Source organism: Thunnus maccoyii, chromosome 5 (assembly GCF_910596095.1).
Source record: "Thunnus maccoyii chromosome 5, fThuMac1.1, whole genome shotgun sequence".
NCBI lineage: Eukaryota > Metazoa > Chordata > Actinopteri > Scombriformes > Scombridae > Thunnus > Thunnus maccoyii.
In genome coordinates, this window is record NC_056537.1 from 31,874,177 (window position 1) to 32,131,905 (window position 257,729).

Here is a 257,729-nt window from a genome sequence, read left to right on the forward strand (position 1 = left end):
GATGTATTCACACATGTTTGAAGTATGTGAAAGGTGAAGTCATTACCTCCAGGATGTAGTTAAGTTGTGGTTGTTGTGGCCAAAAATTGCCTGAATTTGCAGCAGCTTATGTTCCAGAAAGCTAGTATCAAATGCTTCAGAAAAGCAAATTGACAGAAAAACAAATTTACACAGATTTATGTTCATTTGCTGCATTTGTTGAGAATTAGATCCGTTATTAGCCTAACATTTCTAAAGATTTACATGTAGTTTTTTTCTAAAACTACAACAGTTTTTTTATTTGTTGGACTGATGTTACATCTTATTGACAATTACATTTGATTTTATGCTTTGGATTGTATGTTATGTTGTTGTTGGCCTGTGACAGTAAAATAGAGCCATGTACAGGTAAAGTAGTCTGGTGAAGAGATGTGCCTTTTCCCTTACCTGCCGCCACACAGTCAACAGCCAGTGCAGCACTGAATCTTATCACTGCTGCTCACAGCAGCACAGTGCAGTCTGTCAGGTCTGCTTACGTTACCAATGCTACGATAGTGTGTGAACTAGCTTTTATGCTTTGTCACAATGCAATTTCATACTTCATCATCTTCAGAAAAAATGTCACAATTTGCACAAACCCTAAAGAGATGTTAGTGTATAAGCTTCTCCATTTATAGTTCAGAATTGATGAGGGCTTACAGACTCACATTAAATTACATATAGAAGAATGATCTTTATCAGTTCCACTTGAGAGGTTTACAGATTTTGAATTTTGGAAAAAAAAAAAAAGTGCACAGTATTAGGGGAAAAGTTGCATTGGTGAATGTGTAACTGGATAGGGTGAGGAGGATGTGATACAGGCTGGTGGTCTCAGTGAGATGATTGGTGGAGATGCAGAAAGAGACACTGAGGCTGAGGTTGCAGGTTTATTTAACACAATATGATTGGCTGTTGAGCCGCAGCCGTGGCAGCGTGCTGCAGAAAGGGATGAAAGGAAAACAGACGATAATCTGACCGACTGGGGTACCAGCAGACCCCAGAGGTATACTTTTGTCATATCTCACAGGTGCTTTATTCTATCGTTCCAATTTTTCATGATTTTGTCAATCAGTGTGTTCCTAATGACTTCATTTTTTTTTTTCTGTTTCTGTTTTAATTAGTGCTTTTTAAAAACACCAATGTATTAGGGTCCTGGGGGACTCCAGTCAAAAGTACCCATTTCCGCTTATGCAGTTTTAATAGATAGAACTATTTAGTGAGTTCATGTTTGCCATGGATCACACACTATCAGGGGGGTCGGGGCACTCTGTCAGCCATTTTGAAGGCTTTGTGGAAAGATTGCACATGGGATAAAAGCTGTAATTTGTATTAAAGAAAAGTATATATTTTCATTTTACACAATATGCAAATTAACTGTACCTTTCCTAAAATAACAATAATCTATTTTGTTTTGTTTTGTTCTGTTTTTTCAGATGACATTAATTGCATAAATAATAATGCTTAAAGAGGAAATATGTTAACATTTTGCTATGATGGTTGTTTCTTACAGTAGTTTATTCTTGGGGTCCCCAGGGACCCCAGTAGGTAGTCCTTGTGTGTTAAATATGTTGGTAGGATGAGGGTTAATCAAGCCATATAAGTTACCTGAGTAATGTCAAACAAACAGCCAACAGGAAATAAATGAAAAGATGTTAAACAGACAATGTAATGTAAAAAGGTAATTAATTAAACTAATAATTTCACTGACTACCAGTCGTGTATAAGGGGGCTAGATGAATATTAGTCAACAACAAAGGTCCCTTGCACTCCAGACAGACCGCCAGCACAAAAACTACACAAGCCACAGGCTAATAATGGACAGAATGCCAAACTAAACATGAAAACATGAGGCCACACTGTTCGGCCTATATGATACAACAATCATGGCCCTTAACCTTACCAGCGACAATCTTAACTTAAAGGTAAAGGGGCCAAAGGGTATTAGATATTAGAATTAATACATAACTGAGGTGATAACTGTACTCACTTTCGTTCTTCACACTTCACACATCGCTAATCAGGAATTCAGGGAAGAGAGACAAAGAAATGTCGCTTGGCTTTGTTTGACCAACCTGATTGTCTGTGTGGACTGCAGTTTAGGGCCAGTGATTCTCAATCAGAGCTTACTGAGTGCAGAAGGTGCATCCCCTCCGCACCTGGGGCTGGGCGTGGCCGAGACAAGGCAGACAGAGACAGAGCTGGGCCTTTTGTACAGTGCATCACCAGCACATTGAGCACCAGGTTGGTGATTAAATCAACAAGGGCACACAGTTTAAGCCAAGATCATCCAACTGCAGAGTTGTACTGTTATCAGACATGCATATCTGGACCTGCATTACATGTCAGTCCAACCTGCAGGCATGGAAAATAATAAAGTAATTTTATATCTTTTAACTGCTGTTCTTTTAAACTTGCAAAATGTATAACTGAATACATTTTATGATGCTCAGAGTGTCATTCTGTGTTGTCTGTCCCTGGTTGGTTTGGAGGTTCCTGGCGAGATTTTGTTTGTTTGAAAGAAAAATACTTCCGTCAGGTCTGATGCCATTGAATGCAGCAGCCACTGGCTTTGGCTGCAAGGAAAGGAGACAACCTGAGTATGCAAAGTCACCATGTGAAAGATGGAGGGAGGTCAATCTACAGCTTTGCAGCTGAGAACCAGCTGCTGAGCTGCGGTCTTAATGAATGGTAACAGTACAATAAACACTATCAGCATATTTTCATTATAATTTCTGTTGCTCTTGTTGTTAAATATGACAAAGTTTTCCAAAAATAGCATATTTACTCCATGGCTACACAACAGTTGTCAACCTTTGTTTCTCATTTGTTCTTGCTGTTGCTGTGGTTTGTCTAATCTTGTCCAGGTGCTTGTCTGGATCAGAGTAGTTTGCTTCTCTGCCCAGCTGTTTGGCCACCTGTGGAGGTGAGACAAAAGAGAAAGCGGGGGTGAAACAGAAACAAAGAAGACATAGGGACACAAGGATGTTTAGATGGGGAGAAAAAATATATACAAGGAAAAAAAAGAAAATTGGCAACAAAAAGCTTGCAGCTGAGAAGTGAAGGGACATTTTACCTTTTAATCCCAACTGAGGAGAACAGGTGCAGCCTTGGGCCTGTGTGTTTTCTGGCCTGAAGCCTTTGTGTTTCAGCAGCAGATGCTCACGCTCGTCAGGTTGATTATGGACTGAAAACTCAAAATAGCAGCCCTGCAGAGATTTATAAAAAATAAAAAATAAAGATGTATTAACCAATCCCCAGTTGATATGCAGGAATACAGCTTCTAATCATAAATGCTTACACAAAGTCAAGAGAAGCAAATGAAAAACCTAATGTATAAGTACAAAAAAGGCAAGCTAGGGTAAAGGGCATGATTGGCCATGATGAGGGTATGATTGAAGATTATACATCTGGGAAAATGGAACCACAAAGGGGCACGTAAAGAGAAAACAGATCTGTGTGTCTGAACTACTCGTGTAACAGCAACGATTTGGCTGCTGATAGATAGTCAACATTTATGTGGGTGTCTTACGTGGGTGCATTTGGACAATTGCTTGACATGAGACCCCCTAAGAAAACATCTTGAACTCTTTCTGCTATTACTCAAAATCAAACAGATCATCATTACACATGTAATGTGTTTGCCCTCCATTTGAACGTCCCTATACACTCTATTTAAGGCCCAAGTGTTCTCTTGGTTGTAAAGTTTTGTTTGACTTTACCTTACAAGAAGAATAAATGGACTCAAGAACACTCAGGCATACACCAATGAGAAGGAAGACAAGATGTTCTGTTTAACTGCAGATCTGTGGCAAATTATGACAATGCAGCTTCCATAAAAACCTGTAAAAAAAACTTCAAGTTCAAGTTCAGATGATACTGCACCCAATCTTTTGCGTATGAAGCACTCACCTACTGTAAGATTAAAAGGTGACTATAAAGAGGACCGATGGATATGCACAAACCAATGCACACACCTACTCGAGAGCTTGACAGAATTATGGCTGATGACTAATACAGAGGCAATGTGTTTAGTCATATTGTCGTTAAGATATGACCATGTTGAACACGGTGAACACGTGTGCTGTAAGCCTACAGTAAGTGAGTATTTGATGTTCAGAAGAAATATTTTGGGTGTTCCTTTAAAAATACAGAATGCAAATTACAATCATTCTCAGATACTATTATTCTCAGTGTTACAGACATCAAGAAACTGGTAGAAAATTAAAGGGCGGGTCCATCACTTTTGGGTTTGTTTGTTTTTTTTGAGGTTTTGATATAATTCTGTAGCTTTACATTAGTGTTCCATATATATTAAAATCCACAAATTCAAATTTTGGTTGAAGTGTGTATGTTTTAGTGTCAAAATGGCATTTTCCCAAGCCCTTTTAAAACCTTTTTCCCACATGACCTGATGTAGGTTTCTGCATGATGACGATATAAACCCCCTAGCCACAGACATGGACTGAGCACTCACTGTTTTTTTTAAAAAAAAAAATAAACTGTGAGCTCTCCTCCTGCCAGTAAACAGCTCTGGATCAGAGCAGAATCCAGTATGACTCACAAGTGTTATTTGTCCCAAAACTCCTGTTCTGCTCCCAACTCTCTCCTCCAGAGCTCCTGGCACTCAGTAGCTGTCTGTCCCTCCACTCCATCCATTGGATATATAAACATCTCACACAATCAGACTTAGCGCTACAACATCGATCAAAGTATATCTGGGCAATTTTCATGCTCTAACATACAGCAAGCATGTATGTTAGGAAGACACTGTAAGCGGACTGCATGTGTGGGTTTGCATTAATGTTATCCTGAATCCAGTATGTCTTTTGAAGGAATTGTTAAACATTTTGGTAAATACACTGATGTCCTCTCTTGCAGAGAGCTAGCCTAAATGAGAAAATTGATACCACTCTCACGTTTGTCCGCTCAAAATTAAGCTCCAGCCAGGAGGCGAATAGCTTAGCTTAGCATAAAGACTAGAAATGGGGAAACAGCTAGCATGGCTCTGTTCAAAGGTAAAAGAAAATTGCCAATCTAAAGAAAAAAAGCTCACTAATGAACAAGTTATATCTTGTTTGTTTAACTTGTACAGAAACCAAAATTTAAAAAAACAAACAAACGATAGTTTGTGGTTTTACAGGGAGGAAAACTGGAATAAGGCTTCTGCAAAGCTACATGTAAATGTTTCTAAACTTACATATAGAAGGGTGTTATGGGTAACTTTTAGGAGATGTCGTGCAGACCTGTTCATCAAGCAAACTGATTGGTTGATCCAACTCCTGTAGAAAGGAGAGAGAAGATGTCAAGAAATAGTTCAGCACATAACCCTCCATAAATCCACATCTTGTCGCTCTTACACTTAGGTTTTTGTACAGATTAAACAAATGAGATATATCGTGTTATGTAGTGAGTTTTAGAGGTACTGGTATATGTATTTTAAACTTTGGACAGAGCTAGGCTAGCTGTTTTCCCTCTGCTTCCAGTCTTTATGCTAAGCTAAGGTAATCGTCTCCTGGCTCTATTCATATTAGGAGAAACAAAAGAGAGTCGTATTAATCCTCTCTTACAGATCTTCAAATAAGCGAATAATTCCTTTAAGAGTATGTTCATTAATTGGGGTCTTGATTTGTTCACCAAAATATGTTGCTAAATTAGAATTATTGAATAAAATCCTAATCAGATACTAATACAAAATGCCACAGAGCTAAAAGTTTATGACTTAATGTTTTTGTGTATCTGTGATTTAGAACACATTGTTCAGGATGCACTGGGGATTTGGGAAACTCTGCATATTATGATGTAGAACTCTTTGATGTGCATAACTGAGACACATTACAGCATTTCATGTTGCTCCCCTAATGGCCATCTAAACTAGGACAAATCTGATTATTTACAGATTCACGAAGAGGCAGGCGTTCTGCAGCATGGATTTCAGTCCAGCAAATGCATGCATGTAGCAACCTTTGACATGATACATCTAATCTGAACAGTTTCAAGACATCTCTGCAGTTTAACAATATTTTATATTGTTGGGAACCGAAAACTGGTTCCAAATTAGAACCGAATCCAAAATGCCAAGAACCTGGTACCCGTGAAAAAATCTGAATTTCGGTTCTGCTTATCAATTCCTAAATGCGATAACCCTTTATTATTGCAAACAAAGGCTACATATCTGCAAGGATGTGGCTAACCACCAGGACCTGTCTACATCTTGCATCATCACAACAGTGTGTAAACGCTCAAAAGTGTAGCTTCAGTTTATTAAAGCAAACAACAAGGCAAAGTGCAAAGCATGTGGGAAGCTTATTAGCTATAAGTCAGGTTGCACATCAAATTTGACCAAACATTTAAGGCAGCATGGCATCAATGTTTTGGGCCTGAGTGGGCCATCAGCAACCTGAAAAATGAAGCCAAGGCAGAAGAGCCAAAAACTGCAGTTCCTTGAATGGCCACTTTACTTTACAGCACAACAAACATAAAAGTCAAAGTAAATGCTTAAAAGAACAAACATATTTTTGTTGTCTAAACATCTGACCTCTTTTTTTTACCATATTGGAATTGAAACTGGGAATCGATAAGCAGAATCGGAATCAATGAAATTCAAATGATATCCAATCCTAATCACAGGGAGTACTACACAACCTGTGAGTTGTATTATGACTTGTCTGGCTCTGGAATCAGCACTCCAATGTTTAAAATAACAATTATGCTATCAGCTTTGTCTCAGCTTGATCTTTTGGTATTACATTCTTAACATTGTGCCTCTGTACCAAACTGGAGGAATGAGGTATGAAAGAAATGGGCATTTAGGAGGCAGTAGAATCTAATGAAAGGTATTATCCAGTTATCTTCCCGTTAACAATTGTGAGTCACGGGACAGACACACAGTTTCTGAGTACAGCACACGTTATGAATGTACTCTGTACTGTATTAATGAATACACATTCAAATATTCATATTAACCACGGAAAACACAGCAAACAAGCACCTGGGGTGGAAGATAAAAATGCCTTCACACACAGCGTTCACAGTGGGAGATTTGTGTCAGCCTCAGGCCAGTCTGGTTTCCTGGTTGGGTGGAGGATGAGACTTAACAGAGAGAGCAAAGGATTGTGCACTGAAAGAAGTAAGGTGAGGGGAAAAATACAAATAAAGTATGAAAGACTGTAGGAGAAAAAAATAATAAATACATTTTGAGTGGTCTTCTCAGGTCTGTTTCAGAGAAAGTGTGTTGAGTGTGTAGAAGTGTCTGTTTGGTGGTAGACCTGGACTGTAGGGTCTCTCTCTGTCTCTGAGTCTGTGTGTGCTTCTGTATGACCACTGAGAGAGTTCATCCCACGCTGGGCATTTCTGCTGAATCAGTGACTAGTCACCTCTCCTAGCAGGGTAAACAACACATTAACACACACAGATACACATGTATACACACAGTGAGACACATAGACAAACCGACAGATTTACACACTTTTTACACACAAATGCCCAAACAGAAGTGATGTAAAGACACACAATAGATGTGAATCCACACGAATGTCAAGCATCGTACATACACATTTAATTTACTGTGGGTATCTGCCTCTGAATATGCTACCTGGATAACGAATGATTCAGTCATCACTCACATACAGTATGTTCACTGCAGTCTTTCCATATTCGGATTAGATAGCATTGTTTTTATTCACTGTGCAAGGCAGGCAAAGAGGTCAAGCCTGTCTATTGTCAAGACAAACAAAAATGTAAGTAAGTACTGATGTTTACAATGTTCTACCTTTGTCTTTGGGGTCATTTTTTTGTGACATTCCAGTAGGAGCTAACAGGAAAAAACAGATTAGCCAAGATTAAACATGACAGAAGGATCAAAAATAACTACAAGATAACAAAGTAACACTACAAGTTACAGATACATGACTTTGGATTGACCAATGAAACATACATATTGTAGTAAACTCTCATAAAATTTAGACATTTAAAGTCCACACTCTTGACCACACCTAATATCACTGTCACTTGTGACCACAGCCAGCTTTGACATTGCGTGGTACTATAGCGTTATGCTACATCATAGCTGCACAGGGTCTGGAGAAAGTATGTTGTCGCCACCAGCAGTTGCAGGGCAAGCAGGATAAAAGGAACGATCACTGAAATCCATTGAGCTGCTTCAGTGAAAGGGTCCTGGTATTCAATAGCACATGCTGGCTCACCGTCACAATTCAGTAGGACAAATTTATAGAACGGAGCCATCATTAACGTTATTAGCAACACCTGTGCTTTTTGAATCAAAATGGTTCAACTATGGTAAACTTTGACACACAAACTTTGGCCATTGATCAATTGCAAATTGCCTTGCCAGTGCTGACCTTTGAGAGAATCAAGAGAACTGGAGAATCCAAACTAGAGGTAGCTCTTGTATTAGCTGTGTAACATAATTCATTTATATATAAACCTGCTCTGCTGAATGAGAGGCAACATTAACAGAGCTTTTTACCCCTCATAGTGTATGGATTTCGCCATGAACAAAACTAGCCACAACCACTGCATGACGAGCAGGCAGTCACTACATCACATGCATTCCATTTAGATTAGTTAGTTCCAGGGCCCTGCTATTGTGCATGCTGGTTCACGGCTAACTGGGACACTTAAGGCTGAAGACAGGCAGAAACTGTACGGATTTAGCCCAATTTCAACCGTGAATTGGTTGCCCGCGACTGATTTTAGAATCGGGATGAATTTCTGCCAGATCGGTTGTCATTCAGTTTGAGGGGCATTACAGTGCATATCAATTACCTGAATGATAATCAATCTGGCTTTCGTACGATCGGTTGGATTTCTGGCATGTCAGAAATTTTGGATGGCTGTCTTGCAGTTTGAGCAGTTCCACGGTCTGATTTCCCACAATTCAGCATAGAGTCATCTCAATGCACTTGAGCTTATACAGAAATAAACAATAACAAGCATAGTGCAGACAAGAGAGCGCGTTTGTTGGACAGAATCTATGGAGACCAGGTTAATCAAGCTCTGGGTGGTTTTCATGCAAAGTAAAATGGCTAAAAGTAAAGCTGCCTTTCTCTTTGTTGACAATAACTTTGAATATGCAGTCATCTTTTTAGAATAGAACTTTATTGGAAATGTCAATGGACAAACCCATTCGGTCCCCCTGTGAGAGACAGCAATGTGCCACAAGACATCTAGTCTGCTGGAAATCCAAGAAGAAGAACCCGTGATTGATTTTCAGTTCATAAGTAAAGATTGTGTTTTGCCTTTAACCTACAGCAATCTGACCTCTTCTGGTACTTTCAAATTTGGCATTTCCTCAAATCAAACACACCTTCTTTTCTAGATGCCCCACCCTCTTCGGGAATTGATAACCTTCTGCCAGTGACAAAAAAGACAAGGCAGAATATTTGGTTTTCATATGATCTCCTAGCACCAGATACACCTCTGGTTTTGCTGAGGATTGGAACACATTGGGAAACAGAACTTGGCATTATCACGTCTGATGATCAGGGGACTAACGCGTGGAAGAAAAAATCTTGTTCATCTTGTGCAAAATCTCAACTCATACAATCCAAAATAGTATATAGGGCACACTATAATAAATCAAGACTTGCCAAGATATGTATACCCAACACTTGTGACTGATGTTCCCAGGCTCCCTGAAATCTCACTCATATGTTTTGGTCCTGTCCGAGACTGGGGGAGTGCTGGAAGTCTTATTTCAGTCATTTCAGTAATATTAAAACAAGCAATAGAACCATCCCTACAGATTGCTACATTTGGCATACCAGAAGCTGACATAAATATATCATTAAAACAAGCAAATGTAATCTCATTTACCTCTCCAATAGCTCATCAGAGAATACTTTTATTATGGGATAAACCCCATCACCTACTTCATGGCTATGTGATACAATGTCTTTTTTGGAGATGGAAAAGCTCAAATTCTCTATACAGGGTTTGACAGACAAATTCTTTCATCATCGTCATTGGCAGCACCTGATCACTTATGTTAAGAGTCTGACCTCCCTTTCCGCAGAATGACTACCTGGGTGAGATGATTAATACAATGTAGCAGCTAAATCCTACGTTTTGGCAGTACATTGAAGATCTCCTGACAGCTTGTTATGCACTGCAGTGACCCATACATATACTCACTACACTTTCCTCTCTCTTAATTTTTTTACACTAATATACCTCACTAATTATTGTTATTGTTATTGTTAACTGTCATGTGTTTTGTTGTTATCGTCATTACTGTCAGCATAATTCTTCCTAGGATTACCTAGGAATAGGAGCTCAAAAGGTTAAGTGGGGGATTGGGTTTGGATAGGAGGTTATAGAGGAGCAACTGGAGCAATTCATGTCACTGTATTGTTTTGTGATGATTTCAGAATTGCTAATAAAATGTTTGTTTAAAAAAAAGGTTATGTTCACTGGAGGTGTAGCAAGTTAACAAGTTAAAACATTCTTCTCTGGCCATCAAATTTGTTGTGCTTCCTCTAATATGATATGAATGCAGAATTATTGCTGAACTGAAATGCAAAGAGCAAGCTACAATAGTGACAATGTGTTACATATGTTTCAGAGGATACAGATGTAAGGACATTTGCTTTGGTGGGGGACAGTGGTGTATGGATTCTGGGGTCCGGCATATATTCAATATTTACACAGCTACACAGTAACAGTCATGTTCATTCACCCTTTTCCCTCTCTGTCTCTCTCCTGCTCTTGTTTACTGAAGAATATGGAAGGTAAATGTCAAGTATGTCTTTTCTCACTGTCTCACCCTCTTCTCTTCTATTACTCTACCTGTCCATCTTTCTTCCTATTACACCTCTTCACATGTTGTCTCATGTTCAGTTTCCCTTCTATAGTTTAAAGATTTTCTTACATCTCTTTCTCTATTGCTATCTATGAGTCTCATTATCTGTCCTCTCTGTTTATACTTCCGTCTCTTTCTGTTTTTATCTTTTTCTTAGTACATTCCCAGTTTGTCCTTCTGTTAATAATTACCAGTCTCTCTTTTCTCTCCCCATTTATCTGTCATCTTCACTATGTCTTGATCTCCTTCCCTCTCCCTGTCCTCCTCTTCCACTCTTAATGTATCTCTTGCTGAATCTTGGCAACTCTCATACGCTCTTCATTTTCGTCTGTCTGGCTATCCTCCTTTTCTTCCTGCATATAAAATTATCTCTTGCTCCCGCTCGCTCATTCTCTTTTGGCAGGCCCATATGCTTTGAGCCACAGAGAACCACTCTGCACATGTCTTTTTTTTTTTCTTTTTATTGGAAAAGCAGACATCGAGAGAGAAACACTGGCTCACTGCTTATATCACATCACATCAGTGCAATGTGATACTGAGAGACAGATTATTGGTCGCAGTGGACTGATATGAGCAATGTTCCATTGCTTATGTCAGCTAGAGCATAACATTGATAATATATTAGTTTTATGTATTTGCTTAAATATACAGTGAGGTACTGTGTGTTCCAGTCAATGATAAAGTGGTAAAAAAAAGGTCACTGAACCATTTCAATCACTTGTGTAATATGTGCATTTGTCTTGTCATATTTATACTCCTGTCAGTAATGCATATGAATCCCCTGACCCATGTATTGCAGTTTTCCAATTTCTTAGGAATGATACATAAATAAATGATAAATTCACCTCTGAAAATATGACCTTAGCTTACTTATCAAAATTCCAAAACTCAACTTAAGGGCCCACATATACTCACTCCAACTAATTTAAAAAGTAGTGTCATTTATCACTAAAAGAATGCTGAGTCATAGCTTGGAAGTGAAGCAGCTTCAAACAAAAGGCTGCCTCACTTGCAAGTGCAAGCTACCAAAATAAAACTATCACATGTGATATTAGTTTGTACTCACAAGTTGATTGAATGTCACCATAAACCAAAGTATCAGACAAACAAAAATTTTGACCTGCTGGTGGTGATAGATGAAAAGTCAGGGTATCATCACAGTGATGACAATTCATCTTGAGGGGAACATGAATGTCTGAACTAAAGTTCATGGCAGTACATCCAATAGTTGTTGAGACATTTCACTCAAAACCACAAATGTGAACCTTGTGTTGGTGCTAGAGGAAACATCAGGGGATCACCAAAGTCCCTAGGGTTTATCTTCAGGGCACCGTACATGGCCATCTATCCAGTAGCAGTAAAACACAGTAAACATGTGTTTTACTGCCTAATCTTTCAATAGTTTCCTGTTCTAAATCCAGCATAAACTGCTGATAACACCAAAACGAACTAATATTATACATTTAAAACATTAAACATTTTAAATATTATTTATTCATCCTTGGTTTTTTACTTATTTATCTCTGTCTACAAATGAAATTTCTGACTGGGATACATATACTATGAAATGAGGCCATACAGATTTTAGCTTGAAATGGAAGTCTTCTTCATTACTTGTTATAGTGCTTAATTTGTTCTTTAAGAGAATGAAACACTGAAATCTGAGTTTCACAGTCTAATTAGAGATCATACATTTACATACCTAACAAATATGTGCTTTTCACCTTATAATAGAAGTTAATTAGAGCAAGTGTTGGCAAACTACTTCAAGTGAGATACTGTTAAGTGCTCACACACATAGTGCACCTGAATGCAGCCTTGGTTAACAACTACTCTGTTCCTTGATCTCAGTGAATATTATTAAACCTTTTTCCCATTGTCCTTGTTTTTGCAGCAAGACATCAGCACAGATCGTAACACCATCACAGAAAACCCTACTTGTTTTCTCAACTGATTTGCTTCATTAACCGCAACTTTTTTCCCTTTTCCATTGGATGAGTCACAACTGGAGGGATGAAGTCAAATCTGGTGTGCAGTTTCCACCTAATTGGGAATTAGTGACCTAGTGTAGCAGAGCTGATAAATGCCATATTAAAGAAGTTAATGAGAGTTGACAGAAACCAGTGTTGATCATTCAGACCATGATCACTGTGTCACACTGAACCAGAGGCATGTCCTCTTCACACGTACACACACATACATCTGTACTAGGACAAACACACACATGAGCATTCACATGGATCACTGATACTGTGCATGCACACATATCCATATTTGTGTTGTACTTGTCTATTTACTTGCATTTATTTGCCATTCCCTAAATATGTTGTTAGCCTTGTCTGTAGGTTATATTTTGATAAATGTACAGTGGATACTTTTTCAGCATGGTCACTTGCCAGGCAACAACTCATAAATATTTTTTATTGATATTCAGGGGCTAAATACTATATATAAATATGAAGTGAATCTTTATATTGGCCTTTATGCAGCCTGTCAGTTCAACCTGTGTCTGAAACAGGCTGTTTTAGCTCCTGTCTCTTTAAGGCTGTGGAGGCTAGGTAAACAAACAGCAGTAGTGGGATTTCACTACTTTTTCTCATTCTTTTCTCAAAATGTCAACTTGTCAAATACATCCACACATGTTGGAGCCCGAATCCAACCCGAAATATGCAAGTGGACAACAAGGAACAACCTTGGCAACAAAGTCTACCAACGGAGGGCCGTTTGTGAGCATGTGTGAATAATCTGATGTCAGCACAAGGAGGAAGTAGAGGTAACAGTGCAAATGAAGTATTCAGAACTGGCTGAAGCCCAGGCCTTTAACCTGCAGGGTAATTTTGACACATGTTCACCTCATGTTTTGGAACTTTGATCATGTTTAATATACACATCCAACATCACACCAGGTATAAAATAACAAAAAGCATGATATGTCCCCTTTAATGCTTGATGACACTGAAACTACTTACAGCGCTTTTTAGTGAACTACTGTAGCTGGCAACTCATGGGCTAATGTACTAGCAAGCAGGGAAGATACTAACGTTATTCAGTCATGATATTTCTCTGAGCTTCTTTCTATTTTCTCTGTAAAGAGCCATTTTTTCCCCTGACTCAGTAAGTGAACATTTCATTCACTTACTGAGGATAGGAAAAAAGTTCTCTGAGCTAGCAAGTTTGCTCACTCTCAGTTAACTAGTGCTAACTGTTGGTAAGCTCATCAGGTCAGTCTATAATGGGAAAATAAGCTCAGTTTATTCAAGATATGTATTTGTACCATCAAGTCCTATTTCTTTCTGCAAACCATTTCTATGTTATTGAGCAGTTTATACTTCAACAAGGTTAAATAAAAGTGGTTGGTGCGACACAGCTAATAAGGTACAGTTTTTTCCTTCATTTTGAACTCTTTGGTTCCCTGTTCCTTCAAAAGTCAGCACTGGAAAATTTGCACAAATTTGCACGTCAAAGTTCACCATGCAAAAAATTAGCACAGATGATTTTGCCAGGAAATGTTTCTTCATTCGAGTGTTAATCTAGAACATTGATAAGGTCACTGGGTCAGAGTCACACAGTTATCTGAAAGTTATGCACATCCTCTGACAAATCAGTATCAAATATTATCCATGGTGATGGTATACCTGGACTCTATAGAATATTAAATGGATAAGACACATACAGAGACTCTGAATCACTATGAATGTTACCCTGGATACATAAGGCTGTTTGCTTAGTGGTCAAGGAAATGTTCAGTACATGTGAGCAGTGGCTTTGAGGCTTTGAGAACTTGTCATGTGTAGGTGAGCATGTGAGTTAGAGCGCAGGTGGGATCTATTGTATGCTTTTCTGTTTTACATTAAGCAGCCTGTCTTTTCACAGGGACGGAGTGACAGACAAATAGGACAAGGAAAGAAGAGAGGTGAAAGATCAAAGACATAGAGAGAGAAAGCGTGTGTGTTTCTGTGCATGTGTGTGTGAGTAACTGAGAGGCAGAGTGATTGGGACTCAGAGAGAGAGAGAGAGAGAGAGAGTGAGATGCTATCATTGACAAATGAGGGTGAAAGGGAGAAAAACTTCAGCAGATGGTCACTCAGCATCAGCCTGTCTGCACTCCTCCCTGTCAACTCCTCTCATCTTCTTGTCAGTAAATCTGCCCGTGCTCTTCAGCGTCCACCTCTGATGTCACTGATCACCATGACACACATTTCTCTCCATATAAAGAAACATACAGTACAACATTTTGCAAGTGGCTGTGCTGTGGTCTTGAGAAATCTGTTTTATTCATTTTAAATCAGTTTGACTATATTTGTGAATGTTACAAAGCTCTGCAGGCGTCTGGGGTAAGTATTTTTGATAAATTATTTCTTTCAATTAATAATTCATGCTCTCAAATTGCTGATTAGCAATATGTACACTAATTGCTTAAATCATTCTCTTAAATCAATAATTTGTACCCTCAGTATACCTAATTCCTTCCCTCCACTTACTTCACCCATGTCAGATGTTATCACTCAATTAAATGATCGTTAATCAATGGTTATCAGCCTGATAGATATGGGTTAGAAGGGGCCTGCTACACCTACTAGTAGGTGCATATCAACCCGCTGGAAAAAGACTGTGGCACCTACCAGTAGGTAATATGCTGCTATGTTATGTTACACTACAAAATAATAATGTTTTACGGTGTGACATTGCTGTCTGGTTAGGTTTAGGCACAAAAACCACTTTGTTGGAGTTAGGAAATTATTGTGGTTTGGGTTAAAATGATCACTTAAAATGTGGTTAAACGTGGCAACCATCAGTTATGAATGCAGTAAGATGCGGTAAATATCCTGACGGAGGTGAACAGTAGTCTCGAACTGCTGTCTCTTGTTTGCAACTTCACATGTTGCCAGCTAAATATCCAGTCATCCACCCCGACCTGCCCCCTCCTAATAAGTGAAAAATCATCTTATCAAGTTATCTTATATTGATGTCAGCTGAAATATGTCACTTCCCCAGGTCATAATTACTACAGCTGCTAGATGGTGTCTGTAATTCAAAGATGACCTCCACTTTACCAATGAATGATAAGTAGCTCTGAACCTACTAGCAGGTGTAGCAGGCCCCTTCCAACCCATATCTATGAGGCTGCATTACATCTGTATTACCACAGTTTTACACCCCTGCAAGAAATACGGTTCTGCCTAGATTGATTGGAGGACTTATTTAAGAGGAGAGATGTTGGTTTGAGAGAACAGAAAGGAAAGAGGATGTCCGTGTAGCTGTGTGCATGTGATCATGCTGAAGTTTGTTGAGTTTTCTTGAGTTAAGCCACTTAAGATTCGTTTGGTTTTCTTTTCTTTTTTTTTTTTTTTTTGGAGAAATTGGTTTCAGTTACACTGGTTGGCATAAACAACATTTTTTTAGTAATTGAACAAGACTCTGAATCTGCTTCCTATCACCTCTCTTGACACTCTGGCTAAGCTTCCTCACACCACACCATTTCAGATTCTCTCATAGTCCTTTTTTGTGTGAGTCAACTAAAACAATACTTTTAGTATATATCTGTCCACAACATCAGTGTTTTAGGAAGATAAGCAAATTGAGTTGTTTTGTTTTGTTTTTTTAGTTTGGCTAATTGGCTCTGGACTTGTATTAGTCAAGTTCTAGTCAACTTATTTGGAAGCATGTAATTTAACCGGAGAGAAAACATGATGGGAATGTCAATAGTTTTGCAGGTATTTGGAAAAAATAAAATTTTGACCAGATGATCGTGCTACAGGAAAAGTTAGGGGACTGTTATTGCAATTCATCCTCCATCCATCATCTGTACAATGCTATGCATCTTTATGGCAATCCATCCCATAGTTGTCAAGATATTTTTATTAAAAACCACAAACATGAATAGTATTCATGCATTCATAGTAGCACTAAAGGAAACGTTAGGGGGATCCCCAAAGTCAGTAGTACACATTGTCTTGGAACAATGAATGTCTGTACAAAATTTTACACCAGTCTATATTGTTGATATAAAGATATTGCACTGAAGAAGTGAAAACTTTCACCTGCTGATGGCGTTAGATGAAGAGTCAGGGGATCACCAAGGTGATTCAGATTCAACCTCTGCTCACCATGGACATCTGTACCAAATTTCATGGCAATGCATCCCATAACTGTTGAGAAATTCAATGGCATGAATGACCAGATTTCATGTCAATACCTCCAATAATTGAATACTATATACTATCATGAGTAAAAGTAATCAAACCAACCAAACACACACACACATGCCACATTCCACATCCAAAGCTTACTCGTCCTCCCTGTACATAACCTATGATTCTGTGCATGCTTTCACAAACAAGGACACTGCATGAGAAAAATAGTTGCAGTAACAAAGTTCTTGCCAACAATTAAACCTCACACATACACACATACACAAACACAACAGCAACCTCCTTTCTGCTTCCTTATATTGCTTCTCTCTATTGAAGCCAAGGTCACTTCTCAATGGAACCATCATCTGTGTTTGTTGACAAGAGATGCTGGGTTCCACATGCAGCTTTGCGTGTGACTGTGTATGCGTGTGTTCAGATATTCTATTTTTCTCATATAATATACCTTACCTTCTATCTTACAATGAAGCCCTTTATAGGTGCATTCATAACCTCTCACCTCTTTATAATAAATATCATATCCTTATCACAGCAATAACCACCTCAAAATCAATGTCTATGCTAGTGTGTCCAGGATTTGTTCTCATTATATGCACAAATGGTCTTTATGTTGGATGTTTTATGTGTAGGATTTTCTTGAAGTAGACGGTTAAATGTGCTAGAAATCATTTGTCTCATGTTATAAAAATGCTGCCAGGAGCTTTAGACAGCCACAGACAAACTAGTAGCTGCCGAACAGGGTATAACAGTTTGTTTTGCAGCCCGATTCTGTTTGTGTGTTTATACACGGTAGGTGTTACAGATTAGACTTGCATGGTCACAAACTCTGCCCTGCTGATTTCAGTGAAAGTGTTAATCCTTCTGTTTTGATTTTGATGACATCTTTGGTGTTGAGCTGTCATTTATCGAAGCGCTGATAAACAGATGGTATTACGGGTGTCGCTGTGACTTGACAGACAGCAGTGTAAGTCACACAGACTGATCACTCTGACACACTGACCCATGGGCATATAGCCCACACACACACACACACACACACAGACACACACACACACACCTCCAGATGAATGCAACAACACAGGACCTCACTTGTTAGTCTAACAGTCTTGTGTCTGCTGCGACATATTTTTCCTTGAGCTTTTGTGAATTAAATTTGAGTTTTCTCTCTTTTTGTGCGCAGCCTTGGTGACTATGGCAACTACCCAGGTCATCTTCACTATATGCCGTGTTAATTTGTTTTTGGAAGTGGGAAGTCAAAAGTGGAAAAGGCATCTTCCCAACCCTGATGTATTGATGCTACTACTAACTCCAAGGTTAGAAAAACAGAGAAAAGTGATTGTGAAATTGAAAAATTTGTATCAACAATATTACTTCTATAACTAATAACTGAAGTAATATTATTAAATATATATATTAAATATATAAAAATACATATGATAAAATATAATAATGGCCAAGGGCCAACATAATGAGTACCTAGTTTTGATAATACTTGTACTTTTACTTAAAGAGGACCTATTATGCTCATTTCAGCTCTAAACTTTTATTTTTGGGCTCCACTAGAGTAGCTCTGCATAATTCACAGTTCAAAAAACTCCTTATTTATGTTACACCGGCCCTTTATGCAGCCCCTCAATATACACAGTTTCTCTTACACTCCATTTTAGCTCCTGTCTCTTTAAGGCCCCCCTCCCGATGAGCCCACTCTGTTCTGATTGGCCAGCTTTATGTATCAGAGTTGTGTAACTGAACTGTCAATGCAAACCAAACATTTCCTGCTTTACTGCTTTGAAAAGTTCAAAAGACTTTTATTGTGAAGAATTTACAGGAAGCAAAAACATGTTCCTCACTGAATTAGCAGAGTTTCATTAGTGGCGCTAAAAATCGGTCGAAACAACAACATGTGGAGCTTTTTCGAGCTTTTAGTTCAGCAGATCAGTTAGAAATAAAGCAGGGAGGAAGAGTACAAGCAGATACAGCCGCAGTGAGATGTTTTATGAAGAGCTGCAGACAACCAGCACACCTCCAAAAGGTAAGCTACTTATTTCACTGTGCTGTGCTGTGTAATGGAGTCGTTGATCCACCTGCTACATGACGCACATTTCCTAATTTGGACATCACTCCCAGAGTTGGGGGTGTTCCACAGAGATAAAGCTGAGCTACTTACACATGTGAAGTGCTCCCAAGGGATTCTCCATAACCTGTTGTTCCTCTTCTCTTTTCCACAAAGTTAGGTTGTATAAAAATAGGCAATAAATTAAAAGTGCAAAGCAAGAATGCCTTTGAAGTTCTTCTCCACACATTACACGCTATACTATCTCTGTGTTATGGGTGTATAAATAGGTAGATGTCTGTCTGCAATGAGGCGGTGAGTAAAGTTTAGCTCAGTAGTCAGCGCAGTCGTCTGTGATCTGGGAGACTCCAGTTTGAGACCTGGTGTGGGGACGACTTCCTTCGTAAGGTAGTTAATTCATGAACACTTATTGTAACACTTTAATTTTCTAAAGTTAATAGTGTAATAAAAACAAAAACAGGATTTTTAAGCTTCTTTCCACTTTTATTCGAATACAAATACAAATAATTTTGCTGCCTCAACAAATACAGATACAAATACAAATACTGGGCTCTCTGCACATCCCTAGTATTTTACACTGTGTTTTACTTAAGTATGGGCTTCTATCACCACTGGATTTAAAAGCATGCCATTCTGAAAATCAAATTGTCAATTATTTTTGAAACTAATACTTGTTAACCACTGACTGTGTGAGCAGGTATCTTCATTGCTGCTCAAATTCTTTGAGAGCAGAACTTTGTCAAATTTAACTGTTTTAACCATTTGCCATAAATTATCAGTTCCTTGATGTAAGTGACTGAAAAGAGGTATTTATTTATTTGAAAAAGTTGTGGATTATTATATTAAACTGCTAAACATTAGAAGTATAAAACAATACATGCCACTCTTCCTCCCTCTTTGCTCTCTTTTATCTCCATCACTCCATTTCCTAGTACACGCCATGTATTCTTTACCTTTTCCTGTTTTCAGTCATTTCTGATTCTGATCCTCTCTGTCCAAAGTTTTTCCCGTTTCTCATCTAGTCTCAATTTGCCTCTGTTCTATCTGTCTTTACCTCTCATCCCTTTTCATCTCTGTCTTTCTCCTGCTCTCTTTCCCCTCACTCTGTTCTCCAGCTGTTCACAGAGCCTTGTGTTTATTTGACATATTGAACTGTTTTGAAGCCAATAACCTTTCAGCATGTCTTGGACAATAAATACTGATGAAGCTTACAGAGGCACACACTCTCACATGTCAAGTGGGATATACATTTTTGAAATATATACATGTATGCATACACCCATATATAACATGCCTGTTCACTCTACATGCATACATGTATGTAGTGATTATAGCTCCAGAGTGGCATATTTTGCATATATCAACCAGTGTTTCCTGCTGTAGGGCTAAATCAGTAATACGGACTAGTGGAAATGTGTGTGTATCATTTTAGTTAAAGTTTTCTAGTCCGTAGTTGAGATCAAATTTTCAAACTTCAAAAACAACCATCATATTATACATTCCTCATAGATAAAAACATAAAGTGCATAAATACAATATATACACATATGTTAAATAAAACTCTTAAAGAGCTTCTGGTATGATTTAATACATCAGATGTTGTTTGTACCTTTTCCAATCACTCATATATTTATACAAAGCTCCTTTTCACTGCCTGACACGTGGGTACATTTACAGTATGCTGACTAACATGCTGTAAAAATGGCACAGTAAAATCTTGGCACTTTTATAGCACCACTGTTTTTAACTGTGAGTCTCTGCATATTGCTCTTTGGCTCCAGCAACTAGCCACTTAGTGCACAGCTATATATATGTTCATACCCATCTCAATACATTGAAGATATATGTCTATTAAACCATCTTAATCTTCGCTTAAAGAGACCTAATTTTCTATCTTCTTTATATCTAATTACCATTATATCATTCTTTTAAATGTCAAAAGCAGCACCATGTTGAGACCACATGGAGAATGGTAATAATAGATAAAACAGTGACACAATAATGTACTAATAATGTCTTGGTCTGTTTGTTGTCTTACCAGGAGTTTGATGGAGGATTAATATCAGTTTAGTCTGTATGTGTCTCAGTTGAGAGACTATCTCAGGACATGTTAGTGTGGTGCTGGAGGTGTGGACAGGCAGCTAGCTTCCACAAAAAGCAAGAGATTTAACACCTGGTAACTCCAGACTTGTCTCTTGCCTGTATACATGTTTCAAGAATTCAAGGATCATTTATTTCACAAGTATAGAGTATAAGGAATTTGCCTTGGTTCAGCTTTCAAAACACACAAATATATTATATTCAATAAAAAACCTAACAAATAACATATAACATAGATACTGTTATGATGACACTGATACGCTGGGTGAAGGAAGGTCTAAAGTGGCAGGTGCAGGGGCAGATAGCACCTGTTATGTGTCTACTTAGCTGGCAGCTGGTAGTTGCCATTGGTAAGTCTACATTAAAGAATCACTTGGGTTTTCTTTACAGTCAGAGGAGTGTGTGAGCCCTGTGGCTTCATTATGAGGACAGGACTTTAGGACTGGCAGTAGCCCACAATGTCTTGTTTTTGCAAAACTCCTGTGAGGTAAACTCTTGCAAGATTTGTAAGAAAGTAGTAACTTTAACCTACACCACATTTCAAGTGATCATTTTAACCCAAACCATGATCTTTCCCTAACCCTCATCAAGAGGTTTTTGTGCCTAAACCTAACCAGACCTTCACCACAGCGTTGTCACATCATAAAACAGCGAGACAAGAATATTTTGAAGTGGCTTACAAGAATTTCGCAAATCTAGGGTTACCATCTGGACACAACCCTAGCCAGGCCAAGTCAAATCAGGCAACATAAGTGAAAACACTTGTGTGGTTGGATCATGGTTGTGTAAAGGCTTCACTTTGTCTGCATCATCATGGTTGAACACTGTCACATTGTTGTCATCCGTCATTATGTGCGGTAAAAATTACCATGGATTTTCATGTGTGACAACAAACTAACATGAATATATGATCAAGCATTTGAACCAAGTTTGAAAATACTCTGAGTAGTTCTGGGTAAGTTCAGTAAGTTAGACTGTATCATTGTCAAGTCCAAAATTAGGAATAACATGAATATCTGAATCTTGCTTTAGGTTGCAATACAAATGAGGCTCACAGGTTAGTCATGTATTTTAAACACAGTTTTCGAACAGTATGACAGTGTGTCTCGGTGCTCCTGCCGTAGATGTATTAATGTCTTCACTGACACAAAAGGGCGCTGTGCCTGCTGTATATCATTACTGTTAACATCTGCATAAATCTAAATAAAGCTCTAATTTGATCTCTCAGCAACCAACAGGTCTGGGTTCAGTTCTGACCTCTCTCTCTCCCTGGGGTCTATAGCCTGCTGTAGATTAGCATAAATGAATGATGATTGTGAATATGTGGCAAATATGCAAATGAGCTAATTACGATTGATCAGCTGATTGATTGGTGTTGTCTCCACTGGTACCAACCGCCCCTGCGTGCTGCTTTCTGTCTCTTTGCAAATAGACCTTCCATTCCCACGGCAACGGCTTGTCATGACAGATGTTGGTGATTGACAAGTGTATAGGCAGGGCCAGAGGTTAGTGATGGGTGTGTGTGTGTGTGTGTGTGTGTGTGTGTGTGTCTGTGTGTGTGTGTCTATACCCTAGCACACCTGTTCATCGGATGAATATAGAAAAAGATGAAATAGAGCAATTATATGATCAGAATATGTTTAGGAACATCAGAGAACATCAGGAAAATGTCTTTGTATGTGTTTTAATCTTTTATGCTGCTGCCATGTCACCTGCACTCATGCACACACACACACACACACACACATACTCACATACGCATACACGTGAAAGCTAAACACACGTGAAAACCTCTGTCTTTCGCACTGACGCATTCAATCTGCAGAGGCTTTTGAATCTTTCAAGGGCACACCTGAACATGTGCCCACACACACACGCACACATACGCACACACACACACACAAGCATACTCATATGCACAGTGTATCTCCTACGGTCTCTCTCTCTCACATCCCCCATTTATGCACTTTCTCTTTTGCACACACACCATCTCATCCTCTCTCTCTCCCAGGCCAGAGGAGAAGCTGGGCCAGTGTCTAGTCGTGGCCTGACAGTGTAGGGAGGGCCACAGAGGTGAGTGGGAGTTGATTGAGTTTGCTCAGCTACAGCCCATGGGACTGCAGACAATATTACAGGACTCACACTCTCACCTGCGCACATACACACACACATACACACGCACCTGAAGAGTGGCCAGCTACTACACACTCAATTTAATCAGGGCTTATGTCTATGGAAGTGAGCATATGTGACCTCCTCTGTTTATGCGCCTTCCTCTCCTGCCTGCCTCACTGTCTTTCTATCCGTCTATCAATGTATCATTCTGTCTGTCACATGGCTTCCTGATTCTTTCTCTCTCTTACTTCCTGTCTTTGTTACATCTTACCTCTCTCACACTCACCATATCTATCACTGCCTGTCTGCTTATCAGACATGACAGAGTGCACAGTTTTGCATGAGGTGAGAGCAAAAGTTCAGCAAGTTCTTTTGTAAATTGTCTAGATAGATTTAATATAGACAAGAGTTGAAGCTACCAGGTCTTGAAGGATTATTCTGATGTCTTACAACTTGTTTTTGTAGTTTTTTTGCCAATGTTCTTATATCTGCAGTAATAACATTGTACTTGCAAAAGTCATTACTGACATTAAGGGACACGGTGATACAGCTAAGAAGAAGTCAGATGAGCATACAGGTTTCAACCAAACTCCAAGATTAGCTAAACCAGTTCATCTTTGACTTATGGTACTTGCAGTTGTTGTGTACAATATCTAAAGACATTAGAAATCAATAAATTATTTTATTTCCAAATCTTCAGACATTTTTCCAAATACATGTTTTTTTCATCTCTGTGGTTTCATCTCTGTGATGCTCTCCCTTTTCCATCTCATCATCTCTGTGGTGTTCTCGTCATCTTTGCCTCTCACCTTTTCACCTCCCTGTTGTTCTCTTTCTATCACCAGTTCTCCTGATGTGTCTCTCAGTTCATCATGGTAGAAAAAAACTGGTGATGTCACCCTTCCTCTTCATTTTTACTCATGTCTCCCACAAGATTCAGAGTGACTTGATGATTTCTTTTAACAGTTTCATTATTAATAATGATGTACGACTTAACACTGAATGTGGAAGAAAGTTTGAGTTAATGCGTGTTGTTTTTCAGTTACTGCCTGTTTCAACCTCCTGCATGCCCCTCAATGTTTCCCAACAGACTTCTGAAATAAGATTCAAAGTGATAAATAATTATGTCAATGCAAGTTTTCTTTAAGGGTTTAAATTGGCTCCTAGGTAGAGACCTACATATAAAGACGGTATTCACAAATTATGTCACTTACACTCTGTGAAGCCACACATAGTGTTACTAATGATCCAAGATATCCAGTGTTTATCCAGTGATGCCGATGAAAGGGCAAAAGTCCTTTTCTCTGAGCTTCAATTTAAAAATGTGGTGCAAGTGCTCTCAGGTACTAAGCTTTGAATGAACTGTCACTGCATTTCTGACTAATGTGGCTTTGTGTTTGGGATTTGGATCAAGTGATTTTAGTGCTTTTTAAACTGGGTACTTTTGTATGTTACACTTGCATGACTGATCTGAAATTTGGACATGTTTGCAGAATGAGCAGTTTCAGAGAAGTTGGTAGCTGCAGGCAATCTGGAGACACTTGTAAGCACCGGTGAATATTTGGGTTTAGTCAGGTTTAATCCATCCCTCACACAATCAAACACGAGTAACTAAACAAAACACGCTTCATCAAAACAACCCTGAAACTATCCATCTGCGGCCGTTCTGTATTTCTGCTGGAGGACGTTGGCAACCCTACACACACATTTAGCTGGGAAAAAAAAGTCATCAGCAGTCATTACGTGCAGCTGGAACAAGGAGAGGCTGCACAGAAAGCTGTGGGAGCCTCTGCCCGCTGCAGGGACGGCTAGCGACAGCATACATGGCTCTGATAGGAGTCTACGGGGAACATCATCTCTTGCTGCATTTGCTTGCGCACAGACATCGGAGTTTCCCTCTTGTAAATTTCCAGCGAGCCACAACTTTTCATGTATATATTTTTTAATTAGATTGTCCAAAACTGGGCTGTCTGCTGGGGTGGAAAGGCATTTTTTAGGGCTGGCAGCTGCCGCCCCATGCCACCAAGGTAGATCCGCCCCTATATGTAATAAACGTTGTTGCTGTGGTAGCGGATCACAAGGTAGCCACGCCCTGAAGCATAGGCTGCTTTATCGTCTATTTATTTGGTACAAACAAACACTGAACAAGACTTTTTTAGGCCACCAAAACATTACAGTTAACTTTCATGAACTGAAAACACACTGAAATAGCAACGGCTAAGGCTACACCTATACTTTGTGAATCTGGGGTTACGCTACGATTACGAAATCTAACAAATGTTGTCACAGGGGTAGCGACTTGTAAGTCACAACGTAGCCACGCCCTAAAGCATATCCTGCTTTATCATCAAATTTAAATTAAATGGGACCATAATTTACAAAATGAACTTCATGCTGTATTGAAGACGACTTGAAATTATCAATTGAGACAATAAACTCATTAGGAAAATGTTTACTGAGCTGATAAATCAAATGAGAAGTAGGGTCATTTTCTCATAGACTTCTGTACAATCCGACTTCTTTTTGGAGCCAGTGGAGTCGCCCTCTAATGGCCATTACAGAGAATGCAGGCTTAAGGCACTTCGGCATTGGTTTAACTTTTCAGACCTGGAACTACCTGCTTGGTTCATACAAGCATTAATATTTATATACAAGTAGTCATGTGATGCATTGTATTGTCAAGTATTGATTATTGCTTCTTTAAAGTTGAATTAATTTTATTCATTAGGAAACAAAAACCAAAGAAGAGTGTTCTGATGCTAGCAAGACTATTCAGATTAGCGAGATTAATTCAAATAGCAAAACAATTAACCAAGGAAGAAAACACAATATATAAAGCTTGGTTTAATCTCGCTAAACTGTTGGCTCTTTTCAACCTGTCTGATCATCTGACCACTCATTGTTTCTTGCCCCTTGACTTTGTTGTAGCTATGTTGCTATATTCCCAGATCTCAGCGATCAGTTTGGTGAGTACAATATTATCAGAACAGATAGAAGTAATGGGAAAAACTATAAAATTAGTTGTAATTAAACCAGAATTATCCTTTCAAACCGTATGTAGCAGATTCATCAGTTTAGCACTGGTTCATATAAGAGCTACATTTGAAGAATGTGGAATATGCAAACAAATAAAAAATCAAAAGACAAGTAAGACATTTTCTTACCTGCTTTCCACATCCTCTCAGATTGTTGCTGTGGATCTTTTTCGGCTTATTAAATAAATTGCTACAGTTATATAACTCTCAAAAAATTGAATTTGCCATTCTTCTTTGGAGTCAAATGTGGCCTTGAGAAAATTTCCACCTCCTGTCTGAATTAAATTGGATGCGGCTTGTATCTCTACGCAGATATGAGGGTAAAATTTAAAGTGTAACTCTGGGTTACTCGCCGCTAAAGCTCTTAGAGAGGTGTTTCCATGTCCATTGGAAAGAACGGCCTTCCTCTACAACAGCCTGATTACTGTCATGTATTGTAATGTAGCAAACAATCTAATATTATGAGTGATGTGTGTATATGTTAAATTCTGACTGAATAACAGAGAGGAAATATGATTTTGCAGAAATGTATGTATATGACAATGTGTTTGTGTGTGCATGTGAGGATGTTGTGCTACTACATAAGCCTGTATGTGCATGCAAGTATGTGTGTGTTAATGAAGTCTGTGTCGGGGAATAGTAATTGCAGCATTCAGGTCATTTTTCCAGAAAGCCTCCAATTAACAGAATCAGAGCGCTGCCCTCTCCTCTCCTCCTCTCTTGTTGTCTCTCCTCTCATCTCTTCTCCTCTCCTCGCTGTCCCATCCCTTCTTCTTTCCCGTCGTCTTTTCCCTGATCAGATTCCCTCACATCTCTCCGTCTGCACCTTCCACAGCGCTCCTCCTTGTTTCTGTGCAGCATCCGTCAAGGATCACTTTTAATGACAGAGTCTGAACGCTGCGGGACAAAGGCTTTGAAGAGGAGGACGCCATACTAGAGATCAGAGGATTTGTATGTCTGCATGTGTTTGTGTATGTGTGTGTAGACTAGATTTGCGAGTGTGATTACCTCTTATCACGAGGAGATATATTGGATTATCACACACAGCCATAGCATCTTGGGTGTGGTTGGTGCGTGTTTTTTACTTTGACTTTGCGTATGGACCTCCTCTCCCTTTTCCCATCTTATGTCTTCCCTTCCTTTCACTCTCTTTTTACAAGTGAGTGCTGGTAATTAAAACACCTATTTAAATGAAAGGTATTTTGAGGTAAAATAACATGTACCAAAAGGAATGTGGTTGAAAAAAACCAATATCAAATATATTCATGTAAAATGAAACAGCTTAGCTAAAAATTACACATAATTTATAAGAACAATATTGAGTGGAAAACCTGTCTCCATTAAACACAACTCATTTTAAAGTAACAAATAATTGCATTTTAAAAATGTATTGATGCTTTTCACCTCTAGAAACCATTCATAACCTAATTCAGTATTTACATTTAAGAAGCTTTTGGTTTTAGATTTCCTGTCAGTCATCTGCTACATCTTAGTGTGACCTTGCCACCACAATATCTATTTTTCTGCTGGCAAGAATCACAGGTTATCTGTACAAGATAATGACATTAGTCTCGTTCTGGGCTGCATCTATAATGTTTCCTGATTTAATTGTAAATATTAAAAAATGTCTATTATTATATTATTATTCATATTTTTATGTGTGACTAACAGACATGTCACACAGCATGAGGAACATCAAGTCTTATTGATTTGATGTGATTAATGGAGGTGTGCATGCGTGTGTGCATGTGTGTGTTTGTTTTTAACCTTATGCAAATGGTGAAAGTGATGTCCTTAGCCATGGCACACATCATGTAATACTACATTTCCCACCGTCGCTGAGTGACTATTGAATATTTGTGTGAAATGGTGCGTCAAATAAGACACTTTTCTGGGGGGGGGGGGGGATTCTGAATGACTGCAAAAACTAAACTTTATTGTGAATGTTTTGTGTTGCTTAAATGCTATCCAACCCCAGATGGCATTAGTGTGGTTCCACTCCCCCAAATCGCCGCCCACATCTCTAATTTTTTAAGTGATTCATATAGGTCTGGAGTTTGATGTATGTGCAGCTATTTCAGCTGACTGGAGAAACAGTCAACCAATAAGAGGCTATTAGGCAGAATTAAGAGTGTAAATGTCAGAGAAAAATTGAGTTAAATATGAACGAAAGGTTGCTGTAAGTTGATTTACTAACGTAACAACTCTTAAATGTGCATATTTCTTTGTAGTAAAAAATGTTAACTGTTCTTAGCAAATGCCACCACAGCTTCCGTGTCAGCTTTTTATCGACAAAACAAAACAAAAAAGAAAAAGAGAAAGAAAAAACCCTCCCAAACAGCCTGAATGAGTGAAGTGAAAGAAAATGGCAATTCAGACTGATATTCAGGCTGCCTCACTGACATGATGTCACTTTATATCCACAAGAAAAAAATTCACTACAGAAATAGTGGAAATTGGAAGTGGATTTAGGAAAAAGTAACCTAAATCACTTGTGTGTTAAATATTTAAAGTTTATTTTCCCTTGAAGCCACACACATGACATGAACCAAGCTTTAGTCTCTCTGTCTCTTCTCGCCTCACACTCTCACAGTTTCTCTGGAGTGAAGCTGAGTGTTGGCAGACTCTCCTGCCCGTCCACTTCCCTTCAGGAATAGTATTGGCATTCACCGTCCTCACACACCCCCTCTAACTCTAAAAGTACGCAGTAACAGTCACCTTTTCTCTCACCCCCTCTTTGCTTCTCCCAACCTGCCAGTCCCATTGCTTCCCTTCTCTCTCTCTCTCTCTCTCTCTCTCTCTCTCTCTCTCTCTCTCTCTCTCTCTCTCTCTCTCTCTCTCTCTCTCTCTCTCTCTCTCCATCTAAAGGTGAATGTTGCGGTCATTGTCGGCAGATCCGCCCAGAAAATTGAATCTGCCAGCAGGTTGGGGGCCAGGGAGGCACAAGTGCCAAGCTCTACACTGATTTAATTCGGTGTGTGTGTGTGTGTGTGTGTGTGTGTGTTTGTGTGTGTGTGTGTGTGCATGTGGTGTGTGTATGTGTGTGTGTGTGGGTCTGTCATAGGCTATTTTTGGGGACAAATTTTAGACTTATTACCAGTTAATTGGGGATGGCTTGTCTAATTGGGGACAAAAGTCGTGTCCCCAATTGGTAATGACTGGTGATTTTTGGGTCAGTGGTTATGGTTAGCGTAAGGGTTATAGTTAGGCAAATAGTGGTTATGGTTAGGGTTAGGGTAAGTCTCCAGGAAATTAATATAAATCTATGTAATGTCCCCAAAATTGACCTAGGACAACATACATGTGTGTGTGTCTATGTGTGTCCACATTTGTATGTACATCTCTATACTACATATGCAGCATTGTGTTCATATGTCTCTATCCTGCTAAAAAATAGGAAACGCTGTGTTTCAATTAAATGCAAGGCCACATCAGCTGCACTCTATTCTATTCTATTCTATTCTATTCTATTGTGTTCTATTTTTATCATAATGTGAATGCAGGAAAAGATTAGGTAAGACAGAGAAGGAGACAAAGTGAGACAGACTCTTAGATGTGAGACTCAGCCCCCTGATGCAACCTGTTTTCTACAGAACAAAACACCTTCCTGTTTTGCTATAATTTTGGCCCATTACTGTTGTATATATAATTTACATTACATCCACAATATTTGCTGGCCTCCACTAAAATGTGGTTGCAACTCCAGAGAAAGAAAACAACCAGGAAGCAATTTTATTCTTTATCTAGGGAAGGATTTGTAGTGCAGTCTCTGCATAGTATTTCATAACTTTGGACCCGAATCACAACGGACTTCAGGTAAACCTACCCAAACCAGAATAGCAGAATAGCACTGCTAACTTTACTCTGCTCTGATCGCCAGTACTGGCCTGCTCTAAGCACAGCTACACCATCACTGTCTCCCTCATTCGACCACACACTCACTGAGCTACTCCTTAAAGGGGACATATTATGCACATTTCCAGGTCTACATTTTTAATCTGGGCTCTACTTGAATATCTTTGCATGATTTACAGTTCAAAAAACTCCATATTTAAGTCATACTGACCCTTTACACAGCTTCCCAGTTCAGCCTCTGACTTCAGCTTTTGACCTGCAGGGAGCATTTCTATATACGTTAACCTATTTTGTTTTGGAACTCTGACCATGTTAGGATAGATATCTGACATCATAACTGTACATAAATAACAGAAAATCACAAATAGAATAATATGTCCCATTTAAAGGAGCTATGCTATACTTACAACATACATGATCAGAGCCAATACTGAGCACATTCAGGTCCACTCAGGTATTAGACATACTGATATACAAACCTGAGACCCGTGGCAGTAAAACAAGACCTGACCCAATCAGATTGAGTATAAATAAAACCAGGTATGACAAAAAGCTCTACCCTGCAACACATGAGCAATTCTACTGACCAGTGCTGACTAACGCTTTCTATGGATCATAAGCCAGCGAGGTTTCTGAATTCTTGTCTGGGACATGTAGCTTCAGCCTCAGTCATTTAGCACGATATAATGTACATGTAGCCATCAAGTACGTATTAAAGACACCTTTACAGGCTTTTCATTTATAAAAGCAAATTCAGTTTTCAACAAGCTCACAGAATTTTAGTGTTAGATATAGCTTACAGCTAGCTAGTTAGCTACAGACAATAAAATCAGCTAGCATCAGTCATCTTTTCAGCCCAATAAAATCCATGGTAAATCATGGCCCCATTTAGAGTGAAATAAATTATAAAGCAGCATATGCTTTAGGGCGTGGCTGCGATGCGATTGACAAGTCGCTACCATGGCAACAACGTTGCTTATGTAATGTAACCATTGCATATAGGCACAGCTGCTGCTATTTCAGAGTGTGTTTTCAGTTCACTAAAGTTAATTGTAACATTGTCGCTGCCAAAAAAACACCCATCAATGAATTGGATGATCAGTTTTTCCAGTGAGTACATTTTGTTTTAACAGTTTTAGGCCTGTTTTTCACTAGCGAACATTAGCATTAGCATTAGCATTATCACTGTTAACCATAGATTGTAAATGCACCGTGCTAACCAAGTTAGCAGCTAACGCTATGGTCAGCTCCACCCTCTCATCCAAATATGGTAACTTCTGGCTCCAAACATCAAACATGGTGATGGCCAAATCCAAGATGGCAATGGTCAAATCGCTACACTCGAGGCTTCACAAACCAATGGGTGATGTCACGGTGACTACGTCCATATTTTTTACAGTCTATGGGCATAGACCAAGACGCTGCTGTGCATATGTCTTTGACATTCACTGCACTGAATACAGCCATAGACGCTAATATACCATGTGTAGAATGCACTTGGACCATAGTGGGGGGGTCCTTACCCACTTGCCTGTAAGCTTGGGAGATGCACTCACAAAGCCAACTAGCTAGGCACTTCTTGGATAGGGCTTTACCAGCCACTCCCTCTCCAAAGCACACAAACAGCTGTTCAGTGCGCCAAAGGGGGCCATGTGTTCAACATAACATGCCAACACATATACTGGGCACAAGAGGTGCACTTTTGCCTCCTTGGCGTCCCCATGGGGTGGAGGACAAAATGCCTCTAGCTGAATAGTTTTCAACCTAAATGAACTCACTATATTCTTAGGAACAAAGAAGGGTTTCAGTCTGAGAGTAGCACCACTGTGGTCACCATGAAGCAGCAAACAGCTGGGGTGGACCAATAGGGTGCACAATTCACTCACTCTCTAAACTGAGGTCAGCGCAAGCAGCAAAGTTATCTTGAATGACAATGCCTTCAGAGAGAAGCACTCCAGAGGCTAATAGGGATCACTCACTAGGATCTCAAGCACCAACAGCAGTTCCCACTAGGGGGCTTAAACATGCATCACCAGCCGTTGTCTCTTAACCCCCTGTAAGAAACATTTCATGAGGGAGTGGGCAAAGATCTGTTGCCAAAGCCAGGAGGAAGCAGATGCATACACTTCAACAGTGGCATGAGACAGCCCCTTATCCACCAGACATTGTAGAAAAGAGAGAACCTCTCCCACTGCACATAACAGGGGGTCTAATCTCCTTTTCTTGCACCAGCGTTGGAATCCCAACCACTTAGCTTTGTAGCAAGCAATGGTGGATCTTGCTCTTGCTGCTTGGCTGGTCTACACCACCTGTGCAGACAGTCCAGCCCACATCAGCCTGTCCTTTTCAGGAGCCAAGCCTGAAGAGGTTAGCCCAATGTGGGCAGTGCACCTATTGAACACGCCTCTAGGGATAAAGCCCCCCACACTTGGGAAATGGACCAGGGCTAGCCACCGACATCTGGGTCATCTCTGTGTGCCATGGTGCTGAGCAGTTGTCCAGGGCTATCAGGATGACCAACAGTTTCTCTTGTCTCATTCTCTCCAGCAAAGGAAAGGCATAAAGCAGCCTCCTTGGGCATGGCACATGCACAAACGTATCCACCCTCAAGGGTTGATTGTCTTGCGGCATCAGGGAGAACCAGAGTGGACAGTGGGTGTTGTTTCAACTGGTGAACAAGTCCACATACCCTCTCCCAAACCGGTTCCAAATCTGCTGCACCATCTCAGGGTGCAGCATCCACTCATCGGCCAGAGGGTCACCCCTCAACATGAGGTCGGAGGCCCTATTCTCCAGACTTGGAATGTGGAGAGCTCTCAGAGATAGGAGGTGTGCGAAGGCCCACACCAACAGGTTCTACACCATCTTCTACAGGGATCGGACTCCACCCTGCCTGTTGAGCAACTGTGGTGCAGTTGTCTGTTCTCACCAACACGTGTGTCCCCTGAACCCGAGTCAGGAAGTGTTGGAGAACCAAGAAGTTTGAGCTGCTTGAAGTGTGTCGGTATTCCCCTGAAGGCCACACACCAACAACTGGCCCCACTGTCAGGGACACATCTGTGAACTGCGCTATATAGGAAGTCACTTGACCCAGTGGTGTTTCTGTCAACAGATGCTGTGGGGACCCCCAGTAGTGCAGATCCTCCTTCACTGATGGAGGAACATTCACCAAGTGGTGCTTGTGCCTCTTGGGATTCAAGCGCAGGCTGGTGAACCACCGTTGCAAGCAGTGCAACTGCAGGAACCCTAGTTGACTGACTGGATGGCCTGCCGCCACCCAATACCTGCAGGACTGTCAGAAGGACACCTGCTGCAGGGCCATCTGTCTGGGTCCTGACAGAACAGCCCACAGACTGACCAAGTTGAACGCGACTCCCAGATACTCCACCTGCTGGCGTGTCTGGGGGACGCTCTTCTTCCAGTTCATTGCAAAACCTAACCGTGTTAGGTGCAGCACCAACCTGGCCCATTCTCTGGACCTGGCCATGTAAAAGATGACCCTTATGCCCTGATCACGCAGCAGCTGCAGCACCGCGTCCATGCACTTGCTGAATTTGCAGGGAGTCTGCAACATCCAGAACCAGGTTATTAATCTGACTAATGGTGTGGCCCAGAAAATCAACCTGTTCTGCCGTGGAGGGGGCATTCAGCAGTGTATTAGCTGCAGTAACGCCCAACACACTCAGATTGTTAGCTGCTGCGGCCAGCTGCACACCCAGCCGGAATATTCTATCAAAATATTCTAGCGTGTCCCTATCCTGCACCAGCATAGGCTGCAGCTTCCTGCTCCCCACCCAGCCAGCCCAGTCAGGAATCAGGAGGGCTGCAAGGGCCTCTTCCGGGGGGGCTCACCCTGCACTCTCAGGAAGGAAATCAATCCTGCGACTGACCCAGATGTCTGGGAGAGGAGACGAAAAAAGACAGATTAAGTTGGATGAGCTGAGCCGCAAAAGCTTTCACGAAGGTGGCTGACCAGTTTGGGCGGGATGGGGGGGGGGCAGAGAGAGCCTAACAAACCTCCCAACAAACCAACAAACTTCGAAGTTGCAGAGACAGACAAGAGATTGTCGTCATCATCCATCCATGAAGCCGCTTGGAGAGTCTCACCCGAGGCATCCAGCAGCAGTGGAGAGCCAGATGAAGCAGTGAACTCATCTTCATTGTTGGCGTTGAGTTGAGTGGCTGCATCATGCCGCTCTCTGTGTGGTCCTGTCTGAGGCACTCGAAGCAGAAAAGATGCCAGTTGGCAGCAGTGATGAGACCGAGGCACAATGGGCAGGGACAAGCTTGGAGCAGTGACTTCATCTGCAGAGAGGTAAGGTCAATTCGCTGGTATCGCTGTCGCTGAAGTGAGAAGGATGATAGAGTGACTTAGACTTAGAAGATCATGGGCCTGGAGGGATAGCTCAGGGCTTCTGCCCTTTTCTATCCATAGTAGGTGGTCTTGTGTCCTTTTGGTCTTGGTCGGCAGAGGAGAGGCAGAAGGAAGGAGGTGGGGGGACTCATGAGGTTTCAGGACACATGTGGGCCAAGGCACAAACAAAACCAAAAACCAAAACAAAACAAAACAAAACAAAACAAACAAACTAGTGTTTGGTGTGTTTTACTTACATTTATGTATGTGTGTGCATGTGGGTTATATTAAGCAGCAGTGGTGGAATAATACTCTGTGTATCCAGGTTTGGTTAGTCAGTCATGGGGGGTTGGTGGCTGGAGGGGCTTTGGCTAGCTGTAGAATGAATGAGAGGGGGGTGTAAACTGTTACTTTTGCTTCCTTTATGGCTCTTTGGAGTGAAGGATTGTTTGTCGCTGTCCTCAGGTATTTCAGTGCTATTGTTTGGTGTCTCTGTCTTAAGGTTTGGATTCCTGTTATGGTGCATATATAGTGAATGCTGATGTAGGATGGGAGTCTGTGTGCTAGTTTGAGTGCTTTGTTCTGGATTGTTTGCAGGCTTGTAGCTGGTTGTCAGAAATGGCGATCCAGGCAGGGACAGAGTATTCGAAGAGTGGTCGGATGTATGATAGGTAAACTTTGATGACTGTAGAGGGTGATGCGCCATGTTTTCCACAGAGGGCTTTGAGATGGTTGAGTCTATTGTTTGTCTTTTGTTCCAGGTTATTGAAATGCTTTGTCCAGGTCATGTTATTTTGGAATGTGACTCCGAGGAATGTGATATTGTTTTTTTGGTTGTATAGTGTTAGATTGGCACTGTTGTTGGGCTGCAGGTGTGGGTTTTTAGTGAAGAGGACGCACTGTCTTTTGGCAGGGTTTAGTTTGATTCTCCACATATTAGACCAGTTTTCTATTTCAGTTATGCATGTGTGGAGTTTTTTGGCTGCTAGGTTTGGGCATTTGGAACTGGACCAGTAGCAGAGGTCATCTGCAAACTGTGAAACTTTGGCTATGGTGGCTGGGGGTTAGTATATATCAGAAATGTATAGTAGAGAGAGAAGTGGACTCAGAATTGCACCCTGTGGAACTCCTGCTTGGGGCGTGAAAGGTGTTGATATGGCAGAGGCAACTTTGACTTTGATTTGGCGGTTGTTAAGAAAGCTGAAGATGATGGATTGGGTGGGTTTTGGGAGTTTGAGATTTGTATCCAGTAGTCTGTGTTTGAGTCCGTTGTGCCATACCTTGTCGAAAGCTTTTTCTATGTCAAAGAATATTGCCATGGTTATTTCTTTTTTGTTGAGGTTTCTGTGGATGTCTTCTGATAATCGGATCATGTTGTCTGTGGTGGCTCTCCCTTTTCTGAAGCCGGCTTGATGAATTCCAAGGAGGCCCATAGAGTTTGAGATGAGAGAGTGGCGGCGAGACACTGCCTTATATACTGTGTGAAACACATGTAATCAGTAGGCATGTCCTGATTGGCCAGCTATGTACATGCAAATTTAAATGGGTGATTGCCTGTGTATGATTGGAGGAGCATATTACCCATAGAGTCCAATAGCATCCAGTCGAGGGCAAGGCTATGTGTGAGATAGAACTTCACCATATTATGTTACTTAGGGTTATTTTGATTAATACCTTTTTATAAAACTCTGATCTGCCTACTTATTGGAGTGCAGGTGATTCAGTAAAATCAAAGAGAAGAACAAAAGACAAGGAGAAGGAGAGGCTGAAAAGAAAAGATCTATTCTAGAGACAGAAACAACAGACAGAGAAACAGGTGACAGCAGCAGAGAGAAACAACTAATATCTAGACAAAGCTGTGACAAGAGACAAAGAGACAGTGAAAAACAGAGAGAGATAAAGAGAGGTGCCTCTGGCTGTCAGGTAGACCAAAACAAACACTGGGTGCCATGTCGCCAAAGGGCCTGTTTCAGCCAGACTGACACTAAATTAGACCCTCTACTGTCTAGTTCAAAGCAACAACAACATCAAGTGTGGACCTCCGCCTGTGTTTGTTTGAAGGAAACGGTATCTTTCTCTTTCTTTTTCTATTCTTTCTTCTCTTTTCTATTTTCAAACTTCCCCTCTCCTTTAATTTCATCTTGTCCCTCATCATTTACTTGCTCCCTTCTTTCAGTTCTTTCCTCCTGCCTCGCTTTTATCCCTTTTATCCGATCTTTGCGCCATCCCCTCTGTCTATCCGTACAACTCTCCCTCCCTCCCATTGATTGTGCTGCCCTCTTCACCCCATCTCTCTCATTCATAATTGAACAGCATTAACTGCTGCTGAGGCCAAGCAGTCGTTTAATTAGCTGACCAGCCTGCAGAGACTCACTGCAAAACATACATTACACTCCTGCTCAGAATAGTCCAAATACAGAGAAATGGCCAGTCTGTCTTTATATGAGGATGATCAACAAATATTTTGCACACTAAAGTTACATCTATTCTTCTCTAATAGGAGGGGAGTTTAGTTTGGCTAATTGGCGCTGATTTTTGTGTGTGTGTGTGTGATTTATCTGGGCAGTAATGGTGTTCACAGCTTTTCACAGTACACAACTGTATGTTGTACTTTTCTTCACTGTATTTTAGTTCTCTCTTTCATCTCATCCTCCCTTCTGATTTATGTTCTACAAATGGTTTTCACTTGCTGTATCCACTGTGATCTCCATAAGAGCTCTCAGCTCACACTCAAATGGACCAACTGGTGGCAGCAAAATATATGCTCTTTAGAGACATATGTTTCTAAAGGTGTTTTAAGACTATGTGCATTGCTCCACAGTATAGATATTTATGATTTAAAGCTGTAATTGCCTAATAGTACCACTAAAATCTTGCAGATCCTCTTTTCTTGCTTGCTATCACAAAGTGGCAGCCAATCAGTCAAAATAATTGACCATTCCCTGACTTTCAAGCACTCCTAATTGTACTAAAAGTCTGCTAACATATGTTTCTGGAGACATCACGCTGAAGCAATTGCTAAATCTTTCAGAGTACATTTTGGGCACTTTATGCTTTTATTAGAGAGTAGACAGTAGAGAGCAGACAGGAAATGAGGGGAGAGAAAGAAATGGGGAATGATTGGCAACTAACGTCACTAGCCGGACTCAAACTCACTCATGGATGTTGGATGGATGTTGATGAAAATGTTTCTTCCAAGTATAAAGGTGCCTGATCTTGGAGGTTATGTAGTGTTGGGCCAGTGTTAGTACTTGAATGGAGAACTGTCTTGGAATACCAGGTGCTGTTACCTAAAGGAAAAATGAAAATTATGGCCATGAAAGGTTTAAAGTCCCTGAAAACTTGATTTGAAAACTAAAGTTTTTCTCTATAACATAAAATTTCATGATTAAAAAAAAAGTAATAATTTTTAAAAGTTTTCTTATATTTAAGAGTTTAAAAGTCAAAGTGGGTAGTCAAATGTGCAGGTATGGTTTGATCAGATTTGACTGAAATGCAAGAAACCATCCAAATGAGCCCCACCCTTTATAAAGTGATGAGAACAGCACAGAAAAAAACACAAAACACAGAAGCTCTCTAATGTGGCAGATTATTTGAGTTCATGTAGGACCCCATCACTCAAAGTAAAAAGCCAACTGTGAAAATAGGTTTCAGAGCTTTTGCGAGTGGCAGTGACAGTTTCACAAACACATAGACTGTCATAAACTCCCAAATCTCGTGACTTTTAAATTAGCAAACAGTTCAAAACTTTATCAAAATTCAGCAAACAACTTGAGTTATTTCTCAGTCAGATATTCTCACGCACAGACTAAGGTGAAATAAAACATTTCTACTCACACCACCATGTTAAAACCCTAATTGAAAACAGGTTTGCTATTAGCTGCCACTCAAAATTTGATTGCACGTTTCCTTATCCTCATTATCACTCTGCTGAGGAAGTGAGAATCCAGATATGCCATGATTTCCTCACCTGTGCAATTACATCTACTGCAGGAGCTTTGGTTGCACAGGGTTCACAGTGTTATTGAGCTGGTCTTCTTGAATGCAAAATTTAACAGTTGATGTGATAGCCAGGGAGAGGTTTTTTTGAAAAATACTCAAAGCTCATAAATTCATTTTGCATAACAGACAAAGACAGTTTTTCAAAGTTTAAAATTGACTCTAGTCCTTTCAGGTGCTAAATACTACTTTATTTGCATTTATCTCTAACATTAACTGCTTCTGGATATTTTTCTCTTATTTCTCTTATTTCCCTCTTTATTAGGAAGTGAAGTAAAAGGTGAGAACATTGAAAACCTCATGCAGGTTCGTCACCTCTCAGAAGCTGACACCTCTGGGTGTTGTATCAGTGATTACGACAGAATAAAACATATGAAAGAAGATGAAGAAAGGACACACTGAAGTGCAAGACCTCCTGCTTTCAACTGGATAATCAAGCGCTTTAGAGCTCACCAAATCCTTATCAACCGCTGTTTTGTTGATAACCCTGACCTTTGACCTTCTTGTGAAGGGATAAAGCATGACAACATTACCCATAGGGTAGGGGTGTGGCCAAATACAAATATGTTATTCGGCAAAGCAGAAATAGTAGGTTTTTTATGAACATTTATTTTGTAAAAACATTTGTTTTTCGGGAAGAAAAAAAACCCATGTCAAATACCAGCATGCAGGTCAGTTGCATCACTATCTCAGTCTCTCTCCTCTGCTCTCCTGTTACATCTATCAGCAGGTCTCTACGAGGGGAGTCACATCCACCTGCTATATGCTGCACATTTCCTCATTTGGACATCACTCCCAGAGTTGAGGATGTTCCCCAGAGATAAAGCTGAGCTACTGACATACGCAAAGTGATCCCAAAGGACTCTCCATAACCTGTTATTCCCCTTCTCCTTTCCACAAAGTTAGGTTGTAAAAAATAGGCAATAAATGAAAATTGCAAAGCAATAATCACCTTTGAAGTTCTTCCCTACACATTACACGCTGTGCTGTCTCTGTGTTATGGGTGTCTAAATAAGTAGAGGTCTCTGCCCATTGGCCATGCACTTGGTTTTAGCTCAGTAGTCAGTACAGTCGTCTATGATCTGGGATACTCAGTTTTGAGACCCGATGTGGGGACTTCCTTTGTAAAATGTTTTTTTCATTAACACTTATTTTAAGATTTTAATATCCTAAAATTAAAAGCGTAATAAAAACAAAAACTGGATTTTTACACCTATTTCAACTTTTATTCAAATAAAAATACAAATATAAATAATTTTGCTGCCTCAACAAATTCCTTCTGTCCATGTCTGGAGTTTGCATTATTCCAGCCCTGAGTTATTTTAGTTTTATTGTAAAGTATTCATTATGCTTTCTGCACCGGCTTGCTTCCTTAGTATACAAATAATTACTGCACATTATCAGCAATACATAACCACCATGACATTTCTTTAGACTCCAGCAGTAACAAACCACAAATCCATCTCCCTCACTTTGCTATGCTAATGCACTAATATACTAATGGATTCTCTTGACCGAATCTGACCACGCATTAAGATCAACAAGTTGTGGTTATTTACCTACAACACTAAGAGGAGCAAAGGGGTGAACAGTGTGATCCCTCATTGTACAAATGTCAACACATCCTAATACCAGTACCAACACAATAGGTCTATTTCCAATGATTCCCAAAACAACATATATGAGTGTTTTCAGCACCCTCTATGGGGCGGATGGTGACCAGACCACATAGAGCGATCGTACCTGCAATCCAGAATGACCCGAAGGAGCGTTTTCAGAACAACTCATAGGAGCATAATATGCCACTTCAAAACCATTTAAGAACACTGTTAAAAAAGAAGGATGTTTTATGATGTGACAACGCTGTGGTTAAGGTCTGGTTAGGTTTAGGCACAAAAACCACTTGGTTAGGATTGGGGGAAAAAACATGGTTTGGGTTAAAATGATCACTTGAAACATGGTTTATACTGCCATTAGCCACAGATTATGGAAGAGGTTGGATTCAGACAGCTGTAGCTTTTGAAAACATGAATGCATGTTGAAAAGTTTGTGCAGATGTTGCTGTGACATCGGGAGATGGGGAGGAATTCACCACAATCAACAGCAGGCAAACTGAGTGGGTGGTTAACAGGACTATGTGAAACTTCGCTGGCTGGACAACATGTGGCAGTATTTTGTTCACAAAGCACCTTAGCTCCTTACAGTAAATTAGTGAAAACTGATCAGATCTAATATTATCAGTTATTTTACAACATAAAACATAGAAAGCTCAGTAGGTCTGTCATTGGTGACTAAACCAACTCGCATCTCACTTGAACCACTGATTCAGAAATATTTGTCTATCCGTTTAACCACCTCCGCCCACAGCCACACAATCCCTCCCGCCTCAGCAGACATGAGACAAATGACAGAGTTAAATGAAGACAACAAGTATTACTGACGCCTCCAAATCACAAAGATGGATGACAATAAATACACACACATACAGTGACACCAGTGACAGGGTGTCACTCAGAGAACTGTGGTAATATGTTTTGGGTAATAAACCCTTGAAGACACAAAACTGTGAAAATTCACCCTGAAAGAGAATGTGCATTTGTGATTCTTTTTTAACAAACAACAATGTCAAGAGTCAGTGCTTCAGTTCCCCTAAAACATCTGACGACACAAAGTGTGTGGTCACTCCCCATACAGCTCTAGTGTTGAATGATTTATACTTTCATTGAAGTCCTAGAAAGTGTTTTTATTAGCTTAAATGTTATGATCATTAGCATTACAAGCAACAAACAGTATGGAGTGCAAGGGATCAGTACATTACCAGGGCCTCACTGCACTGTTCAGTCATAGAAATAAGTTATGGGAATCAATTTTCCCATTGATGTGTTTGTGACACTCTCAACCCCTTCTGTCCCTTTCATTCCCAACGTACACTCATTTCACAACAACATGCAGCTGGCAGTGAGTAAAATAAAACAGACATCTGTCTCAAGAACTGGACGTTCAAATGAAAGTTGATGTGAGGTTAACTTGATGTTTTGGTCGACTTGCTGCTGCTCTGGCTTTCTCCTTGAAGAACCTCTGGTCCAAATCATGAGCTCACACACTGACGCACAAACAGACAGATAAAGATACATGCATGCAATTGTTTGCTGAGGCTGTAAGTTCATTAAAGGAGCAGATTGTACACTGATGGTCTTAGATGATTCATAAATCCATAGATATGAAACAATTTACCATTGTGAAGTCACCTGTCTCATGTGTCTTCAGGGTCTCATTGATCTACAACACCTGTTGGAAAAGAACAATAGGAAAATTCACACACAGTCTAGTGAGGTAATGTCTTGCCTTATTTGGTACCCTGAAAAAGGCAGTATGTGTTAAAAAGGTCACTGAATAGAGTTATTGTTGTGCAACTGTCTCCTCTGTCCTAAACAACATTCCTCTGTCATAGCTGTTTGTTCATCTTGTGATTAACCCCCAAAATTTGTGCCCAACTCAGTTAGAGTTCAAATAATAATACTGATATTGCATATTCCTAAAGTCGGGGGACTCAAGATAGATAAGATAAATCATTTTCAGTATCCTCCATTTTAATTTGAAATGAGCTAGAGATGAGAGAACATGCTTTTGTATGAAATCGAAGACCTATAGTTTCAAATATTACTAAATAAATTTCAAGTGGTAAATTTTCCACCATTATCATTGAAAACTGCAGCTGAATGGAAAGCTTGACAGGTGTAGAAATTGGAATGGAAGAAGAAGGTAATATCAGCCAATAGTTGTGAAAAGAGTAAGAAACTGTTCCCAACATTTTCTTTCTTTCATAATTTTCGAAACTGCTTTTGTGACAACCTTGGGGGAATTAGAACAGCATTCAATCACAGCTTAGCAATCATAAGCACGGCAGGTCAAGCTTCTGATTACTCCACATGCCGAAGTGGTGTGTATGGGACTGTTGTAAGACAGATAGATACAATCTCAAGGCTTTTTAGGCTTTTCAAAAGCAAAAACATAAGAGCAGAAGTGCAAGGAAGGGATTTAACAGTGTGCTTGTCTAAGCTGCTAACACAACATTACTTCAAGTCAGCATGAAACACTTAAAAGTCAGCTGAGACAGAGTTAACAACTCAGAGTTAAGTGTTAATTAACTAGCTACAGCTTTTATTCTCTTCTGTATGAAATCAAAGATCCATAGTTTCAAAAATTACTAAAACATTTCAAGTGGTAAATCTACCATCACTATCATTGTAAGCTGCATATGTGCAGTGCTGTGACAGAAAGCCTGACAGGTGAAAAAACAGTTACAGAACCTTAAGTCCCAGTTTAAAAAGAAAAAGAAAGTTTTCTTTCACAATTTTAGACACTGCTTTTGTAATGTCAGTGAATTAGAAGTGCATTCTTGTGAATTATTTTTTAATTTTGGCTGCAAGATACATGTAGAATTGTAAACTGCACATTATGAAGAATGTACGAATTATGAAGAAAAGGACAAATTCTCCACATAAAGGAAAGTAACTGATTTTTCTCATCATATAGCCTATTGTAATTTAACTAGAAACATGTTTTAGGTATTTGTCCCCTATTCCCAGATTAATCTTAAAGACAATATATATTACAGCTCAAGAGGCACACTCCCTGATAGTGTCATCACCTCTTAGTATGGCACTGTTGTACTGGGGATTGAAACTGCTTGCTATTAAGTTAGACATTTGAGTATCAATGTATCAGCATGAATGTGATATTTTCTTGTGAAAGTGTTACGCTTTCATATCCAGAGGATGCAGTTTTACAAATTATGTTCTGATACCGCTTTCAGAGAGAACGGAGTTTGCAGCCTGTGTTATTAGTTTAGCTGCAGCATGCAGATTTACCACAGAGAGAGAGGGTCCTGCTTCATATTTGTCATTACAAATGGAGGGAGTAGACTCTACGTATAGACCACCAACTGTGTGCAAACTGTATGTGTGTGATCAGATAGAGGGAAGAGTATGGATGGAAGAGTTGCGCCTATGTTTGTATGTGCATGAATAGGTGTAGGTAGGTGGTGTGTGTGTGTGTGTATGTGTGTGTGTCCTCTAAACACCAATGAAAAGAGTTTGTCCTTCATGCGAGGCAGACAGGGACAAAATTGAATCTTTTCCTTTCGTTCCGACTGAATGTTTGAATAGAGTAATATGCTTCGCTCTTTCTTTTTCTCTCCTCAACACTATGCCAAACAAAGGACTGCCTTCATGCTTTAATTGAAATGCTGGGTTGCGTAAAAGGTGAACAACACACACACACACACACACACACACACACACACACACACACAAATGTTTTCCAACATACAAAAAGTATGCAACAGTCAGTGCACAAACACTCAGCTCATATTCAATATGACCGTACACAAATAAGCACAGCGAGATGTATCTTACAGACATTTAAAACACAAATCCATGTACATCTGTCATTGTGAGAAACCTCCACTTCATTTCCACCATTCCCCACCCCGCCCTCCCCATCTATTAATCAAATTTGAATTTTCATATTTTTCTTACGCTCACTTTCTCACATATACGATCTGCCCTCTGATCCAGCTTATTCTTTCTTTCTCCCTAACGCTCTCTCTCAGTTTTTCCTTATCCTCTGATACCTCCCTTCCTCTCTCCTCATTATCTTCTTCTGCCACAGCGGACATCAAGCAGCGACGGAATAAAAACGGAGTGAGGACACACTCGGTGACCCTCCACTCCTCTTCATCCGTCTCACCTCCTCCTCCTCCTGTTCCCTCTTCCTCCTCCTGCGTCTCTTTTTTAAGGATTTTAAAGGGATCTCTTACTGCGCCCCTTTGGTTTCAATGTGGCATTCTACTGATGCTAACAAGCCATTTTAGGGAAAGTGAAACTTCTTCCTCACACAATATGACAAGTGTCTGGTGAGGAAAAATAACCAGGCAAAATTCAAAATGCCAAGGTGTAGCTTTAAGACGACAAGGCTAAATTGGCTATTATTTTTCCTTCCTGTCTGTGCTGTCCTGTCTGTCCCTCTCTAACTCCCCCCTACTCGCGGTCCTTCTCTTTGTTAATGAATGCAGGCAGCCACACATATCTCTGTATATGTGTGTAAGTTTAGAGGCAGTCTTAAGCATACTAGTGCAGGTAAAAAATGATCATAGCTTTGAAATAGTTAAAGGGGACCTATTATGCTTTTCCTTATCTTCTGTCATATATATAATGTTACAATGTCAGATGTTCATATTAAACATGGCAAAGTGTCCAATAATGAGGTAAACGTATGTAGAAGTAATCCCTGTGGGTAAAGAGAACCGGCTTCAGACTGCTCTCAACGTTCCCAACAGTTTTTTCTACTTCCAGCCTGAGCTGATGTCAGCTCATGATGGATTTCCTTATATGGTCATCTGCTCCATGCACAGCGCGCAAGTTCACTGCTCCACTCCACAAACATTATGGTGTTTTTCCATTGTTTTGGGGGTAATCATGCCGAGCCATGACTTGAGTCAAGCTAGCACGCTGTGAGTGTTTTTCCATTACACAGCAGGGCAATATAAAATAAGTTGTTTACCTGTTGGAAGTGTGCTGGTCATCTGCAGCTCTTCATCAAACATCATCATCACTGTGGCTGTTTCTGCTTGTACTATTCCTCCCTTCATTATTTCTTACTGATCTGCTAAACAAACAGCTCCAAATATCTTAGTATGTTGTTCTGTCCACCAGTTTTTAGCGCCACTAACAAAGCTCTGCTAATTCGATGAGGAATACGTTTCATTTTCTGTAAATTCTACACAATAAAAGTCTTGTTATTTAATCATTTAAAAGTTTTTAATATAAAGCAGCAAAGCAGGAAATGTTGGATTTTAGCGGTAACTTAACACGACTCTGATACATACTGCCTCTCAGCAGGCCTCCGGAAAGCTGGCCAATCTGAACAGAGTGAGCTCATCGGGAGGGGGGCCTTAAAGAGACAGAAGCTAAGACTGCCTGTTAGAGACAGAGGCTGAACTGAGGGGCTGCATAAAGGGCCAGTATAAGATAAATATGCAAAGCTACTCTAGTGGAGCAGAGCATAATAGGTCCCCTTTAAAAACTGAGTCACAACTGCAAGATAAAAACAAAATGGAAATGGATCAATCTCTGTTTGGTCACTCATTCAACTCCATCACCAACTGAAAATGATGCATTATACTACGTCATAATGTGTTTGTGCGCTGAACCACTGCCTCTCATAGCTGTATTCTTGCGTTGATTGCCCAAGGGTGCTGGTGCAATCACAAATTGCACCAGCAAAATGAACACGGTGACATATTTGTGAGAGACCGGCAAGAGGGTGGACTGCATTATTTGTTTGTGTAGGATGACATTTTACAGCTGCTTCTTTTTGTGTCTAATTCTCACATTCTCTGTCACTTTATTATTTACTAAGGCTATACTGTAGATGTCAATGAGCCCAGCTACAGTTCATCAGATTTGCATAGTCTTGCTAAATAAGTCTTGACACTGGGCTGTTTTGACATGTAATGTAGAGAGTGGAGCACAAAAGAAAATATTCTCTGCTGCTGAACTTTGGAATATTAGTTAAAGTGAAGACACTTGGAACTGCCAGTATCCTGCAAGAGGAAGACTATACAGTGTGTGTGGAAATTTTAATTAAATAGGTTGATGTTGTTGCCTCACATAAAAGATCAGTGATTGGATGAATACATAAATGTCCAGAATCTTTGGAAACAATTTTAAACTCCTTTGACTAGATTGATGCACTGATTTGATTACACTGGTCTGGACCTGCTGTGAGCCTTTAAAGGACAGGTTCACAATTTTTCAAGCCTGCCCTAAAACAACAATCAGGTGCCCAAACGAACACCGACACATTTTTCTTGCTGTAATGTGACTAACTCACATGGCTGGAGCCTCTTATTATTGTCAGGTAAACTTTTAAATACATTTTTGCTCAAAACAAAGAAGGTGGATTTTGTCCTCCATCACTTACATTGTAAATGCATTTGGAGGGATCTTCTAATGGCCAGTATGAACAGGAGGAATGATTACAGCCAGCAAAACCTGTTTCATTGTACATAAGGGCACATGACTATTGTTTTAAGACAGACATGAAAAATTGTGAACCCATCCTTTAACCTAAAAAAATCCTGTGGAAAAAGTCTGTCAAATTGCTGCACCTCTGTCTCACCGTTTCTCTCTCTGTGCCACAGATTTTACACCTGCTTTTCTCAGACATTACATTTCATTGCTGCGTTAGTCGGCACTGACACATCAGGTACAGCAACTACTTGTATAAATTTAGATTCTCGCCTTCCATATGTTGCGTCTCTGCACAGGAAAGCTTTAAAGTACATATTGTCTGCTTCAGTAAGTAAGGACAAACAAAATTTGACAGTTTTGTACAGAAAAGGGTATACATATCCTTATTAAATATCTCCCAAAGTGTCTTAGTAACAGACACTGGGGGACCCAACTAAGGGGGCCCCTAACAACTTTAGATTTATTATGACATTTATATATAAAACATATTCTAACTCATATATATACTCTGCAATAACTTACAAAATGTCATGTCTGTTCTATACAAAATGTCAAGGACTATTCCATCTGTTGCAGCATCACTCACTTGTTAAGGACGATGACTCTCCGGTGGTAAAACTTCAAGGTAACATGATACTCAACACAGCACAGTCAAACACTGAAACTGAGTTATCACAGCAGGTATTTCTGAAGAAAAAAAAACAAGAACTCCCAAAGGTATTCTCTTTTTGTTGCTCCCTGTGAAACAGTCACTAAAGTTTTCCTGCAGAATTGAATTACATGATGGGAGCGCCGACCCCGTTTTCCCCTGAATCTCATGAAAACAGATAAAGATAATGATGATATAAGAAAGGAAAACTGCATTCAAGAAAGCGAAAGAGGCAACCAGTAGACCATAAGAACAGAAAATTGCATTCAGGAGAGAGGGAGAGACAATGCAGCAACAAGCTGGTCCCAGAGCTGGAAGATGTATTCAGATCCCTAAAGTGGCAAATACTCCATTAGAAGTAAACCATTGCCAATACCAACATTCTCATTTAGACAGAGGTTAAAATCAGGCAAGATGGAGTCCCCATGCCTGAGTTTACCTAGGGCCCCCAAATCACTAAATCCACTCCCGTCTAATAAAGTGGTGGGTGACCTTGAACCTCCAGAGCATCTTCATTGCTCCCTAGTATACATCCTTCAAGTCTGTAAAACTCTGTCATAGGGATGAACACCATGGTGATACATAATAAATCCATCCAACATCTCTTCACATATGGAGGGAGCCATTATACAGTATTAGCATTTGCCTTCATTTTTATCCACTCATTTATTCATGTTTTTTTTTCTAATTTGTAACCTGTCTATATATATGACTCTCTATGCAAATACACATGTCTGTGTGTCAAGAGAGTACATCCCCGCTCTCACCTCTGCAGCTTTAACCCTTGACAATTTTCTGTTTGGCCAGTCAGCAGTGCTGCATCACTTTCAGAAGTCACAAAGAGCATGTAGAGGGATGAGAGCTAACCCACAGGGATAATCCACCCATCTAATTGTCCATCCTTCCATCTGAGAGGAGAGGAAGAGGACAGGAAGAGGAGAGGAGAGAAGAGGCACACAACTTTCTACATAAGGGTGAAGGATGGATGGATGTGTAATTTTTCCAGTCTAAACCAGTTTAAAACACTCTAAAAGTAAGACATTTTACTTCAGCAAAATATTTTTTGTTTTTTATTGATTACTCAAACTACTTAACTGATCTTGTATCTTTTCTCCTGTCACAATGTAATTATTTTTGAAAATACTTGTCAGATAGTCAAATATGTATTCATGATGCAAGTAATCAGACAGCAAGCTGAAACAAACCGCAGCAGTCACTGACTAAGCTCATTGTGCTGCAACCGGTTGGCCTGATTCTCATCTGACTTTGTCAAATTCCTTTATAATCAGATTGCTGGTTCTGACTCCATCTCCATGTCTGTCTACATGTATAGTAACTAGTATTAGGTGAATTTCCTGGGAGGAGAAGAGGCTCAGCTTCGTTCCAACATCACAAATCATTCTTAATTATTATCCCGCGGATCCACAACAAAGAGAAAATATTGTAATGAGGCGCTTCGCTACTTTCCTCTGCACATTGCAATGGAGGTGAACACTCATTTTTCAGCCCTACATTTGCATAAATTCTCTTCTTTTTTAAGTTGGCGCTGCCAAAAGTGATAAAGTGTATGCAGCACCAGGGAGGAGAATCAGGGAAAGGGAAGGTGGTGGTGGGGAGGATGGGGGGGTGGGTGAAGAAAGCAAGGGAGGGGAATGGGGTTATAGGTAGCAGAAGGGAAAAGTAAAAGAGAGTAAGTTTGGAATAATAGAGAATGCAAAATATCTGCATAGACTGTCTGCAAAGGGACAAAAATAGGTGGACAAGAGAAGTGGCTGGACCATGAGAGGTGGCTGTGACACACAAGCAGTGAGAAGAGGAGAAAGAGACGAAAAAGAACCAAAAAAAGAGGTGATGTAGAAAGAACATCAGATCTGATTTTACCAATATAATGAAGAGAGAGAGGAGAGTTGAAGGGAGAGGCAGAGATAATGTGAGTGGGACAGATAACAAACAGAGAAAGCTGCAGGCAGGAGGCTATAATGGACTTTTGAGTGGAGAGAATGAGAGATAGATTTACGAGGAGACAGGGATGAGTGCGGGGAAATACAGAGATAGCGTGATAGAGTGCTAAGTGGAAGGGGTAAATTGTGGCCTTGTCTGTGTTATGTTTTTACAAAGCCCGCCATAAAAACGGTGTTTAAATTTAATAGGCGGCTGCAGTAGGACACACACACACACACACACACACACAAAACTTGAATTGCTCAGACATATATTCTCTCACTGTGGTGCAGGATACATGTTATAATCCCAGAGAACTCAGAGTATCTATGCTGTGCTTCTAGATATAGATGTACATGTCGTGGGAAAAAGGAGCGTCACTTTGCGCTAAAGGCAAAAAGTATTACCTGTTAGAATAGAGTGAATGGACCCATATACAGATGGGAGCTCTATCACCTCTTTTTCTCCTAGACAGTAATGAGACATTTTCAAGACTTTGGGCTTTATCTCCGTCCTCTCAAATGTCACTCCTGAGAAATCGCTTTTGTTAGATCTCTCAGTGAAAACTTCCACCCCTCCACTCCACCTGCCAACCTCCAGCCTGCCTGTCCAGTTACCAGCTTCCACTACACCTTTCCAAGTGCCAACCTCCAGCCCGCCTGTACAGGTACCAACTTACACCCCTCTTTCCATGTGCCAACTTCCACTCCTCCTCTTCACATGACAACCTCCAGTGTGCCTGTCCAGGTACTAACTTACACCCTTCCTCTCCACCGGCCAACCTCCAGCCTGCCTTTCCAGTTACCAGCCTCCACCATGTCTTTCCTTGTGCCAACCTCCAGCCCGCCTGTCCAAATACCAACTTCCACCCCTCCTCTGCACCTGCCAACCTCCAGCCTGCCTGTCCAGTTACCAGCTTCCACAACACCTTTCCAAGTGCCAACCTCCAGCCCGCCAGTACAGGCACCAGCTTACACTACACCTTTCCAAGTGCCAACCTCCCGCCCGCCTGTCCAGGTACCAACTTACACCCTTCCTCTCCATGTGCCAACCTCTAGCCAGCCTATCCAGGTACCAGCATCCACCCCGCCTTCCCATCTGCCAACTTCCACCCCACTTCTTCAAGTGCCAACAGTCAACAGTTTAGCCATCCACATATCTCTGTGACAGCCAGTCCATCAATCGACGTACAGACAATTGACCCTTCCTCTTCCAGTGTAGCAACAGAGTGGCAACCATGCAATAGTTGCAAGAAAGAGGTTGAGAGATTGTGCCAAGAGAAAAGGAAGGTTGATGAAGTCTTGTCAAGAATTGGTAAGCCCTCAAAGCAGTTTTAGTTTCTGTTGGACAGATTTTTGCAGATAACTATGAGAAATTATGTCTGTTTTTCCCTACTCTTATGGTAATATGTTGGTATTCCAAAATGGTGTTTTACTCTTAACTTAATGTTTGTGTTTGTTGGCATTAAAGACTGAATAACAAAAAAAAAAGAAAGTAAAAAATCCATATAACCGTATATTTACTTGAGTAAAAAGCAAAGAAAAAAGGAAATCAGATGCTTGGTCCAATTCCAGACTAAGGTGCCACCCACTGACAAAAAATCTCTGTTAAGTTCATTATGACTACAGTGTGGTGCACTGACGAAACCTAAACCCTTTTTTCCAGAGAATTCATCTTCACTCTTAAATCAAATTTCTACCCTCACATTGTGAGCAAGGTGAAGAAACCACAAGATAGGATTGAAACAACATGTTTTTGCATTGAAGTTTTGAATTGTGATTCTGTATCCCTCTTTTTTTAGATCCCAAACAACTCCAGGAGCTTCAAAATCTGGTGCAACTTGTTGGATGGCCCCAGCAGGAGAAGTGTGATTCAGATGGCGAGCAGGAACTGTTTCCAGGCAGTGGCCTGTTCCTTTCACCCTTCAGCCTTGCTACTATACATCAAGCAGCTAAAGAAGATGCACTTCGTCTTTTCCATCTCCTGTTTGATCACTTTTTCTCAGAAGAAGAATGTCACAATGATGTGTGGCCTTTGGCAAACACAGGAAGGTACCAGAAGAAAAGCAAATCTTGGATCACAAGAGGTATAAGTTTCCACTTTAACACACATCCTTTAAATTTTTAATTTATTTGTCTCTTTCTCAACTAAACCAAGTTTTGTATTTCACACTATAAACTTAATAATACTTAATATAATTCATTAATCAAAAGTGTTAATCCTGAGGAATATTATTGTATTATTGTTCATTCTAAGAACATTTCTAAGGTAGCAACACAATCATTAACTGGTCCGTGTATTATATTTTAACAACCATGATTTTTGTGGTTTCTGCGGTGTTCATTGCAAGTGTAAGTCTTGAATATAGCTCAGTTCATGCTCTCATTGGTTGCTCAGAGTGTTCTCAAAATGATCTCAATGAAGACTCCAGTTCCATCTTCTGGGAGACCTTTAAAAAATCTCATTATGACCTCATGTAGGTGTTGCTTATAGCTCATTTGCTTCTGTATTTGAAATGATTTAGACAGTAATGAGACAGCAATAGCAGCCTCTCAGATGCTCATGTACTTCTCAAATTTGTCAAATGCCTGTCAAGGAAGACTCCAGTTCTCTTTTGTGTTTTTTATTGCTCCTAAGTCACTTTTAGGAGAAATAACACAGACTAAATTGATCTTCTACTGAGAAGGTTCAAATCAATCTCAGTCTCAGGAGAAAAGAAAAACATCTTTTTGAGCAGCAAATTTTTCTCTATGGGATGAAACAAATGTGTCCAAAAAAAAAAGAAAATCAGTTTTCTAAGTGTTTCATGTAATAAATGTAGGAACAAACCGTTTGGTGCAATCTGACTTAAAATGAGAGAAGTGTTGTGATGAAAGGAATAAAATTAGAAATAAGTAAGATACATACAGTATTTCATGTTTAGTCATACCGCTGTCACCATCGACACTGACTAGAACCAAAAATGGACAACAACACAAAAAGAATCCATGTTTGATATGAAAATAAACAACACTATAAATAATCATCTGCATTTTATAAATCAGTGTCTGCATTGTGAGCAACTTGCAACGCTTTTGTGGAATCTTAGAAGTTGCCTCTGTGTGAGAGGCAAGCATTTCAAGTGCTGCTTCTGCAGGTTAAGTAACACTTCACACACACTGACATAAAAAAACAGACGCATATACAGTCTGCAAAGACGCAGAAGAAAATATCTTCCAACATTGTCCTTGCTTGCTGATGCCCTTACCACACACACAACACAGAAAATCTCTCAACTTGAGCTTTCATGAGTTATCTGTTACTCAGAAACACTTAAAGGCAGTAAACACACCCGTCCCATCCATTCTCATAAACATTCACATGTAGGACACACACACACACACACACACATAGAGACACACAGACTCAGAGGTTGGCCTTGTCTGGTGCAGTCATGGCTGGCTGTGGTCTAACAGAGATATATGAGAGAACCAAGTTGTGTGGCGAACAACATTTATCTATAGCCCCTTCCCTTTAGTATGCAAGGACACCTACCAACAGTAACACTTGGCCTAGCTCTCTTTCAACTTTTTGCTGTCAGCTCAGTTCAGTGTAAAGTATTGTCAGGAAAGCAGCAAATTAGTGATTGATTGATTTGATTTATTGATTGGGACAGTGTGCAGTTTTAAACATTAAAGATGCACTGCACCGGAGTTAGCTTGAAGCGAATTTGCATCCGTAGTCCCCCACAATCAAAACATACAACAGCACAACAACAAACAGTACAAAGCAAAAAAGAACACACAGAACACAGCATACAAAATACAAAATACAATGCTACACACAACAGCACATCACATACACCCACAATGTCAATTAGAAATGAATAATGTGAACTTGTCAAATTAAAAGCAAGACAACCTGCGCTAATGAGAAGACCATAGATGGAGTTTAGACTCAGTGGTCACACAGCTGATTGGTCTTTAGTAGATTTTTTAATTTGGCCTTGAATGTATTGATTGAACTACAGTTCTTCATATCATCAGGTAGGACATTCCACTGAGTTGTGGCTTTCACAGAGAAAGCTGACTGCCCAAATGCAGTGTGACAAAATGGTATGGTACAATCTAGTATAGAGGATATTCTAGAGGATCTAATAGAACTTACTGAGCGAGTGTACACAAAGTCACATAGTGGAGGAGGGCCAAACCATTTAAAATGTTATAAACTAGGCACAAATTTGAGAATAATCTAAAATTCTCAAAGCTCAGTAAATTAAATATATTGAAACTTTTATATTTCCGTCTGCATATCTGTGTGTTAATACAGACACCACATACCCTCCGTATGTGGTGCAGAATTTGCTCAACACATCCACTACTAACTGTCTATCAGTGGTCAGTGTATGAATGATTATTGTTTGTGTAGACACAATTTTCAGACAACAGCTGCTTGGCATTCACTCACTTAGAACCACGGACAATAAGGTGAACTGTTCCTGAAACAGGAGGTGGAGCAAGAAAACAAGAGCAGTTTATGACCAAATATATGCAAAGCCACTTTGTTTTTAGTGTTAATTAGCAAATGTTAGCAAATGTAATGCTAAAACATTAAAGATCCCCTCCAGACATGTTTTTAAGACATATCAAAAGACTGCAAAGTAAAAATTTGTGTCTGTTTTTACACAAAAATGTTCAATTAACTATTTAAAAATTCTTAAAATGACATCTTCTCCTTCTCTCTCACTGAAAAATCTAGAATCTATGAATATGCAAAATTTGTAACTTCAAAAGTTAAAGTCCCTCTCCAATCAAAAATGTGTTTTTCTTCTTGTTCCTGCAATTGAATGTTTGAGCTTCACTGTGCAGAGTGATGTATGTGCAGTTTGACACTAGAAGGCTGTTTTCACATTCATCTGCTGAAAGTGGAAAGTTTCTCTGTGCTCATTGAAAATCAGATTTTAAGGGATGGGCCTACGAGAATGATTTGTGACATCATAACTAGTTTTGAAGCCAATCCCGGTCAAATATTCAATTTACAAAGTGTGATGTGGAAACTTGAAGCTCGCATGTTCACGCCTTAAAGGTAGAGTCAAGCATACAAGCATAAAAGGACAACAGGCGGTGGTGAAGGACCAGGGAAAAGTTCAAATCACTGAACTGGAATGGGTTGAAAATCACAACACAGTAACCAATCACACCTGGAATCTTTTGTGCTTATAACATAAATACAGCCTATTATTTTACAGCTTGAAAACTGTAAAACTGAATCCAGATGAAGCTCCTCTCCTGACCTTTTTCACTGTGAATGTAAACCACAACAACTACCAAAGCAAGTAGTAAACTGCATTTAGATTGACAATGGGCAGATCCCGCCTGATCTGCCCACAAGCAGCCAGTTGTGGGACATGTCTTGGGCTGGATTATCCATATATCATATTGGGCGAGTGCCTGGGGACACCAGCCAATGTAAGAACAAGGGGGAAAAAAGAAGAAAAACATAAATAGTTTTTCGTGGTCAGAAACAGCAGATACAACATTTATAAAGCACTTGATTTGGCTTTTATTTATCATTATTGTTATTAATAAGAATATGAATAATATGAATAAGAAAACCTCATATCATGGAGATAATGATATTTAGCATGACGTGTTGCATTGGGAAGTGAGTTGCATTCAGATTTGAGCATCACTGTAAGGGCTAGTATAGGAATTGTAGGCTCATGTCTATCTACAGTGTCAGGTTTTTTAGATGTGTCTTACATTTTTCTGTAATATGTGTGTTGAGTCTGTACTTCAGCTATAAGTTCATGTAAATCATAGTCTTTATACCCATGGTAAATTTCAGTTTTTACGTGTAATGTGGGAGGAGGGGGCACTTCAAGTGTCGTCACCCTAGAGCACCACACTGTGTTATTCTGGGCCTGGACTTGTCACCAGTGTCTGGCAGCCTTACTGTTTTCAGATTTGGCTGTACAGGGAAAGGACAGGCTTCATCTCAGAGCTATGGTTTACATCCTACCCATGAACACATGAGGAGTTTTTCCTTGCCGCTGTCACCAAGTGCTTGTTCATGGGGGAATGTTGGGTCTCTGTAAAAGAAAGACTATGGTCTAGATCTGCTCTATGTGAAAAGTGCCCTGAGATAACTTCTGTTTTGATTTGGCGCTATATAAATAAAATTGAATTGAATTGGAAAAATTAAATCTGAACACACACCTCTGTTAAGTTGATATATTCTCTCTATATAGACATCAGCCAAGTTCCATTTTCACAGTAGCTTGGGAGCAGTGATGTGTGGAGTTACTGGACACCTTCTGTTATCTAGTTCTGTTCATGAGGCGGGTTCAGACAAGTTCAGCTGTCATCAAAAACATCTTGAAGTGATGCATTTTTTAAAACTACGAGGTAAAGTGCTGGCAGTTGAAACACTGATCATTGTTTGTGATTTGGTTTTAAGTGACTTATGAGTCTTCTAGACCACTCCTAACTTTGAAGGCCCAGCGGAATAGCAGTGAGGATGTATTTAGCTTCTGTAATGTAACTTATAATAAAAATGTCCCTGATGGATTCATCCTGAGGACCACCACTTTATTCCAAATTCTTTCACTGTACAAACATGGAATATTTGTGTCAAATCTTACAGGTCTGATATGTAGAAAAACATACAATCTTACAAACAGAGCATCTGTATTGATATTTCTGCATAACCTTTGTAGTCATGTTTTTCACAAAGGAGTGGTTTCTTCTTATGTGGCGTGAGGCAGATCCTGAAAGCAGTATGTCATACAGGTCTAGACAGTTTTGCCTACTTATATCCACATAGACACTGCTACACACTATTAATGTATTACTCTGCTAGCTATTACAACCCATGAGCTAAGGGTCAAAACAGTTTTATATGATGGGTGGGGTTAGCTAGTCCCCCAAATTACATTTAATTGGATAAATAAATGTTTACGCCCTTTAGTGCAGAATGAGTCATTGAAAATATGTTAAAGTTTTACAAGAAAAGAAAAGAGAAAGTGCCGTCTAAATAAAAACTCAAAATGTTTTTTGACATAAGAGACAAATAACACAGGGCCTCAGGAAGAGAACCTGGAAAATGTATTTCTTATTTTACTGGGTCTTTAATGCTTTGTAAATTACTTGTAGACAAATTACTTAGGGGGCTTAAAATCAGCACCCATAATTTTTATGATTAAACTCTACACCAGTTAATTATGATGTGATAGATGGAAAACTTCCAGAACAGGGGAAACTTAAGAACTGGACTGGGAAACACTGGTTTACATGAACATCTCATATCCTGTGATAGAGCATGACTGCTGGTATAAATATCATATCAATCGGTCATATCAATATCAATAATCAATTATCAGAATAGTACAAAAATATAATCCCAACTGTAATTGCAAGTATTACTTGTTGCCTTTATTTTTTGTCCTTTGTTTTTGTGCAGGTCTGCATTAACACCAAAACATGACATGTACAATATGTTTACAAGCTAAAAAGTGAGTTTCAGCAGAAACATGTGCATCGATTTTCGTATTATTTTATTTATTATTAACATATTTTACTAGTTCCCATCTCCCAAATTAGGAACCAGGCTTTCTTTATCAGCATTTTGTGGACACCAATAGGAGGGTATTTCACATCTCAGTATAGCTATTATAACCATCACAGTAAGATGACCTCATAATTTTATGTGCCTTTCTACCAAAATCTCATTTAGTGAGATCCGGTTGCTGCCAGATGAAGCATTGTCTGCTTGTATTTCAGTGTTTATGACTGAAGTACTTCTAAAGCTAAAGTGAAAGAGAGACTTGTGAAAGATCACATCTCTCAGAGTCCACGATTTACACAGCATGATGTTGGCCCCGCTTCCATACCATTATACAACACTGTGTTTGTGTGTGTGTGTGTGTGTGTGTGTGTATGTTTATGCATGTATTTGAGGGTTTAACAAAAACACTTCAACTCCCTCATTCGAGTTCCCTACTGTTCCACTGTCACTCACTCACACATACACACACACACACACACACACAGCAGTGGGCTCTCAGTGTGTAAGTGACCCAGACATTTGGCATCTTTCGCGTCAGGGTGCAATCTCTTTCTTTCCTCTCATTCTCCTCATCAAACAGAGAAAAAAGAAGGATGAGGGAATGAAAGGAGGGAGACAGAAGGTCAGTGGAAGAGAGAGATGGATAGGGCATAATGATGATCCAAAAAAAAAACCCAAAATAACAAAGACAGAGGACAAGTGGTGAAGGTGGTGGTGGGAGATGTTGGAAGAGCAATGGAGAAGGAAAAGAAAGCGGGTTGGGCAGGGAGAAATATGGAGAAGCACTGACGCAGGTGAAGAAAGAGTTGATGAAAGACATGTAGAGTAGAAATTAAGAGATAATAGACAAAGTGAGAGTATCTGTTCATTTGTCTCCATCAGGAGTGAAAAAATGTGCTTGTTTCAAACTACAAAGGTAGATAATATTGCATTCATGTCATATAGGAGTTACTATTTTTGTATTGTATTGTCAAATATGTCAGACTCGGGGAAGCAGGAGTGGACCCAAACGCAGAGGCCGGAATGCAGATATGATGAGAAAACTCTTTTAATTGTGGATGGTCACGGACAGGTAAACAGGGCTGAACACAACTAGCAGAAGGAACAACACAAAACGATCCAACCAGGACTGAACAGAAAACCAGAACTTAAAGAAACTGAACTAACAAGGAGATGAGGTGCAGGTGGGGAGATGGGTGGAGAACTCGAGAGGGGAATGAACATACAGGAAGCTGATTGGCTGAGGACACACAGGGAGCGGGGCAGGGCTGACGAGGCTAACACAGGGCAGTTGTGGGGAAGACAGCAGGGCAGGGCTAACAAGTCCAAATGCAGGGCAGGTGTGGAGGAGAACATGAACACACAAGGGAAACAGAACAAAAACCCAGAAAACAAACTTAATGCCATCTACACTAACCCATCCAAAACCAACCACAAACACAAACCCAAGCACACAACCCAACAAACCAATGATGCAGTCCTCCAAAACCCACCACCCAAATCACAAAAGAAAACCCCCATGAACCGAGGGACCAAACAGACGTGCACAACCAGGAGACCCCACAGAACACAACATAAGACCAAAAAAACACCTTAAGTCCAGGCAAGATGTGACAAAATATTAATTAACCGACGTGTAAATAGTGTTCACGTCAAGATTCAAGTCGTAATTACAACTGGGACACTCTTTTTACTCCTCTGAAAGCTCTGATATGTCCGAGTTGGCGCTTCATAATAGAGAATTGCCTGAAAACCATGCAAACATATAATTGCCTCACATCAACCAAAGTCAGACATTCAAGATAATTAAACTTGAATGAAATTAGTGCTTTTTTAATTCACAGAAGTTTTAACCCTCACACAACCAACTCCATGGCAACAGTAAACACCACAACAATCAAAGTTACATTTTCTTAAGAAAAACTGTCCTGACTCGCGGTTGGAAATGGGAAGCAAATATTGGTTTCCTGCAGCTAAGTCCACTTTATGCCATCCACCCAACCTGCATCCTCCTAATAAGAAAATTTGTCATCTTATAATGACATCTGAACTGCGTCACTTCCCCGGGTCATAACTTTTTGACCTATACTTTCATTTTTCTTTTGAGGACAGGCAGTCCAAAGTCTGTCATTGTACCCACAGTCACGTGAGGTGAATGATATCAATTCCATCTTGGTCTGTCCAGTAAGAGATGAGTCTGGGATATGGTATATAAAATATATACCATATAGATATATAGATACATTAAAGCCTATCGTAGAAAATAAGAAAACAATTTAGCAACTAATCTTTTTACAAACTTAAAAAAAACAATTATTTTGTTAGAATTTTTGCTGCTCACACAACGTCGGAAGAACGACAGGAAAACTTCCATTATCCCGACTTGGGAGTGTTCACATATTATTCCAAGATAGTTATCCCCACTGCTTGTAACTAGCCTGAATTAGCTACTTTTGTTGTGTTCCCTATTTGTAATGATTAGTTAACAATTGAAACCAGACACAAATTAACAATGTATCTCCTTTTTAGAGGAAGTAAATTGATTCCATTAGTGTTAATATTTGATTTTATTCAGACATAACTGCCCACAAATTTTTAGTCATTTTTCCTGCATTTTGTTGAGACTTCTTTTCCCCAAGTGGAAGATATAGCTGTCAGAATCTATCAGCTATCTGACTCTTAATTACAACAAGGATGCTAATATATGTGTTTTTTCTGGCTCAGCTGCTTGTAATTATGGTTTGAGTGATATTACATGAACACAGCATCAACATATCCCACAAGTCTGACCCGTAGGGACATTATCAAAGCTTCATGGGAGATGTAGTTGTTGAATGCTAACAAAATAATCATGATTTTATCATTCTAGAAGTAATGAAACTATCCGGTACGGTAGCAGATATTGATTTAATTCAGAATATGGACAGAAAACTCCTGGAACATATTTCAGCTTTTCAGGAAGAAACTCTCTAAAGAGACAACCCATTTTGTCTCATAAGTCAGGTGAGCAGCATGGCTAGCTAGGAGAGAATTGAATCTGTCTTTAATGGATAGTTTTAAGCATTTAGTTAACTGTGTTTTCTTCACTTGTTTCTGCAAGATTGACCAAAATCCTAATATAATATCATGGAGAGCCTAGTATGTACTGTAGTAAAGGATGGACCAATGCATCTTCAGAGGAAGAATAATCACCACCTAATAGAAAAAATCCTGTTGATAAACTGTAACATAAAAATGCTCAGCTCAGTTAAAGTAATTGGAGTAAATCTGATATCTTCCAGTCCTGGATCTCCACAATGCATTTTCTTTTACTTGTAGAGGTGCAGATTTCACACACACACACACACACACACACACACACACATACACACACACACGTGAGGAATCAGGGTTTAAGAAGACTACAATTTCCAGCTTTGAAGTGAGTTTTTCACAGCTTTCTGACGAGGCAGCAAATTTATTTGTGCTTCTTTAATGTGGGAGAAGAAATTTGGACATTCATTAGAGCCACTTAGAAGACACTGCAGTCACACAGTCATTTGTAGAATACTGCTTTCTCTCCGTGTACATCATGAATGGCGGCTTGTGGCTGTTAACAGCCCATTGAACAGCAAATCAGTGCTGAGATGATGAAGAGGCTGTATGAGAAAACTGATGCTGAGGACACATGAAAGGTAGTGGACCCCAGGAAGACTAGCTAATGGGGATCCTAACAAATAAACAAATAAACAAAGGATCACCTTGACCTCTCTCTCTCTGACTGATAATGTTCCTCCAGCCTCACGCACACACACACACACAAACAACAAAGGGTGGAAGTTAAATCCGTGGTGACATGCTGACTAAACCGCTCCCCGCAGTTGACCAGCTACTGCTCGTCTAGGTCAGGACAGAAACACACACACACTGCTGTTTCCTGCCAACTGTTGGCTGCCATTCGCACACATTTGTACACACACACACACACGGGCACACAGCCTCAGGTGACAGAGATTAATAGCCTCACTGACTGACAGAGTAACTTCCACCTCCTTTGTGTCACTGTCATCCCCCGGCTGCATCTGCGTCTCAGTGAGTGTGTGTGTGTATGTGTGTGAAGCCATTATTAGAAGTATAATTGCAGAGACGTTTAAAGTGTTTCCCTCAAGGATTCTGCCAGCATCCAATAAAGTTTTCATACTGCAGGAGAGACAGAGAGGGAGTGGAGAGGGAGTGACAGAGAGGACTGTGTTTTGCACTCAAACTCAAAGCAGGAGTCCAGCATTGTAGTCATGACATCCTGATGTATTTTATTTTTACAGTCTCTTTTACAGTTATTGTTAATCCATGCAGCACTGTTGCGCAGATAACTGCGTAGGTAACTCATGTCCTCCAAAATACATTTATACTCTACTTGTATACTTTACTACTACTGCTGTATACTTCACCCAATCCATCTGGAGACAATGTAATTTCTGCCTTGAATACGTTCACTGGCAATGTTTTTTTTTTCCAATTCATCAACTGTGACAGAAATTATACATCTGCAAAGATACATGTAAACGTCTCTGTACAGTGAGGGTGTTGTTGTAACCTTAGACTGCTCCTATAGGAGGTTTGCAGAGGAGCTTAGGCACACGCCTCTCAAATCTTAAAGGGTTGTGTGGTCCTGCATGTCAAACATGCCAGGCATCCATCTGAGACAGGAAATAGACTGGCATATAACCCTATATAAAACCATAAAGTGTCATCTTACACTTTTGTACAGGTTAAAAAAAACAACAACAACAACAAAAACACCAAGATATAACCGATAATTAACAAACTTTAGAGGTGTTGGTAGGCAGATTTTGTTATCTTCAGACAGAGCCAGGCTAGCAGTTTCCCCTTTCTTCCAGTCTTTATGCTAAGCTAAGATAGCTGCTGGTTGTAGCTTCATTCTTACTGAGCAGATATGAGATTTATATTGATTTATATATTGTATAATCTCATCTAACTCTCCACAAGAAAGCAAGAAGCGCTTTACCCAAAATATCAAATATCAAATATTCTGCTATGCAAAGATTTGTAACTTTTTAATATTTGGGTGTACACTTTAGGTTTAGGTTTGTGACAGCTTTATTCATCCATGTTTTCCATCAGATTTCAGCAAGACATGCTGCTTTAAGGCAACAGTCACATCATAAACAACTTCACAGAGCTTGACACAGTGAAATTTGTTGGGCATACATGAGCTGTCGCTGCTGTAAATCTTCACTGTTTAGAGATAGATATGATAGATATGAAGTCACAATAGTGTGAAAGTTGAGAGATGGAGATAAAAGGTGAAGGCAGAAGAGGTGAGGAAGGGTGATTACTGGTGCAGTGAATCTCTGAGGATGACAAGGTTTTATTAAAAACAGATGAGAAGAATGCATGACAATTACTCTCCCTCTCATTGTCTCTCTGTGTTTTTCTCTCCCCTCTCTCTCTCTCTCCACCCTCCTCCCTGCCTTTCAGTCTGCCACCCTCTGGGATTTACATGTCATATTGAGACTAGATAGACTGTACCTGAAAAGTTTACCTAACTAAACAACTCAAAGTACAGCTTGTCCATGTAGATGAGATGGAATGAGACAGGGAAAGACACCTCCCTCTGTCTGTCCGACTCTGTCTCTTCCCTTTTACAGTAAGTTTGTATTTTTCCTCTCTAAAATAGACTCATTACAAAAGTTGTGTGAAATGTCCCTTTTCAATCCTCAAAAACTTGAGCAGACAGCTTGTCATGTCAGTTTGTGTCTACTTGCCTCCATGGACTTCATGTGCAATTTCACTGCCTCTAAAATTCATGCCATATTCTGTCTGCACACACAGTAACAGCAAGTGTTAAGTGTAAGTACGTGTTAAATTAAAACATAGATACAGAAACTGTCTAAATCACGGACCAAACAATGAGCCATTAATCAGACACAAGCACTGGCCCTGAGAGAAAGGGATTTTTAGCAGAATTAGAGGTAGCACTCTAGTAACCAGTGCTGGGAAACAGGATGAAAATTTAAGATTAACTGATACAATTGTACCTTTGCTGTTACTTCCCTCTAATTAACCTCTAAACTTCATGGTTCTTTGAGTTCATTCTTAACCTTAGGAACATATAGGCCTACTGTATACTGTGATAAAAATTCTAACCTCAGGGTTCACTTACTTAGCTGTCGGCCATATCCCATTGCCTTCTTCAGCAGGGTTGTGGTTCTTTGAACTTTTGTAGGTTTTGTAGGTTGCCTTCTTCAGCAGGGTTGTGGTTCTTTGAACTTTTGTAGGTTCTGAACTTTTAGGTTCTTGTAGTTCCTGGGTCTCTCCTTGTGCTGTTGTAGTAGTAGTAGTATTTGGGACATCTAAATGCAGCACCCTGTATCTAGCTTATATGAATTTGTGGTGTCTTGTATGCTTGTGTTGTATGCAGGCCCGGACTAACACAGTGTGGTGTCCTAGGGTGACCACACTTGGAGTGTCATCCTCCTCCCACTTAACATGTAAAAAAGTGAAATTTACCATGGGTATAAAGACTATAGATTCACATGAACTTATTGCTTAAGTAACACACATACAAAGGCACGACCAAAAAACCTGACATCATAGATAAACATGAGCCGACAAATGCCATCCTAGCCATCACACTGATGCTCAAATCTGAATGCAGTTCACATCCCAATGCAACGTGGCTAAATGTCATTATTCCCATCATAAATGGCCTGTATGGGGACTATATGCAAAACCATTACAAAGTATGTCTAAAAAATCATAACATACATATACCAAATAAGGCAAGCCTAATGTCAACTGTTGCAAGCAACCATTTAAACAGCTGAATGATCACAGAGCGCCAGGTGAGGTGATGTGAAGGTATAAAGAATAGAACAGCTACTTTTCAACTGTTTTCTTTTTCTTATTATTTACATTCTTTTTAAGAAGAAGAATGATAAATAAAATCTAAATCAAGTGCTTTATATATGTTGTGTCTGCCATTTCTGACCACGAAAACTGTTTATGTCTTTCATTTTTCAATTGGCTGGTGCCCCTGGGCACTTGACCAATGTGGTAGAAGGATAATCCGGCCCACGTTGTATGAATGACACAATAATAAAACTAGACTTCATTAATTCTCTAAATTACAGTATAAATAAGCAAGCAGTGTCTATGTTCACATGTACTGTCCTGATTTGAACTGTAGACACATGAGGAATTGTATTTGACTGCCTGTGACTATGTGAAGTGGAGGTCAAATAGTATTCATTGACATTTCTTCATGAACACACATTTACTCAGATCTATTGGAATATGTGCTGTATGTAGTTATAGCTTTTCTGTCTTTGCTTCTTGTATGGCTTTAATGTTCATTCATAACCAGTGTTTTAATGAGGTGTCTTTAGACAGAGGTTAATAAAACAAGGTAACAGTAATTATGATATGGTTCTCCTCCGAGATAATCATAATAATACCAAATACAATATTTCATCTTGACTGGGTTGTTCACTGTAATATGTTTAAAAATGTTTGATAAGACAAGTGAGCTGAATCATTTATCTAATTATCTTTTTAGTTTTGCAGACAGATAAGTGAATAGTGAATAAATGGATGCAAATAAATTCATATTGGCGTAATTTTCAGGTTTCAGAACAAATTAGCAAATGTGCAAATTGATGTTGGAGAGGTGGTAAATGTAGACTTTTTGCACAGACAGTAATATTTTATTTATTATCAAGGTTTTGTGTATTTTATACAGAAAATAATACATGCCTTTCACAGTATGTGTATGAAAAACAATTTGAACCAGCCATGCTTTTGTTTAAAGGTCTAAGTGTTGCCAGAAATGCTTTAAAATGATGTACCATGTTTTAAAAAAGCTCTAAATATTCAATATTTTGTAACTTTGTGTCACTTTTTGATTAAATTATCTTCAATATACAAGCATTTTCAGCAATAACAAGCCTCTTACAGGTATGGAATAACATATTTTCTTTTCTTTATGCGCTATGGTAGTAAGTACAGTATTATTAGTCTATACAGTAGCCTTTATAATAAATGCATGTGTGTGCATGTAAATGTTTGTATGAGTACAGTAGTTGAATGCATTTAAGTTGTCTGAAAGTAATTTGTCTAAATTTTAAAGGTCATGTGGTGTCATCTCCTGATATCCATGACAATAATGAAGAGTACCTTGTGTAACAACAGTGTCAAATCCTGTACCACCTGTACAATGTTGTACCCCAAGGTAGGCATACTTTACAACATACACAATAACGTATAGGTTATAGTCCTACAGTATAAATATGTATAAAACAGTATATAGCAAAAAAATACTTTTAAGTTTTTTTAATAAGTTTTAAGCTCCCAGATTGTTATCCCCTTATTCCCTAACTTCAGTGTCAGCTCCCAGGTGGTTTACTGTCTGTGTGGCCATTGGATCTAAGGTGATATTACAAATTATTTTCATTTCTGAGCAGGAACAAACTTTTATTTCAGTTTGACTTCAACTCTGTGAACACTATGTGAACTGTTTCCCTGAGAATACACATGTAAAGTGTACTCTATGTCCTTCCAGTAGATCAGTTTCAATCTGATTTCTTTTTCGACTACTGTCATCTAATCGAATCTAATCTGCCTCTTCTCTCTGCAGTCACTCCCTCTCACACAGTGCAGGAGAGCTGTATTACACCAGCTCAGGGATCTGATTTCTGCTGCTCCCACTGATCATCATCAGTTTAAAAGTCAGAAACAGAAAACAATAAAATGCAACACACACACACAATAATTGAATTAAAATTGAAGTTATGCATGTCAACAACACTGGTTAGGTAACATACCTATTGAGTAACACAAGATTCACCGAGTATAGACATAGCCGTTACTACAGTGTGTTTTCGGTTCATGAAAGTTAATTATAACATTTTGGTCACCTAAAAAAAGTCTTATTCAGCGTTTAGTTGTACTAAAAGACCTTCTAAGGAGTCTGATCAGTTTTTTTCCTGTAAGTGCATTTAGTTACATACAGTTTTAAGCCTGTTTTTTGCTAGCAAAAATTTACATTAGCATTAGCATTATCACAGTTAACCATAGACTGTAAATGCACCATGCTAACCAAGCTAGCAGCTAGCATTACAGTCAGCTCCACCCTCTCGTCCAAATACGGTCACTTCTGGCTCCAAAAATCCAAGATGATGATGGTCAAAATGTAAACTCAAGGCTTCAAAAGGGGAGTCCACAAAACAATTGGTGACGTCATGGTGGCTACATCCATTATTTTTTATACTCTAAGGTCACAGCACGCCACCTGTTGAGCTACATAAAACCACAGCAGTAATTAGCTATTACAGTTTCCACACTGTTTCACACTGTGACATCTACACTGATTGACACTGACACAGGCAGTTTCATACAGACTGCAGAACTGCAGCCACAGTGCAACCCTGCCTAAAAAAGGCTGGCACAATCTGCTTCACTGGATTTTAAATATGACAAAATCAAATGCCAGATAATGTAATCTGGCAGATCAGATGAACCACACTAAAAAGGTAAACTGTAACCCTGGATGCTGACCTGTCCAAGACCACATTACATTCTGTTTTAGCATGCCTTTTCTCTTTAAAATGAACAATATTACAGAGGGGTCATTGGATAGCAAATGGAGCACAATCTAAATATTTCAGTTAAAGAAATCTACATTAGGATGAAAGTTATTCTAAAACACATGCATACTCTATACCAAATGGTCGAAACTGACACATCTTATTGAATCCTATAAAATCCAGCAAAATTGAGGGGCAACAGTTATTGTCTGTGATGAGTGGTGTCACATATATCTGGGCATAGATATTGTGTACATATATGTTACAGTATTGCTTTTGAAATTGTAATATCAAATTTGTTTAGAACATCTCCTTTTCCACCCCTCTTTCATCCATCTTCAAGCCCCATCATTCTTTGTAGCCTTCAGTCTTTCTTTCTCTGGTTGCCGGGTGATAAATTGGTTGACACCAGACATTTAGGCCGACGGTCGAAATATCACACCCAAATATCACGCTGACCCTCAGCGGCCCTCTCATCGCCCGCCGGACAACGTCTGTCTTTGTTCTTCTCACACAGAGGACAAGACACAGATAGAGGAAGGAAAAGAGAAGGGGGCAGAGAGAGAGAAGGAGAGAGGGAGAGAGAGAGATCTAAGGGAGATATATATTTTAAAAAGGAAGGAGAGGGAGACAGCAGGGAGGGAAGGAATTAAGGCAAAAGAATCTGACACTGAAAGATCAGGTGTTTGATTATTGCAATTTTCTCTCCCTCTCTTTCGTTCTCTGAGGGGTCCATAGAATCATTAAAAGCTCATTTGTACTTTTCGAAAAACTCCTCCCTTTCTGCATTGATTAGATGTCTCATTGGTCCTCCAGTGATTAAGACGATGATGTTCATTCGTTGATACATTGACTCTCCAATCAACACAGTCGTCATGACAAGCAAATGTTACATCCAGGCCCTCATGTTGTGTCACCTTTATGATCTAATCTAGTGTATAAAAACATGTTCATATTCATGCTTTTTTAAATTTTTTTATTCATAATTCCTGCAGACAGTTAGCTGGGTCCTCAGAGGTAGAGAGAAAGCAATTAGGCTTTATGAACTAGAAGATTCAGTTGCTTCATGTGTTTCTGTTCTTTTGTCCATCAAAAGAAAGGGAAGGTGACATTAGGTAATGATAATGTTTAATTAATTAGTTTTAAATTACACCTCTCATTTACAAGAAAAGCTTTCCTAAGTATCACACACATGACAACAATGGTGATAGTGCATACTGATTAAACTGATTTCAGATTGTATTTTTATAGAATAACTTAAGAAATCTACTTTTTTTCAGTTGGTAAATTATACTGTATGTACAATCACTTTATTATGCAGTCAACTGACTCCTACAGTTGCAGCTCTTAGCTCTAGACAAAGAAAAACAAACAGTGAGAAATTGTTACATTACCTTGTACTCCACACCACTGTGTATAAGCCAATGTCACTTTTGTTCCCATTTGAGCAATTTCCCCCCGTTAAGATTAGAGAACAAAAATCTGAAGCCTCGGTAATGTTAGATATTGGTTCAAACAAGTGCTGCTCTGAACCACCATCTGGGCCATCAGTGAGGTTTTCAGTGAAATTTTGTAAGAGGAATGCTCGGCGTCACGATTATGGACAAGTGAAACACGAGCTGTTACATGGCCAGTGTAGACAGCGTTGTACTGGTCAAAACTAAAATGTATCTTTTCCATTAGGAGCTACACTGCTTCTGGTTCGGACACCAGGTAAGATAGAGGGAAATTTGGTACAGACATTCATGCCCACCTCAGGATTAACTGTAATCCATCTAGCATCATCAGGACAAAATGTCAGTTTACTTTGGTACTCTGGTTTATGACCAAGTACCTGCAAAACTAAAGACATCAGCTATACTTTGTGTTTCTTCAAGTTTGCTTAAATGAGTATTAGTCACCTCATGAATTATATGAATATATGAGGTGTTGTGTTTTTGAAGACAGAGTTGTCCATTCATCTGTAAAAATCTTCAGATGACATTCCGGATAATAACCTTTCTCATTTATTTAATCAATGACTGACTGACGAATTACCCATGGGGAAATGTGTTGATTGTGATGTAACAGATTGCAATAGTGATTTCATAGAAGGCTGCTGAGAAACAACAAATTGTTTCTCGTTGCCAAGTGAACAGGCTTGTTTTTTTTGTTTTTTTTCTTTTGCATTGCTTTGTGTTGCTGCATTTGATCTGTTTTGATTCCTTGACAGTTGGATTGAATGTGATGACAGCTTGGGGCCTCCGATGCTCTCTGTGTGTCTTCTGTAATTGGTAATGCTTGATTTTCCTGTTTCAGAAGCAGAAAACCAGAGCAGCAATCTGTCTGTGTGCAGGCTAACAGTCAAACCATCAAGGCATTTTTTTTCAAGATGTAAGAAGTACAAAAAGGGAATATTGCTACTGATCGATCAAACCTAAGATCAATGAAGTCAGTGCAAGACAGGAATTCTTTCTCTGTATTACTGTGTAACACATACACACAAGTACATGGGCTAATTAAAGGAGAGCGCAAGTGGAAGAGAATCAGACAGGCAGGTGTGCCGACGGGATGAAGGAGACTTTAGACTTCATAAAGGAAAGCGAGCAAATTGACCTCCTGAATGAGGGAACTGTTTCATTACATGTCCCCAGGGTGTGCAGGGTAATAAGGTTAAAGCTAGGGGCACACACTACAGGATTAAAAGACACACAGGCAGGATGGAGTGAGGATGGAGATCAAACCATTGTAGCACTGTAATGACTGTGTTGTAAAACACCCCCAAACACATCCCACAATGCCTCTGGTTTGAATTCAGATCACAAGAATAACGTGTGGTTAAGACACTATAGCTGGCTGCTGTCTTCTCAGCACCCCTGTATAGCTGCTCTGCTGACAAGGAAGCTGGTTCTCAAGACAGGGACACAATAGCTGAGGTCAGAGTTTGTGTGGATTAGGGTTAGGTAGTGTTTGAAATCTATCGATTCCAATTCTGCTTATCAATTCCGGTTCTTATTGATTCCCAGTTTTGAAAAAAAAGAGGTCAAATGTCTAGATAACAAAAATATCATTATTCTTTTAAGCATTTTTAACCGTTTTTTAAAGCAACTTTTATTGTTTCATTAAAATAAGTAAATTCAAAGTCTTTTTAACTGAACATTCTGATTTTGTTTTGAATACTTTCTGTCTCATCTTTCCGTCAATGACATAGTGTGCTTTCACTGTAAAGGCCAATTCACACTGATGCATTCCACATGTACACACTAGTAAACAGGGTTGCAGCGTGATAACTTTCCAGACTTGTAAAATCCAGTCTGTGATTATTACAAACGGCTGTGCTGTGTTTTTCTGATCAGCCTTTAAATGCAATGATCTGGATCGTATTTCATTGTCTCACCGGCACTTTAAACAACATGCCCACACCAACACAGCCCCCTGTATCGTTTTACACAGGGTTGTTTTTAGTCTGAATGCAGCGGAGGACTTCCTGTATGTTGCTGAACAACAAGAAAAAGTCGAAAAAGAAAAGCACCAGCTTAAAGGCCCCATGAAACAGAAGTCAGAGCATCTTTAGCTTCTGTACTGTGACAATAGGAATATAGTAACTTCCATGCATTCCATGCTTACGTCACATCTAGGTGTCCCTTGCTCTACTGGCAAATGACACACTCGGGCTAGGAGACCACAAGACATCAAACATTGTACACTCTTTCAGATCAACGCTGTGGTGCCTTAAATGTTTGGTCAGATTTGATGTGCAACCTGACTTACAGCTAATTAGCTTCCCATATGCATCCCACTTTGCCTTGTCATTGTTTTCTTTAATAAAGTGAAGCCACACTTTTGAGCATTTGCCGCGATCCATCTTTCACTACTGATGTGACGTTAGACATGCATGCTAGCTTGTATGTACTTAAACTAGCAGCTGTTTGAGTCAAGAGGGCAGCAGCGCCGCCTCCAGCCACCACCATGGGCCGATGATAGTGGACCTTACTTGGCCCACCACCGAGCCGCGGATGGGACACACTCTGCCTGCCTGCTACGGGTGTTTTTTTGTTGTTGTTTTTTTACCTTGGTGTCTGCACACTGTTGCGTTGATGCGTGATGTAGACAGGTCCTGGAAGATAACCACATCCTTGCAGATATGTAGCCTTTGCTTGCAATAATAAAGGGTTATGTCACCCTTAAGAGCCAATAAGCAGAATCGAAATTAAGATTTCTTAATGATTCCTTTGGAATTGGAATTCTGGAACCAGTTCTAACTTGGAACCAGTTCTCCATGCCCAACCCTAGTGTGGATTGAATGTAACGACAAAAATGTCCAGGGTGTTCTGCATTATTCATTAAAGGCCAATCAGTTCAAGTGCGTAAAAACACTGGCACATCTTGGGCTTGGACCTTTATTTGAAAAAGATCTTCAAATCTCCTAGGATAGTTTATAGACATGCCCAGATTATTGGGGACATAATAGTTAAATCAGACCTGACACCTAAAAAAAACAAACTGCTGGAATACAAGGCAACTTCAAATGTAATGATTGCAGCCAATGTAATTTTACAAAGAGTATATTTTATATATTGAAGTACCCCTGCAGGTTGGTTTATGTGGGAAAGACAAACAGCGCCATGAAAACTCATAGTGCAGAACGCCACGGTGCATTATGCATAGGTAATATGAAAAGCCCTGTAGCTAGGTATTTTTTGGAAGCAAATCATCCAGGGGCTGCCCTAGGAACTGAATATGTCCCTCCCCCTCCTAGAAATCTATTGGATTTCTCACCTACAAATTAGGGCCCTGCTGGGACTAAATGAAGAATTCTCTATTACACCCTGATTAAACATTAACAGTTTTGACAGCAGCATTATCAAAAACTTTGCTCTTTTTCCCACAATGGATTGTTGTTTTTGTTTTTAAATGTATGTTGTTGTTTTTAATCAAATTTAAACTCATATGCTAGGAGCGTAATTATTTTGATGATTCTCTTTGGGTGTTAATAGGAACTTCTCTGAACTAGAATTTTCAATCAATGGTGTGATGGTGTATATTGGCCTAAATATTTCGACAGGAAGTCACAAGAAATAAAACTACAGCCAACAATATGCTATATATGTGTTAACAAGTCCCCAGGAACAGCGATCTGTGACAAAAGAAAAAGCTGCTAAATTGAATAGAAAGAACTATCATGAATTTTACATACACCTGTTTTAATTATCACAGTGTGAACCTTTCTCTAACTAACTATTAATGCAAGAGTTGTTTCAAGTGTTTTTATTTCTCAATTCTGATTGGCAAGAAGGTGCAGATTAACTTTTAAAACCCGACACCTATGCTGAAAGTGTTTTCAATTCTAAATAAATATGCTAGTATTAAAATCTAGATAAAGGCAGCTACAGTGAGGCATAGTTAAAGAGCTTGGAGCTCATGTTATCTGTGTAACCACCACCAACAAGAGCGAAACAAAGATAAACACCAAATGTATATGATGTACATACCAATGTTCAAATGTAATTTTAAAAATATTTAATATTTGCACAAATGTGGATGTCCAAATCAACTAACGATAGGAGGAAAGAGAGGACCTTTAAGGTAATGTTAGCTGTTAGCATGCGGGTCTGTCGGACAGCTGCAAGAGAAACTCTCCTTTCATCCATCTGCTGCGCTGTTGCTCTCCCACTGATTGTCGCTGAAGTCTTTGTTTTGCACATGTATTTGTAAAAATCTGATTTGAAGTAAACAGTAAACTTTACTGGAGAAAATCTATTGTACCCTGGTTACTTATGTACATGTAAATGCACTGGTTGGCAATGCTAACATATTTATCTTTAGCAGGTAATGTTAACAGTGTTCACCATGTTACTTTAACGTGTTAGCAGATGGGAATGTCATTAGTTCTATAGGTATTTCATCATAAACCAAACCAATTGGACAATTTAAAATTTTGACCTGATGATAAATGTATGTGGGTCACCAAAGTTTTTACGTAATCCTGAGGGCAACATGAATAAGTCTCTCACCACAAAGGTTAACCTGGTGGCGCTAGAGGAAATGTCGAGGTATCACCAAAGTAATTAGGATTCATCCTCTGGGCACCATGAATGTCTGTGCCAAATTTCATGGCAATCCATCCAGTAGTTGTTGAGATATTTCAGTCTGGACCATAGTAGTGAGCCGACCAGCCAAACAACCAATCAACCAACCAACAGACCAACATTGCCATCTGTAGAGCCAGAAAAAATAGATTAAGTTGATCACACACACACTAATAAATGATCCCTCTGATATCTATGATATATTCACATAAATGGTTAATGATGGCAAGCAGGAGCCAGAAGTCCTTTATTTTCAATGACACCTCTGTACAGTCGTGTATCCAGCAGCAGCGTTTTGACCCCCACGATGACCAGATCTGTAATCATCTTGTCATTTTGAAGTTTTTGTTTGTTTGTTTGTTTTTTACATAAAGATTTCACATTGTTTAGACCAGGCCAATCCACATGCATGTATTATAAAATACCCAAAATGCACAGCCGTCGACAATGCGATTGAGCTTTTTGCACTACACTGATAGTTTGCCTCTACACAGGGTGCAGCAGCGAAAGAGAATTTTTGATGTGTTTTCTTTGTCAAAGCAAAGGTTAAACAAAAAAAAACAAAGTCTCCCAAAGAAGACTGTTTGAAAAAGTGAGAGCTTTTTAGTTGGCCGAGGTCACCAGTCAGTCCTGAATCTTTTATAGCACAGCTGAATGACCTACTGCTCTCACCACCACTGTCACACATACACACAGATTGAAGATGGACTGTCAGAGACATGCACACACACTTGGCCACACTGACTGGAGATGGGCAGTCAGTAAAGATGGACATACACACACAGTAGCCTGCTGTTACCCCCACAAGCATCAATCCCTGACTGGATGAGCAATAAGAATTCACTGTGCACCCTCACATACACATATACAGTATGCACCCTGAGTGAATAGTGCTGGTTTGAAGGGCGGAGGGGCAGGGTTTAGAGGTGACCAGTGTCCAGGTGTGCCTCACCAATTATCTGCTGCTGCTGCCTCTTCAATGAACACATACACACACACACACACACACACACACACACACACAAACACACCCTTGCGGCTTGAATTCCCTTCTCATCTCTCCCAACCACACAATTAAAGCACCTCCCTGCTCCACCACCTGGTCTCCCACTGTACAGAAGAGAGGGAGGCAGGTACAGGAGGAGAAAGATCAATTTGATATCCTGTTTGTATTGTATCTTCCTCCCTTGTCTGCATCTCAGGCTGTGTCTTATTTTTTGAAGTGAGATGGCAACCTGTGAGAGCCCACCCGCATGTGTCTCTGGTCCTATTTGGCATACCGGCGACTGCTATTTGACTTTGAAAATATGAAATCTGTGAGGAACGAGGGGATGGGGGAATGGAGGAGGAGATGGATGGGGAGAGGGGAGGGCAGAAAGAAAAGACAAGATTGAGAAGGAGGGGTCTGAACACATTGATGGCTTCGTGTGAAGAGGGGAAAGAGGACAGTTGATGTGGAAAAAAAAATGTGGAGGAGGAAGGAGAGACAGAAGAAGACAATGAGAGAGAAAGAGGTGGAGGTGAGCGGGGGAAAAAATTGTTAAACAAACAGAGAAAGTAATAACAGTAGCTGAACGTGAGAACATTGTGGGGGATGAAAAGAAATAGGGGAACGGGAGCAGATCAAAGCACAGAGGGGTGAGGAGTGAAATGGTGAGATGAAACACGCAGCTGAGAAAAGACTGAGACTGAGAGCAACAAAGTGGGCCAGGCAACATCCGAGGGAGGCAAGGTGGAGAGAGGCCACTTTCCATCCATGGAATTAGAGGTTAAAATCGCGCACACACACTTCCTGTATGATTGTAAAATGTGTTCTTCACTTGGCAGCAGCCAGACTCAGATTCCAGAGGGGCCTGAGGAGCGCTTACTGACCTCCAGTAAAAGTTTTTACTTTGTTTATTTTTGATGGCAGATAATCTGTTTTATTCCACTCTCAAGTTAGTGAAGAAAATCTAGACATGACAGTTTTCCTCAGACATAGTGACTGTTATTTATATACAGCTGTTATGTCAGATATCTATGTTAAACATGGTCAAAGTTCCAAAACTTGAGGTGAACGTATATGTCGAAATGCTCCCTGCAAGTCAAAAGCCAGGGCTTCAGTATGCTCTGAATGCTTTGTTTGCGACGATGTTTTCTACCTTGCCAGTGAGCAGACGTCAGGTCATCGCACATTCCTATAAACAGCCATCTGTTCTGTAGCCTTGGTTGCTAAGGTTGTTGCTAAGGTTTTTCTATGTGTTGTTCGCATTGTCCACTCTCAACTTTGGATTGATTTTCAGCTTGAACATGTGCGGATGTTTTTGAGAAGTTGACATTTTAACTAAAGAGTGAGATAAAGTTTTGTAATCCTACTACATCCGTTTGCTTCATAGTTTGTTGACAAAGACTTCCGAGTGGCCAGAAGTCGGCCATGACACAGCTTCGGGAAGCTAATCAATCAGAATAGAGTGGGCTTATAGGGAGGGGGCCTTAGAGAGACAGGAGCTAAAACGGCCTGTTTCAGACAGAGGCTGAGAACTGAAGTGAGTACAAGATAAATAAGGAGTTTTTTGAATTGTTAATAATATAAAGATATTCCAGTAGAGCCCCAGAATATAAATATAGACCTGGAAATGTGCATGATATGCCTTGTTTTGTTCTGTCCGCTGCCCATCTGGTCAGACTGGTTCAACAGCAAACCGGTGTTCAGTGATATTCTTGTTACTTTGATTGATGGAGTTGCACCCACATACAAAACCAGACACATCTAAATGCAGAGATTTAAAAAAAATATGATTATGGCAATAATGTCATCAAGGAAAAATAAAGATTAATATCTGATTCTTAGTGCTATCAGTGGATAGTCACCTTGGGAGGTGGTTTTAGACACATTCTAGCCAGATGGTGAAAAAATGTAAATGCATCTGTCTGAGACGCATTTGTAATGTATACTCTGTGGAATTAGCCACTTAAGGAGTCTGTTCATTGTAATAAGCAGCTACACTTATTGTATGATGAAATGACACTTCCAGCAATTTCAACACTTACAATCATACTATAAACTACACCAAGCTGTTGTAGCGTTTATCTTTACCTCATCTGCACAAGAAAAATATAAGTCCATAAGTGTGATTCTTCCATGTGTTTGTGTTAGTTACTGTATATAACTGTTAAGAACAGAACTGAATAACTGAAATAACAGTTAAAGTAAATAAATTATACTACCCCTGGTGTTTTTAGCAGTTACCAAAAGCTTCAGGTTCATTGCCACCACCCTCTGGTGTGTGGCATATTCTGATTTGCATGTAAAACCAAGAAGAATCTCAATAAGATTGGTCACTGGTGACGACATTTGGGGCATGTGGGGCATAGCCCCACCTGTTGTCACTGGAAAGAACTGTGCAAACAAATATTATTAATTGTTAAATTATTATCTGTTAATCTGTTATTTTAGTTCATGTTTATTGGTCCCTCCCGTGCTGCTTCATACTGCATTTTCCCAATTTGTGTCTGCAGTAGGCCTACGGTGGCAGGCATGAGTGTGGGGGTGTTAGTGTATTCAGTGTAGATCACATGTTGTCAGGTTGGGAAAGCAGCAGTGGACCCAAATGCAGAGGCCAGAATGCAGAGTTGACGAAAATCTCCTTTAATCTTGAAATGGTCAAGAACAGAACAAGGCAAACAGAGCCGAACAGAACAAGCAGACGAAATAAACGATCCAACAAGGACTGAACAGAAAACCAGGACTTATAAAGAAACTGAACTAACGAGGAGATGAGGTGCAGGTGGGGAGATGGGTGGAGAACTCAGGAGAGGGGAGTGAACATACAGGGAGCTGATTGGCTGAGGAAACACAGGGAGCAGGGCATGGCTGACGAGGCTAACACAGGGCAGGTGTGGGAAAAACAGAGCAGGGCAGGGCTAACGAGTCCAAATGCAGGGCAGGTGTGGAGGAGTACATGAACACACAAGGGAAACAGAGCAACAGAAAACCAAAACCCAGAAAACAAACTCAACGCCACCTACACTAACCCATCCAAAACTAACCACGAACACAAACCCAAGTACACAACCCAACAAACTAACTATTAATGCAGTCCTCTAAACCCACCACCCAAATCATAAACAAAACCATATGACCAGAAGGAGTGACAACAGAAGTGAAACACAGGAAACTCCAAAGAACACAAAAAGTCCAGAAAAACAAAGTCCAGGCAAGATGTGACACATGATATTGATGTGTCACATCTTGGGGCTGACAGCCTGTAGCCCCACTATAGCACCATTTCATATTTCAGTGTATGTGTCGGACAGATAGCCAATCAACTGTGAAATATTTCAAATGAGGCTGTAGTGAAGCTACGGTGCTAGCTTGGAATTTACAGTCAGCAAGAAGAGCAGAGACTTTCTTAGCTAATACAAGCTAACTTAAGAAAATGGTTGAAGTGGAGCACAGGTTGGAAACCTTTTTTTGGAGGAGAAATAGGAATTAAAGCACCTTGGAGCCCACCAGCCACAGGATATTTTCATTACTCAAGCTGCTGGTAAAATTAACCGCAGGTTTAACATGGAGTGTTTTTTTGGAGAAAAAGTGGCAGTCTTCAGTCTTCTGTTTTCCGTGTCTGCTATTTGATGGAGATGGTATTTGATCGAGGACAGGTTACAAAGATTTGAAACATCTTTCTGAGAGGACTGCAAAACATGAGAGCAGAGAGAGTCATCTGGGCAGTGCTGTGAAATTGGGCTTACTGGGAAAGGTAAAAGTCGCTGCCCGAATTGACCGTGCATACAGGCGCTTAATTGAGCAACATAACAAACAGGTGGAGGAAAACAGGTACGTGCTCAGTGGGATCATTACTTGTATTAAACTGTGTGGAAAATGTGAAACAGCACTGTGGGGCCACGATGAGTCGGCGGACTCTCTGAATCCGGGAATATTCAGGTGTGTTTTTGAGACTATGTGGGCATGCGATAGTCATCTCTCAGGTGGAACAGAGATTTTCACAGAGTGACCACCTGATCACTGCAAAGCTCGTTCTTCCCACAATTTGTCCTGTCATTCCCTACATCTGAGCTTTACGATGCTGTGACATTATGGCCTGTAAGAAACAAGGAAAAGTTGAGCTGACCACTCTGTATCGCCACACTGAGCTTCATACTGGTAAGACGGCCCTGTCTCTGTTAACATCCATCCATGAGAACAACTTAGAGGAAGCTTTTGCTGAGACGGTCACTCTGCTGAAAATGATCATAACAACTGCTATGACATCTGAGTCAGAGAGGAACTTTTCCACCTTGAAGGGGATAAAAACTTTCACTCGCATTGGCCATGCTGTCCATTGAAAGCCAGCTGATTCAGCAGTTACAGGACTTCATCCCCAAAGTCATCGAGAAGTTTGCCCAGAGGAAGATCCGCCATGCCGCCTTTCTCCTCAAGTGAGCCCTCAGCTTTGGTGAGTGAAAGCATATTTTATCATCCTGCCTTTGTGGTGCTTCTCCGTGCACCGGCCATATTGTTGTACTGGATCGATTGATATACATGGTGACGAGTGTCAATGTGTCCATGCTTATCTATTAAGGTTATTGTCACAGAACAGTTTGGTATCCCTAAAAAGTTGTCTGTGCGCTTCATTGTGGCCTTCAGTGTCGTGTAGGCTCATTAGTTCTGAGCTTGGTTGCGTCGACGATGGAATATTGCATTCTTAATTTAGGCTTGTGACAGTGATAATGTAAGTTGTGTAATTGCTCTCCTTCTCTCTCTCTTTCTCTCTCACTCACTCACTCACTCACACACACTGTTTCATTAAAGTGTTTTGTGGAGCCATTAAAGGTGTTTTGTTGAGCCATGCATGGACCCATGATATGTTTAAAAAAAACGGTAGCAAGAGAGAATACTGTAGTTTTCCTATTGAAGTGGTTGGTGCCCCACCAATTTTTTACATATAAAAATGCCACTGAGATTGGTGATCTGGCCGACAGAGGCAAAAATGTGTAAACTTAAGTGCATTAAATCTCATCTGGATTCTAACGAGACACAAGACACATGAAATGATGACCTGCAGCCAGTCACAGACCATCTGCAATATACTGCATACAGCCTGAGGAGCTGCACTTCTGGGCCTCGCCATTTTCTGTTGCCTGCACACACCTGAAGTGTTTGCATTGGGAGCTATTTGTGTTCATAGCTCACTTATATGATGTTGTCCACTAAATGTCAAAAGGCTGTGTTTCTGGTTTTGTATCTTAACTCCTTGCTAGAAAGTCCTGTGAGGGAGAGCTGCAATTTTCTTTCCTTCTTTTTCCATCTTCCATCTTTTTTTGTGTAGTTAGTTAGTTTTACAATAGCTTTCTTTTTTTTCTTAATGGGTGGTCTATTAGTTGTGTGGTTTTATTTCTAGGTAGGGCCGGTTGGTTTGTTATTTAAGCCTGGACTCTCCCTAAAGTCAATTTAAGCCTCTGTACTTGGCAATAAAACAGTGAGGAACTGAAGAAAGTAGTTCCTCATGTTCTTCTCCCCTCCCGGAGAGGGCTTGTTTTAAATTAAATTAGAGGAACTGATGTGGCAGTGATTGGTACCCCCCGCCCTAAACACACCCACCTTCACCCTGTTGCCATGTCTACCCCAGGTAAACAACCACAAAGACATAAAAGTGCACCACCACTCCCTCGACACACTGAGCTCAGCACTCTTGACTGCATTCTACATCCTGCACCTTGCCTACTGAAAATAGCATTCAGTGAATTCACCTGTGTCCCAGTAGATCATTCCAGTACATCCTGCTAACACATAATCATACAAAGTGTTAAGCTACACTTTACCCTTCTCTTTCTCTCTCTCTCTCTCTCTGTCTTTCTCCCTCATATATGCACAGCTGGTAACTGCAGTGATGCTCATGTGTGTATATGTCTTGGTAATCTAGGTGTGATTACAGTGTAAATCAGGTTTCTGAAGTGGAGCTGTGCTTGTCGCTTTAAGTTATTAATAACATACTCTAATCTTGGCGCCATCTGCAGTGTTGGTGAGCATATACTGTAGGTGTATCGTGTGTGTGTGTGTGTGTGTGTGTGTGTGTGTGTGTGTGTGTGTGTGTGTGTGAGTGAAAGAGAGAGAGACTGGCCCCCCGGATGTGCGTAACATCATTAACGATGGAACCGTCGTTTCAGGTAAGTGAAGTGGTCCATCTCTGTCAGCTTAGCTTCTCACCTGCCCCCTCCCCATCCCCATCTCCCACTGCTATACTCACCTACACACACACACACACATAAACACACACACACACTGGAATAATGATGTGCACACACATGCAGTACAGCACAGAGCAGCAAGACCTTCATATCAATATTAAGCAGAGAAAGCAGCGAAGATTAATGAAATGAGATGACACTCTGAATGGACAGATGCTGTACTGCCTGAATGTCCATTTGGTTTTGTGTTTGTTTCAGCTGCAGACATTTAACTGCACTTAAGTTGCTGATAGCACAGTATACACAGTCATTTGTAGTTTAAAGGTATACTATGCAAGATTTGTCAGTTAGCATTTGTAAACACACAGCATTCAAAGTTGGCCCCTCCTCCCTGGGTCAGCAAGCGAGAGAGAGAGAGATAGAGAGAGAGAGAGAGAGAGAGAGAGAGAGGGAGGGAACAGCCGTGGCTTAGTGAGCTAGATTGTGAATGAGTGAGCCGTGAGTCAGATAAATAAAGCATTGTTTTTTTATTTTTTCAAAGTGGTTACATTTTAAAGCACAAATAAACACGCCCACACCTCTGCACAACCCTGCAGGAAGGTGCCGAATTGCCGGATTTTGTGTGAATGCAACCAAGGCACACACTTATCCTGTCCACTGCGGCCTCTCTGCTCTGCGTGTGTGTAGCTCAGCCCCGCCCTCAGTCAAGGGGGATACACACACACCGCCCAAAAGTTGACGCCCAGAAGCGTCCCGAGCACAGTAAAATAATTAGAAAATAAGAAAATACAAGCAAAGGGCAAGGCCTCTGCAGATACATACACTGCAATACACTTCTAGTGGGTCATAAGAGATGACTGAGAGGGATTATTTTTGTATGAGTCTATAAATTGTTTTTTTTTAGGAAAATCCTGCATAGTATACCTTTAAGGCTCTCACTCCAATGCAGTTTTTTTTTCATCCATAGCTATACAGTATAAATTGTAAAGCAGATTTTGCAGAGGTGGTAAACTTGAAACACTCAGACTTCAATATTGCTTGTATATCCTTAATTATTGTACCAACATTCCTTTGTTGTGTCAGTGTTGTTTTCTTCCTGCACTGTTAATGAGGTGTTTTTTCATCTTTGTATTTGTGTAATGTGCATAATATTTGTAATGTTCAGTGTGAAGAGCATACTTACACACTTGTGATTTACCCCCTTCCAGTTGTTAAGTGAGGGATAATGGACAGCAAAAACAAAGTCCACTGAGTAAAGAGCTTAATGTGAGATGTAAGCAAAAGATATAATTCATTTGACATTGAAAGTAGATTTAAAAAGATTTTGTGTAGGCTAAAAAAAGCAATATCTGAGCGAGCTGCAACTATAGATTGCATGCATACAAATGCATTGCTTAGAAATAATTGGGGTCCAGGTTTATTTCCGGTTCTAATGAATAATCTTGGGCATGTGTATCCCATTTATGTGTTTGCATATATACTGTATGTGATATTCAGATTTCAGAAACATGGACAGGGTCTTATCCTGGTTTTTGAAGCACAAATATGCAAGCTGAACTACATCAATAGAAACTGGCATACTGTGACATTAAAACCTCCAGTTTTCTAAACAGTGTCTGCCATGTGCAACTTCAACTTGAGTCATGTAGTAGTTAGTCAGTCAGGAAAACAAAAAGTATGATGATGAACAATACATTGATGATCTACACACTGAAATAAAAGCGAGAATCTGACACCGGTAATGCAGAGGATACATTTCATCATTTGTTCCACTCATTGCCCACTCATTGCTGGTGATCAGAAGGAGAAGCCAATTCACCAGAGTGCTGAATACAGCATCGTCCAGGTCACCAGAAAACAAAGTGGTTTCACCCTCAACTGCTACAACAACAACAACAACAGATTTTGTGCTCTCAGAATAAAATAAAAGTCGCAATTAGAGTAGTGTGCTCTATACTGTATGTACCGTAGCAAGGTGGATTGTAAGAGTGCAAAGGCTCAGGTAGTGGATGAGTGTGTAGCAAGACTGATTTTCATGCAGGAGACCATGACTGGGTTGCACCAGTTAATTGTAAATCCATCACTAAGTTTGTGTGAAAATTCTTTCTTACGTTCATAGTGTCTAATCACTAGTTTCAGGCTAGTGATTTACTAAATCAGGTTGCACCATTACAACTTAAGAAATAGAATATTTACTAAATGTGTAAATTGTAAACATCTGTAGCACTGAACAATAACAAGCAACTAACTATTTCAACAGTCACACTGAGGGCAGTATTTTTTTTCCTAGGATGGCAAAGTCATGACCTGCCCTACTCTGCCTCTGATTGGCTTACCCTGATATTCTTACCCTAACCCTAACCAATATTGCACCTCATGCCTAAACCTAACCAACCCAACCAATGAAGGCAACAAGGACTAACCAATCATTGGCAGAGTAGGGTGGGTTATGACTTTGCCACCCTAGGAAAAAAAATGGCTCACTGTAGCATCACAAGGTGAAACAAAACATTCAAAATGAACAGTTTTAGATCCAAAAGATAAAATAAATGTAACTGCCAGTCCTTTTAGAATGTAGGTATGCTTGTTTTATGCGTACCTGTAGAGATATGTGTGTTTTAGTAGTATTCATCCTGTTTGCAGTGAGAGAGAAATTGTCCTTTTTTTCTGTGAAAATGTTAATGTTTCTGTGTAATGTTAAAGTCTGTGTAAAGCAATAATAAATATGTGTTCTGAGTTTTTCACACCACAGAAAAATGTGTTATTAATGACCCAGCCAAATTTGAATGATTAAAAAAATCGCCAAGTACATAAAATAAGGTTTCAAAAACCTGAAAAAACAAACAATATTCTGAGCTCTGAAATGCTGGAAGTGTTTCTGCTGAAGGCGCTGAAACCGCACCCCAACTGAACAGCATCTGAGCTTCTGAACTTAACAACGCTCATGCTGATTTGCAGATGTAAGACAAGCAACATGGATGATATTTCAAAAATGAAGTCACGCTAGGAGCCACTGTTTAATTTGGCACCTATTTTGTAGGTATATGTGGATTTACTTCGGTAAAAATGTAACTTAAATGACTAGTTGACAAGCAATCCATCACTATCGTCAAGTTAAATAGTCATTTTTTTCAATGAAGTTTGGTGTCAACGTTACACACTTCTTTACTGAAAGGTGAAGGGTGAGGGGTTGGATGTAGCAGCCGCAGGAGTGACTCTGATTTTCCTTTACATGGACTTTAAGTGTCAAGTCAGATGTGTTGACTATATCCTATATTACTTCTTTTACTCTTCAGTCTAAACGGGTCAGATATTAGCAAGCTAACATTAGCTTTGCCCAGTGGTTCATTTAGCTAGCTTACACAACAGTTCCACCTTGCAGCTGTAGCCTAAATATTAAGTAATAACTAATCTCTATGTAAGAACTAGTTTGGGTGGTGCAACCAGATTTAATTTAGAGATGTGTAATTCTCCATTTAAACACTTGCGTGATAATGAGGCTAAGTTTGAGCTTATGAACAGCTGGTGCAACTGGCTCCTGGAGTTTGCATCCCATAACAGCCTGTAGTCATCGTTTGCCCTTAATTAACAGTAACCACAGTTTTTCCTTTACCAAGTGTTTTAATAGCCTCACCTAACTATAATTGATTTGCCATAATCATGATATTTCCCCAGCCTTAACCATACTGTATTTGATATGTGCAGATATTTTAGTTTTGCAGAATCATCCAAATACTGATGGTCTGGTCTGGCGATAAGTTGTTTGTTGTGACATTGTCATGCCAGATGTCTTTCACTATCACACATTACATACACCAGAAACTTAAATACACATTTCTCCAATAATACTTTTCATCATTAATCAATAATCAATAAAGCATCATTAATGAATTCCTTCTAATAGATTTCACTTGGTATCTGTTATGTCTTGAAGCAAGCAGGCACATATATTTGTGTTACATGTCATAAATTCTTAATGCGTAAGGAGAAACTAGACAGCCACAACACACACACACACACACACAAACACCACAGAGCTCTGTAGGTCTTTACTTAATGAGCTTCAAATGCATCTCTCCCCTACTGCGCTGAATAGGGGGAGAAAGATGGACACATTAGAGAGGAGATGAGGGAGGAGGAGGGAGAGCAAAAGGGAGAGGTGGAGACAGAAAAGAGGTGTAGATGAGGAACGTGGAAGAAGAGATGAGGGAGACACAGTGGGGAGGAGGGGGGGAACGTGATGTCTGAACTGTCTGGATGAGTTATCACCCTATTTATGTTTGTTAGTCTTCATGTCGTGTTATTCTGAGCTGTTAAAAGAATTCTTTTTCCATGTGGAATTTGAACTTCTCACATGAATCTGGATCTGAAAGGGAAGTGCGGCATGCACTACAGTTCCTGTCATTGTTAAGAAAAAATGTGCTTCAAAGACCCCTAAAGGGTAAAACTTCACGTGTAAATGCACCACAGTCACATTAATTCCTGATCTGATTTGGACCAATTTATAGTGTGTTATACTTCATACTATATATTTTAAACTGTGCATGTGCATGTATATCTATATAAACTTTTCCCCAAAGAGAGAAATCTTACCTTCAGATTCTTTTTGTGTATCTTATCAGTTGATTCCTTCCCCTTGATAATAAAGCACAAAGTGGAAGTGAAAGGAAAAAGATAGGAAGAAAAAAGAGAGAGACAAAATGACTGCCTGGTGACACCTCAGTATATTACCCATAAAACATTTTAACTCTAGTTTATGTGAGTGATTATCAAAGAGTTTTTCTCTGTAGTCTTTTATTCACTAGATGTTAAGCTCTGACACCTTGTTTTTCACTGAACAAAAGCTAAAAGTCTTTCAATCAATTTCTAATATGCCATGGTGACAGTGCCACTACCTCATTGCAACACTTTATTTTTCAATACGACATATATTAAAAATAGCATGTGTTGTGTTAAAATGACTTTCCACTAACATATGTTGTAACATAATACTCCCACTCCTGGCAGCTTTTTGGCATTGATTTCTGTATAAATATCACATATACGTCTAGCACAAACAGTTCATGTTACAGTGGCTTACATGTGTTGAATAAATACAACTAAAGAATGTAGTTTAGAGTTGAGAGTAGAGCATGAGAGTGGCGTACTGCGGATGAATCCACAGAGTAACTTATCATTGAGACCATGATTGACAATGTATGTTTTGGTTCACTGTGTCTGTCTGTGTCTATTTGTTAATCTAATTTAACTGAAACCAATGTCAAGCTCAGAGCACGGTTGTTGAGATGAGAAGAAGACCTGAGGAGACGCAGCGGAAAGCTATAAGTTCACTGGGGTTGAGGTAAGGCCTACATCCTTTTCTCGTTGGCAACCAAAGGCATCCAGCATGTGTTGTGGCCTGCAGAGCATAAGACTTTGTGGTAAATTAAATCCCCTAGACCTAGCAATAAAACATTTTAGCAGTACTACCTGTCCTGTGACACTTACAAAGTGATCATTTTAAACCCTTTGGCAAAGCTCTGTTCACAAAAATGAGAAGTAAAGGAGATTGCAATTAAATATGGAGAACACTTAAAGCTAGGGAGGGTAGTGTATTTTAGAAGCATTTTTTGTTATATTTGTCGAAATTCTCTATACATCCCAATAGCAGTCAATCAGTCAAATGCTCTGACAATAAAAAGGAAAAAATCCAGTACAGTGGCTGGCGTAGGCCTGTAATAAGTCTGTCCTATCATTTCATTTGGCCTGAATGAAATGACTTTACTGTTTACCAAAGGTGTTTTGAGAGGAAGTTGTGTGAGTGAATGAGTGCAGTAAGGATGGATCCAAATGTCCATCCTCCAGACTGAGCCCTTGCGGACTTCAGTCATACATACGTGTTCACCGTCATCACATCAAGTGTGCGAGAGCGCTGGACCTCAAGGCGATAAAAATGAGATGGGATTTAAGACCTGCAGTTTTTCTATGGAGATAAATTGAAATTCCCAAATAAACTCATTTCAAAGTGTATTTCTGAACGGCTTCTAATGGTTCTGATATGTGCAGGTCTGCTGCTTTACTCTCAATATATCTGGTCTCAATGCTCAGTGAGATTTTCCCTTTACATGAACTGCTAAACAGCAGTTAACAGCACTAAATATTATATTCACATTCTATCCTCAACTAAGCACTTTAATATTGAAGATGGAAAAAAAACAACCTTTTCCTGTCTAGTTTAGTAGATTATAATAGACAAATCCAATTTATTAAGCCTATAGGTCTATCATTCTGTGTGTAGGCTACATTAAACCTTATTACATCAATTAATTTATACAACAAAAGTGAAAAAAGCAAATGTCATCAAAAGTAAATATTTTACATAGCCTATTAATGTTATTGTGATAATTATTGTTTTTTTGTTATTGATAATAATAAGTAGTACAGTGGAAACTGCTTATAGTGATCATGTCTGTCCGGGTCAAATCACTATAAGCGGATGATTATTATAATCAATTTTTTGCTTTTTCTTTATTTTTCATGCAGATTACCATGTAATTGACATTTGTATATTACAGCCTTCGATCAGACTGATCAGAGCTGTAACTCTGCCATGAGGGAGGACAAAAACATTACTAGGAAGAGGGGAAGACATTTCTCTTTGTTTGATAACGTTAAAAGTAAGGTTAGGCTTTGCTGATGGCTTCCTGACACATTTTCAAAAAGAAAGAGAGAGAGAAGCAGTGGTGGAGCGAATTAGAGAGTGGATGAGGAGAGTGAACAGTAGTAGCGAGAAAGCCGGTGAATGAGAGGAATAAAAGTTCTTTTTTGATTGTTTCACAGCGGTTACAAATAACACCCACACCCTGCACCTCCACACAACCCTGCGGAGATGCACAGCAAGACCTGATAATGGTGCCACAGCCACTAAGTATATATCATATGTTTATCAGGGAGTAAGACATTGTTTTTCCATATGTTTTCATGTATGAAAAGACCGAAAATGAACACTGTAAGCAGACTACTTGATTACTATAATCAAATTATCTAAACAGCATTTGTATAGGAATGATTCTGTCCTGAGCTTTTTCATCCATATAAGCAGTTGATCACTGTAACCGTGATCACTATAAGCAGTTTCCACTGTTTTATTATTTTCTTTGACATCGTCACTTTATAACCTATATTGCTGCAGGATTATGGGTACTTTTCCGAGCGCAGTCTGGTGAAGTCTACAAAGTCTGCAAGTCTGCTAGTGCACTGAAGTCCAGACATTTGGATTCAGCCTAACTGTTGTGTGGCGTGCACATATGAAGCGTGTGCATGTGCCCGTGCTCATCTGGTGGGAGGGGCTTAGGACAGAGAGGGGAGGGGGGAGAGCTGCAAGAAGAGCCACTGTTACAATCATCGATCGATGACAAGTAAATTTTCTCGTTATCTTGGGATAATGTTGGTGCACGATAATAGGTTAGTTATCTTGTTTGGCGGCTTAAATATCTTGTTTTCATGAGAAAACAAAAGGTTCTTGGGATACAGTTATTGTTTTCTTGAGGTAACACTATCTTCTTATCATGAAAAAACAATGATTTGTTTTTTCAAGATAATTATCCCGCTATCACAAGAAAACAACTTGGTGTTTTGGAGATAATTAGAAAATAAACTTGTTATTTGTTAATGTGATCTCACATTAACAAATAACTAAAATACTAAATTACTGCAACAATGGTCATTTTTGGCTTCTGTAATAAACTGATTGAACTGACGGAAATCATTGTCAAATTTTACTTTTTGGTGGAGGTCTTTTTTCCTCATTTATATGATATTATATGAATTAAAAGATAAAAATACTATTATTTAATTGTAGCTATTGGATAAATCCAGGCCAGTGGCCTGGCCTGCTAAATGGCCTGGCAAACCGCAGGCCATTTTTTGACCCTGAACGTAACACTGCCCTGCGCACTGTGACAGCCAGACACGGTGGAAGGAGAGAGAGAGAGAGAGTAGCATATTAAATTCAAGAATACTGTCCTACCTGATCGAAAGCAACATACTAAGTAAATCCCAAATTGGCTTCATACCCAAACATAGAACAACAGATCACATATTTACTCTCCATACTCTAATCCAAAAACATGCACACCAAAAACATGAAGGAAAAATGTACGCTTGCTTTGTTGATTTCAGGAAAGCTTTTGATTCGATTTGGCACAATGGTCTTTTCTACCAGTTGGTGGCAAAGTATATGATTTAATTAAATGCAAGTACTTAGAAAATGAGTGTGCTGTAAAAACTGGACAAAAAAGAACTGAATTTTTCAAACAGTGTGGCGGGGTCCATCAAGGTTGTAATATATCCCCGACACTTTTCAACATATACATTGACCAGTTATCAAAACTACTGGAGAACTCTCTAGCCCCAGGACTGGACTTAGAGGGAAAGGAAGTTAAGTGTCTTTTTTATGCAGATGACCTATTACTGCTATCACAAACAGAGCAAGGAATGCAAGAACATTTGAACATACTCCATGATTACTGTCAAAATTGGGTAAATCTAGATAAAACTAAAATTATGATATTTCAAAAAGAAAGTAAGATTACAAACTAAAAAATATCAGTTTATTTTGGGAGAGACAACATTGAGTCATACAGTGGAGTACACATACCTCAGCCTGACTATCACTGCTTCAGGACATTTTGTCCTGTAAGTGTAGGCTTTAAGTGTACTGGCAGATAAAGCTTTTAGAGCTTATTACAGTATAAGAAAAGTCTTATTCCAGTTAAACCTCCTTGTAAAGATTTGGCTTAAAATTGTGTTATTGAGCCAATCTTTTTATATGGAAGTGAAGTTTGGGCCCCATTCATTAAACAAGAGCATTGGGACTCAAACCCAGTTGAAAAAGTACATCTTGAGTTCTGTAAAAGCATACTGAGAGTACATAGAAACTGTCCAAACCATGGGTGCAGAGCAGAGCTGGAGCAATTTCCCCTCTTAATTAAAATCAAGAAAAGAACAATCAAATTTTGGAACCACTTGATGGAGTCAGATTCAGATTCACACCATCACAGAGCGTATTTAGAACAGCAAAGCTGTCTGAACCCAGCCAAAAACATCTGGAATGGAACAAATGAGGAAATCATATTCATAAGTCAAAGTGATGCTATGAAAATAATTCCCAACTCACAAGTAAAACAAATAGACAAAGATAATAAACTGAGATATTTCAAGCAGTGGAAAACAGGAATCCAATCAATAAACAAACTAGAATGCTATAATTCACTGGACAGAGAATTTCAATTAGCCCAATATTTAATCCAAATAAAACATCATGTAAAAAGACAAACCCTGACTAAATATAGACTCAGTGACCATAAACTCACTATAGAAACTGGTCGCCGTAAGAGACGATGGCTAGAAAGAACTAAGAGGATTTGTACTCACTGCAGAACAGGAGAAGTTGAGACAGAAATTCATTTTCTCACAAGTTGTCAAAAATACAAAGAAATTAGAGAAGATTTCTTACTCAAATTCAAGCAGAAACTCCCAGACTTTCACCTTCTCACCCTCCCAAAAGACAAACTGATTCAAAACCTGCTGGGAGAAGAAGCACTACAGTAGAGCTGGCAGGAGAATATGTCGCTGCATGTCACAAAGAAAGACACATTTCTATGTAAGATACTTTTTTTTTTACTTTTCTTTTCTTTTATTTCATTTTATTATTTACTGTTACTGTTCATATTCTATTGTTCATATGTAAATTTTTGCTTTGGCAATATGTTTGATCCACAACGTCATGCCAATAAAGCATATTGAATTGAATTGAATTGAATTGAGAGAGAGAGAGTAGTTGGCAACATTTCGTTTGGCAGTATAATAAGAGCTCTTATAATACATCCGTGATTTAGTGCAGCTAAATGACTTAGCAGCAAGATGGACAGTGGGAAAAAGAGGAAGGGTGCAGCAGAGAGGGAGAGAGAGAAAAAAAGAAAGGTAAATAAATGTGCTAGTTAGCTAACATTTGCTACCTAGCTAACATAGCTAATGTTAACGATGCGTCATCATCGTCCCCTGTCACAGTTAAAGCTGCCAAGAAACTGGACAATCAATAATAAAAGTGTTAGTTCCTTCTATAATTTCCCCAAAAACACTGATGGCATAATTAGTCTTAGTTAGTGGTGGTCAATATTATTTGAAGATGCGTTTTGGTGAAAATTTCAGTCAGTGAGTTCATACTTTGAGCTCATAATTTAAAATGATTGTGACAACACAATGTCTTCTGTCACACTATCCAGGCTACTGTAATTTGTTGAAACTTAAAGATCTATGTTATTTAATGTTTGTGTTGGTTAAAAGGCTATTTTAACCTTTGATGGATAACTGTTAAGGCCTAAACGCACTGGAAGCGTCTGACGCGCACGTTTTGAATTACACTCATTGTTTTCAATGGTCGAACACGCACTAGAAGTGTCATGACGCGCGTCAAACTGCCTTGATTCGCCTACTCCGATCTTGTTTCGATTTTTGGAGCGTCAAATGAGGACCCAGCGACCAAAACTGCAACTTTATCTGCAACCAAAAAAGAGAGAAATAGCACAAGCCAGCTGAGCACGGGCGAGTATCAGTAAATTGAGTAGGGTATTGTGCTCTTGCTCTGTTCTTTGAATAGGTGGAGAGGATTGTTAATTGTATAATTTTGGTACATTAAAAGATATGGTGTGCTGTGTGTTTTTCTTTTTGAAGGTGGAGAGAGTAGCATTGGTGCCACAGTAGTACAGAAGCCCACTAGAGCAACCTGCAGGTCCATGGTTCAACACTCTGCACCCACCACTGATGAAATGATGCCCATACCTCATTTTCTATTTTATTAGTATATTAGTTGTTTATTTAGTTATTTATTATTTAATAAATATTGGTTAAAAGTTAGTCCTTGTGTCGTCTCCCTCCTTAATGATATGTACCTTTGGTTTTATTTGAGGTTCTTAACAGTACATTGTATTAAGCAGATGTTGGCTCATTAATTTGTTATTCACATGCACTAAAATTCCCCAGAATGCAGGAAATCAAGTCTTTTTAACTAAAATTCTCCTACTGGGGAACCCTCAGACCCCCTACTTAAAAAGTGGCCTGACCAGGGCTATATTTCACACTATATTTCCCGGCCGGAATGATTTTCCCAGTCTGGCCCTGGATAAATCACTTCAAAGCAAAGTTTGGGGTAGTTGTTATGTAGATCCAAAGTGTTCAATATTCAACATAAACAAGGTGAAATATGTTACATAACAATGAAACAGTGAAATATTCCAAACACATTTCACTGTATAACTCAGCTGAATATTGAATATTGAAATGTGATTGGTTCTCCACTCTTTCACATCAAAGCAACAGCCAGTCACATAACTGTCTCTGCCCTGTTTGTCTTGATTGACAGACTTTATGATGAAAAGCGGCTTTATTAAACAAAACATTTTGAAATAAAAAAAAATAGCTGCAATAAACTGAGTTTTAAGAATGTATGGGATTATTTACACAATTTCATGGTTATATGTGTAATACTTAATATTTATTCATTTCATATTGACCACAAGAAAAGATTATTTTAATAAAGTGAGGGGATGGAGCTGGGGTGAAGAAAAATCCAGCTGTGACTTCATTACATTCATCTTTTTAATTGCACTTGTGTGCTTAAACAAACATGATCAATAGTGAATAATGCAGTGATTGATATGCTTGCTTTTCTTTGTTTCACTGAAATATTGTCCACACACCTCAGTGCATGTGTCTTTATACTCTTTTTTTCTTGCTGCTGGGATTTTTCCCCCCCAGACTCGTGTGTGTGTGTGTGTGTGTGTGTGTGTGTAGCAGCTGACTGTTGTGTGTGAGGCTGTCTGCTTTCTTTCCATTTAACTTCCTTCTCCTGAACACTGTAGTTGGTGTGAAAAGCGCGTTGGCGCACCGTGGCAGCCTTGACATGCTCAAATACACACGTGGTAAGTATGTGTCACTACCTTTGTCTCCCTCGTTTCTTCCGTTTTTTTGTTTTTTTTTTGCTCCCTCCCTCTGTTTTCTCTCTCCTCCTTTGGCTCTTCTGCATGCACAAACAGACAAACACTGCACCACACACGGACCAGTCACCCCCCACGCACCAACACACACACACACACACACACACACAACCCCCCTGTCCCATGTTCTCTGTGCTGGTCGTGGCTCCAGCTCCAATTACCTGGTAGCTGCTGCAGCAGGGCCCTAAATGGGTTGTAGCACCGAACAGGCATGTCTGCAACGGATCACCCAGTGGGAGGGAAGGAAAAGGAGGAGGAGAGAGAGGGGAAAGGGAGGCAGAGGAAGAAGAGAATACTGGGCGAGAGAGAAGATGAAGACTGAAAAGCAAGAGGGTGAAAAAGAGTAAGGTTAGACTAAGAAGGAGAGGGGAAACAAGCCTCCTGCAGTTGGTCTATACAGAACTAAGAGAAGATGAGGAAGGACATGAGGAAGAGGAGCGAGGCTAATTTCCCTCAGTTTTGTTAAATTGTATGTTAACACACATCTCTGGTGGCTGGTGTGTGTAAATCTCTTTTCTCTCACTGTGTCAAATATCTATTCCTCATTCTTCATTTTTTTTCCCCTCGTCCCACAGTTTAACATTATTTATCTCTCTGTACGTTCTGTACGTTTTCCTCCTGTCTTTTACTCTCACGCCTCTTTTCTCCTTTCTTCCCTCATGTCTCTTTTCAGCTCGTGAAGAGGAAAAGGATAAGAGGGAGAATAGGGGGAAGAGAGGAGGAGGAGGACGAGACAGAGGAGAAGGAAAGCAAGCAGAATAAAGGCCAGGAGTGGGTGAGAATGAAAGAAGCTGTCATTTTCTACACAGCTTAAGAAAATGATCTTACTGAGCCTAATGCAAGATACAATTTGTGTGATTTGTGTGATTTATACTACATAGAATTAGAATCAAATATTTGCATTATCGGTCTATTTTTGTATCGTAGGAATACACAAAAAAAATGCAACATCAAAGGAATAGCATTGAAAACCTTAATAAAAGTGGAGCGAAATCCATTGAAAGACTCAGATTGCTTCTATCTTTAATAACATGTTTGGACTTATGACCTGGCGATGTGTCTGTCCTGGCCTCACTGAATTTCTGTTTGTTTTCATTGAGAATTTGAAGGAATTTCATTAGTTTTGTTATCACGAAGCAGCAGTATGTTTTTCCAACAAAGGTATTGTATTTGACCGGCCCTTTACAAGAAACGACATATATCTTATCATATTCTGATGCAGTAACGCTTTACTTTAACCTTCACTATTCAGCATTGATAAGCAGTTTTAAAAATACTTTGTTGTTAATAACACATTATTATGTAGTTGTAGATATAAGGAAGGACGAGGTGTTTTTTTCATGTATTAGTCGACAATTATAACTGCTCCCCTGAAGCGTTCATAACTAGTAAATAAATACTTAAATAGGTTAATAAATATAATAGGTGATTATTAATAATAAATGGAATACATAAATATAATAGTAATGAATACACCATATTTTATTTAACATTTTTATGTTATTTAAAGTGTACAACTATACTGTCAATCATTTATTATAAGATGCCACATAAGAGAGGTTTTAGTGACAAAGATAATGACAAATACTTTTATATTTTCTTATAACTACATTATAGTGTTACAATCCATGTATTATGTGATTATATAGTGCTCTCTGAGTTTGCTTGAAATTTACTTATGGCTTTTGTGTGTAGGAGGTATCATGACAAACATAAGATTGGAAGTAGCCTAAATTACAGTTGAATTCACTATTAATTATAGACAATTATTTTAACTCCAATTTTCCAACAATTTTTCTTTCAAAATCAGACCAGTGGTGTCTAAACTATCACATCTGGGAGAAAAAAAGACCTAAAAGCTCCTAAAAAACTTGGTGTCAAACCCCAAGTACATTGCCCTATATATTTAATTGTCCTATATTATTAAATATTCATGTGTAAATAAGCAACAATCAAAGTTTGAGGGGAAATGAAGGTAATATTAAGAGTTGAGGACTGAAAACTCAGGTAAACTGCTTCACCATATCTATGGGTTGACAGTGGCCTGAAAACATGAGCAAATAACCCACCAGCTGTTATTAGATATTGATTCCAATATAACACATTTTTGACTGATGCACAGAAATGCTTGATGTCACTTTTGTCCAACTGAGTGCCGCCCATTTAAATCCAACTGGGAGATAAAAAAACACAAACACAGATATTACTGAAGTGAAACTGAAACTTGGCAGAATGCATACAGGATTCATGACACACAGTGAGAAAAAGTTTCTAGGGTCTTTAAATTTAAGGCCTGCCCCACAAGACTATCAATGAATAAGATTTATTCTTAGCTGTCAGAATCACAACACACTCTAGTATTCACAAACAGCGGTTGAAAAATTCAGGAACTCATTATTCACCGTTTGGTTAAACATGAATAGATGAAGCATCCAGTGCCTCTGTGAATAGTTTGTATTTAGAGCTGACAATTGATATTTCACTAATTGCTCCCCATTAGGTGGTATAAACTAAGACCTCATAAACTAAGACTGACTGTTGTCGAGACTTATCAAGTGTTTTGTTATATTTATTTTTTGTCTTTTGAACTCTGTTATGTGTTTATATTGTAAATCATGTCTCCAAACCAAAATTCTTTTTATGTCAATAAAGTGCTAAATTAACTCAATGGGCTCCAATAGAAACTAGATGGAGATGTAAAATGATGACAAATATTTGCATATTCACAAATCAGGATTTTTCAATGCAGGAGGAGTCATTTCAGGGTATTTTAACAAGATAATTTTATATATATTTTTATAATTTTTATATACATATCTCAGACCCAATGTATTATTCCAAGCAGAGTCTTTTGACTGGAGGGGATCTTTAAAAGTATCAAATAAAAAAATAAAAAAATGTATATGCAAGAGTGTTATATACATATATATTATTATTGACACATGTAACATGTACACATAATTTCAGTGTTGCTGTTGGTCAAAGTTTAGTTCATATTACCAATGATGTATATTGTTGGTTGGTTTAAAATATAAAATGTGTCATATCTTATGAAATATATATGATATAAAATATAAGAAATATTACTTGACCATAGAAAAGATGATGTCTTAAGACAACAATAAAACTGAGTAATTCAGTGAGGTATGAAAATACATTTATAATCCCCTATAAGGCCTATAAGAACTGTGGAAGAGCTGTGGAAGGTGAATATAGTGGGGAACACAGGACGGAGAGCTAATGTGAAGTGTGTGTGTGTGTGTGTGTGTGTGTGTGTGTGTGTGTGTGTGTGTGTGTGTGTGTGTGTGTGTGTGTGTGTGTGTGTGTGTGTGTAAAGGTGTGGAATTGTAAATGTGTTTGTAGAGGGGAGGAGGGGTATGTGTGTCATGTGTAAGATGAACAATGTTGATAATACTTAGCCTGACACCATCCTAAGATATGTATATATTATTTTATGTATCAAGGCATACGTATTTATCTTGGTAGTAAGACGAAGAAGAAGTAGTATTGTAAGCAAAACTCCACGGTGGAAGGAATGAAATTAAATAATTTTTTTTTTTTTTTTAAAGTGTCATATTTTATGAGCTGATTATATGATTGGGTGTAAAATATTAATCTAAATAGTAACTGTAGCTGTCACATAAATGTAGTAGAGTAAAAAAGTACAATATTTCCCACTGAACTATAGTAGGGTAGAAGTATAAAGTATCATAAAATGTAAGTAGTCAAGTAAAGTACAAGTACCTCAAAAATGTACTTATGTACTTGAGTAAATGTCCTTGGTTACTTTCATCACTGTGCATCACCACATGTACTGTAGGTGCTTAGAGCACAAGTATGTCTGAATCAGGTACATCCCTGGAATAACTGGTGAATATATTGTTAACATATTTTATTATTACTGAAATCAGTAAGTAATTTTAAAAGATGTATCCAGATCACACTTGCAGCTTTACTAGATCAGTGACATAATTTCTCAAAGATAACATGTTTTTTTTTTCATTTCCAACTCTCAGTATATTTAGATGAGCTGATAATATCTGTTGGTTTTGTAGTGCTTCATATTCTTATTTATGATTTAGTTACACACGATATTAATATAGTACGAGACGTGCCTACCTGTTTCACATGAAATCATACAAGAATGAATTCTCCAGAGGTAATGAATATATTCCCTGTAAGATAAAAGAATGAACAGGCATAGAGAATATGATTATGTTATTGAATGACACTGATTAATACAAATAATTACAATTAGATCACCCACGTCCATGAACAAATGCACATATTCACAGTGCAAAAAAATAAATAAATGTAATATTGGCTTTTGAAGACACTGACGTCATGTTTTGATGTTGGGGAATCTTTTTAGACACCTGCAGGCTGTATTTTACAGACTTGTTGACTACTGTACTTTTTTCCTACCATGGAGAAGGCTTTAAGAGAGCATTTAGACCTTCATGTTGGGAAATAAAATATGCAAAAGATATGACTGAACACTTCACTAAATAGATCAAAAGTTCAACAAAAAGAGAGTTAAAGGAATTTAGACTTTATTGTAGGTGTCTGGTCAAAATGTTCTGAGAGAGGGGCGGTTTTGGACTTGTGACTTCAGTATTTCTAAAATCATTGCACTGACTTCACCTATCATCACATTCCTTTTTTTTCCTGCTGCAATCAATATTATTTATTTATTATCTATATTTAAAAAGGATCAAATTCCTGGATCAACATTCCTCTCAGCTCTACTGAGCGTTTTAGCACCTTTCAGCTCTTTGTTTTGGTTTTATGGCCTTTATGACTTTACTGACATTTCAGTCTCTGTTTCCAGATGCAGCAGGCAGCTGTTTTCAGTGAAAAAGCTCGCCATATCAAATTAAAGGTGATAATATGTCAGTGTTGTGCTCACAGTTTTTTTTTTCTGTTGCTTTCCAGGTGGCTTATTGCAGATTTATTTAAAATTAAAATAACCATTTTCTGATGGTATACTCTTGTTTTTCTACGTCAAACTGCACAAATCACCATCCTGTTGCGTCTTTACAGAATAAACAAAATATTTAACATCTTCCTGATATTAAGTCAAAGCCCAATTCATACAAACAAAGTCCCAGTGTAACTCAAATCTGCACATTTCCCTGTTATTTGGTTTAGATTCAATCATGACATTCAGTGAGGGATTTACCTCACCAAGTGAACAGGTGTGATCACAGCTTGTTCTGTTTTACCTCAATCATTCCAGAAAGTGTTTACATTATTGCTCTTCACATCAGTTTGTAGTTCATGATATTTTATTAGAAATGAACCAAGAGATGTAAAGTCACATGTCTGGCATGTAACTCTTCCATTGGACAGTTTTGGTGACCTCTTATCTCAAGTTATCAGCAGTGCACGGACCTGCGAGAGAAAATTAGCAGCGGTAAGCATCTTCTCTCGTGGTCTCTATCAGCCATACTGTTTTTGACTTTTAAACAAAAAAGCCTTGTAAATTTTCTCTCTGTCTTCTCACCCATCGCTCAACCAGGGTGACTGTCTGTGTGTGTGTGTGTGTTTTAACGTCTCCATATTTTCAGCATGAATCTCTTGTGTTCTTCGCTAGCACGTGTGGGAGGGTGTCGGTCTGTGTGTGTGTATGGGTAAGTGACTGTTTGGGTGTGTGTGTGTGTGTGTGTCCAACGCCGGTCCCACACTCTGCATCACCATTCATCTCAATTTAACAGAGCTCAATGTGTGACTCCTCGCCTGTGTGCATGTGTGTGTGTGTGTGTGTGTGTGTGCAGCCATCAGAGCCTGTAGATGTATAAATCATTGGTCGAGATTACGGCTGTTTTATTATTCATGATGCAGGCCTTTTATTGCCAGCGATATTTATCTCCTCGCTATCTCCCATGACCTGCAAGAGAAAGAGGGATGAGGGAGGGAGGAAGAGAAGGAGAAAGAGGGAGGAGGGTAAAGTCAGTGTGTTCCTGTGTTCGGAGGGGGGTGGGAGGCTTTCGCTGAGCTGTACATAAATACATTTGTTAAGTGGGCGGGTGTGGTTGAGTATTTGTGTGTGAGCGTGTTTGTGGGTTTTTTTTGTTTTTTTTTTTGCGAGTGTTACCTTCGATTCTCCAACCGTGAGGCCCAGAAACCACAAGCAGGAGTCCTACTTGTTCCTCTTTTTGTCTTTTATTCCTCTTCACATGTGCATCTTCTTCTCCGTTCTTCTGTTTTGTCTCTCTCTCATGCAGTATTTCTTTCAGTTATGACATCAAAGTCTTTCTGTCCCTCTCATCCTTGTAAAAGACCATCAGTGACGGTGGGTGTGGGCTTGAAACAGACTTGAAACTTTCAAGCAGAGAGGGCAGAGAAACACTGACTTTCAGCTCTGTGTTGTGCAGTTATTTACAACAAGTACAGCCAAGATGTATCTGTTACCACATCGATCATTATTGAGCTACGAATGTGTATTCGATAAGCTTGTGAAACACATAAAATGTTGGCAAAACAATAGTGGGAATGTGGCTGCTGAAACAGAACAAACAGCTTGAAGATGCACTGCCTCTGAAACGCTTCCAGTGGATGTTTGAACTGCGAAAGAGATGTGATGGAGCCGTAGAGCAACCAGAATGTGACGCATCCGCTTCTAGTGGACGTGAGTGGTGAGGTTGATTCATTTACACATAATTAATGGCATCTTCCTCCAGGCTGTCTTTAAAGTTCCTCTCGGGTTATATTCATTTGGAGTAGTGTTATTTTTCAAGCGCAACTAGAATTTAAGTAATTATTAATAGAGATCTAAGACCTAATTCTGCCTCTGAGTCTCCCTTTGGATATCACTACGAAATTTGACTCGCGTGAGTTCTCAGTTTCTGTTGGGGTTTTAATTTCTGTCTATCTAACTCTGTCTGTCTCCTTCTCTCTCTCTTTCACTCACACACACACACACACACACACACACACACACACACACACACACACACACACACACACACACACACACACACACACAGTCATGTGGAACTAAAGAGGAGCATGTGTCGCAGGTCAGCTTCCCTTTCACCTCACAGGTGGCAGTCACAGCTGTTCATCCACAAGCACGTATTTATAACTGCAGTATGGAGCCCCCTAGTGAAGCACTGATGCACTGGCCCAGTTTACATTGACTCACTGGTGATCCTAGTTTAATATTTAGACTTTTTAATATTTGCTCTCACACTGTGAATTTGACACTTGATTATATTTTGAGGCTGTAAAATGTTTCCTTTATTTGTTCACTCCAAATGATAAAGAATGAATACACAAAAACATTGTTTCCTGCTTTTCCTGTGGCTACATGTCCAGATAAAGAGGTGGACAAAATGTACCGCTGCATCACATTTGTCACCAGTATACACACATAGGCTGATAAGATAATAGTAAAGCAGGTTTTCAGCAGCTCAGTAGCAACAGCACAGTATCAAATCAATATCGCTAAAATTACAGTAAAACTACAACAGTCTAACTGTGGATATTGCTGTCTCTTTCTTCTTTCTTCCCTTCTCTCCACATAATACAACACAATGAACTTTAATAAAGACAACATTCCTTTGCTGTGTGTGTCTGGATTTGAAATAATGAAAATTATTGATTTGAAACATCTGTAAGTCAATATTACTCTCTGTCATCAGGAAGCACGGACAGAAGCGAGCTCGGTGTCGAGTCATTCTGAAGCTTACACCGCCATCTAGTGGCTGTCCATGATGGAAGGGTTCAGTGTGCAGGGACTGCAGCAGCGATGGGTCATTGGCACATGTTTTGCAAATAAAAATATTGTATGCATGTGTATAATAGATTGTCTGATTTTTTTTAGATGCAAGACTTTCATTTTGTTATTTTTTTTCTATATCCAATCTATTTTTTTATTAATCCCAAATTATTGAATATGTGCAATAATTTGGGATGATCTCTCTGTAATATTGGGATAGTGAGTTCAAATTACTCATCAGAAAAAACTAAACTTTATATGACCCTTCATTTAAATGTATCTTATGTGTATCAAAAGGCATTTTATTTTGTATTAGCCTCAAGTGTTAATTTTTCATGACGCAATGATCATATCCACTGAACTTGATAGGGAGTGTGGTCAAATGTACCATAGCCATGTTTGTGTCACTGACTGGCTGGAGGAGTGGATAACATCTCAAGTTTTGACCAGGTGAAAAGTGAGAAGATAAAACATACGGTTTAAAATCTTTGCTGAGTCATATTTTTCTATTCTATTAGGCATATTAATAAGCCCACTGCCCCCTATTCCCATCACTCATGCACCTACTGTACAGGTGGATGTTGTTTGTGATGTTGTGGAGATTTTGCTACAGGCTTAATGCTGATGAAGTTTTGGAAAATACTTTTTGTGGTCTGTTCCTCTCACATCAAGATCAACTGGTGGGTCTGTTTTATTTTTTATAGCAGCTGCTTTTATTTTAATTTAATTTATTACTCATTCTAATGTTAAAAGCTGAGTTATATCAGTGGAGGAGAGGTTTTAAGACTGTCAGCCCACTGGTACAATACTTTAGGGAGAAGTAAGAGATTTATTAAGCAGCTGCTGGTAGTTTAGCCTTCTGATTGTGGTCAGTGGGCTTTAGCAGAGGGTAAAGATTATGTATGGAATAGAAGAAGTATTTATATGTGTATTATATTTATTTATATACAGTATATTATTCACATGTGAAAATAAAGTAATGGATTGGCAACTATAGGAAAATTGTTTGGATGGGCAGGAAGGCTGAATATTATGTTTGACTTCTTGGCAAAAATGTAACTCTGTCAGATTAATATAACAGTATTACAACTCATATCACCATTTATAACTAGGAAAAGCATAAGGAAAAGCAAGTGTAACCCCACTTCAAAGTCATTATCTGCAAAACGGGATAATAACTTTTCTTCCTATGACAAGCCAAAAATGTCTGCGCTGTGAAAAAGATCTATTAGATTTTTGAACCATTTCAAACCAACAGGGTCAAATGCTCCTGAGGTTCAAAGTTGTCTAGAGTGATGATGAAGGTGCTGGGAAGGAGCTGGGTGAGACTTTGTAGGTGCAAAGTGTTTTTAGAGGAGGATGTGGTTTCACAAAAATAAAACTTACTTGCTATTCAGGCTTTTGCGATATTGTGAACCTGATGATTGATAAACCATGTAAGATGGCACATACCAGCCTGGCAACTGAATAGTTGCACGCACTCTCCTACCCTCTCCTTTAAAGTGAGATTATGAAAGAAGAAATATCACAATATTCCTCTTGCAGATTAAATTTGAATTCACAAGCAACACATTGCAGCCTTCCACAAGTCAATACACTGGTGGCTTTTCTACGACTACTACCAGTGCTACAGCGTTACCTGGTCTGGTATGACCAGTAGCTTATGTTGGCTAATGATAGCTACAGTAATGTTAGTGAACTTTAGAAAGATATTGCTATAACTGGTATTAAGTAGCGTACTGCAGGTTCTACTTGATGAATAACTAACGTTAATACATTTGCACTAAATTTATTTGAAGCTTTACTATCACTTGACAACCTCTCTACACAGTTTTTGGGCTGAGAATCAGGCTGTGTTAATGCAGAGCCCCTCCACTGTGACATGCGCAGGTTGTGTGATGTGTTATGTCTGCTGTGGAGGGAGGGTGTGGATCAGTGTCACATCCCCAATACATCACCTCTGTTTCTATCCTTTAAGTGGCAAAGAATGATAATGAATAAGAACCTCACTCCATGAAAGAGTATTTTTTGATAAATTATATTAATTTCAGATAAAAGATGGATTTCTTGAGGTAGATTTAGAAATGAATTAGGGTCATGAATATGGGATCATAGAGATTTGAGTCAATGTAGTTTGTTGTAAAAATACAATTGAAAAAACAGAAGAATTTGATATTTTGTATTCAAACTTTTTGATTCAACCTTTATATTCATTAATAAATTAAGATGACATTGTATTTTGTAAGAAAAAAATGAGTTGGGACTAATGTCTTGAATTTATGGTATATTAAAAAAAACAACAACATTTTTATCTATATTGTATTGTGTAGTATTTTGTGTAAAAAGATGATTGTAATATTATTATGAGTACCTTGTATTTATGGTGATTGATATGACTAATTGATGAACATAAAGAAGCCAGAAACAACCTCACCACCCTGATGAAGGCAAGATAGCCAACAACATTTTGGCAATAAAGCTTGGTATGTTAGAGAAGAGCTGTACAATGTGTTTAATTTTGATGGAAATACATCCAGGTTTGGTAGGTAATTTCTAATAATGCAGAGTGACAAGGGCCATGTAGAAATATTTTCTGCAGAATGGGATGAGGTTTAAAATTCATTTAGAAATTCAAAACAATTCAAATAATAGTGGCCTCTTTAAAACTGTAATACATTAATGACCATTCCTGGCAGCTGTACATTTCAGCAATAATTCCTTAATGTATAGTAATTAAATAGTTAAACTGATTTTGTGTATGTTTTTGGAGTGTCTTTTAGTCCTGTTTTATTAAAATTCCAAACCATCATTAAAGGTGCTATATGTAGAATTGTGAGACAATTTACTAATAGTTTATATATATATATATATATATATATATATATATATATATATTATATATTTTTTTAATCTTTTGTCATTTTTTAAGCAAAAATGCCAACAATCTCTGGGAGCAGTTCTCAAATATAATCTCAAATTTGCCAGTTTTCCATGATAGTAAAAACAACATCTTTGGGTTTTTGACTGTTGAACATACAAAAGAAGAAATTTGAATATGTTAATTTGGGTTTCAAAGAATAGATCAGCATTTTTCATCTAGTTGGTAATCCAGCCTTGCTAAATGTACATATTTGTGGTGTGTGCATGAATGTTCCTTTGCCATATCCTTGTAGATGACACGTCTGTGAGGTTCAGGTGCTAATGCTTCATTGTTCATGAGAAGTGTGTGCATCTATGGACAGTAGTGTGTGTGTCTTCACCCAGCACTGCATGGCAAGGCTGTGCAGTGGCAACAGAAGCCTGTACTATGAAGCAGGATTTGGGGTTAGCAAGGTAACTTCAGGTTTAACTCTGGGTGTTTAGGGTTATGATAGACCTAGTAGTTGTTCCAGGCTTTCTATTTCCACTCTGGTTTTGAAAGAGCTTCTAACAAACACAGAGAATGTTTACGACACTAAACACATAATGATGTCACTTGTAATTGACAACCCCGCCTCTTTCACATGAACATGCACGCAAGTGGAAAACCCAGAGTTGACTGAGCTAGTTGATAAGCAGCTTGCAGCGGACATTTGTGACCTGAGAATTTTCAGCTGAAATCAATCTATGTTTATGCTCACAAATAATCATTTTTGTGGTCATTTTCTAGAACCTTCTCCGCATATGAATTGATATAATTAATTTATTAACTAGCCCTTATTCAAATACATTTCCAGTTGGCTTTTGACTGGCCCAGTTTAAAACAGTGGCTATCTGAAGGGACCCTGGACAAATTACACCTCACCCTAAAAAAACTCCAACAAAAAATAAACAATATTCCTTTGCTCAGCCCACACAGGCTTGCTGTATGGGATCCATGTGACTGAACCCATATGGTCCCACATTATGTATTTAGCGTCAGTCCATGTCCAACTTTGTCCACAGTCCTTTGTTATAATGCTAATTTTGGTTCATCTATAAAAAGCTTCTGTGCTGTGTTTGTTGTTTCACTTCTTAGAAATAATAAATATATCATGTTTATAGTCCTCTATATGGAGCAGTATTTCCTGTAATCTGTAGAAACTTCAATGAGAAAGTGGACCTAAACCACTGACCAGTGCTACATAGTATTGTGTAAAAGTTTCAGGCACTTTAGATGTTTAGATTCTTATCTATAATGCAATACCATCAGGGAGGCCTCGGATCAGTCCCAAATTCATTCTGCAGCATGACAATGACCCCAAACATACAGGCAGAGTCATAAAGAATTATCTCCATTGACAAGAAGAGCAAGGAGTCCTGCAACAGATGGTCTGGCCCCTGCAGAGCCCTGATCTCAACATCATGGAGTCAGTCTGGGATTACATGAAGAGACAGAAGCAGCTGAGATGCCATAATCCACAGAATAAAAGATCACCAGAAAGACCACTTTAGCTGATATTGTGGGCTACATTATTGGTGTAAATTCCCTTACAAATTTGCAATTAATCAAGTTACCAGAACTAACTGACGCGCAGTGAACGTAGTGCTAGTGCCAGCTAACCTCTGTGCAATATTCTGACCAATGACTATATGCAACCTTTTTGTGCCTTGAGTCTGTCTTTTGAATATATATATATATTTTTACTTTTTACATTTTGTTATATTTTATCTAATTTAATATTTATTTATTTACTGTCTTTCTGTACTGGAGCCTCCCAGCCAAAGTATTTCACATGATTGTACTTATATAACCGGATTGACAATAAACATCTTGAATCATGGATGAACTGCAGACTCCTGCTGTACTGACTGCAGCAAGCAATGCCTTCACACAACCACGAGGGGGCAAAGCCGCACATATTTCGACTGTTTGTAGATTGTTTGGCCTGTCAGGGCCTGCACAGCTGCGCTGCTGCACAGCTGCACACTCACTCACTTTTAGAGCAATTTGCCATTCGCTGCTAATCAACGCAGTCTAAAAACCCGTTATGTCAGTACAGAGTTGTCGGTCTCATCTCACGGGATCTCTACGGTTTTGATGTCGTAAGAACATAGGTCACCTTTCATGCAGCTTGTTGTCAAAAACCCTCCAAAGATAACCATCGGGTACTCGCCGTGGCGAAGGGTACTCTTGACTGTCGTGTTTTGATGACGCCTTCACTGGGACTTTCCGGATACGTCACTCTGAGCTTCCGAGTTATTAGCTCGCTCTGCCTCTGTGTTCATGTCGATTAGACACCGCAAACAGCGCTGCGTTGCTCTGGACTACACACCAAAAGACACCATGAAAACGCCAAAGAGCCCCAACAGCGCCGAGAGGTTTGAATATTGAGACGCCGTTGTCAGGAGCGACGGTCCGACCGAGAGGCGGAATGTCAACAACGCGGCCCCTCCTCGGGATGAGACGAGTCACCGAGCTAACGTGCCCGGAGCAGCCGACCAGCAGGCTGCCTGCGTCCGCTGGGAGGCAGCAGCAGGAGGCCCCCCCGACAGTGGACGAGTTTACTGTCCTAGAGGATAAAGAAGATGAGCTGAAATGTGCCAAGCCTCGAGTGGAGCAGGTTTTTAAAGTAACGTTCACCATCATCGGTCTGTTGGATCACACTGGACAACCGCACGGCAGCAAAACATCCCGGCAGATATGGCTTCAGCTCAAAGGAAACAGAGACGACGTGTCCAAAGCAAAGGTGAGGTCGTGTAACACTTTCACTTGTAATGCCCGTAAATAGCCAACTGCTCAATGTGAAGCAGAGTTGTTTTTTATTACAAGTTCAGACCAAATGACCACTACGCAGGCTGTAACTTTACATTTCACCATGAACAGGTGTATCAGTGTCCTGTGATTAACAGCAGTTTCTACTGTTTCATCACAGACATATTTAACTTATATAACCCAGAGCTCTGAGATGATATAAAAGTGAAGTTAGATGTATGGTCTGACTTTTGTTGTGTTTTTTCTAGGACACTACAGGAAAAGTGCTAACTGCTTAAGTTGTTATAGCATCAATGAATGTCTGGACGAACAGACATAACACCCACTCTTAATTTAGTCAAGATAGTCTACGAAAGTAACCATGGTAATAACGTCCCCCTAGCATCATTACAGTACTGATAGAGTGGTAGCCTGTCAGAAATGTCATGACATTTTGTCAGCTTACAGTCAGCATCAGTCTTGTCAGTGGCTAACAAGTCACCTACATGTCTCAGCCTGGTCACTTCACTTTCAACATGATTTTTATGAGTTTGTGGCTGTTGTACATTTAAATGAAGACACATGTTAACATCCTGCTGTTGTTTGTTGTCAGACTTTATACACATAGTTTCATAGTTCTGTGAGACAAAACACTTAGTAATGAATTAGCTAACTAACATAGTGTGTGATTAGGGGGAAATAAAGTTAAATCATAATAAACCACCAACATAGTAACAGGTGATTCTGTGACTAATGATGAAACAGAAAACTCAGGAAAACGTGCGATTCAATCGGCAGAATCATTTTTTGAATTATTAGACAGCTGAACTGGGATTAAACATTGTGTAACAAAGTCTCTGCACTATCATTTATCATGAATGTTTGCTCATAATAATGACATCATTGACATGGACAGTGTATTGTGTTCAGTATTCCTGGCTGGGGATGTCCATATAGGATGTTTTTAAATACTGATCTGTTATAAAACTGTATCTGACTTGTAGATACATATGAAGCTGTGATTACAATAGATGTAGACACTATATCATACACCTTTAATAACCAACCAAAAGTGTCCAAATGTATCTGAAATTGCAGAAGAGGCTGGTTGTACTCCTGGATAAGCAATGCTCAGTATGAGCGAATCACATCATCTCTCGCACTAGTCAACTCGAAACCCACCCGTCAATTTAAAAATCATGTGGGCCTGAGGTGCATGTAGAGTTTATATTGTATACTACTCTTACTAATCCGAAACATCTGTCAGCATCTGTAAAATGTATTTTTTTTTTCCTGTGTGATTTCCCGTACAAGAGAATATTTCACACTTCTGCATCTGTGTCATGGGTGTCTCTCTCTCTTGTGTATAAGTCGCTCCCTCTGTAAACAGCTGTTGAAGGCTCTGCCGGTCAACCGAGATCATGATGCGGAAATGGAAATTTCACCATCAGCCGGTTCAATTGATGATAAGGATGACATAAAACACCTTCTCGTGGGGCTGCAGAAGTAATCACTTCATAACCCACACCAATATATTAAGATTACTGTCGTTTGGGGAATCACTGCCATGATTCCCATGTCGACTTTTCTTGTAAATGTAGTTTCAAGAGTTGACAGTTAACTTTTGCCACATGATTGAAACTCTCTTCTTACCATGTGCCACACTTTACACAGCATCAGCAAGTTGTCAGTGTGTAGGTGTTTGCTTGACTTACAGAAGAAGCAATATGGTTTTGTGAAAAATGAGTTTAGTTTTTGTTAAAAAAAAAAATGATAAAGCTGTAATCATTTGTTGTTGAAGGATTGATTCTCCTGAATTACATTTAAAAAAAATCCTTTACTTATTTACCTCCAGTGGTATCTAGTCTGCATGTAGTTTGTCCACGTTTTGATATCTTTGTTTTTTAGAATTCTGCCTCCATGCCAACACAATGGAGGTGAATGAAATTTCATCTGCGGTGCTTTTAAAGCATTTAAAACTTACATTAAAGACTTTAACAACAGCATCTCTGACAGTAAACAGTGTCCCTGTCACTCTGGATAAACCCACAGACAGGATCCAGCCAGTAAAGTGGTAAAGAACAGGATTTCTAAATCAGGGACATTTTATGAGGACGCAGGTTAGTCCTCGCTGTAGGTTTATTCTGATAAACGTTAGTGTCGGGGAGGCACGGCAGGGACTAGGTCTGTGATCATGTTCTGCTTTCAGTTAGTAATTTTACTCACAAATATGCATCAAGTGAGTAAACAAAACACCTACTGATAAGTTTTAATCTCATGGACTTTGACCATTACAAATCACACAACTAAGTAGAGTTAGTTCCCCCCAAAAAAACTTCTAACTCAACACTACATTTCTATATTTAGTCGTATTTGAATTATTAAAAACCAAAGTACCAGCAGCTAGGTTATCTCAGTCCATCTGGTTATTGCAGAGGGACCAGAGCTACTGGAAATCCCGACTCGTTTTTATTGGTTGTTTCACTTTAAAAAGCCACGCCCCAAATATTTGAGAGCAGGTTCTCTTTCAACACCGTGACATCCTTTCTTTTTCTCTCCCTCTGCGTCACTATTGAGTCATTTAACATTCTCAGTACTGAGTTTTTTTTCTTCTTACACATAAAGAAATGTGACACAGTATCTGTAAGGAAGTTACTGCACCCACCTGCAGCTGATTCATCCAAACATTTCCCACACCAGGAGATTCCCTGAATCAATGACAGTGTTTAGTTTCAGCACGTGTCAGCTCTACTGCTCTATAGTGAGGTGTGGGGGTGTATGTTTGTATGCTTCTGAACTAAGAGAGCACATACAAGCAGTTTTGGCACCAAAAGAAATGTGTATATTTCATTTTGCTTGATGTGTTTCATTCAGAATTGTGCGGAACTCTGTTATATTTTTTTTAGCATGTGTTACTAAAATAGTTCTGTAGAACTTGTTTGGCCTCTGTTGTTTTTACCAGATCATTTTTATTAGCTACTCTGTGGTTTTGTCGCCCTTTTTTTAAAAGGCCACATGCACATATAACAATACCGTGAATGTATTTATAGCTGTTTTATTGTTCTAATTAACGACGCCATTGTTCACTAACATGCTATTACAGTTGTTCTTCTTCCTTTGTCGTGCAGGAATACGTGAGAGGGCTGTGTGACCCAGAACTACAGAAAGAAGAGCGGTACCCGGTGGACATGCACTGTATCTTCGCAGGAGCCTGGGGCCTCTTCCTGGACAGACTCATACGAGACACGAGCGCTGAGGTTCTGGTGCCTGAGCCGGGCCGACTGCGGCTGTTGGGCCGGGCTGAACCTGTAGTGATGGCCCAGAGCAGAGTCCAGCAGTTTGTAGCACTTTTCCAGGTAGGGTTAATCATAAGCTGTGATCACACATAATGCTATTGGAGTTTTGTTGTGAATGTGGTGATGGAAGGACACTTTTTTTTTAGTGTATATAGAGAACCTGAAAACTTTACTGGGAATTTTGAATTTTGGCTTTACAGCAACTTTCTCACTGTCCCACTGAAAAGCAAAAAAGTATTGTAAAGCATGATACTTTGTGGTAATCTATCTGTGTGTGTTTGTGTTCAGGAGAAGCGAAGTCTACCAAGTGACAGAGAGCCAGCAGTGAAACGAGCATTCAAGTCCTTTGTGGAGGAAAGAGATGATAAGTACACTATGGAGCTTCTACTGCTGCCCAGTGCCCTGAAAGAAGAGTTACTGGGACTGGCTCACAGCCCCACCAGCACAAACACCATGGTGAGTGTGTACATTTTTTTAATGTGAGTCATTACAGTACATCACCCAAAACTACAAAACTCTTAGAGTAGCTTTGGATACTTGCAGCAAATTTAGAAAATCAAAGAAAGTAACTGCTTTGGGTAGTTGGAGATGTATAATGTCATATTGTAATATTTCGTTTGATGATACTTAAAACTTGGGTAGTGTATTTGCTGTGACAGAGCTCAACCAAAAACTACAAATTCTGGATTGTGTGTTTTGTAGTTAAAGGAGCAGTGTGTAGGATTTAGTGGCGTCTAGCAGCAAGGTTGCAGATAGCAACCGAGTGAATCCCCCTCCCCCTCACCAAGTGTGTAGGAGAACCTACAGTGGCCGTGAAACTTGTGAAAAACGGGAAAGGCCCTCTCTAGAGCCAGTGTTTGATTTGTCCATTCTGGGCTACTGTAGAAACATGGTGGTGCAACATGGTGAGCTCCTGGAAGAGGAAATGCTCCCTATAGATATAAAGAGCTCATTCTAAGGTACAGAAAACACAACAATTCTTATTTTCAGGTGATTTTACACTAATTAAAACATGTTTATGAATATCATATTCCATTTCTACCAAGTCTGTTCCACTAGATGCCAATAAATTCTACACACTGCACCTTTAAGTAACTGTATTTATGCTAAGATAATCTTATTAATCTTACTGTATTATTTATTAACAAATAAGAATGAATGCTCAACAAAGAATGGATATTCTTTGTTATTATCTTTACTGGGTTTATTGCTGTGAGATGTCTCAACTTAACTGATGTGAATTTCCTTCCTGCTCTTATCTGTGAAGGCCTTTTTGTCCTTGGCTGCAACATACATTTAAATGAGTCACAACAAGGCAGGTTGTTTTTGTTTCCTTTCCACAGAGAGCTCACATATCCAAGAACGAAACATGTCTGAGACAGCGTACTCTCTCCATGTACTATATACACTTTAACCTAATCCCAGGGTCATTAAATATTTACATAACTAATGAAATATTTCAGGGTGTTTAAAGATAAGGGCTTCAAAGGTTGTGAATAAAGTAAGTTGAGCGTTACTGGTCTTAAAGATGTGTGATTGCACAGTGAAACTCTTTGTTTGTCATTTGTGAAGTAAGTAAAAGAGAAAACATACCTCTTCTTTTACAATGCTCTGGTTCTTGAAAGGAGAACCATGTAGGGTACACAGGAAAGTCCACAATGAATGCTGGTCATGGCAAGTGTTCATGTGCGAGGGGAACTTTTACTGTACTTTCTAAACCGCGGTGTGTTTCCTCTCCCAGGCTCAACTGAACCAGACACTGCATCCCAGCATGGCAGAGGTCGACCAAGACCGCTCACAGAGTAGCACCCCTGTGACAGAGCTCTCCAACCGCATCCTGGACACTAGCTTTGAGGAGAAAGGGACTGGGGCAGCATCTGTCGGAGGTGGAGGTGGTAAAGCAGCAGTAGCAGCAGCAGCAGCAGCAGCAGGAGGAGGGATAGGTTTGGGCCCCGAGGCCGTCCTGCTGAACGGCACTCGGCCTTCGCACAAGCGGCGCTCATCTGAGAGCGAGACTCGGGACACAAAGAGACAGTACTCTCTGGAGCGGAGGGACGAGTCGCCGGAGAGAGCGAGGGAGAGGGAGCGACAGAGGGACAGAGAAGGCCGGGGGGGCAGTAGCAGCTGTAGATCCAAAACCCCCTCTGCTTCGTCGTCCCTCTCCTCCTCCTACTCCTCCTCAGCTAAAGCAAACACAGTAGTCGGTCCGATCATGTTGGACTCCAGTGAGGGCGCCGCAGACGACGGGGAGACAGTCAGCCCAGAGACCAACCTCCGCTGCTTGGTCAACTTCTTCAGGTGGAAGTCATAATACTTTGAAACATTTGCATGGGATCTGATCATTAATATATTAGAGATGTCAAGAATTACTTGTTCCCTGAAACTTTATCAGTTCCTCTTGTCATTAGTCAGGAACAAGAGGAGTTAGATTTTGCATTTCAATCCCGTATTGAAGGTTTTGTATCTTGCATATGATTTAACACTGTTGTACAATTACAAAATAAAGCTGTTGAAACTCTTTTTTGTTTTTCAGAACAATGGGTTACCAGCAGGAAGTCGTAGAGCGTGTCGTCAAGGAGACAGGACAGACAGAAGATACCTTCCTCCTTCTGGAGAAGATCGTCGAGGAATCGAAGCGTTGTGAAGAGGGGTTAAAGAGGGGGGAAAAAGAAAGACCGTTGAACTCTGTGCACTCCCCAGACACTCCCTCCTCATCATCCTCATCTTCTTCTACGGTCTCTCGATTCAGAGAGAAGGAACGTGAGCTGAACAGAGCCTTGGTAGACCCGGGCAGGTCGAAAGAGAACATTAAGCCCAACCTGTATGGAGGCAGTAGTAACGGTCTGGGACACCGGAGGCAGTGCAGCGGCAGCGAGACCAGCACTCAGCAGGTACCATCCAACTCACAAAAAACATTAAACACACATTAAACATTAAAAACATTTGATAAAACATTAAATATGAAATATAATGTGACCACCTGCACTATGAGATGAGGTGAAAAGTTCCAGTCAAAGTCCATTTTTAAGTCCCTCGCTACCTTTTTGAAGGTTTGAAATAATAGAGTAACACAGTCTAGATGTACAGTGAGTTATTTGTCTTTGCGTTATACATTTACTGATACTTATTTGTTTCAGAAGATTTAAAATGTTATTAATTATGGTGTGTATGCTGTTTTGCTCCCTTCACAAAAAAAAAAAATCTCATTTCAGGCCATCACTATCAGGAGGAGCTCTAGTGCTCAAGGAGGAGCAGGAAACTACGAGGTCATAACCATCGATGACGACGACGTCACCCCCACGGATACCAAAGCAGCAGATAGCAGGACGTCCCGGATGATGACGGTGGCACAACTTGACGCCCAGTCTGGATCCAGAACAGACTACCTGGCGCGGGGAGGCAGCGTCTCACAGAGGGACTACTTGACGAGAGGCGGGACTCAGACTTTGGGGGGATCGGTGAAAGTCGAGAGCGTGACGGCGCTACGCAGCACGCCTCAGTGGCTGACTGCCACCACCACCTCCTTGGCTTCAACCCCCAGTGTAGGTATTACCTTAACATGCCGGTTTGCTTCCCATGTCGCCATGACCTCCGTCCCCCTGCAGTGATTCACCACATGATGTTGTAAAGTTAATGGGTTCGCCTCTAAGGCTCTTGTTAAATTTGGGAATTTTTGGAAAATCCTGAGAAAGGGAATTTGACTTCAGATGACCCCTACATGACTCCTGATGAATCATTTCCCGTTGTAGACTAAATGTTTAAAGAATGAGTTTTTCCTCTGGATGAAACCGATGATGATGCAACATTCATCTTTAGAAATACAAACAGTTGAGCTAATAGACAGCACAAAAATGTCAGAAGGAAATCACAGTATTAATCTTTGGATTTCATCTGCCCTGTGCTGTCATGAATTTTGAACTAGCAGCATTATTTTTGTATGACTTTTCTCTATAAATAAAGTTTTCAATTTGTTTGACTATGACCAACCTTGACATAGAGGTATGTCAGAAAAAAATCCATACATATCCAGATATATATTTTATGTTGTCAAAAGGGTTAAAATATTAACCATATCTTTACCATATCACTTTTTCCACACACAAATTTGCATTACTGAGCTGAGAATGAGCTAAAATCTTAAACATGTCCACACAGAGCAAAGGCTTGCACGTTTTTTTTGTCACGGTTCATGTCATGAATCACTTCCTTGTCTTTCTGTTATTTTACAAAAAAAAAAGAAAAATCTTTACTTTTCCTCCTCCAGTCAGCTCAGACCATCACCCGGCCCTCGGCCTCTCACTATCAGACCATCGGCCACATGGGGTTTCACGGGGGCGGAGCCAGACATCCTCCCGCGAACGACCCCCAAGCGCCCCCGGTGACTGGCTTGGCTCGTTTCCACCAGTCGTTGAGGACCCCCTACACTCTGAAGCTGCCCAATGAGCCAGGACGTCCGGAGCTCAGACACATCATCATAGACGGCAGCAACGTGGCTATGGCGTGAGTCTGCACATATGAACACACACACACACACACACACACACACATGCATAAGCCAACACAGTATAAGCTGTAAAAATGGAAGTTGCACATCAGTAGGAAACTTTCCTGTGGCAGAAGAAAAATTGCAAACCACATTGGTGTAGATTCCAATAGCAGATAAAAGATTTTAACCAGAAAATCCATCCAATACACAGAATCAATCATGCAGTTTATATCCCCAAGCTAACGTTCAAATAATGATCTAGTAGTTGCTAGATTCAGAACCTCAGAGAGCAAAGAGTTTGATTTGTTTAATAATCTCTCTCGCATCTCCGTGCTCGGGGCCCTTATCGCAGTTCTTGATCAGGTGTCATTCTCAACAGCGTAGTAGATGTTCGTCGGGGGATTTTTGAAAGTTTTTTCAGATTGTTTGTTCTAAGTCTGTCGATTCATATTGTTATTATAAGTGTCTGACAAGGACGTACAGAGAATGAAACTCATTTGTTTACCTTTCGCTCGATCCCGTCTGTTTTGTCATCGTGTCTAACCAAGTCTCACTCGAGGAGAAGTCTCATTCTGAAATACTGTTAGAGTTGTTGCAGGGAGACACGCTAAATGTTCAGCCATGACTTTGAAAATCTTTTTGATAACACTAAGATACACTTTCTGTACTCCCAACACAACAAACTATTCCCGGCACTCCGTGTTTCCACCGTCCTCTTCCTGCAACAACTTTTGCGAGATTTCAGAATAAAATGTTTTATTTCTCTGTAGGATCGTTTCCATAATGTTGTCAGACACAGTCTGAGCATGTCAGCGGTAAAAACAAGCACTTTTTTTTTAGTGAACATGCATGGAAGGGGCACTATCAGATTACATCACAGCCTTTTTTTGCAGCTGCCAGCTAAAGCGCTCTCACTCAATACTGGACCGATTTCAAAAACTGTTGTCCCCATCGATCACTTAGACACAAAGTTTTGCCTTAACTTCTTTACAAAGCAGGAATTAAAGATTCTATCTACTTTCTGTGAAAATCAGAACGGACGCAGGGGAACAGTCTGACGCCCCAACCTCTGGTTTGGTATCAACATACATCACACATAATGGCACCTTGAGTCGAGAAGAACCATAGTGATGGTAAACGTAGGTTTTGCAGTGACTGGGCAGAAGACAGGTGTAGGCTGGGATTTACTGGCACTTTCCAAGGCTTTATCTATAACCAACGGCCTAGTTGTGCCTTTAGTTAACTTTTTTAAGAGATGTTTTTACGTGAATCACTTCCTCTGAGCAAAATACCAGGTAAAAGGTGATAAAAGTATGTCAGTGTTAATCACAGCACGTGGCTATTTCTCCTGTTTCAGAGAAAGAGGGTTGTAGCTCCGGCGATGACTGTTACAATATTTATTTTGAACGGTAGCCCTTCCCCCACCTGTAGCACATGCACCATATTTTTCCCTTTCACATATGAGCCCATCACCCTTCCCATCAACATCATCATCATCATCATCAGTTATGGTCACACACACACACACACACACACACACTCCAAGTCATGCTCACTAACTACACAAAGCATGGGTTACAGGGCGTAGGGTGCAGCTACAACTCTTGCTGCTGTGTAGGTGTAACAAAACTTAGCCCACACATTCACATTATGTTGCTCATCACCTTTTGTGTGTGTGTGTGTGTGTGTGTGTGTGTGCCTGCCTAGCAGAGCGAAAGTAGATGTAATAACATGATATTGATGAGTGGATTATACTGTGGGGGTGTTTTTGAGAAGAAAGGCGTTTTCTGGTAAAAAATCTGTTTTGTATATTCAGGGTTTCTATTTGATCCAGAAATTTTGCAACAATGAGAAACCTTACAGTCATGTGTATCACTTGAGGAAAGATAGTTTAGCCAGCTTTTTTTTTTTTTTTTTTTTTTGGTTTTTTGGGGGGGGGAGGGGGTTTTGCGCTCTCTGCTGATGTCGTCATAGGCATTTGTCCCGGTTGACCTTGGCTTGACTTCTCAATTTTGCAACCACTTCCTTTCACGTTCTCTGTTATTCCCGCTCTCCCTCCCTCTCCCCTTTCATCCTCTTTTTTTTTTTTTTCTTCACCAGAAGTATGCCCGGCTCAACAGATGTCACACAGAACTTCCAAGTTTTCTAAAAAGGATTTTTATCACAATTATATCCATCAGCTGTTTTCTTTATTTTTTATCAAAAGCATCAACCGCATTTTAATATGACTGTGATACTCCTGACGCGGGCTTCAGGATGAGGATAAGCTTTAAATAGGTTTTCAGGTTATGTAAAGTTATTCTAATAAGCTCTTAATGTTATGTCTTGGGCAGGTTACAGCCAGATTTCCACAGTGACTTTACTGTTTGCATAATCTCCCCCCCTGCTGTGTTGTCATTCATCACTTTCTCTTTCAACAGTCGTTGGAACTTCCCTTGAGTTTGCATTGCAGCTCTGAAACTTATCCTGTTCTGTAGTATATGTGTGTGTGTGTGTGTGAAACATATCTGTACTTCTCCACAATGTTAATACTCACTATCAGTAGATAAATTTAGGTCAGACACTTGAGCCTGAGCAATATCAAACTTCATAATGGAACATTTCCATCAACTTCCACAGTTCTCTTCTTCTTTTGAGAGAAGAACTAGTCCTCATACTCACTCTCTTTGTTGTAGTCATGATCAAGAATGATGCGTCGTGGCTTATTATGAATGATTGTGTTGTAATACGGGTTTATATTAAGGCTGCTATTCCTAGATCGGTACTCCTCCTCATCCCAATTCAAGTGAGCACCAACTTTAGCTTTTTTGCATCACCGTTCGTGCCAGGGCTCCCGTGAAACTTTTTATTTTTCCAGACCTACAGCAGCCACCCAAGCTGTCTGCTCTGTGTGTGTGTGTGTGTCTCTGCTAAAGCTCATGTGAGGCCAGATTCCTGATCAAGCTAGGAATCCAGCACACAGGGAAGTAAAGTATAGACACAACGGACAGAATTTCACATGACAAGGAAGCGGAAAGAAGAATGAACAGAAGCTTCATTCATAAAGCCGCGTTTTGATCGCTCAGAACAGTTTTTAGTTATTTCTCTGAGAACCTCGGTCCGATACCCTCCTCTAACCCAACACAGATGTCGTTAGCTACAGTCACGTCTAGTTGAATTCATAAGGAATCTATTTTAGTAGTCCATTATGATGAAAATGTGAAACTCTTGTGAAGAAAACAAAGTAATGTGACAGCCATGTTTTCCTGCTGCTCAGCGGCAGTAAGTCATGTAGCTTCAAGTGCTGCAACTGTAACCAGACACACGGTCAGTTATTTCCCCTGAAATAGATCTGTAGATTTCCCCCCAGGCATAAAAATAGGTGGCATGATTTAAAAATAATGCATTTTAAGAAACATTTCTTTTGGAAAAAAAAAAAAAAAAAGGGTTCCAGAGAAAATATGTCATAACATCGTGGCATTTACAAATTTGTCACCGTTCTAGAAAGGCTGTTATATTTATCCTGAGGTGATTGATGTTGCCTAGCGATGACACGGTATTTCCCTCAACACACACACACACCTGAAACCGTCAAATAAGTGGTAAGTAAAATACCCCCTAAAAACATGTAAAAAAAAAAAAAAATCAATCATTGGCCGAGGACGTCGCTAGTGTTTTTTTAGGTCTGTGGCTTGTAGCAGCAGCAGCAGCAGCCGGCTTCCTGCTCGGCGAGATCGGCTGATCTCAGGGAGTTTCTCGTCTCTGTTGATGTTTGTTGCTTTGTGGTTTTCTATCGTCGCCACCCATTTTCTTGCATTACAGCTGTCTGACGTGCACGGGCTGTACGCGCACGTCAGACGGCTCTACCAATGATCTAGGTCAGCTGGTGGTGTGATGGGCATTTGATATTACTAAAGAAATAGTCAGGTTTGTCATACTTTTTGAAGTTAAGTGCTGTCCTGCAAAATATTTTTAATATTCTGAAGTGCCTTTTTTTTTGTTATCTGTATCTTTTTTTCTTTCCTTTTCTGATTCTATAACATTAGATCATTGTTGAGTTGTGATTTCTCTTGTGGTGATACATAGCGATGCACCAGTCCAACTTTTTATCCTGATACCAATTCAGTTCTACAGTGACATGGCAAACACACTTTATTTAATGTGGATCGGTCACATAGCTGAAATCCGATCCGTGTCATGAAAGTCAGTATCGGTATTGATATTGATCTGGCGAATCTGATTGGTGCATTTGTCTGCTGTCCGGTATGTGCTAGTTTTCTGGGCTTAAAGTCAATAATTGAAGTCATGTTTGCTGTTAAATGTTACATTGTGTGTATGTAATTAGTGGGCAAAAAGGAAGATGACATTAAATATGCAGTCTTGTTTCTCCTCACTAATTTTCCTCATCTTCCCATCACAAATTATATTACATCCAGTCTTACAGTATCTCTCTTCTTCTTGTCCCCGTCTGACCAGTCACGGCCTCCATCGGTTCTTCTCCTGTCGAGGAATCGCGCTAGCGGTGGAGACGTTCTGGAGGCGAGGCCACAGGGAGATCACGGTTTTCGTCCCTCAGTGGCGCCAGAAGAGAGACCGACTCACAACAGGTACGCATGCCGCAGGTGTATACACGGCGTATACGTATACTCACAAGTATTAGCACAATGCTTTGTTTCTACTTATGTACTCAAGCAGGTTGTATTTCTAATGAAACCGTGACTGTGAGATTAAAGTGCTGACTCTCAGATTTAAAGGCGTTTGACCTTTTCTACACACTCTACATGACGTCAGATGAAGGTTAACACTTCAACCTCATAGTCACTTTGTAATCTCAAATGATCCAAAACAAAACTGATCCTATACATACAGACTGTTGGTGTGTTTGTGTGTGTGTGGGTGGAGCTGCTAAAAAAAACAAAAATGACGTAACTATAGCTCACTTCACTGTATCCTCTTTAAATATTGGATTTAATACCATTTCATTTTAAGCTTCCAAATCATAAAAACCTGAACATTTTGAGCCAATCTTTACATGTGTGTTTAAGCATTTAGGATCTAAAAAACTGTTCTTGGTTTTTTTGTTTGTTTTTTTGTGTGTGTGTGTGTGTGTGTGTGTGTGTGTGTATGTGTGTGTGCGCGTGTGTTTCTTGCTTTTCCATTTAATCATGATTGCATATTAATTTAATTGTAAATTTATTACAGAGCAACATTTTCTAAACCAGCTAGAAGACCTGCGGCTGCTCTCCTTCACTCCCTCCAGAGAGGTCTGTGGCCAAAGGATATCCTCGCATGACGACAGGTACACACACACACACACACACACACACACACACACACACGATCTTAAACCTTTTTAGATGTTTTTTTTAAATTTTTAATAAAAAGATAATTCACCAGTCTTGAATTCTTTATATCTAGACAGTGGTAACAAGGCAGACCTGAGAGTTTCAGTCATCTAACACGTGTATGACTAGTGCCCGGGACTTAACCACTTGGCTATCTCCGGGCATTTTGGTTCCATTATGAGCTTATCGCCTCCTACATAAATATCTAACACTGCGTCCCCTTCTCTCACCCACCCAACACCAACAATAGTCATACTGTATTTTCATAATGGAGTTGAGTAAGCAAACTAACTAGAGAACAGATCCAACGGATGCCTGATATAATATGATTTAAAATACTGCTGTTATTCTAAGGCTTAGTCATTTTAGGCTGGGGTTTGAACACGAAAGTGAGTTTTAGAAGATCTTGAAATTGATCAGCAACCATATCATTCTTCTCAGATACAGCATATCGAGGTCAATTTTTTTGTTAGGGGCAATTAACTAAAAAAAAACTCATCCTGACTCAGCACGCAAGGTGTTTCTCTGTCAGTGGATTTCCCTCAGTGGGCTGCGAGCGGCCCGAGCCGGGAATGAGCTTTTTGACCTTTGAACGCAGGGAAAATCCTGGATTACTAATCGGCGCTCTCTCTCTCTCTCTCGCTCTCCGTCAGGTTCCTGCTCCACCTCGCGGAAAAAACGGACGGGATCATCGTAACCAACGACAACCTGAGGGACTTCGTCGACACGTCGGACACCTGGCGCAAGATCATTCAGGAGAGGTGATTGCGTGGTTTTATGTATACACCTCTCAGTCAGTCATTCACTTATATGTTCCATGACCTCCAGCCATACGGGAAAGTCCAGCGTGGCGGCGTTCCAGCTACGTGATGAATGTTGTTTACAGAATTTATCACCAGTCTGTTTACAACATTTCCAACCAGCTGCAAGTGCTCTACGGATGAACACACACAAATAAATATACACCAGAGAATTAGTCACATTTACCAACACTGGAAAAAAAAAATCTCCAGTAATTTGAATGTCAAATGTTCGTTTTGTAAAATACAAAAAACAGAAAAAAGAGTCAGAATTATTGGATCACATGTCAGTGAATGCCCGGACAGATCAGTTTTTAAAAGTTTTGATATAGACCTGGTTTTATAGTGAAGTGTATTATAATAGCATTGATAAAAATAAGTTATCACATGTATTCTGATCAAAGCTTTTGGTTAATCAAGTAATTTGATTTAACAATAATTTAAAAAGTTCTGTCTTTATTTAAAAACAACAAGTTTCTTCATTTTATTATGGGTAGCAATGTTGATGAACTAATCTCATCTGCAGTTATGTACTGCACTACCAGAGATAGTTTTGATACAGAGAGTCGAGGGAGACTCGGGTATGCGTCCGTGCTGCAAGGATGTGTCGCCCTCTGTTGGTTGTTATTTTGAAGCTCAAAGATCTCAGATTAAGTCCATCCCACAAACTCCCTTTTTACACAGAAAACCAGCACCTAACGAGTGACCCGTGTGACACCATATGATGCTGCTGTCAGCCTGGTCGCCAACTTTAACACAGACTGCAGCTGCACTCTTCCTTATGCATGCTCTCTTTATGTCACTGTTGTGTCATGTGACTAGACTAGTTTGACTTGCATCTCATCAGGAGGAAGATCAACTCACTGTGACACTTGACTTGTTGTGAAAACTTTTTTTTATTTCCCATGATATAATAGTTCTGTCCACCAAGATCTCAAGGTGTTTTGTTATGATTGTTGCCTCCCAAAAAAATTGTCTGAAAAGTTGCAGTACGATCAGCAAAATAAAGCAATATCACAGTGATGTTCAAAACTGCAATTGTAAACCGCAGTCGTTCATGGAAATCATCTGTAATCACAATGTGTAGTTACATCCAATAAGATTCATGATGTTGATGATATTATGTGCTGAAATGTAGCAAAACTGCACTAAATCTACACACTGTAAGTTCAATAGTAACATACTGTACTTTTAGTACAGATGGTCTGAATTTGGTTGGTAAATGTGTGCAGTGCATGAGCATTCCTGTACCAGTTGAAAGCTGCTTTTTGAAATGTTCTGAGTTAAGCCAATCAGAGAGTGTATGGTTCCTAAAATGCTCTATAAATCAAACGGTTAGTTTTATGTATTATGTTACTTTTATGTATGAGAAGAGTTTATAGATCCCAGAGGGGAAATTCACATGTACATTCACAGCAGACATGCAGAGAGGCAAAAAGACTGTTGAAGAACTCTTTGAATGAAATGAGAAAAATATAAAATAAGATATTTTAAAGAAAGAGAAGTGACATTAAGCGGAGAAACATGGATGCAGGTGCTTCCACACAGGTGCACTGCGTGGTACAATTAAGCAGTTAACATCCAATCATGCTCTGTGGTATGTAGAAAAACACTGAGCAGGCCCAGTTGATTCTGACTTTGTATCAAGATAAGAGGAAAAGAGGACTTTGAAAGAGGGTTGATTGTTGGGGCACAGATTGCAGCAGCTTCAGTCACAAAGACTGCTCGACTCGCTGGTGTTTCAATAGGAACGGTGACTAAAGTGACATCTGCATCCAGATCTATGGGAGAGACATCGGTTAACAGGGTCGTAAATTGTGGTCGACCGTGCACGTTTGATGACCACGACGCTCGTGCATTAGTGCGATGTGTAAGAAAAACAGAAGAGCAACTCTTCCTCAAGTGACTGTGTCAGCAAAAACAGTCTGTCAACAATGACATAGAGAGGGATGTTACAGTAGTGTTGCAGTGCTTAAACCCCTCATTACAAAGACAAATGCACGTTTGAGAGTTCAGTGGTGCAAAAACCATAGGCGCTGGTCTACAGGGATGTGAAAAAAAAGCGATATGGTCAGATGAGTCATCCTTCACCATATTCTCTAGTGGACGAGTGCATGTGTGGCGTACACCAAGAGAACAGTCTGAATGTTTGACCCGCACAGTGAAGGGTTCCGGTGGCTCTGTTATGCATTGGGGGCATTTTGCTGGCATGATTTGGGTCCACTTGTCCCCTTAGAGGGAAGGGTCACTGTGAATCAATACAAAGTTGTTGTGAGTCATCACCTTTATCCTATGATGAAACATTTCTATCCTGATGGTCTCTTCCAGGATGACAATGCCCCACTTCACAGAGTATGAAGGGTCACTGAATGCTTTGATGAGTATGAAAATCATGTGAATCATATGCTATGGCCTTCACAGTCAGCAGATCTCAACCTAATTGAACACCTATGGGAGATTTTGGACTGACGTGTTAGACAGCACTCTCCACCACCATCATCAAAACACTAAATAAGGGAATATCTTTTTGAAGAATGGTGTTCATCCCTCCAGTAGAGTTCAGAGACTTGTAGAATCAATGCCAAGGAGCATTGAAGCTGTTCTGGCGGCACATGGTGGCCCAACACCTTACTAAGACGCTTTGAGCCAAATCCACAAAGAATGGATCGCGCCTGCTAATAGCACCCACAATCTGCTCCCTTTTTAAGGACCTATTCACAAAAGATTTTGTGCTAATGATATGCTGGCATAAACACGCCCATAAAGCTTCACAGCTGAGTGCAATTTGCCCTTGTTTTGCATAGCGGTTTCCAGTGTTTCAGGCTTTTCTCCACATGTCAGCACACAGATCGGTCCATAATGAAAACTGCAGAGAGCACAAAAGCCTCAAATTGCATATCTATAATTAGCAGAGGTGCACACACACTGAACTCCCCACAATCACAAACCAACTTTCATGTATTTTGCTTTGCTTTTACTTCTATGGTATTTCACATCTATACTAAAAATGTCCATAAAAATAGACTACAGCTATCAATGTGACTTATACAGGTCTAGTCTTAGAAATAGTTGATCAGGTACAATATACAGCCATGAGGTAAGACATCTTCAAGCCAAACACATACTATAGATGTTCAAATACTCACACCTCCAAACTGTGATGATCAGTAATGTTTGCAAACATTCTTCACATTACATCATGGGTTTATAAAGATCATATCTTACTTTATGAATTAGTCATAACTATTTATTTTTTTTCACTTACAGGTTGCTTCAGTTTACTTTCGTGGAGGACCACTTCATGATCCCTGATGACCCTCTGGGTAAAAACGGACCTCACCTTGACATCTTCCTGCGCAAAGACTACAGGTGTGTTTTGTACTCATTTCTGATTGGCCAATGAAAGTTATTGGCTTACTTGGAGATCTTCCTCTTCACAGGAGGATTGTTCACGTGTACGACAGGATGATCTTCCTGTCTCCATTACACCCCTTTCTCACTCTCCGTCTCTCTTTCCTTTCCTTCCCGCTCTCAGGCGAGCTCCAGCCACTCCTCCCCCCCTGAGACCCCCAGACTTCCGGCCATCCTTCCAGCAGCAGCAGCAGCCGGTTTACGTCCAGGCCCTCCACTCCGCTCCACGGACCCCAGCCTCCACGCCCCAGCCCCCTCCCTCCCTGATGCCCCACTCCACCGCACACTGGCCCCACTCCGGCCCCCCGGAATGGCACCCGCCCCGCCGATCCCCTTCTCCCTCACCCTCGCCACCTCCCCAGCGGTCACCGGGGGAGACGTCGGAGCTGAAGAGAAAGCTCTACGACATCTTCCCCGACCAGAAGCAGCGGATAGATCGCATCCTCAGCGACAACCCGTACATGAGAGACCTGAACGCCCTGTCTGGGCTGCTGCTGGGATAAATTACTGGCTCAGCAGACACACACAGTACATACACATGCATACATATGTGTGTCAGCATAAAAATAATTTATTTTACCGTCTCTTGGAGGACATTGAAAGATTTTTTTGTTGTTATTTTACATAAAGACTGATTGTCAAACTAGCTGCTATTGGCAAAAAGTATTTTTGGATTGTTCTTTTCTCTCTCCCTCCTCCTCTACTCTCAAATTGATTTAAGGTGAACAACACTGGTGTCTACAGAACCAAAATGTTAAGCAGCAACGTCTACATTGTTCAGATAGTAATAAACCATTGCATTTTCCTTGACTAATGTCCAGAGGTTCCATGAATGTGGGACAAGCACTGGGAGAAAATGTTTTAGACCAAGAACACTGGACAGTGACTACCATCAGACATCAGCACCTCTGTGAAGAGACTAACTCACAGCTTCTTCTTTATAAGATTTTGGGACATTGGAAAGTTTATGCATGTTTCAGTTATTTCAACATACTAGTTCTACACTTGTTATGTTATGGAGCAGAACGGATTCACCACGGGCCAATACCACGTTGTTGGACTCAATCAGTGAGCAGTTTCAGCAGTTTGAAGTTATTCAACATTAGCAGTGAAGTTTTAAAAGTGCCACAGTTTTATGTCCATTTCCTTGACAATGCACTTGTTGGAGATCAGTTTTCATTAAGACAGCAGTTGTGTCCTTAATAGGAAGAGGAATATTTCAGGAAGCATGATGACATCACTGATTATAGCATAATATTTACCCCAAATCCATATTTGGACAGTAAACAGTTTGAACTTGAAAAGCCTCTTCGCCACATTAAAGAAACACCTTTAGGCGCTGTATAGATGGGCAGTGGCAATAGTTTTTAATTTCAGATATAGCTCACTTTGTGTATATATCCAAGCTAATTTCATCTCATATACCAATCCGTTGCCACTAATTAAAGCAGCAGTGCCCATCTGCATCCCTTCAAAATATTACCTGTATATCCCAGCCTTTACTCCAGCTGAATGATGCTTTCACACACTACCAAGTCTCCTGATGTTAACCAACATATAAACAGTGTTGTTGTCTTTTTTTTAAAGGGACCATTCTTACTCAGTTTAAATTGTTCCCACTCATATTAAAATGAATTTAGAATTCCATTGTTTTGTCACTCGCAGTCTTAATAATCAGAAGGAAATGATTTGAGTGTCATCATTATGACATAACTCCCGCCTCCATAATCTTTGTCATTAGTGACATTTTCTCTGTGTTGCTTCTTATACCTGATGTTTGATCTCTGAACAGCTGTGGTAGAACTCAGGTGCTGAAACTGAATTTGCTGATAATCTGTGATTGAGATAAGAATTTGAAATAAGGTGGAATCTGTTCCCAGGATCAGTTTTTTCTTTCAGATACGCCGTTAAACAGTGTTTTCAGGGGGATGTAGTCACTAGTCCTACATCAGCATTTTGTTCTGAGATGCTTTGTGAGTTATTAGCCTTTTGATTTTAGGCAATACACAGTATGTCAGTCCATCTGACTTTGGACGGAAACAAACACTACAAGAGCTTGGATTCATTGGTTTGGATTGAGTTAAATGACACCTTTTTAAACTTGAAATCACTCACCGTGAGTTTAGAACATTAAACTATATAATCTTGCGAAGACGACAGATTTACAAGTTACATTTGAATTCGATGTTTATTTGCTAAATTTGATGCATTGCAGGTAATTAACGGTGTAGTGAGTAAAACACATTTTCACTGATGAATCTTGAGAAAGTTTGTAGTGTTTTTGTTTTGTTTTTTTACCCTCATACACCCAGAGAATGTAGGCAGGAGGTTCCCCAGCTTGCATATTTGATGTGCATCCGAGTTTTGTAATATACAAACACTTTATCTCCTTGTAAGAAAAAAAAATATCTGCACAAAAACTTTACAAGGTGTCAAAAGATAAGTTTTGTTCGTACTTGCTATGTTGTTGTTGTAAGGATTACTGAAGGATTTTTTTTTTCTCTTTTTTGTATTATAATTCTTCTGTGTATATCGATTTCTTCTTTTTTGTAAATATGAGCATTTTTGGCTACAGTGCACATATGGTTGTATGTGGAAAAACAAAATAAATGTGGCAGTCCCCATAAAACTGTTGGTGTTTTACTGTTTATCCACCTGTTCTTTCATAAAGTCAAATTATTGCTAAACTTTGGTTAGATATAATGTGTTATTTAGTGAGCTTTAGCATGTTAGCTGAGCTGACATGGATTATATTGCATTTTAACAGAGCTAGGCTAGCTGTTAAACCCCATTTTCAGTCTATGCTAAGGTAAGCTAAGCTAACTGGCCCCTGGCTGTAGCTTCCTATTTTGCATACAAACATTAGAGTTGTATCAATTTTCTCATCTAAATCTCAGCATAAAGCAGATACATATTTCCCTAAATGTCAGCTAGTCAAGCTGTCAAACTGAAATTAAAGTTTGTTAGTGTTGTTTACATGTAGTTTAAAAATAATGTATCTACCATTAAAATACTTAAAGCACTCTGAAGAGGTGCTTTTCAATCAAAATATATGTCAGTTGACATTTTTCTGACCATTTTTCCAGGAATTATATTTTACTTCATGAGGGTAGAATCACAGCAAGATCCACATGTCCCAGACACAAGTGTGGCAGTTCCCTCTCTTGAAACAAGCGTCTACTTCCACACTAGTGGCTCGGTGAGGCTGCAGTTAGGCACAGCTGTGCTTTGAACTAAAAACCAGCATGGCAACATGCTCACTATTTTAACATCATCAGTGAGTGAAATGTGTGAGTTTCAGTTGTGTGTCTGATGCAAAATATAACATAACCTTATGTGATGTACCTGTGTATTTTTCTTGCAAACACATTAGAGACAGACATATATATACTCTGGTTTGGCATGAATGGGTTTCAAGTAAAGGGCATCAAATATAGTGCTGATTACCTTCTATTAGTGTTCACTAAGACAATGACAGATGTTACGGGTGGTGACACATTTTGGTTCCGCACACTGCTCTCCAATGACTCCATTAACATCAGTCCCAGTGCTTTTTAGCAGACTACACCTCTACAGCAGGCAGTGACTCCATGCGTATCAGGCAGCGGACGCAGATGTTTGTGTGCAGACTTCTCAGACCAGCAGAGAGGTTAAGAGAAATGATAGGCTGTGGCAAGACACCTGGATTCTTCCCTGCAGGGGTTTAGATATATAAACCCAAGCTGTGTGTATATGTGTCCTTGCTTCAGCTTTTTATTAAAACATATATAATGCATGTAAGCCTTGGATTTTAATAATTTAACAACCAGCACAAATGCAATAAGGCAAAAAGTTTTTACATGATGCATTCAGCACATTAACTCCATTACTTTATGGGCAGATTGTTGTGAGTTGAATTATATTTTTAAAACAGTTATTACATTATGAGATTAAAGTCCCATAAACCCTGTCACTTTCTATTACAACAAAGACGTTGCCAATTGAACGTCCTCACCCTTGATGTCACTGTCTGTGTTTGCACAGAGCACTCACATCCTCAAGTAGCAGACGTTAGTGTTTGGCATCATACAGAAGTCCATTAATATTGCCAAAAGCATTCACAGAGCGTTAACATTACATAAGAAAGAATAAATAAGAAGTTTTTCATGCAGTGGTTTGGCATCAGATTCAAACCATCCTGAAAAGCAACGGTCATGTGCTTTGTCACTGCAGTGCGTCTGAGTCACTTCTGCTGATTAATCACTAGGGTTCAGTGTGCATTAAGCTATGGCCACTGGAGTAATGATTTTTTTTGGTCAGTTCACTTTACAAAAGAAGAAGTTTCAACTTTTGGCAGACTTTTTATGTGACCACATTACATCCTTAATGGCATGGTTTCATTTGACAAGGCAGGATAGTGCATGAAAAGTGGCAGATTGCGGAACAGCATGTAATGTCGCCACACTGCCATCATATCCCAGCATGCATTTGAAAATAGCACGACTACATCTTTTTTTTTATCATGCTCCACTGCAATAGAAAAATCCACACAGGGATAAGTATTTCAAACCCTAATCTCTGATCAACTTCTTTTTTTTTTTTTTTTTTTACCAAATAACTAGAGCTGAAAGAGAGAGTATAAATCTGTATATTTCTTTTTACACTCCATTTTAATTATTTAACTATTTATTGATGCATTTGCTTCTATTTTTGATTTGTGTCATCACCATTTACAATATTTTTTCAGTTTCAGGGATCCATAATTCAGGGACCATGAGAATGAAGCTGGCTGTACATTAAAACCTAGAAGTTGGTTTATTGTAACAAAGACCATATGTTTGACATAAACAAGACCTTTCATTTGATCTGGAAAACAACAGACCATCCATTTTTTAAGCTCTTTTACAAACATTGTCTCTCAACTAGATTTATGACACTGAAACATGTATGTGAGCCGCGTTCATACATTCATTTCTATCAAAGTCACTGTCTTTGCAATCTGGTTCAGTTGCAGTGTGCTGACAACTGAGGATGACACCCCTTACGAACCCAAAGCTGAATAAGTATGGTGTTTGTAAAGTTTTCTGTATCTTCTGTGGTCAGTTTTTTTCATAAGAAGTATATTTTTGTAGGGTATAGCAATAAACCCTTTAGTCTGACACAGTGGACAGTTACAATCACAAAGGTGGCCTTAGCATGCTAACATTTGCTATTTAGCACTGACCACAAAGCTCAGTTGAGGCTGATGCAGAGATTAGTTTTGTTCAGTATGGGATCATTAACTGTTTTGGACACGTTACATTTTTGGCCTGATGATGGCGTAGGATGAAAACTCACCAAATGGATTGTAATCACCACAATCGATCCTGAGAGGAATATGAATGTATATACCAAATTTCATGACAATACATCCAATATTTGTTGAGAAATTTCACTCAGATCCACAAATATCAACCTGCTACTCAAGGAAATGTAGGGGGAACACCAAAGCCATTATGATTCATTATCTGGGGATCATGAATATCTCTACAAAATTTTATAGCAATCCATCATATCTCATTCTGGATCAAAGTGGTGGACCGACTGACAGACTGTCATCCAGCTGCTAGCATGCTTAAAAACACAAGTAAAACACATTAGCACATGTTGATCCCTAGAGGAGGAGTTGTCCAAATTCAGCGGCAGAAGGAGGCGGTAGAGGAACTGCTACTTTCATTTATTTGATCCATTTATTCATTGCTACTTTCATTCCATCTTCTATTTCCATCTTCTCGTGTCACTTTCAAAAATTTGCTATAAATCTCTGACACAACCTCGTACCAGGACTATGCTTGACTAACGTCTCCCTGATTCTTTGGAAATTTCCAGCTCAGCTCCACCCAACTTCAACCTGAGCAGGTTCAGCCAACTGCCATTTTTCTACAGTTTACCTTTTATCTGACACCCACAATGCAAAAAAAACAATACAAAACAAAACAAAAAAATGTTTCTTTTGCTTTATATTGTACAAATGTAAAACATCCATCCGTCAAACATCCAGCTTGTAGAGAGGAATGGCAGTAGACTGTGTAAGGACCAAGAAAATCTGAAACATAACATTGTACATCCTGATATTGGATACGGAGGGATGTTTAGGGTGAGGCCCATGGGTGCAGAGGATCACACATGTATAAGGTCAGTGGACACTCCTCTTTGCCTGTGTGCAAATGTGTGTTGTTCAGGCAGATCAGATTCAGCCTGAACCCTGCTAACCACACACATGAACATAGGTGAAATTCTTATGCATGTAATGTAATTTTTTACCCAGAATTACTCCCTGTGTCCATGAACATGTGACACACAGTAACAGAGCTTTTTTCACTAGTGGCTCCTGATGTGAAAATACAGTTCTGATAAAGTCCTGATACACAGTAAAGACAGCATGGACACAGATAAGATGGTTGCCAAAATGAAATCATGTTAATACTCCTCTTACAGTTTGAGATCCATATCATCATCATACTATTTCTTCTTTTATCTGTTTATTCGCTTATTATTTCCAAGGCTCAGACCCCAGAGACATAAGAAGCACACATGTACTAACATATATCAGGTGCAACATTACATAAGCAACATGCTTCACGCAACCTGACTCTCATTATGCAAATGCATGTGGCTTGTGTTTCAGACAAAGGGACTTGCCAGCACTGATAATTTATGTGTCCACAGATTATTCTTCGACTGCAGTGGAAAATACTGATGCAAATCATACACAGGCCGGCTTTGGCCAGAGGATAGCTGCAGGAGAATTCCCTACAGGCCAGGTAGTCTAATTTGGGACAGATCAGGGTGCCTCTTGGTGCAATAGATGCCTTTGCATGCACAGCGTATGGCTGCAGTACTTTAACTGTAACACATGGGGTCCTGACCCAAGGGTTGAGAAACCCTGGATTACAGGAAGAGGAGGACAAAATATTTTTGGCTCCCAGTGAATTTTTAGCAGTGGACATTTTCTCAGACCTCACACTCTTAAAACAAATGGTTCTACATTGAAAATCCTATATGTTGGTAAATATTCAGCACCTCAAAACTGTAAAACATTTTACAGGGTTTTATTAAATAATAGTCATGATCGTAATCATGAAAACAATGCATTTGTTTTACAAAAATTGTATTTAATGGACGGGTTCACAATTTTTCAAGTCTGTTTTGAAACAATAGTCAGGAGCCCAAATGAACATTGAATTTTTCTTGCTGTAATCATTCCTCCTGTTCATACTGACCATTAGAAAATCCCTTCATAATGCATTTATAATGAGGGAGGAAAGATCCACAAGCTTCCTCCTGTGCAAACATGCATTTAAAAGTTTGTCTAATATGAAGCTTCAGACGTCCAAATGAGTCAAATCAAGTAGATATCCTTCAACATTACAGTCTTTTTAGTGCCAAAGTCCCTCTTTTTGTTACTATACTTCCACTGCAGCTCAACAGGGAAACACTGTCTGAGGAAACACAAAGAGGGAATTTGATGCTAAATGTGTCAGATATCCACTTGATATGACTAACTCAGACTGCTGAAGCCTCATATAAGCTTCAAATAACCTTTTAAATGCATTTTTGTACTTTAATGACTGTGTGGACTGAGGTGTTATATCATTAAGAGCTTTGTATGGGAGTAAAAGGACCTTAAAATCAATTCTAAAAGAAATGAGGAGCCAGTTCAGGGTAGCTAGAACAGGAGTAATGTGCTCTCTTTTCCTGGTGTTTGTTAAAAGTCTGGTGGCAGAGTTCTGAACTAGCTGAAGTTTTCTATCAACTTTTCTGGTGGGCCAGTGAAGAGGGAGTCATAATAGTCCAACCTGCTAGTAATGAAAGCATGAATCAATTTCTCAGCATCCTGTTTTGTTAAGAACAGCCTTACCTTGGCAGTAGCCAGTATCGCCCATATGAACAGGAGGAATGATCGCAGTGAGGAAATCCTCCTTTAGTGTTCATGACTGTTGTTTTAAGACAGACTTGAAAAACTGTTAAGCTGTCCTTCAAGTACTAAAAGTCGTGTTAATTACTAAAAGAGCAACAGAGCACAACTGGGAAACAGCAACAATGAGGCACATACAGATACAAGATTATTATGAATACATGATTACTTATATATAGAGAAACATTAAATTGAACATGCTCAACAATTCTGACAAACGATTAATTTCAAACAAACTAATTTTCAAACAAAATGCTGAACATTCACTTGTTCAAGCTTCTCGACTTCAATGATTTGCTGCTTTTTTCACAGCCTCTTTAACAACTGACTTGCAGTGAAAATTGATTGTGGGTGTAAGTTTTACTGTGGCATGTTTGAGGACCGGCATTTGGAGCGAAATGGTTAAATAAACAGTATCTCATTCACACAGTACAGGAACTGTCTTCTCTTGCAACACGACCGGTAACAGGAGATCAGTATTTATGTGGTAATGTAAGAAACAAACAAGACACAAAGACACAACTGAAAAGCAACAACAAAGGCTGCAACTGAGACACATTTATTAACTGAAAAGTTACAGTTTTGTCAACCTCTGCTGTGTAGCTAGGTCATTCAATGGCTATGATTTCATTAACTGTTTGCTTTTAAGTCATATACAACATTAAGACATGTAATGTTACACCCTAACTTTAATACATTTTTGTAATACACATTACACATTAATAAAACAACCACACTCTACATTCCTGCACTTACCATGTGACACCCAGTTTATTTAAATTACATTAAAATTACAGGGAGCTTGAAGTTTTGAGTTGATAGTTAACATGTTAAAAGTTTAACTTATTGGCTATAGCTAACAGTTAGCCTTACACACAATACAGCAGGATTCATGTAATATTCATGCTTAAGAAACAGGTATGTTTAAAGTGCAATAGAAATAAAAAGGAGTGTTTCCAGCCTGGGTAGCCAAAATTGAGTCGTCACAGCACTAGCTCTCTTTTCCAGTCGCTGGTATGACAAAGAACAACATAAAAGATTATATTTTTTATGCAAATAATGAAGCTTTTTTGTGGCAGAAGGTTCTTTGATTCGGGGGATAAGCCTGGGATTCCTCACTGAACCTTTTTATGAGAGAGACCGTATGCTAGTTAAAATCTAACAATTAAAAAAGATGTTTTGATTTAACAGGGCCTTCACAAAGCTTTAGATTATAATACACTAACAATAAAACATATGGATGAAAACATATTTTCTGATCTGTAATTTGTCTTTTTTCTCTATTTCTCTGTATTATACCACCAAACTGACATTCAGCCTTATGCTCTGTTTAACAAAAATAGGACTCTTTCAGGCTCGTGGGCACAGGATTCAATTGTGCCTCCTACCGCAACTCTTGAACAGAAAATGGGGAAATACTGGTGCACGTTATAGACTTGTGGTTTTTCCACTCTGAATGAGGCCACTCAAATCCAAATCCTGTCTGTGCCACTGTTTCCCTGTTTTTCTGAGTCAGACTATATCCTTAATTGCCTTTCTTGTTGCACTGTGGTCCTGTGTGTAATACTAAACCCTGCAGTTATGGTCACAAAGACATAGACAATGCAATTTGTGCTGCAATTGTACTTTGATCACTGTCCATAGACCGTAATTTAATAGCCAGATTTCATAATCACATAATTATATTAATCCACTGTAAAATTATTTGGTGGCCAGAGTCTAAATGGCAAGCTGTGAGTGAGAGGGAATACATGACATTATGTAATGTGTCAAAGCTCAACAACCTCTATTCTGTTGTGCTGGGTGTCATAATTCTTTTGTCATCATGTGGGAACCCACCTGCAGCAGCCATGTCCTGACACATTTTGGATCTTGATACATGCCACAGTTCATTAAAACCAGACTCAAGACTGGAACAGTCAAAAAAAGTGACACTTAAAAAGTTTCACTACACAAACAGACATATCAAAAAGACAAATATTACATAAATTCTCAGAGCAAACACCTTCTCTTGCACAGTCGCACGTCAGCAGCATCGGCAACAAACCAGCAACAATTTGAAAAACACATGTATTTCCAATCCAATCAGCTGCCTCATACTCAGATACTGTATTTCCAAAGTTTGACCTCCCCTGTTGCAGATAGTAAGTTTAAAGGTCAGGGGTTCAAACTCAGTCCAACCAGGGTTTTCCACAAGGATCTCAGCAGTAAACAAGTCCTCAGTGCAGACTGCAGAAATCCAGAGCTAAGAATTTACATTGGTTTCAGGATAAGAATCTATTGCCAAACAGTGTTATGTCTGGAATTTGCTGATGGGAGCGCAAACAGTTCTGCCGGCTCTCAGTCACCGTCTTCCTCTCCCTGGCTCCCTCCTTTCTTTTAACTAGTCTTTCCACTTCACCCTCTGTCTCTACTCTTCTTCCATCCTCCTTACATCCATCACCCCTGTCTCCTCACTTCCTTCCTCCCTTTCTCTCAGACTCTCTTCGCGCGCCTCCTATCTCCTCTCTGAACTATCTCTTTAGATCTCTTCCTTCCACATTTTCTTTTGCAACCGCTCTTGCAAAGTGTCTTTCCTCCACCCTTTTTCTCCTTTTCGCTAGGATAAGAAAAAAATAAAACAATATGTATGTTGTTATGTCTGACCAGAAATTCAAATTCCACCAGCATACCAGAACAGCTTAACATTCTCTTGGGTTTGGATCTCCCCACTTCCTCTCCTTTCCATTCCCCCAACCCCTCTCCCACACACTCCTCTCTGCACTCTCTGTAGTTTCATTCCTTCTTTGTTTGCCCATTGTATGCCTCTCCTCATTACCTGAATCCCAAAAAAGTAAGGAAATGAGCTTGATCATAACTGTCTCCAATACATCCACAATTGAAGGTCTAAAAACTTTTCCTCAGTAAATAATGAAAACACTGACATCCTTGTGTTATATTCATATGTCCAGAACTCTGAGATTTGTGATCACCTCAGTCCGTTTATGACAATTTCTATCCTGCATTGTAAAAAGCTATTTACCAAAGTGTGTTTTGGCTTCAATAATTTATGAAAACCTCAAAGATTAAAACATTTCTGCAGTAAACCCAAAAAAACCCTGTTGTACTGTACATGCCCTCATTATATCCTGTCTGAGCTATATTTCAATTCCCTGTACTTTGGCATTGTAAAGAGTCTCCTGCTTTCAGCTCGTTCAAAGTGCAGCTTCCAGGCACTGAGACACAGGATCATATTACACTAACCCTTGCATTGCTTTGCTGATTATCTACCACTTTTATTAATTATGGTATTAATATGTTACTAATAACCTAACCTGAATGCCCAGATGTTACTTCCACGCAGGTACATTATAAATCTTTTCACTCCACATGTGCCAACTCACTCTCCTCAGACACTGAAATTTCTGGTTGTTCAGAGTTTAAACTAAGAAGCAAACGTGACCACGCCTTTGCCTTTAAAGAAGTAATCTGACCATTTAGAATTACACTGACTTCCTCAATATGTACTTTATGTGAGTGTCTTTAGTTTTGCAGGTACTTGGTCATAAATCATAAGTAATGGACAAGTTTAATGATGATGGCACTAGATGAAAAGTTAGTGATTAAAATTCATCCTGTGGGGAACATGAATGTCTCTACCTAATTACATAGCAATCCCTCCAATAGCTGTCAAGAAATTTCACTAAAAACCACAAATATCGACCTCACGGTGGCACTGGAACAAAATTCAAGGGGTCACCAATATCATTATGATATATTGTCTATGCACCAAAACTGTCTACACAAAAATTTGTGCCAATCAATTTTTATTGATGTTGAGATATTTCACAGGATAAATGAAAACGTTGACAGGTTGGTGGCGCTATAGAGTTAAAGTTAGGGATCACAAAAGTCATTAAGATGAATCCTCTGGGGGCCATGAATACCTGTAGCAGATTCAATTTTAATCCCTCCAATGGTTGTTGAGATATTCCACTAAAAAACAAAAATGTCAGTCTCAAGGTCGTATCAGAAGAAAAGTCAGGGGATCACCAAAGGCTTTAGGCCTCATCCTCTGGAGACCATGAATGTCTGTGCAAAATTTTATGGCAATCCATCCAATAGTTGTTGGGATATTTCAGTCTGAACCAGAGTGGTGGACCAACCAACTGATATATCCATCCCTGTCGAGCCCAGAAGTTGTATGTTCCAAATTGTCCAAATATTGGATGAGGAGTTGACATCCTCATATTTCCAGACAACAGAGGAAAACACTGTATACATCCAGAAAAGAGCTGGTATACGCTACAGTCTATATGTGATAGAGGTGTTAGACTTTGTATGTTCAGAGAAAGAAGTGGTGCACTCATTCATAGAGGAAGGTTGTTACACTCTGTATGATTACAGTAAGAGGTATATGCCTAAAGCCGTTGTTCACAATGGGACAATAGGATTATATTCACAAAAGTCTGTTCTTTCTCTCACTTCTCTTGCTGTCTGAGTCTCTCTCGCCCTCCCATGCGCTCCGGCTGCCACTGGCCTAGTGGGACAATGCACTTACATAACCAATCCTTCTCTGTAATCCCAGCCTGTGTGGCCCCTCCCACCCCCGCCTACCCTCCTCTCTGTCTCTCTTCTCTTTCTCTTCCAATCTCTCTCCCCCTCCCCTCCTGATGATGGTGGTGGTGGTGGTGGTGGTGGTGGGGGGGGGGACTCCCCTTATGTCCAGTTTACTATGGAACAGACATGACCTCTTAATCTTAATCTCACCCAGTTACATGTATGCTCAGCTTCAAGACTAATCGCACGGTCTCTTTCTCTCACATCTGATAGTTTCACATTGCTGTGCACTTGATCAGGAGAGTCAGATATTGGTAAATTGCACTTAACCATAGTGATAGCTGACAAGTTTATCTTCTTTTCTTGGATTTTTGTTTTGATTTTGTTATAATTTATTAAAGCCTGATAAAGGGACACAATAATTAAAAAGACCCTTTTTTAAAACTCTAAGTTAGGAAGTTGAGGTTTTCTTATATCTACATCAAATGTCAATTAATGTTCTCAGTAATAGGATATCTAGAGACCCTTATGTAAAAGTAACTGGACCTGCTTTTGAAGGTGTTCTGCTACTTATTCGATCATTAAATCATTATGAAGCTATTTTGGTTTAAGGGAAAGGGGTGCAAGGGAAAATTCACTAGATAAAAATAGGCTGCTGACTGACGTGAACAAGTCAAAGCAGAATGAAGTGAAAGTAAAGTGAAACGTAAACGACACTGTTGACAACCAACACTGATTCTCTGGGGATGGTGCAGGTGTTTCTGTGTGTGTGGGTGTGTGCTAGGGAGGGTGGGCTTGTTGGGGAATGAAGTGATTATTATGTTGGGTTGAATAGCTTCATGAAAGCTGGAAATGAACTGTAGGGTAGGAATTTGTTTCTTGTGGAACAGCCTTCCCAATCAGCAGGGGCAGCACAGACCCCAGACTCTTAAAAAAGGCCTAAAAACCTTCTATTCAGGAAGGCTTTTTCATCTTAACTCTTATTATTATTGTTTTCTTTATGTTGTTTGCTCTGTTTTATTAATACAGTAGCACTTTGAGTTTCACTATGAATGAAAAGTACGGGACAAATTAAATGTATTATTATTTCATTATATATATATATATTATATATATTATATATATTTGGAAATAATTTTATATTTGTTGGACGGCATTGGATGGTGATCCAACTGTAGGCTATTATAACAGGATTATAACAGAGGTACTGACTGAGTGCTTGCGGTTCTGCGATTCGTGCAGAGCGCGCTCCCGCGACAAACTTCAACAACTGCGCGCTCCAGAGCGGCTGGTACTTAAAGGCTGGCGTCTCGTCTCTGTTTCAAGAGCAGTGCGAGTGTGTGTACATCGAGCTAACGAATGAAAGACGACCAAGATCGACCCTGTGTCCATCACGTCGCCATACATTCACCCCATTTATCTGCAGGGAATTAAAGGATATTTCGTCCGAGGTAAGCCGGGTGTGCCGTGGCCAGAGAAACATCGTATTTTCGAGTGTAACTAGTGTGTGTTGGGGGGAAAACAACAGCCCTGCTGTTAGCAGACGTTAGCTTCCTTCATTAGCGCGCTGCTAATGTTGGCTGTTGGCAAAAAAGCTGGCTAGCCGTGCCGCTAGCTTGTTTGTTACCTTGGCGTTTTTAAAATGCACACTCGTTTGTGTTGTGCAGTCAAATGGCATGCCTGGCGAGCAAACATTATTGTTAACGTGCAGTGAACTGTGCATGAAAACCGTGAAGGTATCGGTTTCTCTGCTTGTTCACACACACTAAGCTAACGAGTCACCGATTTAGCTAGCTAATATGCTAACGTTATGTGGAGCTGCTTTACGGCAAGACAAGGCCTTGTATGTCTGTAACAGTTAATGCTAGCGAGGGTACGCCGTTGTCTGCCTTGCCAGACAAGGCCATTTTGCTTTCAAAGCAGGTTAGATCAGGTCAACAGAAACCCATCATGGCATTGTTTTGTGTAGCAGCGTTACTGCCATAACCTGGTTTTGTGACTGGTGTAGAGGAAGTGATGAGTAATGTTTACTCAAAGTAAGGACTGTGGCTGCTGTCAGAGAGCCACCGTGACTGTGTGTGACTGCGTGTGTTTGACCTGTCTATAAAGAGGAGGACGACTGAATGTCAGCTTTTAGCCTTAGTGGTAATTGTTCGGTAGATGACTTACAACTGCGTTACTGAACACACGTTATAGTGTGCAAATGAATGCAGCAGTTACGCCGATCGCATCATTGTCAGCAACATGGACACCTGTGGAGGTGTTATATCTGGCTAACGCAGGTTGACGTTGGATGGATCTGAGCTGAGTTACATGAGGTCATCAACCCTAATGAACCCCTAAGAAGAAAGGTGTACAGTAAGTTGTTAGGCCTAAAATGTACAACATGCTTTTAGTAACTTGTAGACACGTGGAAGTTACTACAGTGTCGTCAATGCAAAAGCTTCAAATATAAAACTGCAACATTAAAGGCACAGATTGCAGCTATATGATGTGTTCTGTTTGCACGTTTGAAAACTCTTTGCCTTTGGCCTGTGTCTTGCAGCGATGGGAGATCATTTATTCACTGTTTATGAATGTAGAATAAAAAACAACTTATGTCTTCAGTTTTGACTGAAACCACATTCTGGCAGAGACATGTTCACATGCCAAAAGCAACACTTTTTAAATGTGCGATTGTGTCCAAGTAGTCATAGGACGTGGTGGTGTGCATGTCTGCTAAAGTTTTGAATGACCAGAAATGACTGTATGGGACATTTTTTTAAGGGCAACAGAGATGTGGTCTCCACTGACTAAACCACTGACAGCAATGTGTGTCATATATTTGTATGTGATTTCAGTTCTCTGGCTGACTGCATCTCATCAGTGGAAAATACTCCAAAGGCTAACTTATGGTCACTGTGTTGCTCAACAGAAATCGAGGAGTCGCGCAATGTTTTCAATTTATGCCTCGGCCAAAGGTTTTGGTGGTCTCCCTGGCAAGCAGATGCTATCCTACAGCCAGCTAGTTCAGTATCATCCTGACCAGGACTCACTAAACAAGGATGTTACAAGTTATCTTAAGTTACAGACCAAAATATTAGGGGTGTCATGATTCTTCAAATCCACGAATCAATTTGACTTTCAATTTTCACGATTCAATTCCATTTTCAGTACTGACAGCTATGCCGTTGTTAGACTAACGAGTCTTGATTTGTAAAGATCAACAAATCATTGGTTTTATGCCCTGACAACTGTCATTTACATTTTTTAATTGTTATTTAAAAAGATAGATGACATGGTATCAAGTGTGATATAACCGCCATATTTTATGGTCAAATTTAAATAATTTATTTAAAATGTAACAACAATAACCTATTTCACCAGTCAATTGGAAAAAATATTGTTAAACACAAAAACAAAAAGAAGAGCCACTAAATGGCAGAGGGGTTCTTTGCAACAACAGCTTTAGTTTCCTCACGTGCAGCAAAGTGTTTGTGTTGCACTCGTCTCACAGCCGGCTGTACATAGAGACCAATGTTATTAGTCCAGCTCGGAGAAGGGCTTGTTTTGGTGAAAATTAGGTTGTAGCTTGTCGTTTGTGTAGTAACGTTTCACTTATGAGATCTTGATTCGGGACGTTTGAATATGTCACTATGTTTCCAGCTTCCTGAAGTGTGTAGCAAGCTGTAGTTTTTCTGTCAACAACATATTTACACAACTCACGGGGAAGGCAAACTGTTGCCACACCGGTGACTTCAGGGAAGCAGGAGGATTTTCCAGTTCTGTTATTTCTCCATCATCTCCGACTCCAGCAGTGGCCATGAGGTCTTGAAAAGTAATGCAGCTGCAGGCTATCAGGAAGTCACGCTGTGTCTTTTTTGAAATGTGTTTTTTCTCTTCGTATGCACACTAGTAAGTGGCGTGGAGAAAAAAAAAATACCCGGAGAATCACTGATCCTGCTCTTGATTTCGAAGGTCGAAATCAGACACTCATTTCGATCAATTTTAGAATTGAAATCATGACACTCCTACAAAATATCAATAAGGAAATTCAGTGAAAAGTACAATCTCCATGGCAACGTTAGCAGACCTGCCAATCTGTACGCATTTTGTGTAGAAGGTACGCATTTTGTGTAACATCAAAGTATGCTGGTATGATTTGTCACTAAACTAACCAAAGACACTCACACCTGTGAGTTGAATTGTGCACATGCAGTATTCACAGTGTTTCCCCTATAATTGTACAGGCCTGGCAGGCTGCTAGGCTAATGAGAACTCCCACCAGGCTGAAAAATATATATATTCTTTTAAATGCCAAAAATAACACCAAATATCCATTCATTCAGAAATCAATAGTGTTTGGCAGCCTCTGGGCAGCACTGTTTCAAAACGTAGGTCAACATCTGTTTTGTTTCCTGGGAAACTCTTGGTAGCATTACTCCTTCTTTAAAAGAATAGGGCAGAGCGTAAGCAAGTGAGTGGTTAAGTGAGAGAGCGAGCGGCAGAAAAGTAATGGTGAATATGAGCGGAACAGAGGAAAAGGTTAGCAGTAAGTTGTCAGTCTGGCAGTAAATGTACAGACTACAGTGTGTCACTTAATAAATGCTGCAGCTTGTCAAGACCAAGAAAAGTCTTATCTGTTGTTTGCCTGTCTGCTGGAAAAGTGAAGGGATTAGCTCCAAAGTTAGCAACAAAGGGTTAGCCTAACCTGACGACGCTAAACAGAGAAATGGAGAACGGAGAAGTGTGTGCTGCCCCCTTCCCCGCCAGGCCAAAGCAGTCAACTTAGAGGAAAACTAACTCAAATCTAACAACAAGAGGCAGCAGCGTCTAGTCTGCCGAAAAGCAAAAGAAGAAGAGGTCGACCAATCACAGCATCAGATTCATTCCCCTGTCTTCACCCAAATATCAGGCGGGGATGATCCTGATTGACAAACGCGTAATGTCATTTCAAGAGACTGCAAATGGACAGCAACACGACATCGATTTTATCTCTCTCGTTCCCCCTCCTCACTCTGGCTGGCTGGTTCCTCAAGTGAGGATGGTTCTGTTAACTCCTTTACAAAGGAAACAGGACTGGGGTGGACGTGAAAAGGTGAAATTGTGAATTGAGTTAACTTAACGCAGACCTGCCAATAACTAATAACGTAATTTGCAAGCTAGCTTTCTTGTTCACCAGGTATTTAAGTTGACAAAGTAACATTAAGTTATATTGTCTGTGTGTCGCAGATTGTTAAACTTGACTTTTCACATCACTGTATTTATTGTTGTTGTTATTATTATTATTATTATTATTATTATTATTATTATTATTATTATTATTATTGCAGCCAAACCCGTAGCTGTAATGAGAGGAGCAGGATGGGAAAAACAATGATTGCATGTGCCACAGAAATAATGTTACCTAGAAAGTTACTAGGAGGTGTGTGTGTGTGTGTGTCTGTGTGTCTGTGTGTCTGTGTGTCTGTGTGTCTGTGTGTGTGTCTGTGTGTGTGTGTTGGCAATGTAGTCTATAACTACTACTACTCTAGAAAAATTTCAAGGAAAAGAAACATCCCCCATTGTAAACTAAGTACAATATGTAAGGAGGGATGTGATTACTTCTGCAGTTTCAACAGCCATGTTCATATTCAGCCTGTATTGTTATTAGGTCATCGTATAATGAGAACAGTTGTATTAACCAGCTCTAAAATATTTATGTCACTATGGCCCCAAAATAGTCTGTTTAAGCTGGTTTGGATTTTACAGCTACATTGTCATCATCTTTTCAAATTAGCTGAAAATCATATTTTATAAAAAAAAAATCACATTGGCTTAAAGTTTGATTATTGTGGAGGTGTAAACAACAGAAACAATGTAAATGCAGCAGTAGTGGTAGTCTAGTGTGTAGTAGTAGTGAAATTGTTTGTTGGTAAGCTGTGTTTAGGTGAAAGACAAATGGACAAACAGACATAAATGACCAACTAACAGTTTTGGCATCTGCAGATATTTTTGTGAATGATCCATTGATTGTATCAAGAATTTTTATATTAGTGCTTCCCTCACTTTTTTGTTTGTCTGTTGCATGTATGCAAATGATTTACTGTTATGTGTATGTATGCAAATTATGTACAGTAATTTATTGTGCGAACAGCAGTGATTTGCATCTGACACATCTAGGTTGCTGAAGTGGTACTCATAATTCGTCCAGGGTTTGCAGGTCTGAGTAAGTAATACTATCCAGGCACATTGCACGACAAGATATGACGTCCAAGTGTGCGACATGAAAGGAAAAGTGTTGAGTGACAATTTTTTTCTTTTGAAAATATGTCATTTCTGTCGAGTGACACTTATCAAAAGTGTTGAGTGACCTACTACAAATCAGCCTTAATGCTGGTAAACACAAACACGTAGATGTGTGTGCTGTGCAGTGCAGTCTGTCAGAAAAAGCCCAGGGCTTTCTGCAGAGTATTTAAGTGGAGGTGCACTGCTACATAGGTGGTAAGCTCTGCTTAACCAACTTTCTGTGGGTGAGCCTAAGTCGGTTTGTCTTCTTGAATGCACATAAATAGTCCATCGGCTATAAATTCAGTTTGTTGCTGATGGTCGAAGTGTTTGTCTTATATAAAATATTGACAATACTGATTTTAGAAAATGACAACCAGAAAGGTCCACATTTTCTTGACTAATCTTAAAGACGAACATTCAAAAACCAAATGAGAAAATGTGCTATTTGTTTTTTGGCTGGACGGCAACAACGGAGCCAGCCTTACACATGGGAATGTCTGTCCGTTACTGAGTGATGCACTTACACCATTTGTCGGCCGGCCGAGTGTTGGAGTTTCTTCATTGGCCATTGCTCTTTCAAAACGAATCAGCGTCCTCAGGGGGCGTGTACAGCGCTTCCACTGACTGCAGCTCATTCCAAGTCCGCAAAGAGCGCCCTGCAGCCGAGCCAGCAGACGCCCCACCTCAGTCTGTGCCTGGACTCCCACGCCATGATTGACCTGAGCCTTGGCGGGTCTCTCCTTGGGATGATGTCGACAGCTCACCCAGTGGTGAGCCTGGGGCTGCAGCACATGAGAAACCTCCGACGGCTGGCTCGCGCGGCTTCGGCTGCATCTGAGCTGGGACAAACAGCGCAAGCTCACAGAGTAGGAGAGAAAACAGCTCTCCATGCACCGGGAGGCATGAGGGAGAGCGCACAGTTAAAGCACCGCAAATAACAATCACCCTGACAAAACACTCAATACAGAGTGAGTCAGAAACACGAGAGACATCTGCAGATAGAAACAGATGAAAGAATTAGAGTGGTTTAAGTTCTCCTTCAAATCCAACATCCCAAGATATAGTGGAAAGTATTGTTCTTGCAATTACATATATACCCTTTTTTGACTCCAATGCAGCTTAACCTTGTCATGTGATATGCTACTTAAGTACACTTTAACAACAAATATTACTGGGACCACTACAGAAAATTGCAGTTGAACATTTAATATCCAGGAAGTCACATTATAGACACTACCACTGACTATCCCTGTAATAAATTGGCCATAATTTGACACATTGACCATACACGGTCCAGCCATATAATAGGTTTTTACCCAGTTAAAAAAGATGTGATGCAAAAGCAGATACTACCTGTCCTTATTTTGCATTACTAGGATTTTATGACCAGCAGCTGAAGCCTGGTGTAGCAAGTGTGGGTAGTACAAAAAGGCACAAGGCAGGTTTGAAAGCTGAACTTGTCATTTTATACATTTTATGTATTTTAACATGTCTGGTGTGATCAGGTGTTTTGTTTTGTTTTTTATCATTTAATTTACAACCAACTACATGATACTGGTCATAAAGCTGGGCAAGTGGAAACCTGCCTAAAGCTCAACCATAAACTGTAGGAGAAGCATTATTATTTATTATTAAGAATTACCTGTGGTCATCAAAGTCCATGTAATGATGAGGAGGATATCTAACAGTCTGCACATGTACACACCATCACAGTCCTGAGAGGTGCTCTAATCAGCAAAAAAAAAGGGACAACACCTGTGATGCTGTACCAAAGGTGTGTAGCCACTTGCAATCCTGAGCAAAAAATGCAAAAAAAAATGGTGCTTTTTTTTCTGACTGTGCGTAGTACAGTGTTGGTTGACTGTAGTATACTGTAGCAACAGAGATGACCTGTTGACCTGATGGTTTTCTGTAGCTTTTAGTGAGGCTTAGTCGGTTAGTAATGTAGCTACCGGGGTGGTTTTCATATGGGACGGATGGTGACAGATGCCAAGATGATGGATAGGAAAGACTTATCCTCATGAAATCCGCATACTCAGTAAATTGCAAAAAAAAAAAAAAAATAGAGGATGTTTTCTTTTTCATATTTTGTGTAGTTGAATGGAAAAGCTAGCTTTGTGCCCAGTTGTAGTGCCACAAACTCAGTAACTGCTAGCAGTAGGGTTGTAACTGTTAGCAAAGATCATGTTTTGTATGCTGTTGTCAGGTCATCATTGTTTTTGGGACAGCAGGAAAAACAACAACTGCAATTCTTTACAGTTAAATTAAAAAAAAAAAAAAAAAAAGCTTTAATAGTGTCTCATTGACCATCAATTGTAATAAGTAATAAAATAATGATGAGATTTGGCATTTTTGCATCACAAAACCAAAACTCTGCACACACATAGTAACATATGCTGATGAATATGTGTTTGTTAGATGTCTTTTGATTGTATGTAGAGCTTATCAGCTTGGTGTTTCTGATATTCCTCTCATCAAATTTCCCTTACGCAGAGATAATGGGCCGCTTACAGCTGATGTAGGTCCACCAGTGGGATATTCTCAAGCTGACGGGTGTTGTTTTTGTGAACGGTTGCAGGATAAAGTGATTCCACTCAGTGTTTGGGTCTTCTCCAGAGTGGTAAAGTCTACCACCTATCTGTAGGTACAGTATTTGGTGGCGGATTTGGTTGATATTGTGTGATGTGCAGCAAGGATTATGTAACTGCATATGTGTGCTGACAGGTTCATTAGATTGGTTGTAATGCCCTGTGGTGTTGTCACTCCTGGAGTATGCTGCTTGCATAAGTTTGTACTTAATGTACTTTTTGAATCTGAAAAGGTGATGCACTTGTTTCTTTCAGTACCAGCTTATGTATGAAAAGTTTGGCAAGAGTGACAAAATCAAACAATATTTGAACAAATGTCGCAATGTATAATTACCTGGTACTTTTATATGATTGTTGGTGCTTACAGGCAAAATTTAAATGTAGACAAGGGTTGAGTAAGATGCTGTGTGAATGTGTGTGTGTGTGTGTGTCAGCAGACCTTTGCTTTTTCACTGTCCTGGCACAGCATCAGAAGCACATGTCCAGTGAACAGAGCTCAGCTCTTCCTAACCAGAATGACAGCTGTTTCTGCCTTGTGTGTGTGTGTGTGTGTGTGTGTGTGTGTGTGTGTGTGTGTTAGAAACATAGTGACTCATTGGCTCTGAGGCAGTGAGGTAATTCTAGATCTGTTACTAATGCCAGAGGGACTCCCTGCTTGCTTTATGGCTCTCTTTGTGTTTCTGTGTGTGTGTGTGTACATGCATGGTGCACATATGTCTATGCGTTGCGACACAAGGTGTGCGTGCGTGCGTGCGTGTGTGTGTGTGTGTGTGTGTGTGTGTGTGTGGAGTTGGTTTTGCCTCTGCCCTGACATCTCAGCTCTGTGTGGCTTCTCCATGGTAACAAGCTGCTAAGCTGCACTGTTACTCAGTAGTTTTCCTGCTGTGGAGTGGTGACTACCAAAGTAAAAGAAGTCACAGCATTACCCCCTAAAGGAAATGTTCATGTGTTGTTATTTGTATCATTCAGGGATTCTTTTTGGGACCGGGGCTGGCTACTCCTTTTTTTTTTTTTTAATACATCATGTGTCACTATCTATAATGATCTAATCTATTGAACTTTCATCCTAAAGATGTAATAAAATACATCTCAGTGAGCCTGGGCGGTGTTCAGAACGGCATTAGAGGGACAGTAATGTACAGTCAGCAGGGAAATGGTCATTCATCTGATTCGCCAAGGCTCCAGTCTGTGTATCAGCAAGCCCGTCTCTTCTTCTGAAAAGCCCTATCAACTGCCAAGGACTATTTATATTTGATTCTGTGCTCTGACCAAGCGCTCGTCATGCATCCAAAAATCTGTACCTGACATAAAGGACTGGTTACTGTCTCATCAGAACTTTTGAGTACATTTTAACAGACCCAAACAAACGAGACTCCAGATAATACAGTTTACACTTGCCACTTGCCGATGCACTGCCTCGTGTTTGTAAAGAGTGGTTTCCTCATGTGGTTTAATTCTCCTAGCTCTGAGCCAGATGAAAGAGCCTCTCATTAAAAGTGAATTGGCTCTTAACTGGCGCATTCAAAACTTCCATTGGCTCGCTCAACAGTGCATTATGCAGTAGTCTAATGTTTCCCTCATTAACACTGATTTAGTTTTTCTTTTGGCAGTGATGCATATAGGGTGCTTTTTAGATATGTGTATAACAGCTTATATTGGGGCTGGCTAATTAAGGGAAAAGGTGAGATGCAGACATGCCTGCTCTCTGTCCAAATCGCAGGACTCTTCATACAAGAGGGACCTATTACATAATATAGTGGATACACTGAGGTTGGTAAATTCTTGCATTTTGATTGCCTGACTAAACATGCAACATGTGAGGGGAGAAAAATTGCACAAACCTGAGGGGGATTAGCAATTTAAGTTTGATTCAAGCCGGGTCTGCACTGCTGGTTTTTGGGCAGTCAGGGTAGGGGAGGGTTAGATAGCATTTTATCAAGTTTGAATCCAGTATTGCATCCAAGTATCAAATGCAAAGCCTTTCTAATGCTTTAACAAATATTATTAGGTGTTCTTTTCACATTTGCAAGTAACTAAAGTGTTTTGTTGGATGAGAAGGCAAAACACTACTGACTGTAGTGTCATCTTAGCTAATGTACACAACCTGAAAAAGCAATGAGGAGCATAATGTATGAAAAGTTAATTAAATATATCTGACACATTGAATTAACAGCTGTAGCCTACTGTACTTCAAGAGCTCCTTACTCCAAATACTAAGGTACTCCAAATACTGATTCAGCTCTGCTAAACTGATCAGATTAAATGTTGATATGAATCAAAGTTTAACTGGGAGATTATTAAATTGTTGCGAGGTCCAGTGGTGGTCATACAGCGGTGTTACTGAAACGAGGTATCTTTTCACCCACAAACAATATTTGGCTGAATGCAGACACCGACTACAGAGAGCACGTTAACCAGAGAACAGCCAAACTTTTCATTTGAGCTCATTTAACATTCATTAGCTACAGATGGTTGTAATGTTTTGTCATTTTAACTGTCGATGGTCAGCTTTATATTGTCATCTGTGCTGGTTTTACATGAAGATGTCATCTAAATGTCGTTTATTCCTCTAGACGCAGGCTTTCTATAGGTGTGTATGGGGACATAAATCTGCAGTTTAAAGATTGTAAATGGACTTTATGAAATTAGATTTTCCAAATCACTGTTAAAAAGGCCAACAAAGACTAATCAAAGCATGTGCTCTTTTTGAAAAGCAATAGTAAAGAAAATATGTCTTTGCTTTTATTTTGGCCATGTGACAGTGACTCACATCAGATTAGCACAAGCCGGACTGTATATGGAAATGACAGCAGGAGTCATTTCATATGGAAATGAGGGCTTGTGCTCCAGTCTGTCCTCGCGTGTTTAACAACTTCCTGTCAAGGCGCTGCTTTTTACTTCTCTGTTTCTCTTGCTCTTCTTTCTTTCATTTCAGTTCAGTAATGCTTATCGGCATGACGAAATTCAAACATCTGCATTACCAAAACATGTTTTTAAGATGTAAATAATCTCTCTCACCCCTTCCTCCATCCAGCTCTCTTTCTTCCCCTTTTGTAAACCCCTGGCTGCAGGTGACGAAGTGTTTGAGCCTCTGGTGATGAACTGCTGCCTGGTGCAGATGGCTCATTGTTGTATCCGCTGCCCTGCCCCTTTAATAACACACTTTGGACATCGGCTAGTGTCACTAGCGCTGTTTTATAGCTCACAGTGTGTATGTATGTCACAGCGTGCTCTCTTTGTGCCCATATTTTTTTGTGCTTCAGTGTAGCTCTGCTGAATTTTTTTTAACTGCATTTGCTTATATTGTCTGGTGATAATGTGAACAGATGCAGCATAACAATGGTGAAGAGAATACAGCAGTGTGCCTTCTGTCTTCTTTTTAACCAGAACAAATCTAAGTTTTCATACTGGTCGTTCAGCCAGAATCCAGGAGCAGGTCAGCTGCACAATGTAGTCTGAGACTGGTTATGCACAAACTGTGGTATGGTTTGGATGCATATGTCATGATGACAGCATTTTCAGTGGCATTCTTGGCAATAGAATGCAAGATAAACTCACTCACTGATAAATGAGCAGATATCAACGTGGAAGCCCAAGTTGATTACCACACAGTTTTTTTAGAGGGCAGCAGTAGATGGACGTTTGCTTTCACTACTTACAAGCCATAAAGGAGGCTCAACTGTTAGACGTGTGTCAAAACAGACACCAATAATCTCTCTTCTCTCTATATAAAGCAAGGAATGTATGTATGTATGTATGTATGTATGTATGTATGTATTTATGGTAAGTTTGTCCTTCGCGTATCTCGAGAACTGTTCATCCGATCTACTTCTTCCCTGGCAGGTGGATCGCAGGGGAAACGAGGAAGTGCAATGTTGATGTGTGAAGTTGTTTGGATGAGCGGTTCTCGAGAAATATATTAAAAAAATACCTCATAAATAACATCGATTTGCTTCTTCTGCCTGTGGAGACAACGAGTGGAAATACAGACAGCACCACACCCACATTGTGGTTGGAGGTGGGATTAGACCCAGTGATGAGAATGAACTGAAGAAGTTTAGAAAGTTAAGCTCAGTTCCTGTTCAGCATGCGTGGGAACTTTTGTATGTATATTCAAACCATAGTGCCGGATGTCTCAGGCATGTCTTGAACAAGCCCCACAGTTCATCTGATCAACTTCAGCTCAACTCAAAATTGTAGTCCTCACATATTCTGCGTGTGAAGCGTTTAGGGAGCATTAGTAAAATGTAGTGTCTACCGATAGCATGCATGTGAGGCATTTGTTTGCACTAGTTTAACTATAAAGGAAAGAGTCTCTGTATGTACGTATGTCTGTCAATGACTTTTCTCAACAACCGTTCATCCGATTGACTTCACACTTGGTGGGTGTATTGCGGAGGAGTCAAGGAAATGCAGTGTCAAGTGTGAGCTCATTATACTCATAATAACCGATAAATTATTGAGAATTATTAGGTCTTGATGGTTTCTATTTTAACCGGCGCAGCTCTCCTAGCCTTTACGATACTAGTTCAGCGCCCCAGGAAACTCTCAGATCAATTGCATGCATTGTAAATCATTTCACGTGATGCTACTCGGCCAATCAAATCTGTGCATTCTAATAAGCACACAGGGGAGAGATGAGATGAGACTGTCAGTCGGACAAATAAGTTCATATGTTCCGAGACCAGGGCGATTGTGAAGCACCACTACAAGACAAAGCTGGGACAAAATCTTTTTAGCAAACATGCCCACTCAAATCCAAACCCATTCACACCTCACATCAACTGTATTGATTTTTCTATTCATTGAAGCGGCAATACTGGAGGCCAAGCAATCAGCCTGTTCTGAACAGGCACGTTTTGAACGGGCACAGCACTAGTAATGACAGAAAGCAAACCGGCAGTGTCGGACTATTTAAGATGTATTACTCTGATATTTTATTCCACTGTTTTATATGTTGTCCTCAACTGTTAGGGTGGTTTGTCATGATAAACTTCATGCTAGACATACATTGTGGACTACTAATTTTAGCAAGCAGTCCTACATACAGGACACATATGCAGTCCTGACCAACTCAGATAGCTGCTGAAACCATTGAACCCCAGTGCATCATCAGTGCGTTTTAGATAGCTGCTGCTTCTGTGTTTGTGAGCTGTCCATATGTGATTGAATCACCCAAGATGCATTTTAGCGGTACGTGTGAACGGGACCAAAGTCTCTTTCTGTGTGCACTAAGCTAGCTATCACTTTCTCTCCTGCTGACAGATTCTGGCTCACAGTGATATTTTGGTTTCACTTGGACTTCTTTTCCTGGCTGGCTCAGTTCTGTGTGTGTGTGTGTGTGTGTGTGTGTGTGTGTGTGTGTGTGTGTGTGTGTGTGTGTGTGTGTGTGTGTGTGTGTGTGTGTGTGTGTGTGTGTGTGTGTGTGTGTGTGTGTGTGTGTGTGTGTATGTGTGTGTATGTGTGTGTATGTGTATGTGTGTGTGTATGTGTGTGTGTATGTGTGTGTGTATGTGTGTTCGGAGAGGGAGAGTGTGTGTGTGCCGGAGACTGTAAGAGAAGGAAGCAAAGGAGGGGCGAACATTTTTACATACCAAGAATGGACCTAGAAAGTAACATGTTAAAGGTAAACTTTTTTTAATCATCACGAGGGATGCAGCCCCTCATGATTTAATCATCTGGGTCAAACTCAAGAAATACGTCACATTGTTTTGATCTGCAAATTGTGGCTAGTGGGCAAATCTGTAATTTTTGCAAATGCCAGAAGTGAGTGGTAAGATACACCACAGTTTGAATAAATTTTTCAAATACAGTGGTGTGAGGTTATTGAATGTGATACAGAGGCTCATTACGTTGTGGCAAACTGTGTGAAGGAGAAGTCAATAGAAGGATAGAATGAGAAGAAAAGCCACTGAGAAAGTGAGGTATGGTGTCAACGAGGGCAGCTGGTGGTACAGCCTGCAGCCAGACAAGGCTGAAATCTGAGACTTGCACAACCACAGAGTCGGGCGGAGGGAGGGGGCAGAGAAGGAAACACAAGTGGGAGAAAGAGAGTGAAAGAGAATGTCCATCGAAGAGGGGGAAAAAAAAAAAAGCTAAATATGCAGGCTTGAGACAGAGAAAGCATGCAAGACGCTGTAGGGGGAAAAAAAAGAAAACGGAGAGATACAGACATGAAGATGAAGTCTAGGTGGACAAAGAACATTCGTTAGTCCAGCCCAGAGTCCAGTTTAAAGTCTGTGTGAAAGAGAAAAAGATGTGTCGTGGAGAGGAAGGGGTTATATGTACGGGTTGGGAGCTGCTGAGAGAGAAAGGGGAAGGGTGTGAGTGAGCATGCTCTGTTAAGGCTGACATTGGATGCCGGCTTAGCTGCTCTCTTGTCTCAGACACAAACACACCCAGCAGCAGCGACACCTACCACACTCCAGGGGACAGAGAGAACATGGCTTAAATAAAAGAACGCAGAGGGAAAAAAAAAGTCAAGACGGAGAGAGAGAGAGAGAGAGACTTTGTTTGGGACCTTCCCTTCTTTCCCTCTCTCGAGCTACAGCCGTCTCCTCTTCCACCGGGAACTCAAGAGAAAGCAGGGCTTTGTTTGCCAATCAGTAAAGGATTATTAATCTGTTCAACTTTTTTTTTTTGTTGTTGTTGTTTTTTTTTTAGAGAAACGAGCCCTCCTATTGCTGTGGGAATTGTGCTTTTGTTGCGGCAAACCTGCAATTTTGGAAAACACTGTTTTGGTTTTGGAAGAGGATATACCTGTTTAAAAGCTGCAGTGATGCAGCGCCAGACTCTACAGTGCCTTATCTGGCACCATGAAAAACAAAGTTGGAACTTGTAAAAGGATAACTAATCCAATTTGGGGAAAATCTACAGTGACTTGGCTAATCTGTCTCGTGTTGCCTTCAGGTCCTAGTGGCTGATTGGGAGCAACCAGGGAGTGGCAGATTCACCACACACTGACAGACTGCTTACAGACTTTTAGTGTAACAGAAAGCCATCAGTGAGTTTGTGTGTTTAAGCGCCTAGCAACCTGCTCGGTGTTCCTGTTTATCGCAGCGTTCAGTTTGGCCTGATAGGCGGGTTTGGTGGATGCCTGCTTCACTAACAGGATATCAATGGTGGACTAGGGGACATTGGAGTTTGATATTTTGTAGTTTTCCCTCACAGTCTCCTCCTCTTCCCTCTTGTGAGCTTTTTTTTTTAATGCTTTTGGATATTAAGGACCTCCATTTGCCCTTGGGTGGATACAGCACTCCATTCTTTCACAACATTGCCCTGGACCCTCATGCACTTACTCTCCTTAATGGGGGATCAGGAGAAAGAAATATGAGCCTCTGTTTCACGGTGTGTTTAGGGCAACAGTAGTGACATCAGTGTGTGGTTTCCATGGAGAAGGCCAGAGAAATATGGCGGTGAGGGGCTGCGCGAACGCTCTACCCCCATGTCTCTGGTCCAAGTGAAATCGAAGCCGGCTAGCGTAGCACTGCATGCTCCACCCTGGAACTCCTTGTTCAGACTCTTCTCATGTGTAGCCTCAAGGAGCGTGCACAGGCCTGAAGGTGAATAAGCTTTTAAAAGATAACACAGAGAACATTCGCTAATTTCTGGAGACATTTACATTTTTCATTCATATGGGTTTAATGTGTGTGTGTGTGTAACTGTCCTTGCAGCTGCTGTCAAGGTGTTTGTAAGATATATTCCTGTGCTCAGTAGAGCTGTAGCTGTGTTTGTGGCAGTTTGATAGATTCATACTTTGTGTACGGGGAGTTTGGCTAGCGGGAGCGTCTGTACTGTATGTTGTGACAGAATAAATTTTGAATGGCTTGTGTGTGTGTGTGGGTGAGCACAGAAGATGCTTTAAGCAAAGTGTGCCTGTGTGCATTGTGAATTATACGTGGCGGTGTGTATGTACACAGTATGGTCTGTGTGTGTGTGTGTGTGTGTGTGTGTGTGTGTGTGAGACTAAGAAAAGAGTGGGCCATGAGTTGAGAACAAAGAATGGCATGTTTGTGTTGAAGCCTTGCTTGTTTTCTGCCTCCCCCTCTACTCGTGCCCTGTTCATTTATCTCATCCCTCTCTCTGTCTCATGTCTACTGCCATATCCTCTTTTCTGTATCTTTGTATTTTATCCCAGTTGATTTCTACCATGACTTTCCCTCCGTCCTTGCTGCCTGTTTCTCTCCTTTTTTATATTCCCTCATTTCTTGTTTTTATCCTCACTTCTCTTGGCTTTAGTCTTTTAATAAGTAGTCCCCATAGCATCTCAATATTTGTCTCTTTTGTACCGATTTTCCATCTATTTGCATTACAGAAGCGTCTGTGTGTGTTATTTGTAGTGTTTGTAAAAGTGTTTTTGTCTTAGACAAGTTGGTGCTCGCTGAGAATTAACTCGGGTGACTCCAACATCGTTTTTCATTATAAAATGCCAACATTTGAGCATTTTGAATCGTTTTTTTTGTTCAGGTAGATTAAAGTTAGGCCTTGCCATAAACTCTGCTCCCTAGAGATCTGTCTCTGCTGAGAAAGACAAAAACTCACACAAGGAAATTAATCAGATTCCCTCTTCTTAATATAGTAGTGATTTGATTAAAAACTGGACCCATGTTAGTGTTTGATGAGCAGAAATGTAGACGCATCAAAATCGATCTCACTCTCCCTCCAGGAACGGATGCTTTAATGTGTGCTCTTCCATTAGGCCAACGTTGGCTACGTTTACATGCACTCAATAATCCAATCAGGACCAGCAATCAGAGTAAGGCAATTCTCCAATTAAGATGTTTATGTTGGTTTGCAGAAACATAATTCAAATGAGTTTTTAAGACAAGAGCCAGCACTAGATAATAACACATTTATAATGTCTTCTAGTGCTGTAAAAGGTTTGTTCACAGCCCTGTATGCACCCCTGTACATGTCAACATTGAAATACTTTACATGGTCATGTTATTGATTTAGCCTGTAATACTCCTCCTTTTCCATGTAAAGGAAGATTAATAGTTGAATGGACACACACAACAATAAGTTACATTTTCTTCTTGTATTCATACCTCATGATGTCTCTCCTTTAAAAAAAAAAAACACACCCCCCACTTTTATAGTGCAGATTGAACCACGGGTTGTTTGTGTTGCATACAGAGCGTTGATGGACGATAAAACGATAGAAGAGACATAATAAAGTGTAAAAAATCTGCTGAAATTGGATTAAGCCGTCTACATGCCTTTTTATAATTGTACTACACTTTATATCCTACTATGATGATGCATTTACACAGTGAGTGTAATGTCTTGAAGGGCTCCACTTTACTCATGTTACCGCCTCAGTCACATGATTGGACTATTCGTGTGCATGTAAACTGTGCAGTTGTTCTTAACCTTTTAATCTTAATAACTGAGGAATGAATGGCATTTTTTTTCATTTAATCCTTTCAGTGCTACAAATTGACTTAAGACATGTACAGACGGGTGACATATTAAAAGGGAAAAACCGGTACAGGTCTGAATGCTTGACCCCTACAGTGAGGGGATCTGGTGACTCTGTTATGCTGTGGGGGGCATTTTGGGACGGGTTCATGGTTCGGGTCCACTTTTCCCCTTAGAGGGAAGGGTCAATGTGAATCAATGCAAAGTTGTTCTGAGGCATCATCTTTATCCTTCCAGGATGACAATGCCCCAATTCACAGAGCACGAGGGCTCACTGAATGGTTTGATGAGTATGAAAATCAGTGTTTCCTCTAGGTTGAGTGGTTTGGCCTGGGGTGGGCGAGTGTTGTCAATCGGTTTTGGGGGGAATTACAAGGCAGCTACACGGTTTTCCATTTTCTATTTATCTGTTTAGCGCTCCATGGTTTAGCGTCGTCAGGTTAGGCTAACCCATTGTTGCTAACTTTGGGGCTAACCCCTTCATTTTCCAGCAGTTGGGGAAACAACAGACGTGACTTTTCTTGGTCTTGACAAGCTGCAGCATTTATTAACTGACACACTGTAGTCTGTACTGTACATTTACTGCCAGACTGACAACTTACTGCTAACCTTTTCCTCTGCTCCGCTCACATCCACCGTTATTTTTCTGTCACTTGGTCTCTCACGTAACCACTCACTCGCTTACGCTCTGCTCTATTTCTTAAAAGGAGTTGCGCTCCCAAGAGTTTCCCAGGCAACGACACAGACGTTAACTCACGTTTCGAGACAGCGCTGCTCAGTGGCTCCCAAACACTATTAATTTGTGAATGAATGGATATTTGGCGTTATTTTTGACATTTAAAAAAATATTTTTTGGCCTGGCGGTGGTTCTCGTTCTCGTACTATTATAGGGGAAACATTGAAAATGATGCGAATCATATGCTATGGTCTTCACAGTCACCAGATCTCAACCCAGTTGAACACCTATGAGAGATTTTGACTGACATGTTAGACCACCTCCAACACCATCATCAAAACACCAAATGAGGGAATATGTTTTTTGAAGAATGGTGGTCCTCAGCCTTGACACTGATTCTACACGCCTACAGAGAGGGGTGAACACAATGTTTGGTTTGCCTGCTGTGTTGTCATAAAACAGTGTTGCAAGTGGAGAGAGGAAACAGGTAGTCCCCTTTTGTTGATGGTTTATGCACCGTCATGTTGTGTCAGTTAATAACTTTTCATGTCCTAAAGTTGTTGTTTTTTTCTCACCCAACATTTTCAGTGATACATCTGACTATGCATAAAATGAAGGGACTAAATTCCAAAGTTTAAAGTATCAAGACTGTCTTTACCACTTCAAAAATGGTCTCTGTTGTTGAAGCTGGGTTGGTGGTTTTTCACTTGAAATAATGACTCTGTTTGTGTGTCAGTAAAGATCATTTAACAGCTTCTCTGCAGTAGGAATAGTTTACAGAGGCTGTGAAAGTAGTCATAGTGAGAGAGTATCATCAGACTTGAAAGTGTGCTGGAACATTTGAACACCACACATGAACGCTGCTATCTGAGCTCCATGCACGAATGACAGAATATATGAAGGTCAGACTGAGATCTTGTTTGGGCAATGGCCATGGCACTTTCCCAAAAACAACAATCCAACCGTCAGCCCTGTTTTTTTTTGTTGTGCTGATCTCTGCAAATTAGTAAGGATTGACAGATTAGGGTTATCGATCTATTCTTATCAGGCAATGTTTGTTTACTGTTTGTTTGTTTTTTCTTCTCTTTTCAGAGGTCCCCACATTTCAAGAGAAGACGAAAGCCTTATTTGGAAATCTTATGGACGAAGGTGGGTATTTCTGTTTCTGTTAAGTGTTCTCACCCCCCCGTTTGACGTGTGTCCTTGTCCATCTACAGTGGACCATTTCACCCCATTTGTGTCTCTGCTGTTGGTTGGTAGACTAAGCTGTTTCCTGTTTGTGGATTTGGATCTTGTTGTTGTTGTTGTTGTTATTTTATTTTCTCCTTATTAAACAGAAAAATGCACCATCCTTTCACTTTAGTCTTTTATATTGCTCCTCCTGAATACCGAGGACTATGTGCCTAGTCATTGTTTATCTCTGCACTTCTTACTGTCATCATTGTTCCCTCCACCTCCTTGACACGGAGCAGTATGTGCACATTGCCCTCTATCTAGTCAGTGGACTTGCTTTTTCTGTCTCGTCAGCCCTTCTGAACAATGTTTTCCGTTCTGTCTCACACACCTTTTTTTGTATCTTTTTGCTGAATGTATAATTTAAGGGCGTACAAAGCCTCTTTTAGAAGGATCATCTCGCTGCTGGTTCTCTTTAGTGTCGACACTGTAAACACTAAACACAGAAGCCTTGTAAACTGTAAATTCAGACTGTAAAAACCTTTTCCTAAGCCACCTGCTGACAACAAAAGGGCGCCGGGCCTTGCTCGTCTATATTTTGCCTCCGTCTTGGCTGTGTCACTTCGTAGCCCCCCATGTGTCAGCTGAACAAGAGATATGTTTATCCCCTCGCAAGCTCTCTTTAGCCGGGCATGTTGCTACTTGTTGTACATGTTTGTGCTGCCAACTCGCTATTGTAGCTGCTGTCATCCAGCCGAGATTTGTTTCAGAAGTAGGGGTGTAACTCTACACAAAATTCACGGTTCGGTGTTCACAGTTGGTTTTGGGGGTTATGGTTCGGTATGATTTCAGTACAGCAGGAAAAAAAAATAGAATGTAACATTTTGGTCCTTTATTTTGGAAAAATGTTAACATCCAACAATGGCTCATTGGCCAAAACTGTTACTGAAAAGTTTAGTTGTACTGCAGCGGAAACTAGGGATGTCAACATTTAACTGTTAATCGGTTAATCGCTGAGAATATTTTTGAGCGGTTACGCATGTTAGTCTATAGGTTAATTTGCATACTTGTTACTTCACATTATTCACGTTAGATCAATCAGTGCCAAATTTCGGTACTTTGCGGGACTGAGAGTGTCTCACATGGAGGCTCCATCACTGACAGGAGCACCAACCTGTAGATACAAAGAGACGCGATGGATCCATTTTACCAGCCTGCACGACGGCTAGCAGCTAGTTAGCATGGCCAACATTATTAATGTAGTGGTGCCGTGTTGTGTGTAGCCCACAGACTGTATGAAAATAAGGTGTAGCTGCAGTGTCTCTGGTTTAACAGCACCCTGCTGGGCAGGTGACAGGTGTGTTTATGGTGTTTGTGTGCACTGAAAGACTTCAAGGCAAGGATATAAAGTCACACACACTCAAATGTAGAGTGAAAGCTATGAATGAGAGGGGAGGATTGTTTCACCACGGAGATAAAAGAGCATATTTTAGTAATAGTGTTGCACTCGTTTGTCATTCGGACGGCAGCGACACTAACCAGGCTACCTTGGCTAAGCCGGGTAGGATACATCCAAGAGCACGCTACAGCTAAGTGGTGCGTTGCCAAAACGTTCCAGGTGGAACCGGCGCTCTAGAATTACTGTTCTGCATGTCAGAGTAAATGGATTATTAAAATAGTTTGACAGTAATTGTTCACGGGTCACGGAGCATACCGAACAGAACATCCTGTACCGAACAGTTTGGGAGGAATACGCGTATCATAACACCCTAGTCGGACGTAACAATTAAATCACTCATCTACTAAAGGATATGATTCAGCATTTTTTTTTTTCTTAAAGTGTATGAAGCCTGCTTTCGATGGTGGTACAACCATTCTGCCATAGCACTGCCCTGCCATGTTGATGACAGTTTGGGTGCCCAAATCCCAAGAGCCTGTGTGTATAGCTTGGCTAGTCAGAAGCAATGTGTTAATCACATCAATCACAACTGAGCTGGCTTTTTCAAAGATTGCGGTGCAGCAGTGGAAAGCAGTGACGGATCTCCTGGCAGAATTTAGATCATAAGTTATAAGTTAGTCATAACATTACACTGATATAGATTAAACTGCTATAGTAATATTAAAACAAAACTTTTAATTCTTTAATACTGGGACTTGGTGTAGCAACACAACAGTTTCTCTCAACTCTTAGACTACAAAAGTTGCTCCCTTTCCTGGCCTCCTGGTCGAGGTCCAGTGTTGATCTATTTCAGTAAAGTATGTTTAGCCATACAGTGATTCTGCTGACTGAGCTGCAGTCAGTATTCTTCATGTTATATTAACTGTAGCCCATTATTCATTTCAAGCCACTGTCAGCATCCTCTGGAGGCACTTTGACCTGAAATGAAGGAGTGTATCATCATCATTATTATTATCATTATTATTATTATTATTATCATCATATTTACAGCCACATGGAGCTCTCTCTCTCTCTCTCTCTCTCTCTGACTTCCAGTGACTGTCATATCTAGCAGTCACTGCAGTGTTTCTCTTGTTTGACAGCAGTACCAATCAGCCACACCCAAACCACACAAACTTCCTCAGCACACACACACACACACAGCTGGCAGATTTTCTTCACACATCACCACACATGGACTACGCTACACATTTAAGTGCATGACTTGAGTTTTTTGCCTTACTCAACTAAGGCAAAATGTCAATTTCCAAGATATGTTGAGGGCATTACACAATATTAGTTAGCAGTGAGAATTTGATGAAACACAGTTGGTTAGAAAGCAAGTTGCTGTGCTTGCTAAAATTAAAAGCTCAATAAAAATATAGCACAAGTTTCCAATTAGAGCTGCAACAAAAGAAAATGAATGGCCAACTATTTTGACAATCGATTCATCGTTAAGTAATTTTTCAAGCAAAAATGACACATTTGATGGTCAGACTATGCTGCTTTTCTTGGTCTTACATGATAGTAAGTTGAATTTTTGGGGTTTTGGACTGTTGGTCGGGTGAAACAAGACATTTAATGATGTCACCTTGTGCTGTAGCATGTTGTGATGGGCATCTGTCACTGGTTTCTGATGAGTCATTGACCAATGATTAGCGGATTAATTGAGAAAATAATCAGCAGATTAATCGATAATAGAAAAAAATCATTAGTTGCAGCCCTATTTACAACTTGGATGTCAAAATACCAACACTTTAAAAATACATTTTATATGAATACCTTGAAGAAAGGAATATGCAGTGTTAATACTCTGCTGAAGCTACCCATTTATAGTAAATGACCCTCTTTGAGGCATTGTCCTCAAGCTGAATTAGCCAAATTAGTTATTGTCTGTACAAAGCTACCCCATGTTAGCTATTTCAGGCTTGCATGCTAGCTGACAGTGACCCTGGCCTTGGCCTAACTGAATGTCCTGAGCTAATTTGGTCCCACTGCTCTTAGTGCTGCTGCTAGCATGTTAGCCAGCTAAGAAGGGCTATTAATAGCTGCTAAGGCATTATCTCCATCGCAGCAGATGTTTGCAGGCAGGCAGGCAGGCACAGGGGCAGCTAGCTAATACCGTCTCTCATTAGATCTAGTTTTTACTTTTGCAGTTGGCACAAGAAGCTTTACCCTAGCACATGCACTTTAAAGAAGCTGTCTGCCTGCTGGCACTGCTGCCAGCTACCGAGCTAGACGCAAGAGGCAAGCTTATGCAACTAATGTGGTGACTCTATCTACATCATCATCTGGTATTCACGGTTACTGGTCGACCCTAAAACCTGCTGGGAGTGGTCAAAAATGTCAGGAAATCACTGAAATTTAAACGGCTTCCCTAGAAGCAGGGCTGGAACTAATTAATGTGCTTGAAAAGCAGGGTTTTTTTAGCTGTGTTTTAGTCGTGGGAGTCAAAAAAAAATCAAAGTAAAGAAGAAAAAAAAGCAACATTTACCTTTTTTTTTTTTTTTTTTTTTTTTTTTTTTTTTTTTTTTTTTACAAATGAATACGCCTCCTAATGTCCTCTAATGTGCAAAAATATGTTTAGAGAGTAAACATGTCAGGGAAGACCACCTTCGATGCTCTCTTACTCCCAACAACAAAGTATTTTCTAACACTTTTAAATTGCGGTTGCCAAATTATCTGCGAGGTTAGACAAATTGAGCAGCCCTGACTAAAGATTTGGCAGCTTTTTCACTTGTGGGTGTGAAATTTCCCAGCTGTTGGACTGTCTACATATTGCTGTGCTGTCTCACCACCTCATTCTCTTGTCTTCACCTCCCACACGTAGTATCTTCTCCTCTCTCCACATTTTCTCCTCTCTGTTCCGGGTCACCCTATGCTGCGTCTGTCTGTGGGCAGGGCTATAAAAAGGATGAACTATGCCAGCTAGCAGAGTTCTGCATCCACTCTTTGCTTATTTGCACATTTTTCATTCCTTTTTTTTTCTGTTAAGCCGTCATATGTTTTTCATGTTCTTATTCGCTTTTTTTTTTTTAAGCTACACAGCTCCTATGTCCGCTCCTGATGTACTTGACCCGCTTGACCCCAGACTTTGCTGTCTCATTCTTTCTCTACCGCTTCTCACTTCCTTTTTTCTTATCCTGTTCTCCACCCTCCTTCCTTTCATCTCCAATAGCTCTTCTCTTCTCAGCACATACCTTTTTTTTTTTTTTTTTTCTCCTACCCATCATTTTTACTCTGTTCCTTTTCTCTACCCCTCGCCTTTGCTCTGCTCCACAGGCCGTCCCATACTTAACCACAAACATGTTACCAAGGCAACAGCTCAGCACGATAGGAAACAGCAGCTCCACACACACACACCACATCTGAGTTCACTTTACTGTCTGGTTGTTCTTTTTTTATATATGTGACGAAGAAAATCTGCGCAGCTCTGACTTGTTGCCGGGACAGTAATAAATACGTTGTACATATAGAGACGTGTTTTCTGCTCATTCCTCATGTAGCCTTGTTTTTGTCAAGTGAAGATACCGTAAGGTCTTATAGAGAGGGTATATTCCTCTTAAACAGTCTGTATGCTTCAAATGAAATCCAAATGCCTGCAGTAACCAGTGTCTAAACTGCCAAAACCGCAGGCATATTGGTTTGAAGCACAAATTTATTGTGGTTCCAGGCGCTTCGTAGCTTACAGCAGTCATACAAGACTGGGAAGTGAGTATGGACAAGTGGGCAACTGCACCAGTTACTTGTGCGAGGCAGTAAAGCTGTTTTGATAATTGATTTTACATTTATATACACATGGACACTTGGACAGCAGTTACCTGTCAGAACAATATGCTTGCTGGATACTTGATTCTGACATGTTTTACTGCTGATGGCAGTTCATGCTGTACACAGCAAACACATACAGTGGATTGTTGCTCTGCTTGATTTTTTTTTTTTTTTTTTTTAAACTGCGAGAGAGCTATGAAGCATGGTAAGAGATGGGAATAGATTAGCTCATCATGTGCCTGCATGTCATGTAAGTTGAATAGCGCAACCGGCATAAACATACAAGGAGACCAGTTATATTTCCTGCTGCACGTTTGTTCATCAGGAGCTGAATTGAACCGTCTCACCTGATGGTAAAAGCTTGGTGGTCTCACAGCTTTGAAATTACTAGTATAACAGGATGTTTTTTACACTGTAAATACTGGTTAGTGAATATTTCTGTGCAACAGATGAAGACTTAAAGTTTAGGGAGCTCTGACATTAGGATAGAATCAAATTTGTTCAAGTTAAAAATAAAGTATAAGGTAATTGTTTAATCTACTGAGGAACTTAAGATGACAGATATGACTTAACATCATATCACATACGCCAACTATACCATCTCAGCGGAATTCAGCATGTTGTGTCTCTGTCTGCCCTATCATCCTCATCTCTTTTTAGTGGATTGGCCATCAGCTTTGATGTAGGGGTGTCAGAGGTATACAGCCAGGGACCTAGCAGTCATAACTCATAGATGTGCAGCGGGTAAGTAAGAAGAGTTACAAGGAAAGGACTTGTGTAGAAAATCAGCTACACTTTTTTTTTTTTTTCCTCTGATACAAAGACTTCAGCGCCATATTACACTCTGACAACTTTATCATGGCTCTCTCTTTCCATCTCTCTCTTTCCATTTACCAGAAATGAGTCGCCAGACTGCCACCGCGCTGCCCACAGGAACCTCCAAGTGCCCCCCCTCCCAGCGCGTGCCCACCCTGTCAGGCACCACTGCCTCCAACAGCGACCTGGCCAGCCTGTTCGAGTGCCCCGTCTGCTTCGACTATGTCCTACCCCCCATCCTGCAATGCCAGTCTGGACACCTGGTATGTACGGTCCAGCCCGGACAGTAACCCAATCCGGTCGTTGTACGCTGTACATCTTAGATGTCAGCTCGAGTGTCCCGTTTGCATAAAATTTTAAATCAGAAAAAAATGTGTGTGGGTGTGTTAGAGACATAATGCACAAAGTTAAGGACATATTAAATGTATAAATATTGTTAGCAAGTGCTCCCATGGGAAAGAATAGTCTCATTACTGGGCTCAACAGTACCTTCAGAGATCAGTATTTAATTGGTGTAATAAAGCTGACTGTTTTATTAGTATTATATATTAGTATTTACTCATTAATCATAACCTAATCTGCCTCTCAGTGAATACACTTCTATTTCCACCTCAATATATATTTGTCATGGTGTTTTTTACTAATAAATAGCAACTATTTTAACCACTATATCCAACTATCTCACTCAGTATTAAGTATTCTTTATTTTTAAAGAATCCATTCCATTAAATTCCATTAATTTTTCCATGTGTGAAATGGTTAAAAAATAGCGTCCCAGAACTTGACCAGTTTTATATGTTTGATTGATTGTAATTCAGAAGAAAATATTCAATTTCTAGGCATCAGTTTGAACTGGCAGTATTAGGAGGAATGTTGAGTATTGTATTTCCTGGACTACATCTCTTATATATATATATATCCTTTATTTAACCAGGTCAATGTCTCATTGACATTAAAATCTCTTTCCGGAGTGACCTGGCCAAGAGAGCAGAATAAACATTGTTACAACAATAAACACAAACAATACAAACAGAAAAATACAAGTGTCACACGCAACAAACGAGCGAACACAATATCCAGTTAAAATGCAATACAAGGTCAAAGAGGACAAAAATCCAGTTATGATGCATAAACAGGTACAATTTTCTAATTAAATTTCAGTGAAAATTTAGAAGCAATCCCATTTCTTGGCCCTGATGACATTTCAGAAGTCTTTCCCACTCCTCAAAGAGAAGAACATCTCATAGATAAACACTGACTCGTCTTTACGTGTTCCCCTCCCAGGTATGCTCCAACTGTCGGCCCAAGCTCACCTGCTGCCCCACCTGCCGAGGTCCCCTGGGCTCCATCAGGAACCTGGCCATGGAGAAGGTGGCCAACTCTGTCCTCTTCCCCTGCAAGTACGCCTCATCGGGCTGCGAAGTCACCCTGCCTCACACCGACAAGACGGAGCACGAAGAGCTGTGCGAGTTCCGGCCGTACTCCTGCCCCTGCCCAGGCGCATCCTGCAAGTGGCAGGGCTCTCTGGACGCCGTCATGCCTCACCTGATGCACCAGCACAAGTCCATCACCACGCTGCAGGTCAGGCTTCCCTCTCCCCCCGTCCTCTTCACGTACCAGAAATGAGTTGCCACACTGCTTATTTTGTAAAAGCATGCCTTTATAGTTCCACAAACTGATTACATTTCTTTTATAAATGCATGATATTATATTACAGATGACATTATGTATGTTTTAATCATTTTAGTCGTGACTCAAAAACAAATTGTCATGAGCACAATCTACTCTTTGCTCCAGCTTTAGGGTTCTGTTTTTTTTCATTACGTCAACACCCAAAAACTACAAAATGCTTCTACTACCATTTGCCTTTTCCAAAGTTCAATACCAGCATCTTAGTCAGCAGAAAGGACTCTCCTCTTCACTTTAATCTATCACCGCTCGCCAAGAATGAGGAAACATCAGCGAGATCATAATTCTTATCTAGATTACTCACCACCACCACCGTGTCACATCGACCAGTAATCCCACTCCTGCTCCATACTGTGTTTATTCGAGGCAGCTGTTGCCTTCTGCATGCTCTCCATCCTCAATATGTGACCCTGCATACATCACAATAGTTGGTATTTTCCATCAGTTTCATGCACACTCAGTTCATCAACATCACCATATTTATAGACTGTTGATACACTGTATGTGTGGATGCAACATGATAAATACGTATACAAGTAAGCAGTGTTTTGGGTTTTTTTTTGGCCATGCATGGCTTTAGGAACGGCAATGTTGGAACACTTCCTGTTTATATTGAAGCTTAAAGAAATCATGCGTAACGCTGTTCAACCTGTGTGTGTCTCTCTCCAGGGGGAGGACATCGTGTTCCTGGCCACAGACATCAACCTGCCGGGCGCGGTGGACTGGGTAATGATGCAGTCATGCTTCGGCTTCCACTTCATGCTGGTGCTGGAGAAGCAGGAGAAGTACGACGGCCACCAGCAGTTCTTTGCCATCGTGCAGCTCATTGGGACTCGCAAGCAAGCCGAGAACTTCGCTTACCGGCTGGAGCTGAACGGCCACCGGCGCCGCCTGACCTGGGAGGCCACGCCGCGCTCCATCCACGAGGGCATCGCTACGGCCATCATGAACAGCGACTGCCTGGTGTTCGACACGTCCATCGCACAGCTGTTCGCCGAGAACGGCAACCTGGGCATCAACGTCACCATCTCCATGTGCTAAGAACTTCAAAGAGAAGGGGGTCAAAAAAAAAAAGTTACAGATTGTTTCGGGGGGCATTTTTTTAGGGGGGGGGTCAAATCAGTTGTGACCTCACAGCGCCCCTCTCTCTCTGCCTCACCCCTTGAGATAGACTTGATGTGGAACTGGACTGTCTGATCAGGCAGCCGTGGAGGCCCAGGGGGTGGGTGGGACGGATGGATGGATGGATGGATGGATGGATGGATGGATGGATGGATGGATGAATGGATGGATGAGTGGAGGAATGAAAAAAACACAAGGACATAACTGTAGTGATGGCTATAGCCTTATAAACACACACATATAAACATATATATGTGAGACTCATGCACGCACATGCAGTCTCGCCCTCTCTCGGTCATAAACACGGACACAAACTGACAAGCTGTTCAAACTCTCTTGTCTCTTCGTCAGCGTCTCTCTCCCCGAGTGATTTCCCACCACTCCTGCTTCTCACTCTCTTATTTTAGTGTCTCTCTTTCATACTTCCTCTTCCCCCCCTCTCCTCCCCCCTCCCCCTCAGTCCTCCTCAGACATTTCAGACACTACAGCTCTCCAGCCTTCACTCCGAGACGCTGGAGGCTGGTCACCGAGCAGCTCTGTGCCCTGACAGCTACACACCGAGGAAGGCTCAAGCTATATATTTCAACACGGACTCTTGGTCAGTGCTAGGCAGTTAGCCAGCTATCTAGCTCCCCCCCCACCTCTCCCCCCTCCCCTCTCCCTTCTGTTCATAATCCACCTCAGAACCCGTCAGACCTCCTGGATCGAACGGTTCACACGCTAACCGACACACCTGCAGGGCTGCGAGCGCCGGTGTGGTCGGATGACACGGCCGGATGACACGGCCGGAGCGCGGTGGCCGTCTTCATTTAATCCAGCTCTGGAACCCAGAGCCTCATGAAGTTTTTTTTTTTTTTTTTTTTCTCTCCCAGATTTTGGTATTTATTTTCACCTGTGACCGACATGGCTATCGATGGTTTGGACTGCAACCCTCTCATAGACATGGATGCTGGTTGTAGCACCCACTTTCTGTGCAGGACCTCGGATCTGCAGCGATGGAGCTCAGCCTGCAGGCGTCCATCTACATCTACCACTTAAAACATCTGCACAGGCTCATCTGGTTTCCCTCCGGTCCACATCTGGCCCACATCAGTCCACCCAAGGCTAAAGATTGTGCGTCGGACACTGTTTAAATAGTTGACTGTCATTGATAGTTATTAGAACAGACACTGCTCTCATACTGTATGGATTTCAGAAGGCTCTCAGCTACAACAGCCCTGGATTTCTTTTTTTTTTTTTTTTCTTTTTCACGGAGTGGCGACAACAGTGGAGTTCTGACACGCACACAAACACACACACACACACACAGACACACACCTGTTGTATACGTTACAAGCTGTGTGTGTAGGTGTAACAGTGGATGAATTGAGTGTGTGTGTTGGAGCTTTTTGATGGAGAAATATAAGGGTCTGTTTTTTTTTTTGTGTGTTTGTGAGGAAGAGGAAAAACACTGCATTTCAGTTGAGTCAAAGTTTTTCTTTCGGGGTTTATTGCTTAAATTTGTTTCTTTTTAATTATTGTAGTTGTCTTTTTTTTTCGTATGAGAGAGAAGAACTCTGGTGTGTGTGTGTGTGTGTGTGCGCGCGTGTGTGAGTGTGAGTGTGAGAGAGATGGACGTTTGACAAGAAGCCTGCTCACTTTTCCTCTCCCCACTCTTACTCTATTCTGCCTCCATCTCGCTCTGTCTGCCAGTGTCGGCCTCAACCACTGATTGACTGATCACCCAAACAGGAATGAGGGACAGTTTCTACCGTTACAATGTTGCTATTGTTATTATTAAATGGAGATTATCATAATTATCATTTTTTGTAATGACTTTTAAAAGCAAAAATTAAAAGGCAGTTGTAAAACTTGTGGCTAAACTTCAGTGTTTGTAGATAAAAAGCAAGTTGTATTGTTCTTCTGAAAGTTTGTTTCCCCCCCCCCTCGAGTTGGATTGTTTTTCCTCATCTATTCGTCTCTGTCCTCTTTTGTTTGTGTGGTAAGTCTCTTTTTTTTTTTTTTTTTTTTTTCTTTTTTGTCTATGAGGAGGGAGGGAGGTGACGCCAATCATCTCTCCCTTTCTCTTCATGTGGAGTCTCAGTAATGTTGCTGCTCTCCCTCAACTCCTTGACTTTTTTCTGTTTTAATTTGTCATTAAATAAATCTATCTTTTTCATACCTGGGGCCTTTTCTCCTTTCCTTTTTAATTCTAAGTCTGAGATCCACTGAATTCCACCACCGATGAGTATTTAGAAAGTTAAAAACTATTGTTTTTGATGATATACTTTGATACATTTATTGAGAGCTCTGGTTGTCAAAATATACACATTTAAAATATGAAATTGCATATCAAAACAATCTCATCTCAGTCTATTTAGTAGCGATTCTGGAGCTTTTATCATATTGCATTGCTCTTCCTCAGCAGATGGGAGTTTGCCCAGTTGTCATGGACTTGAACCTTAAAGTTGCAGTAATCTTTATTTTTATATTGACAATGGATGACATGGCTACTTATATGTGAAAAGGGTCGCTTATAGTGATGAACCTACAGAGACTTAACACCCGACTCTGCAGCGCTACGCTTTATAGCTTGTTTCGGCTAATTATTTTGGTTTTGCGGCCTGTAACTTGATTGTTGTGATTCCGTCCCACTGCTCTCAAAGCATTGCTTCCAGACGCAGGAGGTAACCCTTTTCAGGGAAAAGGCTCTAAAAAAACCCACCATACACTTCCTGCCCAGCACCAAACAGACAGTTGGTGAGCAGCTGGTGAACATAGTGCAGCATTTAGCAGCTGAAAAGCCAGATATTTTCCTCAGGTGTTGGTGGAGGCCACAGCAGAGCTAAAATGAGTATACATAAAGGTAGCTATAAATGCAACTTCAAATGAATGCTGATTCGTCCTTTTATCTGCAGGATGTTTAAACAAGCAACTGTTTGTCAGTCATTTCTATATACAGTATAATATGTCAGTGTTGTGTTCACAGCTTGTTTCTGCTGCCCCCCAGTGGCCAAAAATTGACCTGCTAATGCAGGTTTAATTGGACATGGATTATTCTAAATCAATGTTGGCTACAGTTCCATGACAACAACTTCATGCACTGCTGAAGACCATGCAATAGGATTGAAAGCCCCAGAACAGCTATTAAATGGACCTTGAGGTAGGATTGTTTTGATAAATGGCTGCCTTTACAGTTTGTTTTTGTCCAAACTGCTTCACAGTTTGTTGTAACTCGTTCACCCATTCTCACACACAACAATGGCAGCAAGCTACCATGCAAGGTGCTGGCATGTCCATCAGGAGCAATTTGGGGTTCAGTGTCTCGCTCAAGGACACTTGGACATGCCGAGAGGAGGAGCTGGGGATTGAACCGTCAACCCTGCGGTTTAGTGGATGACCTGCTCTTCTCCTCTTTTGTCAACTGCTGCTGAAGCTCAATGAAATGTTCTTATCTCAAATTATCTACACTGAAATCAATTTGTGATGAAAGTATCTTAGAAATGTCTGGAATCTGTGTTGGTAGGAGCACTTTGAAATATACTAAACTACCACTTACTGTCTATTAAGCCAGGTTAAAAAAAAAGGCAGCACACTCATCTGAACAGGTTGTAGCACAACATTATGCTGCTGAATATTTTGGCATCATCTGTAGAATTCATTTATCACCATAAAATGACTATCCAGCCAGAAGGAACCTAAATGATGCAGCTAAGTCCCGGAACAAGACGGTTAATTTCCCCGTTGTGCCTTCCCTCACTACAAGCTTGTGATTGGGACGGGCCCCCAGGTGTGACTCTGTGCATCTTTATTACTGCATCAGGGGAAAATATACAGTCTCAGCAAATCTTTGGTAAATATGTTGACACTGCTGATTCACATTTCAAGGCCATTCGTTATGAACCACACGCTATTTCAGCTTCTTACCAAAGTCAAATAAACATCTTCATACGAGGAGTTCAAACCTAATTCATGCTGTTTGTAGCCTAAAGCAATATATAGAGATATGCAGGGAGCTTATTATTACAAGACACACACACAAAAAAAACACTTTCAGCTGTAGAACAAACCCCAGTGATATTGTCCTCAATGCATCCGTCGGCCTTCCGAGTTTATCATTGTTAAGTAGGTCTTTGGATGTAGGGCAGCGTTTGAGGTCACATAGGTAGATGAGACAGGCAGGGTGGAACACAGGAATAGTTTTCTGAAACTATATGAGCACGAACAATTTGCTTAAAATCAGGGTAACACTGAGCAAAACGTGTACGCAGACATGCCAGCGTCCTTGATCAGGCTTCTGTCAGTGATCTCTGTCCCACAATCTGGAGGTAAGGAACTGTATGACAATGATTAGAGGTGGACGGGGGGGGGGGGGGTGTCAGGAAAGGGGGAGGGTATGGTACTTTTTTCTTTTGCAGATGAGGGATAGTCAGGTTTTTTGGTGGGTCATTTATTATATGAAAAAGAGGTATTAAAAAAGTACATTGGCACAAATACAGTATCAGTTTGCAGTAAAAAATATATGTGGATCTTAATAGTGTTTAGTGATTGAATGTTGCCTCTACAGTAGCTTCATTTTGCACCTGCCTGAACAGTATCTTCTTTATTTTGCGTAACAAAAAGCAGAACTGAAGTCAAATAAAATTTGCCATATTGGAAAATAGTTTTGTAGTATATGAATGTAATTGCTAGGACATAGGGTTGCATATAAAGTTAACCTATTTTATAATTAAAGTTGAGAATCACATTTTGACAATTTATTCCACAAATTTGAGAAATGAAACACACTGACTGTGGCTGTTTACAGTGTGAAATGTCCATGGGTGGTCTAAACACACACACACACACACACACACAGAGCTGAAATGCATATATGTATATATATATATCAGCTGTGTGTAAAGCGAGCACTTACTGGTTATCCAGCATGGATAATGATACATTGTTAAGAGTTCTTAATATTTTTTATATTTTAAGTAAATACTTTTAGTGTTTTTTTTTGAAAGTGAAAGTAGTACACACAGTATCAGGTTACTGATTTCATCAGTTAAAAGCATGTTGGTGTACAGTTGTAAAATATTTGAATATTAGGAAGTTTCAGTTTCATCTGTAACCTGAATTTTTATTTATCATTTATTTTTTCATTTGTTTGCATGTAAAAAAAATCAAATTTTTATGAAAGATTTCAAGATACATGAACTGAAAGTAAACTAAGTTAAAAGACGTCTAAAAACTAAACACAAGATGAACAGAATGAGTCAAAAGCTAAACACAAATCCACAAACTTTCTACATTTCTCCTTTTCTGCCTTCATGTGGTCACAGGGGTCCAACCTGTCTGCAGGACCACACCTAAAATTACATACAGTATGAGCTCTGTGTCTGTGTGTGTGTGTGTGTGTGTGTTTGTGTGTGTGTGCGCGCTCTGCCACTCTGCCATGTGAAGTGGGCATGCTGCCAGTACACTAAGCACACCCCTAGGGCCTCTGGGTAATTATGTTATAGGTTAAGGTCCTCTGTTCACCACAGGGGGAAACGTGTGCTTGAGTGGTGAGGGGGAATGTAGAATCCAGAGGGTTTAGACACGGAGTCCTGATACTGGGATTAAACCAGTACTGGGTGTGTCTGCTGTGAACTCAGAGTACATATATGTTCATAAGCATCATAAAAAGCCACATAAAAACACTGTAATACTTTGTGTTTTTTTATATGTGACCAAGAGGGAGGGATGTGATGGTTAAAGCCTAGAAATGCAGGTTTATATATATTATGGTAAAGTACAGGCAGAGCACCCAGCACTTATCAAGGCTGCTTCAGAGGAGTCTGCAGAGCTCCTTCCCCTGAGACTAAATAGCAGCCTCTAGAGGTGACAGCTCTCACTACACCACACAATTAAAATCCAAGTGGTTTAGAGTGCTCAATAAATGTAAAGACCTGTTTGATTTAAGAGTTATCTTTTGGGCAAAATTGACATTTTTGGCCAAGAGAAAAGAGAATGTGTTCAACAAATCTAATAACTGAATGTTGATATTTGTGGATATTTGTGGATTTTGCTGCAAGACAGGTCATGCATTCCATAGAAACATTCAGTTTATTCTTGTGTATGATGTACTATACACTAATATTCATAGTATCCAGTTTTTACTGTTAGTATACAGGGATTGGAACAGTACTGCCAGTTAAACCTCATGAAGAAAAGGCTTTTCTGAGATGTATCAGCCAAAATTTGTTTTAATTTTTTCCACCTGGGAGCAGCTCCTCAATTTCCTTTGTGCATTGCATTGTGGGTAAACAGTGCGCAAAAACTCAGGTGACTTAAATAAATCTTTTTAAATCCTTCTAGTGTGGAATTAGGACACAGTTTCAGTGTCAGATACAGTGTTGATCAGGAGTAAACATCAGGACATTAGGAGTGGATGTCTAGGTATTATGTATACCATAGCAAATTTCATGATAATGTGGCCAGTTATAGAGATGATTTAACACTCAGAAAGTTTTAAAAACACAACATCATCATTTTGCTGCACTGCACTATATTGCTAAGTGCTCTTGCTTTCCCGCCCACCCCTGCACACACACACACAGTTCATTAAGGTCTCTTTCAGCGAGCAAAGTGCAGGCTGTGAAAAATGAAGCTCTCCTGGGCTCATTTTATAGCACAAAGCAGAATACAAAGTATAAATACAAAGTATTGGCTATGTGCACAGGAATGCATCTGATTAATGCATGTCAGAGCACTGAGAGCATAGACAGTATTTAACGGTGAGATAAGTGAGTCAGCATTTAAATGAGCATGAGTGTGTGTGTGTGTGTGGGGGGGGGGGGGGGGGGGGGGGGGGGGGAAGCTCATTATGGAGAGAAAAACAAAACATGACATCACTAAAGGTGTCACTGGTAATTGATACTTTATTAGTTCAACTCAATGTGCAACAACACAGCAGGTTCCACTGGCTGCTGCAGCTGGGTTAAAAAAAAAAAAATATCTGAAAAACAAGATCCATTACAGATCCACACTCGGCTCACGCTCTGCCTTCACACACCCCGGGGTGGTGTGTTCATCTGACAGCCGACAGGTTGCTTCACCGCTTCCCATCGAACATCCTTCATGTCACCACCACACCAGGGAAAGATGATACACCTGCCACTGCAATGACTTCTTCCCACCGGCGTTCAACCATCTACAGCCAGCTCTCTCTCTCTCTCTCTCTCTCACACACACATACACAAACGTCTGTGTGTTTTTGCCATTTGAAAACTTCTTGTCAATCCTTCATACATCTTTAAGTCATTATTTGACTGAAGTTTCACATATCAATTCTGACATTTTCATATTTCACAGCAAGAAAGTATATTTCAATAATCCAAACAGCACAAAGTTCTTTATGCAAATGTTTTTTTTTAACCCACATTATTCTTTTGAAGTGTGTGGCCTTTATGAATGTATCTGTGTGAAATTTTCTGCTCGGGTCCATTAATCTTTTCATGGCTGTCTAAATATGGAAAAAAAACCACGCTGCACGCTGGTGTTTCACATCAGATCTCTGCAGGGTGAGAAGAGAAAATCACATCTGTGGCACAGAGTTAAAAATTCCTTTTTTTTTTTTTTTTTGTCTCCTCCTCAGGGTGAATTCAGCTGAGTTTCCATGTACACAAATACACATTGATACTATTTGTGTGCATTTGACACAGTCACTCACTGAAAAGATGAGGACGTCTGAAAAATAGAAAAGATTTCAAGCTCTGCTGTGCTGTTACAGTTGTGACTTCAGTATGAAGTCAGTCGTGTTGTATTTAAAGGTCATTAGTGCTACAGTTTGCTACATCATCCATATCTTATATTAATAAGGAATTGCAACCCGTTCTTTTGTCAGTTATTCACTGGAAACACACTGATACTAAATGGATATAAAATATATCTGCTTAAAAAAATGGCGTTTTACATTCTGTCACAAGAACACAGTGTGGGATCTGTGATGGGACAACATAAACATACATACTGGGATCAAAGTTACGGAAGCTATTTTTATTATTTATTATTTTTATTCCACTTTCCACTTTTCTGCATTTTAAAATCACACTTATTCCATCGATGCAGCTCAGAATAGCATGAGGTGACTTTGTGATGATAATTGAAAATAAAATAGTGAACACTCTGTTATCTGCTGCTGCAATAATCAAATTATCAACATTTCCTGTCATGTTACTGTATATTAACACCACTTATGTTTCCCATGTTGTTGCTTGTAATTAAGAACGTGCTCTAGCGTCATGTCAGGGGTTATCCAGGAGCACCGACGTTAGGCTTAGTGAAGCCAGCTAACCCAAAGAGAGTCAGACTTAGTTAAACCACCTTGATGACACAGACTACAGGTCACCTGAAACCATGTGATCATCATCACATACTGCACAGAAACCATCTCCACATCAACAGTGCTTTGCTCACACAAACATTCTATAACAATTAAGAAATCCATCCAGCTAAATTAGTGCTCACCAGTGTGTTATGACATTAATAAGCTAACATCCTCTTGACTTGGCTACAACAGTGCTATTAATATAATATAAACAGCCAAGAAAACAGCAGCCAGTAAGTGAGCTGGTCAACAGGAGCAGTGAGTAGCTGTACTGTGCCAATATGTGATGTAACTTTATACAACACAGACTGGTTGTTCACTGTCCATGGAAGTAAATCCTCTTACAGGTTTTTGTGTTAGTAGGTAATATGAAGATGTACTGATACTTTCATATTGAATCTCAACAGTAAAGAGCCTTAAAACAGGTTTACAGATCAATAACTTGATTTGCTACTGCATATCAGAGAAAAACTTGTTAGATTGTTAGACAACACACTGTCCAAGCTCAAAGATGACACACTCTGTCTCTCTCCTATTATTACAGCTTGCTGGTCAGCTGAGGGTGTGTGTGTGTGCTGGTTGTCCCGGGGAACCCTCCATCGAAGGCGGCACTCAGCACCTCGTCCAGGTTTCCGGTGGTGACAAAGTCGAGGTCGGCTCGGACGTTGGCTGGAAGCTCCTCGAGGTCTTTCTCGTTACGTTTCGGGAGGATGACGCGCTTCACTCCCGCCCTGTGCGCCGCCAGGACCTTGTCCTTGATCCCGCCCACCTGAGGACAGACCGATGCGGGCGGTTAAAAACTGTCGGACGGATTTATATTTATTCGGTGTGTGTTTGAATGTGATAACTCACCGGCAATACCAGCCCCCTTAGCGTGATCTCCCCCGTCATGGCAACGTCTGATCTGACCAGCCGGCCACTAAACAGCGAGGCTAGGCAGGTTACTATGGTGACACCGGCAGAGGGGCCATCCTTGGTGACGGCTCCAGCAGGGAAGTGGAGGTGGATGTCTGTCCCTTCTAACGGATCTGGACCCCCTACCACTGTTCTCACACACACACACACACACACACATAAATGTACTTGCTGCATATTATCTGTACACCTGTAAAGCCATATACAGTCCATATATCTGTATCTGTGTGTGTACTCACTGTTGGTGAGCTGGTAGGTTTTAGCGTTAGCTCTTAGCCAGCTGATCGCCAGATGGGCGGATTCTTTCATAACGTCTCCCAGCTGACCGGTCAGAGTGAGTTGACCTTCTCCCTCTGTTCGACTTGCCTCCACAAACATGATCTCCCCGCCGAGGGGGGTCCAGGCCAGACCCAGAGCCACACCTGGCAGAGTGAGCCGCTCAGACACCTTCCAACACACACACACACACACACACACACACACATACAGACACATCTGTAAAACTGTATTTGGTGGAATGATGAAGAGATGAGACAAGATTGCAGCGAGGGCCTCTAATCAGCCTTAAAAATGCAGGAATCATTGTGAAAAGAGGCACACAGGACCTGGGGGAGAGGGAGGGAGCAGGAGAGGTGAAATGAAAACAGGTGAAGGAGGGTGAGGAGAAGTGAAGGGGAGGAGAAAAAAAAAAGAAGAAAGGGATGGAAAAGACAAAAAAAACGAAGAGGGAGGTCAATGAGACAGGACGGGAGAGTAAAACCACTACAGAAGACAAACACTCTCATGTTTCACATCATATCATATGATGACACCTCCAGACGCTGCTGCATCCTACTACTGTATTCTCAACCACCCTGACTTTATCAACTGCAGCTGTTGTGGAGATTCATGAGCTGTGGGTGACGAATGTTGACAGTCGCAGAAAAGAGGAGATGCAGGTTTCTTTAACTGACTATTTGTCTTTCCTTCTGTCATCATGTGGATTATGAACACTGATAATTATCTGCAGACGCTGGTCAGTCTTGCTCCACCCGGCTCTTCTACTCTCTCTGATGATGTCCTGCTTACCTCCATCTCAAAAATCGGAGGACCCAGGATGTCTTTCAGGGCGATGTGGTCGATCACTATGGGCATCTCTGGGAGAGCTGCTTTGTCTGAACACACACACACACACGGAAGAGAATGAATGATTCATGTCACTGTGTGGTTGTGGTGAACAGTAACTGTACCGAATATGTTCCAGAGAGAAAACAGGAGTTTCACACATATCATTTTGAGCCTTTCTATTAGATGTTGGTCTTATAGCTAATTCATTACGTAGCAAAACAACATCTGCTAAATGCTAATTTCCTTCACATTGTGAGTGTGTGTGATTTACCCTGGAAGTGTCAGGGACTCAGGTGACTGCAGACAGTGAGGAATAATTAGATTACAGATTGTTTTAAGAAAGAAAACTATGGGAGTGAGGCCTCACAGAGAGTGATTGAAGTAAAGAGGGGTTGATGACAAGAGCTGCTAACACATTGTCATCATGCAAAGATGCACAGAAAACCAAACACACAGATGGTACACCAAAGAGTAAAACTACAAACAGCCCACAGTGCAACACAGACATCAAAAACACACATCATCCCCCTTGGAAAAATACAAAATACATGCAGGAGAACACAAGAACACACACACACACACACACACACACACACACACACACACACACACAGATGTTTGTTACCTCACAATACAGAGGCACTGCTGATATCCTGTTTATCCCCATCTCTTTCTTTTCCTTATGTCTTATCAGTTCTACCTCTGTCTCCTGAAGCTGCATTCATCCTTCTAAAAAATCATTTTTAATCTACTAGGAATCCCAACTTTGGTTCCTGAGTCAGAGTCAAGTTTCTGGTAAAAAATGATAATAATTGTTGCATTTTGTTCATCAGACACTGCTCGATAAAGAAGAGGCAGGTCATGCACACTTTTCACCCTGCAGTAGAAAGTTTGCTTCTTTTTGCTGATTCCAATTCAAACTCACTAGCGCCACCTAGTGCCAAACAGGTGTTTTCACTTACTGTGCGTGATTAAAGCTTTCCTCAGGAGAAGCATCATTAATGATGGTTCCAGTCCATGAAACTGTCCCAGTAAGCCCGCAATGTATCATTCATATTAATTACACCTGCTATGACAGGTCAAACACCTTCTATGGAGTTTGGTGACCTCAGGTAACTCCTAGTGCAGCTCAATCCACCGTCAACCTGAGCAGAGGTCTAATCAGCCAGAATAACTGGAAACACGTGTGCAGACGCAGAGTTTAACGATGTTACTTTAAATGTATTCTGAGAGTTTAACTGTCAATAGTGCAGATAAATTGAGGATATGATCTTTATTCTCTCAAATAGTACTGATGAGGTTAAATTATATTTGACTGAATCAAACCCACTGGGAGATACTGCTACAGATATTCCAACTATGTGAGTCTGTTGATATTTCCTTCCAATTGTTCAATTAGTTTGATTGTTTTAAATTTGTTTGGCTAAGACTCTGGTCAATCCACTTTCAGATGATTGAACATACTTATTACATTTCTGTTGCATTCACTGCCTCTTTTTCAAAGTTACATTGAATCTTATTATTACTATGAAACAATTTATATATTTGTCGACATTTGTAAAGGTATTTTTATCTATATATACAGGTAGATGTCTGTAATTGTATGTGTGTGTTTATTATTACTATGATCCATTTATTGATTTATTTCTAATAGTATGTAACTATGACACATGAAATAACTCTTTGCTCACAAAAATATATAAATAAACTAAATTCTGAGAGCAAACCTTTCCTGGGTGCTGGTTAGAGGCTGGATGGAGATCTCACTGGACTTGTTGAGGTTACCATGGATACATTTCTGTTTAAGTGTAGCCATGGATACTAGGAAAAAGATGTGGCAGTTCTCTCACTATTGTGGACCCATTTTCTGGCACAGGTTTGTAATTTATTTCAGCTCACTTATGATCTGAGATGAATTTTCAATTTCACAAGACACATATATCTGGTATACAGCCGTACGATAGTGAAGATAATTCACAGCCAGCTGGTTACTGTGAAATACTGTAGTTTAATGTATGATGATGATGATGCATATGTCAACACTCTCTTGTATGGCTGATTCGAGTTAAGACTTTTGAGAACTCCTATTCCACTCTACTTACAGTGATACACTTCCTGGAAGAGTATTTTCTTTTTACATCAATTGTATGATAAAGGCTGAATTTTCAAAGGGCTTAATAATTTGATTCCTATTAACAGCTTCTTAATTAACCTCTTCATATTAGAAGGCACAGACTCAGGAGAAGGATAATGCCATGCTGTTTTTTTTCTTAAGCTGTAATCAGATGTGTATGTAGAGGATAAGCCTGTGTTGATATGCAACTTAAGATTTGAACTTCCAGCTTTGTCCTTGATCCCACCTCCCACAGACACACAAAAAACCCCCCACACAACTCAGGCTCTTACCTCCCTGCTGTGCTGGTCCCTCAGACGTCAAAGCCTCTGTCTTGGTGACTCTGTGACCTTCAGCGACCTTCACAGCCACGGCTCGGCAAATCGCCCCGATCTTCCTCTCGAGGGAACGCACACCCGCCTCGCGGGTGTACCTAAAACAACACACACACGCACATAAATGAATAAAATTATGAGATTGTGAGATGAGGTTTCACTGGTACTGTAGTGTAAGTTGCTAGGTGTTAACAATGGACTGCTGTATGCATTAACATGCCCACCCATGTGTCAGGATGTGATCTGGAACCACAAACGAAGGCAATCGTGGCAATTTTAAACAAGCTGTCACTGCCAGTCAGGAGGAAATACTTCACCTTGATTTGACCTGTAACTGTAGCGCCCCTCTTGGGCAGAGACATGGTGCATCACGAATGGACAAATCAACAGCAGAGTTGGCAAAACAAGTGAAAATACTCTCTCAAAATGGATTAGAGTTGACACTTCTGCTAACCTGTCTGGTTTCCACTTAATGCAATCCTCTTTTTCTTAACCCCAACCCGCCACAACCTCTTCTGTTTTTTTAATGTTTTTTTTTATGTTTTTTAAAAATCTAGCAAATGAAATCAGGAGCATCCCCTCAGAGGACAGGCACCAAGCTGTGTGCTGTTGGCTGTTTCTATAGTAACCAGACTGGAGTGCAGTGAGTATTGTAGAGAGGCTGTGCAGGTCTGCAGGCAGCATACTGTTTACCATCTGGAAACACCAGAAGCCTCTGCATCAGCACTCCCACGTTTGCTGATTTTTTTTAGTAACATGCCAGACAGTTTGATAGGGCTGTTATGGACTGTATGTACAAAGATTACTATCAAAATCACAACAGTGCTAAACCAATTTGGGAATTAATTGTTAATAATTAGTTGATTAACAGAAAATGAATCAAAGACAAAAATATTAAACATTTTTTGCTCTCTTTTCTTCATTCATTCTGCAGAAAATAAAATGTGTAAGAACAAAAGCTGCAAATAAACAGTGTCTGTGCCCCTCTGTAATTAAACGCACAATATGTAATTTCAGCCGCTAGGGGTCTCTCATTCAAAACAACAACAAAAGACGGAGTGTGATGACGGTGTGAAGTAGCAAGGGATCATGGGAGTTGTTGTCTTCGTTGTTAAATAACCAGCTTCACCGGGATTGGATTACTCCAGTGCTAATCATTCGGGATGTTTTTACCGGGAGCCGAATTACCCGCAAAGGTCTCCTCCTCTCCAGAACAAACGGACCCGGTGATTACAGGTAAAAACACTGAATAAAACTGTTTCACCTAAAAAATCAGTGTTTCTCCGACGATGTACGGCGACCACTAGACGTCCGGTACGGGCTGTTAGCCAAGCTGCTGCTAACACTTGTTCGGTTTACTTCTCTTATAACTTTAGATCCAGACGTTCGGCCGGTTTCTCCCGGGAGCCGAATTATCCGCAAAGGTCTCCTCCTCTCCAAAAACAAACGTACACGCAGATTAAAATCGTTAAAAATACTAATTAAAGCTGTTTCACCTAAAAAAATCAGTGTTTCTCCGACGATGTTTGGTGACCATCGGACTTCCTGGAGGAGCTGTTAGCCGAGCTGCTGCTAACGTTTGCCAAGTTTATTTCTCTGATAACTTAAGATCCAGACGTCCAATCACTAAAATCATTCTTCCAGCTAAAAGATATGGTTATGTGGCTTAATACTGAATAAAAGTCAATTTGTAACAGTTTCTGTGGAACAACCACTTCGCCGATGTATTATTTTGTACGTGTGTAAGTTACTCTTTGGTAGACGCCATTGTAGCGGACAAACACAGCGCCGCCGTATGCATCTTGTGTGTGTTTACTCTTTGGTAGAGGAGGTATGATATGCGACCAAATGAAACAGTCCGTTACTTTGATTAAATTACAGATTTCTCTGGGTTTGAAAATTGTTGGAAACATTTGGGAAAATGTAAATACACAACTCAACAAAATATATAACATAGGGCTAGTTGTTTTTAGACATTTTAATGCAGAATAATTACATATTATACCTTTAAGCTGAGCTCAAGTTTTGTTAGTCTACTCATTATGTATGTTTGTTTCTCTGCAGTGTTTCCCAAATAACTGTACAGACCTGGTGGGCCACCAGGCCAACAAGAGGCCCCACCGGGCCAAAAAATCCTTTTAATGCCAAAATAACGCTTAATATCATTCATTCAGAAATCAATAATCATTTGCGTTTGGGAGCCTCTTTGCAGCGCTGCTCTGAAACATGAGCCAACCTCTGTGTCGTTGCCTGGGAAACTCTTGATGCGATGTGAGTGCCTCGTCTCTTTAGGGTTTTTTTCGGTGCGTACCACAGAGCCTGAAAAAATTCTAGGGGAAACACTGCTCTGGGTGTGAGTTTGCGTGTGTGAGTGTGTGTTAGAGTGTGTGTACCTGGTGATTATATCCTGTGTTGTGTCTTGTGGTATATGCAGTTGCTGAGGTGTTAATCCATGCTGCTCCAGCTGGTTTGGGATCAGATGTCGGTGAGCTATCTCCACCTTTTCCTCCTGGGTGTAGCCTGAAACACACACACACACACACACATACACACACGCACACTTACACTCACATTTTTAATAAATCATTCCCTCATATTAGTTATTCATAATATGAAATTACATTATTGTTCCCTCAAATTTCCAATTCACACAGTACAAACTACTTAATTTGATCTTTTAATTTGTGCTCTCCATCTATCAATTCATGCCTTCATATTGCTTAATCTATTCAAACTAATTGTGTAGTGGTAGGATCTTTAACACCGTTACAATGTGTTAAAGTTTAATATCCAGCATGCAGCATGCAGATCTAAAGACATATCTGTCCTTTAGTTGTTGTCTCTCCTCAAGACTGAGTTTACACACAACAGTGCCTCAGTCTCTGGCTCAGATTGACTCCAGCTGTATTTTGATCATGGACTGAGATACATGGATATACTTAAGTCTGACTGTTTAACACAACGCTGTGTTATCTTTGACATCCCTTTAACACGTTTTAGAGATTCAAACTGTGGTGATATTACAGGTGTCGTTCGGTTCATAACAACTCAGCTTCAAGGTTAAAGCACATCATGGCTGTGTGTGTGTGTGCGTGTACACGTTTGGATACGCAGTTGGAAATGGAGTCGTTTCATCTGTTCCCTGACTACTCTGCAGTAAATTCAGTCATATAGATGCCTCTGTTTGAGATTAGCTGACACCGCAGCACGGCGGGATTTTGGACTCGACACTCTCTGCACGTAAACCCACCTGGTACCTGCAGCACCTCCATCCTGTCCAGCAGGGCGGGAGGAATGGTCGCTGTGGTGTTTGCCGTGGCAATAAAGAGCACTTGGGAGAGGTCAAAGGCCACATTAAGGTAATGGTCTGTGAAGCTGTGGTTCTGCTCTGGGTCCAGGACCTAAGGGAATATGTACAGACTCTTTCAGTGTGTGTGTGTGTGTGTTTGTGTGTTTGGCGTTAACTGAATTTGTCATGGACTGGTTAAAACAACAAACAGAAGAACACCAACATACACAATCAATTAAAAGAAAGATCAGTTGCTTATTAGCAATGAGAACAAAGGTTGAGGTTAAGCAGTAGGTCAGGTTAGGAACCCGTTGAGGTTTTGTTTAGGGAATTAAGATGCAGTGAAGATATGTGATACTTCTACACAAGTAATGTGAGAGAGAAAAAGAGCTGACCTCTAGCAATGCAGCCGCAGGGTCTCCTTGCAAGCTTTTCCCCAGTTTGTCAACCTCATCCAGGAGGAAAACTGGATTATTGACGCCCACCGTCTTCAAACCGTTGATGATGCGGCCGGGCATGCTCCCTACATATGTACGTCTAGAGAAATGGACAGGATTTGAACTACTGACCTACTCTGTAAATGTTTCTATTCCATTTCAAACTGAAAGCTCACAAAGTCCTTGACTCTACTTGTGACCAGAGTTATTGTAGGTTATTATTATTCATTATTAGTTGGATGCCTCCTCATGCTTGTTATGATGACAAATTTGAACAAACTGACAAAGACTAAAACTAAAGACATTTTCTGTATATTTTTATTTTATTTTCGTTTCAGTTAGTTTTCATTTTTTTTCTAGTTTTTATTTTTATTTTTTCAGACCTAGTTTTAGTTTTTAGTTTAGGTTCAGTTAGCTATAATGACCTTGCTTGTGACAACAGAAAGTGCAAATATACACATGTCAAGGTGAGCATCATGTCTTGTTGTGTCATGGTATGTTATTGTTGCACAGTCATGCTTTTATCCACAATTTTTACACATATGCAACGCATTACCATGCAACAACAGTGAAACTTTACAAAAATGAATTCAGACATAATGTAATCCATGACAAATTACCTAATTCAAGCAAGTTCCACATGTTTACAAGTTGAAAGCATGAAATGAGGTTCAAAGACAGGGAATAAAAAGAAAAAAAAAACCCATAACTACCACAAAACTGTTAATAAGAAACTACTGGAGTGCTCTAGCTTTCTGAGAATTTTCTTTTTTAAGTCGAACAAATTGTAATTGATGGTTTAAGAACTTTCATCTTTATCTCTTGCACTCCTGCTGTTGGTATGCTGGACACATGTTTCTCATCTGGCTGAGTATAGGTGTAAACTCTTCCTTTAAAATACCAAGCCTGCTGGATCAGCCTGCAATCTGACATGAACCCTGCTGCCCCAATCACCTCTCTGCACGCACACACACACGCGCACACACACACACACACACACACACACACAGATGCAGACTCTAATACTGCGCCTGTCAATTGAACCTAAGACTATATAGTAGCCTCTGTGTTTTGTGTCTGTGTGTGTTTTTATAGAATAGAGGCTGTTAAAGGTGCAATATGTATGAATTACGTAAGAATTTTAGTTAAAAACATTCAAAAATGAACTAAAATGATCAACAGAATGTGAAGATATAATAAGAGATAATGAAATGACCTTCCTTGACTTTCTCAGTTGCCCATAACAGCCTGTGGACTGATTTCTATGTAAAGGACTCAGGACGGTTTTGCTGTGAAGACGCGGTTTTGCACGCTTCACAGTGCCTTGCCTCTCTCCTGTCCCCCTACAGCACCGGCAGGGTGCAATACTAGCTATCGTTAGCTTAGACGTGGAGTCCGCTAACGTTCGACCCAGAGCTGGCTTTCTTCCTATCGAACAGGTAAGATAACATTACTGCAAAGCATGTGAAATATATTGTGAAATTGTGGCTTCAGCTGGCTAATGTTAGCGCTGCTGCTCAGTCGTGCCACAGGATGGTGATTGCAGTTCACTTAACTGCCACCAGTGTCATTAAAGAGAAGGAATTTCTGATTCTTACATATTGCACCTTTAACAGACTGATCAAAGGCAACTGGAGTGACATAACCCCCCAAGTGTATTGTTTACTGACTTAGGTTACTGAGGATATTGTGTATATGTGAGTCATAAACACATCAATACACTGCAGTTCATTACAAGGGTGTGTGTGCGTGCAAGTATAGTTATTGATGTGAGAGAAACACCACTGTGATGTTGTGCTTCTACTTGCTCCACTTGGTCTATCTGAGGTTACAACATCATTTTAACTGTTCTTGACATAATTATCTGTGATGTTGTATTTTCTCAATTACTTGACAGAGGTCAAGACCTACAATTTCCACAGCACCAAAAAAGGCATGTCTAGAAGCGGAGGTCTGACTCCTGATGTGCTGTGGCCTATAAATGTCTTCCGACCTCATGTTAGAAATTCTGCTTCCTTTCATGTGTGTTTTAATCATATCATCAGCTTTTCAAAATGACACACAGGTGGACTCCTAGGCACGCTGGAAAGATATCAGCAGGATTCATCAAGTAATTCGGATGCATCTTGAGCCCATCTGTTGAGCTGCTCCAAATGGACTGAATAAAAAATAATTTCATTACTCCCCTGCAACAGGAGTCTCTTAAGACAAACTTAAAACAGATTACTTTCAAAATGAGCTTTAAAAATAACTTTATTTTTATCATGGTGATGATTGATTATGTTTGAAATGTCATCCAAATATTTGACTTATTCAAGCTGTAGCAGCTGAGTCAGACTCTGATTCCTCTCGAAACAATAGCACTCATACTGCTGCGGCACATTATTTCCAATTATCCGAGTCCTGAAACTAAATAATGATCTGACCCACCAGTACGTTCAGTAAAAATGACATTTTCAAAAGACAAATCACCTCCGATGTAAGTGCAAAGTCAATAAATTCATTTCTTTGAGATGTCTCAGGAGATATGTGCGTTTATGTGTAATTGCTGGCTGCTGTGTCTACCTGTGTGGTCTCAAACTGACTGGTAAAAGACCCTTTCAACTATCATACAGGGAAACTCCCACCTCTGCTCCAGTGTAGACAAGCATACCTGTGTCCTCTGATGTCTGATTGGTCGCAGACACCTCCTAGAGCAATGCGGTGAAACTCTCTGCCCAGAGTTCTGGCTATGGAGCGTCCCACACTCGTCTTACCGACTCCTGGGGGCCCCACAAAGCACAGAATGGGTCCCTAATGACACAGCAGCAGCATGAAATTCACAGATATGTGACTTAAAGACAGTTTCCTGTATATTTTAAAGAATTGGCTTTACACATTTAACGGACTAAGCAATCTACAAGACGTACCTTTAGTGAAGACTTCAGTTGTCTAACAGCCAGGTACTCCAGCACACGTCTCTTCAGCTTGTCCATGGCATAGTGATCGTTGTCCAATAGAGTACGAGCAGCTTGGATGTCCAGGCAGTCTAAGGAGTGTGTGGTTTGTGTGTGGGGTGGGACAAGGATGACATTGATGTACCCAAGGAAGATAGAGAAAACGTTAAAGAGTTACTGAGTGAGGGTGAAGACAGACAAGTGCAGAAACTGAGTGAAGAGAGGACAGTAGAAGAGACAAGAGAGTCTGTGAAAACTTTCCCACAAGTTGTCCAAAATGCGTGAGAATCCCTTTGTGCTAAAGCGCTGTATAACAGCAGTATCTACTCTGCTGCCCCTCTGGGCCTTTTGAAAGCAGACGCGGCAAGTAATTGATTAGTTAAACAGATTTATTTGCAGTGCACCCTCCGATTGAATGAATGAAGTCCTCTACTTTTAGAGTCACCAGTCTCCACTGATCTGAGGTTATTTGTAATAGGGGCTCTGTGTCTTTCCATTACACAAGTATTATTATATCACTTTCTGAAATCTATTGTCAGTGGGCATTTTCTGATGTCTTAGAATAATAACTTGGAGATTACAAAACTGAAATATATTGACATTCACGAGAAACAAAAACATACACCAAGAAACCAAAGAATTTTAGACTCAAATCTTAGAGACTTCTATGTGATGTAAAGTTAGTAGCGTATTTTGGCCACTAGGGGGCAACAGAACAAGCTGTAAACTCAGCATTGACATATTATCACTTTCTTGAATTGTTAGAGCTAATATGTTAGTACATTATTGCCAATTTACACATCCAGTAGACATTAGCATTCTTATGAATCGTGTTTCTCGTTGCCTCACGAATGCAAGTCCAATATTAGCCTTCCTTTTAGCTGTGCTTGATTTGTTCTCCATTAACTGAGAAAAACATCCATCTCTTTAGCTGCTTAACACTCCACTGTGTTCACCAGCTAGTCACTAACTTTGTCTGCTAACTCTGGTGGATTCTGTGTATTCACTGGATATATGAGACCTTTTTTTGCTGGAAAATAAGTTGATGAGAGCGGTGAGAGTGAACCAAACAGTAAAGTCGTGGTCCTATAAAACCAAAACAATGAGGTGAGAGGCACTAAAATGCTCCCTCAAACTGAGGTGAACTAGAGTTGAGTGACAATTCTCTGGGTTTATCACAACAAGTAACAATTTCTCAAAAAGAGAAATTCTTTCATTTTTGTTTTTAGCTGACATTCATATTCCAATGAGAAAAATAATTTCAGTTGCTCAATACAAAAAGCTGTGCACCAGAAAAATATGAGACTGATTACAATGAAGTATTCAGTTCAGTTACCACATGTTGAGCCTTGCCATGAATTAAAACTAGAAACAGGGGAAACATTTTAGCTTAGCTCCATCAAAGTCAAAACATTTGGCCTCTGATGATGCCAAAGCTGTCACTTGTCTTTAAACTTGTAGCTCTTTGGCTGTGGTGCAAAAACAAAGCTGAGGCGTATAAGAGACATATATACAAATATGCAGAATCTGAGGCATCTGACATTTATGGTCTGTGAAGCTGGACACTTGTTGCTGTATTTACCTTTGGTGCTTTTGCTCCATGGCAACTCTACCATCAAATCCAAGTAGTTTCTGGTCAGGGCGTACTCAGGCATGGACTGAGGCATCTTCTTTAATCTGAATACAGATGAGCGAGATTAAATGTAACACTGGTCTGATGGTGGACTCATCAGTGAACTCACCCATAAAACAGAAAGGTAAGGCTGTGTATTCAAGACAAAACCACATAAAAGTAAGGATGTACAGGGATCAAAGATAACTGAAAGGGTTCAAAAAGCTTTAAAATGGTAGATTCTTCCAAAAAAAAAAAATCCACACCAATCAAATTAGTGCATGATCTAGGAATGACTGAGTAAGGTTTATATATTTTTTGCTATAAATGAGAAGCTGAAGGAGGAAGAAGGAGGAATAAGGAGGAAAATTCACCTCTTGAGCTCTTTGAGGCAAACTCTGAATGCAGCTTCAGGCATGTTGGCCCCATGGACCTTCCTCTCCAGGGCCACGGTGTCATCTCCATCGTCATCTTCATCCTCCTCATCCAGATTGAACTGCCGGCCCGGGAACACTCCTCCTTTACGCACCGATAGCACCTGAACAGATGGGACACCGAGGTGTTAACAGACATATAAACACAGACGCTGTTGGAAGAAAAATAAGAAACACAAATGCTTGTTACCCTCTTCTCATTGTCAGGATTCATTTTCCTGGTTTTCTGCAGCAGTTTGAGTCCCTCTATTTGTCTGGTCAACATGGGCAAAGCCTTCTTAAAACGCTCCTCCAAGCTCAGCGCATCCAGGACCTTCGCACCGCACATGGAGGTACAAAAAGTTCATTTCCAGCTTTCTAACTCATATTTCTACAAACCAAACTCATCAGATCAATTGGAAAGACGCTATAATCCCATTAAAAGCTCTACACAGTCTGTCACATTACATGTTTTTTGTTAAAAGTTTGGGAGAAACAGACCAAACAGTCCCTTCACCTGTAATTTCTCCTTGTTCGAGGTGCGGATCATCGAGGCAACTACATCAGGTAGCGTTTCTCTGGGCAGGCTGTCCAACAGACGCCTGAATTTAGCCACCACTGGAACAGACATGTCCAACATACCTAACAACTACACACACACACACACACACAGACACAATTAAAGTCAAATTCATCATAGCATGTTGTTGCTGTCATGATCCATCACCGTTTATTGCTACATTTGAAGACATTGTTATTTTGATACATTTTGTACACTCCAAAGTTAATTCACAGAGTTATCCAGGAATTCACCCAGCCAGAGTAAAACCATACATTGTGAATGCAAAGACAGACGTGCCTTTTGATGTCATCTCATTAACTGTAACGTAAAGTAATTAAGATAAAGCTTTTATTCATCCTGAAGGAAGTTTTTGTGTAAAATATATGCATAGTAAAATAGCCAAAAGCAATGACGAACACATGCAGAGTGTTCTTCTCAAAGATGAGTCTTTGTAAGTGACATACTTCTTCTTGTCTGCTCAGCCATAGCGCCAATCATTGCTAATGCTGCTTAACCCAATTCTTCTTCGGGTGTTTTAAATGAGTAAACATTTCTGCTTTTGCAAAAGGAGCATTTTTCATGTTAAATATATTTTGTGTTTTGTTTATTTATTTTTTAAAGCCTTTAAGGAATAGTTTGACATTTTGGGAAATATACTTATTCACAATCGCATTCCTGCTAAGAGTTAGATGAGAAGATTGATACCACTCTCTCATCCAGAGAAACCATCATTACCTGGGGTGTAGACGGGCACAAAATTAGCCCCAGCCAAATGCTGGGACAATATGCAAGTGGCTGATAGATTTGCTTCACTCACCAGCCAAAAAAACAATGGTAATCTATTAATTGGCTGGTAAGTCTTGAACATTCATCAGCCATCTGGCCGGTAGACAAAAAAAGTTAATTTTCCACCCTGCATGTAGATGCATTAAGGGTCAAAAGGGTTCCACAGTTCAGAGGGAAATGTGTAGCTATGGTGTTTTGTGAATGTGTTCCTTGTTTTAATGGTAATTTATCAAAAAAAGCCACTCTTTCAAGTTAATGTCACCTCCACATTCCCTAAAGAGGTAATTTAGTCAGGGTGAAAAATCAAAGGCAATGATCTTAGGGGGATGAGCAACATGCAGGGAGCACTACAACAAACACATCTAAGTCACTGCTGTGAGCACCAACAGATATGCGTCTACAGCCACATCAAAGTGAGGGAGGGTGGTCATAGTGAAGCATGGCCACATGGAGGAAAACATACAGATTTATCTTTTAACATCAATAACATGGCTGATAGCATCAATTACTATCATAACAAGGTCATTTTAGAGGAGCCTGCCCCTCAATAAAACCTGTGGCCGAAATCCACACCAGCTATACAAAAAGAAGCATGGCAACTTTCAAAGCTGTTTAGACTTTTGGCCTCCCATACAGAGAAACAATTAATGATTCTAATGATCAAATGATGTTTGGACTCATCAGAAAATGGTCAAATGATCCTACGGTTTTCCAATGGGACAATCACTGTCTCCCAAACAGTTACAATACTCATTACAGAACAATTAAGTAAAAAGTAGAGAGTAATGGAAGTATAGAAAGAAGGAAACTGAGTGAAAGGTAGAAAGACAGCAAAACCTTAAACCAGCTTCTGTGGGAGGAGGGACGAGGTTATCATGTCTAGTAGGTCAAGACAACAACATATTATTACCCTAAACCTCTTACTTTTTTCTGTGAGGTTTGTTCATGTGAACGTTTTACCTCAGACTGACCAAATGTTCTCAACACGACAAACTTGATCAGTTGTAGGTACGCGTTGGTGAGATTTGACCCCAAAATTTCTATACAACGCCACCTGTTCTACTCCATCTGTGGACAAGTTTTGTTCTAAAAATGTTACTTAAGAGTAACCGCAGAGCTTTAAGTCCTGTTGTCAGAAAACATAACATATTTATCTGTGTCAAGAGTCATATTAGGGAATCCACACATATGTATGTGTGTGTGTGTGTGTATATATATATATATATATATATATATATATATATATATATGTATTGACACAACAAAACAAGTGTTTTTCCCACTGTATAGAAAAACTGACTATCTCTAAATGACTTGTAGGACAGTTCTGGATCACTCATAAACTTCCTTCATACCACGAAAAAAATTCTAGATATGAGGAAATTGGTGAACAAGACAAGTTCACTGAAATCACCCGTATCACTTAAGAGCAAGTCTGTTTGTACAAGTTGTTCTTGAATGAGACCCAATGGTTTTAACTGTTGTAAAGTCATCTAACTTGACAAATTTTGTAATTAACAAATGGTTCAAATGGTCTGATAATGCTCTGCATATAGGGAGTACTGCAGAGCATTTTGTTTTGGAGTCAGCTTCCAATGAATACATGAGCGCCTCCACTCATAAATTATTTATATGTTTGATTTATTGTTGAGAATGCTCCCATGTTTGCTGATAAAGACCATTTATCTTTTAAAGTGTCAGGCTGTTGATCCCAACAGATGAGATGCAGTCAGGATCAGGCAGACTCAGCTCAGCAGAGGACCAACTGGTCCCTGCCTTCCCATCATGTTTTTTTCTTTGCACTGATTAATCAAAGCAACATGCCATAATGTTGGGTACAGGCCAAACAGTCCTTTAAAATTTTATGGCAGTTAGGAAATGCTGAAGGCTAAAGGCTCAATCAGTCACAATCAGTTGCGGATGTGTGAGAGGAACAACTGCCAGCCAACCGCTGACATTTGATATTCACCAGCTGGATTTATCTTTTAACATCAATAACATGGCTGATAGCATCAATTACTATTATAACAAGGTCATTTTAGAGGAGCCTGCCCCTCAATAAAACCTGTGGCCGAAATCCACACCAGCTATACAAAAAGGAGCATGGCAACTTTCAAAGCTGTTTAGACTTTTTAGTAGAATGAATTAATAAGATGTAGTTTATACAGTTTTTATAGATTCAAAACGTCACATGCACAAGTTTGTAGTTGTTTGCAAATGGCTTTTCTGTATCATCTTGTTACCTCTAAGGGGTTCAAAACAGCTTAGATTCTTTCCAAACCAATGTTACCATTGACAATGCTGAAAAACACTATGGAAAGCTGACTTGGTCACTACAATACAAATAAACTAGAAAGAGTAAGTATAAGTATAAATGTGTAATAAATGTAATAATGAATGTCAGTAGTATCTTTGCTTCACTGTATGTTGTCGTCATATACATCAGCTCTGGTCTGTAGTTCTTATGCAGTCAGAAAAAACCTTTTAATGCTCTCGTCAGCTGGGTGCTAAGATCTGTGTGCTGCGTATTAATGATGAGTTACCTCAGAATTTGAAGCAACCATTTTTTGCAAATTCTATTGAATTGCCCCTAAAACTGTATATTCAGGTTCTGGATTGCAGATAAAACACTTCAGTGGCTGCAAAAGGCTTTGAGGCTTTCTCTCCAGCTCTGAGGGGCAAACCATTCCTCTTTTTAATGGGACACTTTTTGGACAATCTGGGCATTGAGGACCAAAAACTGATTTCTGGGCTGAGGGATCTAGTCTGAAAAAGGAACTCTGAAATAACCACTGTATCTGGTGAGTTTTACTGGCAAAACTATGGAACCTATATACCTAATTCAATGTATGTATCATTTAATTTAATTTATTATTTTTATTCAATACTTATTTATTATATAGCATTTATCAATTGATGTATTTTCGTCCTCCCTTCTTCTGAAAACAAGTTGGAATAATACTGAAAAAAAAAACAGTTTTGTATATTGTACAGTTTAAACAACAGTACGTTAAGAAATGTTTGAGGGACATTCAAGTACATCAAGGATCTTTTTACTATCTCTTTCTGTTTTTTCTCTCTCTCTCTCTCTCTCTCTCTCTCACTCGCACACACACACACACACACACACCTGTACGGCAGCCTGGTAGAACTTCTGGGACAGCTCCCCCAGCTCTCCATCTTCTGCTGTCACCCCCTCTGTTGCTGGGGTCGTGTATTGCTCCAGTTTATCCAACTGCTCCACCTGCAATTTGCAATTAGACAGGCACATACTGTATACTGGATACAGACATACACTTCTGTGTATTTGGAAACCGGGTTTTGTTTTTGGCTCTATGTTGCCAACAAAAAAAGGAGCTATTAATAATGAAGCCCCCGAAACAGGAAGGCACCACTGATTAAAGGCACTCTGTGGAGTTTTTGACCACTAGCAGCGCTATGGAGCAATGTTTTTATGAGTGGGTCCCTGTTCTCAGGTCCTGAGGAAGACAGCTAGCCAGTAAACACGGATGTAAACAATGCCTGATTCAAAATATTTTTAAAAAAAATAAAGCAAATGTTTTATGTGGAAAAAACTGCATTCAACACATTTGTTAGGCCTCAGAGATACAACAATGCGAACAATGGAGAAAACTCCACAGGACACCCTAAAGTATTGGCCAATCCTTCTAACATTAGTCAGTTTTACTCACTTTCACTGTTCGTTCATTTGTAACAGCATTACTGAGAGGATGTTTTATGGCAGATTATTAGGCAGCCACTAAATATCCACAGTACTGAAGCTGTTAAGGTATTAAAATAAAAGTCTGATATTAAATAAGCTTTACCTCTGCCAGCACAAATGGTCGCTCCTTCAGTAGACTCGACACACTAAAGCGGCACAATCCAGTGATGAGGAGGGTGTAGTGGGGCTTCGGCCAATTACTGCCCACCACCTGCACTGCTATCCCTGCTGTACCGATTCTACAGAGAGACAGAGAGACAGAGAGACAGAGAGAGAGAGTGATGTGAGACAGAGGAGGTGGGCGTTGACAGACAACTGACTGGAAGAATTCAACCTCTCCTGAGATTTGAAGGGACATTCCTCAATACTAAAACGATGAACCTCCCTGACTGTTTTAAATTTGTAAAGAGTCTTCTCACTTCTGATCCAGTCAGGACTTGCTGATTTGGATCAAACGAGTTTTATGATTGGCAGGTGTGTGGTAGTGTGCCAAAGTCACTCATTTCAATCTCAGTTAATCTCAGGTTTAAGTGGATTAATCCAGTGAACTTTCAAAAGTAAATAAACTGATTCAAAACATTATCTGCAGTTGAACAAAAGGATTCAGTTTTCTTTTCTTCTTAAGTAACATTTCAATGATTAATTTTGACTGTTTCTACAGCTTCATACAGATCTTTCTTTGTCTTTGTTTCAGTGCAAAGTGAAACAGTCCCAGGAAAACAAGCTAGACTGACATCCTGTAGTGGTTCGGGACTCATTATAACGAAATGTGTGATTCTGACACTTTGTCAAAACATGCAGTGTGTGGATTTTGGGTCTGGATATGTTCAGCAGATTAATAAGACAAATAGACTCAGCTTCATGTAAAAATGAAATGTGTGCCATTTGACTGATGCATCAACATGACTGTGTGCAGGGCAGAAAACACTAAACAACTTATAACTATGCATCAATACACCAATCAGCAGCTTCTGGTGACATTGCCTGACTCACCATCTCCCCTCTCACACACTAAGCAAACAATATGTTTCTGATTATGGGCTTGCATCATGTGAAGTAAGTGGCTGCCAACACAACATAGACATGACTGTAGTTCTGACATGCCATTTAAAGGTGTTGCAACACTAAATCAAAGACATGTATTAGAGGAAAAGCTGATTGGATACTAAGCGCTTAATCCCTCTTTTCCCCAAGCACAGATTTCTGTGGTCTACCACAACAAAACAACATTATTTTACAAATGCATCATCTGTATTTGATCCATATAATAATTAGGAGGAAAAGGAAGCCACGGTTCAGCGCTCAGATGCCAACCTGAGTGCATTTATACCTCTAAGATGCATGTACAGTATTTCCTCATTAATGCAAGATCACATGCATCAGTGATGTTTAAGCAACCATTATTGTAGCTGATTAACAGACACTCATTAAAGTCATTACTCTGTGTTCCAGTGACTGCAGCTGGTAAAGAGACAAGACATCCAGAGAAAAATATGTACTTAGTAACCAGACTGGCCTGGTGGACTGCTGGTGAAAGGTTGAAGTCCACCTCTCTGTGCTTGGCTGACTGTGTTTGACTGCAGGGCTGCTGCTAAGCTGTAGACTTTTCTAGAACAAACTGCATAATTTGTCAGAAATTATTCATTCTGATTAACATCAAAATACCAATGAGCCTATGAATAACATGGCATGTATAGGTGACAGTCATTTTTTTGGAGCATAATAAAAACAAATCATTTGTTAGCATTATTTCCTTGTGAAAAGTAATTATAATTATAAATCAAACTGCTGGTCTGCAGCTCCCACAGTTTGGTCTGGGATTGCAGAAATAAGGATAAAAAGGAGGCACAGTAATGTAGTAAGATTATATCGCCATCTGGGTACCTCTCCCCAGTGTTATGATCATGCCCACACATACTTTTGTGTTATTTACTGAGTTATGACTACAGAAATTCACACATGTGGTACATCAACATGATAAATGGCAATCCATATGTTATAAGTATTCTGGGGCAACATTCTTGCCTTATAATAGATCTTTTTGTGTGGAGGAACTATGTCAGAGCCTCTTATCCTGCCAATCATTCGGTGACCCCCTAGGAGGGTCTCGACCCTCAGGTTTGGGGTTCTGTGCAGCCAGCTGTCATATCACACCTCCAAAAACAACACTACCACATCAAACTCTGGGAATGCCTCCACTGCTGCTGACTCTATCTTTGAGTACCAGCTTGTATACCAGCTTGCTCAATATTTATTACTTATGCAAGGTGGGGAGGTCGTCCGTGTCGTGCTCTGGGTCTTTGGTGTTGGGAATCACTCCTATGATGGTGCTTTTCAGCGAGGTCCCCTTCAGCAGTCGGTGCTTCACCAGGTGCATATTCCGCGGAGAGTCCACGCTGAACCTGACGGTGGAGCCCGGAAGGAGGACTCCTTCATGGGTCAGCAGCAGCGGGAGACGGCTCGGTATCTGAATTCCGCCACTGGAGGACATTGTCGAGGTTTTTCAGGCTCCAGGTCACTGTTTTGAACAGTTCACCAACAAACAAACACTCACTTCCGCTCACCTCTCCCTCTATCAGTGTCAATTGCGTTGTTTTTTCCCACCCGCATTCTGCGAAGACCCGCCCTACTCTGGCTCTGATTGGCCCTGCTCTGATATTCTTACTCTAACTCAATCACCTCACTCTTCATGCCTAAATTTAACCAATCTAACCAACGAAGGCAACGAGTACTAGCCAATCAGAGGTAGAGGAGGGCGGGTCTTGGCAGAATGCGGGTGGGAAAAAACAAGGTGGGTGAAATGAGCTGACTAGTGTAAACGTCCGGGTATTACTGCCAAAATAAAATTATTCATTGACGACTCGCACGCATAATTAAGCACCAGAGTGGAAATAAATTAAGTACGTGTTTAAATATGAATTTATCTCAAATTAAAACGTGGCCGGTGTTGTTTTCATACTCATTTTCGCACCAGTCTTTGCTCTGAAATGGCATATTAGAGGTTTTTAATTCCTCGACTTCCTGTGTTCACTTGATAGGAAACGGCAAGTAGAAAGGGACAAACTACATTATTTCATAACAGTAATGCTGCACAACAAGTGTCAATAAGTTTGCAGCATGTTTGTTGTTCTTTTTGTTATGTTATGTACAGGTTGCGTGTTATATATTGGTCTGTTTACAGTGATGGAAAATAGCCAAGTACTGTACTTAAATACAATCTTCAAGTACTTATTTATTCATGTACATCCACGCCCATATTTTAGAAGGAAACATTGTACTTTTTATATCACCACATTTATTTGACAGCTATAGTTACTAGATACGTTAAAGATTTTTCAGATTTTTATTACTGCAGATTAAACTACTTTGTACACTGCCCAACAGTATATAAAGTAATTAAATTAACTCCACCTTGGCCAGGTACAAACAATGTATATGTATATGTATATGTATATGTATGTGTGTGTGTATGTGTGTGTGTATGTGTGTGTGTGTGTGTGTGTGTGTGTGTGTGTGTGTGTGTGTGTGTGTGTGTGTGTGTGTGTGTGTGTGTGTATGTATATGTATATGTATATGTATATGTGTGTATACATATAAACTCTGCCAGGACAATCTGCTGCATAATGAGTGTTTTTTACATAAGTAAGTGGGACAATGAGTTAAGAGTATTTTTACATTGTTGTTTTGCAAGTTTTGCTTCAGTTAAGGATCCTAATACTTCTTCTACCACTGCCTGTTTACAAGTTCATACATATTTAAAGGTAGTAGCCTAATTTTTGAGGACTAAAATATGAAATAAAATATTACAGGCACAACCTGTGATCCAAAAATCAAAAGAGTACTACTGAAATTCCAAATACCAAATCTCCTATTACTGCAGAACCTTCCATTACTCCAAAGATTTTTTCATTTTTCTGAACAGAGATAAAGCAGGCTTATAATTTGAGTTATGAACAGTTAAACACACAAAATTGTTATTTTTCATCTCGAAGCTGAACACTTCAAATATATGTGAATATAATGTATTTAAACTGTTTGGTAAACATATCACTTATAGGTGATGTGCAGTATAAAACTTTTGATTAACCCTTTTTTACCCATGAAGTTCACCATTTTGAAAGACAGGGCATTTAGGGGGAAGAGTAGATCTAATGAAAGGCTATTGAGTTGCATTATGGGAAATGTATGATCCAGTGTTTTTGGAGTTTGACCATAAAGTCTATCATCTATAGGACTAAAGGGCAGAATTATGCAGCTTTGATTTGAACTATTCTTTCTTTAAAATAAATCTGCTTCTTGTGAGTCCCCCAACTTAATGGAAGTACAATACTGAAACACTGGAGTCCCTATTACAGCTGGACTACAGCTGGAATACAGCTGGACTACATTTAGCTCTCTCAGTAACCATATGATAGCCTGATAATTTAATCACTTCAATATACATAACACCTCATTTGTACAAAGTGTTCAACACAGGCACATTTATTTCTCTTTGTTGTGGGTACCAACTATTGTCCCAGAGTCAATAATGAACTTAAAGGCTTGTTTATGTCTGTAACTGTCTTTAGAAAAACATACATAAGTACTTTTGATGATTTTTGAGTGATCCATTATGTTTTTAGAGAAATAATATGACCAACACAAAATGGAAAGACCTATATTTTATTATAGACTGGACATATTGAAATAATCATTGCAGTGTTTTAAAAGACTCTTTTTAGTAATGACAGGACTCTGGACACAGGTTTAGTTGATAAAAATAGCGATTTAATTCTTATTTCTTTCATAAAAGTATTGTCATGTAGGATTATACATTTCCAAAAAATAAATAAATTCAATATCTTGTGTATAAAAAAATCTGTTTCTAAAATCTATCTTCAGACCACAGACAACAGTCATCCACATGTTTGCAGTTATCATCTCTCTGTTGTTGCCAGTCAGCTGTGGGAAATATCACTTTATGTTCACAATAAGGGATCTTTGAATACACCTTAAAATGCTCTTATGGTTACAAAAAAACAACCATACCGTTACATATGATTGATAAAGTTATAATAAAAATACACTCACTGCATTTATAGCAATACACCAATAATTATCATTCATCTGTTACATCATTATAGAGCTTCTTTTGCATATGAGGACCAAGTTTAGCCCCTTAAAAATGTATGTAAGCTGTCAACGAGTTCCTTTCAGGCTCAACCCAAAACATAATCATTGAACATCATCATTCTCCCTCCTGATGAGTGACACAATTAGGCTTGCAAGGCTTGAACATACATCATATGTGAAGTTAGGAGTGAATACGTGAAGTGAAACTGTACAATTCATACATACAGTAAGCAAACAAATGGTTGCTTTGTGCAACTTGGGAGTAACTCCAGTTCTGAGACACATTATAACAAATACCTGAAGCTTATAAGTGAAACATGACATTACTTTTTCAAATTGTAATGCAAACTTTGAGAATTACATTTCTAACTGAGTATATTCTTTTTTTGTGTGTGTGTTATTGTTTTATTATATCTGTACCTTCTTTAATTTTTACCACAAATCAAAAAGCATAGCAGTTACAATGTCACTTATTTTAAATGCAATCAAAACGCAAAATAATTTCAAGTGTGTTTTTGAAACCAACTCTGGTAAGAGCTGCGTGAGAAATATGCTATCATAATAAAAAGCCCAAAGTTAGCCCATTAGTAATAAAGGGGTGAGGGAATATAAACTGACTAAACCAGCAAGTCAGGATTTGAAAGCAATGAACTAGGCGCATCGACATGGAAGTTGTCACCACTGCAACTTGCATGCAAATACATGGCTCTTAGAAAAAAAGGAGTGCATGATGTCAGTTTGCAAAAAAATACAGACCTGAAAATAAATACATTTCACCCAGTTTGCTCTAGTTCAGAAAGTTCTGTTTGCATATTTTCAGCGAGAGGCTTGGTGTGAACAGTCTCTGCACATCACTGGATATCATTTGATCCTTTTATCAATGCTGAGTGATTTGGCCTGTTTGCATTCTTACAACAGCACACCAGGTCTTCATCTTTTAGCACCTGGTTCATTTTAAGATAAAGCTTAAAAATATCATAGTGGTGCATTTATTTGTACACCTGAAACTTCTATTTGTTGCACTCTTTTGTGGGGTGTGTCAATGTATACAAAGTATGTATAGCCAACATCTGTTGAGAAAAAGTTTGATTTTTAGTTAAAGAATAATATCCCTTAAGAATATTTTCAATACATTTTCACAAAAAATGGCCAAACTGAAAAAATGAAGGAAATAATAATACCCCATACACCCCTAACCCTAACCCTAAAGCTTTATTCACCCAAATGCCTGAACAGGTCTAACAGTAGGTTTTACATCCATCAGTGCAGGACTTCCTCTGTTAACGTGGTGATTTCGCCATCCAAGAAGGGACTGAACTATATATATATATATATATATATATGGAATGAACCTGCTTAAAAGAAGTGCATTTTTATTTATTGGGCCTTAAGAAGTGTTACTTGCCTAAATAAGCCAAGTGCCTCACAAGTTTATCATTCAAATGCCTCCCAGAAGGCCTATGGTGTCCTCCATATGTCCGAGGCATTATACACAAGTGTGGACATATGAAACTAAACTGCAGGAAATGGGCAAGCAACATTCAGAGATTGAGGATGCCCAGATGATTTTAGAGGGCCTTCAGGGGAGCTATTTCACCTCACAGCAGTCATAATGGACTTCCCCAGCTCTTGACAACAATGGCTGAGCATAGCTGACTGTATTTCCCAACGTAAAATTCAGCCATTTCATTGGTTCACAGTAGACATGCTCACTCTTGCCTTAATTTGCTGAATACAGTGGAAAGCTGGGTTTATATTGAGATACCAGTAGGTAGGATTGGCTAGTAGCTGTAGGTCAAATTAAAACATTAGCTGCTTTGCTAAATTAGCTTTGTTTATATTACTTGAGTAGCTTTGCGATATAACTTGTGCGGAAAACAAGAAGTTACTAAAATGCCACAGAGACATACTGTAAGTGTGGAAACAATTATACAATCCTTCACATTTGCTTATGTTTCTGACCTAACTTTCACTGTACAGAGTCCCCGCTCTGAGCCCAGCTGTTACTCATTTACCTGTTTCTTATGCCAACTGACCCCTTTCACAAACATGGCCACCATGCAGTCAGAACATATTAGGGCATTAATGTGTTTACCATTGCTTTGGCTCTACTCCAGTACACTGACTATGAAATGCAACAGTGCATCAGATCAAAGAGCAGAATTCTTGTTTTTCAGTTTTAGGAATTACCTTTAGGAATTTAGCAAGTTTAGAATCTCTTCTTTCTTTTATTGTGAGTGAGGTCAATCTTATAAATATAGACTGCTTAAGTCAAAATATTAAAGCACACTGAGGAAGGCTTGAGGCTATAACATCTGGTAACATGGTGGTAAAAAGTATTTAAAATACCACTTCTGTCAGTGTGGACAATTAATTCTGGTGACAAAGTATGTTTGCCATGTTTGTGACAAAGTTTCATCTTTCAATGGACCTTTAATGTTATGCTGACTGTGACTTGCATACTGTTGTGATAACTAGGGAGCTAGTCGTCAATGTTTTCATATGTATGTCTACTAATTTAAAGAAAATAATATTTCAGTCATTATATGGAGGAAAAAATGTATATGCCCACAACAAAATCCAGCTAAAGGACACTTGCAGATTTTTTCTCAAAGAGCTGACAAAAATAGTAAGACCAAACATGCTATAACATTGGTGTTTTAGCAATTGTAATCCTTCCAATTGTAATTCCTATTTTTTCTCAATCATTTGTCATGCTATGTTCATTTGAACTGTTTGTCCTAATGTTTCTCCCATGCATACAGGGTTTGTGTTTATGGTACGGCATTTTTTTTGTTTTGTTTTGTTTTGTTTTTGTTGCTGACATGTGCCTGTATATCCTAAACACTGAATGTGATATTATGTTATACAAATGAAGTTGACTTGCCTTCATTTTTCAGTTTCAGTTTTCACAGATTTAATCTTTGCATTATTTGCATTGTGTATGTGAAGAGGCTCCAAACCTCCCCGTGCGTATTTAACTGAAGTATCATCTCAGTACAGTATGAGATCTAGCAGTTAGCCTTAATCCCTCAAAAATTGACAGCTGAATACATCTCATCTAACAGCAACAAGATAACCTTGAGTTGAACTGCACAAGAAAAAAACAAGTTAGTAAAGCTGATACAACCTGAGGAGCTATCTCACACACAAAAAATGACAGGAAATACTGATTTGCTTTGAGGTAAAATCCTAGTCAGAATTTGTCAGAGTAAAACAAGAATTTGAAAGTGCAAAAGATTTGAATATTTATAATAACCATTCAGTGTAGTTGTAATGTTTTCCATGGTATTTAAACATTCATTTCATGCAGGTTCAGATTTCATCTTTGCAGCTTTTGATGCTGAGATTTCTAGCTGATGAAATATAACTTATCATCTCGCACATTTCCAGCAAAATGTTTTTCCACTGGCCAAACATCACAGCATTGTCACAGATTATTTATCTATTCAAGACGAATACATTTGGAAATGTATCTAGATTTGGCGTCTGATTGTAACGTTAACAAATTCTGACTGTGATGTTACTTCATACTTGTAATGTCACCCATTCAGCCAGTTAGCTTTGCACAAATATTCAATAGTTGCCAGGCGAAAAAAACAAAAAAAACCATAACAGATCAACACAAATATAAAATTGCATAGCTTGGATGGAGGGAGATGATTGTATATCACTGCTTGTCTGGGTTCAACTCTCACTCTTTGTGCATGATAAACACATAGAAAGAAATACATGGAACAAACTTGTTTTGACAGCTTTTGAATATGCAGTTTGGTTCTACAGCACACTTATAAAACAACACTTTAAATGTAGGCTGTAGGTGAGACATGCATAGTCAACAACTGAAGAGGGAAGAAAAAACAGCAGTTATTAGTTTGCCTTTAGGTTTGAAGTTCAGTTCATATACATTGCTCTTGCTCTAGCTCATTGATGTTTGAAAGAGGCGTTCATAGAAGAGAAGTCTGGCTATGGTACAAAGACAGCTGGATACTGAAGTTTCTCAATATAATTTCAGTCAGCCAACTCACATGGAGTAGATTGTTATTCAAATGTAGAGTATGTACAGCATTAGTCTTTGGCGTCTAGGCTCTGACCCCTCACTCCCCATAAGGAAACACTGATCTCCCACAGCAGGGAGTGAAGACGCTGCTAACTTCCCCCTTAGAAGAAGATAGACTCAGAGCCTCCAGGCAGATGCTGGGATGGAGGTGTGGCTTTTGAAATGCTATATGAACAGCAGCAGCAGCAATGGCAGCAAGCAAGCATGTGAGCGGTGTGGCAGCTGGTATGCAGCAAAGTGTGAGCAGAGCACTGACGACTTAAGTATGCCGCCATGATTATAAGGGTGCTTGGATATATGTTACAGTGAGGGGAGTATGGCATGTGAGTGGAGCAGCAGCTCAAATTAGGCTGACTGAACTAGCTTGCAGGCGTCGCTTCATAAAAATCCAATTTGTAGTCTCTCTTACTACATTCTTCTTGTTGGTCTCTGAGGTGAACTACACAGGTCCACGGGAGCACAACACAGGCTTTTTGGGCAGAGATTTGGCAAAGCAACACTCCAAATCACTCCAGGTGAAGTTAACCCTTTGCTGAAGAGGAATAAGCAGCTTGTGCTGCACCCTCCTTTTTAAAGAATCCACCTTAGAAAAGAATTTATCCAATATATTGATCATACATCAATTTAGCCGGTATATGTGAACATGAACAAATCTCTTCCAAAACTAGATACCCGAGTATCAAAGCATCAAGCTGAGATGCTGTCGAGAGACAAATACTTAAGGCTTCTCAACTGACAGATAATTGAAAAATCTGAGGAACTTTTGCCAATGAGCTGTATTTCATTTTAGCAGAACCACCATATGCTCATAAAATCACCATGAATATTGTTACTGTACCTACAATTTCATTCTGCTTTTGTTGATAGAGCTGTGTCAGGGTTTGTGTCTTCATCATATCAAGACAATCTTGGCTCTGTTTGGTAGATTTGGGAAAAGACTTATTGATGTTCACAAATCAGGACTGAACTCTCTTGTTTCAGTGTGGATTGTCCTTTTACCCCTCTCCCTGTAGCTCAAGGAAGATAATGATACTAATCCCTAATCAGTATCAACAGGGACAACTTCACCCCGCTGGCTTCTTCTCAGCTTTCAGGCTGTAAGTCTTTCTTCCTGCCTTTCCTCCAATGGGAAACACCACAGTCTGAAAAAAAGACGAGAAAAAAACTCCATTAAACATTTACACCTTCATTTCTCACTGACTGAGCAGCTGATTGAATAACTTTTATAAATATCGTGTAGTGTATCTCAACACATGTGTTACTGTCACAGTATGAATGTGGACCACCTCTCTCTCTTTATGGATATAAAGAAACAGCCACGGGACCAGAGTTACTTTAAGCACAGCTTTGCTCTCAGGTTTCGCCTTTATGACGACTCACACGCCAAGTAGCTGCAGCTGTACTTTTTGACTTGTGCACTATAACATAATATTGTGACAAAACCACAGAGACTTGGACCACTGACGCAGCATATTCAACTAATGATATCTGGCTAATTTCCAGACCACAGCAGACTTCCTGAAACAGGAAAGGATCAATTTTATCAGATGGGTAGCTTTTTAATCTGCAAGCAATGTTGACCACTCAAAATTCATGCAGAATTTAGTGTATATAATACAGGTTATATTGAGAAATATCCTGTACTCCCTTAGATGATAATATAATTTGCTTTGTTTGGGGATGCAAATGTTTTTACTTTATAAAACTTTTTTTTTTCATTTTTCCAACATTTTTTCTTTATTCTTTTATCACAATATTTCTTAATTTCCTCTTCTCGCTGCTCTAATCCTAAAGCTAAAAACATAAAAACATCTAAAAGTTGAATGCACAAAGAAAAGAAGAACAAGCCTCCACCGAAGTACATCGTATTCCACTTATTTCAGTTGTTTCCATCCATTTATCACCTCGCCCTTTTATCCCATCTGCTCTAAGTTATTCTCCATGTTTGTGTTGAAAAGAAATATTTGTCTAATGAGGAGGATATGCTCACCACAATTGGTTTTACACATTGTAGTTCGGCCTGCATGTCCAATTCTGCCTTTAAATTGCATTCTTTTAATTACATTTGACTTCTGGTCCACATCACAAAGCTGTACCAAAACATGTTTAAATGATCTAATGATCCTACATCATTGTTACAAAGTCTGCACATTGAAGACTGTTCAACATCCTGTATATTTAGAAATATACATATAAATATTTAGAAAATTGTTTTATAGCTAGAATTCTATACAAAAAAATATATTGAAAACAAAAAATATGAGTAACTTGCTGATGTGGAGTGTTATGTTGGTTGGTTTGTATGAGACTGTGAACTGATATCACTGTTTATGTGGTATCAGCCGCCTATCCACCACTAAGTGGCAAAGCAAACTCACATTTTTCAGATACACATCAGCTCGTTCGTCTTTAATTTTCCAGCCTGACAACATTTCCTCCGGTTTGTTTGTTGTTATGATTTCCCTCTGCAGCAGACTGGCTCTGTGGCACTTGGCTCGAACAGTTACTCCAAAAAACACCAGACTCAAGAAAGGCACTGACTGAATAAAAGAGCAGGGACCAAACCATTGAAATATTGATGCAGGTTGAGGAGTAAAATGGAAGCAGGGTATTTATCTATATTCTGGCATTATGAGTGTTTGGAATGTATCGCGTCTCATGGACAGACAGGGGAGACATGAATTACGCTGCAGGACTGGTTTGAGAGGTTGAGACATTTTTGTTTTTTAATTTTCCACGATAAACTGTCACGAGATTTTGGCAAGGCCATCACATGAGACACATAACAATGTGGCACTGTTTTCTTGAGGAGTGCCATAACATCGTGTGCTCCAGATGCGAGGGTCATCCAGCACACATTGTGTGCTGTCATATCCTGACAATGACGGATTACCTTGTGTGTGTGAACATATGGCCAGGGCAGAGAAATTACAGCCTACCTACATTAGTGAAAAGTTCTGGTGTACTTCCAGCAAACATATTGCATTCCCCATGTGTGCCAAGGTAATCTTTATTCATTATTCTATTACTATAGTTTACAGGTTCAATAGTTTTTCATACAGGTGTTTTTATTTTCATTTAAGGGTCATGTCTAGATGGTAACCCTAGATTTGCGAAACTCTTGCGAGCCGCTTCAAAATATTCTTGTCGCACTGTTTTATGGTGAGACAACGCTGTGGTTCAAGTCTGGTTAGCTTTAGGCCCAAAAACCACTTGGTTAGGTTTAGGGAATGATCATGAGAGGCTTTTGACTTGCAGGGAGCAATTTTACATATTTACATGACCATGTTTAACATCTGACATTATGACAATATGAAAATAACAGAAAATCACAAAAAGAATGATATGTCCCTTTTGCCTGTACATGATGGCTACCCCACATTTCCTGCTTTCCTTTGAAGTGTTAATCTGCTCGCTTCTTGATATATTTTTTAAAACCTACAGGTACAAAGTAAGCAGGCAAAAATGTGAGCACTGTGGCATGCGTTGTAGTTGCTCATCTATGCATGGTAAAAAGCGCATCACAAGCCTTGATAAAAGCTTTGAAACCTTGACCAGAGTGGGACTCTGCCCCACTTTACTGAACTGGTAATTGCATTGGAGCTGATAATGTTCTTTAATTTTATTGACAGTTAAATGACATTTATGTAGCGGACTACTGGAGTTTCTTAAAAGAGAGTGAAACTTAACTTTATTTGGTACTTAGCTGATGTAATGTAATTCTGGGATTAGCAGTGACTTTCACAGTGCTTGTAACAGTCACGAACATAGATTAACCTGTGACAGCAGCCTCATACAGATGAGTCAAAAGCAGGGTGAACACATGTTACTGTTAAGTACAGCACGCCATATGACAATTTCCTGTATAAAAGGTTTTATAACTTGATTCTGAAAGTAATCTAAGAAATTCAATTAAATGCAGACAATGTGTAGATTTAAGCTAACATTGCCATGTGCTGTCACCTTTTTCATACCCTGCTTCTTAAACACATCACATGTACAACACGCAGATCTGCTGACGGGTGTTAATTTTCCAAGAATAAACAGGTTTGTAGTATGTGTTAAGTGTAGATCCACCCCTAAATTATGCCAACCAAACAACAAATAACTCAACATCTTTAGTCCACTCACTCAGCTAGTAGCAGGGCAGTGATTTCTCATCACTTCACCATCTGCTACTGAAATGTGTAAAATGTTGGCAGCTGCACTGATGAGCCACAGTTTGTGATACTGCAGCATGCTGCTACCAGTTTCTGTGATTGTGATGCACGCTGGCATTTAGTATTTGGAGATAAAACATAAAACAGATAGCATAAAGATAGAAATCTATGGTAGCTTTGAATTGTGAATGCAAGAATCCTTCTTGCAGGGGTCTGCTGGTCTGGAGTGAAACCCACATGAGGCTCATAACAGTGTTAAATTACCTCAATGTTCTGGTTTCCCTCTTGCAAACATATTGCATTCCGCTTCCCAAGTAAGGTTCAGTCATGTCCTGTCAATTTAAGCACAGCAAAATCCGGGGGGCCCCTCGCCCAGAGTGGAGGAAGGGCTCTTCAAAAACAAGTTAGACTTGCCTGCCTCAGCAATCCATAAACAGCAAAACCAGCAAAGCTGTGCTGCTGTACATTTAAATATTGCTTACTTTGAATACCTTTTTACGTTTAATTTACATTTAAATTGAATTACATTGTTATTAAATCATCAATTATGCAGCCATATTTTAAATGAATAATAAAGAGATATTTTATATTGTCACCTAAAATAACTACAAGGAACTTTTAACTGGTTATGAAACACTCTCATGACAACTCTGATGTCTCGATATGACCGACATAAGCAAACGAGACCATCAGAAAGAAGATTGGCTATTTCTATATAGTTAATCTAAATGCCTGCCAACGGATCAGATTTCCAGCGAAATCCGACGAAATGATTTACGGCACACAGAGTGGAAAAGCCTATGTTTACATTACATGTAGCATTGTAGCATGAGGGAGTATAAAAAGTTACTAGGACAAAGGGAGGAGATTACTCTTTGTTTCATAATGTAAAAAGTAAAGTTAGATTTGTTGTTGGCTTCCCGACTCATTTTAGTGAGTGATGTGTGAGCATGAGTGAGAGAGAAAGAGCAGTGGTGATCGAGCGAACTAGAGAGTGAACAACAGTGTGGTGAGAACAAAGATCTGAATCTGAGAAATAAAACATTATTTTCTCATTATTTCACAGCGGTTATCTTCTAAAGTACATACTATTATCTACATAAACACACCTCCGCACAACCGTGCGGGAAGCCATTTTTTCCCAGAACGGTGAAGTCATGACCCACCCTACTCTGTCTCTGACTAGCTAGTACTCATTGCCTTCATTGGTTAGGTTGTTTAGGTTTAGGCATGAGGGGTGAGATTGGTTAGGGTTAGGGTACGAATATCAAGGTAAGCCAAACAGAGGCAGTGTAGGGCGGGTCATGACTTCACCATCCTGGAAAAAAAAAATTGCCTGCAGGAAGGTGCTGCATTGCCGGATTTGGTGGTGAATGCAGCCTTACATGTAACCTAGATGTATGAATATTAAAACAAAGTTTACTTTGCTTCACCATTGTCCTATTACAATTATTAATCTTACGTTGCCACAAACAGATACATTACCTCATCCCTATACATCCTGCAAACAGCTATGCTTCAAAAACCATTTATTATTACAAAAGGACACTGAAACGACAAAACAGTGTGCGGTAAGAACCTTTTCTTGTAAAGCACTTTGAGCTGCATTCTATGTTATGAAAGGTGCTGTATAAATAAAGTTTTTTATTATTATTATTATTATTATTATTATTATTATTATTATTATTATTTTTATCAAATAGCACACTGACTCACATTTAGTATTTGAATAGACTACGGAGCTTTCAGCATGTAAATGCTGAAAGATGCTTTTATAGACAGATTCTTTCAGAATGATAAGTCCTTGAACATAACTTACACGTGTCTTTGGCCTTGTTGTCTCTTCTTCAGTCACCTCGTAGCCAATTTATTTTTAAAAAAAATAAATAAATAAAAAAACATACCAAAAGAAAACAAACAGGGATCAGGAGCTAAAATATTCATGGCAAATAATGGCTCTGGTTAAAAGCAATAATATCTTCTGTAAAAAAAAAAGTTCTGTAAAAACTGATTTTAATATGTCAAGAGAGAGTAAAGATTCCACCTTAAGTATGACTTGCAGCTCATCCAAGCTTGTGCGGCATGAAAGGAAAAGGCAGATTTACTCAGCTCTATTTGAGTGGTTGGGACGATGATGAGAATTTTCTCTGATGATCTAGTGTTACAGCTACTGGAGTAATATTTCAATAAACTGGATATGTACAGTAGTTTACTTAGTAAAGCTTTTGCAATAAAAATTAACATATGGGCTTTTCTCCTTAAACACAGTGAAGTCCATTGAACTATTTAATATAAGTTACAATGATGTGTATGTACACTTGCACCAGTTACAAACCGCAAGGCAGCATGATTGACTACATCCAGTTTTTGTGAAAGAGCTGAAGATGCATGCATATAAATTACATTACCACAGTCCAATACTGACAAAAAGGTACTTTGGACTTATCTTTTTCTAGCAGTAAAAGGAAAACATTTTTTAAAATGAAAATAAAAACCTTACTTGGTATAAGTTTTTTTTAGGAGGCTAGACATATACACCAAAGGTCAACTTGTCATCAAGCCAGATGCCAAGGTATTAACAAGAAGTAAGCCTCTCTAGATGAATGCTATCTAGTGTTAAGATCGTACAATCAGTGGGTCATTAAAGGGGAACTCGTAAAGATCATAAATTTGGTCTTTTTTCAATATGCCCAGCTTTTGTTGAAAGCAGATACAAGGGCCAACAAGGCCGTTTCAGACCAGATGCACACCTTTTATGGAGTGGAGCTATTGCACTTCCACACATGTTTTAAAGTGTACACACACACAAAATGAAACAAAGATGCTTTGATCCTACTCAACAAGTAGTGATGTGCACTGTATGGAAGAAGTCACAAATGTAAACTGTCACACTACTGAAAACAAGGCTTGTTGAATTTAAATTGCCTGTTAAATTTCTTTCCCAGTGTTTATCTCAGTGAAATAGTGTTTGACATTTTAACTGCATTTTATTTATTTTAACAGTTTACAGTTTGCCTCATTCCCATGATTTTGTGATAATTTACAACAGTTTTACAATGGTTTCATGAAACTAGCAATAAAAATGCCATTTTGGTATTTTCTATTGCTCGTGCTATGATTTGGCAACATGTTTGATGAGTAGGAATTCAATAAGTGTATGTGGTTTTTTCTGTGTGCAGAACAATACCATTTTATGGAAATCTGGAGCCACAAAAATGTGTCCAAATGGCATGGTGAAGGCTTCAGCACGCCCCAGGGCATCAAAGGCTTGGATGTGCTTTGACAACAGATCCATGTTACAAAAAATGATGGGTAAGTCACTGTCTTGACTCCTGACTGTCAACTAAATTTTGCTTATGTCACATCTAAACTGAAACTTTAGTTGGTTCTGATTGATGAATGTACATGTGTCGTGAAAAAATGCACATCCACTTGCTTCACAAAATCTTTAACCGCATATGAGACATATCACGTTCTGAGTATCTTGGCAAGGTTGTTCCAAAATGTAGATGAAAAACAAATGTTAATGGCCCTTTTGACATCAGGACTCCTACATACTGGAATGTCTGACCTGGGAGACTACCTAACTGCTATCATCTTAATGTTATAAACCTGTGAAACATATATGGAATGGCTTTTTTGTTGATTGTCTTCACTTTTACACAGCATGTGATGTCTGTGTACTAGTCTCTGCTTTTATCTTATAGTCTACTTATAAAATAGAGCATACATTTAATTCTATATTGTTGGTTATTGCCTGGGAGATTCTTCACATTGTTATACTCACAGTCCTGCTGTGCTTTTGTGCTGGCAAAGCACTCACTGAAGAGGCAGTGCATGGTGTGGCAGAAGTTGTCCAGAAGAAATTTCGGAGTAGCAAATCGCCAGCTGGACTCTGGCACTCTGTCAGGCTCTTCTGTCAAATGATCCCAAATGTCCTGGATAGTCTCTGGAAGCTCCCGGTGGAACACCTGGACACACACACACACAAACATCAAAAGACATTCACAGTGAGAATTTCAACACTGGATATTTATGGCTCTTAGGTCAAAATACTCAAGACATATGACCTGATGAAAAAAGCACAAAAGCTTCCCTGTGCTGTGAAAAAACCAGGATTGGTCACCCATCAATCCCTTTTTTTTTTCCAAAATAAAAGAAAAAATCGAGCAGATGCTTTCAATACATAAGCGTGTACATAAATAACCAGGCTGAACTTGTGACTCTTGCAGCCTCTATCCAGTCTATAGTCTGTCTATGGGTCAATGCCTTACATCAGCTCATATTCAGGGTCTCCATAAAGTTTACAAAACATTGTCTATGTAGTTGTTGTTATTCAGGTTTATTTGCTTTCTCTTTTTGGTTACATAATCACTTGGCAACAATATTTGTGCACCCACCAGCACTGGACCAACCCCTTTCCCAACATTACTGTGGGCATTGTAACCATAACAAAGTCGACTTTCTATTATCTTAACATGAGTCCCATTCCCTGGTTCAGCCATTCTCACCAAACTGTGGCCTGTGGCCCACTTGATGGCGCTCTAGAGCCCACCAGTGGGAGGACGAGGTCTTTCCAAATGGTTTGATTTTTTTTTTTTTTTTTTTTTAATTTACAAAGCTAGTTATTGTATCTAAATGTGCTCAAGAATTCACATGAATAAAAAACGTCAAATTAAAATGCATAATTTCAATGACCAGTTACATTTCTCCATGCCAATCGACAGATCATCAGGTAGAGACAAACGTGTTTTGCCACTGTTAGCTAGCTAACATTCCCTCTGATGCACTGACACAAAATGGATCGGTTTCTGAAACGAAAAAGTGATGCAGGAGACAACCCCGTGCCAGTTAAAGCTCCTAAGCATGTGGTGAGGAAATATGACCATGAATACATTAAATTTGGATTCATAATGGCAGGCAGTGATGCTGTGCCGAAAGCACAGTGTATTGAATGTGGTGAAATCCTGTCAAATGAGGCACTAAAACCATCAAAGCTCCAGAGACACTTAAACACAAAGCATCCGAGATGTGTTGGGAAGCCAAAAGAATATTTCCTAAGGAAAACGGACAGGCTTCAGGCACAACAGAAAGTCATCATAACATTAACAACTCAGGCAAAAGACACTTTGAGAGCTAGCTATATGGTTGCTGCTCATGTAGCGTGTAGCAAGAAACTCTGCGATTGCAGAGGAACTTATTTTTCCTAGCACTGTGGATATGTGCCAAGAGTTACTGGGGAAGGGGAAGAAAGTTCAGGTTTTTCAGATTTCCGTCTGCGAGGAGCAAACATGCTCAAAGACAGCTCTAGATTCAGCATCTGAAAAGGGACAGGCCAACTGCTTGTGTCAGTCGAAAAGACGAGGACCTTACAGTGTCTGGTGTTGGGAAACCCTGGAAGCCTGGTCTTCATGACTGAATTTGTGGGAAGAATTTCATGGCAAGTGTGTTTGATGATGGTGGTAGAGAGTGCTGTCTAACACGTCAGTCCAAAACCTCTCATAGGTGTGCAACTGGGTTGAGATCTGGTGACTGTGAAGGCCATAGAATATGATTCACATAATTTTCATACTCATCAAACCATTCAGTGAACCCTCGTGCCCTGTGAATTGGGGCATTGTCATCCTGGAAGAGACCACTCCCATCAGGATAGAAATGTTTCATCATCGGATAAAAGTGATGACTCAGAACAACTTTGTATTGATTTGCAGTGACCCTTCCCTCTAAGTGGACAAGTGGACCCAAACCATGCCAGCAAAATGCCCCTAAAGCATAATAGAGCCACCAGATCCCCTCACTGTAGGGGTCAAGCATTCAGACCTGACACGGTTTTTCCTTGAATTTGTCACCCGTTTGTATATTGCTGCAACCTCAAAATGTGATGTTGATTAACTGGAGTACTTATGAAGGAGAAAAACTTGGATTTTCTGGTAAACAACTTGATTTTTTGGGTAAACACTTTATTCATAGATGTAAATATTCATAACACTTTATTCATAGATGTATATATTTAAAAGTTAAGCCCCATATCAACGGATGGAACGAATGAACTCAAGCTATTGCATATATATATGCAAAATCTCTTCAGTGGATGACAGACAGATATGCCTTGAAACTTTTTTCTTTATTGGACTTGTTTATGCTGCTTGAATAAGACCCTCACTCTTAGTTTACTGAAAAAAAAACCTTTCAGGCACCACTAGTGATTTTCACTATTCACACATGCAGCTATATTCAGGAACATTTCCATCTTGCACCTTTTCACACATGCCAAGGTAATGCCAGAATAGATGGGGCAAGGGACAGTCCAGCAGATGGTGGTAATGCAACGCTTATGGATACCAACCGCCATAAAACTCAACTCAAGAAGAAGAAGATGGAGCAAGGCTGGATGTATGTGTAATTGGCATAAGACATCTCTTATTATTTTCAGGAACATGGCGGGTGAGGAGCTGTTTTTGTCGGGTGCCAATGTTCTTGTAATGTATTTAATATTCAACAAGTTTGCGAGACATATCACCCGCAAAAGCATTGGCAAGGCAACCGTAAACATGTCACAGATTCAAATACGTCATCAGCGGAGACTTGTGATTGGTTCGTTTGCTGTTTCTTACACAGGGAAAGTCTAGCAACAGAGCAGATTTTCACCAGAACTGCATGAAGTCGTGAACGTGGCTGTGAAGACACTAAGACTCAGCTCAAGGTGTTCTGCTGCTCCGTGTGAAAGACTTGATGCAGATCATTTGCAGCTCTTGTACCACAGTGAAGTAAGATGGCTTTCAAGGGGATGTGCGTTTAATCACCTTTCTTAAAGTGAGAAAAGATGTGCACACATTTCTGGAGGAGCAGCACTCCCCTCTTGCTGAGAATTACACTGATGGTAACTTTTGTGCAAAACTGGCAAAACTTATCAGATATATATTTGACCAGTTAAATCAGCTCAATATATCGATGCAAGGCAGAAACAGCGGAGTGTAGTGGAGGGACAATTGACATGTTTTCACTCCAGAGTGACACTTTGGAAGCCTCTCCTCATGTCAACTTCTCCAGGGCTATAACCCAACATTTGACTCGTACAACTCATGACATGGACACCTTTGGATTTCGGACACTTTCTCTGTGGATACTGCCTCAGAAGACATGGCTCTGTCCACTGTGTTGGAAATGTTGAAGAAAATCACTCAAGTCCTTGTTCAAAGTTTGCTGTGATGGAAGTGGTTTAATAGCATTACGGAAATGCGTTGAGCTTACTGACACAGAGCTGGTCTGAGGCAGTAGACTGACCCAGAGCAGAAGAAATGGAAACACTTTATACTGTAAGATCAAAGCAGTGATCAACAATTAGTAAACAAAAGGTTGGAAGGGAGGGCATTTGCATTCAGACCTTACAGTGTGACACAGTGAAGATCAAGGGTCAACATAGTAAGGGGGTGGGGGGAAAGGAAGGGGCTCCTAGACAGATGAAATCAAGGGGCAGGAACAGGAGGGGGTGCTGCATTTTGACAGGATCAAAAACGTCAAATTAGCAGGGGTCAAAGACAGGAAAGACACACAGTTGGCATCTTGTTGATCGAGGAGTTGTTCCCAGATGTTACTTGATAATCAAGTCTCTACCCAAATGTGTATTTTCTTCTTAAGAAAATAAACTGACGGAACTATCAGCAGACAGCAGCCTGAAGCTTCAGCTCACACATGTTGACCTTGCTTCATTCTGGATGCTGGCTGCCTGTCAATATCCCTCCTTGTCAAAACAGGCATTCAAATTTATGTTGCCTTTCTCCACTACTTATTTATGTGAGTCAGGATTTTCCCTTTTGACTGTCATAATATCAAAGCCAATAAACAAATTGAAAGCAACTTTGAATACTACTCTGCATGTCAGCCTCTCACCCATCCCACCACGACTTGATCTCATTATTTCCCAGAAGCAACCAGAAGTATCTCACTGAAGGTAAGCAAAGTATTTATTTTGGTTATTACAGCTGACAGTGGCATAACACATATTTACATCCTAGTTTTTTTCTCATTTATTTCAGAATGTGGTCCTTTGAAAATTTTTAACAATCAGAAGTGGGCTTTAAGTAACAAAAGGTTGAGAACCCCTGCCCTAATTGACAAAAGCTTCCCCCAAAAGCTTCAGTAATTGGACTTGAAGGGAAACAAACTAGATATGGATCAAAATGAAGGCATCTGATCTGTCTGTGATCAGTGCAGACTTACTGTGCTTCAACACAAGGCATAGGGTATTGTGTTGAAGATGCCTGATAGAGCGACTGTATGTAAATCAGTGTTGTAGGCAGAAATCGTATTTTGGGTGGCCCAGTACAAAAGTGGATGGGCCATCTTTTCCAAGAAAAAAAGTACTTATAAAAACTTATGAGTAGATAAAAGGACATACATAGACAAACTGAAAAAACAGTGACAATTTTACTTCCCTGCATTCTGCATTAGAAAGGCAATAACAGCAAAACACCGCCTATACAACATGCTGAACCAACAGAGCTCAGTCTATAAAGGCTGTACACAACAATACAGACAAAAACTTGTCTGTTACATGCTATTCAGGCTAAAATATATTTGCACCCACAGAACCAGCAGCACATTGACTCTACAGCGCATTAATTAACCATATTATTGCACAAATGGCAACTAAACATAAACCCAAACAGCAGAGAAGATGTTGACATACTGCATGGCATAGCATACATCATACAGAAATCGCACATGTAACATATCCCTCGTGCATTCATTACAGCCATTGTTGCGTCAGTGCCATGGTACCACGCAACTCATTTAAAATAAACAATGTAGCCTATTAGCAGTAGGCCTATACGGCTAATACACAACACATCATTACTTAACATGAAATCCCTTCACAGGCATATATGAATCAGTGAAAAATGAGTAACAACAGGCCTACCTTTGTTGTTCTCATGGCCAACAAAACAATGCGCAAACGCCTGGGTTTAGCATTGAATACAGAGATGATCTCATCATAGTCCAAAGAGTCACAGAGTTCCTTTTCAAAGGACAAGAGGGCCAAGTTGTTGAGACGGACAGTACTTATGGATGATCTGAGGTCCGTTTTAATCCGACCTGCAGTGGAGAACGGTCTTTCAACACTACAAGTCATGGGAAGTATGATGATGACTCAAAGTAGCTGGTTGAGTGTTGGAAAAATGTCAGGAGCACAAATGTCCAATACTTCCATGAGGGATGGAAATTCCAGTCCCCATGCAGTTGCTCAATTGTTAATTCAGTATCCTCAACCGAGATGTGATGGTAATCACACGGAGTCCACGGAGACTCCTTCTGTGCAAATGTCTTAGACTGTGGGAGAAAAGTTCCTGCTGCTCTCATTTTTCCATACTGATCCTCCTGGAACCATTTGTCCAGCCCTGTTAGTTGTCTTTCAAGGATATCGTTCCAGATGTGTCTTAAGTCATCATCATTTCTCATACTTGTTTTTTTCCCCAAAGTAGTTGTGACCACATATCCTGCAGGCCTCGCTGGCAGCCATATCCCTCTGCCCCAGCAGTGATGTCCCAGCTCATGATTTAATTTTTCTGCATCAGCTCCTCTGTTAGCTTGAACACTTGTTCGAAATCACACTCTGAATTGTCTCTAAAATGAGCAAAGCTCTCTTTTAGTCCCTCAGTTAGGTCGATGTACTCAGAGACTGACAATGTTGGGCTAAAACCCGTGTGGCAAAATCGCTCGTCTGAAATAATTTCCCAAATGTGACGAGTAAACATATGAATTTTTTTGTTTGTATTTGTTGGAGCAGGGACTGTGCCTCAACCTTCAATTGACCACTGCTTTCAGCGCACTCTGCAAGTACTTCTAATATTACGTTGAGTAATGTCAGTATTTTGTAGCTCCAGCACGCATCTATGGATCGTAGTGCTGGGCAGTATGACCAACAATTTGTATCATGGTATTTTTTAAGATTCAGATGTTTCACAGTATATCATGATGGGTTTTTTTTGTTTGTTTTTGCGAATGCTTGGGCCTTTATACAGGTTTATAGTGACTTATTCTACTGTCATGAGTACATAGAGTTTACATGAATCATTTCAAAAGTTTGTTTCTGAGTTTGACTGAAAGTAAACACAGGAACTAGCTGCCTGTAGTAGCATTATGGCATTATGACATTAAGGAAACTAAAAAAAACCTAAGTGCAATGACAGATTATCCCATGGACTACTATGAAGATGATTGTGAGTCATTTCACTTTGAATGACCAATTTGAGAGAGGAGCTTAAACAACTGAAAGAGGAAAAACTAAGAATGGAGGCAGGAAGGCAACAGGACCATCAGGAAAGTCAACATACAGTAATGGTTACCTCAGAAACTGCTGGTGTTCCTGTGGTCACTGCTCTCCTGAAGATTGAAGAGGAAAACTTTTTCTGCAGAGTCAGACCTGTTGCTGCCAGATTCAGAGTATCTAGAAGTATCCCGAGGAAACTATAAAAGTGTCAATGGATGAGGATAATCCCAGCTGTGTAACTGCTACACATTGATTTACAGCGTTTATCAACATTGTCGTCCTGGAGACTTGGGACCTCCACAAAATCAACTGGAAGAAAAGAGCAAGGCTGGCTGGACCAAATGTTCAGCTTCACAAGGTCAGAAAAATGCTATTACAACACGTAACTGTGAGGAATTACAGTAAATTTCTATCATCCAGCGGTAGTCCGTGAAAACTGCTCAGTGTGTATCTTGTCATTTTATCCTTGCAGTTTGGAAACTTGCTGACATGAACCATTTTATTTAATCTACTAAGCTACTACTTCTCTAGCATGAACAGACGCTGAGCTATCCACAGCCTCAGACGTAAACAAACTGACATGCAAACTGCCCCAGATCAGTGTTGCAAACTAACGTTCAGGGGAAGTTGCTACAGGCAGGTTGATTTGTTGCTAAAAGTTGCTAATTAACATTGTGATGTCATTGCATGATGTCATTACGTAATGATGAAAAACTGCATCGTAGAATACACAGTAACAGAGTGTGTGACAGAGAAAATTATTTTCTGTGTCATTTAGAGGGAAAATGCATGCATTTTAGCATTTGAGTCACCTTCAGAAGTTGTTAAAAGGTTCCAATTAATTTTTAAAAGTAGCTAGGTGCTTTTTGAAAAAATAAACTTGCCATGGTAGTCTGAAAAGTTGCTAAATCTAGCAACAAAATTGCTAAGTTGGCATCAGTGCCAGGATGTAGTTCCCTATGCAGTTAGCCATAATGCTGCTACGGGCAGCTAGTACCTGTGTTTCTTTCGTTCAGACTCACAAACAAACTTTTGAGATGATTTATGTAAAAATCATGTTTATTTCTAAAGCAGGAGGAGACTGAGGGAGGTTGCCCTGATAACCATCATTATATGCGAGGCCTCATTTGCCCAAATTTCAATCTTAATTCCAGATCTCAATAACAGAGCTACCTGGCTAGCTAGAGAGCTGTACCCAGCATGCCATTCAGAAGTGTAATTTTGTAAATTAAGAATTATTTGTGTATAAAGTGTTATACACAGAGTTAGTTGTTGGTCGTTAATTGTTGCTTTAAAAGGTTATATCCGTTAGTAAGAAGGTTACACAGTTAATAGGGGTTCCCTCTCAATATACTCTACACAGCTTGCCCTTGCCTCTGTGCAGCAATTATATATTTTGCTGCCTAGTGAAGAGTTACAGCAATTCTATCAGCTATGCACCGGTGTGGCAGTATATGAAAAATTCATATTGTATGGGAAATTAAAACCAGTATACTGATTCATCCAGTATACCAGCACTAATGGATTGCTGAAGTTCCAAGTATGGGCGTCCTGGATGGAGCTCTTTCTGCGCTTCTACAAACCTTGTGTGTCTGCTGCTGTCTGTCATGAAACTGTGTATATTGTTCAGTTTCTCAGAGAATGTGCTAACGTGTGCAGATACCTTTGATGCTACTTTTAAGTACCAAATTCAATCTGTGAGAATTACAGTGGACATATATGGCTTGAGGAAAAGTTTGTTTTAGAATCACATGCACTCCTCCCCAGTTTCCTTACATAACAGAGGGCTCATCAAAACTGAAGCCAACGCACAGAAATAGATCAAGTTGCAGCGGTTCAATCACCAGTAATATCTTCTCTTGCGCTCATGTCACTTGTGTCATTGAACCCGATTTTCCCTGCGTGAACATACCTCACACAAACAGCTATGAGTTCACGTTTTGACTCGCCCTTATATTCATCTGCCATAAGGGCATAATAGGTGCCTGGTGTTTCACGGACTTCTGCTTTGATCTTGCACAACAGCAAGGAGGCTGCTGACTCCAGCAGCTCATTTTGAACATCTGGGCTCATCAAAGTTCCATTTCTGGGCAGCTGCTCTAGACAATTTTGGATCTGTGGATCATATTTACACATGAACTTGAACAGTTCTATAAAGTTTCCTTTATTGAGAGCATCTGCATTTTCCCTTTGTCCATGTAGGGGGATGTCCTGCTTGGCACAAAACAGTAAAACATCCAAAATATCCTTTTAGATGGTACCGATTCTTCTCGATAAATGAATAGTCCATGGCATCACACTTCATTTGATTTAACACATTTTCCCGGCCTGCAGTTTAGTTGGCCCTGTAGCTTTGAAACTGGTCCAGTGAAACGGAGTGGGGCTTGCATGTCTGGTGTTTTTCACATGCCTGACGTAGGTGCTTCCAGTCCACAAACCTCTTTCTCGCAAATGGGCTGCCAGCCCAGCTGGGGAAATGTCTGCACATTTTACAGAAAAGTGTGTCCTTATTATCTCTTCCAGGCATAAGCCTGGAGGGAATCATGAATTTGGTCATGTGTATGTCTGTGTGTATCTGTCTGCAGCTAATATTGCATACTACTGGACCCATCATCCTTTTTTGTGCACATGTATGACTGTATGCTCAAGGACCTCTTGTCGATGCAGTGGTTCACAACTTTTGAAAAACCTATTTTATAATGCCATTGACTGCCGACTTTTCTCCCCGCAAGTGATCAACAACTGCTTCAGTTTGGAATCTTGTTTCCACTAGGGGCAACCGATCGTGCCATGTTGCCACGTTAGATCAACTAGTGCCAAATTTTGGTTGAGAGTGGGTTGTGTTGTGAATTCAAATAAATATTAAATGTTGATAAACTTTCTTATGAGTCTGTCGTAAAGCTTAGACTTACGTCTTTTCAGCAGTCCTCGCCATTTTACGATATGCGTTACAACATAGCAAAAGGCATTTCTGGCAATCAGCTAGGCTTAGTTTGTTGCAGGCCACATTTTGGCCTTTGTCGTGGCTCAAAACCTGACATCCATAGAAAAGTTTGGTTTCATCTTGAACCGGAGCATCTGCAGATTAATTCCATGTTAAGATCCACTGTAATTGGGCATGATACAAGATGAATACATCCCCATTTTTGTCATCTTGATCGCCATCTTGACCGTACACACCTGGAGATCTGCACTCTACTGAGTGCACTCTTCTAGTTTACACTGTATTCCAACCAAGAAAACTGTCCATACCACTTTGATGAGAAGCACCTTGATTGTCCATTCTTGGAAGTGCAGGGAAATACCTTCAAATTTGGCTATGAAGGTGGTTCATCAATTGCAGATAAACCTAAACATTCTTGTGGGCTAATGAGTCTGAAGAGCTGGGGTGGGTGGATTTGGTGGATGAGGTGGTGCCATGTCTTCTTCCTCAACTCTTGCTTTTTTTTTAAATGACACAGTAAAGAACTTTGTTTAGCCATTGTTTTGGCAGTAACATTACATCAACTGAAGCCCAGTGAGTAATGTGGGTGGGCCAGTGCTGCCCAAGCCCATTACTGGCTACACGCCTGATGTAAACGTATGCAAATTGTCCATGCCTGGCATTTAAAGACTTGTTTAAAAATTTTTCTTTAAATCGCTGCTAACACTGGTCCAAACATGGTTTAACATTGAGGACTCATATTCAGACTGAATAAATTGAGCTTGAGTTTCTCCCACACAGTTGACTTCTTGGTAAAATATCAGCATTGATGAGACACCATCAGAGCAAAACTAAATTTAGCAGACCGTTGCAGTACTCATTACCATGCACAAAATCCCTCATACACTACTCACTGAATGATCAGTGTGTGTACTAAATCCACATTGACTGAATTCTAGTTGGATCATAAATAGAAGCTGCATTTAATTTTCCAACGATAAAGTCATTCATTCTCAATATTGAAAAATAGGATCAATGTGACATCCCTCTCCTGCCATATATCCTCTGACCCTTACATTCTGAGGGAAATTCACTTACTCATTGAATTGCTTCATGTGAGGAGGCACTGAATACAGATTTGGTACAGATACATGAACTTTGCCTTACCTCAGCGGGATGCGACTGTACAAAGACTCCCTCTGCATCCCTGAAGCGCCTTTCCAACTCAGCAGTGTACGGTCGTGAAGGATGTCTCTCTGGCATAACCCGGATGATCTGTAATTTCAATTTGTCTTTAGTTTATGTTAACACTGGGGATGCTCTGATAAATTCAAAGACAGCAAACAACAAGTTCAACTATCTTCTCAGTTCAGACTGTTGACTCATTTGTACAAAAACAAAACTAAATATGTTGTAGAAAATATCAATTAAATGTAGGTTTGAAATTCAAAATATATATTTGAACAAACCTTTTTTTTTTTTTTTTTTTTAAAGAAAATAGTAGTGTTTGCAAGTTGTAAAGTATTGACTTTTGTGTAATTACCAACAATAGCCATGTCTGTTCTGTGCATGTGGAGGATTTTAAGAAAACACTTGGTTACTGAAGTGTTATAAAGGCAGACTAGGACGTTTGTGGAAAGAGACTGGAAAGTCAAACAGTGGTCACACACGGAAGTGAAGGGTCGGACTTGTAATTAGTCACTTACAGTATGAGACATCTTAGAGGTTTTTGTTTGATTTATTCTGTTGGGATGTGACAAGTAGAAACTTTGCCATCTACCTTTTACCTGTAAAGAATAACCTTCCTCTTACATTTAGATACAAGTAAATAGAACTGGGTAGAGCACAGTTTAACACGCTCATAAAACAAAAGAGGTTGAATCAGTGATTTCCATCTGAAGCTCTTTCACTGCTAAAAGTACAGAAGCAGGTAAGTCACTGTTACTCTGTGTTTCTAGAACTTGCACAAAAGCACAAAGCCCCCAGCAGGATCAAGATTTACAACTCGCTCAGCTGTGAGATAACACACTAGGCCCAAGCAGACTCTCACTACTTTGTAAACAGGACTCATTTAAAAAGCTATAAATCAAGCAGCCTGGTTCTATCTGAGTGCCTTTTGATTTATACCACATAGTCAATAGCTGCACACTAGTCATTCTTTGGTTGTTAGCAATTTATGACCTTCAGTCAATTTAAATGACCATTTTATAGCAGCTGTCAAAAGAAACAAAAATTGTCAGTTAATGACAACATATGTTTTGTGTAACACGCAACAATGACACACACAGTATAAACTGAATACTTTTTACTAGCAACAGCATGATCCAATGACCCGCAAGGACAAAATGTCAGTATGTCAACTTCTGTGAGGAGGGTCCATTTTTTCCATCCATTTAAGGCAATTAAATTTGAATGATTAATGACCAATTGATTTGAGTGATTTAATGATTTAATGTCCTGTGGTATGTAACAATCTAATTCCCTATCTCAAAAATTCAAAATGAAGAATGATAAAGTTAAGTGGACATGACTGATGAGAAATAGACAAAAATGCACACCTGCACAGGTATTCAGGATTTGGGGGGAAAAAAAGCAACATTAAACCAGTTATGACTAATTATAAATGAAAACGTTTATCCCTGACGGATAAAAAATCCATTTTTTGACAAATTGCATCTTGATGCAGACTGTGTTCCTACCTTTTTTAACACTCCTTGGTTAACCTGGAACCACAACCTTTGGAGAACCAACTCGTCCAACCCCTCCACGTGTAACCTCTGATGGGTTGAGGAGAGGAGAGATGTAATCAGATTATGTGAATCTGTGACATGAAGAAGGATGTCAAAGAACAAAGGATGACACATTTATTTCAATATTTTACCAGCATGTATGCTACAGTGCATCACCATGTAGCACTAGACCATGTACATGCAGGGAGGGAAGAAACAGAGAGGATGGGGAATATTTAAACTTTGGTGATGCAGGTTCAGGTGTAGTTGGATATGTTTTCATGCAACCAGACCTTTGTTTGACCTCTGATGGCAAACTTGTGAGACTAGTAGAGCATATAAATGCGTCATGTGAGGAATCTCCCCCACCATCCCCTTGGACAAGAGAAGGAAGAGAGTCAATAAATCAAGGGACAGCGTCGTGCGACTTTTACCATTCTGTTGATGTTTGACAGTTTAAAGACTTCCTTTTGATGAACTCTGATGGTGTAATTGATGGGGAAGTTGTGCTTCTGCAACACAAATAAAAAGAAAGAGAGAGAAAAATGAGCATATGCTTTTCATAAATCAGAAACCTGTTCATATGTTTGAGTAATTGATTGTGACATTTACTATCAAAACTAGTAAATTTAAACACATTCTTTCAAAATTATACACAAGTTCAGTAACACAAAAACCATAAATATGTCATGTTCTATTTATGATTAAGTCCCCATCTGGGCCCATTAGTATTGATGTTATTTCCCCAGGTTCTATCAAAATTGGATTAGTAAGGGCCTTACTAATCCAATTTTGGATTAGTAAGGGCAGGGCCTGAGTAAGGCCAATTAGAGCAATTTTTAAAAAATACTACTTCATGACAATCTATCATTCAGCAGCATCCAGTATATTGTACATGATGGATAGAGGGACTGCACTGCTCCATATAGACCTGTTTTTATTGTTTGGGACAATTACCACCATTCACCAAATTGGCATTTTAAACAGTTTTATTCAGAAAACAGTGTTTTGTTTTTTGGCAAATGGAAAATCTTAATCTCTTGCTGCTGTTACAATTTTTATTTTTGATGTCCTCCTGTTATTGTCTATTTGGCTGGGATCAGTTGAAAGTCATTCTGGGACTGGCAGGAAGTCACTTACTTCAGTAGAAGTGGACAAAGCTGCTAAAAATGACCCCTAGAATATACCAAACAAGTGATGATTTAAAGAATATGATATGTTCCTCTTAGGTTGAACCTTGATGTTTGTCTTTAAGGGTCAGGAGTGTACTGCTCATTTACTTCCACTGCTCTAACCTCCCCAGCTGGGCCAGTCATTAGGACCACTGACCCTCCACCGACAAGGCAACTGTACATGTGTCTCCACATTCACTGTGACATGCTTGCAAACATGCCAAATTTTCTCTCACCATGTACCGTCGCCTGTGGCTGAGGCTGTCGTTGAGTGTCTTCAAGGGGGTGCACATGCTGGCTGGCGTCAGGGCCATCAGAACAGGCACTAGCAGAAGCAGGCCTACAAGGAGTGAGAGAGCATGAGATAACTGCACTTTTTTTTTTTTTTTTACAGAGCGTCAAATGCTGAGCATGTCACAGAACTTGAGCAGATAGTATGTGCACACAGTCTACATATAGATCTGTCTTCTTTACAGTCTGTCTTCTATACATAGAGAGAGAGGACTTACTTGTTTGGCTTAACTACTGTATATGGTTTGACTAAATAGGTCAGGGTTGTGCATGTGTAAGCAATACCTGTGTGTACTGTAGATGTTTCTGTGTACAGGCTTGTAGCAAGTTGTAGCAGGTCTGTAAAATCATTTGCAGGCCACTCTGGGGCAAAATGCAATATGTTAAATTTTATTTAACATATTGGTAATATACAGTAGATAGATGTTTTTCCTTCACATTTATTAACACAAGTAAGAGTTGGCGGACTGTATGATTACAACTAGGGCTGCCACTAACTATTTACTTATTATTTTCATTACCACTTAATCTGCTATTTATTTTCTTAATTAATCTATGAATGTTTGTCTGTAAAATGTCAGTAAATAATGAAAATGAAATAACATATAATTTCTTAGAGCTCATGGGGATGTCTTCAGATGTCTTGTTCTGTCCAAAACACAAGGACATTCAGAAAAGCTTCAAATCCTAAAATTTGAGAAGCTGCAACCAACAAATATTTGGCATTTTTCCATTAAAAAAAACAAAAACAATTCATGGACAAATTGTCACAGCTGTAGTCTAACCACTAACCTGTGATTACAAATCAATCTGTCTGTGAGGATTCTCAGTCATGCAAGCCATGGTCTACCCAGCAGGGTTAAGTCAAGGGCAGCTGGACTAGTTTCAGATCCTTGAAGACTTCAGTTCTGATCTGAAGAGGTATTTTGGATGAGATTCCAGTTGCCCTGACTCAGCCCTTCAGGATAAACTAATCAATTAAGCAAACAAGTGATATTTTCCACAGTCACATATTTGGAACACAGGCTATTCTACTGGCAATCACACAATGACTTCTGTCATTGGTATGGCTCTTTGCCAGGAGATCCTTCCCTTCTCTTTCTTTTAGCCTTCTTTCTTACAGTCAAATGTCCTCCAGCAGAATCCAATATAAATAGTAAAGAAAAAAATGTGTATGCATTTTTTTACACTTGTGTTATTTAGAGGTGCTAGTAGGCTGACTTTGTTAGCTTTGGACAGGTAGCTGTTTCCAGTCTTTGTACTAAGCTAAGCTAACTGGCTGCTGCTGGTAGCTTCATATTTAGCGTCCATATATGAAAGTGGTATCAATCGTCTCATCTAACATCCCAAACGTTTCCCAAAATGTCCAACTATTCCAGTAGTAAAATCTTCATATGCGTTAATTTAACTAACTGCATATGTTTACATGCTTTCTTCTTACGCAAATCCTTCACTGTCAACTGAATCTGTCTTTGGTTGCTCCCACTATTTACCACTGATGCTTATCTGACTTCATCTTGCTGGTGCTGATACTTTTCTTTTCTGGGACACTGTCAGCTGTTATTTCAGTGCTACGTAGATGCACCTCACCTCCAGCGTTTTTTCAGATTTAGTCCCCAAACAAGCTCTTCAGGTGTAGATATAGCTTACAGAAAAGGGAATCACTGCACTGGTTTAATATGGTTTCTACTCCATAATGAGGGTCTGATCACCAATGACGCTTTTACTACTTACTATTGTGTGTTACGTAACAAATTAAAGAAAATGAGGACAGTTCAGTGTAAAGAATTATGAAGATCTCATTATTCTTTACACTGAACTGGAAAAATATACTGACAGAAGTATGTTTATTTATGAAAAAGACTTGATGGTCTCCAGATGTTCAGCAGTGTTTTAAAGACTAGTCACTGTCAATCTTGACCAGTGGGTCAGACCCTTGGAAAAAGTCACTTAAGGTACCTACAACCCCCAGGGGCTGTACTCTTTGTACTCACTAGTCACTCATAGTGACAGAGAGCTCTTAATTTGAACTAGTGTTAAAACTGATGACCAACTGACCGCCAACATGCACATATATTCTGGTGCTTGGGAATTTCGCTTCCCTTTGTGTTATCAGCCTGTGTTCTTTTGAATATGGAAGAAGAAATGTAAAGTAATCCACACTGATGGTAACTCTCTGTTACTGATAGCCTCTCCTGCCTGTTCAACATGCTCATTCAGCTGAATAAGGGCCAAACTCCTTGCAACATAAAAGTCATCCTCTATACTGTTCAGAGTTCTTCAGCCCAGGAGCTATTTTAATGGTTAGATGCTTTGTGAGTTGTGTTTTATCTTTACGAGTATTGAATCTTAACCTTAATGAGGAAAACATCTTCATTCTTCTATAAATGGGTTTCCCTAAAAGGACAAATGCTAAGCAATAGGAGGCTACTGTGTGTAGTCATATGCACTTTTCTACAAACTTACTTTATTTGCACTTAAGCTTTACTCTTTCTCCTTAATTTCCTGTTCTCTCACCAGCTCTCATTTCTCCTCTTACTCACAGACGTGTAATACACTCAGCATGACGTGAGAGATTTACAATTGACTGAAACTGGCTCCTTGCCAAAAACAGGCTGGTCAATAAAAGTGCTCTGAGAGGGAGAAACAAAGATGATCACCCCTTTAAAAAAGTTCACTTGGCACAGTGGGAATATTGTTGAACAGGAATATGGCCAGAAGGGTATGCATCTAACCTTACATTATTCTCTACAGCATTCTCACTACACTCTTTTGTTACCTTTTAACAACTATTCAGGAACAATCTATGATCTACAACATTTGTCCTGTCAACCAAAGAATGCAGCATAGTCACCTTTGACAAATAGGTACTATAATGCTCTCTGCAGCAATATGGCAACACAGTCTGTCAATCACAGCTCATTCAAGCCCATTTAAACCAAAGCAATAAGCCTCTGGCAGCTACAGATGCAGCTAATTTTAAAAAGAGAAAATGATTGCAAAAAAAAACAAACAAATCCAAAGCCTGTTTGATCCTTCACATAAGCCAATATGCTGCTGCCAGTCTGAAGAAAAAGTCTCCTCACCCACAGGTAGGTGAATGAAAGTGCTGCAACACCATTTGGAAGTCTTTGTGTGTGAAGAGTGTAGACAAACACACTCATCACTGTAAGATGAAGCATGCAAAAGCCACACATGTAAGAAAGGCCATTACTTTGGTTTGACTATTCACAGCTTTTTAAATTGTATTACATTAATTCTGGTGAATTCAGACGCATGTACAGTATATTATTAATGTTTAAAATAAATTACATTACTGGTAGATTTGAATGGAACAACCTCCCTTTCATTTAGTGCTTGAAAAAAATTGAGTGGCACAGTATCTCAGTAGTTAGTGTTCAACTCGACTAGATTCATATATGAGCATATACAGTCCATTGTGCTGATTATCAATGCACTATTCACGTAAAAGATTCAGAGAAAGTTTAAATGCTTCATAAAATGTGTTTCTGTATCTGAACTTGCATGTCAGCACATGTTTATACACATGAAAATGCCTGTGTTGTGTGTGTGTGTGTGTATGTAGGTGCGTATTTGTGTGTATGAGAAAGAGAGAGAAAGAGATTTTTAGATTGTTAGTGTTACTGTCAGTTGGAGCTTTTCATTGTGTGATTCAGTCTGTTGGATCAGATTGTGCCACAAACTCACAGCCAGGAGAACTTTATTGGTTAAACAGGTTTTCCTTATTGTAGTGGATGGAAAGCCAACATTGATTATATAACACATGCAACCAGTGAGTGGCTTCATGTTATTGGCCTAGATTAATTGTAATCATTGTCAACAAGTTGACTAATGTACCGTATGCAGTGCTGTGGCACTTGTTTGGCTTGCTCCCTGGACTGTAATACCTTCTACAAATGGGGGGGACTATCAGCTATCAGAAAACAAGATTAAAGCTTGATTTATGATTGATCACAACAGAGCCAAAGCGGAGTGAAAAGCTGACCATCATAGAGAGGGGAGGGGAACAAGTGAGATGCGATATCGTTTAAATGTGGGGATAACAGAGCATTATTTCAGACAGTCTCTCCTAGAAGGTAGTCATAGTGTTGAACTCGGTTGTTTAAATAAAAAGTTACAGAAATAGTTGTGTCATGAATGAAAAAGGAGAACTAGTGAGAGAAGTATACCCTTTCTCACATCCACACAGCTGGCAAATACCTGTGTGAAGTGGGTGTGAATGCTGTCTCGTCGGTGTCAAAGTTACAGAAATGGCCCTGCACAGTCCCTCCTCATCCACTGCCGGAAATGTGTGGGGGGAGGGGTTTATGAAGCTATTTGACCATCCGACAGGCATGTCTGAAGGAGTACGCCAGCCCTTTTTGGGTAGCACTAGACGAAAAGTAAGGGGATCACCAAAGTTGACTTCATCCTCTGGGGAACATGAATATATGTACAAAATCTAATGGCAAGTCATCCAACGGTTGGTGAGATATTTCAGTCAGGACCAAAGTAGTGGATAGATCAACCAATGTTGCCACCTTTAGAAAATGAAATAAACATTCTGTACAGTCCCATGCATCAGTTTGACAGCTACTGCAAATTGTCCGCAATGAATCTGTATGTTGACCAAAAACTCTTACAATACTTATTCATATTACTTCCAAATAAGATACATGTTAAGAGTCATCAAGAGTGTAAATGACTCCCTAACAATAAAGAATTCCCCCTCAACCAGTTTGCAAAGAGCACTGGTATCTCTAGACAGGTGACAGGTGTTTGTGACTGATGTTCTCCTGTCAGGAGGACTTGACCTCAATAATAGCATCATCAGAGTCTTTCCCTGTTTTAAAAGAAAACTGGCAGACAGCTTATGTACAGCTAATTATCCTCTGTTTATTAGTATAAGAGGACTGCCAAGACCTGTTGTACATGCCTGAAACCTAAGCCCTTTAATAGGCATAATTTGCCCTCTACAGTTAAGAACTTGTTTGACCCTTTGGGGGTATTAGCCCCTGTCAATACCCAAGGGAGACAGATCCTTTGGGAGCTTTCTTTTGATGACATTAAGTAGGACTCACCTCTGCCTGAGGCCATATTTGAAGAATGGATGGCAGGAGTCACTGTCAGTGGTCAAAGATCTTCACATTCCACAGGTAAAAATGCGTCATTCTGTTTCCTAGGCCAAACACAACCTCAGCAGTTCCCTATGAGCTAACCATTCCTGTGCTGGAGTTGTGTGCAGCTCTGTTGACTGTGGAAATAGTTTTTAGGCTATTCTGCTTCTCCATGCACCTTGTTGAGCTACACACACAGTGGAGGCTTGTTTCCACTTAACCTAACCCAGCAGACTGAGGTGCAAGGCCTGTTTCAGCAGCCAAACTTTCCTCAATAGACCAGTCTTTCTCATAGATCCTGAGCCCACACCAAACCAACAAAGGTTTTCCTAAATTATTTCAACCAAGACAGTCACTCTGTTAACATCTCTGATCTCCACATCAACCACCCTTAATCCAGGTTAAGACCCTGACGCAGTTCCAAGGTAACAAACTTGACTTCACAAGTTTCTGTAGGGAAGCAATATTTAAGACCATTTGGGTGTTCCAGGCTGGAAGTACTGCAAGAGCAATTTACTAACAGAAATGATTAAAGAAGAATCATACTGGCCTCAGCTTCAGTGTTTTAATGACAAACAGATTCTCTTAAAGACAACAAAGACTTGCTGAAAGCAGTCACAGCTGGACAGGAATTGATCGTTAATCCAATTTGCCGGCGTGTAGCAATATTACTAAAATCCTACCATCAACAGAGTGTGAGATGTTAAAGCAGGCATCTAACAGAGTATACAACCTGTGTCAGGGAGGGAAATAGCTACAAAACACCACCATACACTGATATGCAGTTGTATCAGTGCCCTCTTCTGTATTGGAGACCCCCACCAAAGAATGACCTCTGACTGTGTGACCAATCTATCTTGTCAGGAGTTAGGAGTACGGTCCTCTAATATGTACATAGAAGACAATCTCCCTTTTAATGGAATTTGTGTTTGCAAAAAACATCCAGTGGATTACAGTATCAATCAACCAATTCTGGATTCTGCCTTCCTCACATTCCCTCAAAAACATTTACATTAAACAGATTCACCTTCAGTTCAACACCCCCACTGTACACACAAGCACCCATAGCAGGAAACTCATATCTGTAATTTATCACGTCAGACAGTCAGTATGATTAATGTTTACCAAACTGCAGCATGTGATCCTGTATTTGCAGAGGAGAGGAGGCTAATAGAAGGAAAGCTGTTCTATAATACTCAAATGTAGAAAAACCCAGAGAAACCAATCAAATTGGAGTAACAATGTATGGCTTACCACAATTGTTAAGCAATCCTTCACACACACACACACACACACACACACACAACAGTTCCCATATATGTGGTTCTGCAGTGTAAACATCTCATCTGTGATGCAGAACATAATGTACATGCTATGCCACATGGTTGCAGTCGTTTATCTTTCAGCACTTCATTACACTAATATCTTGTATGGGATCAGCTTCATACTCAGTGAAAGTATGCTGACAAAGAGAGTAATGACCTTCCAGGACCTCTGCAGTGTGTTAACACTAGGTTGTTAAAGGTGACAGGAGAATGGCTGTGAGGACCACCTTGCTTGCGAGACCCCAAAAGCCCCCCGGATAGCTGAGACATAGACCTATTATCCAGTATATGCATATATACACCTTTATCTCTTTGCTCTTGGTTTTCTAGATCTACATCCAGTAACTCCAGTGTCCAGAATAAATTTGCCATGACATGAAAGTATTCGGAATATAGTGAATGTAAATACATGGAATGATGTGACATTGATACAGTGCAGCATTTACGTCTTGATCTTCAAGATTGAAACACAAAAGATAGAAGAGGAGTACTTTTTGAAGAAGAGAATGAATCAATTTGTTTTTCTCAAAAATACACCTCTGGTAGTGTGCACTAAAAATACACTACATTTATATTCTGATTAACTCTAAAAAAAAAACCACACAATTTATGCTCCAGTCCACTTTGGGATTATGTTAGCACAAAAAAAATTCTGTCCAGCAAACTACATGTTCCAAGCCACACTGAATGAAACTCTAGCCTCTGCACAAGAAAATGCATTGACCAGCAGTCACAACACATAAAGCCTTATATAACGCTTACCATGAGCTACAGCAGTTGGTTTGAAAAATAGGTTGGTTTCCAAAGATTTTTAAAAAAAATCACATTTTATAGCTGCCAGGGTTTGATGTATGATGCTAGAACATACAGTACGATCTATCTACACACCAACATTGTGCTAGTGCCTGCAATTACATAAAATCTCCTCATGCTTCCACAAGTCTTCTCTTGCTTCTTGGAAGAACTGAAACCAAGCCAAAGACTTGAACTTGAAGGAATTCAAATCTGTGGGTGACACAACGTGACCTTAAACTCCTCCTCAATCTGATTTAAACACTGTCTAACATTTATCAATCCATCCATTGTCTACTCTCACTTATCCTGTTCAGGGCTGCTGCCGCACAGCTGGATCCTATCATAGCATGCATTAGGTGTGAGGCAGTGAAACACTGGACGTGTCACCAGTATATCACAGTGATAAAACACACTCACATTCACATAACGTAGATTAAAGTTTCCAGTTCACCTAACCTGCATGCCTTAGGTGAACAGTTGGAGGACACTAGCAAACTCGAGAAAGGCCTCACTTGACCCTGGTGTGGTTTGAACGCTGGACCTTCTGGCTGTGTAGGCAACAGTATGTGAGGAGAGTAAAATAAAAAATTACCAAAACCTTGATTACTTACTCAGTTGGCTATTTAATTATTTTAGGCTAAAAGTGGACCCCATCTGCCACAGCTTAAGCTGCAAGCAAGAATGAGTGATGTTTTTGTTTTGTTTTTGTTTTAGCTGTGGTTTTACATATAATAATATAATTTCAAGTAGGGCTGCAACTAATGATTATTTCAATTATCAATTAATCTGCTGATTATTTTCCATTTATCATGTAGTCTATGAAATGTTGAAAAATAGTGAAAAAATTGCATTCACAGTTTCTTAGAGACAACAGTGATGTCTTCAATTAGCTTGTTTGATACCTTGTCTGACTAATAACACCTTCAGATATTCAGTTTACTGTCATATATGACGAAGTAAACTGCAAATCATCACATTTGAGAGGCTGGAAAGAGAAAATGTTTGGCATTTTTGCTTGAAAAATGACAAAACATTATTAATCGATTATTCAATTATGAAAATGCAATGTTATGTTTCCATTAAGTTCAGATGGGACATAACCTAAATTAAAAACACCCCCACCCACCCCCAACCCCACTCCCCCCCACACACACACACATTCTTGACTATTCTGACTGTTCTGTATATTACCACCATAAAGCATTCATGAGTAACCGGATGAACAGCCAGGCTACACTGACCTAACACTTCATCATACAGGCACAAATGATGGCATTTGTGCCTGTATGATGAAGAGCTGTCAGTTCTCAGTTTCTTTCTGTTGCAACCCATCTGTCTTTGCTGTCTCTACGGAGGGCCACTCACAAGTTAAAGCTAGAGCATTTTTATTGACTTGTGATAAGAAATGGAAACCATCATCTAGTTTCCATTCAATATGTAAGAATGGAAACTTACTTGAGATAAAAAATATAAATAATTGTCACACTGAACATGTCTTATTTTATTTTTGCTAAATTATCCTTCCCATGCTTAATAAGTTTTTGTCAAAGGGAATATGGAAATATTCTCTTTGTACTGTGTTCTGCTATTACTACAGCAACATCTGATGCAAATATATAACAGATGTCTGACTGCTTTTGCAGTAGACTGACTGTTATCTTGAAATTTCAAATCAATCATCAGTGAAAAGATTGCATTACACTGTGTCTGCAGAGGATTATGATGACTGCATATCAATCACAGACTGACAGCACAGAAGAAAAGCTTTAGATATTGACCGTCAGGTTGTACAAACGGCTGCAGGTGTTGGACATAAAAACCAAAGGTAGTACAGTGGATTGCAAAAGGATTCAAAAGGTCAATATTCTAAAGGAAAAGCCAGCGGGGAATGTTTGTGAAAAATATGATCCTTGTTTAGCTAATCAGCGCTTTTCTATGATATGGTGATGACAGTTGTGTAGCTGTGATCTGTTCATAGTGAAAGATTAATTTAAACACAGTTATTTAATCTTCCTAGAGGTCTGGTTTTCTTCACCTGAAGATTGCCCTGTTGTTCATTCATATCCTTTTATACATGCACACACACATATTATGCGCTTGTGTATTATTATATCTATTCTTAGCCCTGTCTCCTCGAAAATAATTTTTGAAAGTTTTATTTATATGCAGTAGCTGTTTAGATCCATTTTTAGATCCATTTAACAACACTGTTAAGCAATATTTAGTGAAAAGGTTACCGCAGTGAGTGATTATGGATCAATGTCCAACTCTGCAGCTCTAAAATACTTTCACAAAAGTCAGAGTCTAAATATAAATGTGACTGGTGAAGAAAGTAACTTTTAGCATGACAGAAAACTATCAAGATTCAACAAAACAGGAACCCTGCTCTGTATTTATATATTTGAAAATATAGAGAACAGACTGTGTGGTTTAAGACCAACAAAGCAGTGTGTCTTTTATTTCTAGGTAGCTTAAATTATCTAGCAAGCAAGAAAAGGCACAATGGCAGTACCACATGATGTCTGTGAAATGTTAGCGAGTGAGACTGCAACAAGGTTTGTTCCTCAGGGGACACAGGAGCAGTCACACACTTATAGGCAAGTTTACACATGCTGGTGGGTTTAATTACAACAAAAACTATAGCCAGCCAGTCTACAAGTGTACAACTCAGACTCTGGAAAAGTGTTAACTTGCCAGCATGCTACAGTCACCAGGAAGCAACTCAAGCCTGACTGCAGGGGAGATAAATAACATTAATGCTGATTATCTCATTATCTGCAGTTACAGGACCAGACAAGCCAGAGATGCCTCTCAGAAACCCACAAAAATCACACACAGCTGCCACACCAGCTGTGTCAATGTGACATTTGCTGTGTTGAGTAATGTTAGATACATCATAGTTAACAAATGAAACACAAACCCTATCAACTTTGTACTGGTATACTGGAGTTGTCTGCCTCCGAACCTCCCACTGTTGTTCTTTCAAGTTTCTAAGAAATTGGACTTGCAGGGGTTGGTTGTTCAGGAAGTGGAGTGTGGACCAGACCCAGCAAATAAACATATCTGGGCTGATTTTGGCTGCTTAGAAAGCTTGAAATCTCAAAAGTCTCAACAAAATAGCACTTACTCAGAAATCAGAGATCTCCGCCTACTGAAGTCTGGGAATTTCTAAATGCACGGTAGTTGCTTGAATGGCGGTGAGAACAGCCACTAACAAACCTACGCCCCTTACATTTTGTCAAGGACACACCTTACCGGAAACGATGCTCTCTCCCCATTCTCCTCCATAGTGACCTGCACATCACCGCCCCAAAATGAAGAGCCTTCCTAAAGATGCAGGTTTTTTTTTTAAAACTCTTTAATGGTTTCCCTCTAGTTTTAACAACAAAACCTAGGAGATTGTCCTCACTGACCTGTGAGTCTACCATTAAAGGGTCAGTTAACCTAAATCAACATCAACAAAAAATAATTAATATATTTTCTCATCCCCGGTGGCTTCATGTGCTGAGATATTCACCTCTGAAGGTTTTTCTGCCACCATGGAGGTGAATGGTGTTTCATTTTTGCTGATCAAAGCATACATTACACTTGAAAAATTCAGCTGTCAGCAATAAATATTGGGACAATTTCTTCAGCAGAAGATAGATCCAATGGAAACTGTTGCTAGCAATTATCCAGAGTGACCAGGGTTGTTTCCAACCAACATTGGTCCAAGAATGATCCCTGGCCAAAAAAGGTCCTGGTCTAAGAGCAAAAACTGCAACATGCACAGAAAACTGAAATCATGACGAAATCATAATTTAACTGATGTGTGCAGATATGTGGAATACAGATCCTTCTAATGACTTTTTATCTGTTTTTGGTTGTTAAATGGATGTGAGCATATGGATCTCATGGTGTCATCCTTTCAACATCCGATAATGGTGCACCTGTACCCGACTTCAAAAACCCTTAAAATATTTGACTGAAATTTTCCATGCTATGCATCATTCTGGTTCTATTTTTAATTTTTACACCCACCGAGTTTGAAGTGCAATGACCACAAGAGCACAGAAACTGTGAAGAAGTAATGCTGCTGGTTGAATTTGTTTGCTCTTACATTCCTGTTGTAGTGTAATGATTTTGAACCTCTGTTTTCCTAACAGAGCTCCAAAATATTTTCACTTTCATTTTAGAACTGTTTTTGAACCATTACCAGACATCCTGGGGAGATGTTAAGAAATCAATTTCAAATCAATTATATTATTGTTGTGGCAGAAATCTCAGAGACCGATGATTCAATACCTGGGAAAATAAGCTGAAACTATAGATATGTCTAGTGAGAAATTTGATATTTGTTGTGTGATTTGGGCGCACTGACTTACAGAATTCAGGCAATAACATGTATACAGACGCAGCAAGAAGAAAAATGATTAAAAACCACCTTTTTCATACATATTTTCTTATGTTTTTCAGCTACTGAAATTTTCACACATGGGCACTAGTGAGTTTTCCCAATTGTTGCGGGTAAGAGCAAATGCATATTTGTAACAGAAGCGTAATATAAGTGACAGAAAAGTAATGTACTGACGATATGCTTCCAGTGACTGATAAGTGGAGTATCACTCTTACTTTTGAAATTATCTACTTATGTCTGAGAACAGAGTTCCTCAGTAAAACTGTCTACCCTGGGGCAACGTTTGTCATTTAAATGGTCCAGCAAAGGAGATTGTGTCAAGTGAGGTTAGCCTGAGGTCAACTATGTTGGTTAATCTCCACAGCTGTCTCAGCAGCATTTATTTTTAGACAAAAAATTACTAACTGAATGTTAGATGACTGAAGGTTCTTATCAACCTGGTAGCCTGCGGCAAACCTACTCACTGTTAAAACCAGAACGATAAATTCTTTATGTCACTAAAGAGGATAAAAGAAAACACTGCATCTATGTAGCTTCTCTCTGTGTTCCTCATGTTGTGGGGACATAAATCTGTTTACAAAGTCACACTGTGTGGACTCACCTGCCATTTGGGGACAAAAAACAAATCCCCATGATGTAAATCAGTAACTTGAGGACTTGGTTTTGAAGATAAGGTAATGTAAGGTTAGGGTTGGGGTAAGTCTCGAGCAAATGAATGTAAGTCAGTGTAATGTCCTCTGAAGTGATTGTGACAGAAAATTCCATATAAATCAACAATATATAAAATAGTGGAAACAATATGCTTTCTGTTTCACAATATTAAATTAAACCGAAACTGTTGACAGATCAGCAGGTTGATACTAATTTGTATTTAGTATATGTGAACTGTTTGTCAAGTGCCTTGTTAAGATGTCATCAGCTCCTACACTCTTGGAAACCTTTATAAAATACCAGGTTATAGAAAAGATACAGCATACTGAGTTAGAATACTGAGCTGACTAGTTCAAAGACATGTGTGGTTACTTTGCAACAGTCTGCTGCTATTTGTGTGCTACACTAAATTAAGTTACCACATCAGATCCGCCACGCACAATGCATTGTTCTTTGACACTGTGACATTCACAAATTAGAGGATGTGAAAGAAACACACACACGGCTGCGGAAAAAAACCCTCCCTCATACCTCCTACTAGTGGCTGTGAATAACAGAGATGAGAGGAGATACATTAATTTCTACTGGTTGCCCCCATGGGAATCCAGCTGAGAACCTCTGTTGCCTCTTTCTCTCACTTGTCATCTCTCCACTGTCATTATCTAAAAAGGCACTTTGGACACCAAAACTGCAATTCGCCACCAGATTACCAATAACCCATTCCCGTACTGGGTTTCTCTTCCACCTCGGTGCATGATTGGAAACTAAAACAACAAGCGAAGGAGTGATAAAAACAAACAAAACATCACTAAACATCAAATGTCGTGCATGAAAATAAGGCCCAGAAAGTAAGAGTGAGAGAGAACAAAGGAAAGAGACGTGTTAGAAGAGAAAAAGAACAAAAATTGAGAAAGTGAGTGTGTCCATCGCTTCTTTTCGCTCTTTCAGGCTCACACAACAATGAAATCTTTTTCTCATCTTTCCAACAAACGCTGGTCTTACAGCTGTCTTCAAATCATGTACAAACACACCAGACACAATAAAACATTTTTATACTGTGATACAAACAAAAACCATCTCTGCACTAATTACAGCATCAAGACCTCATGCACACACAAACAAACACACACAAAACACACACAGATGTCTCTTACCAAAAAGGCCTCCCAGCAGGCAGACTGAGGTGGACAGTTGGACCATACTCTTGGGCTGAAGTCCTCTGCTCCTTTAAACTCTGCACAGTGTGTCTATGTGCACACCCACACACACACACACACACACACACACACGCACGCACACACACACACACACACACACAGGTGCACACACAGGGCCAGCCACACGCAGACTGCTAAAACACTGGTATCTGCAACTCTTCTGTGTGCGTGTTCAGCGGTACACACACTTGTTGTCAGGCTTCAGGTCTTGATTGCATTGTTGAGCATCTCTGAAACATGCTGGCAGAGACAGATCCTGGTTTTTATGGCTCTTGTATTTCTGTTCCTCACTGCTGTTGACAGACTGAAAACAAAAGACAAAAACCAGTCAGGGAGCCAGAGAGGAAAACAGGCAAATAATCAATCAGACGGACACTGGCAGTCAGCTGCACAGACAAACAGATGGACAGACAGAGATTGAGACAGAGACTCCTTAAATTCCACTTTGATTCCGCGCATTTTGTTATGCTTGTAAACTTAGCGCTGTAAAAGATTTACAAAAAAGGAATTAAATTTTCGTTTCTCCCTGAAGGTTTTTGAAAAGTATTTTACTTCATTCTTCACTCCGCACATCAGGAAATGATGGTCTGAAGTGAAGACGTTGGTTTACACCCCATGTCATAACTTCTGATGAAATCAACAGAAAGCATCATGGAAAGATTCAATTTCTTTACAAAAAATGTATTAATTGGAACCCAGATTATAAATTAGACTTCTATAATACTGAATGAATGGTAACATTTAAACATCATTGTATACCTGTTTGCTGTAGAATATCATATCTATTCAGAGAAACTTGTCTGGTAAAGCTTATGTAGTTTGTGAGAAATCATTTTCACAAAACTGAAAACAGATTGTATGATGTACATGCAGAGTTTTCCCAAACAAGTCCTACCAAGACATGAATTACCACATCGGCCTAACAACACTAACTATTACAAAATCAAAAGTCTGCTGCCATGCTAGCAGCTCTATGAGGCTGTATTCAGGCAAAGCTAAATGCTAACTTCAGCATGCTAACATGCACAGCACAGTGGCAATATTAACATACTGATGTTTAGTAGGTATAATGTTTCCTATTTTCACGATGTTAAAATGCTAACATTTGCTAATTAGAGCTAAAAACAAGTACTATTGGAGTAAACTACTGTGCAAATCTGATTTTATCCCAATGATGGCGCAAGATGAGTCCAAGATCACCAAAGTTATCACAATCTACAGCCATAAATGACTCAAAATGAAACTCAAAATAAAATATTTGTTGTGGAGGATCAGTAATCTCGAACATGTTTCAAGTATCTGCAAGTGACCACAGAAAAAGACATTTCTTGTCTCTTTATTAAGACAAACAGTCCTGCTTTCAATGACCCTGACCATCTATTAGCAGTTATATTCAACTTGTGTCATCGCCCTCCAGCTCAGGTTGCAGCATTTGACCCGGGCGTCTGCACTAATGTGTTCGTTTTGATTGGAGGAGCGTTGTTCTTTATTGTTGTTTTGGAGGGAAATCTATTCCCCTTTAGATGATTTCTCTTTAGGTCAAAGGACTCAGTCTCAGTGAGGTTGTTGGGTCTAGTTGTTCATTAACTCATTCACATCTAGTATCTCAGATTCTGACAATATATGGGGATAACCGATGTTGACTCATTTTAAAAAGAAGACTGAAAAGTGCACTTAGCAGTGTGGTACAGTCCTGCCCACAGGTAATGTACATTGTTCAAAGGGATCAGCAACATCCTGCAGCCATTGAGGGCTGGGTAAAAATATCAAAATAAAACTGTACCAAAGACAAGTTTATGACTAGAGCTTTTAGCAAAGCACATTAATTACCTCAGGTTTAGTGGGCATGCTGCACAGTTTATTCAGGGCTGCAACTGATTATTATTTTCATTATCGATTAATTCTTTGGTCTATAAAATGTTATATGGCCATGGAGCCTCTTCAAATTGATTGTTCTTTCTGACCATCAGTCCAAAATCCAAAGATATTTAATAATATATAACACAGAAAAGCAGCAAAGCCTCAGACTGGAGAAACCGAAACTTGAGAACATCTGGCATTTATGCTTGTTAATGACTTAAACAATCGAAATGTATTTTTCAGTTGATCAATTAATTGTATCATACATGTTTGATGATTAGTGTAATTCACTGTCTATATCTTAGACAAAGCATGTGTCTGACAGATTCTTCTAAATTTAGATTTAAATTTAGCTGAATTTCATTTGTAAAACATAAACCTGACTTATTTATATTAACTGTTCTTTAATTTATTTAATGTATAGAATTTTTAAATTTGTTTTAATTTTTTTTTTTCTTTTACAGCACAACTTTGAGTGTGCACTAGCACACACCAGCTGAAAATCACTGGTAAAGGATCTGGTTTCTCTAACCCAAAGTTAGGGGCAGTCACAATGTCAAACATGACATTATGAGGCGAGCTTTAATCAGCAAAAGACATACAATAGCTGAATTTAGAATGCAAATGTAGATTTGTTTATGGTGAAAATTGCATGCTCGTATTTCAACATCTTTGGCAGCATAAGAATAAAATGCATGCACATGTACTGTGTACTTGCACAATAAGGAACACTGTGCCTCACCTATAACTTCTGACATCACAAGACTAACCAATTCAGAAAGCTCACATCAGCATCCATGCAAATATTTACAGGAAACCCACAGAGAAAACTTGCACAACTGAGCGCAGACAGTTTCCACCCATCATCAATAAAGCCCAGTCTTCCCATCAGCTGATTCTATAGGATAAGGTCTATTTGCAGTTCGGAGGAGTCTTGCTGCACTGACACATCGTCAACTCGGACCTATCTTTGGGCACCATCTTCACATATGGTCAACAGATGTGCCCCTAATATAGACAATATGTTTATCTTCTCACATTCGGCATGTAAAAAATCTTGCACCTTCTGACAAACTATACTGTAATTTTAGATGTAACCCATGAGCTCAACGCAACTTCACAAAAAGCAGCGGGAAGAAGATCAGAGAGGATGATCGAGATGAAAGACTAGTTCATACATTTCCCACTGCCAGAGAGGTGTTGATTCAACACAACACTATGATCCTCTCAGAGGATGTGGTCTGTGGCGCTGTTGTGCTGGAGTACGTTATATTTAAAGGTGTTTTTAATATTTGTCCAACCCCACTGGGCAGAATATTTGAAACATCTCAGGGAAAGCGTAGGCATTCCCCATTCTGTGACTTTTGTTTTTTGGGGGGTTTTTTTGGTCACCAAGACTTCCAGAGCACTTCTACCTCCCGTGATCTGCATCTTGTCAATAAAATGTTTCAATCTTGAGTAAACTCCAGTAAAGCTCAGGAATGCCTCTGATGTTTTGGTGGAAAACACAATGGGAACAAAACTGTATAATCACTGGTGAACGTCATCAATTAGTCATACTCCCTAAAAACAATGTTATTCCTAAACACTTCCGTGCGTCTATTTTGGGACTGAACATTTACATAACACTTCAACACAACATGTTTATGATATGTTATTGAAATTGAAATTAGAAATTATCTTCCAGTATTTAACATAGTTTTAATATGCAGTATTTATCCAGACAATAAACAGATTCAATCATGAGTCATTCTTTCTCTTGCTTCCCTCCCCCATTTTTATCCCTGTTTTCCTGTCTTCATCTTCCTCCTAATCTTACTCGCCCTCTTGGTTTAGCGTTTGCCTAAATTATTCCAGTGCTCCACAGCTGCACTGACCTCAGACAGTAACCAGCTGAGTAACTTAGTGACTTTCTGGATGGTTGAATGTGCCACCAGTAGTGAAGTCATTGTGGCAGGCAGCCAACCTACTGAGATCAACAACTGACTGACCCCGACTGTTGGTTTCACAGCTTGCAAAAAGCAGATGGAAAAGTGTGTAGGTGGTAATTACAGCATGCTGCATGTAGACCAGCACCAAAAATAATATTTACAACAAGAACACAGGTGTGATCTCCTCATGACACTGAAGAAGACATTTTAAAAAGTAGCACAAGTCAGGTCACACTCGCTTTTTTTTTTTTTTACCACACCCCTATATGCATGTTTGAATATACATGCTCTGGTTGTACAGTTGAAAGAAGGTAAATGAGGGTATAGAAGCAGTATAATTGGCATTTGTTTTTTTTTGTTTGTTTGTTTTTAAAATAATGCTTTCATTCTGCAACCTAAAGTTAAAGGAGTGGTATGGTGGAAAACAAGAAAAATTAGCCTTGGGTGGATTAGGGTGATGGTGGGGGCCCTCCTGTGCAGTAAAATTACTCAACTCTATCTCCTCAGTCTTTTAAAGTTATTTGAAATTTTGCAGCTGAAGAGCGAGTGGTGTTGAGGCAGTATGCATTGCTACATCACACCAGAAAATCAAATCAAATATGCCAGAAAGCCTTAGAATGAGCCCACCCCTGCCATAACTTCTGTAGTCAGAGTTTGCATTGTAGCCAGATGACAAGTAAAGTGGGACACTGCAAGTGTTGCTGGTTGCTCAGCAGCTAAAAAGTCTGTACAGCCTTCCAGAGGATGGAAATTTACATCAGGAATGGCTGAAATTCCTTTTTCGAGACAATCTTCCCTCCTTTATCGGAAAGTGGTTTTCTGTGTGTTCTGCACATTTTACAGCCAACTGTTTGCTTAACTAGTCTCAGTACACTTTTTCATCTTTAATCTTTGGATGAAATTTTAAAACATGGTTTCTTTCTGTTACTCAGCCAAAGGAATATAATATATCTGTGCTAAAGCTAAACTAGCGACCTCCAGCTACATTTGAAAACAATTACTTTTACTTTTTTGGGAAAATGGGACATGATCTTCCCATTCTGAAACATCTGTTGAAGTACAACAGCAAGTTCTTCCCTTCATTCAGGATCAGATTCCAGTTCATAGACTGCTATATGCTGTCTTACGTCTCCAGATGCAGCCATTACACCAGGGTTAGGGTTAGCTTACCCAGCGTAAGGAACCTTGCATTATTCATTAATTCTTATTCCGATTGGCTGGGAGTGAAGGTGGGGGCCAAACCTCCAGCCAATTGGAGTTGGTGGTCATTAATAATGCTGATTTCATTTAAATGGTTTCCGAAACAGCCTGCTGGAGTACAGAGGGGAATCTGGGCTGTAGGGAAAGACGGATCTAGAAAAAATCTAAACAACTTTTTGTGAACAAAATGTCACAGATATGTTTGAAATTGATTCAATATTAATAAAAATGAGTCAATAAACACCATAATACCAGATCTTTAAAGAGGGTGCAAATGCAATTCACTGTCAAAACAAACACATTTACAAGTTTTCCCCACCAAACTTTTATGACTAAACTACTGCTGTGCAGCAAAGAAGTGACACAACTGGAAAATAAAAATAACACTAAAGCATTTTTGGACAGCAGGGGGGGATGGCAGGCAAGTTACAGATAGTCTTTATAGCAGCAGGGTTTTTTATTTTTTGTTGGTTTTTTTTAACCTGTAAAAGCTGTTTACAAGCTGCTGCCCAGTACTATAAAACTGTGTTAATAGGACACGGATGATGCTCACCTGACCAGACTCAACACCCAAATATTACAACATGTTAGCTCTTGCGTTGAACCTTTTGCACACACGCAGGCAATGATGCATAAAAGCTGCATCTCTGATGCATCTCTAAGCTGCCTTCAGGGTACGTTCAGAAAATGACAGTCTGTGAATTTGTCCTTTTTCAAGTACACACTGGACAACCCCCACAGAATGTATATTTGAATATATGTACCAGAATATATTGCACTAGTTAGATGATGGTCTCTCCTTAGTGTTTCCCTGCCCTTTATTTCTTTATTTTTCATTTATTTGGTATTTTTGTGCTTGAAACACCCCTTAACAGTCTACATTCCTTCCACATCCATTCACTTTAATCTAAACCTCATCCTCATTCTAAACCCGAACCCAAACCAAAACCCGCGCAGTCCTGACCTTCATACAGCCTGTGATGACATGAGAGTCGGTCAGAATGTCCTCGCACAAGATGGGAGGTCCAAACCTCAGACTGGTCCACACAAAGATAGAAGTATAGGGACACACACACACAAACACACACACACACATTGCTTGGAGCTGTCTCACAGCAGCTTTCCCTCTCTTTTCTGTTTCCCTCCTCTGTTCTATGTTTGGATTTTCTTAATCCTACATTTGATCTATCTGTTATTCGTGTCTGGCCCTTCAGCTCACCAATCCCTCCCCAAAAAATTAAAAAAATGCATATGTCAATGGCTTGTTGCCAACACGGCTTCATTAGCTGTAGTTGGCTGAAACCCTATACACCAACAGCTGGTCAAATGACAGTATAGGCAGTAGCAGAGGCTTTTGCCCCAGAGAATCTGCAGCAGAGGCCATGCAGGCTGAGCGAGCAGTGGTCACAGTCTACTGAGGGCTGTGATATGATCACATACAGCAGAAATACCTGCTGCATTTCCACATTATGGACAAAAAATGTTTATTCGACTGCGAATAACTCTGGGAAAAGCGTGAATTGTCTGTGGCTGCATGAACTTTCTTTGAATTGCCTTTTGTCCATTTTTCAAAAAATAAATTGAAATGTAGACATATTTACTGGTTTGTTAGATTGAATTGGACTCAGTTATAAGCATGTTGCACACTGTGTTGCTCCCTCGTGTTATTCCATTGCTTTCAGTAGATTTCTAACCCTCAGGGGTGCTGACTTCTATGTGTTACTGCGCTTACTATTTCTGCCTTATCTCAGGAGGTTAAACCAGTTGCCTGACTACTTCTAAATTGTGTAACCTGAGCTTTTTTTCAGCATTTATGTCATACACTGCTCTTGCGTTTGCTCTAGTGTTGAAATTATCTGATGCGGATGTTTACATAGGCTGCGGCTGGCTCTTGCAGTGAAGACCAAAGCTCCCCCCTGGGATCAATAAGATGTCACCTTATCGTTCATGATCTGTGACAGCTGCAACAAAGTTTATGATGTCGCGACTGGTTGCATAAGTCGATGCAGGCTGAGCCTTGTGTACCTCATCAGTGGGCTATTTGTCTCTTTCTTCAGCGAGAAGTAAAGCGCAGCTTGAGCAGTTAATGATCTACGCACCTGACGAAAGTGAAAGTATTGCTGGACAAACGAAGGCTACCAGCCGCAAGCACGCACAAGCACACGCAGGTACACACACACACACACACACAGAGACAGAGACAGAGAGAGAGAAGCACACACGTGTGTCCAAGAGGAAAGTAAGAGAAATTAAAATCGACATCCAAGAGCACATACACTCACACACGCACACTAATGGACACGCACCTCCAGAGTCCTTTTTGCCCCGGCTCGGATGCGTAAAGGCTGTATCCGCTCAGAGGTGTCACGCTGTAATGTGCCCTTGTTAAATTAGAAGAAAGACCGAGACGATAGGAATCCAATCATGAAGTCACCTATAAAAGTCATTTAGAGAAGTCCATCACTGGCTCTGTCCATGCACGTAGCTGCACTGCGCTCTGTCTCTGTGCTCCGCCAAGTGCGCAACAGGCTGGACTGCCCTCCTTCAACGTCAAGACGCAATCACACATACAAATACAGCATGCTTTCAAAATAAATGCAGCTTATGTCCATGCCTTGCAATGCCCCCCCACTACCCCACCACCCCCCTCTCTCTCACACACACACTCACACACACACACACACACACACACACACACACACACACACACACACACACACACATTTTCTCTTTTATCTAAATTATGCCAACCACCCCTGTAAATAAATTAAATGTAAATAAAGATGCTCCCCAAAGGAAAAGGCTTTTAATAATTTCAGCAGTGATTGATCAAAAAAAAAAGGTTTAATTGGAAATTAAATCTAGGCTATAAAAGATCATATTTATTCCTGTGGACGCTTTTCCATCTGTGCTCAGGAAATCTAATCTTCTCAGTTAAACTGGAACTGTTTGAGACATGTTAATGTGTGTCACGCCATTTGTTTCCATAGTTTTTCTTTTTCTCACAGTGACCCTAACCTTAACCTGCAGTGGCTTTATTTACTCAACCTTAACTATAACCTACACAGCCTGCCTTAACAGCCCGGCTTTGTCATGCAAATATTGCAGGAATAACCAATTAGAAAACGGTGTCAGTGAACACTAGCAGTGTGCCTTTCACGTTTAATATCAACATCATATGTGATGCCTTTTAGCCTGTTATCATGTTTCACACAGTTTTGTTTCCATATAGTCTACAGATGTATTGGCTTCACACCCTGAGGGAAGCGGCATGTGGTTTCACTCAACACACAGTCCCTCTCACATCTGCACTTTTTTTGGCATGTTGCATCACTAGAGGAGCGCAGGAGACGCCCGTCAATTAGGGTTTTATTTTGAACGTGAAGTTATAACCGGAACCGCTTGTACTGTATGAGGTCTGGCTTGACAGTCCGCTCTCCCCCCCACCCCCCTAACCCCCCCACCTAACAGTTAACAGATAATACCTGGACTCCCGCTGATCGCCCTCTGATCTGTGGCGCACGCTTTCATCCACCTTCTCTGCTGCTGCGGCGTCAGTGAGCCTCCATTCACAACAATTTCACCCCCCCCCCCCTTACCCAGGTGGCCCTCAACTCACGTTTATGATCTGAAATCCCACCACCCATTGAGCAGGTATGGGCACCATATGGTTAGGCGGAAGAATTAGTGTTTTTTTAAAGGGACCATATTATCTGTCCGTTATTAATGATGGACCATAGTATTGGTCCGTCAAAGTGAAGATCCACTTCCAGGCTCATCTATGTTGTACATTTTTTAATCCTATAAAGCCTCAGCGAGGGCAAAGGAGGACTGAAGACGTCCAAAGCAAATCAAATCCTATAGTCCAACTCACTGTGCTGGCAACATAAGATTTCAAGACTAAATTAATCCAAATGACATTCGCAATATTGTGCCGCGGTGTCTCTAAACTGCCAGCTCCGGCTGTAAGAAGTTCTTCAGCCTCAGATTCCATCTGAAAATCTAATAGTTTCAAATCAAATCATATTCAACTTGCGTTATAACGCAGCTCCAGCGCTGGCATTCCCACATGTTCAGAGAAAACAAGATAAGATTCAGTGGCATCCTAGATATGTTGTTGTTGTTGTTGTTGTTGTTTGTTCGTTTGTTTGTTTTAGTGCGTCTAGCCAGGGTCGCCACAGCCGACCACAACCACTTCTCAGAGCCTGGTTTATGGCCTGCATGTCTGACTCTTTATTCGTCATGGTTAGGCTCTCCAGACATGAGCTCCTCTACGACTCTGTGTCAGTCTATCTATAGATATACGTATCTACAGCACAGTGGAGGGCGAAATGGTTGATTCTGAGTTCGCATGATGGAGGGATATCATTGCATTACACCAAAACACTGGGAGCCAAACCTCCACCACAACCGCATGTGTCGCTCTGGCTGCTGAGCTCAGATGGGAAAGCCCGCAGGGAGAGCAGCGACACAGGCGCAGTCAGCTCAGCCCGGCAGGGTTTTTTAGTATTATTTCCATTTAGTCATATGAGGTCGCCTGTGATATTGTTTATAGCCAGACTGGACAGCTAAAACCATAGAATGTTTTTTTTTAAGAAGAAGAAGAAAAGAAAGGTCGTGACAAATATGAGCTGCAAACAAGATTCAAAAAATGTTGGTCTTAAAAGATATATTACCAAGCTCCAAACTGAATAATAATATCAGAGGCTCATGAGTCAATAATAATAAGTTATCTTTTATTAAGTGTTTTAAGTTACAATTATTACTTATGAAAGCTGTACAGATAAGGTTTAAGACATCAACTTACAAAGTAACATTTGGGTTGCCAGAAAAATCCTTATTTATTTTGACAGTTTAGTTTATGTTTTTATCGTCTACCATTTCATTTTTTAAGTTAGTAATAAGTTTCACTTATTTTCTGATCCCTCTGTTTGGCTTATTTTGCTTTTTCTTGTTTTATAAATCAATGTGATTTCAAATTGCTGTTTGTTTTATTGTTTTTTTATTGTGTGGATCCCTGGAAGACTAGCGATCACTTTGTGGAAGCCAATGAGGATCCAAATAAAGAATTAAAACAACAATATGGCGGTTTAGTTCAACAGGTTAACAGTTTTAACAGTCAAACAAATTGTTCACAACCTGTCAACCTTATAGCATCAATAAATGCTTCATTAACCATTAATAAAGCCTATAAATCTAAAATCAAATAAATCAAATGAAGATGAATCCTATTTGTCTCGAGGTTACTTTAAGAGTCAGCTCTTTAATTTTGAAGTCATTGTTGACTGAGCTCAAGTGGGAAATAGTATAAAACACAATACATTCCAGAAATTAGCTGAACAAAAGTGCAAGTTGTGCTACAGAGAGAGATGAGCTAGCAAACTGCAACTGTGGCATAAGCCAGCTCAGGTTTTATTGCTACAGTGATTCCGTTTTTAGAATAATCTTACATATTTGTGCTGCGTAAGAAAAAAATAAAATAAAATCCAAACATGAAAAGCAAAATGTTCGTAAAACTAGAGAAATGTTGTCCCCTTCGCCAACAGTAGTGATTCAGCTCTGGTAGAAATGCTTAGTGGCCAACAGTAGGGGACTCTGTGGTTGTACTAGATTTGTTATTGTTTCCAGCTCTCCCATTGCATTGTTCATGGTTACATAGGGGCCAACTGAAGCTAACAATACAGATAGATAGATGACGTCATGACTTTTGTTTGACACACACAGACTACAGATTGTGTAAGTACGTTTTAGACTTTATACCCAAAAGGTGATGTCATGTATGAGAACATGGACAGATTCCATATACATTACTATCTTTATTACAGAGCAGAGATACTAACAGGTGAGGACTGCGGCTCCTCCACCCATATGTCCCATATGAACTCACAAGAAGGACTTTTGACCTGAAAAGCCAGAGTGAGCTCCACAATCTGCTCCTTATGTTGACACTGTTCTCTATGTGACAGGCTCTCCACCACACTCCTCTCACAGCTCCTCATTACTCCCAGTGATACATGCAATAGATAAGCCACAAGGTGACTTCCGAAGCAGTTTAGTGCTTTATTGCCTTCTTGACTGTGGGGCTGAATTTTCTAGCAACACCCCATTGACAAAGCCATTTGTCTATCCTTTGTTTCTTCCAAAACCTACTGACCCAGTAAGAAGTTTTACCAGAGACCTTTTTGTCCTCCACATTGGCAGTGGGGCTGGAACATTTATCATACACAGGATCTGAGAAATATTCAATCAATAGCATTTGTTCAGCTGTTTGTACATCACATACATCACGTACATCACGTACAACACTTTTGACCCTGCTGATTGAGTTCACATAAAACTTCAAGGACAGATGCTAAATAACTGCCATTACCCTGTTGTAGTATTTTACACAGACTGACATGAGGAGGGGCGACTGCACCATCTCTTAGAATGATTGTCATCCTGTTTAAGGTGTCCACAGGAGTAAATGTTATATGGTATCATGACAGAGGATAAAAAATACTTAGTTTTACATGCATATAGTATATCAAGACAGACGACTCATTTGTTGTAAACTCTAAAACAAACCTTGTAATATGTATCTGCCATAAATACAATGTACCTGCACAAATTCATGGCCAGAGCACTACGCGGGCAACTGACCCAGGGCTTCAAACCCCCAAAGGCCAAACCCCCAGATTCACTGCATATCAATTGGCTTTGGTAATTTGATTAATTTCAAATTTGCACCACTAAATAACTTTTGTTTTGCTGAGGGGCCCTGTATCAAAATATCAGAAACATTTTCGTTCATACTGTCCTCACATGTTATATATTCCCAAATTCACTTGTGTTTAATTAAATTGTCTCCAACAGGGTCCAACAGTAAGTTTTTGCCAATGGGATTCAAAGTGCTTTATAAATTAGCACACAGTGATGCTATCAGGGCCAAAAATGGACCAATTTGTCCTCCACCCATAACCTAACTTCCACCAAATTTCATTGACCTGTTGAGTAGCTTTTGAGATATCCTGCTGACAAATAGACAACCAATTGAATCACTTAAAACAAACAAAAAGACAGATAAGCAGCATCCATCTTTCAATGGATCTTCAATTCAAGGCTTCTTATTGTGGGAGAAACTTTCCCATCAGTGACCTCAGTGACCTTTTCTGGTATTAGAATTTCATTTAGGTAAATAGGGCTTCATACATCAGGTCTTTGGCCAATAAGACAGGAGTGTTGTTACATTCAGATCTTGTGTAGTACAATTTTGATTTACCTAGTTTAGCTTAGCTTCTGTTTTTCTTTAAAGAAGTATACATGGGTAGAAACAGAGCTTTAAGGAATAGTTATACATTTTGGAAAGTAGTATGAAGTATGAAACTATGGCCAGCAGCTGATTAGCTTAGCTTAGCGTACAGCAGCATACAGCAGCTTTCTGTCCAAAGGTAAAAAAAAAAAACAACCTGTCAGCATCGCTAAAGCTCAGTAATTAACACACTATATCTCATGTGTTTAATTTGTGCAGTCTGTATTTTTTTCACCTTTGGACAGAGCTAGAATAGCTGATTTCAGTCTCTATGATAAGCTAAGCTAACAGTCTCCTTGGACCAGCTTCATATTTAATGGACAAATACAAGAGTGGATTGGACTTCTCATCTAACTCTCTGCAAAAAAAAAAAAAAAAAAAAAAAAAAAAAAGTGAATAAGTAAATAAGGCTATCCCACAATTAAGTACTGCTCCAGGACTTGGAAAAGACAGATTTAAAAGAGAATGGTCAAAAACAAAGCAGCAGAACTATCCTAACTTTTAGTCCCTATTATCAATCAAGCTCCAAAAACTCTTGATCATAAACTTCCCAACATGCAACCCAACAGTGTCTTTTGACAAAGCTCTGTAGGCAGAGCCACAGAGAACATTATACAACTGTCAGGTCAAATCATGTCAATTTTATTCATATAGGCCACAATCATAAATTTGCCTCAGAGGGCTTTACAATCTGTACAACATGCAGCACCCTGTATCCTTTGACCCTTGATTCAGATAAGGAAAAATCCACAAAAAAGGCCTTTTAAAGGGGAGTAACCTCAGGAAGAGCAACAGAGGAGGGGTCCCCTTTTCAAGACAAGAGAAACAAACATGCAGTAAATGTCTTACATACAGATAAGCAGTATGCACATTACACAGCAACATTTCAAATACAAACCATATGTTGCTCCTGCATAACCTGACTGGAAGTTCCCCAGTTTGTTTAAACTGCTTAACTTCAAGTTGCTAAAGATGACTGCAGTGCAACACCTTAAAAGAGTTAAAACATTATTTATCTAGAGTACCTTAGTGCATACTACATTTCACTGTCATAAACATGTTTAAACAGGGTCACTTTGCTGACCTATTATTTATGATGATGGTGACCTGTTTTGTTGTGATGACCTGATGGTGTTTTGTTGACTTTGCCTATCTGTTGGTGTATCACTTCCCCAGGTATTTCTGGGTCACCAAGCATAAGTGTTTCCTCTAAGTGGACCTTTACACTCCTACACTTGTAATGCAGGAATTCAAAGTCAATGCCATACCAGATTGAATCCTGCATGTCAGGATTTCTGGTGCATTTTTCAGCCATTAAGCAAAGCCAAAATAGACCTTCAGTACACAAACTGTTGCTTTAAACTAAGATTTTTAGATTTCAGTATTATCCTGTCAAACATTTATGTAACATTTCAACAAGGCAGTTTGCAGTCTGAGTAGTCTGTTTGTTTTATTTTATTTTATTTTTTTATTTTTTGGGGGTGGGGGAGGTGTGATGGGGATGGGGGGTGGGGGGTGGGGGGGGGGTGGGGGGGGGGGGGTAGTTGTACAGGGTAGTTGCTGTACAATATTTGAGTATACAACAGTGAAAGGTACAGTATCCATCCATTATCAACATATATTAATTAACATTATATTAATTAAAACTGTATTTAATGTGGCTATTGTTCTTAGAAGAAAAAGCAGAAACTCATTACATTACATGTGTGCTGTACTGAGGTTTTCTAAGTTTACTTACGGTCAAAGTGCATAAAGAAACCTGAAAGAAGCTTGATTTGTTTCCTCTGATTTTAATTTTAGCATTAAGAACTCTGAGTTGAATTTTGGTCATTAAGAAATGACAAAAGCGCTTTCTCTCAGAACTTAAAAAGACCTTTGGCATATTTTAGGACATAACGCATGTGATTTATGTTTAAGTTTAAGTGAGAACATGCTTGAGGAAATAAGTGACACAAGCTAAAAACATGTATTGGACTTATGACTGCAAGGTAGGCGGGTAACACATCTACTATCGTAAAATTGTACAAATGTGAGGATAAAATACTGTTGTTTGACACGGTCAGGGCAGGAGAGTGATGTTTTAGGTCAGGTGTTGGTCCAGCACTAGCCTGAGAAGCAATTAGGTTGTTGTGATAATTAATGGGCCCACCATAAAGTAAAGTACATTCTGTTTAAAATACTTAAAATTCTCCTCTATCTGTTCTACAAGTGGCTACGGTCATAACATATGCACATTCAATCAGCCTGCTTTCAATTTATTACACAGTTAATGCTTGAAACACACTATTGCTTCACAATAGCCAAGAAAAAGGCAGAAACCATAAAAGAACACTATAAATTACAAAGCAATTAAACCACCAGTTAACACAACATAGTGGTAGTAAATGAGCTGTAAAAAGGTTGCGTGAAAAGCTACACTTGCTGGCCCATCTTAGGGGCATTAACACACTGCCCACAGACCTTGTGTTAGTCAGGTCTATTAAGGATATCAGCAATGCCTTGTCAAAGGTTACACTTTGTTCAAGGAACTTATAAAAGGTTTATGATCTGATGGATCTATCATTAGCTAGTTTATCAGAACATCTAAAGAACCACCCAGATATGCAGGGATTTGAAAACAAAATCTAGTCCCTTAAAAATAAATTCTAAATGTAATAATAAGCAGCCATAAAAATCTGGTAAGTGGTGAATAGCTATTAATTATAAATTAATACAATTTGTATAATAATATAATAAAATATATGAAGTTATAACTGTTGACAAACTGCGCATTAATAAACACTATCCTTATATCTGCTCATAACTATATTTTACAGCACTTATCAAATGTTAATATATTGCTTATAAATGTGGAATAGGCGGACTTAAAGTAAAATGCTATCATTTTCTATTACTATTACTTCCTTACTTGCTTTTAAATGTCTTTTTATATTGCCTTGTGTTTCTTTTTTATCGTGTCATAATGTCTTTAAAGTTTGATATAAAGCACATGTGAGGAGCCTTGTTGCTGAGAGGATTTTATCATTTACTGTGTCTACATGTTTTTGTTGTAATTTTCATTGTAATTACTAGAAATGAATTGGAATTCCTTAGATATTCATTACTAAATAATTTCACCTCATTTAGTCTTTTTTTGTCACCTCAGTAATTTTATTTGTCAGAATCCATGCCCTTAAAAATGTGGTCACCAGTAACTCTAGCACCAACAAGGTAGAACTGGTGACTGAATATTAAATGTACACCATATTAAAGCAGTATATATGAGACAGACGAGTGGCTTGTTGACTCATACAGTAATATGTTTATTGATCCATCACATAAGTTTGCAACAGATTAGACTGATCAAAGCACAGGAAGCCGTATTAGATCTAAGTCTGTTTCATACAGCTGTCTACGTTTTTACATAATAAAAAACTTGATTTTATTATGCTATGAATGTCAATAGTAACTTTGTGTAAAGGCTGTGTTATTTACATTTACAGTTTGAAAGTAAACAATCCCCTTCAGTAGGCAATTTGCAGAGTGTAGCTGCATAACACAGAGGTTACAGTCAGTAACTCAAAGCGATCTGCCTGCTGTGTGGTGAAAGAGCTCTACCACAAAATTCAAATCTTGTGTTCTGAATTATAATTTTATCTTTTGAATGTATCCATTTTGATAAGGTTAAGTATGTGGATTAGGCTTTTTTACATTATGGAAAATTAGATGATTCGTAATTGAGATATTTTATAATGCAGTTTCAAGTCCAATAAAATGTTTATAAAAATAGTGTAGTGTGTTAATAAAAAAATCAAGTACTCCTCTAGCAACTTCAAATCCGTTAAGAAGTGATGGCAGATATAATCAGAGTGACTTCCTGCCAATCAAGTAGAAAAAAGGCCATGAAGTATGACATTCAAATGTGAAAGTAGAGGAAACAAAGTTAGTTAAAGAAAGTTAACATGTGCTCTCATTTTGTCACTTGTACAGATTTTTCTTTAATGTCCCAATTATGATTTATCTCCCTCCTGTTGAGTTTAGTGGCTTTTATTTGTGCATAAAGCATACAATTAGTTGAGCCCAAACTTTAGTGTTTGGAGGTTACATTGATGAATGAATAACTGAATATTAAATAAGAACTACTGCTATTAATACTTTATGGTTTGTGTGCAGCTATACAAAAAATACCTGGTCTAAATTTTACAACACTTTTAAAATCAAAAATATTAAACCTGGAATTACACTTACTGAAGAAGCTGGGAGCCGTGTCCAGAGGATCTTCAGCTTCCACATCCCACTCATCCTGCATCCCTCCTGGGCAGGTTGGTGACATAACACAGGCCAAGTGGCAAGGTTCAGTGCCTCCATTACTAGTAGATGCTTGGAGCTGTGGCCTGATGGTCGGGCAACCCAAAAACTCGTTGGTGGACACCGGCAGTGTAGGATGGCGTCAGGCTTAAAAATAGACCTTTCAGGCTGGGCTACCCAGGGAACTACTAACTCATCAGACAGGTACCAGGCCAGAAGAACTACAGCTTCCATGGTCGCAGAAATAAAAACAGACAGGACACAGCGAAGGATGTTCGACTGGACTCCAAAAAGTTCAACCAGTCTGAGGACACAGTGAAGGTGAAGCTGGGTGAAGCAAGGGTTTTGTCCAGGCTGGTCCCAGCAGAAGGAGAACAGTTCACCTTGTTTGGGGACAGTAGGAGAAAGACGGCTCATCTTTCTGGAAGCAGGCAGACAAGCAAATCTGCAGAGGCAAAGTGCGATTGCATGAGATCCACCCTTGGATGCTGAAGGCCCTGGATGCAGTCGGCCTGTTATGGCTGATACCCATCTTTAATATTGTATGAAGCTGAAGATAAAGCCTGCTAACTAGCAGATGAGTAAGGTGTTTCCCAGGACAGGAGGGTGTAAACCCACTATCTGGGGATCGCACTACTCAGCCTTACTAGAAACCTTAAACTGGGGTGCTGCACAGGAGGCTCCTCCCAATGACAACCCTCAGATTGAGCAAGAGAAATATGTCATGGTGGTGGTTCTCACCCATGAACGCACATGTGAGGGGTCATGAGAGTGTTTCCATCCAGTCTACATCTGTTTTGTTGGGTTAAAGTAGGCTCATGATTCTTTCCCTTGGGTGTCCTGAGGGAGAAGCAGCAAGAATACATTATCACAACAAATGGCTCCAAGCCATCTGGTCCTTGTATGTGTGGCAAGATTAACAGCAATAAGTCAAACCTTGCCAAGGTGTGGCCAAGAACTAGAAAGTGTCAAATTCCGTGGCCTCAGGATTACATTTCTGTAGTTTTCTGACACATGATCTATAAAATAGGGGAGAATGAGCCTCTAATATTTACAGCTGTCTCAATGACATCCCTGTTTGGCTTCTCACAGTGCATCCTGATTGAGAAGAAATCACCCAGCAGATCTCATTACCTGACAACTGTCAGGTTCCCCTGCTCAGCAGCAGTAGGTTTCCTTTAACAAAGCATCCAGGTGTCCATAAAGCAAACTGCTTAACATAAACCTTAGTGCTCTGAGTTGTAAGAGGCTCAGTGATGAAGCAATAAAGTAATAAACAAAATAAACCTATTTGGTCATATATCTGTTATCTATGTATTAATTCAATCAGGTGTTTGTTACACGAGAGAGAGTAAGTAACGGTGCTGTTACTTCAACATCTGAATCCCTCTATCCTGAAGTTGCAGACAATATAGGACCAATCTGCACATATTACATTTCGCTTTAAATGTGTGTTTCTTCATTAAAATACATCATTTATTGCCAGCTGAAATAAACCAACTACAGTTTACTGGTGGGAGACCAAATCAGCAGGAGTGAAAAGGCTATTCATAGACAAATAGACTTTAATCTTATTTTCAAAGGTTTTGATCGAAAACAAGAAGTTTCTTTAAAATTCTTCAACGTACTGTGAATGTAATAATATCTAATACATTTTTGTGTTAAGTTTATAATCTTTTAACAGAAATTGTCAGATCATTTCTGAATTTCTGCCTACAGTAGTTTTGTGTGCCAGACAGCTTCTAGTTGCTGTCATTATTGAGTGTGAAAGGCTTTAAATTCACTTAAAAAGGCCGATGCAATTAACAGCTGTCACTGTAACACCCGTGACACTTGCACTGTTATTTTCCTACTGCGTCCTATCAAACACATCTCCCATACTGCACACTTTTAGCCTGCAGATGAGACTAATCCTAAGGATGTCATATATAATCGAGAAATCAATGCTAAATGTAATTTATATGTTCTATTTTATGGTTTTATTTAGTTTTTCCTTTCTATCTGTAGCCATATATTACTGCTATAATGGATGGTTGAGTGGTGGAAACAAAACAAAATCAGCTGTGGTCTATAAAATCTTTGATTGCTCTAAAATGCCGAGCAATTTATATGTTTATTACATCCTCAAATGGGTTGAAATGAGCCAAAGCTGTTCTGTTTGTGGGAACTATTGGATGTAGAAATGCACAATTCAGTATTATTATGCAGGAGGTTTTAGTCAGAATTGCTAATTTAACTTTTTTAAATTTTGATTTTAATAATGATGACTTTTATATATAAATCACAGCTCTACTGGAGGTGCTAGAACTAAGATTGATAGGAAAAGCCTCTATGCACTCTGTGCAATAGCCATATATTGACTGCAAGCTTTTGATCAGAGTTAGTGGCCTTCTTCAGTTATCAATGAGAAATGATAATGGTGTCTTTAGAAAGATTTCAGTGAATTTAACAGCAAAAAAGTAAAGTGATTTCATTTCATTCAGTCATGTCATGGGTGGGAAAGAATGAATCATGATCTATCTCTATATTGTTGATCTTGTAGATCAAACATGTGCCATATTCCATTTATAAAGTTGGCAATTTAACATGGCTTTAAAATGAGCAGCTGTGACTTTGAGGATGTTTTGGTCATCTTACATATACATTGGTGTGACAAGTATCAAATGGGTGGCCAAATCACATGTGAAATGACAAACTGCTCACACCTTTGCACCTGTGAAAACATTGCAAAATAAAAAGCTACAAGAGTTGTGGTGAAGATAACTACTAAATGTAGTTTTTCCACAGATGTTTAAATTAAAAGAAAATTGATTAATTCATGTGTACCTTTACAGACTCTGTGTATCATCTAGTTTGTGAGTTCCACCACACATGGGTGGAAACCATAATTAAGTCAGACAGTGAGCTCATGCAAGGAACTGAATGAAAGAGACTTATTGAATCACTGCATCATAGGCCCTTAAAAGCTAAGAGGAAAATCTAATGAGAAGTCTAAATATAGCGGGAATTTCCTCTGAGACAGAGCACCAGTGAAGGCTAAGAGGTAAATGTTTGTGTCTTCTGTCTTAAACTGTCCTCTCTTTGGACTGTTAGCAGGTCATGCTATGAGAATAAATGTTAGGAGCTACGTACTGATGAGTACAGCAGCAAAGATAAATCTGCATAGCCACCTACCAAAAAAACTGCTCCATAAACTGTTTTTACGGATAACCATTTTTCCAAACTGTATGGCTCCCCTATGACTCATATGCTGTCATTCAAATGCCGTTTGAGTTGCTAACTAAGAGCTCCACTGAGTTCTGAACTCTATTTGTAAAATAGAGTGAGGCCTCCCAGATTTTGTTTTGAATTGTCCATTAAGTTTTATAGAGGTCCACTTAACTTTAATGAGAGGTCACTGATTCCTGCTGGTCTCTGTCAATGGTGTACGCAGAGGTTGTATTTTGGGTGGGCCAATACAAAGTGGGTGGGCCATCTTCTCCCAGAAAAACCGACTTATGAAAAGTTAGAAGAAAAAAGAACAAATATGGACAAACTGAAAAATGAGTGACCAGTTTACTTTGCAAAGTTCTGCATCACAAAGGAAATAACAACAAAACACTGCCTATCCAACATGCTCAACCAACAGAGCGTCATTCTATAAAGGCTCTACACAACAGTACAGACAAAAAGGCGTCTTTTATAGCCTACCCAGTCTAAAATAGACTGGCCTCTTATCAGCTCTACAGCGCATAGCACTGTTAATTAACTATTTTTTTGCACAGAGTGTCAACTAAACATAGACCCAGACAGCAGAGGTGTTAACAAAGACAGAAATCACCACATGTAACACATCCCTCGTGCATTCATTATAGCCTACAGCCAATGTTGCTTCAGTGCTGGTCAGCTCACAAAAAACCAAATCTGCACATTTTACAGAAAACTGCGTCTTTACACTCTATTCTATCAAGAAAACTGTCCATACCCCTTTAATGAGAAGCACCTTGATTTTACATTCTTGATTCTGCAGGGAAATACATATAAATTTGGCTGTGAATGTGGTTCGTAAATTGGCAGGTGAACCTATAGCCACGATAAGGTGACGTCCCCCCCCCCCCCCCCAATAGTTTGAGTTTATTAAATACTTGCAGTGATCGCGGCAGAAACAATAAGGGCATCTCCCCAGTGAGAGAGACGCTGTACACATTTACGCATGAGGCATAGCAGTGTAACTTCATGTAACTTCATTGATTATCTAAATCTCCCAACACACCAACAGGATCGGTCAAGATCTAATGTTATTTAATATTCTGTGTTTTTCTCATACCTGTCAACATCAACATTAGGATTTGAAAATAAGGGAAATTTCTGTCGCCCTGCCCCAGGCCATCCCACCACCCCTTACATTTAGACAAGGGTGAATCCTAAAATCACCACTAGGTAACTACTTGCTTTAAAATATATGTGGAACAAGGATTGGGTTAACTAGCTCTTCTTAAGTAGCCTAAATGACTACAGTTAGGTCAGAATCAGATAACTGGTTGAAAGTGAAAGATAAAATAAGATAAGATCTGCCTTTCTTGATCCCCCATAGGGGAAATTCAGTTTGACACAGCAGCCCAAGGAATTAGAATTTTAAATTTAAAAAGTCAGTAAAAAGTAAAACAAAAAAAAGATAAAAATATATACAATACAATAGGTCTGTGTGTATATACATATGCCGTGGCGCTGTTCCTAAAAATATACATACAGTACAAACACTCATAGCAATATCTATTTGTATATACTTGTGCAATATCTGTGACAGTTTAACTGTGAGAGGTGTATGGTTATGAGTCTCTGTAGGTGGAAGTAGAAGGTATTGGGTGCTGTGGCGTTGTGGAGTCTGATGCCTGATTGCACAAAGGAACTCCCTAAGTGCTTAGGGGCATGTGGTTGAATGAGTCTGTGGCTCAACGTGCTCCTGAACCACCTCAGCTCGGCATAGAGAGGATGAGAAGGATTGTTCATTGGGGCCAGATGGAGACAAAAATTCAGGCCAGAAATCTTTCACCCAAACACAAATGAATCCGGACTGAGACATAAATCTGCATGATTATTATTTATCTTCCACATAATTAGGCTACTTTTTAAATAAGCGTGCACAATTAAGTTTCCACACAGCCAAAAGCGCATCACAAAGGTGCTCTCATTTCATCTCCCCACAGCAGTGTAACACCACAACTTCAAAATTAAACTGACTGAAATCATCATATTATCCTTGATATTATTTGACTATAAACTATGCATATTCACGTAATTTTTGACTGTTGTTATGTAACTGTTATTCACTACTACAAATTACATAATATCAGAAGAACTTGTAACTATCATTTTTAATCGGGGTGAGGGGGCATGTAATGAATGCTGTTATGTAACAATTGTGTGCATGGGTGTTTTAGACTTCACTGTGCTGTAATACACTTCAATGATTGTGATTACAGGTGGATATTGCTTCAGAAGGGGAAAACTTTGGTGCCCCCCAATTACAATTTACAATTTAATCATAGTTTCCCATTTTGTTCTTGTATTTTTTTTCTATAATTAATCATTTTATAACTACATTTTGATTTTGATTGCCATGAAAATTTGTAGATCTTCGTTTCCTTAGGTAAGATAATAGGTTCAATAAGAGTTAAGATATTGTATTAAGTTTTTATATGTATATTGTTTAATAGTAGTTTATATAGTTAAGATATTATAAATGAAACATATTCTATTTAATCATGTTCAATAATGTTTTCTCATTGTCTGTTCAAAATGTAGGTCTGGTCTGTTGTAAATGACATGTTGCATGGTATTAGTTTGTGACATGAAAGGTAACCACACCAAACAGCTAAGTAAGGACGGAAGAACAGTGTAAACTTCATAATCCAGCCCACCCCCCATTGTTACTATGTACTTATAGAGTAAGGAGTTTGTACCTACAGAGTAAGGATGGGAGAACAGTGTAAACTTCATAATCCAGCCCGCCCCCTGATGTTACTTATAGAGTAAGTATGTAGTACTTACAGAGTAAGGATAGGAGAACAGCACATACCTTGTGGTATCTGTGTAATTAAATAATAAAATCGTTTTTATAACTACTTGCATACTATATTATTGTGTAGTCAAAGATATACTATGTATATTAATACATTACTGTATTGTTATTTTTTCATCCTGGGATGACAATACAAGCCTTCCATAGCTGTGCACTTGAGATAGGTAACTTTGCCCGTTATGAGCTGCAGCAGTGCTGGACCAACATGCCTGCTAGGAGCTCATTTTCAAAAGTATAGACCCATTTCTCAACTTGTTCTTATTCAAATTCATGCAATGAAGTAGAGGACATAAGCATAATACATTTCTGGAGTGTGGGTGAAGCTTGCCTCCCAAGCACACATGTATAAAAAGTGATTGTCTTAACTACCATGAGCAAAGGGCAAAAACATACACACAACCCTGCATCACTGTGTTTTGTGCACAGACTGGAAAGTTTCCAGGCGATGATGTTATTGATGCAGGAGGCTTCGTGCATTGGACCAATCAGGTGTATCTCCCATTCATGGATCTTACCAGCAGGTCAAAAGTAATAAAAGGGAAGGGGAGACTGCATGTCTACAGATCTGAATATGGTCTCGTATGATCTCGTATGGTTTTTGCTGTGATTTACAGTAATAATTTTGTTTCTTGACAGTGGCCTGACATCCCAGGCCAATCATCAT

At 39.7% G+C, this 257,729-nt stretch overlaps 4 protein-coding genes and 1 long non-coding RNA gene across 11 annotated transcripts; 2 read left to right on the top strand and 3 right to left on the bottom strand.

The window, feature by feature from the left end:
• Positions 1–93,663: 93,663 nt before the first annotated feature.
• On the bottom strand, positions 93,664–104,380 carry LOC121897161. 3 transcript variants are annotated; one of them, XR_006096196.1, is made up of 4 exons: positions 104,291–104,380; positions 97,644–97,870; positions 95,666–95,721; positions 93,664–93,719 (listed from the first exon to the last, which is right to left on the bottom strand). It is a non-coding gene; the product is annotated as an uncharacterized LOC121897161 (long non-coding RNA). The 3 variants fall into 3 exon arrangements; XR_006096198.1 differs by lacking the exons at positions 93,664–93,719; positions 95,666–95,721 and adding an exon at positions 96,778–96,940; XR_006096197.1 differs by lacking the exons at positions 93,664–93,719; positions 95,666–95,721 and adding an exon at positions 97,093–97,436.
• n4bp1 (nedd4 binding protein 1) lies at positions 104,115–124,868 on the top strand. Its single transcript, XM_042411480.1, has 12 exons — positions 104,115–104,917; positions 108,051–108,278; positions 108,507–108,674; positions 109,960–110,516; positions 110,752–111,109; positions 111,431–111,760; positions 112,483–112,718; positions 117,160–117,290; positions 117,886–117,982; positions 118,682–118,789; positions 122,096–122,197; positions 122,364–124,868. The coding sequence occupies exons 1-12, from the start codon at positions 104,603–104,605 to the stop codon at positions 122,740–122,742; spliced, it is 3,009 nt and encodes a 1,002-aa protein (XP_042267414.1). The 5' UTR covers positions 104,115–104,602; the 3' UTR covers positions 122,743–124,868.
• An 11,091-nt stretch (positions 124,869–135,959) lies between these two features.
• siah1 (siah E3 ubiquitin protein ligase 1) lies at positions 135,960–165,816 on the top strand. 2 transcript variants are annotated; one of them, XM_042412638.1, is made up of 6 exons: positions 135,960–136,165; positions 154,740–154,796; positions 160,690–160,773; positions 160,927–161,108; positions 162,130–162,426; positions 163,204–165,816. In XM_042412638.1, the coding sequence occupies exons 4-6, from the start codon at positions 160,929–160,931 to the stop codon at positions 163,573–163,575; spliced, it is 849 nt and encodes a 282-aa protein (XP_042268572.1). In that variant the 5' UTR covers positions 135,960–136,165; positions 154,740–154,796; positions 160,690–160,773; positions 160,927–160,928; the 3' UTR covers positions 163,576–165,816. The 2 variants fall into 2 exon arrangements, with proteins under 2 accessions (XP_042268572.1, XP_042268571.1); XM_042412637.1 differs by lacking the exon at positions 160,690–160,773.
• A 5,820-nt stretch (positions 165,817–171,636) lies between these two features.
• Positions 171,637–192,852, bottom strand: lonp2 (lon peptidase 2, peroxisomal). 3 transcript variants are annotated; one of them, XM_042411045.1, is made up of 17 exons: positions 192,476–192,852; positions 190,321–190,456; positions 189,624–189,737; positions 185,663–185,794; positions 185,357–185,479; positions 185,107–185,270; positions 184,703–184,797; positions 183,094–183,212; positions 182,838–182,977; positions 180,143–180,284; positions 179,709–179,859; positions 178,852–178,978; positions 176,417–176,556; positions 173,972–174,048; positions 173,143–173,350; positions 172,841–173,031; positions 171,637–172,757 (listed from the first exon to the last, which is right to left on the bottom strand). In XM_042411045.1, exons 1-17 carry the CDS (start codon positions 192,706–192,708, stop codon positions 172,527–172,529), a joined length of 2,523 nt encoding a protein of 840 aa, XP_042266979.1. In that variant the 5' UTR covers positions 192,709–192,852; the 3' UTR covers positions 171,637–172,526. The 3 variants fall into 3 exon arrangements, with proteins under 3 accessions (XP_042266979.1, XP_042266978.1, XP_042266980.1); XM_042411044.1 differs by having other exon boundaries at positions 173,972–174,057; positions 192,476–192,849; XM_042411046.1 differs by lacking the exon at positions 192,476–192,852 and adding an exon at positions 191,734–191,803 and having other exon boundaries at positions 173,972–174,057.
• A 5,365-nt stretch (positions 192,853–198,217) lies between these two features.
• Positions 198,218–241,934, bottom strand: il34 (interleukin 34). 2 transcript variants are annotated; one of them, XM_042411048.1, is made up of 8 exons: positions 241,733–241,934; positions 234,373–234,739; positions 220,880–220,983; positions 219,906–219,983; positions 219,442–219,519; positions 217,910–218,017; positions 207,337–207,520; positions 198,218–200,531 (listed from the first exon to the last, which is right to left on the bottom strand). In XM_042411048.1, the coding sequence occupies exons 2-8, from the start codon at positions 234,416–234,418 to the stop codon at positions 200,473–200,475; spliced, it is 657 nt and encodes a 218-aa protein (XP_042266982.1). In that variant the 5' UTR covers positions 234,419–234,739; positions 241,733–241,934; the 3' UTR covers positions 198,218–200,472. The 2 variants fall into 2 exon arrangements, with proteins under 2 accessions (XP_042266982.1, XP_042266983.1); XM_042411049.1 differs by lacking the exons at positions 234,373–234,739; positions 241,733–241,934 and adding an exon at positions 222,428–222,510.
• Between the last annotated feature and the right edge of the window lie 15,795 nt (positions 241,935–257,729).

What these genes read in the sequence shown, in the direction of transcription:
- il34 (XM_042411048.1), bottom strand. Translation starts at nt 234,418, where the DNA reads ATGGTCCAACTGTCCACCTCAGTCTGCCTGCTGGGAGGCCTTTTTG. An exon ending in CCTGCTGGGAGGCCTTTTTG is followed by an intron (nt 220,984 to 234,372) that starts GTAAGAGACATC and finishes CACTCCTTGTAG; the next exon opens with GCCTGCTTCTGCTAGTGCCT. An exon ending in GCCACAGGCGACGGTACATG is followed by an intron (nt 219,984 to 220,879) that starts GTGAGAGAAAAT and finishes TTTGTGTTGCAG; the next exon opens with AAGCACAACTTCCCCATCAA.
- lonp2 (XM_042411044.1), bottom strand. Translation starts at nt 192,708, where the DNA reads ATGTCCTCCAGTGGCGGAATTCAGATACCGAGCCGTCTCCCGCTGCTG. An exon ending in GGGACCAGCACAGCAGGGAG is followed by an intron (nt 174,058 to 176,416) that starts GTAAGAGCCTGA and finishes GTGTGTGTTCAG; the next exon opens with ACAAAGCAGCTCTCCCAGAG. An exon ending in AACCTACCAGCTCACCAACA is followed by an intron (nt 173,032 to 173,142) that starts GTGAGTACACAC and finishes GTGTGAGAACAG; the next exon opens with TGGTAGGGGGTCCAGATCCG.
- siah1 (XM_042412637.1), top strand. An exon ending in AATGCCAGTCTGGACACCTG is followed by an intron (nt 161,109 to 162,129) that starts GTATGTACGGTC and finishes TTCCCCTCCCAG; the next exon opens with GTATGCTCCAACTGTCGGCC. An exon ending in AGTCCATCACCACGCTGCAG is followed by an intron (nt 162,427 to 163,203) that starts GTCAGGCTTCCC and finishes GTCTCTCTCCAG; the next exon opens with GGGGAGGACATCGTGTTCCT.
- n4bp1 (XM_042411480.1), top strand. Translation starts at nt 104,603, where the DNA reads ATGTCAACAACGCGGCCCCTCCTCGGGATGAGACGAGTCACCGAGCTA. An exon ending in ACGACGTGTCCAAAGCAAAG is followed by an intron (nt 104,918 to 108,050) that starts GTGAGGTCGTGT and finishes TTTGTCGTGCAG; the next exon opens with GAATACGTGAGAGGGCTGTG. An exon ending in CCTTGGCTTCAACCCCCAGT is followed by an intron (nt 111,761 to 112,482) that starts GTAGGTATTACC and finishes TTCCTCCTCCAG; the next exon opens with TCAGCTCAGACCATCACCCG.